The 288,358-nt window shown below is 33.0% G+C and overlaps 12 protein-coding genes and 2 long non-coding RNA genes across 25 annotated transcripts; 7 read left to right on the top strand and 7 right to left on the bottom strand.

Moving 5' to 3' along the window:
• Positions 1 to 30,519: 30,519 nt before the first annotated feature.
• Positions 30,520 to 32,618, top strand: LOC139499187 (uncharacterized). The gene is made up of 3 exons (XR_011658143.1): positions 30,520 to 30,766; positions 31,427 to 31,544; positions 32,053 to 32,618. It is a non-coding gene; the product is annotated as an uncharacterized lncRNA (long non-coding RNA).
• An 8,563-nt stretch (positions 32,619 to 41,181) lies between these two features.
• LOC139497223 (COX assembly mitochondrial protein homolog) lies at positions 41,182 to 50,165 on the top strand. Its single transcript, XM_071285355.1, has 4 exons — positions 41,182 to 41,352; positions 43,094 to 43,198; positions 45,871 to 45,961; positions 48,848 to 50,165. Exons 1-4 carry the CDS (start codon positions 41,244 to 41,246, stop codon positions 49,038 to 49,040), a joined length of 498 nt encoding a protein of 165 aa, XP_071141456.1. The 5' UTR covers positions 41,182 to 41,243; the 3' UTR covers positions 49,041 to 50,165.
• Positions 50,166 to 51,036: 871 nt separating this feature from the next.
• LOC139497218 (protein ABHD13-like) lies at positions 51,037 to 67,137 on the bottom strand. The gene is made up of 7 exons (XM_071285344.1): positions 66,747 to 67,137; positions 65,544 to 65,766; positions 64,415 to 64,515; positions 58,711 to 58,964; positions 54,611 to 54,715; positions 52,301 to 52,408; positions 51,037 to 51,884 (listed from the first exon to the last, which is right to left on the bottom strand). The coding sequence occupies exons 1-7, from the start codon at positions 66,982 to 66,984 to the stop codon at positions 51,822 to 51,824; spliced, it is 1,092 nt and encodes a 363-aa protein (XP_071141445.1). The 5' UTR covers positions 66,985 to 67,137; the 3' UTR covers positions 51,037 to 51,821.
• An 8,761-nt stretch (positions 67,138 to 75,898) lies between these two features.
• On the bottom strand, positions 75,899 to 87,519 carry LOC139497219 (14-3-3 protein beta/alpha-1-like). Of its 2 annotated transcripts, none has more exons than XM_071285345.1 (6): positions 87,462 to 87,519; positions 86,861 to 87,318; positions 83,315 to 83,462; positions 81,175 to 81,338; positions 80,775 to 80,870; positions 75,899 to 78,271 (listed from the first exon to the last, which is right to left on the bottom strand). In XM_071285345.1, the coding sequence occupies exons 2-6, from the start codon at positions 87,173 to 87,175 to the stop codon at positions 78,212 to 78,214; spliced, it is 783 nt and encodes a 260-aa protein (XP_071141446.1). In that variant the 5' UTR covers positions 87,176 to 87,318; positions 87,462 to 87,519; the 3' UTR covers positions 75,899 to 78,211. The 2 variants fall into 2 exon arrangements, with proteins under 2 accessions (XP_071141446.1, XP_071141447.1); XM_071285346.1 differs by lacking the exon at positions 75,899 to 78,271 and adding an exon at positions 78,668 to 78,796 and having other exon boundaries at positions 87,462 to 87,505.
• A 9-nt stretch (positions 87,520 to 87,528) lies between these two features.
• Positions 87,529 to 112,603, top strand: LOC139497220 (mRNA turnover protein 4 homolog). 3 transcript variants are annotated; one of them, XM_071285349.1, is made up of 8 exons: positions 87,529 to 87,583; positions 91,819 to 91,877; positions 94,672 to 94,775; positions 105,352 to 105,501; positions 107,696 to 107,847; positions 108,397 to 108,473; positions 109,381 to 109,507; positions 112,485 to 112,603. In XM_071285349.1, the coding sequence occupies exons 3-8, from the start codon at positions 94,726 to 94,728 to the stop codon at positions 112,568 to 112,570; spliced, it is 642 nt and encodes a 213-aa protein (XP_071141450.1). In that variant the 5' UTR covers positions 87,529 to 87,583; positions 91,819 to 91,877; positions 94,672 to 94,725; the 3' UTR covers positions 112,571 to 112,603. The 3 variants fall into 3 exon arrangements, with proteins under 3 accessions (XP_071141450.1, XP_071141448.1, XP_071141449.1); XM_071285347.1 differs by lacking the exon at positions 87,529 to 87,583 and adding an exon at positions 87,658 to 87,796; XM_071285348.1 differs by lacking the exons at positions 87,529 to 87,583; positions 91,819 to 91,877 and adding an exon at positions 92,138 to 92,229.
• A 7,386-nt stretch (positions 112,604 to 119,989) lies between these two features.
• LOC139497212 (ATP-dependent RNA helicase DDX54-like) lies at positions 119,990 to 160,987 on the bottom strand. 2 transcript variants are annotated; one of them, XM_071285330.1, is made up of 19 exons: positions 160,589 to 160,987; positions 158,060 to 158,186; positions 155,283 to 155,353; positions 154,637 to 154,825; positions 153,985 to 154,034; positions 152,375 to 152,416; positions 151,658 to 151,937; positions 151,162 to 151,293; positions 146,398 to 146,608; positions 145,318 to 145,452; positions 143,000 to 143,091; positions 142,530 to 142,665; positions 140,368 to 140,441; positions 139,520 to 139,696; positions 138,422 to 138,561; positions 125,302 to 125,406; positions 124,143 to 124,249; positions 122,387 to 122,524; positions 119,990 to 120,208 (listed from the first exon to the last, which is right to left on the bottom strand). In XM_071285330.1, exons 1-19 carry the CDS (start codon positions 160,904 to 160,906, stop codon positions 120,012 to 120,014), a joined length of 2,721 nt encoding a protein of 906 aa, XP_071141431.1. In that variant the 5' UTR covers positions 160,907 to 160,987; the 3' UTR covers positions 119,990 to 120,011. The 2 variants fall into 2 exon arrangements, with proteins under 2 accessions (XP_071141431.1, XP_071141432.1); XM_071285331.1 differs by lacking the exons at positions 158,060 to 158,186; positions 160,589 to 160,987 and adding an exon at positions 157,450 to 157,462 and having other exon boundaries at positions 155,283 to 155,354.
• On the top strand, positions 129,676 to 134,005 carry LOC139497226 (uncharacterized). The gene is made up of 2 exons (XR_011657721.1): positions 129,676 to 130,043; positions 133,146 to 134,005. It is a non-coding gene; the product is annotated as an uncharacterized lncRNA (long non-coding RNA).
• Positions 160,988 to 161,112: 125 nt separating the features above from the next.
• Positions 161,113 to 196,539, top strand: LOC139497213 (mRNA-capping enzyme-like). Of its 5 annotated transcripts, none has more exons than XM_071285334.1 (19): positions 161,113 to 161,209; positions 164,097 to 164,208; positions 165,001 to 165,113; positions 166,211 to 166,317; positions 167,058 to 167,146; positions 168,213 to 168,288; positions 168,995 to 169,134; positions 169,851 to 169,948; positions 171,896 to 171,999; positions 185,391 to 185,492; positions 186,945 to 187,080; positions 188,181 to 188,252; positions 188,714 to 188,841; positions 189,892 to 189,928; positions 191,230 to 191,301; positions 191,827 to 191,927; positions 193,417 to 193,483; positions 195,204 to 195,327; positions 196,276 to 196,539. In XM_071285334.1, the coding sequence occupies exons 2-19, from the start codon at positions 164,133 to 164,135 to the stop codon at positions 196,407 to 196,409; spliced, it is 1,776 nt and encodes a 591-aa protein (XP_071141435.1). In that variant the 5' UTR covers positions 161,113 to 161,209; positions 164,097 to 164,132; the 3' UTR covers positions 196,410 to 196,539. The 5 variants fall into 5 exon arrangements, with proteins under 5 accessions (XP_071141435.1, XP_071141436.1, XP_071141434.1 ...); XM_071285335.1 differs by lacking the exon at positions 189,892 to 189,928 and adding an exon at positions 189,607 to 189,643; XM_071285333.1 differs by lacking the exon at positions 189,892 to 189,928 and having other exon boundaries at positions 188,714 to 188,878.
• Positions 196,540 to 210,348: 13,809 nt separating this feature from the next.
• LOC139497216 (cholecystokinin receptor type A-like) lies at positions 210,349 to 213,401 on the bottom strand. Of its 2 annotated transcripts, none has more exons than XM_071285342.1 (2): positions 210,800 to 213,401; positions 210,349 to 210,516 (listed from the first exon to the last, which is right to left on the bottom strand). In XM_071285342.1, exon 1 carries the CDS (start codon positions 212,555 to 212,557, stop codon positions 211,025 to 211,027), a length of 1,533 nt encoding a protein of 510 aa, XP_071141443.1. In that variant the 5' UTR covers positions 212,558 to 213,401; the 3' UTR covers positions 210,349 to 210,516; positions 210,800 to 211,024. The 2 variants fall into 2 exon arrangements, with proteins under 2 accessions (XP_071141443.1, XP_071141441.1); XM_071285340.1 differs by having other exon boundaries at positions 210,349 to 210,534; positions 210,800 to 213,368.
• A 6,825-nt stretch (positions 213,402 to 220,226) lies between these two features.
• On the top strand, positions 220,227 to 222,467 carry LOC139497215 (cholecystokinin receptor type A-like). The gene has a single exon (XM_071285339.1). It carries the CDS (start codon positions 220,694 to 220,696, stop codon positions 222,251 to 222,253), a length of 1,560 nt encoding a protein of 519 aa, XP_071141440.1. The 5' UTR covers positions 220,227 to 220,693; the 3' UTR covers positions 222,254 to 222,467.
• A 7,920-nt stretch (positions 222,468 to 230,387) lies between these two features.
• LOC139497214 (cholecystokinin receptor type A-like) lies at positions 230,388 to 232,402 on the top strand. Its single transcript, XM_071285338.1, has one exon. It carries the CDS (start codon positions 230,470 to 230,472, stop codon positions 232,102 to 232,104), a length of 1,635 nt encoding a protein of 544 aa, XP_071141439.1. The 5' UTR covers positions 230,388 to 230,469; the 3' UTR covers positions 232,105 to 232,402.
• A 12,227-nt stretch (positions 232,403 to 244,629) lies between these two features.
• Positions 244,630 to 261,041, bottom strand: LOC139497221 (uncharacterized). 3 transcript variants are annotated; one of them, XM_071285352.1, is made up of 7 exons: positions 260,892 to 261,035; positions 254,935 to 254,997; positions 253,055 to 253,173; positions 249,824 to 249,932; positions 247,670 to 247,849; positions 246,898 to 246,984; positions 244,637 to 245,412 (listed from the first exon to the last, which is right to left on the bottom strand). In XM_071285352.1, the coding sequence occupies exons 2-7, from the start codon at positions 254,993 to 254,995 to the stop codon at positions 245,330 to 245,332; spliced, it is 639 nt and encodes a 212-aa protein (XP_071141453.1). In that variant the 5' UTR covers positions 254,996 to 254,997; positions 260,892 to 261,035; the 3' UTR covers positions 244,637 to 245,329. The 3 variants fall into 3 exon arrangements, with proteins under 3 accessions (XP_071141454.1, XP_071141453.1, XP_071141452.1); XM_071285351.1 differs by having other exon boundaries at positions 244,638 to 245,412; positions 260,957 to 261,041; XM_071285353.1 differs by lacking the exons at positions 253,055 to 253,173; positions 254,935 to 254,997; positions 260,892 to 261,035 and adding an exon at positions 252,895 to 252,996 and having other exon boundaries at positions 244,630 to 245,412.
• A 17,048-nt stretch (positions 261,042 to 278,089) lies between these two features.
• On the bottom strand, positions 278,090 to 280,172 carry LOC139497217 (muscarinic acetylcholine receptor M4-like). The gene has a single exon (XM_071285343.1). The coding sequence runs from the start codon at positions 279,697 to 279,699 to the stop codon at positions 278,347 to 278,349; it is 1,353 nt and encodes a 450-aa protein (XP_071141444.1). The 5' UTR covers positions 279,700 to 280,172; the 3' UTR covers positions 278,090 to 278,346.
• Positions 280,173 to 283,757: 3,585 nt separating this feature from the next.
• LOC139497222 (uncharacterized) lies at positions 283,758 to 286,333 on the bottom strand. The gene is made up of 2 exons (XM_071285354.1): positions 285,560 to 286,333; positions 283,758 to 284,307 (listed from the first exon to the last, which is right to left on the bottom strand). The coding sequence occupies exons 1-2, from the start codon at positions 285,917 to 285,919 to the stop codon at positions 284,059 to 284,061; spliced, it is 609 nt and encodes a 202-aa protein (XP_071141455.1). The 5' UTR covers positions 285,920 to 286,333; the 3' UTR covers positions 283,758 to 284,058.
• Positions 286,334 to 288,358: the final 2,025 nt, after the last annotated feature.

Genomic DNA, 288,358 nt, shown 5'->3' with positions numbered 1-288,358 from the left:
AGGGTCATAGCAAGGTCACCATTACTAAACAAGTCCAACGCAGTGTGTAAAAGCTACAACCATTTTAAAAGTGTTTGTAAACTGCTGCATTCAGTTCAAACGGTTCAAACTGCTGCATTTAGTTCAGCTGGTTCAAACTAATGCAGTATGTAATGGCGCCGCAATCTTCTCTGCCTTCTGAAAGTTGGTCTGTTTACTTTTTAAAAGTTTCTGATGAACTGTATGATTCAGGCCTTCTTCACATCTCATTTTAATGCTCCACATTGATCCCTTGTAATGTTACATTGTAAACTGTTCTCAAACAAAATAAGAAGTCTTCTTATTCGAAACCTTCTCCACAGACCTGTGCACACCGGAATCAAACTGAAAAACTAATATATCGATTTAGTCACCTATATATATATATACTTTATTTATTTATTTTCAGTCTTCCTTCTGTTCGTATGCAGTCTGTGATGTCAAGTAATAAAGGTCAAACGAAGCCATCTCAGAAAGATGTATGTTACTGCTGGTATAGAATCGTGTCTAATGGCCCACGTGAGTTCCATGGGTAGCCCGGCATAGAGAACTCAACTGGTAGACCTTATAAATGGACTTGTAGGGGGAAGAGGTGAGTTCAAATAGTGGGTCCCTCTTTAATAGACAACTTTCGAGTTCGATGCATTTCCGTCGAAATTTTTGGTTTTAGGTAGCAACCATTTGATTTGGGGGGGGGGGCTATGGATTTTTTTGGGAAAAAAGTATGTTTCCAGTTATTGGAGAAAAAAATAATTTTGTTTTGGATTCTGAGAAAATAGAATTGTTTGTTTAACCCTCAGCTGCCACTATATGTAATGCTAAAATTGATAAAAAAAAGATTGTTTTTCGCCAAAGGCGGAAAAATAATTTGTCCAGAAAAAAAATCCATAGCCCCCACATATATATCAGTTAAAGTATAGAGTGTATTTTCATCAATGTCGGCGTCCGAGGAAAGCATAGTTTAGTGTAGTGGCTGCTGTCTTTGTGTATTATGTGTATAAATAATACCACATGTGCCTTATCTTCTGCGCTGTTCTCTTATAGTTTTGTTTAAATATTGTTTGATACAATACTAAATGTTAATATTCCTATTGTGTAAATAGGTGACCGTTCAATATTTCGACCTTTCAAAGGTGTCTAGTAATCGACCAATTATGTAGTTTAAATTAGAAGACGATACATTTTTCAAATGATTTTAAACATTTAGAATTCCAATTTTGTTTTCCTCTAATAATCTAACGGAGGATCCGATCGGTTATCAAACAACCTCGTGATAGAATAAAATATTAGAAACAAGAGACAAGACACAGCAGCTGTAACATAGACACGGTTTCGAATCATACAACACCATCAATTGTATGTTTAATGTAAATCTGGTTGGTTTGAAATGCACATGACACTTGTTACACAGTTGAGCAAGGGAAAAATAAAAAGTTGGATAGAAGATACTTTGATCAATAAGTAAAAATTCGTATAACAAATCCCAAATGAGCTGTATTATGTATATAATTATTTTAGGTATTCATGGAACCTTAAGATTTTCTTCTGTTGTTCAGATGTCTGCCGTTCTGTAGCTTTGTATAAAATACAGATATGAAGCCAGGTAATTTGCACAGCACTGGCTGGTAAATTGACTTTTAATTCACTTTGGTTTAATAATTTTTCCGCCCTTGGGACAACTCGAAACAAACTTATTGAATTTAGCAGAGATTTTTGCATCCATAAACTGATTTTGGAAACATATCTTGATGTATGTTTTGAAAATCAAAGAGTAGCAGCCATGGTATTCAAAAAATGAAATGTGTATGTTTGTTATTAAAAGGAACTGGCTCTCAATGCATGTGCACGGCATTCATAAAAGTTTTCCCCTTAAAATACGTACGACATCTTGATACCTTGTGCACCTGAGATCACCCCTAGTTTTTGGTGGGGTTCGTGTTGTTTATTCTTTAGTTTTCTATGTTGTGTCGTGTGTACTATTGTTTTTCTGTTTGTCTTTTTTATTTTTAGCCATGGCGTTGTCAGTTAGTTTTAGATTTATGAGTTTGACTGTCCCTTTGGTATCTTTCGTCCCTCTTTTAAGTTCGGCTATAACTCAACATTACTCATTGTTACTGTTCGGTCAAAATATTGAAAATAATTAATAGGCTACCTGCATTTAGATTTATGATATCAATATATATTATTATTCATAAGTTATTCATAAAACCCTCCCACTCACACACATCGTGTAGACGAGGGTGCAGAAACATAAGAGAGACATCGGTAGAATAAATATATATATTTACATGAGTGGAAATGTACCGGAAAGTATAAAATCTAAATCTCTATGTAGAAAAAAATCCAAACCTGTATAAAGCAAAAAATCTAAATATGTATGTAGTAAAAAAATCTATATCTCAGTGTATGTAGCAAAAAATCTAAATCTGCATATATATATTTATGAAGCAAAAAATCTTAATCTCAGTATATGTAGCAAAAAATCTTTTCCGTCCATCAACATTATCAACTGAATAAGAAGTAGAAGGCTTTTAAAGTTCCCTTTTACTAGAACTGAGAACAGGGACTCTTTACTTATTTATATAAAATATGAAAAGATTGCTTTGGTTTTATACATTTTAGAGATTGATTTCCTTGTGCTTTGAGGAATCGGTTTGGATTTTTGTAAGATTATATTGTGTATTTTGTATTATGTTACAAATATTTTACAATTTAAATGTATCAAATCCATTGAATTATCGGAGCAATTTGCTCCGTCGCAACTCTGAGAGGTTTTTGAAATGAAGACAGTCTGTCCTGTCCGTCCGTCTTGCCAATTGGCTTGGTTGCGATATTTTTTCGGGGTTTGGAGCCGGGTTTTTAACATTTCATATCCGTTTATTTTCGGGAGGTGAAAATATGTTTTTTTCATCTCTTCGGGAGGGGGAGGGTCTGCTCTTTTACCCTCATGTCTATATGGCTTGAAATATTGACGAGTGGTACGTAGGGATTATATCCTGATATATTTATCGCTGTCCATAGTAAGCAGAAACGGATGTAATATATGGTACGGTTATTGATACTGAGTCACAAGTTATCAGACTTTGATATCGAGTGATACATGTCAAAGGTCAGTAATTAATCTAAAATTTGTCACTTTTGTTTTTGTTGTTATTTAATGTATGTTCCTCATCAAATCATACTTTCATGTTTATATCAGTATGAAATCACGTCTGGTTTCGTAAAAATATATAGAAAAAGACATATATTTCAAAGTTTAAATTATATAAGTGACACTGTGTAAGGTATTCAAGCTACCACTTCAAAATAGACCCAAGTGTTTCCCTCGCTGTATGATTGTATAGTTTTTATTTATCGATGAGAACAATACAAAATATTTTAAATCAAAAAGAACACTTTTAAAAATATATATTACCTGTTTTTAATATGGAATAGACAATATGTATTTAATGTGTGTATCTTTTTTTTCATTTAAATGTTTGCATCCTCAAATAAAATAAAACTTTTTCTGATTCTATCATTGGGTGTCTCCATTATAACCCCAGTTTTGACACGCAGACCTTGGTCATTCCAATCGACCAAGGTACTAATTCTATAGTCCGAAAATAAACTATTTAGTGTTGTCGTCTGCTACCATAATGGGTTTTTCCATTGTTAAGTATGACACACACCCGCCATTTCCGGGTCGCGAACTTTATGAAAAGAGCCACTTCACTGAATATCAAATATAAAAATCTTTGATCGTTATGTCGCTTATGTACTTGAACAAGTTTGCTGACATGGTTAATTGACCTTTTGGCTAAGGCGATCTTAAATCGAAAAAATTTACAATAAAGTACATGTTTTCTTTTTATTTGTATTGCATCAGCGAAAACTTACCAGTCACCTAGGCAACAAAACACACACACACACACAAACAAAAATACCTAAAAACTTAACATGCCGTACACTTTTCCGTATATTTCAACTGTATTTCGACTATTGTATTGACGTGCAGATTTTTTCGATAATATTATTTTGAACCAAATAGTGATTTAGGACGTACACATGTCGTCTTTAGTCAAATGAAATGTTATATACCTAATATAATTTCTTGATTTTCAAAATATTTTTTTGTGTGAGACCATGAAAACCGTCAAATAAGTGGACGCCAAACAAAGAAATCATTACTTTGGCCTAACAACACGTGCCCAACAGCTGCTTCCTTAAGTAGCTTAAAGGTCAAGGGCTATGTCAATTTATTTGTTGCACATTTTTTTAGCAACAGCTTCCCAACTTTTCAGACTGATTCTTGTTTGCCTAATGTCCAGTGCCATTCTGTTCAACACATTAAAAGGCAAATAGTCCTTGGTTTATATATTTATTTACCAATGAAGATGGTTAACAGACCGGTGATACTAGACGTTGGGTAGACACCGATCCGCCTCATCAAGAGGAATAACCTCACCGATGCTACAGGACTAGACATAGTGAACCTTTACAATATGTTTTGCCTTGCTGTTTTTAGAATGTACATTATTCCATTGTAAAGTGATATGGTGTATTCATTACTAACACATCCCTTCATTTGATGATATAAAGATTAGTAACGCTACCGGAGCTTGTACAGAGAAACTAATTTATTTTATTTCGAATTCAAAATGAGGATAAGACCTCACTACTATCGCCAGTAACTGTTGGAGCAGAATTCTGTGTAAATTGTTGGAAAATAGATTTTTAACCGGATTTTTGTGACAAAAATGTCGGTTATTGATTTGGGGATGTACGGCGGGCGGCCGGTCGGGCGGGCGGCAATCAAATGTTGTCCGTGCATTAACTCATGAACCGTTCAAAGCTTTTGAATATTTTAATATGTTGTTACTGACAACTAAATGAAGGTCAAGTTCAATAATGGCGATTTTGACTTTTACTGTTCAGGAGTTATGGTTCTTGAAAGATTGAAAAATGGAGTTTCCAGTCGTGTCCGTGCATTTACGCATGAACTGTTCTACCTAAGCTTCCCAAATTTTAATATGTTGTTACTGATGACAAAATGGAGGTCAAGTTCAATAATGACGATTTTGACTTTTACTGTTCAGGAGTTATGGTTCTTGAAAGATTGAAAAATGGTGTTTTCAGTCGTGTCCGTGCATTTACGCATGAACTGTTCTACCAAAGCTTCCCAAATTTTAATATGTTGTTACTGATGACAAAATAGAGGTCAAGTTCAATAATGACGATTTTGACTTTTACCGTTCTGGAGTTCTGGTTCTTGAAAGATTGAAAAATGGTGTTTCCAGTCGTGTCCGTGCATTTTCTCATGAACCATTCAACCAAAGCTTTTGAAATTTTTATATGTTGTTACTGATGGCAAATTAGAGGTCAAATTCAATAATGACGATTTTGACCTTTACCGTTCAGGAGTTATGGTTCTTGAAAGATTGTAAAATGGCGTTTCCATTCACGTCGTTGCATTTACTCATGAACCATTCAATCTAAGCTTTTCAAATTTTAAGATGTTGATACTGATGACAAAATGGAGGTCCAATTTGATATTGACGATTTTCACTTTCACCATTCATCAGTAATGGTTCTTGTGATATTGCCAGGACACAAATAAATAGTAATAAATCCGGTTTGCTGTCGTTGTGACAGCCTCTTGTTTTAATTTCAAGTTCGTAAATGGCATGGATATAACAGTACATACAGAAGATAACATTACATAGAAAAAGAGAAACACATTTTTTAATTATGACGTGCTTCTTTAGCTTTGTAAACAACACTGTGATAAAATTTTCGATAAAATATACTTAGCGCAGACTCAGAGATATACGTAATAATGGCTGTTACAATATACTTCAGTTCCCACTTTAATCTACATGTATTGGAACCTATTTGCAGACTCTTTGCTGATTTTATTGTTTTAAAAAGTGCAACTAAAAAAAGACAAAATAACTTTAATTCTTATTCGTATGCATAATAAAAAGAAGTAATGCACAAGAGCTCGGAGAAATCAACAAAATAAAAATTAAATAGAAATCTATGAAATTTAAACACAAGGTTTATGAACACAAAAGGAAGGTTGAGATTGATTTTGGGAGTTTTGGTCCCAACAGTTTAGGAATTATGGGCCAAAAAGGGGCCCAAATAAGCATTTTTCTTGGTTTTCGCACCATAACTTTAGTATAAGTAAATAGCAATCTATGAAAGGTTAATGAACATAAAAGGAAGGTTGGGATTGATTTTGGGAGTTTTGGTCCCAACAGTTTAGGAATTAGGGGCCCAAAGGGTCCAAAATTAAACTTCGTTTGATTTGATCAAAAATTGAATAATTGGGGTTCTTTGATATGCCGAATCTTACAGTGTATGTAGATTATTAATTTTTGGTCCCGATTTCAAATTGGTCTACATCAAGTTCCAAAGGGCCCAAATTAAACTTTGTTCGATTTCAACAAAAATTGAATTCTTGGGGTTCTTTGATATGCTGAATCTAAACATGTACTTATATTTTTGATTATGGGCCCAGATTTCAAGTTGGTCCAAATCGGAGTCCAAAATTAAACTTTGTTTCAACAAAAATTGAATCCTTGGGGTTCTTTGATATGATGAATCTAACCATGTATTAAGATATTTGCTTATGAGGCCAGTTTTCAAGTTGGTCCAAATCTTGGTCCAAAATTAATCTTTGTTTGATATCAACAAAAATTGAATATATAGGGTTCTTTGATATATGCTGAATCTAACCATGTATTTAGATTTTTGATATTTGGGCCCGGTTATCAAATTGGTCCACATTGAGGTCTAAAGGGTCCAAAATTGAACTTTATTTGATTTCATCAAAAATTTAATTCTTGGGGTTCTTTGATATGCTGAATCCAACCATGTATTTAGATTTTGGATATTGGACCATAATAGGTAAAAGTCCATTTAAAATTTTTAAGTTTTTAAGTTTAAGTTCTTAGACCTCATTCATTCTGTGTCAGAAACCTATGTTGTGTCAACTATTTAATCACAATCCAAATTCAGAGCTGTATCAAGCTTGAATGTTGTGTCCATATTTGCCCCAACTGTTCAGGGTTCGACCTCTGCGGTCGTATAAAGCTGCGTCCTGCGGAGCATCTGGTTCATGTAGCATTCATGTGTCGATCAATGACTTTGAAAAAGGGGACCCATTGCTGGCCAATTTGTAAAAAGTCTTAATCATTTGTTAGCTATGAATCTTCATAAGGGGGCCGGGTCCCTACCATCCCCCCTTTAATCAGCCTCTGTTATCAAATGCATATTATACCTTGTCGTAGATGTCCCCAGTCATCCACTTAAATAGGAGAGATTGCACCAAGGGGATTTTTGGTTAAAGTAAATTAAATCAGAATAATTTCATTGGTATTCTAGAACGGTATATCTTAAAAAATAAACACAATAACGGTCAAGTAGAACGGGATATCTTCAACAATAAACACAATAACGGTCAAGTAGAACTGGATATCTTCAACAATAAACACAATAACGGTCAAGTAGAACTGGATATCTTCAACAATAAACACAATAACGGTCAAGTAGAACTGGATATCTTCAACAATAAACACAATAACGGTCAAGTAGAACTGGATATCTTCAACAATAAACACAATAACGGTCAAGTAGAACTGGATATCTTCAACAATAAACACAATAACGGTCAAGTAGAACGGGATATCTTCAACAATAAACACAATAACGGTCAAGTAGAACTGGATATCTTCAACAATAAACACAATAACGGTCAAGTAGAACGGGATATCTTCAACAATAAACACAATAACGGTCAAGTAGAACGGGATATCTTCAACAATAAACATAATAACGGTCAAGTAAAACGGGATATCTTCAACAATAAACATAATAACGGTCAAGTAGAACGGGATATCTTCAACAATAAACACAATAACGGTCAAGTAGAACGGGATATCTTCAACAATAAACATAATAACGGTCAAGTAGAACGGGATATCTTCAACAATAAACACAATAACGGTCAAGTAGAACGGGATATCTTCACAATAAACACAATAACGGTCAAGTAGAACTGGATATCTTCAAAAATAAACACAATAACGGTCAAGTAGAACGGGATATCTTCACAATAAACACAATAACGGTCAAGTAGAACTGGATATCTTCAAAAATAAACACAATAACGGTCAAGTAGAACGGGATATCTTCAACAATAAACACAATAACGGTCAAGTAGAACGGGATATCTTCACAATAAACACAATAACGGTCAAGTAGAACGGGATATCTTCACAATAAACACAATAACGGTCAAGTAGAACGGGATATCTTCAACAATAAACACAATAACGGTCAAGTAGAACGGGATATCTTCAACAATAAACAAAAATGAAGGTCAAATAAATCTAACAAAGGTTGTCTCATCGACGTTCGTTTTTCCCCTGGAAACTTTGTTAATAATAAATGCCATAATATCTGTTTCTGTTGGAACAAATATTCTATATCTTTTATTCAGTAAAGAATAAATTCTGTAATTTTACATTGGATTCCAGGAGAAAAAAATGATACAAAATATTTCTTCCATTTTTAACTTGTATCACAGAGGAGGTTCTATATCATGACAGTCCTACAGCCTTACAACCTGCTCGGAAATACAGACGCCATGCAAACATTAAAACAACCAAGATACATCTATACTGTATAAAGAGAACATGACATCAAATACGAACAATAATGAGACTGTTTCATTGTCAGTTGCTTAATGCCCAGTGGAAAATATTTCATGGATTACGGAACAACAATTAAAATAAACTGCATGCATAACAATTTGAAGAAACATAAATATGCATACTGACAAAGACAAACTCTTTGCTAACTTTTTTAATAAAAAAAAATGGTTTTGACGCCCAATCTGAAGTGGGGAGAAAACGGCTTAGTCAATCTTCTTTGCCCAAAGAAAAGTTTCTAAAAAAACAAATTTTATTGAAATTCGTTACAATTAAAGGAAAATACACAAAAGCATAAACGTATACACTTATATAGGACTATGTTTTCCTAAGAATTTTATATTAGCATTTTAAAAAAACTGGAGTTATCTCTCTTTGAACAACGAGCACTTGCTTGGCTTAAATTTGTACATATAAACACTTGTGTATTTGAAGAAAAAAAAATTAATATATATTTCTTTTTATCATGGCATAATTTGAAAAAGAGGTGATACGATACTGTGATTAAACTTCTGAATCGAGCTGAATGTCGGAATTAACGTTTTTAATTCCCCCGGCGTAACGGAGGGGGTATTGAGTTTTATCCTTGTCAGTCCGTACATCTCGAAATTGGTTTGTGTTCTCTAATTTTAGTTTGCCTCAACCATATGTTATGAAACGTATACACAATGCTTATTACCACAAACCCTCTTCAATTTTTAATTAGGGTGACGTCACTTTAGTTTAAACATATTTGTTTATAGTGGATTGGGAAACAAGTTTTGCAACTTATATTAATCCCTTCCCACTTTGCGGGTGCGAGTGCTGCCTTGTAGCGGCCTTAGCCTGATCTTTTTCGAAATCTACAAGGGTGTCTTTAACGTGCAAGAGATATGGCTCTCTCTTAACGTCACTTTGAGTAACCATTTTAGTTTTATTGTTGAGGGGGGGATAGGACCTTTATCGGGACTCCGGGATCGGGTGTTTTTAAGCTCGGGATTTCGGGATTTACCCCTTCGGGATCCGGGAATTCTTTTTTTCAAATTTCTGGATCCGGGATTTAACTTTATTTAAATTCGGGACCTCGGGATTTCGTGTTTTTAAGCACGGGATTTCGGGATCAGGACCCCTCCTACCCCCCAATGACAATGAAGAAAATAACCTGGGCATTGGATACATTATTTATGGAGGTGTTTACTAATCACTAGTAGCTGTGGTGTCAGATTTTAAAATATAACCCAAAAATTCATTATATTTGCTGTGCATAGCTGCCATTCTACGTTATTTGGTCTCGGGTGGCTTTTTGTCTCAATTGTAATCATATCACATTTTCTGATTTTTATATTAAATTCTGAAACAATCAAATTCAAATAAGTTACATTACATACGTTTAAATTATAAGCCTAATCGCTTAACTTGGAACTAAAACTATGTCTGTTCAGGGCTCCTCTACCTTCCTTAGTTTGTTCTAACAAAAACTATCTTTAAATTTATTTTATGTAATGGTAGGAAAATCAAAGAAAGTTGCCAATATAATTTGAAAAAAAAAGAAAGGCATACAGTATAATCCTTTGCTTGTTTATGATCTTGAACTTGCCTCCTTCCTTGTTCGAAAAAAGGACGCATAACTAACATATACGTTCTTGTTCGAACTCATGCGGATAAATGACAAAAGGTATGTGTCTAGGGTTGATTGAATTAATATTTGGAGTTATCCCCCTTGTGTCACTTCATGGGAAACACTTGAAAATGTATATTTTTTAATTCAGGCAATTAGTTCTTCTTTATTCTGATGGACTGGCAATTTTAGATAACTGACAAAGCGGGGGCACAAATGCTGATGATTCAAACAAACTTTTATGGGGACTCCGATACCGAAAGCTGTTTTAGTTTTTTTGGGTAAAAATTGCATGAAATGTAATAAAAACTCTATGGTACTGATTTTATTTCTAAATTTTCCAGGTTATCACTACTTTTGAGATACACAAAATATAGTGCATTGATCATAACATTCTATACATCCTATCCATTAACATTTCCAGAAATTTATCAATGAAATATATGGTCACAAATATTCAAGTTATATATTGATGTTGTACTTGTCAAGAAAACTACATAATTTTTCAAGGTGCACGAATTTCTGTTATCTAAAGATGTCATTGTTAAACTTATCTTAAAAAACGGAGTTATCCTTCTTTGTCCATAATCAAAGTTGCATGAAGCAACTACAACCAATTAATTAGGAAATAATCAATTTTATTTTACTTCCCACTGATAAACTAAAGCAATGTTTATCCTTCAGGGCGTACAAGCATTTTTATTTTTCCTTTCCTGGCATAAACGACAGTTCTACCAACAACTGTTTTAGCGCTAGCGTTAGCGGGCACTTTTTTTTAGCTTTCTCTTGATCCTGCTTTCTTAACTATGTTCCTTGTTTTGTTTTCTCTGCTTACGATAAGACCATCCTGTTGGTTACTGGACTATGCCCAGTTTTACTTTTTTTACTGTGTTTTACTTGTCCGTTATATGTTCTATATAGGCAACAACCAAAGGGTGGACGTATAACTTGTCCGTTATATGTTCTATATAGGCAACAACCAAAGGGTGGACGTATAACTTGTCCGTTATATGTTCTATATAGGCAACAACCAAAGGGTGGACGTATAACTTGTCCGTTATATGTTCTATATAGGCAACAACCAAAGGGTGGACGTATAACTTTTTAGCTCTAACAGATTTTGCGACAACTAACGACCAGTGTTGTTAAAATGAAGTAAAGGTAAGCAATTATAGGCCACCACCAACGGCCTTCAACAATGAGAAACAACAAAACCGTATAGGCTTTAAAAAGGTCGACATGACAAATATGAAACAAATTCAAAAGAGAAAACTAACGGTCTTATTAATAACAAAACATTTACGAAATTCGAATGACCGAAATAAATCAACTATAACCATTGTACTACAAGTTCCTGTTTTGGGACACACAAATGCATACCGTCTTTGACAACATGTAAGCAAAAAAAAGTCTCAGGAAAATACACCTCGGTAATAAATGCATAAATACATTGACCTATAATGGTTTACTTTTTTAAAATTGTTATTTGGATGGAGAGTTGTATCATTGGCACTCACACCACATCTTCCTATATCTATATAAGTTTTGGTTGGCACTCAGGCCATAGTTGGCGCTTTTTCGCTAGCCATGGGTTACAATCGTCTCTGGAGAGGAGGGGAGTGGATCGTCACCCTTGGAAAGCGGAGATGCAGTTGGCGGAGTAAATAGTCACAGTAAAAAGAATATTGACTCTCGGCTATTACACCTACCCCCTTTCCCCAAAAAATAGTGCAGCGGTGGCGACAACAGAATAAACACTTAATTTATTTGAAAACTTTTTGTGTCCCTTTTTCTAATGACTAAGTAGTTCTTAACTAAACTACGAAGAAAAGAACGAAATGTTTTATTTTTTAAATGAATTATGCATATATACAAAAACTTCTCTTATATTATCTAAGTTTGTCGATTAAAATTGGCAGTTGGTCACGTGACTATTGGTATTTAAAAAAATCATTGTGACACTGAAATTGTTTGCTTTTTGTCAAAACGACAATTAAATATTTTTACAGTATATTAAAAACCAGCGAAAATGATCCCAGTGTCACGTGTCTACAGGTAGTACGCAAGGTAGTGCTACCATAGTGACGGGAATTATAATTCTCCGCACAATAGCTGGTTTTACGGGGAGGGATTTCGTACGCTTTAATGTGCCTGAAGATTAAATTCCAATTTACACATTTTGTAAAAAGAGTATTAATGGCCAATCGATGACCATTGTACAGTTAATCCAATTGTTGTTGGTCAAAATAACACAAGTAATTACATGTATTTGGCGTAAAAATTTGACCCCAGGCTGATTGCTTCCCAACGTGTAACAGATTATTCATACAATACGTTCTAAATTTACACTAATCCGAATATCAATGAGAAATCCATGTCAAAAATGGCACTAATTAATTTATCTGGTCACTATACATTTCATTTACAAGGCAAATTATTCAAAACGTTTTACAAGACATAAAAAAAAACTTCTGTGAATTATTATTCATACACTAGAACTAGTGGCACTTATTTAATTCCTTTGCCCAAAACAGTTCTACCTACCAAAAGGTAGAATTCGAGTTTTGTTGAACCCGTGCTTTTGCAAATACCAAAGTAATGGTTACCTTTCAAAATTGCAAAACATATGGGGTAGGATGCTTGCAATTATTTAATGGGGATAACCTTTTGATTGGAGTCGACGGTAAATTTTGGAAATGAAAATATATAATTGGCTTAATAAGAAATGGAAAAAGAGAGAAAAAAAACAAGGCAGGAAGGAATTGTGGTTCGCGTTCAATCAAAACACACACATCTACTTTCAATTCAGACAAACTATCCTATAGCTACACAGCGTACAGTGTGTTACTTGCATGTGAATTTACCAAAATATGTCATTAATATATATATATATAATATCATATTTTTTTTAATCAACTTATAAAAAGTTTTCCCCAAGTGTTTTCTATGCAGACGACCGAATCACTCCACTGATTCACGTTTAAAACTCCGAAATACTTTTTAAAAGCTAGTCTTATAATTAACTTGTTTTTTTATTCATTTATCCTCGAGTGCTTCTAGATTTTGTTAGTTGTATAAATCGAGACGAAATTTGATCAAACACAAGGCGTTCATTATAAATAGGAATGTGTGGAGCTTTTGTTCCATTGAGCTATACACACCTACCGGTTTGGGATCTTTTCTAAACCAGCTTTTGAGGGAACAATACACTCGAATATTTATAGAGTGCTTCTTTTGTATTTCGGAGGTCACGTCACGGTATCTAAACTCGTACTTATTGCGACCCATTGGAGTTCTTTAGAACGCGATTTCATTTTCCCAAATTTTGATGAAATATTTTTTGTTTCGGTTCAAAACTTTTCATTTTTACCAGACCTCTTAAAGGAGAATGGACAGTTAAAGTAGAGAGGAAAATCGATGAAAATTATACCGCGGGAAATGGCTTTAAGCAAAGGAATTTACCTCGCGCATGCGTGCTGGTTCAATTTCATTCATTCACTGCATTCAAGTTGGAGAATTCAAAAGTCTTTTTATGACCGCATCTCGTTGTAAGAAGCCTACCCGTAAGGACAGGACGCTATCTTTGTAAGCCCGCGTGCTAAGCGGTAGATTTTTAACAGGAAGTTTCATTTAATTACACGGAATTTTACTAACTTCTAAAATTGTAAGTGTTATTCAACACAGGGAAATATTCATACCTAATTTGTATGCACCTGTGATGAAAATGGCGAATTTAGAAAGTATTGAACTTCATTTAAATTGATATGACATACTTTTAAGAATATCAATAATTTTATTTTAGCAATAAGTTTTTAACATTTTGGTTGTTTTAAGATAAAGATCATTTTGAATTCATTTGTCCGTGTCGTTAAAACTAACGCTACCTGTTCAGTTCACTAGAGTGTTAAAAATTCTTTCACAGGGAACGGTTGTAAAACACGTTTTCGTTTGTGGAGAAATTTATCGATCGGACTTCACAACAGATTTAAACGCAATTTATTATCAAAATTTCGAAGATAACCATATCGTGGAATATTCTGGCGGGAAAATGCGCAAGTGGAGCGTTTTGCACGTGTCGTCTGCTAGAAAACCTGCTGATGTGGATGGCTGTGTGTCTAGTCCATGTTTCCACATTATATTCATGACTAGATCCACACTCATCCGGATTGGAGGGGAATAATCATCATTCTACTTACAACAGGTATACACTTTTGATTTTGTCTAAATTAAAGCCATTGAATGGTCTAAATACATTTCTTTTCTAATTGAAAATCTTTTGAAAAGGTTTGAATTTTTTACTGCACATAAACGATTTGTATGCACTTTGTTGACGTACTTTTATAATGCATTCTTTCAACTGGTTTTATCAACTTCTGCTGACATTTGCATATTTTAGGACATTAGGATGTTTAAAGAAGGTTAAGTAATTGTCGTAAGGTTTGGATTTATCAGTGAAAACGGTGATATTCTTTTATATTCAGGTAACGTTGTTTCAATATTTACACAGGAGTTAAAATCAAATCTCGTCAGACCGCATACCATACAACTTCAAATATTCTCTATATCTATTTGTTTTGTCATAAATTTCAAACTATTGATTTGGGGTGCGAGGAAGGTTACCTGAATACCTGTAGCCGATTTGAATTATCTTAGATTTTTATCGAGTGTGAATATACAAATAGTTTTTGTTTTTCATGTTCACAGGGACCTATGTCGTTTGTATGAGTGATTTATTTAGGTGGGTTTTTTTCAGCATCAGTATGCGTCAATATTGTACATGTATTTGTTGAAGTTGTTAAGTTGAACGGAATATATGGATTTTAGCACGCTTATATTTCTATATTTCATGACTTGTTACGGTCAACTTGAAAACAAGCATTTATTCATTTAAAACCGAATTTGTAATGCGCATTTAAAGATCTTTATTTTCATGTACGTTCATGCCAAGGAGATCTTTTCTCCCAAATTAAAAATTGTATTGAAATCGAATGAAAGGCCAATAAAAAATATACGATTTAAATATTGTATATGTATAAGTACAATGAATTCTAACTAAAAACCACCAGTCTAAAATCTTATACGGTTACATGAATACATTAATGTAGTTTAATCCTACTTTTTGACTAAGTAATTTTCACACAACGCTCTAATGCGTTTAAAGAAAAGCATAATATCCCCCTAAGGGCCCCATATTTGGACTCCGCCGAGTGGTTAGCGTCTTATTGAATGTATAGTATAATTTCTTCACGGCTCGTGGGTTTTAAAAGATCACTCCAGAAATTTGATCACAAAATACCAATTTAAACATTGAAAATAAGCTTTACCTTTTGTAAAGGTATAATTCTGGGGTACACATAAGGTGACAATGAAACCGGATCCAAGTCTTCAAAGGAAAAAAAATCGTCACACGACTAGGTGCATTTTGAACAATTTCTTTTGAATTCAGATCATTTTATTTTTGGCTAATAGTTTCCTGGTGAATATAAAATAAATAAGCTTAATTTTTCGCATTACCAATAAAGTAGTTAAATTGGAAACGCGTTTCTTTATAAACATACTTCCGAGAAGGATGGATATATATTTTCATTTCTATAAATAAATCTTTTTTATCAAAATGAATTTCCAAATAAACATTCAGTTTGAATTGTTGTAACGCAGTACTCGGTGTTCTAATTATTTTTGAATTTTTTCTTGTGAAAAAATGGTAATTTCCAACAATCATAAAGCACACTTGCAGGAAGAAGAATATTGCAATATGGCGGATCAAGAAAATTTCTTTGGGGGTGGGGGAGTGGATTGCAGTAATGTCTCAGATATTCCCAAAGTAATCAACCAAGTGTTTCCAAAAAGGGGGAGGATCCCTTCAATCTACCTCTGTATTGAGCTAACTGTAGAGAATGTCCGAACATCCCATGTGACCAAGGCCATAATATGAATTCTGTTTCCTGCCTTTCTGCATATCGTAAATATTAACGTTCTATGGATGTTTTAATTTCGACACTTAAAGTCTATATACAAAAATAAGATGTGGTATGATTGCCAATGAGAACTCTCCACAAGCTACTAAAATGTCTATACGTTAATTTGTTTTACAAAGATTCGTTGAAGTACAGACCATTTCTTTACACATATTTCAAGTAAAATATTTCTGCAATATTGAAATTATTCTACCTACCTACCTCAATGGCGGATCCAAATTGGGAGGGGGTCGGGCATTGGAACCCCCTCTTTTAACTATGAATGCATTTGAAGTGGGACATATGGTTGGAATCTCCCCCTAATTTAATTTAATTCAATTCAATTCAAAGCTTTATTTATAGTCGGCATGTTACATAACAAATAAACATAAGCTCTCTGAGCTTTTATAACCGACAAATTCGGAATTGCAGAAATATTTTACTTGAAATATGTGTAAAGAAATGGTCTGGACTTTCCCTTAGGATCCTGGATTAAGAACCCCCCTTTTGATAAAAACTGGATCTGCCCCTGTACCTGTTTTTTTCTACTGAAAGCAGGAAACGTATATAAATATTCTAAAAAACCAATAAATAAGAGGTTTTTTATATGTTTTTTATGGTGGGACCGGGGAACGTGTACGGGGAATTGAGATCAATTAGTTTTCCCGTCAAGACAATCCTACTCGTCCCTGAAGAGACCAAAGGTCACGTGACTGGTTTCTGTACACCTGTCAAGTCTCATTTGCAATCATACCACATCTTTATGTTATATATAGAACAAAGTCCAGTTGACGGGCTAAATGTCTGAAGTGAAAACAGACCAGACCAAAAGTTATATGCCTGCTTTGTTGATTCTTGATAACCTTCTAGCTCAGGCCAGTATAGAACTAAAGTCCAGTTGATAGCTTAAATGTTTGAAAAGGAAACAGACTAGCTGATTTTTATACCTTTCTTAAGCCTTGTGCAGTATTGAACAAAGGCCTATTTTCCTGCATGAATTTCTGAAATAAAAAAAGGTTGGCATTCACAGTGTGTTATTGGTACAAATTCATATAACACTCAAAAACTAATAGAACAGATACAAACCGTGCGCTTTTGCTGGTAAATTTTGTGACGGTATATGTACGTGTCAAATTTGAAATGAGACGTTAGATCGTTTGAAGGTCTGTTGACGTGGTGGACTTTGGAAAAAGGTCGCAAGTCTTTTGAAAATGGCCCTGGTTTGGATATAATCTTGTGTTGTGGTGCTTTGGTCATTAAGGTTTCTGATAAATCATATCTGTCATTGGCCATTCACTATGAGTACCACCTCGGGGTTCTCGTGCTAGTGTTCTCGCATCGAGTGTGGAATGAAGGTCGTGGTTTCAAACCAGGCCTGGTAATAAATTCTAAAATTTTGGGATCAGAGTCAAACTAATATGTATTTGGGCTAATACGTAAAAAAACCAGACTTGTAGCATATATGATCATGTTCTGGACCTGAATATGCATTTAATTCGCCACTTAACGTCTCATAAAAAAATAGAATTTTAAAATAAGAGAAGTATGCCTTTGTACATGTATATGCTACAAATGGGCTGGTAAATTTTTGCTAAATACATAAACAAATACGTGAATGGAAAGGGGGGGATCATAAAAATACGACTGAATAATTTACTCTTGTCCATTTTGGATAAAAATGTTAAGTTTCCCTTTTTCTGTAAATTTATCTGGAATGTCTCACTCAAGCATAATGAAAGGTTGAGTTCGGATTTTAGGATCGAGCAACAATGACATGTATGAAACGATACGGTTTATTTTGTGTTTTGTGAATTTATCTTTGTTGAATGCATTTATGTTAATGTTCTTTTGGGTCATAAAAATAAAAATCTCTCTTGACTGGGTTTTAATTTCATTTTAAATGAGACTATTTGAAGTCTTTAAATCCAAAAGAATTTGCATTGTCATTGAAAATCTGATATGTTGTTTCAATGCTGATTTTGTACATACATTTGTAAGAAAATATCATTCAAACTATCTTTAAACTACAGATGGAGGTCATGTATTCTTAGAAATGAACAATGATAAAAAGTAAGGCTATAGTCCAATGATTTACAAATTGTTTATATACATTATTGCATATACACATGTATAAGACTTAAAAATAAAGTCGCAAGATGAACCATTATAAAGAGTCAATAAGAAGGGATTTTTTAACCCTTGGCCGTCTTCTGTATGTACTTCCTAATGTTGGTTTCCGTTCTTTAACTTTAGATATCGCTCAACCAAATGGCAATGCTATGAAACATATACACAATGCTTATTACTCCACAAAACACAAATCTGTTTTGGATTTTGTTGGCGTCACTTTTAACTGTTCTAGAGTTATGCCTTTAATAATTTCAGCAACGAAAGCAGACTACAGATTGTTTATAACAGGAACTTTTAGAATGTTTAAATTGTTCACAAAGATACTAATCGTGCGTTTTAAAGCTTTTTACTTTTTAATAGAGTTGGTTTTGTGAACGCCCTTTAACAAGATATCATATTGCTAAATTTCACTGAATAACATGTTCTAAACAAATAAGTGGTGAAATTGAAAAATCTTTTGTCGAAATTATTTTTCTTATTTAAATTTACACGTATGAAAGATTTTAAGATTATTCTATCGATAATTATAATGCATATTAATATCGATAGAGTAATCTTATGTTACGATATAGAATTATTGACGAATTAAATATGGTAATATTTGACCAACCTTTATGTATTGATAAATGGAGACGAAGAAAACAGAGGTGCCAATGCTTGTTATGTTTAGGGAGCTACCATTTAATTTTTATGGGGGGGGGGGGGGGGGCTAGGATGAAATTTGAAAAAAATAGGCAGGACAGGAGTTTTGAGTAAAAAAAAAGGCAGGATGAGACACTTGCAAAAAAAAACCAGGACTACAATTTAGGTAATAAAAAGTCAGGATAAACTAAAAAAAAAAAAGCAAAACCGAACAGAGTGAAAAATAAAAAAGGCAGGACAGAGATTACAGCTAAAAAAATGCAGGACAAAATTTTCATCCTAGCTCCCCCATAAAAATCAAATGGTAGTTCCCTTAAGGATTTGAAAAAAACAGTTGCCTATATAGGTGCTTACAGTTGCATATAGTTGTTATTTTCTGTGTCATTTTGGTCTCTTGTGGAGAGTTGTCTCATTGGCAATCATACCACATCTTCTTTTTTTTATTTACATATACTTCATTTGAATTTTGATGGATAGCTGTCTCATTGACAATCATACTATACAATTTAAATCTCCTTACTGATATATAATAAAAAAAAATGCTGAAAATTGAGGTCAAATCTACATCAATCAAAAGGGTACGGCCAATGTCCACTGCATTTTATTCACACACATGGTCCAAATATATGAATCTTTATCATATATATATATATATATATATATACAACTCGTCTAAACATCAACCCAACAATGTTAGATCTGTAAATTTGCTTTCGCAAATTTTTTGTTCTTCCCTCGCCGGGATTCGAACCCATGCTTCTGAGATATCGTGACACCAAATCGCCTGCACTGCAACCGTCCCGCTAGACCACACGACCACATGGGCTTCACAATAATAAAGCTTTCGGTACACAGCCATGTATCACCATCATTGCTGGTGATCCGATGGATAAATCTGTTGTGGAGTTATCACTGACTCAGACGTACTTATATATATATATATATATACTTTTGAAAAATATTTTAACAGTTCAGTCTTACATGTTTACGTTCTAGAACTGGTTTTCCCGTTTGAATGGGTTTACACTTGTCATTTTGTGGCCCTTAATAGCTAGCTGTTCGGTATGAGCCAAGACTCCGTGTTTAAGACCGTACTTTGAGCAAAAATGGTTTACTTTTACTTTTATAAATTGTGACTTGGCTGGAAAGTTGTCTCATTGGCACTCATACCACATCTTTTTATATCAATTTGATACAAAATTTTACAAACTCTGGTTAAATTGCAGTTATTTGGGCTATCTGTAGGCATTGTATTATTAATTATCTGTTTTTGGAAAACTACAGACACTCGAAAAACAAACGCTACTATACCCTTTTTAAAACAGTACTGGACTATAGACCTTTGGTTTCTGACAGGCACATAAAGTAACACTATGAACGTAGTTTAATATGTTTAGGAGAGCTTGCCTTGGAAGCTAGACGATGCGCATATATATATATATATGTAAAAATATAATCTAACTATTTAAGAATTTTAAATATTTAACGATTTAAAATGTATACAGGTTTACTGATACTAAACACGGATAATTGTATTTGTTTATTGGTGCATACGTTTAAAGAAAAAAAGACCGCTCAATTTCACAAAACATCTTTATGATGTGTAAGGTAAAATGATTCTCAAATGCGGAAGAAAAGTACTTCTTTTGTATTTTAGATATTGAATACGTGGACAAAGTGACTATCATGATTAGTGTATTGCAAGTTGTTTATCATTGTCATGAACTGTACGCAATATGGGGAAGTATTTTTGTCAATTTTGGAAGGTACATACATAGAAAATATCCGCATGAGAAATGTTATGTGTATAATCCTCGCAATGCTGCACGTTGAGTCTGTTGCATTTGGTGTTTAGCGGAAAAGGGGAAAGGGTCGTGTATCATAGTCCAATTCATTCCTAACATTCTTAAGACAAAGAATGCAATTTCCAAATTGAACAAATGAGAGATATGAGAAATGAGGATTTCTTTTGATAAATATTTAAATCAAATTTTGTCCCAATCAATGCGCTACGTATGAACTGCCTTTGAATGTTACCGAGTGACAGGACGATATACAAACATGCCTTACTGTCGAGATTCTTTATCGATCTTCTACGGGATCACAGCGGTATAGATATGGAAAACATTACGACGGACATCTTTCGGTCGTAACTTAGATAGATCCGAGGTTTTTTTCTCGACAGAAGATTACTTTTATCTTTTACGAGTTGCGCTGTAAAAAAAAAATATGTCGCGCGCAAATGTATAAAACAACTTCGTACACTTTGTCTTAAACATTTTTTAGGGTAAAACAATTGTAGGTAGAGTTTCTTTTACTTCTTGTTACACGTCTGTTGCCAACTTGTCCTCAAATTGGTTACAAAACGGGCTATACAGTTTCAGCTATGCGGGGGCTCCGGTACATAGCTTTAGAACTCTGATCCCTATCATAGCCCGGGGTCTTGTCGTTGGCGCCCGAAGAGTGGAGCTGGTGTCCAAAAATATCATTAAAGGAGTCCATAGTTTAGTTTTATCCCAATTCTAAAAGTTAATTTGATAGAGAAAAAAAAAAATCCGTAGCAAGTCGAATTTAAATATTTTTATTTGTAAAGATTCGTAAATGATTAAACATGCGATCTTTTGTGTCTGTTTTTTGCAAAAGTATCAAATTTTGTATCAGTAATATACAAGATCTTGGTGGTTTTTATTTAATATTGACATGCAGTTTTCCTTTGCTTTGTATTTTTAATACTTAAAGGATCCGGTTTGAACCGAAAAGGTAATATCAACGTGTTATATATATATATAAAGATAATTTTCATTTGTTAACCAATTAAATAGTAAACGGATAACTTCTCTCCTGCACATATGGGATTCTGTGTTCCCTTTCAGAAACTTGAGAACGAATTAATCTACCCGTGACATCAAATATCTTTAAAGACCTGCATTTCACCATTTCTCATGACTTGATCTATTTATCGAACGCACACTGACAGTGACTAAAGGAGGTAGAATAAAAGAAAGATTTAAAACCCAACCATGTGTGGATATTCTCTTTCTGCTTGGAATCATTCGATGAAAAAACGACAATAAAGACATTTTTTTTTCAAAAGAAATTTATAGTTGTTTTATCATGCTTAACATCTTAAACTTGAAGGTTTATCGTCAGAAAAATAGGTTCAAACAGCAAAAATATACACTTTCCAGTGATTCTGTTTATCATGTCGGATATTTCAATTCTTTCCATTCCTTATTATCATGAACTGAAAAAAATAATCTCATGCATGTCTGATCCATTCAATTTTTGCCATTTGTCACTGAAGTTAACAGAAAAAATAATAGACCGTTGCGTTCTCTCTATCCATCGAGCAATTTGACGTTAGAATTTAGACAGAAAATGCACAATAGAATAGAGATTGAATGAAAATGAAGGGGGCTCTAGTTCGATGACCTATATATAAATAAAGGGATGTAGTTCTTATTTCAATGAACCCATGTACCCAGGAAAGGAGGGATGAAGCTCTGAATCCATGAAAGTGTATACTCAGTGCGTAGAGAAGCTCTGGTTCAATGACTAGAGTAATCATGGTGTGGTATGGGCTTTTGCTAGATGACTGAGTACCCAGGCAATTTAGGGAGGGGTATGGTTTTATACTTTAGTACTCTTGAACCTTTTGATAGACGCTCGGTAGCTATATTAAATTTCTTTCTTTATCTGACACCCTTGTCAAAGGTTTGAGAAAAGCTCTGGTCAGATCTATTGCCATGTGGAAATGTTATTAATTTATTAATTGGCCTTACACCTAAATTTAGTTTAATAGAACATTGTTAAATCCGATGTCTCGTGTAGGAAACGTATAATGAGATTTTATTGTTTGAATATCCTTATATATAGTCATAATCACCAGGCCATCAATTTTGTAGAGCCTATTGTCCTCTTTATATTATCTTCAAAACCATCATGACATATTTGCCACTGAACACAGGCCCGTAGCCAGGAATTTCCAAGGGAGGGTTGTTTTAACTCACGAACTCGACTTTAACAGTCACAAATCGAACAGAACGTTGACTCTAACAGTGTTTATCTGTTTTCAAAAGGGGGATCGCCCTAACCCCCTGGCTACGAGTATGGAACAATATTAAAAAAAACCCAGTAAATTTATCACAAGCTTTATCTTGTTTTGTTCAAAGTAGTGTTGTTGTTCGTCTTTTCAACTTAGGTTTGTACTATTGTGTGTTCTCTATTCATTATTTTTTCTACTTGTCATCTAAAGTCTTAATGTAATTTGTTTGAACTAAGATACAGAGGAGGAAGTTTTGCAGTCTGTTGAATGATCAGAGTATCTTGACCAAAGAGAGATAACTCTACTATGATTCTTGGTGAATTAAATTATTTCTCTTTCAATACAAGACCTTTTGATAACTTTTAGTGTGTTTGCAGTTTGTTTATTTTAAGCTCAGTGACGTAAGTGTAAAGCTTACTTCTTTCTTTTGTTTATGCATTAAAATGTTTACAAATTGATGCAATAACAACAAAAAAACTACATACATGTAATATGAACTTGCTTTGACCCCTGCATTTCTGTTAAAAAATGCATGATAAACCGCATTGCAACATATTAAAAAAAATCAAGGATCTAACAATATCTAAACATTATACAAATTTGGTGATGGAAACATAGACTGTGTCTGCGTACGAGTCATTTGTTATGGTATAAATCCTTATTCAAAACTATTGGTATTAGTTGGTATTAGTTTTGCTGGTCAGAAAATTGGGAGAAAAATGCACAAAAATTGTATGAAATTAACTGAATCGCATTTGTTCTGTTTCGTGTATCCGGTATAAAATCTCAAGATTGATTTACTAGTATTACTTTTGTAAATTGGCGTTGACCACTTTAATCAATTATATCATTACAGTCGAGTGTGCCCAACACTTTAAATAATATTAGCCTAGGATAATAAAACATAGATCTGATAATTTCTGCAGAGTCAATTAACTTGTTTTAAAGATTTTATATGTCATTTGATTTTGCATTTGTATTTGTATTGTTTGGGTTCCAGAGGCGGATTTAGGGGGACAGGGGGCCCGCCCCCCCCCCCTTTTTGAGAAAAAAACACATTTGGTTGCTTATATAGAGAATCACTGAAGCGTGACGATATCGGGCCCCCTCTTAGGCTGCCAGTGCCCCCCCCACTGGGTCCAAAATTTCTGGATCCGCCACTGGTTTTTGTCTCATCAACTTATGTTCTACCCACAATCTCCATTTTATTCATCAAATCATGAAGCATAGTCGAGTGCACCCGATAGGTAGTATGTTTGGTATTGCCAGACTAGTCGAGTGCACCCGACATTTAAAAGGTAGAACGATTCAGTATCACCAAAGCTAATACATGTGAGGAAAGTTACATAATTTTAATTTGTGTATTTTCAGATTGAGTCCGACATCTTTCCTAACTCCATGATACAAAATATTATGAAGCATACAGAATATGAACGGATACAATAGACCACCATTATCTAGCAGAAAATATCGAGTATATGCGGAGAATGCATGCCCGGTTAATGTTGTATTCTATTCATCACCGGGTATACATTCATCCGCACATGCTTGACAAATCGGCAAGAACAACATGAAACCATGCTTGACAAATCGTCAAGAACATCATGAAACCATGCTTGACAAATCGTCAAGAACATCACGAAACCGTGTCTTCTCAAATCAACAAGAACAGCTTGAAGCCATGCGTAAAATCGACAAGAACAACTTGAAACCATGCTCAGCAAATCGGCAAGAAATGCTTAAAACCATATTTGACAAATAAGCAAGAAGAACTTCAGAATATGCTTGCCAAATCGATATGGTCTTTCGTCAACAACAACTTAAAGAATTCTGATAATAAGAACTACTTGTAACATTCTTGACCTGTCCAGATTTCATATGGAACATGATTTTTCACTAAGAAAGCACACGATTTTGACTTTTGTGTAGCTGCATGTTTATACCCTAATAACCCCAGGTTTTCCGGCTCCCTCAATCGATAAAAACTGACCCCAACAAAATAACACAATAGAGCTGAAAATGGCCGTGGTTAAACACCGATCATCTATCCTTTCATCAATATCTGTAAATGCAGTACTATTTGGGCAATCTTACAATACAAATAATGGATGTTAATATAAAAAAAAGAAGATGTGGTATGATTGCCAATGAGACAACTCTCCACAAGAGACCAAATGACACAGAAATTAACAGCTATAGGTTACAGTACGTTTTTCAACAATGAGCAAAGCCGACACCGCATAGTCAGCTTTAAAAGACCCCGGAACCACAAATGTAAAACAATGCAAACAGAAAACAAACGGCCTAATTAAGTTTTTTCCTATATATCACGATCAACTATGTACAAACCGTACACTCGAAACAGAAACATTGTAATTAAATCAGAACCTCTTTGAAAAGAATGGAAGGCTAATACTACATGTTCTCCTCACATGGACCCATGCGCATATATCCCGCGATCGGGTCATAAACTGAGTAACATACAGATACAAAAAAAAAAAAATTGAATGAAGTGGGGAAAGAATTTGTTTTAGAAAAAAAAAATACGTGTGATTATCATTATTTCACAACTTGAAACACTTTGCCGAAATCATTAATAGGACATCCAACTCTTGTCTACTTTATACAATCGAATGGGAATCAAGTTATCAGGGATATAATGTAGAACCCTGCAGGCATGGAGCAGTAAAGTGGAGTTACTAGATTTTGACAGCATGTACATTAAGTTTACTGTCATATGCTATTTTCTCCATATCTTGAAGTCAGCTGCAGAGAATATTATTTGACTAATAGGAGACAGGGTCACGTAATGAACAAATTTAGGCCAACAAATCATAGTTTTAATGTTGTTCTTTTATTAAATCTTCTTTATTTTGAATAAATAAAAACAATATTGTGATTATGTTCAGTTTCAGTTTAGACGCAGAGAAATAAGTGTGGACTTCGAAGTCAACTCATCTTGAGGGAGTTCGCATCTCGGATTCAAAATAACAAGCTTTTCAAATCACTAGTAATTATAAAAAGAAAAATAGGGGTCAATTGGCAAATGTTTGTAAGGCATTCAAATGGATAAAACCAGAGGAATACGAAAATCTGACAAAAAATCCGAAACAGAACAAGAGAACATTCTTTACAAAGGGATTGGACAACAGACAAGGCGTATACAAATCATGTCCCTTATGTAGTGAAGATGCCATGGCTTAAAGAAATGATATAGGCGGTTCCGGTGGTTGGAACCCCCCCCCCCCCTTTTTTTTAGGCCGATCAATGCATTTGAATGTGGACATATAGTTGGACCCCCCTGTTTTTGTTCTTGTTTGGGACCCCCCCCTCCTTTTAAAATGGCTGGATCCGCCCCTGAATATAGATATGGACCAATTCACCTTATCGCTAATACAACAATCACTTTTCCATTGTGGCGTTAGATATTTTGTTTTGTGACGTCAAGTTTTACGGGAACCTGTGTGATATCCAGTAATGGCAAACAAATAGCGATAATGTTTATTCAAGTACACCTTTTAGGGTGTAATCGATATTTGAAACTCGGCAAGGTTTTTTGGGGAATCTAAAGGTTGTGTAGGACTTTTTGTAAACAATAAACGCTAGCACATTATAGAAAAAATAAGTGACTGTAATTTATGTTTTAATTCTTTAAAAAAATCTCTGTCTCAAAGTCTTTAGTTTTTCTATGTTTTATTTGCCACGAAATCCTCCTTTTCTATTAAATCATCATTTTATGCAATGAAACAATAAAATGATTTACACAAAGTTTTCCCTTGGTATATGTACAAAATGGTCTATCTCTATAGTACTGCAACCAGAGTTCATTTTTAAAAACTTTAATGGTCCGGAAGAACACACACCTATATTATATATCGATGGAAAGAGGAAAACGTGTATAATAAGAAAATTTGGGTCGTAAAAATCCAGAGTGGTCACAATTTTGTGAAATTGAGGTCAAAGGTCAGACCTAAAAATATCAACATTTCAACCACAAGGACAAAAAGGAGAAATATTCTGATATTTATTCAATAGAATGCTACAAAAACGATTCAATCATAAGCATATGCTATAAACGATGTTAAAACGACAAATTTGACTACTTATATGAAAAGCTGCCATTAAAAAATGGCGTTGATTTGGAACCTTCTGAATTTTTTTCCATTTAAGACATAGCAAAAGAAGAAGTGTCCTTGACCTTTTCACATCCATAAACTTTCATATTGTGTATAGTATTTCACTATAGTATATTACAGAATTATTTTCTAAAGTATAAAACACCAGTTTATCAAATTATTTCAATATTTTTTCTATCTTTGAAAAAAACAAAATTCAAGCGCTGAAACAGTGTTTTTAATTTTGCATCTTAAAGGTTGTGTATTTTGTGAAAATTAGTATCTAGTTATAGATAAATACATATTGTGTATTTGCAAAGTCTAGACAGAGCAGTTATAACACAAAATATACTATCGTCACACGAGGCGAATGCGAGGTTAAAAAAAATGAGTGTAAAACAAAGTCAGTTTGGTGCATGAACATTTTTTTAGTGGGATAATCCTGGTAAAAAAGTTAACTCATTAATTTTTTAAGGGAAGGATGAAAAATTATACAATGCAATGCTAATTTTCTAATGTTGTAATTCAAAATCAGTCATGATCCTTATATAACTTTTAAAAGTGACACACAATAGCTCAAGTATTCATAAAATAGGGACATGAATCAATCTCTTAGTCATCATATGCTTATTCAGTACGCGTATTAGCATTACAAGACACTTCCCTTTTTCTTAAGAACAAGTTCGGCGTAGGACAGAGTTTGTTCAAAGCAAACACAGTTTTTTAGTACAAATGCTATCTGGAGCGTAAATACCGTCATGATTCGGTCAAACTCGTCAGATATAGTCTTACCTTTGCATAGGAAACACAAAAGAAATGTGAGTACAAAGTTTCGATAAATGTTAGTGACCCATATTCCCATATGCATATGCATGATGTATCTGCACTGCCAATCCAAAATGTAATGGGGCGAATGTTGCTACAGAAACGATTGATTTTGTAATAGCCATCCATTTGCGAATTTTTGTTATCTTTAGGGACAATATACGGTTCAGAAGCGCTTTTGTGTTATTTTTATCAATTAACTAACAAATGAACTTTTGAGCCTAGGCTCCGTGTTGAAGACCGGACCGTGACCTATAATGGTTTACTTTTATAAATTGTGACTTGGATGGTGTGTTGTATCGTTGGCACTCATACCACATCTTCCTATATCTATTAACAAGCTATGCATTTCCATAGAAATACCAAAACGAGGACATAGCTCATAAGAGCACTGGTGGCAGGGTGAAGTAATTGTTCTTCTTTTAATGTATCCTTAATATTTTCAGACACACCTTGGTGTAATTCTGAAAGTCTTAACATTGACTTCAATTTTTCTGCAGCAGATATGGCATCCCCTAAATTGAGTTCAGAGCTAAACTCTTTATTTCATATCCCTTGGCTCCACTGTGTCTGAATTGTAAGGTGTCACAATATCTAGTTAGTTTTGGAGTTTGGCAGTTTGGTAAGCATCAGAGACAATCTTGGGTAAAATTGATCGGTATATATGTAGGACTCAAATCTATGGTGGGTTCCAAATCTATGGCAGATTCCTAATCTGTGGTAAATGTGATGTCATGCCATCCCTAATCTATGGCAAGTTTTGTAATTTCCTAATCTATGGCGGATTTATGTTGGTTCCAAATCTATGGCAAATTTTGTGCAAACGAAAAACAATGCAGTACATTTTCTACCAATGACTTGTCTAAGCAAGTGGAAATTTACTACAACGGCAGCATGTATATAAACATTCCATAAATGGCAACCAAAAATAATCATAAATGATAAATTCATATACCTTAATACAGACTTCAAGATTAAAATCATATGCTCTTTAAAAAATAAACATTTCCTAAGCTGTGCATGGTACCTGTTTAACCCAATAATTAAACCAACTAAGTCCTTTAACACACAAGAAGGCCGCTTTTCAAAAATAAAAAATAAAACAGTAACAAATAGAAATGAACAGTTTGAAAATTTTCAAATAATATCTATTTCAGCGATATCGTTATTACATCTTTATTTATTTGATGACGATTTAAATCAAATTTGTATCCGGTTATTTTATCGTTCACTTTATAAACTGTGCCAGCCGTAGACAGTAAACTACTATTTAAACTCCTTTTCTAAAAATATGTGGTACTGAAAATAGCGGTGCCCTTATTCATCGCGGGCATCGACTGGTACAGCTTATTTTGTCCCTCTTCAGAATAATAGGTCACATTTTCCTTGAAACCACCCACAAATTGTTGTCAGGGTAATCCCTTCATCTTGATTGATGTTCAAATCTATGGGTACCACCATCGTTAACAGCGGTAAAGATGTAATATGCGTTATTCAATTGTGACGTTATATGTTACTCTTTCCCCGAGATCTGCCATAGATTTGTAGAAAACAAAAATCTGCCATAGATTTGAGTTGTTTGGCGTTTGTAACGTCACATTTGCCATAGATTAGGAATCTGCCATAGATTTGGAACCCGCCATAGATTTGAGTCCTACATATATAGATGATGTGCTGCATGAGAAAGGCTTTTTTTTTTATGGAAGAACAAATCACATCACTAACAATCGTTATTAATGAACTGACAGCAAGTTCAAATTCTAATTTTTCAGTAACTGTTTTACTTAATTGCACAGGTGTTGACTTCAATAAGTACTTGGTTATGCATGGATAAATGATTACTCACATTAATGAGCACAACTTAAAAGACTGTCAACACGTTTAGAGGACTCAGTTTTGCGTAGTTTTCTGGTTTTTTTTCAAAGGTTTGTCTTTTACACAAAAACCCTGTTTTCATATCCAAACTACAAGGAAGAAACTGAGCGCGAGATCGTATAAAAGTGTCAGGTTGTGAGGATACATGTCGATCAGTTTGATCACATGTATGGATTTCTGTCGTTTCTAATTTAAAGTTCCCCAAGGGTGACCACTGCAAATATTGCAGACGCCTGACGCGTCTGGACGCGTTCCAATTTTAAACACAATATGTTCAGTTATTAACATTAGTGTTCCACATTGAACGCCAGCGTTAAAGAATATAACACATTGTGTTCAGGCTTTTAACCCACATATTCAAGACAAGTGTTCTAAATTGAACACTAAAAATGTTCTTATATTGTAATGGGGAGTGAAAAAAAATTCATCATTTCAGAGTCAAACAGACGATGAATAAGGGTGATTCGTACTATGATTTGACGATAAATGTATTTTAGCTGTATCGGCATATAAGCAAATTATAGTTTGGTAAAAAAAAATGAAACATTTTACAAGAGCGTATTTATAAGCGTGCAAATGATTGATTTTTAATATGAATCTTTTTCTAAACGACTTAAAGTTCTTAAGGTATTTTTTTTAACAATGTAAATGCGTAAATGCTCATGAAAACGTTGCTCTTGTAAAAGCGTTCTGGTGTCGAACATGATGCGTTCAAATTTACCATTTTCCCTGAACGCCATGTGTTCCAAACATATCCGCGTACATAACAGCGCGTGACGTATTAATGTACCGGAAGTTTGGTTTTTGATCGTGATTGAAGAAGCTTCACTGAAGAAAATTAACAACAAAACTTGATATAATAGGTATGTTTATCTATATTTATCTACACATGAAGAACATAAAAAATATTTTTTTTAGTCATGAAATCAACAAATGTCTACTTGGACAGGACACACTGAAGTATAAATGGAAGAACATTTTGTTCGAACATAAAACTGCCCCCTCCACTTCCACTTAACTGTGCTGTCATAATTCGATTAAAAAAGTAGCGGTTCTTTGAGAGATTACATTCAAATTATCATGTTTAAAAAAAAAATTAACCTCTGTAAATTTATACGTAAATGTTAAATGATATCGTTGCTATTGTAAATGTGTTCTGGTCTCGAACATGATGCGTTCAAGCTAATCGTTTTCTCCGAACGCCACGTATTCCTAACACGACTCAACCATTGTGTATAGAAAGCATTAAGAAGATCAAACGATCATCTACACTTTTGAGGATGTACATTTTTTAATTAAATAAAACCAATGCATAAGGATTTGTTCACAAATGCAAAAACTGTCATGACATTGCAATGTCAAGACAGAAGTTTGTAAAAAAAGGCATACTGCAACACTAATTTTAAATTTCTCATGTATATGTTATTTATAATAGCTTTGTAATTAGTAATTCATTTTAGCAAATGTCCACCCTTGTGCACTGCATTCATGTATTGTAATGTATTCCTATGTTACTTTTATAGGGTACAAACCCAACTATACTGTACTTAAGGGTAATTGTTCGTGCATACCTCGAGAATAAAGAGAACATGTTGCAGTTCAAGAGATGACTACTTATCCTGCACCATAAAAGTACTATATGTAAGTTTAAGAATTTTGAATAGGAGTGCATGTCCATTGACTTCTTACAAGTGTTGTTATTGCAGATTTATCAATAAAATGTGCACCATTCACTTGTTTACATTAATCAGAAAGCTATTTGAGCTAAATTTGATGCAATTACATCATCCGTCAATTATCCGTATACAGAAAAAATTACTAAATATCTTTCAAAATAAAGGCAAATGGTAATTAGTTTCTTGAAATGTTAGCAGTTAATTTAGTGACAAGTCTAAGTTGACGATAAAGTTTTGCCTAAAAAACATAATAGCACTTGCTGGACACTTTCTATCATTTTTTTTAAAAAGATATAGAACACGAGAGCACATTTGACCACTCAATTACCACTCATTGGCAAATGCATCTTATCTTATAATGCTGACAAGTATAATGGAATTACAAAAACGAAATAAGATTTTCTAATATTCTTAAGGAATGTCGACATGATGAATAATTTGTTTACTCATACACTTCATATTTCACATTTTAGAACTTACGGTTGATGGATAACAAGGTTAAAGAATAATTATAACCCAAGGAGACGAATCCTCTAAAAATGGAAGCTCAAAATCAGTTGTAAACGACTCAAATCATGTTTAAAAGTGTCCAAGGAAGCAGTGTTACATGAACACCGACTCGACTACTAGCATCATATACACAGGGTATTTTATGTTTGATATTGACTATCTGAGTGCTATGCAGCCAGTGGATTATGGAACATTTTGGTGATAAAAGAGTCAGTGGCATCAGTATTTTGTAAAGAAATTCAGAACAGTTCTTGACTTAGGAAGTTGCAAACGATGAGTTAAACATAAGACACTTGACTTTGTTGTAACATAATAATTTTAAATATATGACGAACATTTTGTTTATGAGTAAATATTTGGACACATTTTGCAAATTACAAATGTTATATTTCTAACTTGTCATTTTAAAGTTGCTTCAATATTTCACATTTTATTGTACTTTTTTTTTTAAATGTTGCCTTTTTTAATCAATTAAAGACGTTTTTAATCAATTAAAATATTTGTTTTACAAGACCACAATAATGTTTCAGAGAATATAACACTTTTTCTGGAACATGTAAAATTGTGTTCCAGTAATATACACTATGTGTTCTGGATATTAACACATATTTCTGGAACACAGTCCGAGCGTTCCAGAAGTGTTACAAGGCTTAGAACGCGTAACGGCATACAATTTTGCTCACAAGGACATGTTCCAGATTCAAACACTAGGCGTTCAAGAAGTACACGCTATCCGTTCAAGAATAACACATAGCGTTCGAAAGATGCACACATGATGTTAAAAACTGGAACACGAAAGTTAATATCTAGAACACTGTTACGCGTTCCAGATTCAAACACTAGGTGTTCAAGGAGTACACACTATCCGTTCAAAAATAACACACATAGCGTTCGAAAGATGCACACATAATGTTAAAAACTGGAACACCAATGTTAATATTGAGAACACCGTTACGCGTTCCAGAAGTGTTACAAAAGGGCGTTCAAAAAGTGTTCAGATTCTTAACACTTTTATTTACAGTGTGGGGAAACGAAATATGGTCACTTGGTCTTCTCCCGACCGGCAGTAAAACGAAGTGGGACGTCCGTTTGGCTGTGCGGGATGTATCAAGTTCGCAGTCACGTCCGGTCAGAATGGGGACGTTAAGTCCGATGCCTCGTGTAAAGGGAGTGTCACGTTCTTTGCATGTTAAAACCCTTGCATCAACTCTTTGATGAGTCCGAAGGTGGCCTGTTGCAATGGAAAATTTCTGTCCCAATCCAATATACCATCATTTTCCAGTGGCAGTCTAAATTTTCCCGATCATCATCCCGAATGGCCTCTATTATGACAAAACCTACCTATTGTTTTATTGTTAACTTGTTCTCGTCCTGAACATGCATGAAATATTTGTCACTGGACGTTAAGCAACCAACAATCAATCAATCAATCTAATTTAAAGACGCACCAATTTTGCCTTCTGGTGCAAGTCTCATAACATCACTGATGATTCGCCCACGGAAAGCAGAATATTAAGAGAAGTTGGTTTTAGCATCACCTTGTCACACACCAAATCTCTGCGAATCTTCAATAGTACTTTTCCCCTGACCACTTGCATGCATATTAATTGCTCTGAGGTTATACATTGACATACAATGTATTTTCACACAATGTCAACTATAATCATTATCCGGAAAAACTTCTTATCCGAAGGATTTGGTTAACTTTTATATAAAGTCAAAATTTTATTAACAAAAATATAACTTATTTACAGAAAATACACGAAAGAACTACTATATATATTCAAATCACTCAAAAATAAATTAACTTTTCCTACAAAATCTACATAATCACATCGAAAATATCAAGTTGATAGTGAAGGAAAATATAAATGGTGCAGCTGATTGACGGATAGGAAATTTCCGTAATTAAAAAAGGTACAAATGATGTTTTTATTTTTGAGTTTTGACAAAATTGTTTGGAATTTGCCCAACAAAATTTGCATTCAGTATCGCAATAATATGTTTTGTCCTCTCAAATGTCAAATACTATTTTTGAATCTTATGTTTTCTCGATTTCAAAGAAAAACGCGTTAAATTTCTACCCAAAAAACAGCCAACTTTAAGTTTGAAAGTTTTACTTGGAGATGGTATTATATTTATGTCTTCATCATTCCGATGATCCTTGATGATATGTGCATAGAAAATATTTACGAAAATAGCGGGAAATTTAACCAAAAAATATATTTTTGGATTTTAAGGTAACTACCCAAAACCGTAAATTGAGTAGTACCCCCATTAAAGGGATAAAATACAAAAATGTGACCATAGAAACTTTTTACGACCCGACGGAAATTAGAATATAGATATTATTCTATCATTTAAAACAATTTGCAGCCGTGTGTTATTCCGGACCATTAAACTCGTTAACTAAGCGTCTTTTTCGATGTCAGTTGCAGTACTATACTATTATTCATTATCTTTTTTGGTTTTGGTACTATTGCAGTTTGAATATTTCATAATTCACATGGCTACAGATAGGGTCATCAACCTTGATATATTTCTGGTAACGCATTGATCATACATTATTGACTTTTGTTGGGAGGCAATCGCCCCCTTTTTATACCGCAAAAAATATATTGGTATGACGTTGGCGTCGTCGTCGTCGTCCGAAGACACATTTGTTTTCGCACTATAACTTTAGTTTAAGTAAATAGAAATCTATGAAATTTAAACACAAGGTTTATGATCACAAAAGGAAGGTTGGGATTGATTTTGGAAGTTTACGTCCCAAAAGTTTAGGAATTAGGGGCCAAAAGGGGCCCAAATAAGCATTTTTCTTGGTTTTCGCACAATTACTTTAGTATAAGTAAATAGAAATCTATGAAATTTAAACACAAGGTTTATGAACACAAAAGGAAGGTTGGGATTGATTTTGGAGTTATGGTCCCCACAGTTTAGGAATTAGGGGCCCAATGGGTAAAAAATTAAACTTTGTTTGATTTCATCAAAAATTGAATAATTGGGGTTCTATGAAATGCCGAATCTAACTGTGTATGTAGATTCTTAATTTTTGGTCCCATTTTCAAATTGGTCTACATTAAGGTCCAAAGGGTCCAAAATTAAACTTAGTTTGATTTTAACAAAAATTGAATTTTAAGTTTAAGTTTTTATACCTATGTTTAGTCAACTATTTAATCACAATCCAAATTCAGAGCTGTATCAAGCTTGAATGTTGTGTCCATACTTGTCCCAACTGTTCAGGGTTCGAACTCTGCGGTCGTATAAAGCTGCGCCCTGCGGAGCATCTGGTTGGAATTTTCGTTGTGTTTATATTTTTTTCAAAACTTTGCCAGTTCTCTACATATTAAATTTCGACTCTCTATACTAACATACAATCTTATCAAACATTTTTCCCCTTTTTAATTAAACGTCGTTTAAATATTCCGAGAGCAAATTTTTTTCTGCAACTCATTTATAGCTTTCTTCTGTAATGAAAAAGTAATTATGCTAGATATGCTTGCTGGGATTGTAATGCGATGAGTACAATTGATGAATTCAACACTTACCGTTATCCTGGAGATATAAATTGCTGCTGAAAATTATCCAAATGACATATATATCTATACGTGATAATTACAATAAAATAATTAAGTTAACGTTTCATATTAAAATTGAGAATGTAAATGGGGAATGTGCCAAAGAGACAACAACCCGACCATAGAAAAAAAACCAACAACAGCAGAAGGTCACCAACAGGTCTTCAATGTAGCGAGAAATTCCCGCACCCGGAGGCGTCCTTCAACTGGCCCCTAAACAAATATATACTAGTTCAGTGATAATGAACGCCATACTAATTTCCAAATTGTACACAAGAAACTAAAATTAAAATAATTGTATATTAGTTACAATGAAATTAATATTTTAATAAAAATTACATTGAAATTATTATATCCATTTAATAATTAAAATTAAATAGGAATAATTACAATGTTTTTGTATACGACTCATCATCGGCGTATACGTCTTATCAGCGGCGTATATGTCTTTCACTACAAGCCATTGTATACGACTCATCATCGGCGTATACGTCTTTCACTACAAGCCATTGGTATACGACTCATCATCGGCGTATACGTCTTTCACTACAAGCCATTGGTATACGACTCATCATCGGCGTATACGTCTTTCACTACAAGCCATTGGTATACGACTCATCATCGGCGTATACGTCTTTCACTACAAGCCATTGGTATACGACTCATCATCGGCGTATACGTCTTTCACTACAAGCCATTGGTATACGACTCATCATCGGCGTATACGTCTTTCACTACAAGCCATTGGTTGAGCAAGAACTGCATAGTACCATATATCATAAAGGAGGGGTGAAATATACCAGATGGACATTCAAACTTATAAATCGAAAATAAACTGACAACGCCATGGTTAAAAAAAGAAACAGACAAACAAGAGTTCACAAGACACAAAATATGAAACTAAAGACTAAGCAACACGAACCCCACCAAAAATGGGTGTGATTACAGTTGCTCCGGAAGGGAAAGCAGACCTGCTCCACATGTGGCACCCGTCGTGTTGCTGATGTTATCTCAATAGATAAAGGAAGATGTGGTATGAGTGCCAAAGAGACAACTCTCCATCCAAATGACAATTATAAAAGTAAACCATTATAGGTCAAGGTACGGCCTTCAACACGGAGCCTTGGCTCACAACGAACAACAAGCTATAAAGGGCCCCAAAAATTAGTAATGTACACCATTCAAACGGGAAAACCAACGGTTTAATCTATATAAAAACGAGAAACACGTATGAACTACATCAACAAACGACAACTACTGTACGTCATATTTCTGACTAAGGCCAGGTGCAAACATTTGCAGCGGAATTAAACGTTTAAATGGTACCAAACCTTCTCCCTTTTCTGAAACAATAGTATAACATCACAACATAGAAAAACAAACTATAAAATATCAATTGGAAGGATCAACTCAATAAAAAAAAGGTAAATAGTATAATTCGGTAGGTCACATTCGTTGAAAGGGAACGGCATTGTAGTTACGACATAAGGAACATATCCGATAGCATCTATAAAAATAGCGTTCAACCAACTCGTGAGGGCGCATGTAAAATTCACGAAGGGATGATTTCAACTTCACCATTTGGAACTCTTGGTTTAAAAGCTTCCTTGTGAGCAGTAACCCTCTATCAAGAAAATCATGATAGGAAATGCAAGCCCGGGAATATCGTATCAATTGGGAGATATATTTTCCGTGTGCAGGTGCTGCTGGATGATGTTGCTATAATATAAGTGGCCGGAAGTTTACAATTGGGAAGCCGAAATCATCTCTTTTTTGGTAAAGTTTGGTTTTCAACCTACCCTCACTGTAAATTTCGAAATGCAAGTCAAGATATGCTGTAGAATTATTGTATTTGTTACATTCTTTATCTCTAGTTCGATGGAATAGATGCGTTCAACATAGTCACCACATTATGAATTATTTAGTGAGGGAACATCTATATAGCGAAAAGTAAAGTTAAAAGATATCGCTAACTTCTTTTCTTTCTTCCTAAGAAGTTCTTGTATGAAGTCATAAGAATAAAGAAACAAGTTGTCAAAAAGAGAGCACATTGGTTCCCATCTGAATGCCGATAGTTTGTTGAAAAACACAACGTCACAAATATGTTGTCAATAAAGTAATCAAGCATCTAGATAATGTCAGTTTCAGAGAATTTTTTGTTTGATTCAGAGAGATTTTTTACATAGTAGGATTTATCCCTCCCTAATTTATAAGATAAAAAAAACTTGCTAAATTGGGCATTCTTTTTTATGAAACAAAGCAATATCAACTCTTTCAATTTGTCTTTCAGTTTGGAATGGGGATTACTTGTCTCAAGTGTAGAAAAGTCAAATGTTTTATAATACTATTGCAAGATGAAAGAGTCTTAGATTGTATGTACTCTATTAAAAAGATATTCTCGATTTTTTTAAATTAGTATCCACATCTGATTCATGCCACCTCTAGAATAGGCAGTTCCACAATAACTTTGAAGCCTGGCTTTGATTGATGATAAAATTGATGTAATAATAATTTAGAAAGAGGTTTCGTGGAGCACTTGGAAGACCCAGCAATATTCCATTGTTTGTAATGGAACTTGCGTAGTTTATGTATCCGATACTGTGGTCGAAGATCCAGTTCTTCATCTTTGGTTGAAATTTCAAAGGAACATAGAACAGACCTGACAAGTGTCGTGAGGGTATATGTTGAGTTTCCGAGTGAATTGCCACACCTAATTCAGTTATCAAGCAGTTTATATGTAATGTGATTACTACACAAAAACGATGTTGTTTGGGGCTTTATCTGCGGGGACAATATATTTTTCATGGAGGTAGGACAAGTGTTTTGCAACATTTAACCGTATTACATTTCAATTATTTAAAATATCTTTTGCAAAGTTAAAAGAATTCAGAAAAAGAGGATTCTGACAAATTCCATGTTTTGTAAGCTTGAATTTTTTTCCGGTAAAAACCCTCTAATGAAATTCATGATGTTTATCTAAGATCTAAAGCCAGTATTAAACTACCAATCAAATATTGAAGATCGTCACCAGGAATGCACCACTACAATATACACTATATTATTTTCATTCTTTGGCGTGTATTTAAATAAATTGACTGTCCCTATGGTATCTTTCGTCCCTATGGTATCTTTCGTCCCTCTTCTTGAATACTTCTCAAGCATAATAGTTCTTATTAGTTTTATATAGGATATTGGTCAATTAGGGTTGACACCTTCTTTATTGCATCTTTTATTTATTTGTCCGCTATCTATATCATCATTGCTCGGTTCTAGTATAGGAATGTTGGTATGATCAACTCTTCGCTGGCCAAGAGTTGATCATTGTAACGATTCAGTCCCCTCCTCTTTAAAGAGGCACGCTATCTATATTAACATCCCACAAGTAAAGATAGGATGGGATTAAAAGGGGGTCCGGGGGTTTAGTTTGTGTTGTTTATTATGTTTGCTATGAAAAGAATAAGAATACGAATCTGTATCATCAAATCAAGGGCCCTCGATGGGTAGCATTTTATGAAACTGTCGTATAAGTGAAAAGTTTGGTTATATATACTACAAAGTTTAATCCAGCTTTGTCTGCAGATCTCGGAACATGCTTGTACCAAGTCAGGAATGTGACAGTTGATGTCCATCCGTTTGATGTGTTTGTGCTTGTAATTTTGCCATTTGATAAAGGCCTTTCCATTTTGAATTTTCCTCGGAGTTCGGTATATTTGTTATTTTACTTTTTATTTTACCCACATTGAATTGCTTTAAAAATATACCTGGCTGGTTGGTCTGTGAGGAAGCTTTTGATTCATTTCAGATATCCCCAAGCGAAGGGAGCTAAAATTTAAAGAAAAAAAATGCAGGACAGAATTTTTAAGTTAGAATAAGGATGACAAGTAATTATCTCTGCATCACGACTGCACGACGGCAGATCAAAGCCTCCATCTGTATGAAAACATTTGTTTAAAATTTATATTTACGAATATAATCGTTTTAAGCTAAATATGTTATAAAACGTTCACATCAACGGGTTGGGAATGTCTTGTTTTAGTTTCGACAACATTTTTGTTAGCCTTGTTGATCTAAGGTACAGATACTTAAGATTTGTGGTAATAAAAGCGAACGAGATGTTAAGCCTAGCGCTGTAGATATTAAGACAATTGCTAGAGGTATACAGTCAAGCGCTGTATGTGTATGTGTACAATAAAGCATCGTCGGTGTACGGTATAGTCAAACGCTGTTATCTGCTGTTGCACGTTTCCGTCGTTCCAATCTAGATCAATCTACTCTGTGAAGTTGCAATCTATGCAAATTAACACGTAGATTTGTCAAGACACTTATATTGTCAGATCTTATGTTCACTTGTGTAAGTGTGTCAGAACGGATCCAAGTGGGGGTCCTGGGGTTGGAACCCCCTTTTTGACAATCAACGAGTTTGAATGGCGACATATATGGCAAGTTGGAACTCTGCATTTTTATCCTGGGTTGGGAACCCCCTTTTAGAAATGACTGGATCAGCCGCTGGTCATCATTTACGGAGATCGATCAAATCATATGTTAACGTACCCAACTTTACCGTATGGAGTTTTTCTCATTTTTTCTCATTGTTGAAAGCCGTATCGTATTGTCAGAAGTCCATTACTAGACTATTGCCTATAACTTCGTACACTGATCACTTCATTTGATCTTTTTAATAGTTGCCTCATTGGCAATCAAACAACACGAATGTTATTTGTATATATATACTATATGTATGATGTCTTTTGTAAGTAGTTTATTGTTCCCGGTTCCATTCTATGGCTTTTGTCGTTTAAATCTATCTGAGGAAATATATAATTGTGGTCCACCTTATAACAGCCGATTGCATTGAGTATGTAGGCAAAAATAATATCTTTGGTTAGCTGTTTGTAGGCAAAAATAGTATCTTTGGTTAGCTTGCTTGCTAGCTGAACCGTGAAGTCAGTGTTAGATAAGTTAAACTGCCCTCCTTTAAGAGTAGACTGCTAGTCCAACAGATAAACTGTTTATCTGTTTGTAAACTAGGCTACTCGAATGGAGGATATGCTACCTTACCTTTTAATGACGTAACGGTTCAACTAACAAGCAAACTAACCAAAGATTTTACCTTTGCCTACACACTCAATGCAATCGGCTGTAAACTGCTGAAAAATAATTAAAAAAAACAAAAAACATTGTCATCATACACCATATTTGCATATTGTGTGCATTACTACGAAGGGTTTCCTTTGTATGTCTAATTTAATGTAGATACTTTATGATCTTTAATGAAATAATTGTGTGTCACTGTGGTTTTCAGTAAATTAGTAAGAGGTGAGTAACGGTGGTTAACCGAACGCAATCGCTTGGATCCCTTACAACATTACAAAAATAATAATCACACTATAAACATCACTGTAACGATTTATTCATTTTCTCTCATAACAAAAAAAAATCTGTTATTACCATGTACAGTTCTAGTTGTTTCAGTTATTTCGGTTGAGCAATTGGATTTTTTTCCATTTTATTTTTGTAATGATATAAGCGATATTTGTAAACATGCTAAAATTCTGAGAAAACTGGAGGTCACAGTCATGGGGAACGTGATTGCAAATTTACCAGCGGCTAATACCGAGAAAAGTCAACGACCTGTTACCTATTCTTTCCTTCCCAAAACCATGATAGGAGGACCCTATGGTTTGGGTCTGTAGTTCCACCTTTCTACAATTGACTTGTTGCATAATTTTTCAATGATATGATTTATACTAAAATTAAAGTAAATTATATGACGAATAACTTCACCCTCCTACAAGTAGTAAGGCCTGTTGGTGACCTTCTGCTGTTGTCTGTTCTATGGTCGGGTTGTTGTCTCTTTGACACATTCCCTTATTTTCATTCTCAATTTTATTCTTGAGAGCCGTGGTGTAGTGGTTAGTGCATCAGACTACTAACACAAAGGTTCCTGGTTCGATTCCCGTTTGGGATGAAAATTTCAGGAACTCAATTTTCGGCTCTCCCTTGACACCATTTGCGAGTATGGTCTTGAGGAAACGATGATAGTCCGTCGGACGGGGACGATAAATGGCTGGCCCGTGTTAAGAGAGAGCCACATCTCTTGCACGTTAAAGACACCCTTGTAGATTTCGAAAAAGAGTAGGCTAATGCCGCTACAAGGCAGCACTCGCACCCGCAAAGTGGAAAGGGATTAATATAAGTTGCAAAACTTGTTTCCCAATCCACTATAAATAAATATGTTTAAACTAATTTTATTCTTAATGTTTTATAACGTGACAGTACCCAAATTGCACCTATTTTGACAGTTTTTTCATCTACGTCTTTTTATGATAAAGAAAAAAATGTCCATTCTGTGTTTATTTGTAGCCGTATCCTTCTTTATTATAAAGGTACACCAATTTGATTTTTATTCCATATGGAATCATAGAAAAATTGGTCTAAACTGACCTCCAAACCATCAATGATTCTGAAATGAGGAGTACCCAAATTGCATCCATGCTTAAATTCACATCGTCAAAAGTCTAATAATAGAGCTTTTGTTTAATTTCTTCAAATATTTTGAGCAATTGGATATTAGTCCATGCTTACTCGTCATTATTTTTTAAATGGATACTTGTAACATATTGTATTTGCTCATTTTAAAAAGATGACGTTTTGATGACGTTGCATGGCGACGTTTCAGTACATTTTTCTTTTTCAGTAAATACTTCATCTGTTGATTAATACTGTGAACGTTTTGTGCATAGCTAAATAGTTTACCTTAGTATGTTGAAAGATGTGCTTAGTATCAAATCATAAAAATAAAAATTGTTTAGTCTCTAGGAAATCTTGTAAGATTTTCGCTGCTAGTTTTGCTAAATAGGTGTAATTTGGGTACTCAGTGCAATTTGGGTACCCAACCAAAAATTTAGGGTGATCTCTGGTGCTCCGGAAGGATGCTCTGATCTGCTGCCAGGGAGTTGTTATCAATAGATGCATTTACACTTGTATGCAAATTTGTCCGCCATAATTTCAAATCACACAGGTTCCCGTTAACTTTGACATCACAATAAAAAGGGATTGTTGCTTGACATCAGAAGGTTATTTGGTGGAGATCTTTTGTCATTTGAAGACAAAATTCAGCTTAATACCCAAAGTGTAAATACGTTGATGAAAATCTCTATGAAATCAATTCTATATCCAAGAAACTTAGCCTACCTATAGACATATCTAGAGTGTTTTATGAGTGGAGGATTGGTTATAATGTAGACCTACATGTATTACTATTATTATCCTGTTTGTAAACACCTGTATTTACATGTAGTGTTGATAATGTTGGATCCAGTATGGCATGTATAAAGAGACTTTCAATAAGTTAATGATTTGTTAACTAGAAATGAAATATATTATGATATTTATGACAATTAACAATAAATTATTCCCATTTTAGGTGAACCAGAAGACCAAAGTTTAAGGGATGTTGAACTAGATGTATGCATACCTGACATATTAAGAGCAAGAGTCAACAAGGAAAGGTGTTATGAAGAACATGAAAGTAATTATAATTGAAAATCTTTTAAGAAATCTGTAACTTATTGGATATACAACATCATATATTCCAATCATGTGTTGAACTTGTTAAATTTTATTTGAACAAGGCTTAGAAACAGGTAGAAAGCCATGCTGTTTAAGAAGAGTACAAATAAAATATACATTTCAAGATGAGATGGATAAAGTATACATGTATAGTTAATCTTTATATACTGCAACTCCTACAACTGATCCAAATAAAATACATATAATTAGAGTAAAAAACATCATTAAAATTTGTACTTTTAATTACATCAAAAATAAAAATCTATGGAAACACATTGTCAACGTCATAAACAAGGCGATATACGGTCAGTAGCTGTATATCACAAATGATTATATGGTCAATGCAATATGACTGCAAATAACAGCTGCAGTTTATTTACAATGTATATATAGGTTATTTGTCAGTCCTAATAAAATTCTTGTTTGTTCAATTGATTTTAAAATCAATTGGATTAATTTGACATCTTGAATTATTCAGGTATATATACACATGGAAAAAAGTATTGCAACACCAAATTGAAATTCAAATTAAAAAAACACTCTTTATTTTTTTGTGATATAATTTGTTAAAATAGAATTAGTTAAACATTATCTAAATATCACCTGAGTTTAATCAATAGATATTGACTCGATAAGTTCTTATCTGCACATGCAGCTACTGTACCTGTAAACAGCAAAACAGATGTTTTTATCTTCATTGTTTTCAATACTTTAAATAACCAAGTTTATAAAGTTATGTGATTGACACCTTGTAATTGGTCCTCTACAAGTCTTAACAGCAGCAACAAGGCGGATAATCAGCATGAGAGAAGCAGGAATGACGATGTGGCAACCGTACGTATTGTTGGTCATCACAATCCCACTATACGTCGATTTTCAAATAAAAATCAGGCAATAAACGGTTTTAAAGACCTTCCGAGATCAAGAAGACCCCCTATTACATCTGCTAGGGAAAATCAAGCATAATGAAGGTTGGTCAGAATGAAACCCGTTGCATACAATACAATCCTAAAAATAGAGTGGTGGGCATACATGAACCTTTTAACAAGAACTGTTCGAGATCGACTCATCGCCACTGGTTATCGTGGGATTAGACCATTTCGGGGACCATTGCCTACGAACAGACACACAGTTGTCCGTATCCAATGTAGTGTGGAGCATGCTAAAATTGGAAATTAGCATTGTGGATGAAGATCCATTGGTCCAATGGAATTCGGTTTATCTTTCTTGGCCCGATCGTAGCCCTGATTTGAACCATATCGAGCATATATGGGACACTATTGGGCGTAAAGTTCGCGGAAGGACACCTCAGTTCAAACACGTCATGAAATAAACAATGCCCTGCATCATAAATGGTTACTGCTACCTTAGCAACAAATTAGTCGATTTATGGCAGGAATCAGAAGACGTCAAGAGGCGGTTATCCGTTTGAATGGAGGCTGCGCATAAAGTACTTATTCTTTGGCGTATAACGATCAACCATGATGTGAACAATCATCTTAAGAATTTTTTTTAAATGTCAGACATCGTAAAGTTCGACTACAGTAAAAGTTGTAAAATGCATTTTTTTGTACAAAAAACACTTCGTTTTGTTATTAAAATTGTGGTTAGATATGTCATATTTTTTCAAACATTTTTTGTTCTTTTAAATGCCAATGTTATCATAAACTAGGTTTCAATATTATTTTTCAAATATTTTATCATATTCCATCCCAAATAAGAGGCTGATTTTTCAAGTTTAAGAAAATCAAGGTGTTGCAATACTTTTTTCCATGTGTATATATGCATCTAAACATGTGACAACTTTTACAACAAACATTATAACTAAATAATGTTACATCTGTTGATTTTTTTTTTCATCAACAGGATGCAGATGTGACCCTTCTATATTCCTTATTTTTTGTCATTTTTGAACAAGCACTATTCAAGTCAGACTGATTCTCTTGTTGTACAGTTTATGTTGTTATCAGTTATATATGAAAATAAGGAGATGTGGTAAGATTGCAATGAGACAACTGTCCACCAAAGTCAAATGAAATGGATGTAAACAATTACAGCCTTCAACAATGAGGAAAATCCAAACTGTTTGGTCAACTATAAAAGGCCACGACATGAATAATATGAAAGGATTCATTGAGAAAACAAATGGCCTAATTCATAACAGAACAATATACAGAAAAAAAATATGACGGATATGAACCAATGAAAACCCCTGAACCACAGGCTCTTGACTTGGGAAATCACAAAGAATTTTGCATTATTAACCAGATTTGTGATCCCTCAATCCCCCCCCAACCTGGAACAGTGGTGTACCAGTACATTATTTTTTGTACAACCTAAGAATAAACTATAAAAATCAGTCATCGCATAGATACAAATAGAAATACAGCTAACAGAAACACAGAGTAGACGTGTACTTTTGAAAAAGAACAAATACTTTCCTTCAGTTCTGACCCCATTGTAGCTCAGTGTGTGAGCTGATATATCATAAAATTTATTTATTTCTTTTTCTGTCTTGGTGTCTTTCCTATGGCATTTTTACATTACTGTACCTAAACACTATACTGTTTCACCCCGTAAAAGGCGTTCCTACCAGAAAAGTTTACTATTATTTGATTGTGATTATTTCAGTTGTCTCAGATTGTGGCAGAAGAGAACAACTTATGATGCCATTCAGATGCCAGAAGGAGGCTCTTGTTTTTAAGAAGTGTTTATATAAAGCGTGAGTATGATTTTGATGTTGAATTCTCTGAAGGAATATGTCTCAAATACCCAGATTTGGAAACTAGGTCAATTTTATATGACCGCTAACATTTTTTTTTTTATTCCTATAATGCTTTGATATCAAATCAAATCAAATATTTTATTGTCATATAAACTTTACAGTTTGTGACCAACATATATTAATACAATAAACACAATAAACATATATACATACATATTAAACATACAAAATATCAACAGCATTAAAATTTATAACAACAAACAAGTTGTTAAGAGTCCCCTGCCATCAGTTCTAATGACTTTTTCAAGAAGGATCCTAACTTATTTGTTTGTAAAGGCGATGATGGATTTAGTAAATAATGAATTTTTTCTTCTTCATTTAAATTATTAAAGTTATTATTTTCTGTACATATGTGATGAAAAAATTCATTTCTTAGAGTTTTATTATACTCACAATATAGTAAAAAATGTTTCTCATCCTCTAGTATTTTACATTTATGGCAAAGACGTTCCTCTCTTGGGATTTTAAAATATCTCCCCTTTTCAATCAAGAGGGAGTGATCACTTATTCTAAATTTAGTGATTAATCTCCTTATCTGAAAATTAGATGTATTTAGATAATATTCTAGTTTGTAATCTTTTTTAAGTTTTTTATAGAGAAAAAATTTACTTTTATCATCGATGTTTTGAAATTTATTTTGAATTAAATCTTCATATCTATTTTTCATTTTTAACTTTATATCGTTTTTTATTTTATTTACATCTTTTATGTCCTTACAAGTAGAAAGAATATTAAGGTCAACGTTAGTCTCTTTAACAATATTTTTAGCATATGTATACCATGAGTAAGTTCCTGTCAAATCTAGAGACTGTGCTAGAGAAAAAGCTTCCTTTAACAATGGATTAATATTATTATTATATAGTCTAGCTAAATATAAAAGGGTTTGTGTTTTAATAAAACATTCTATAGGCAATCTTCCTAATTCAACTCTTGATATCGTTGTTGGCACATATGGAATAAGGGGCCAAAGACAAGCATTTTTCGTAGTGTCTGGACAATAACTTGTGTGTAAGTGTAAAGAAAACTATAGATCTCTCTGACATTGTACCACAAAGTTCCATATCACAAAAGAAAGGCTGGAATTTATTTTTGGGGTCATGACCCAAAACAAGCAGGAATTGGGGAACAAAAAAGGGCCAAAAACAAGCTTTTTATATGACCTCAAAATTTTGCAGTCATATATTGGTATCACATCGGCAGCGTCATAAGCGCCGTCCGAAGACGGATGGGAATTGGATAATAACTTATAACTTAAGTATAAGTAAATAGAAATGAATGAAATTTTAACACAATGTTTATAACCACAAAAGGAAGCTTGGGATTGATTTTGGGGGTTATGGTCCCTAAGATTTAGGAATAAGGTGCCCAAAACAAGCATTTATCTAGTTTCAGGACAATAAGTTGTGTATAAGTATTTCAACTGCTCTGAAATTGTACCACAATGTTTAATATTATAAGTTGAAGGTTTGGGATTTATTTTAAGGGTTATTGGGCAAACAGTCAAGGAATAAAAGGCCAAAAACAAACATTTTATAGTTTCAAGATAATAACTTGTGTAAAAGTGTATGAAATTTTTCTGAAATTATACCACAAGATTCCATACTACTAAGGAATGGTTAGGATTGACTTTGGGGGTTATGGCTAAAACCATTAATGAATTATGGACAAAAATGGGAAAAACAAGGTTTTTTTCTGGTTAAAGGACAGTTAAGACAATTTGAAAGCAGTGTAAGGGAGGTAATCCAAAATTTGCCAATAACTTACCGGTAATAATAATTTTAGCATAATTGGAAATTTGCCAATAACTTAAGTATAAGTAAATATAAATCTTTGAAATTTAAACACAAAGTTTGAAATCACAAAAAGGAAACATGGGAAAGTTTGGATTGATTTTGGGGTTATGGTCCCTTTGGTTTAGGAATGAGGGGTATAAAAAAGGCCCATTTTTTTTCAATTTTTTCCCCCATATTTGCCTACTATTTTGATTACCATAATAAATAGAAATTTTAGATAGCAAACATTTATTCATACTTCATACACTTGTACCTATTTTATTCATTCTCATGTATTTATATATCAGTTGCTTTTGAATGGGTTGGCATGCCTGGTAAATGAAAAATCCACAAAAGATCTTTCGTCCAACACTGTCTATGCCCCTGTAGTATTAGATGGGCATTCATTTTTACCCTTGTCCATACATACTTAATTTACAGGTACCAAACTAGGTTTCCGTTCTCTAGCGTTATTTTGCCTCAACCAAATGTTATGAAATCTTTCCACAATACTGATTAACACAATACACAGATCAAGTTTGAATTTGGGTGGTGTCACTATTAAATTTGAAGAGGTAGCCCCTTTTCAAATAATTTTTTTGTTTCCCTTCTCTTACTTATGGTTGCTTCAACTGAATGTTATGAAATTTATTTATACAAACTGCTAATTCCCATTTTAACAATGACTTAAATTATGTCCTTTATATTGTTATATACAAGCAGGGGCATCATTTGTGTCCCATGAACACATTCCCTATTTATTTATAGGTGTTATTTTCAAATTCAGGATCTATTTTATGGAATAACTTACCAATATCCCCGAAGGAATCAACTTCATTGTATATTTCATAATAATTTTTTATTTCATTTTTCATGTACATAAAATGTATGTGTGCTTGTTTGATATTTTGTAATTGTTTGTTAAATTTCATTGTACTTCATGAGGGCCTCAAGGAAGATTTGTTTTATAGCTAACTGTGTAACCCTCTTTAAATAAAGAATTATTACTATTTTTATTTGCTATAAATAGCATGAATAATGAATTTTACAGATTTAATGATCCAGAATTCATAGAGAGTGGTAAGCGACAGTTTTTAGAAGAAAGAACAGAATTTAGACGAACTGGTATACCGAAGAAAAGAAGAGTTCAGATGGCGGAGAGAGAGAAAAGAGTACATAGAATAATGGAAGAATTAAAAGAAGCAGATAGACTTGAACAAGAACATTCTAATCATACTTCCTAGCAATGAGTTGTCATGGTAACAATAGTAAGGTCTATTACAGAGTTATACAGTTGTTGTGGAGAAGGAATGTGTCATGGATGAAAATGTGTGTGACGAAGATTTCTGATGAGTCTAAGAAAAAAATATAGATTTCAGGGGTTCAAATTAGCTTTAGATATTGAAAGGTCCTTCATAAGAAAGCAATGGTCGTGTATAATGCATCAGTGTAAAGAATTGTAGGGTCTTGACTTTTGTAATTCAAAAATGAAAAGTCCCCTTCATGAAAGACAGGTTCTAAACCTTGGACCAACACTAATTTGAATCCCTGGATTTCTTTTGAATTGGTATGGATGGATGATAAGTGAATATGTGCCTTTTATCCCTCCTTACAACTAGCTTTTATCTGGAATATTCTTAAACCAATGGCGTCCCAAATGTCATTTTATAAATATGTGCGTGTGTGTGTGTATGCCAGTATGAAATTGAACCCGACAGTGATGGATGAGAGATTAATTTTGTACTGATGTTTAGTTGTCCTTTTAATGTTAACACAGGAAAAGACATGGACTTGCAGCTCTCTTTAAAATATTTGTATATGGTTAACCCTGAATTATAAATTTTTTGTGTTCATTATCTTGATAAGAGTGTTAAAATTTCTTTTATGCTCTTTGCTGGATATTTGGTGTACGCTGAATTATAAATGTTTTGCATTCATAATCTAAAGAAGTGTTAAAATTTCTGTTATACTGGAGATTTTGTGCACAGTGAATATTATTGTTATATTTGGTGTACGTAAAAAAAAATGTTTTACATTCATTATCCTGATAAGGGTGTTGACATTTCTGTTATACTGGATATTTGGTGTACATTTCATAACAAATGTTTATTTGGAGTACGTCGAATATAAATGTTTTGCTGTCATATTCTTATAAAGGTGTTAAAATTTCTGTTATACTGGATATTTGGTGTACACTGAATTAAAAATGTTTTGCTGTTATAATCTTGACAAGGGTGATAAAAAAAAATCTTATACTGAATATTTGGTGTTACCTGAATAATGAAATAATGTTTTGTTGATAAGAGTGATATAATTTCTTTGTATTCTATGACTGTAAATATAAAATTGATTGTTGATTAATAAATTAATTCTCTTAGAGAACAACTTTTTTGTTCCTGTTGTCAGATGATTGATGAATGGGTGACTGATATCCAATGGCAAATTAAATGCATATTCAGGATAAGAACATGATATAAACCCTGCTTTGTACTACACCAACACACTTATCTAGATTTTGAAGTTGCTAGTTCACCAGGAAACAGGCCACAGGAACTCGTATTGCCCTATCCAGACAAATTATTCCGATTTTAAACTGACCAGTCTTTGCTCTTGTACCTAAATACTGCATGCCAAGTGTAGAAGCAGAAAAATCCAAATACCAATACCAAATCATTTGGTGAGACCCTGCCAGGGTTTAACAAACACTCAAAATTATCCAGCAGAGCACATCACTACCGAGGATGTTACTTGTAGGGTAAAATTTCAGCATACCTAATGAGAGTTTTTGCACATTATTAGAATCCTTCTATGTCACTAGATACCATATATATTAAGCAAACACAATCAGTCAATCAATTATTTTAGACATGGCTTGACATGAATATTTTTTACCTCGATTTTTAGACCATATATTGAGCCTTCAAGGAACTAGATAAGGATGATGCATCTTAGATCATCTTATAAAGTGCCACACACACTGGATTTAGAGAACTGTGTTGTTAGTTTTGAAATGGTTGTGTCTAAAAATCACATTTAATGATTACACAAATAAAGTTAAACATTTTTCATGAGTGGAAAATTAAGAAAATCAAAATCCTTTCAATATCCACACCTTTATATAGATATAGGAAGATGTGGTATAAGTGCCAATGAGACAACCTTCCATCCAAGTCACAATTATAAAAGTAAACCATCAGAAAACTGATAATATGCACAATATGAGATTTTTTTTTGTACCAATAAAAATCACAATTTTATTTATTTATAAATACTATCTTCATATACAATATGGTATTAAATAACAACAAATAATTAACAAATATAGAATTAAGATTTACCAACAATGCACTGCATCATTAGTATCATTAAATGATATGGATAGGACACATCAAAACTTGATTCATAACAGATAGGGTTTGACTTACCATTAAGAACAAGAATGTGTCCATAGTACAAAAATGCCCCACTCACACTTTTATTTTCTATGTAAAGTGGACTGTGAAATTGGGGTCAAAAATCTTATTTTGCATTTAAAGGACAAAGACCTTATCACAGGGAACATGTGTTCTCAGTTTCAAGTTGATCGGACTTCAACCATCAAATGTAAACACATTAAATATGTGGCTTGGTAATTGTTCTTAAATTCATATGCATGTTTCCAAATGACAAAAGGGAGATAACCCAAACAATTTATTGGTTGAATTTTCAATCCTAGAGCAGAGCTATCATCCACCTTCTGGAGGTCAAGGAACTTTGGCTCCTCATTTCATTCAAAAATCCAGTATATTTCACAAATTTGTACTTTTATCAATTTGTAGTGAAAAATATTATCCATGTTTCAACTTTTAAACATCATTGCTACAAATGTTATGCATACACTATTTTTTATATCTTTTGGTGCTGAGGCAGTTCACAAAATATCTTATTACAAGATTGCCATGATCATTGTAATATCTGCCATCTTCACTGTTGTCATGGTAACTATGATGCTCATTACACGGTTGTCATGGTAACAATGATGCTCATTACACAGTTGTCATATTAACCATAGTTTCTGTGTCTGTTTCAAATGATCTTGTTCTTAAAACCTATAAAAAAAATATGGAATTACTACTAATAGTTTTTTTGGTAACTTTATGGTATATTTCATTGAAACAGTAACCCAACAATGCAAAAAATTGAATAGTAGAAGTTTCTACTTTTTCGATAGATTATTAGTCCCCTACTGGCAAATTGTAAGGGGACTATAGATTTGCACACCATCGGTCTGGCTGTCTGTACAACAGTCAGTACGGCAAATCAGTTTTCCACACTATTTTTCTTCAGATATTGATTTGATATTTGGGTGTATTGTTTTATCATGACGAGTTACAGATCAAGATTGAATTTTGTTCTATATGATGATTTTGTGGAGTTATATATGGTCCTTGGACATACAAAATTCTTTTAGTTCTCAACATTATTTAAGAGAGAAAACTTATGGCCTGATTAATGACCTTTTTACCTCATTAACAAAATTAATAATAGCCTGATAGTATCCTTGAGACATCCAAGTCTCATTATGTGTTCCTCCAGGGAATCGTACAATTCTTTTCTTTTTACTGCCAGATACCTGTGTATAAACAAAAAAATAACTCAATAAATCATAACAAAAAGGGCATTGACAATAAAGTTGATAAAGGAAATAGGGAATGTGTCAAAGCGAAAACAACCCGACAATAGAGCAGGCAACAGCAGAAGGTCACCAATGGGTCTTCAATGTAGGGAGAAACTCCCTCACCCGGAGTCGTCCTTCAGCTGGCCCCTTAAAAAATATGTATACTAGTACAGTGATAATGGACGTCCTACTAAACTCCGAATGTTGATTTTGTTTTACAAATACAGAAACAATAAGCAATAAACTGTTCTAACATAGAGACCGTAATGCAACCTAATTTGGCAGATACTTTATTTCACGTTTAGTCCTTTCTAGCTCATTTCATGGCGATTTAAATGCAGTATTTTCAAATTTACTTGATGTAGTTAAATAAAGACCTAAGTTTTACTAATATATTTATACAGTATGTCTAGCTGGTTGTCTAAAAATTGTGATAAAGAGAATCTGATGGACAGCAACATTGCTGATAAACTCGAGGTTGCTGGACCATAATATAGAGAGCAGTGCATACAAATGATCATCAAACTTGGATGTTCTTTCTGATAGTAATGCAACTTTATATCAAATATCAATGATCTATCACAAGAAGTTTCGATCAAGCAGAAAACTTAACATTGAAAATTGGTAATTGATGGTAATGAAACTTCATAGAAAAAAAATATCAGTCAATCACAAGAATTTCCATGACAATTGTTGATACTAACAACAAAGACACCAGTAAAGTAATGCCCATGTATTGCTATATCACCTATGTAGGAAGAATTTTATCTTGTTTTTACTTTTACAGATAGAGAAAGTTTACAAATTGGTCAATATTAGACATATAATTCTGTGAAATCAACTTCTACCAGTAATAATACTAAAATATTTGATAACAAGATATGTTAAAGTATCAGACAAAATTAACAACTTCTGACCCATTAAGCCATATGATGTCATCACCAAATCATAAGACATCCTAATTTTGCACACCTTCGAATAATGGAAAAAATAAATTTTGACAGATTTGTTATGCTAAATCTTAATAATTTTTGCTTGAAAAGACATTAGCTACATTATGGTATTGGCCAGGACCACTATATTTTTGTGTTAGGGTGTGTATCTGACCCATAAACATCTTAGTATAACAAATTTATTTAGGTTAAATGGCGTGGCCAACTTTTTTCAAATACATTACAGTGACCTAAAGTTGTTAACTTCCATGTCATTTGGTCTCTGGTGGAGATTTGGCAATTATGCTACATCTTCTTATTTTTATATTTACAAACGATTTGTTTTCTTTACTTATTTTTCATTATACATGTAATCTATAAATACTCAAGCAAATTGCAGTTCATTTCATTTACTTTACAAAAAGGTTGCTACAGACATTTAAGTATATTTTCATATCTTGGGAACTGCCCTAATTTTATTATAACTACTTTTTACAGAAAACTAATGAGTTCCAACCGTTTGTAAGCTGTTCATGCTGTTAAATGGGTGTCTCAAATGTTTTTTTGTTAATTGAATTTTTTGTCCAATTATCCATTTTTTTAATGAATAGACATCTTTTAAGACAGATAGCACATAGTTCTCAAGGGGGATAATTAATATCCTTTTCCAAAGTTTTACATAAAAGGATTACAAAATTTGTTTTAAATACTCTTTAATAAAAGTTTAGACAAACAAATGCTATTTTAGTTGTAGCAGCCAAGTTGGTTAAATGATTTGATCTGATTTGTTTTTTTGGTGTTTAATGCCACTTTTAAGCACTGCTTTTGGGCTATTTAGTGGCTGCCAGTTTTTATTAGTGGAGAAAGCCGGAGTACCCTGAGAAATCCACCCCTTTGATAGGAAAACTGATAATCCCAGTGAATTACGATTGAAGTCAAGCGCACCAGCACGAGCTGGGTTCAAACTCACAACCTAAGTGTTGACCGGCTAGTGATTACAGTAGTACAATGTAACTACATAGATCACTCTGCCACCAAGACCCCAGTTGGTTAGATGAAAATGATTTTCAATATCTATAAGTAGATTCCCTTAGACTAAATAAAGTTTCAGGTAGCAATGAGATTTCAGTTGATAGTTTTTACAAAATTCAAATGACAAGGGGATATCCCATGTTCATTAATGTCAAGTCAGTTTAATATTGTGCAATTGATAAGAACCTCTTACCGTATGTAGAGTATCCATCATTCTGGGCGGTATAAGACTATCAGATAAACCTGATAAAAATAATGTTGGTACTTTGATAGTAGGTAACCTAGATATAGACCTGTACTGAAAAGAAAGCAAAGAAATCATTTGATCAGTAACAACAATTGCAATGAATAATGGAATCTTTTGTAAAAGAGATGCAATTAGTTAGTCTTATTTGCTTTTTTTTTTATATTTCAGTACAATTTCATGTTTTGGAGTTATTGGTAAATATGTATCTCGTTACTTGTTTTTTTAGACTGTTGTGTTTTACTGTTTTACACTACCGGTAGTCATTGTTGGGGACTTTTATAGCTTGCTCTTTATATCTGTAAACCACTTATACCGTAAAACTCAATTTGCCAAATATCAAATTGTTCCTTTATATAGATGGTGAGTTGTTTAAACAAAGCAGTTGTATAATAAAGTGTCAAATCTGTTCAGTTGTAATACCTCATATCTGTTTGTTTGTTAGTGAAGACCTATTAATTCATATTCATTTCTTATTCATACTTTATAAAAATGTAATTATATAGAATCTAGAGTACATTTTATTTAGCTGTGTTGAAGACCAATTAGTTGCCTTCAGCTGTGTTCATCTTTGGTCAGGTTGTAGTCTCTTTAACACATTCACCATTTCCATTCTCAATTTGATTTAATGTTTAATTGAAATAACAATAAAAATGTAAATATAACACAATTATCCAGACATATATACATGTACTGTAAGTTCATAAATATCTAAGTGGCCTGTTCAAAAGAAAATTTTATAAAATAGCAATAATATTTATTTATTGGGCTGTCAGGAAAATCTGCATATAAATATATATGTATTAAATTCAGAATGCAAGTTCTTATTATTGCTCCATGTATTTTCACACAATCGCATTATTGGTCATAATAAACAATAAGCAATAATTTACCAGGTTTGTAATACATGTATGAGCAACACAAGGGCAGGGTTGGCAAAGTATTACCCGCCCGGGTTTTACTGGGCGGGAAAAACCTGGGTTTTCCGGGCTGGGCAATACTTCCAGAAACAGGTAATACTGGGCAATATGAATTTTTAAGCTTATTTCAACACAAAATAATAAAGACTTGTTGTAGTTTCATATTATTATAGTTAAATATATACATTTTATACAGATAACCATTGAGAGTCATTTCTAGCAGATTAAAAATTCAAGTTCGTTCCTTCTCCACTTAAATTCTATGTAGGCAAAATGCAAGATTTGCCCAATTCCTTGTTAATTTTGAAGCTTTGTTTCAATAATCTAAACATTTTATTGCAGTGTTTATGAGGATTGTAAATTAAATTGCTATATATGCAATTATGATTGCTAAACAAACACCCTAGAGGTCTTGTCATTAACCCTTACAGAAATGAAAAGGCTGATTATTGTTATATAAACATATCTGTGTTCTAATCTGAATAATTACTTATTAATGAGTTTTGTACATTTGTACTTTCTTACATGTAATTGTTAATTACTTTATACTAGCTATATTTAGTTGAAGAAAACAATCTCAGAGTTGTTAGAATAATTCTTTCTCAAATGTATACATTTGTACATGCATGTATCATAAGACTCAAACAAGTAAACTTATTTATAATTAACTAGAGGCTCTCAAGAGCCTGTATCGCTCACCTGATTCTACTTGGGTTTTTGAAATCATATGAAAAAATATAAAATTTGGCTAAAAGTGACAACACAACCTCATTGATAAGGAAAGGAACATGTTTAATTTCATTCAAAAGTCCCCCACTGGCGGCCATCTTGGATGGCGGATCGGCTACAAAGTAACAACACTTGGTCAGCACCTCATAAGGAACATTCATGCCATGTTTGGTTTTATTCCATTCAGTGGCTCTCTAAAAGAAGTCATTTGTATGCATTTCCCATAGGGTCCTATGTTAAACTAAGTCCCCTGCTGGCGGCCATCTTGGATGATGGATCTGCTACAAAGTAACAACACTTGGTCAGCACCTCATAAGGAACATTCATGCAATGTTTAGTTTTATTCCATTCAGTGGTTCTCTAAAAGAAGTCATTTGTATGCATTTCCAATAGGGTCCTATGTTAAACTAAGTCCCTGCTGGCGGCCATCTTGGATAATGGATCGGCTACAAAGTAACAACACTTGGTCAGCACCACATTAGGAACATTCATGCCATGTTTGATTTCATTCCATTCAGTGGTTCTCTAAAAGAAGTCATTTGTATGCATTTCCCATAGGGTCCTATGTTAAACTAAGTCCCATGCTGGCGGCCATCTTGGATGATGGATGGGCTACAAAGTAACAACACATGGTCAGCACGGCATAAGGAACATTCATGCAATGTTTGGTTTCATTCCATTCAGTTGTTCTCTAAAAGAAGTCATTTGTATGCATTTCCCATAGGGTCCTATGTTAAACTAAGTCCCCCGCTGGCGTCCATCTTGGATAATGGATTGGCTACAAAGTAACAACACTTGGTCAGCACCACATTAGGAACATTCATGCCATGTTTGATTTCATTCCATTCAGTGGTTCTCTAAAAGAAGTCATTTGTATGCATTTCCCATAGGGTCCTATGTTAAACTAAGTCCCCCGCTGGCGGCCATCTTGGATGATGGATTGGCTACAAAGTAACAACACTTGGTCAGCACTCCATAAGGAACATTCATGCTATGTTTGGTTTCATTCCATTTAGTGGTTCTCTAGAAGAAGTCATTTGTATGCATTTCCCATAGGGTCCTATGTTAAACTAAGTCCCCCGCTGGCGGCCATCTTGGATGATGGATCGGCTACAAAGTAACAACACTTGGTCAGCACTCCATAAGGAACATTCATGCTATGTTTGGTTTCATTCCATTTAGTGGTTCTCTAGAAGAAGTCATTTGTATGCATTTCCCATAGGGTCCTATGTTAAACTAAGTCCCCCGCTGGCGGCCATCTTGGATGATGGATCGGCTACAAAGTAACAACACTTGGTCAGCACCCCATAAGGAACATTCATGCTATGTTTGGTTTTATTCCATTCAGTGGTTCTCTAAAAGAAGTCATTTGTATGCATTTCCCATAGGGTCCTATGTTAAACTAAGTTCCCGGCTGGCGGCCATCTTGGATGATGGATCGGCAACAAAGTAACAACACTTGGTCAGCACCTCATAAGGAACATTCATGCCATGTTTGGTTTCATTCAATTCAGTGGTTCTCTAAAAGAAGTCATTTGTATGCATTTCCCATAGGGTCCTATGTTAAACTAAGTCCCCGGCTAGCAGCCATCTTGGATGATGGATCGGCAACAAAGTAACAACACTTGGTCAGTACCTCATAAGGAACATTCATGCCATGTTTGGTTTCATTCCATTCAGTGGTTCTCTAAAAGAAGTCATTTGTATGCATTTCCCATAGGGTCCTATGTTAAACTAAGTCCCCCGCTGGCGGCCATCTTGGATGATGGATCGGCTACAAAGTAACAACACTTGGTCAGCACCTCATAAGGAACATTCATGCCATGTTTGGTTCCATTCCATTCAGTGGTTCTCTAGAAGAAGTTCAAAATGTAAAAAGTTAACGACGACGACGTTGACGGACGACGACGGACGACGACGACGGACGCCAAGTGGTGAGAAAAGCTCACTTGGCCCTTCGGGCCAGGTGAGCTAAAAATAGGTTTATATATATCTTAAATGTATTGTATTTGTGTTTGATTACTGAATCCTTTTTAAAATTCTGTCCAGTACCTTATATTACCCAGTATTGCCCAGTATTACCCAGTAAAACCCAGGTTTTCCCAGTATTTCCCACTGGGCTGGACAATACTCATAAAACCCAGGTTTTTGCCAAACACTGCACAAGGGTGCCACAGATGGAGCAGGATCTGCTTACCCTTCCGGAGCACCATAAACACTTCCAGTTTATGGTGGGGTTCCTATTGCTTAGTCTTTAGTTTTCTTATGTCTTGTGCACTACTATTTGTCTGTTTGTCTTTTCCTTTTTTAGCCATGGCGCTGTCAGTTTATTTTTTATCTTTGAGTTTAAATGTCCCTCTGGAATGTTTTGCCCATCTTTTAGTGTTATTTTGTACTTACTTTAGCTTTGACTAATATATCTGGTAAATATTTTAAAAATGGAAAATCAAATAATGTTCTTGCTATATCAGGTAATGATGAAAATGTATTCTCTATCATTAATACAGCTATATGACGTTCATATAATGATTGTGATGCTAAATGTACAGCTACAGCGCCTCCTAGTGAGCGTCCAAACACTATTAATTTGTTACGGTCTATATCAGTCCTTTTTAATAAAAAATCCATAGCTGCCTCTGCATCTTTGTATAAACCTGAAATAGAGAGAAAGAAATGGTTGATTGATTGGTGTTAAACACCATTCTCAGCACTATTGCGTCATTTTTTATTTGTAGAGGAAGTCTGAGTGCCTGGATAGAACAGTGGCTGTTGATAGGAAAACTAACAATCATAGAATAAAATTGAGAATGGAAATGGGGAATGTGCCAAAGAGACAACAACCCGACCATAGAAAAAAACAACAGCAGAAGGTCACCAACAGGTCTTCAATGTAGCAAGAAATTCCTGCACATAGACCATTCTATCTGTCCTATTGGTAGATATATAGGTAAATTGCAGATAAAAACCAGGTGCTCCGCAGGGCGCAGCTTTATACGACCGCAGAGGTCGAACCCTGAACAGTTGGGGCAAGTATGGACAAAACATTCAAGCATGATACAGCTCTGAATTTGGATTGTGATCAAATTTTTGACATTACATGTTTTTTTTTTACACAAAACAAATGCCAAGATTTTACAAATCAATTAAAGATTTCTTCTTCAAACTTTTTAAATCTAAAATTAAATAGTTGACACAGCATAGGTTTCTGACACAGAATGAATGTGGTCTAATGAACTTAAAAGGTTTTTTTTGCCTTTGAGCAAATCACTATGCTGTTGAATATTAATCCTCTCAAAAAAATGTTTGAAGAAATTTTCTTTTTATCTATGAAATCTGAAATGAGAAAAATTTAACCCCCCCCCCCCTTTTTTTTCACATCCCCGTTTCCCTTTTTCAAAACTGATATCAATTCAAATTTCTAATGGAGTTTGCAACAATAACTACTCATTTAAATACATCATAAAATATTAAGATGTAAAAAAACTGCTTGTTATCACTGAATGGTAAAGATTATTTAAATTTATCAGTTGGTAGTAAAAAGTGTATATACATTGTATATTGTATATTGTATATAACAAAGATTTAAGTTGATTCTGGACAAAGAAAGATAACTCCAATTAAAAAAAATTCTTGCTATTGCACAAATAGGATATTTCTTGCTTACTATTCTGGACAAAGAAAGATAACTCTAATTAAAAAAAAATTTGCTATTTCACAATATTGTGCAATTAGATATTTCTTGCCATTGCACAATACTGTGCAATTGAAAAGACTTGCTATTGCACAATACTTAATATAATAATTTTAGATCCTGATTTGGACCAACTTGAAAACTGGGCCCATAATCAAAAATCTAAGTACATGTTTAGATTCAGCATATCAAAGAGGCCCAAGAATTCAATTTTTGTTAAAATCAAACTTAGTTTAATTTTGGACCCTTTGGACTTTAATGTAGAATTTGAAATTTGAAAACAGGACCAAAAATGAAGAATCTACATACACAGTTAGATTTGGCATATCAAAGAACCCCAAGGATTCAATTTTTGATGAAATCAAACAAAGTTTAATTTTGGACCCTTTGGACCTTAATGTAGACCAATTTGAAAACTGGACCAAAAAAACTTCAATAATCAAGAATCTAAGTACATTTTTAGATTCAACATATCAAAGAACCCAACCGATTCATTTTTTGTCAAAATCAAACTAAGTTTAATTTTGGACCCTTTGGACCTTAATGTAGACCAATTTGAAAACGGGACCAAAAGTTGAGAATCTACATATACAGTTAGATTCGGCATATCAAAGAACCCCAATTATTCAATTTTGATGAAATCAAACAAAGTTTAATTTTGGACCCTTTGGGCCCCTTTTTCCTAAACTGTTGGGACCAAAACTCCCAAAATCAATACCAACCTTCCTTTTATGGTCATAAGCCTTGTGTTTAAATTTCATAGATTTGTATTTACTTATACTAACATTATAGTGCGAAAACCAAAAAAAATGCTTATTTGGGTCCCTTTTTGGCCCCTAATTCCTAATCTGTTGGGTCCTAAACTCCCAAAATAAATACCAACCTTCCTTTTGTGGTCATAAACATTGTGTTTAAATTTCATAGATTTCCATTTACTTAACCTAAGGTTATTGTGCAAAAACCAAGAAAAATGCTTATTTGGGCCCTTTATTGGCCCCTTATTCCTAAACTATTGAAACCAAAACTCCCAAAATCAATCCCAATCTTTCTTTTGTGGTCATAAACCTTGTGTCAAAATTTCATAGATTTCTATTAACTTAAACTAAAGTTATGGTGCGAAAACCAAGAAAATGCTTATTTGGGCCCTTTTTGGCCCCTTATTCCTAAAATGTTGGGACCAAAACTCCCAAAATCAATACCAACCTTCCTTTTATGGTCATAAACCTTGTGTTAAAATTTCATAGATTTCTATTCACTTTTACTAAAGTTAGAGTGCGAAAACTAAAAGTATTCGGACGCCGGACGACGACGACGATGACGACGACGACGCAGACGCCAACGTGATAGCAATATACGACGAAAATTTTTTCAAAATTTGCGGTCGTATAAAAAATCTTCAATACCCTAGTATTTTATAGAACAGCCCTTAGCTTTACCTGCAACTAATTCTGTGTGTGTGTGGTTTTTTTTGTTGAAGGGGGGGGGGGGGGGGGGTCTCAAGTACCAGATTTGTGTATTTTGTGCCTTTAGATCTAGTACAGAATTTGTTCAACAAGTTGGTAAGTTTGCTGAAGTATTGCAATTGAACACAACAAAAAGAGGTTATTTTGTTTGTTCGTTGGTGGATAACGTCACTTTCAGATAACTTGGCTATGTGATGCCCCTTTTTTAGCTCACCTGTCCCGAAGTGAGCTTATGCCATCACTTGGCGTCCGTCGTCGTCTGTCGTCGTAAACTATTTCAAGAATCTTCTCCTCTGAAACTACTGGGCCAAATACTTTCAGATGAATCAGACAACCCGTTGTTGGGTTGCTGCCCCTGAATTGGTAATTTTAAGGAAATTTTGCTGTTTTTGGTTATTATCTTGAATATTATTATAGATAGAGATAAACTGTAAACAGGAATAATGTTCAGCAAAGTAAGATTTACAAATAAGTCAACATGACGGAAATGGTCAGTTGACCCCTTTAGGAGTTATTGCCCTTTATAGTCAATTTTTAACCATTTTTCGTAAATCTTAGTAATCTTTTACAAAAATCTTCTCCTCTGAAACTACTGGGCCAAATACTTCCAAACTTTAACTGAATGTTCCTTAGGGTATCTAGTTTGTAAATTGTATCCGAAGTTATGCTCTATCAACAAACATGGTCGCCATTGCTAAAAATAGAACATAGGGGTCAAATGCAGTTTTTGGCTTATAACTCAAAAACCAAAGCATTTAGAGCAAATCTGACGTGTAATATTGTTTATCAGGTCAAGATCTATCTGCCATGAAATTTTCAGATGAATCAGACAACCTGTTGTTGGGTTGCTGCCCCTGAATTGATAATTTTAAGTAAATTTTGCTGTTTTTGTTTATTATCTTGAATATAATTATAGATAGAAATAAACTGTAAACAGCAATAATGTTCAGCAAAGTAAGATCTTCAATTAAGTCAATTTGACCAAAATTGTCAATTGACCCCTTAAGGAGTTATTGCCCTTTAAAGACTTTTTTCACAATTTGTTCATCATGTTGACTTACTTTAAAAAATCTTCTCCTTTGAAACTGCTGTATCAATTTCAGCCAAACTTAGGCTAAATGAGTTTCAGAGTATCTAGTATAAATTTTATATTTTATTTCCTTGTATGTCAAGAAACATAGCTCCTATGGCTAAAATAGAACATAGGAGAAAATTATTATTTTTTTTGGCTTTTGAAGAAAATAGGACGATCCAAAAAACATTTAAATAAATTGAAAAGCCAAAATAATCATTGATGAGAGATTTAACCAAAAGAATTAAGGTGAGCGATTCAGGCTCTTGAGAGCCTCTTGTTTAATTGGTGAAGGAAGCCAGACTCGAGTAACCAAAGAACCTCCAACCTTCAGCAATAATCAGGCCTCGACAATAGCGCTTGTCCGATTGTCCAGTACCAGAGGGAAAAAAGGTCGGACAAGTAAAAGCTGTATCAAGCTTGTCCGTCGGGACAAGTACATTATTATTCTGCAGAAAATAAATTTATAAACAAAAAACAAAAGAAAACAAATATTAATTTGACATGCTTCTGTATTCTGTTTATTCAAATGCAAAGCCTCTTTCTTCAACATGTTTACTAGCAATTTAACTGGTTCTTTGTCATGTACTTTTTAACAGGTATACTATTCTCGGAAACCAGTCTTACTGATCAGAATCAATGATGCGCTTTGTACATGTAGGTAAGGTAACTTTACAGGACAGTTGTCACCTCAAAAGATTCAGCTCAAAGTTTAATAGACAGTTTGGCACCATAGAAGACATATTTAGTCGACATGATTGATAGACAGTTTGACATGGCAGGAGACATTTCGGGACCAAGACAAAACAGTACCTCATTTTGCTACCTTATTCTGTTCCTTATAATAAATACCATACTGGTATTTTTTTTTCAATTTTTTTTTATTTGCCATAAATTTCACAAAATCATATTTGATCATAAGGAGAGAGAAAAAAACAATACTTGTAGCTGTTAATTTCTGTGTAATTTGGTCTCTTGCACTGCAGAGAGTTGTCTCATTGGCAATCACACCTTATGATGGCTTATCTTATTTTATTAATTGCATTTGAATAAGCTTTTTCAACTTAAAAAAAAAACAGGATACAAACCCAATGAGTGTACATTGGCCTATCAGATGGTGCCTCATGTTTAGAGTCTGATGAGACTGGCATTGATGAAAACTAGAACCTAATTCCTGTGACATGACTAGTTTTGCAGTTTTACTTGACTCATAGTTTTGAAAAGTATTTCAAAAGAAATAAATCAAATTCTGTTATATTTTTTAAATTCGTTTTGCTCCTTTTTTCAACTAAAAATGTAAAAAGGTTATTCATGTTATTTTTCATAGAAATTTTTTGGACAAGTAACAATTTCATTTGGACAAGTCAATTTTGGTATATACTTGTCCTACAGGACAAGTTGAAAATTTTTTTATTGTAGAGGCCTGAATAATACTGGCAATCCTTGTAAATCTTAATCAGAGTCCAACATTCTAACATGCATCCTCAGTAGACTGTTGACGAACTTAGCACCTGATGTTGTCTCAACCCTCCTTAATACAGACTTTGATAACAAAATGATAAACTATTGTTTAACTTTATTAGAAGAAAAGGACAGATAGAAAAATAGTTTATCATACTCTGGATTTTTTTGTTTTGGTAAAAATCAACTCTTATACATGTACTTTCTAATATATTAAACTCCCTCACTTGGAGAACCTTCACTCTTACTATAAGCTCTTACTCTACTAACAAATATTATTCTTAATACATTGTTTTAATACTTGCTGATGTATTTACCTCCTTCGCTTGGAGAACCTTCACTCTTACCATAACCTCTGTACTCTACTAACATATATTATTTTTTATACATTGTTTAAATACTTGCTGCTGTACTTACCTCCTTCGCTTGGAGAACCTTCACTCTTACCATAACCTCTGTACTCTACTAACAAAATGTTGTATTTACACTGTTCAAATAATGCATGAGTATTCATCAACCTGAAATCAAAAACAAAACATATACAGACTTCAATGACAGAAGTAAAATTTATATATAAACAAACAATTTGAAATTAAATTCTCAAGATAACAGAATGTAAGCTTTTTATCTAAGGGAGCTACCATTTGATTTTTATGGGGGGGCTAGGATGAAATTTGAAAAAAATAGGCAGGACAGGAGTTTTAAGTAAAAAAAAAAAGGCAGGATGAGACACTTTGCAAAAAAAAAAGGCAGGATGACAATTTAGGTAAAAAAAGTCAGGATAAACTAATAAAAAAAAAGGCAGGACAGAGATTACAACTAAAAAAAAAATGCAGGACAAAATTTTTCATCCTAGCCCCCCCCCCCCCCCTCATAAAAATCAAATGGTAGCTCCCTTAAACTTCATCTGAAGAAAAAAAATTGTAGAAGGACAATTTCACTTTACCCAAAAAACTAGTTAAATCTTTCTACATGTTCTATGTGTGTATGCTCCTGTACAAAGTCAATTATTTCATCACCAGATATCATCTCCCAAGTTTTTAAGTCTATTTGAACCTAGTGTGAGAGATTGGGTCATACCTTACAAGTGCTTGTCAAATGGTCAGGACTCTCCTATATCTTTTAATTTGCTTATATTGTTGAGTGACCTACATTTCTCTTCTTCCAATATATTGTACATTGACATGTTCTTTTTTATTTAAGGAATGACTGTAAATTGTGTCTATGATATGATAAACAAAAGGATGTCAGCCAACCAGAAGACGTGTTACATCCAAAATAAAATTATTAGCTATTGTTGTTAAGTTGCATTAACTTTAATTTTTTCTCTCTGTTTTTTAGCTAATATTTGGAGTTGCCGAGTCCTAAATGTCTTTTCTTCCAATATACTTTTTGATAAGGTATTATTGTTGAGATGCTGTGACCTACATATATTTTCATCATACATTGTAACTTAAGTTCTATATAATGACCTTGACATGTACTTTTTAAAGTTTCATGATATAGCTTCAATTGAAGAACAATAACATGTTTGATCTTAACAAACCTGTGTCCAACATTACCAGCATTTCCATGGAAATAAATAATGGTTGGAACGTTTGGCTTTGGATGTTTCACTAAAACTAAGTTGATTTTCACTCCATCACTAGTATTCACAAAGTGGTTTTCATATGGCATTTGATAGGCATTTGGTAACATAACATAAAGTCTAGAGTTTGGTGGCTGCTCTGGGTAATATAATAACATGTCCTGTGCGTTGAAAAATATACCTGTAAATAAAAGTAGGATATCAAAATATATAACAACATATATCCTATGGATTGAAAAATACATCTTTACAACATGTACAAGTTAGTTTGTTAAATTGAATGGTAAACTAATGGATATAATCATGAAATATATGTACAATTTATCATCTATGCATTAAAATTAACCAGATAAAAAAAACACAGCTGCAATTTCTGTCATTGTCTGTGTATTAGTCAATTGAAATATTAAAAGTATTTTTGGTAACCACTTTCCTTGTCAAAGGATAGATTTGAATGTTCTCACATTAAGGAGATAAATGAAATATACTGACAAAAAGTTACGGTAACTGGTCCACGACCAGTACACATAGATGTAGGATTTTATTTGAAAAGACAGGGTAAAAGTCTTAAAATAGAAAATGATATATATTAGCATGGCTAAATTTAATATTCCTTTAATAGTAACTTCTAAAAATAAATTGACACCTAATCACCTCAAGAAAATACCTTTCTTTAAAATATATAATTTAAAAAAAGCAGTGTAAGGGAGGTAATCCAACATACAGAACATTTTACTTTAAATGTGTTTGCGATTACCTCCCCTACACTGTTTTTAAATTGTCCATTATTCATTAACCAGGAAACACTTGTTTTCCCCCTTATTGCCCCTAAATCCTTTACAGTTTCAGCCATAAACCCCCAAAGTCAATCCGAAGCATCCCATAGTGGTATGAAAACTTGTGATATAATTATTGTCTGGAAGTTTCTAGAAAAATGCACTTTTTTGGCCACTAATTCCTAAATTGTTAGGACCATTTATAACCCCTATTTATCAATCCCAACCTTCCTCTTGTTGTGTTTAAATTTCTATTTACTTATAATGTATACTAAAGTTATTGTCACGAACCCCAAACCAAATGTCTACAGATGATGCGTACTACCATGACGCAACATATGCGCTACTAATATACATGTATGATGGCAGTATTTAAACAAATTACCTATCACAGCCACTATAAAAAATCCTAAAGCAATCAAGGCGCCAGTGAACCAATATACCAAAAACAATATTAGTAAAGCTGAACTACACAACTTCCAAAATCTTGCTGCAACTGCCACACAGATTCTGACTAGAAATCGGACGATCTGTAGTTTTCTTCCCATCTTTGACCTGGTTGCAGAATCAGTTGTCGATTTCTCTGAATGAAGATCTTTTGCTATTTCAACATTTTTACTCATACTAAAAAGATACTATACTAAAATTTTATATTGTTTTTAAATTTCAGATTTGAAAGGAAGATATATAGTTAGACACTTTCAGTTTTGTAACTTTAGGAAACATTCCACGTCGTCCATATTGAAACAGTAACCATTCGGAAGTAAACGTATTTGAAAAGTCTAGAGTTGCATGGTGAATGCGTTCTGATATTTGTGTTTAGCATGCTTTGCAATGTTTCGAGCTTGAACACAAAACCTCATCTTCGCTAGCCAAAGGTTATGACCCACCCCCTTTCTCTTGATTTGACAAAACATGAGGCTACTATAACACAAGTAGTCTGAGACAAAACTTGAAAAAATTTGGAAGTCAATTTAACAAACCTATCAACAAAAGATGAGTGCCCTGTTTTTTTTTCTCAAAAAAGGTTGTTTAGGAATTTAATATTGTATTATATCATGTATATATCTATGGGATAACCTAACAAACCGCAGTGGTGGATCCAAGTGGGTTAGGGTTGGACCCCCCTTTTTGTTTACGATCAATCCATTTGAAGTTGACCTATGAGTTGACCCTTCTCTTCCTTTTTCCTGGGTTATGAACCTCTTAAAAAAATATTTTGTTATGAATTTTTAAGCATACTGTAGATGGCTCACCTGTTTTTTTTTTTTTATTTATTGTTTGCTAGCATTTATTGTTTATAAAAGTCATAAACAACCTTTAAATTCAAAAATAAAACCTATAGTGCTGAGTCACTTAAGTCGAGCACACCTTAAAATATGTACTTGAATTGGTTCATATTTGTATTTGTTTAAAAAATATCTAAATTTGTAGACTTGTTTTAAGGAAATCATTTCTAGCACTGCATGATTTCATCTTATATTTATCAAGTACCGAAATTGCCAAATATGAGAGTACAAGGGAAAAGGCTTTGGATGTTCTATAAAAAAAAATCCATATGTTTTATCATTGAAAGAACACAAGGGTTCACAATTCTTAAGCCTGGATCAAGACAGAACCCGCGTAGGAGCGTAAAGAAAATCTTATCGAGTAAATTATCTAATTTAATCAATCATAATGACAAATATCGGGAAAATAAAACTGCATGTATGTAAACAAAATGGTCCAACTTTATGATCAGTATCCGAGAAAAAACAAGGCTTAAAACAGGCTTAAAGTTAACAGATTTTGTTAGATTAAAAAAAAATGATTTTTTGGGATCGTGAAAGATTCGGGTTCCCCATTTTGATGATCGCGAAAGATCTGTTGCCACTTATTTGTTATTGCAAATTAGGTTACATGTTAGTTAACCTGACGACCCAGTGGCGGATCCAGTGGGGGGGGGGGGGGGGGGTTCCGGGGTGCGCACCCCCCCTTTATTTTTGCCGATCAATGCATTTGTATCGGGACATATGTTTTGCACCCCCCCCCTTTGCCCTGTTTGCCCCTGGGTTAGCACCCGCCCTTTCGAAAATTCCTGCATCCGCCCCTGCGACCATAACTGGGATCCAGAAGTCAAAACGTGATTCTAGGCCTATGACTATAAAATTAATGAAAACCAGAGCACATGACACAAACTTTAATAATGATCTAGTAATTACAAGTATTAAGATTAATAAAGAAGTACAGACGATGTATGAAAATCTTTTAAAAGGATTTTTTCTACGAAAGATGAAATAATGTTGATATCTGCAATTTTGGCAAAAGTGATACAGACGCAAAAGAAACAAGTGTTATGTACAGTTCATCCGTTTCTTGTCACGACCACAGAAAAAAAAAAATGCACCAAAAACAAGGCTCTGGTTTTGTAACGATTGCTAAGCATTTTGAGGTTATTGAATGTGAAAATGATAGGATATTTTTATAAAAAGTTTTAATTAGAATGTCGATTTTTTTATAAGATTTTGCATTATTCTATTTGGCCGCATTTTATTCAAGGTTATGTTTGTCGTTCTGAAATTGTTTAACATCTCCCCCCTTATTTGATTGGTATCGTGTTTATACTGTGTCATAGATCAAATTCATTTGTTCAGTGTATATTCAATTGTTTGTATTAATATGTCTTTTGATTGAGTTAATCCATTTCAATTGATATTTTATAGTGTCTTTCTATGTTGTGATGTACATTATTGGTTTACGTACTGAGGGTGAAAGTTGGAACATATCAAAACGTTAAAATGTGCTGCATGTGATTGCACTTGTCCAAAGTCACGAACCGATGTCCAGTGGCTGTCGTTTGCATGTTGATGTTCAAAAGTGTTTTAGTTTTCCCGTTTGAATGGTTTTACACTAGTCATTTTTGGGACCATAATAGGTTGCTGTGATTGAGCCAAAACTCCGTGTTGAAGACCGTACTGCGACCTATAATGGGTTTACTTTTACAAATTGTGATTTAGGGAGCTACCATTTGATTTTTATGGGGGGGCTAGGATGAAATTTGAAAAAAATAGGCAGGACAGGAGTTTTGAGTAAAAAAAAAGGCAGGATGAGAAACTTGTTAAAAAAAAAGGCAGGATGACAATTTGTGTAAAAAAAGTCAGGATAAACTAGTAAAAAAAAAGGCAGGACCGAATAGAGTAAAAAATAAAAAGGCAGGACAGAGATTACAACTAAAAAAAAAAAGCAGGACAAAATTTTTCATCCTAGCCCCCCCATAAAAATCAAATGGTAGCTCCCTTAGATACAGAGTTTTCTCATTGGCACTCATACCACATCTTCTTATATCTATTTGCTGAATATACTGTATAGTTTTTAAAATGACTAAACCCCTAACGGGAAGGATTGTACCTGATGTTCATATGATGAAATCATAATCTTTCAATCAGTTTAATTGAAGTCTGAAGCTGGCATGTCAGTTAACTGCTAGTAGTCTGTTGTTATTTATGTATTATTGTCATTTTGTTTATTTTCTTTGGTTACATCTTCTGACATCAAACTCGGACTTCTCTTGAACCGAATTTTAAATGTGCGTATTGTTATGCGTTTACTTTTCTACATTGGTTAGAGGTATAGGGGGAAGGTTGAGATCTCATAAACATGTTTAACCCCGCCGCATTTTTGCGCCTGTCCCAAGTCAGGAGCCTCTGGCCTTTAGTCTTGTATTGTTTTAATTTTAGTTTCTTGTGTACAATTTGGAAATTAGTATGGCGTTCATTATCACTGATCTAGTATATATTTGTTTAGGGGCCAACAATAACTACTCATTTAAATACATCATAAAATATTAAAATGTAAAAAAAGTGCTTGTTATCACTGAATGGTAAAGATTGTTTTAATTTATCAGTTGGTTAGTTATAGTGCTAAAACCAAGAAAATGCTTATTTGGGCCCTTTTTGGCCCCTAATCCCTAAACTGTTGGAACCAAAACTCCTAACATCAATCCCAACCTTCCTTTTGTGGTCATAAACCTTGTGTTTAAATTTCATAGATTTCTATTTACTTATACTAAAGTTATAGTGCGAAAACCAAATGTCTCCGGACGACGACGCAAACGACGACGCCAACGTGATACCAATATACGACCAAAAAATTTTCAATTTTTGCGGTCGTATAAAAATTAGTCCATTTATAAGAAAATTACGAAAAAAAATTTTGTTTTTCAAAATTTACTTCTATTAAAATACTATCTTATGATCATAAACAAGTTTCTGTCCAAATCGAGGATAGTTTAAGAAAGTTTTTAAAAATTTTTAAAACTTGAACCATAGAGTGAATGTAATGTTTCCTGGCAGAAAAACTAAGTCCATTTAGGCTAAGGGTCAACAAAAAAACTTTTGATTTTGCCATTTGATTGGGACTTTCCTATTTTGAATTTTCCTCGGAGTTCAGTATTTTTGTGATTTTACTTTTTGTAAGTAAAAAACGGAAAAAATGGAATTCAATTTTTACAAAATTTACTTCTGGATACTATCTTATGAACATAAACAAGCTTCTGTCCAAGTTTGGTAGAAATCAAGGTTAGTTTAAGAAAGTTAAAATTTCAAAAACTTTAACCACAGAGTGAATATTTCTGGACGCCGCCGACGGGATGTAGGATCGCTATGTCTCGCTTTTTCGACAAGGCTCGAAAAAAAATGGGAAATGCGTCCATGGGACACATATGATGCCCCTAAGCCATATCACAAGGTCATAAAGGGACATAACGGAAGAATGGAATAAAAAGCTTCGCTAACACAAAATAAATGCGGTGAAAGATCTTGATAAAGTGATTTGCTGATCGCAGCCTGGTACGACCACAGATGTCGAATCCTGAAGAGTTTGAGCCAATTTGGACACACTATTTATGCTTGATACTGTCTGAACTTGGATTGTGAACATTTATACAAGTTTCTGACACAAAATAAAAGTGGTCAAATATCTTACAAATCTTTTGTGCAATATTGTGCATTGAAGATTTTTGGTGAAACTTTAAAAAAACAAGAGGCTCTCAAGAGCCTGAATCGCTCACCTGAATTTTTTTGGTTTAATCTCTCATCAATGATTATTTGAGCTTTTCAATTTATTTAAATGTTCTTTGAATCGTCCTATTTTCTTCAAAAGCAAAAAAAAATCATTTTCTCCTATGTTCTATTTTAGCCATAGGAGCTATGTTTCTTGACATACAAGGAAATGAAATATAAAATTTATACTAGATACTCTGAAACTCTGAAACTCTGAAACTCATTTAGCCTAAGTTTGGCTGAAATTGATACAGCAGTTTCATAAGAGAAGATTTTTTAAAGTAAGTCAACATGATGAACAAATTGTGAAAAAAGTCTTTAAAGGGCAATAACTCCTAAAGAGGTCAATTGACAATTTTGGTCAAATTGACTTATTTGTAGATCTTACTTTGCTGATCATATTTGCTGTTTACAGTTTATCTTTATCTATAATAATATTCAAGATAATGACCAAAAACTGCAAAATTTCCTTAAAATTACCAATTAAGTGGCAGCAACCCAACAATTGGATGTTTGATTCATCTGAAAATTTCAGGGCTGATAGATATTGACCTAATGAACATTTTTACTCCATGTCAGATTTGCTCTTAATGCTTTCGTTTTTGAGATATAAGCCAAAAACTGCATTTGACCCCTATGTTCTATTTTAAGTAACGGCGGCCATGTTTTTTGACGGATCAAAAATCAAAGCACACACTTTGTGCAGGATAATCTAAGGAACAACCATGCTAAGTTTTAACCAAATCCATTCAGTAGTTTCAGAGGAGAAGATTTTTTAAAGTTAGCAAATATGATGAACAAATTGTGAAAAATTGTCATTAAAGGACAATAACCCCTTAAGGGGTCAATTGACAATTTTGGTCATATTAACTTATTTGTAGATCTTACTTTGCTGATCTTTTTTGCTGTTTACAGTTTATCTTTATCTATAATAATATTCAAGATAATGACCAAAAACTGCAAAATTTCCTTAAAATTACCAATTAAGTGGCAGCAACCCAACAATTGGATGTTTGATTCATCTGAAATTTTCAGGGCTGATAGATATTGATCTAATGAACATTTTTACTCCATGTCAGATTTGCTCTTAATGCTTTCGTTTTTGAGATATAAGCCAAAAACTGCATTTGACCCCTATGTTCTATTTTAAGTAACGGCGGCCATGTTTTTTGACGGATCAAAAATCAAAGCACACACTTTGTGCAGGATAATCTAAGAAACAACCATGCTAAGTTTTAACCAAATCCATTCAGTAGTTTCAGAGGAGAAGATTTTTTAAAGTTAGCAAATATGATGAACAAATTGTGAAAAATTGTCATTAAAGGACAATAACCCCTTAAGGGGTCAATTGACAATTTTGGTCATATTAACTTATTTGTAGATCTTACTTTGCTGATCTTTTTTGCTGTTTACAGTTTATCTTTATCTATAATAATATTCAAGATAATGACCAAAAACTGCAAAATTTCCTTAAAATTACCAATTAAGTGGCAGCAACCCAACAATGGTTTGTTTGATTCATCTGAAAATTTCAGGGCTGATAGATCTTGACCTAATGAACATTTTTACCCCATGTCAGATTTGCTCTAAATGCTTTCGTTTTTGAGATATAAGCCAAAAACTGCATTTGACCCCTATGTTCTATTTTAAGTAACGGCGGCCATGTTTTTTGACGGATCAAAAATCGAAGCGCACATTTTGTGCAGGATATACTAAGGAACAATCATGTTAAGTTTCATTCAAATCCATTCAGTAGTTTCAGAGGAGAAGATGTTTGAAAAATTGTTAACGACGACGACGACGTCGACGACGACGACGTCGACGACGACGACGACGACGGACGCCAAGTGATGAGAAAAGCTCACATGGCCTTTTAGGCCAGGTGAGCTAAAAATTGAAATTTGATAATTTTTTTTTATTCAAACCCCTCCTTTAGGGTATGGAACCTTGCAGTGTAATTTAGAGAGATCATTAAAATTAAACTCAAGTTATTGTCTGGAAACTACAAAAATGCTTGTTTTTGCCCCAAATCTCTGCATGTTATGGGCAATTACCCGGAATTCAATCAAAGCACTGCCTTTGTGATATGGAACATTGTAGTAAAATGTCAGAGAGGTTCATACACTTTCACACAAGTCATTGTCTGGAAACTACAAAAATGCTTGTTTTTGGCCCTCTATTCCTACACTGTTGGCACCATAACCCCCAAAATATATCCCAACATTCTACTTGTGGTATAATTTTTGGGCAATCGAAATACTTTAACACAAGTTGTTATCCTGAATTTGCTGAAACTAGAAAAATGCTTGTTTTGGGCCTTATTCCTTAACAGTTGGGACGATCATCCCAACCTTCCTATTGTGGTTTGGAACCTTGTAAAAAATTTAATAGAGATCCATTCACTTTATCTTTTAGTTATTGTCCAGAAACCAAATGTGTCTTCAGACGACGACACCATAGCATTATACCAACCCAAATTTTTTTTGCGGTCTTATAAAGTGACACTTCACAAATTTTGTGTATAAGTTTCATAACATTTGGTTGAGGCAAACTCAAGTTATAGAACAGAAACGAAACATTCAAATTTTTCCATTTGTAAAGGGGCATGACTCTAGAACAGTCAAAGTGACACTGTCAAAAATCAATCTTGATCTGCACTGTGTGTAAGTTTCATAATATTTGGTTGAGGCAAACTTGAGTGAGATAACAGAAACTAAAAATTTTGTAATGTTTCCATCAAAAAAGGTTCATAACTCTAAAACGGTAGTGATACTACCTTTATTCAAACTCGATCTGTGTTTTGTGGTAATAAACAGTGTACAAGTTTCAGAACATTTGGTTGAGGCAAACTTAAGTTAGAGAAAGGAAACCAATTTTAGGACATGTGCAAGTACAGACAAGGGTTTAACTTACAGACGATTCAATTGAGTGTGTAAGCAAAGGGAATATCTTTGGTCAGCTTGCTTGCTAGCTGAACGGTGAAGTCATTATTAGGTCAGAAACACTACCCTCCTTTCAAAGTAGACTACCGGTAGTCCTACATACAGATAGATTGGTTATCTGTCAGACTAGTCTACTCTTATAAAGGAGGGTAGTTTACCCAAGATAATGACTTTCTTGGTTCAGCTAGCAAGCAAGCTAACCAAAGATATTACCTTGGACTACATACTCAATGGAATCGACTGTAATGCCCCATCCACTATGGCGAGGGCATAGAAAGTCCTCTTCACAATTTGAAATCATTTTTGCATTTCTTCAGGACAGATGGGCTTAATGTAATGGTGAAGGGCACCAGATCCCCTGCAGAAAACCACAGAGTTTTGGTAGTTAAAAACTGACAAACCTAGTCCATGTAGATAGTGGAGTGTATATACTACAAGCTGGTTTCCAAATTGATTACCTGGGTTACCAGGCTGGTGATACAGTAAGTCATGTAAGTTGCAGTCTGCACCGTTAAGACACTAGTCCAATGCCAAAGACTAGTAAATATAGATCCCAACCTTCCTTTAGTGGTATTGAACCTTCTTATAAATTTTATAGAGATCCATTCACTAAACAAAAGTTATTGTCCTGAAACTACACAAATGCTTATCTGGGCCCAACTTCCTAAACCATTGGGATGACAACACCAAAAATTAATTCAAACCTGTGGTATGAAACATTGTGGTACAATTTCAGAGCAATTAAAATACTTATACTCAAGATGACATCCTGAAAGTATAAAAATGCTTGTTTATGGCCCCCAATTCCAAAACGGTTGGGACCATCATCCCCAAAATCAATCCCAGCCTTCCTTTTGTGGTATTGAACCTTCTTAATAGATTGATTCACTTAAACTAAAAGTTATTGTCCGGAAACCAATTTTTTTTTGCAGTCGTATAAAAGGTATTGGCACAGACTGAATTTTTATAAACTGAGTTTTACTGAGTGTATTGCTATGCGTTTCTTTATTCTACATTGGCTAGAGGTATAGGGCATCAGGGGGAGGGTTGAGATCTTATAAAACATGTTTAACCCTGCCACACAGTGCCTGTCCCAAGTCAGGAGCCTCTGGTCTTTGTTAGTCTTGTGTGTTTTTAATTTAAGTTCTTTTATTTGTTTCAGAGTTCAGTGTGACGTCCATTTTCATTGAACTAGTACACAATTTTATTTAGGGGCAAGCTGAGGATGACCTCCAATTGTCAGATTTTCTAGCTGCTGCAATTAAGACCCATTGGTGGCCTCGGCTGTTGTTTGCTCTTTGACATATTACGCATTTCTATTCTTAAATTTAACTAAGACCACTGCAACTTTAATGAAAAGATGATCTCTGCATTACGTTTCACCATTATAATGGACCTTGCCTTGTTTTATTTTAAAACTGTAAACATAATACTTCTTCCGTCTTGGCTTCATCTTTATATCTAATGAGAAATTTTAAGCTGATATATTATTCCTTTAAAATAAGACAGCTCAATGTGTTTTTTTCAATTGTTTTGAGTGAACAAATAAAACAGAGTATGTAGACAAAACATTTATTCATTTATGATGTCTTAATAACCAAATCATACAGGCCATGTGTAGAACACAAAAAAAGCGTGAAAACCCGGAGTCCACGGTAGTTTTTAATAAATATTTCAAATATCATGGCTTCAACATTAATATTCCCAGTTTTTCCCAAGTTCAGTAAGAGCTATGTTCCTAAATTGAACAACTTTATACTAAATTTATTTAATCTTATAAACTGGCCCAAAATTTCATACAAAAGCAACTTTCTAAATTGTAACCTTTTCAAATAGAGACAACTCTTACAAACTTAAGAACTTGGTAAAAACTTTGGCAATTACATAAAATAGAGAAGGACTTTTGTCTAAATATGTCTCACATTTCTTAGAAAATATTTGTAGACATGCACTATTTTTCAAACCCCCTCCCTTAAAGCACAATTTTTTTTGTTTTTTTCCCCTCCCCAGCCAGAATCCCAAGTGTAGCTCATTTCAGTAAAGAATGAATAAAATTGAATTTTGACAACAGAAATGTGGACATACCTAGATTCAAGCCATAAGAGAACAAAGTCAAAGACAAAAAGGTTAAAAATTTATAGTTCCAAATACATAGATAAATATAACTGAACAAATTTGGTTCATTTTAAACAGTACAGATAATACTTGGAACAGTTAATTTTCTTTTTAATCGAAGGCTAAATAACAAAATTTAATTGAAAATGCGCCAGTCAACTAATCAAATTATCTGAACGCATCAGATAAACATAACAAAGCCCTACTCATTTAAATGAAATTAGTTATTACCATGACGACAAATTCTACACAACAGTTATCATGTGATATTAAACAAGTCAAAGGTCATCTCATTTAACCAATGGAAAATGCTCCCCTTCAACTCGTTAACCAATGAAATTTGGTTGATTGTTGGATGCAACTGATTGATCGACTGGCAAGAGTATGAAGCTCTTCAGGGGTCCAAAATAGTTTATATTGTTTCACATTCACAAACTTTTCAACAGAACCAGTAAAAAATCTGAGTCTTATAAACGTTATCAAATAGTCCAAACAAGAATGGTTTTCTGTCAATTTCTAAAGCACTGATTCCATTAAATGTTAGATATTAATAAACATTTTTATTGTACATAAATTTACAATGAACTTAGGTAGAAATTTCGACTGCATTTAAACCAATTGAACCCCTGTCCAAGCCATTTTTTCCCTGCTGACCTTGCAACAGCTTATAACACAAGATATTTTTTGGCTTCCATTTGACTAATTATTGGGAGAATAAAGAAATTATAATATTATATAACTACAAATACATCTATAATTCTTTCTACTTGAGAATAATACAGTAATAAAAAACAGACAAAAGCACTTAAAGATTGACGAAGAAAAGAGAAACTTTGGTGCACTATGGGTAAAAATAATCTTGGAAGAAATTTGCTAAAGCACATATGTGTAAATGTTCTTTTTGTTAAAACAGATCTATCATTCTCATCACCGAGCATATTGGAGCATATTGGAGCATCTCCTATTCAGATTTTTTGTAAGCATCAGTCTCCTCCAAGAATGCTCACAGAGCAAAGACAAAAAGATATAATTTTTTAAATAGCACAAATAAGCTTGTTGGGGAAAAAAATCTGCATTTTGTTAAATACGAACGACTCATAACCCTGAGAACAAAAAAAATAAAATGAAGTGAAGTGGGCATATCAAGTAGAGAAATAAAAAAAAAAAGGAAAAAAAAACCAAAAACAACAAACATAGTAAAACACAGGTATATAACCTGCTGTCACCGACACAGTACAGTTAACAGTGTAAAAGTATATAACGTCAAGCTTAACATGCTTTCCTAGTTCACCAGAATATAAGAAATATATGATCACTTTTTGATTAAACTATGGTTAATTTCTTATCAGATAATACTTTTCTATCAATTCTTTACGCGATACATTAAAATGAAAACCATCTTCACTCATTCTTGCATGAACAAAATCTACGTTGCCATAGAAACAAACCTCTTGCTGTTACAAATTATCACAAAATTGAAATGGCTAAACTGTCAATTTAAAGTCTTTATTTGTTTTCCAATTGAGTAGTAGAACCTAATATTAAATCCTGAACGAACCTTAAGACCAAACGTTAACTAGTGAAGACTTCTATGTAGTAACTATGGCAACATGAACTTGACAAAATGATACTAAAAATAAACCAGGCAGAATTGAAGTATATGAGACTATTGGTAACAGCATTCTCTCACACACATACGATCTGAGGTCATACCAAAGTTTCTGTGTGAATGACACGTTATGATAATGATATAATCAATTGGCTTCTTGCTGATCAGCATCATCTGCATCGGCTTGTGTATCTGATGTCCAAAGCTGGAAGAATAAATAAATAATTTATAATAAATATTAACCATCATCTGCATCGGCTTGTGTATCTGATGTCCAAAGCTGGAAGAATAAATAAATAGTTTACAATAAATATCAACCATCATCTGCACCAACTTGTGTATCTGATGTCCAAAGCTGGAAGAGCAAATAAATAGTTTACAATAAATATCAATCATCATCTGCATCCGCTTGTGTATCTGATGTCCAAAGCTGGAAGATCAAATAAATAGTTTACAATAAATATCAACCATCATCTGCATCGGCTTGTGTTTCTGATGTCCAAAGCTTGGAGAACAAATAAATAATTTATAATAAATATCAACCATCATCTGCATCCGCTTGTGTATCTGATGTCCAAAGCTGGAAGAACAAATAAATAGTTTACAATAAATATCAACCATCATCTGCATCCGCTTGTGTATCTGATGTCCAAAGCTGGAAGATCAAATAAATAGTTTACAATAAATATCAACCATCATCTGCATCGGCTTGTGTATCTGATGTCCAAAGCTGGAAATTGGAAGAATAGATAAATAATTTATAATAAATATCAACCACAAGATATAAGACAGAGTTCTCAAAATCTATTAATATCTGTAGTGTTCCCTGAAGAAAAACTGTTCATCCTCACTACTATTTCTATCACAAAATACCAAAATTGTTTCAGGTTTTTTTTCAAATTTTGGTGGACAACAACTTTTCTAAAACTCTGATAAGACCTATCCCATTAAAATGTATGTAGGAGGGTAGGAAGGGACTTTTTAAAATATTCCTACAACCAAGAACCATTTTTTAGATATTTTACATAATAGTAAAAGCCCATTCTGAAAAAAGACCTATGACCCACATTCAGTAATTAAACTTCCTTTCCTACCCTCCCACATACATTTTAAATGGAATAGCCCTAATGCAAACCTTCCAAATGAGAGTTAATTATACATTTGAACAGCACCAAATATTGACATATCTACAGAAAACTCGGTGAAACTGTTTATAATACTGTTGTTACAAAAATTATATATATAAAATGGTAAGACATGTTAAATGCAAGAGAGTTGCAATGTAGTGGTTAGCGCATCAGACTACTAACACAATAGTTCCTAGTACTATCCCCGATCAGGGAAGAAAATTTCAGGGACTGAATTTTCGGCTCTCCCTTGATACTATTTGTGAGTAGGGTCTTGAGAAACAATGATAGTCCGTCGGAAGGGGACAATAAATGACTGACCTGTGCTGTCTTGTATGATTTTTAATTTTAGTTTCTTGTGTATAATTTTGAGTTTAGGCCTAAATTAAAATATCGTTTGTTTGCCCTTTTCCGACCCTATGTTTTGAAACAGGGTAGGTAGGTAGGTAAAATATTTTATTTTTTTCCCCAAAAAAATAACTTGGCTCGGTATATTATTTGTCATGGGTAGGCAGGTAGGTAAAATATTTTATTTTACAGATACAAAATCTGCATAATGTCATTTTTTTGTCCGTTTGTTTTTGCAAATAAGTTTTCCGCTGGGACTATTAGTTTTGAAAAAAAAATATATAAGAGATAACTTTGTACTGGTAAGATAATGTCCGGGCAGACATATATTACTAGTAGAAAAAGTCCCTAGAGTGTTACAAATTTCGTGTGTGCCTTTTTTTCCAATAAAAATGCTATAAGACTTAAAACTCAATTGTCACGTATTTTGCATCACATTTATAAATGATCTGTATGGAAAACTTGGCGATTTTACTGCCAGATATTCTCCACTTTACAGGGTTTTGTCACTTTTGGTTCATGTCAGATATAAATAATTTAGCGGCATCGTTAACATAATCATTCTGATATGCGGATCACAAAAGGCCATCCCTACATAGAATACAACGTCCGTTTACAAATTAGTTTGTACACACGTAAATACTTTTGTATCAAACGAACTTTTTTTGTAAATGAACCCTGCTCTTTAAGTTTAAAGGTACAGAGTAACGTACTTCATATCATGATTTCAGAAAGCGTTCAACATCGATTTCAAACAAATGCTTTGAAACTTCAAATGCAAGTGTTCATGTCAAACGCTCAGGTGATACCAAACGGACTGGACCTTATACGTAAAGATAAAACCCGAGGATTCTGGTAAAAAAAGTTTTGAGCGGGAAATACAAATATAAGATTTTTGGTAGGAACGAAAAAATAAAATAAAATAAAATCTTGCTGGTAAATACAAATAAAAGATTTTCAGGCGGAACGAATTGATAGGGTCGGTCGGTAAAGGGCAAACAAACAATATTTTAATTTAAGCCTTAGTATGATGTCCATTAACACTGAACTAGTATATATATTTGTTTACAAGCCAGTTGAAGAACGCCTCCAGGTGCGGGAGTTTCTCACTGCATTGAAAAAACCTATTGATGATCTTCTGCTGTTGTTGTCTCTTTGACACATTCGTCATTTCCATTCTCAAGTTTAATACTATGTTTATAACCTTCCAATAATATAGTAAACAGAACTCACCGTTAAATTATCTCTCAATAATTGCATTATTAATGTACTGTCCTTATAAGAATCTTCATTTAATGTATCTAATTCTGTTATAGCTTGATCAAAAGCCTGAAAATACAATTTTCAATATAAACATACAATGTGTACACATAAAAATATGTTGTATGAAAAAATACACTACATGTATGTAGGATCACATGACTCTTTCATTCTTGCATAAAACCATTTCTATAAATATAAACAGGCTTTTATTTCAACTTTTATACAATAAATTACAAGTCAAAAAGCCCAACCAGCAACTATTTTAAGGTATTACCACATTTAATTTTCACTAATTTGCTATTATACATTATCCATAATCTGAAGAATACATGGTACTTACAAAATGATATGAATCTTAGACAATACTTACAGATTTAGCTAATTTACAAGCTTCTTCAGGTTTATTCATTATTTCATAATAGAATACAGAGAAGTTGAGAGCCAAGCCTAATCTTATAGGATGTGTAGGTGGCATATGTTTTAAAGCTTGTTCATATGCTTCTTTATAAGCTTTGTTGGACTTTTCCATAACCTCTGAAAAGAAGATAAAATGTTAAAATTATTATAACGATAGTCAGCATTTATATGTTCTATTAACAAGCATGATAAGTTCAATGTGTACTTTAACAAGAGTTTTAGATTTTTACTGACTTTCATTTGAGACTTGTATCATGTGTATACTGTATTCTGCTTCAGTATAAAGATAAGAATATGTGATATGATTGTCAATGAGACCACTCCCCACTTGCTACCAAATGACATTAAAAAAACAAACAACTTCCCTGTACAGCCTTCAACAATGAGTAAAATTAACAAAAACACTACTATTAAATTGAACTGCTCTACCTAAAAACATTTCATTTCAATTCAAGCCTGGTACAAACAGACACAGACAGATGAGGCCCTCATTTGCACATAATACAAAGCTAAAAAGGGACATAACTTGTAACTGAAGAACAGTATAAGTGATGCTTCCTAAATTTGTACTTGAATCTTGATCTGAAGTGTATGGTAATAAGTATTGTGTACAAGTTTCATAACATTTAATTTTGGTTGAGGCAAACTAAAGTTAGAGAATGGATACGATAAATTGTAAAGGGACATAACTCTAGTATGGTTAAAGGTGTTTTTTTGGTAATAAGCATTCTGTATAAATTTCAGTAAAATATGTAACTTTATTTCAGTTTGACCAAGTTTTCAACAAACGAAAGCACCATGTTTGGCCAAATGAAATTGAATGTGTGGTTCCAGTTACATCTAAAAATAAATAGGGAATGCGTCCATTGGACACAGATGATGCCCCCTCTTGCATATCATATAAATTTATAGAGGGACATAACCTGAAGAAAGGTAAAAGTGTTGCTTCTCAAATTTGTACTTGATCTGAGTTTTGTTGATATAAGTAATATGCACAAGTTTCATAACATTTGGTTGAGGCAAACTTAAGTTAGTGAGCGGAAATGAAAAATTCAGCAATTTTTCCATTTGTATAGAGGCATATCTCTAAAACTGTTAAGTGACTTCTTTTCTGGTAATAAGCATTTTGTATAAGTTTCATAACCTTTGATTGAGGCAAATTGAAGTTAGAGAATTCAAACAGAAACCAACTTTGGAACTTACAGATGGACAAGGTTCAAACTACATATATGTAAATGGCCCCTCCTCTACAGTGTGGAAATAAATAATTGAAACAATTAAGCCTATTTCAAGAGGTGTTCTCTTATTTTTAGGTTCAATATGCATCCTTTTAAGATTAGCTAGGTAAACACATTCTAAAGCATGTCAACAAGATGGTGACCTGAAGACATGGTTTTGTTTAATATAGCATTAGAGTGTTGGTTTTTGTTTTTTTATCTTTTGATCAAACAAAGGATTAGATCTAAATGTAATATTGGTCATGTTATTGTTAACTATTTTTTATTTTTTAGATGGAAGAGAAAAGCTTTCCAGTACTGACAAGTAAAGATTGATATCAAATGCATTGTACATGTATTAAGAAATGGGGTCGAGGAGATGATGAGACTGACTGGTTTATTTGTGTTTTAGGGAGACTGACTGGTTTATTGGTGTTTTAGGGCCACTATTCATTTGAGAAAGCCGGAGTGCCCAGAGAAAACAATGACCTTCAATAGGAAAACTCACAAATCTAGTCAATGAAGATTGGAGTTGAGTGAACCCATAGGAGTGGGCTAGAACTCACAAACCTCAGTGTTGACTGGCTTATGATTTCAGTTTAAGAACTACTTAGACCACTTAGCCTCGAATGATGAGACTTTGTAGATTTCAACATCATTATTTACCTTGTTTACCCTCAGCCCCATCCTCATCTGCAACCTCTGCCAGATATCGCTAGTAATCTCCCTTTATGAGGAGATCAATAGATCATTTGAGTACAATGTATTTACCTTGTTTACCCTCAGCCCCATCCTCGTCTGTAACCTCTGCCAGATATCGGTAGTAATCTCCCTTTACGAGGAGATCAATAGATCATTTGAGCACAATGTATTTACCTTGTTTACCCTCAGCCCCATCCTCATCTGTAACCTCTGCCAGATATCGGTAGTAATCTCCCTTCATTTTTAAATAGAACACTTTGCTTTCATTTCCACTATCTGTATCTTCAGTAGCTTCTTTTAATAAATGTTCATCAAGCAGATGCTGTAAAAAATGAAGATTTAAAAGTGAATATCTACTTAAATGTTGACAACAGTGTGTTGCATAAGTAGAAAATTTCCCAAAGTAGGATGTCGTTCGGAGGACAAGCCTGCAGGTGTTAACAATTGGGATGTTAACCTAAGGCGATGGTAGATAATTGTTCATGTATACTATAAGTTAAAGTACATTATGTACATTTAACAATAATGAAATTGTACAGGGGCATAACTCTACATGTTCTAGAACAGTAAATGTGATGCCACCCTGATTCACACTTGAACTGTGTTTTGTTGAAATAAGTGTTGTTTATAAGTGACATAATATTTGGTTGGGTTAGGCCAAATAAAATTTCATGCTTGGTTCCAGGTACCCGACCAACCCTAGTTGAAACCCCCCCCCCGACCCTAGAACTTTTTTTTCATTTCTAAAAATAATTTTTCAAATGATCATTTTTGAAGATTGCGAATTTGATTAATTAAATTCATAGATTTCAATCAACTGAATTTCCATCATTAGTATCTGTTATCAGGTTAACATGCCAGTCTGCACCAAAAACTTTATAACTACTAGTCCGAATACCAATATTCTGACATTTTTCTTATTTGGCCAAACAAAGTTTTGCAAAAACTTGCTAGTCCGAAGGAAATTTTACTAGTCTGGGGCATTGGACTAGTGGCTAACCGTGCAGACTGACATGCAACAATTCATATCAGAAGGCATTCAAATGAACTACAAACATACATGTAACAGACTGTTTATTTTCCAAACAAACATGTAAAATGGTGAACTTCTGGTTTGGGCTTGTATAATACCAGAATCAAATCAGGGGAACACCAGATTTTTTCCAGATTTTGACAATCCAAAAAGAAATATTACAAAAGAAATTTAAAAAAAATGCCGACCTACTGAGTTACTTTTTAATAGGATGTAACTGGAACCACACATAATAGAAATAGAACAGAAACTAATTTTTGGAATGGACAGACCCAACTACAGATGGACAAGGGCAACACTGCACACTTGGCTGTGGTGGGTCCACAAAAATTATAAACCCATTATTTCTTCTCATAATATTTTGTAAAACAAAATGTAAGTTCTATGGAGACCAAGCTTTAATATAACACAAATATGACTATTTGAATGCATAGATAACAAAACATTTCATATTTGTTTCACTGTTTTGGTGACAACAAAAATTAAATCTTTAATAAAATATTCTGCAAACTGTTGGCATCTACAGTAACAAATGTACACTGACATTAAGTCAACTTCACTGAAACAAAGCTTTTTAAAAAATGAAAATCACTCTCCCTTTTAGGCATAAGTTTTTTTTAAAGAAATTTCCACTTTCCTGGCAAAGCCAGTGCTCAAATGTCTTCTACCATAAGTTACATATAACCAGTAGTCTGATGCCTAGACTAGTAAAATTTTATTGAGACCAGTAAGTACAAATAAAATGTGTTTGCAAAAATTTATTAAGTCTTTAAAGGAAAATGTTGGAATTTTGGTATTCAGTTTGGTAGTGGGAACTGGAAAAAGATTTTGATGCAAACTGCTGCAGCAGCAAATCCCCCAACCAGATGTGAAAAGTGCATACTCTACTTAACAAAGCTGCCAAACTGAATACCAAAATTCATGCATTTTCCTTTTTGGCTTCTAAAATTCCAAATTTAAAATCATAATACAGTCCTTTTTAGAAGCCAAAAAGAATTTGAAAACAAATTATACACTTGCAAGGTTTAAGGTTAATTTTAAGTGCAGTTGAAGGGCCTTTTTTTTTAATTTGTATCAAGTTGTTGGCTTTGATTAGGCAATGCAGGTAAAAATATACCAAACAGCAGTCTGCACGATTAGCCACTAGTCCGATGGCTAAGACAAGTAAAATGTCCTTTGGACTGTTTGGCTCTATAATAAAAATGTTTAGGATATTAGTCTTGGACTAGTAGTTGAAAAAAGTTTTTGGTGTAGCCTGAAGAAACAGTTGAGAGAGCGAAGGTCTATTAACTTGCATTCCATACCATGTGCATTTGTACAAGACAAGTCAAGACCTGACAATATAAAGTCCATAGATCATGACCAGAGATGAGTTAGTCGGGAAATTTTTTGTTCTGATACTGATAGTAATGCAACCTTTTAGAAAATATCTACTTTTGATCTAGTTCCTACGAAATTGACTCAAACAGAAAAGTTAACATTAAAAAATTGCTTATTATTTCAAACTCATGATCAGTAGACCATGACCTTAGGGGAAGTAAGTTTTATTATAATCAAGTTATAAATTGAAAAACACCCCTTGTCTCGGCTTCCTTATTCTTTCCATTCAGATCCTTTTCACAATGTACATGTACATATTATATGGCAATATGCTGTCTAAAATTAAATGAACAATAGGAATAAACACAACCTTTTCATCTTCTATACAAATACAATTGAGAATGGAAAAACAAGGAATGTGTAGCAGAGACAACATCCATCATCAAAGAGCAGAACATTTATAACTGTCTTGTTACTGTTACAGAATGGAGTGAGTCTGTAGATATATTGACTAATTGATTGTTGTAAAAATACTTCCATCATGCACATCAAGGTTGTATTTAAATAATAGACCTGGTTATATATTGTTTTTTCTCTTGTACTTTCAGTTTGTATACATAGGGAAACATTAATACTAGCAATTTAAAAATACAGCTTAGGAAAAATGAGACCTATCCCAAATTTTGAACGATTCAAGCTATTATCTCATGTATTTGTACGAAGTGCACACTCAGAAATATATATATAGTGCATTAAGCCTTTTTAAAATCCTTTGGTACAAGAACCTTCTTTTATTTTTTATGCATTTAACTACATGTATAACGTCTTAAGTTGCATACACCTACAGACTTCATATAAATGCAAGCCAAGAATAATGCATTTAAAAACTGCTGGCAATTTTAATATGGATACTAGTACTTCATAGTGGAAAATCACACAGGTTTGTCATTTTTGCATAATTTATGCAGAGTGCTCCATTATATAATCAGTGCTGCCAAGCTGTTGATTCTGTGAACAATAAGATAAATCATTGCATACTGCATTCAAGATGTCCACGGAGTGTCTAGATCTGCAATAATACTGCAGAGGAGATGATGAGCTCATGACTCATGCAAAATTTTTACATTTTTATCAATGACGCGGATGAATATACAAACACATGCCAATTTTATGATGATCCAAATTCTCGTCTTCCTGCACATGCAAAAACGATGCTATCTGAATCTGTGTATTGCGATCGGGTGTAGAATATATTTTCTTTGATATATAAACATCTATAACTTAAAGAAAACACAATAAAAATAAACATGCAATGAAAACTGCACGCAAAACGACACAACAAGAAACATCCGTCAACTTTCACTCACCAGAACGTCTTTGCAAATTTCTTGGAGTTCGGTTGTTACTTTGTTTTTGTAATCTTTAGCCAATTGCTGTTTCTTTTCTGTGCCATCAGTCTTAGATTCTATACTTGAAATTACTCTCCATGATGACCGCCGGGCACCAACAACATTTTTGTAGGCAACGGAAAGTAGATTCCTCTCCTCGTTGTTCAACTTCCTAAACTTTTCGACCACTTTTTTCATGGCCTCGGCCATATCATCATACCTTTCAGCTTGTTCAGCTAACTTAGCTTTTTGAACTAGTGTCTCGCGTTCCTTTTTATCTTCGACTTCCGACATGGTTAAAATATTTGTAAATAATCGAAATTTGAAGTCTACTACTCTTTACTCTATCTCCACCTTCCCAATATGGCGGAATACACTAACCAATCAAAGTACAGGTGACATCACTGATTCTTCCGCTACTCCTTTATTTTCATGGACTAAAATGATAAAGTTTAATTGTTTATATTCTATAAAAATATGTCAGGGAAGATTAATTCACTAAAAAGAATAAAAATAGTTATCGTTTGAATAATCGAATATATTATGCAGTGGGACTATTTTGCATCAAAATTCCTAAAACCTGGAAGTGGGTTATCTTCTCTTGAATTCCATTTCTTTCGATAGATTTCGGGGATTACATTCTTTCGAAAAGGTAGCCCTAACGTCACTGTTGCTATGTCAACTCCTAGCCGGGTGTCGAAGGTCAACGTTGTTAATAAATAAAACTTTACCATAAATTATTTTCAATGATATTTTCGAATTGGAATTGATAAAAAGTGTAATAATTTTAATAAAAATATTTTTTTAATTCAATTCCTGAAAACAGGAATATTTCCTTATTTCCGGTTGAAAAAAACACGTGTGTTTGTGTACATTTTATTATCAAGATGCCAAAGTCAAAAAGGGACAAGAAAAGTATTATTATATTGTTGTTTATTCAAAGAACTGCTTATACACACTACAAAATACAAATAAATGTTACAGTCATTTTGTAAAATCCCTGAAATTTTAACAGTTTGAAAATATTTGGGATTATAATTTTATACTATAGTTATTTTTTACTACTACTAGGTACATTGTATGAGTGTTTTTATGGGGGTTACGGTACTTTCGTGACTAACAAGGGGCCTCGGGGGCCGAGTGGGATAAGAAGTCCGATTCTAGCTAGTCAACGCTGAGGTTGTGAGTTCGAACCCTGCTCTTGCTGGTGCAAAGGGTTGCGTTCAATATCGTTCAATATTGTAGGGGCTATGTAGTGCTACGTAGATTTATGACTATTGAACTAGTAGCTAGCCTATTACTATGTAGCAGCTATACTAACTACTTGTTCAATAGTCATCAATTTACGTAGCCCCTACGATATTGAACGTGACCCTGAACTCCAATCTTCATTGATGTTTGTCAGTTTTCTTATTGAAGTAGTTACATTGTGTAACTAAATTGTTCAACCTTGTTTCACTTTCAATTTTGATATTTTTTTCATTAATCAGGTCAAGAATAACCACCAATTGGTGGATTATACCTCAATTGATGTATAATCCACCAATTGACATATAATGGTATAGACCAATTGGTGTATAATTCTTTGTTTTTCAAAGCAAATTATTCCACCAAAATGGAGCATTGTCTTCTTAAAAACATATTATGGTATGAAAACTTGTAAAACATTCCTAGTTTAGTATAGTGACATTACATATTGCATTTCAGTGGCGGATCCAGAACTTTTCCTAAGAGGTGGCCTGCTCCAGTCATGCTTCAATGATTCCCTATATAATCAACCAAATTTTTCCCACGAAAGGGGGGTCCTGGGCCCCCCAGGGCCCCCCTGGATCCGCCTATGAATTTAATCAATAATTGTATTTGCAGTTTCTTATATTGTTATATATCTTGTCAATTCTTGATTGGCAAATTTACCACTAATCACCTGTCAATGGACATCAATACTGTCTGCAGTCATGTGATCATGAGTACAACTCCACAGGTGAATGGAACTCTTTGTTTTAAATACTTCACTTTCATTATCAAAAGTCAATCATGGTCAATAGTACAAATGTTTCAACAAAAGAACTGTTGTACACATGCATTCTCAAGAGATGCAGCAGGCTTTGGCAAAACTGAAACTTTCAGAGGACTCAATAAAGGTCATAAAATAGGTTGCAAGTTGCAAAATCATGCTCCTATCTCACACTAGCATTTTCTTACAAAAAACTCCCATTATACATCAATTGGTCTATACCCATATATGTCAATTGGTGGATTACACGTCAATTGAGGTATAATCCACTAATTGGTGGTTATTCCTGACCTGTTAATATCTGAATAACTCAGTCATATTAGTATATGCCTTACCCAACTCAGCAGGGATAGAATTTAGTTTAAAATGTTGTTAAGACCACAGGTCTAGAGTAAATTTGTTCAGCGTAGTCCTGATAAAAACAGCCTAGCCCTAAGTCACCGATGAGGGTCGCGTCAGCGACCTGAACCTTCTAGCAGGGTTTGGGGGCATGCCCCCCCCCCACAAGAAAACTTTTCAGAACTACATTCTATTTCCTGCTATCTGAGACCATTCTGAATGTAAAAATGAGGTCTCATAATAGCCAATTTATGGAGTCTCAAAAAAGAAAGAAATGGAAAATAATTAAGATAACTATATTTAATTGATTTTTTTAAAGGCAGTGCTTTAAGGCATAAAACTTTGAGTTTTTGTGTCTTTCAAAGCACGAACAATATACAAAATTAGTTGCAGGGTAAAGACACTAAACTCATAAGTAGAAAAAAACAATACTTGCAATATGGTGACATATAGTTGTTAATTTCTGTGTCATTTGGTCTCTTGAAGAGAGTTCTCTTATTGGCAATCAGACCTTATAATGGCTTATCTTCTTCTTTTTATTGATTGCATTTAAAAAAACTTTTTTCAACTTAAAAAAAAATACAAAATACAAATCCAATGAGAATACAGGCCTATCAGATGGTACTCATGTGCAGAGTGTGATGAGACTAGCATTGATGAGAACTAGAACCTAAGTCCTGTGACATGACTAGATTCAGTTGTACTTGACTCATATTTTTAAAAGTATTTTTTTAAAAAAACCGTCAAATTCTGTTATATTGTTTAAATTCGTTTTGCTCCTTTAATAAACTAAAAATGAAAAAAGGTTATTTTAAATAGAAATTTTTTGGACAAGTAACAATTTCATTTGGACAAGTAAATTTTGGTATGTACTTGTCATGACAAGTTGAAAAAAAAGTTATTGGTGGTGTTGGTTTTCTTTCCTCCATTTGAAATCTAACCATAATTAAATTAGTCCAAAAATAAACTTCTATGCATATTTGGTTACACAAATTTAGTTTTGAGCCTGTTGATAACCAAATTTATAATTAAATGTTATTTTTTTATTTTACATATAAGGCCACGGTTTTTTAATTTGTTGGTTTACGGATTTTTCGCATAAAAAAGTCGGGTCGGTCGGTCGGAAAAAAAAAGAAAAAAAATATCTTTCAAAACAGAAAAAATATGCAAAATAAATATATATTTCACCTTACTAACAAAATGTTTATCTTATATGCTGTTTTGTCATCATTTCTTAACATTAAGTTCGATGAAATATTATTGATCAGTGATCATGAACATCGCATGACATCGTTTAATAATTTCCTGTAAAAAAAGGGGGGTTGCACGGACAAACACGAAATTAAATCGTCATTTCACAAACAAGAAAAACAGATTCGCGTAGCTCTCAGAAAACTTGGTGAATAATGATCTTCAAGCACAAAAACTGATAAAGAAAAAAAATATAAAAACGTCGTACAAAAATAAGTTTCAACACACGTGTCGAAAAACGTAATAGACTCGTCCACTGGAAAAACGACAATATCGGGTTAATCAGTTGTCATGCAATCCGGTTTTTATCCCAATGATTGATATTTTTTGTTATCTATGAAACAAGAAAATTTCAAATGATTTGTTAATATTCAGTACTTTAATTGATGTATTCCACCTGTCCACATTGGGCCATTCCAGTTAATATCTGCTAAAGGAGGATGGATGGTCCTTTCTGAGGGGTGTAAAATTTATACATCTTAGGGGTGAAATTTTGGGTTTTTTCATCTGACACGTACACATATACGCAAAAATTTCTGAGGGTCTTGCAGCAGAAAATAATTAAAAATAATTACATCTTAGGGGTTACAAAAAAAACCTATTTCAGATCTTAGGGGTGCTTTGGAATGTAAAAAAGTTTCGTATCATGCATTATCTGGTATTGTATTTAAAATTCTGATGGGTACAATCCTTGCAGTAAAAAATTCTGATAGGTCAATTTTTCCCATGAAAGCCATCCACCAAATATGAACAGGAACTCTAAATCTGATAGGTCTTAATTTATAGATCTGATAGGTAGTTTTACATGATGTTTTTTTCTGATAGGTATGAAAAAAAATCTCCCCATCCATCCCAACCTGTCAGAAATTAACTGGAATGGCACATTTGGACAAGTCTATTTCTCTGAGATGATGCATCTTACGGACTGATGACAAATAAGGGAAACGAACTAATTTGTAATTGGTTTTAAACACAGGTTTCGTTACGCAAAATTATTTGCGCAAAAGACATTTCAAGGTCAGTTATAATTGATTTGTCTATTTTCAGAAACGTAAATTGGAAGTTTTATTTTTCACAACAGAAAGTGTTATCAACTTTGTTAATGATTAATGCATTTCATTTCATAATAAAGGAAAATTTTAATTATTTTTCAGGGATAATGCATTTATAAGGGTCGGCGGGAATAAAAAAGCATGAAAAGTCAATTTTATTTTTATTCTGAAAATCGGCAAAATCGGGTCGGCGGATCCGTAAACCAACAAATAAAAAAACCGTGGCCTAAATGATGCTTCAAATGTTTTATGACTAACAAAATGTATATGTATCTTTTTAGTTTCATTAACACAGACAAAGAGGAAAGGTTTAGAACTGAAACAGAGGCTGATAGATGATGTAAGTACTAAAAACCAACAATATTATATAATATAAAGATAAGACAAAGAGGAAAGGTTTAGAACTGAAACAGAGGCTGATAGATGATGTAAGTACTAAAAACCAACAATATTATATAATATAAAGATAAGACAAAGAGGAAAGGTTTAGAACTGAAACAGAGGCTGATAGATGATGTAAATACTAAAAACCAACAATATTATATAATATAAAGATAAGACAAAGAGGAAAGGTTTAGAACTGAAACAGAGGCTGATAGATGATGTAAGTACTAAAAACCAACAATATTATATAATATAAAGATAAGACAAAGAGGAAAGGTTTAGAACTGAAACAGAGGCTGATAGATGATGTAAGTACTAAAAACCAACAATATACTGTAAATTCAGAAATTAATGCGAGGATTTTATTATTGCGAAAAATGTGACAGAGTTGTAAACGCAATAATTTAAACTCGCATAAAACAGGATTTTTCTCAAAATCATAAAAATTAAAATCGCATATAAGTTTTAAATTACAAATCGTAATAATAAATGCACGCTATAATTTCTGAATTTACAGTAATATAATAAGAAGATAAGACAAAGAAGAAAGGTTTAGAACTGAAACAGAGGCGGATAGATGATGTATTTGCTAAAACCAACAACATAACATAAAAGTAAGGAGATGAGGTATGATTGACAATGAGACAACTATCAACCAATTTTGATCACATGGTATGGGTTTTTCTCTTTGTTGAAGACCATGCATACAGTTGCCTATAATTGCGTTCATCCACTTTATTTGAACTTTGGTAGATAGTTGTCTCATTGTCAATCATATCACATCTCCTTATTTTTATACTTTTTTCTACTAGTGTGATAAAGCTGTGTTTCTAAATTTAAATAAAAAGTAAAAACACAAAAACACTGAACTCCAAGGAAAATTCAAAAAGGGAAGTCCAAAATCAAAAGGCAAAATCAAAAGTCCAAACACATCAAACGAATGGATAACAACTGTCATATTTCTGACTTGGTACAGGCATTTTTTAATGTAGAAAATGGTGGATTGAACCTGGTTTTATAGCTAGCTAAACCTCTCACTTATATGACAGTCACATCCAATTCCATTACATTGTCAACGATGTGTGAACAAAACAAACATACTCAAAGAGTAAAAATGTCAAAAATAGGGGTACAGCAGTCAACATTATGTTATCATCTTAATCACTATAAAAACAACAAATGTAACGAAGAAGCACAAAAAGGCATACATCATGTTTCAATAAAATGAAAATTGATGAAAACTGTTTAAAAATTTCTTTAACCCTTTACTCCATAATGACATTTTTTGACGCCACCCCCTTTACTCCATAATGACGCCTTTTGATGCCTGTGTAGTGCCTCAGTTGAAACGTCTTACCTAGGAAAAATCTTTATCAGGCCTAAATTAAAATATTGTTTGTTTGCCCTTTTCCGACCCTATGTTTTGAAACAGGGTAGGTAGGTAGGTAAAATATTTTATTTTTTTCCCCAAAAAAATAACTTGGCTCGGTATATTATTTGTCATGGGTAGGCAGGTAGGTATAATATTTTATTTTATAGATGCATATAAATGTCATTGGTGTCCGTTTTGTTTTTGCAAATAAGTTTTCTGGGACTATTAGTTTAAAAAAAAAATCATGTAGAATGTGAAGCTAATTCATATGCACTACTATTTTGTTTTCAAATATAACTAAATAGAGCTGTGCCGCATATCTTCAACGTTTATATGCCTGAACTTTGAAGAGTTTGAACTTGCACTTATATTCTGTACTACGTACCTTGTATGCTTACCTTAAGAATTTCTGTAAAAGATAACTTTGTACTGATAATATATGTCTGAGCAGACATACATCACTAGTAGAAAAAGTCCCTAGAGTGTTAAAAACATCGTGTGTGCCTTTGTTTCCAATAAAAATGCTACTAGACCTAAAACTCTGACAATTGTCACGTTTTTTACATCGCATTTATAAATGATCTGTATGGACAACTTGGCGATTTTACTGCCAGATATTCTCCACTTTACAGGGTTTTGTCACTTTTGGTTCATGTCAGATATAAATAATATAGCGGCATCGTTAACATAATCATCAGGAGATCTGCGGATCACAAAAGGCCATCCCTACATAGAATACAACGTCCGTTTACAAATTAGTTTGTACACAAGATGATAATTTTGTATCAAACGAACTTTTTTGTAAATGAACCATGCTCTTTTAAGTTAAAGGTACAGAGTAGGGTACGTCATATCATGATTTCAGAAAGCGTTCACAAGCTGAACATCGATTTCAAACAAATGCTTTGAAACTTCAAATGTATAAGTGTTAATGTCAAACGCTCAGGTGATACCAAACGGACTGGACCTTATACGATAAAGATAAAACCCGAGAATTCCGGATAAAATAGTTTTGAGCGGGAAATACAAATATAAGATTTTTGGTAGGAACGAAAAAATAAAATAAAATAAAATCTTGCTGGTAAATACAAATAAAAGATTTTCAGGCGCAACGAATTTATAGGGTCGGTCGGTAAAGGGCAAACAATCAATATTTTAATTTAAGCCTCAGACCTAATAAAATTTGTATCTAATATAAAATGATATTCAAGAGAATATTTGACTGGAATTTCATTGATGAAATATTCCTTTTTGCAATGCATTGATACTTTAAACCTGATGATTATTTTTAATTGAAAAAATCCTATGCGAATCAGGTATGTTTAAAAAAAATGTCAATGGAGGAAAGGGTTAAAGTATAATAAACTATTATTTTCAGATACGAGAATGTGCCAACAAATACAAGAGAATTTTCCTGTTTTCTGTTCACAACATGAGAAACATGCAGTTAAAAGATGTCAGACAGGAATGGAATCATAGCAGGTAAAAGTAATTGTAGTCAAATTCATAAGGTTAACATAAAATTGAGAATGGAAATCGGGAATATGTCAAAGAGAATATAAAGAAAAAAAACAGCCTAGGGCCTCCAATGGGTCCTCAATGCATTGAGAAAATGTTGCACCACAGGCGGGCCTCAGCTAGCCCCCTAAATGAAAATATATACTTTTCAGTGAAATGACATCATACAAAACTCAAAAATGTATGAGCTGCCTCTTATAGAAAATTACTTAAGAATTGAATGCTCTTTTTGTAAATTTATTGGGGTGTAAAAGTGTTGATCGAAGTACATTTTGTATGAAGCGCAGAAGCGCTTCATACTTAAAATGTGCGCACGGTCAACGCTTTTACAACCCTATAAAGTTACAAAAAAAGCATTCAATACTTATAATTACATTTTTACCTATAGGATCATGAAAACACGCCTTTTATCAAGTTTTTATTTTATTTCAGGGATGATTCCACTATATAGTTTAGGGCCGCTAAGCGGCCCTTAAATCTGCCAGCGGCCCCCAAAAAATGTTTGTGAATATAAATTCCCAATTCAGGAAAATAAAATAAAAATCGGTAATTCCGGAAAAGGTTTAGTCACCAATTACGGCAACTATATTTTTTCATAGTTTGTCGTCAAACGTAGTAAAATCCGGATAAGAATGCTGACTACAATCGCATTTTATTAACAACGATTTACGTATGTCAACGTGCGGTAAACAATTTTAGCAGCCGGATTCAATTGAATAAAATTTTATGGGAGTATTTGAATTCGCAAAAGTAGATCGCTCAGCAGGTTGATCAAAAACATGCTTTTTGTCAAAATTGGTGTCAAAGCAGACCTCGGCAAAGAACACATTAAAATTTTGATATAACATTGATGAATAAATTTTAATGGGCGCCGATCTTATAAAAGCAGATTGCCCAGCAGAGCCAGTTATGTAACTTGATTAAAACTTATTTTGTAAAAGAAATTATTTTATATTTTGCTCTATTTCCTCAAAAGACAAAAATTTTAGCGTTTTTGAAAATAATGTTGATGATGGACCATTCATGTAATGAGCACCCCCCCCCCTCCTGAAATATGATGTCATCATTATGGAACTGTTTCAAAAGATATAAAAATAATTTTAAAGTTCACTGGTAATAACTGGTGCAATTGCTTTAAATATCTTATCAATTAAGCATATAACCTTTTGTAATTGCTTTTCTGAATTCGACAATTGGCCAGTTCAATTTGAAATCCATTTGAATCAAAGTAAGTTTATAAAGATGATCTGTTGAAAAAATACCGAATGGATGAATTTTTTCAGTGGTTAATATGGCAAGCCGTTTTGTTATTTAATCTAACTTCAAGATATCTCATAAACTTTATAAGATATCTCATATAATAGTTCATTAGATATCTATAATATAGTTTGTAAGATATCTTATAAAGTTTATAAGATATCTTGCATAGTTCATGAGATCTATATGTTATAAAATTTACTAGATATCTTTTATAGTTTATAAGATATCTCATATAGTTTTCTTTATCAGATATCTTATAAACAATATGATATTATACAATTACTGTCTTTTGATGAGGTAAATATGCGGTTTTATTGACTTTTGAAAAAAATATATTCACTGAGGCAGACGGCCGAAGTGAATATCAGTTTTTCAAAAGTCAATAAAACCCCATATTTACCGAAACAAAAGACAGTAATTGTTTTATTCCATATTCCGAGAGAAGAAAATGTATCTAATGACAAACATATACCAATTTTTTTTTCATGAAACATATTACCATAACGTTGCATGTAAAAGCGCGTGACGTTTAGCGCAATGAATAACACTTTCTCAGGTGAATATGCTTTTTTATTCAAAATCCAATTCATATAGAGAAACCTACTAAAATAATACCAATATGGAATAAATCTTATAATCTTTTATATAAGCCTTGGATTTCAAATATTTTGGCCACGAGCATCACTGAAGAGACATGTATTGTCGCAATGCGCATCTGGTGCAAGAAAATTGATACCGTTAATTTTATTTTTTTATTATAAACTATAATATATAAGATATCTTATATAAAGTATATTTATAAGATATCTTATATACTATATAAGATATCTTATAATCGATATTAGATATCTTCTTTGTTATATAAGATATCTTCTTTATTATATAAGATATCTTCTTTATTATATAAGATATCTTATAAAAAAAGATTATTTAAGATATCTTATTTCTCTAATTCTTCGTCAATTTATCCCTTTCTGCACTCATTGTATAAAAAAAAAAATTAATCAAAGTGTGATTCGTTTGATTTCAGTACTTCATTGGTTAAAATCCGATTATGACGTCGAATGTTCTTGCTTTCCTCTGAATTTCTAATTGTGACGGCATGAAAAAAGGCGACCATGCCTGATGATGTCACATAGAAAGAACACATCTTTTTGCAGATCATTCGAAAAGAAGGAATAAGTTTGCCTGCATAATGTTAGAAAATCATTAGAGAAACAGATTCCACCACCAAATCTCGTGTAATATGATATTTATCCACTCTCGACAGTTAAATTTTTTATAGTATAACTAATCGCCGTATTTTTGATATTCAAATACGGCGATTAGTTATTCTTTTTATTACATTGGCAAATGGCTTTTTTTTAATGAAATTAATGTAGAAAATGTAAGGAACTATATCATTTTCCTACGCATTGACAATTTGTTTTGATCTGACGTTATCGACGTCTTGACAACGCCTATTGTTGTATGACGTCAGAGAGTGAAATAACCACGTTTATTTCACATGTGAAATTATCGGTTTTTATCTAACTGGAAAATCAATGTAATTCATTGCAACCAATGTAATAAAAATATTTAAATGCTCGGGCATGCCTTGCATTTTAAATTTGAAAATTTAACTGTCTCGAGTGGATAAATATCGTATTACACTCGATGCAGTTGTAGAATCTATATATATCATATAAGATATATTATTAGAGACATCGTATAGAAATTATAAGATAATTCATATAATATATCTTATATAATTTTCTTAAGATGATATCCAATAAACTATTTAAGATATCTTGTATAAAAAAAAATATAAGATATTTCATATTCTGAATGAGATATTTTATAAACTTTAGAAGATAAGTATATAAGATATCTAAGAATAAAGTATATAAGATATCTTATAAAGTTTTTAAACTTTATAAGATATAAGATATCTCTTATAATATATATATAAGATAGCTTTAAAAAAGTAAATTATATAAGATATCTCATATATATATATATTAAATGAGATATCTTATAAAAATCTAATATGTTATATAAGATATCTTATATATTTTGAGATAATTTGAAATTCGAATAAATAGCTAAACTGCTTAAGTGCCATAGGTTTATGTTAGCTGGTGTAGAAATGCCTTGTTTACCAAAGTTAAGATGATAGTGCATCATGTGCAATGGTATTCATGTATTACAACTTCCCTTGTCTGAATCCAATAACTTCTTCAATCAGTGTACAGGTGAAACTTTATATACATTTTCCGTTTTTACAGGTCAGGAAAATGATATTATTTCGTTTTAGATTGTATGCATAAAAAATTCCCAATTGGGATGAAAATTCCCAATTTGATGTTCAAGGGACCCATTTGAAAACACCTGGAATCATCCCTGTATTTACCTGTGCACTTTATTGTGGGACCTCGTGTCATCATGAATGAGACGTTTTATTGAGTGATACAACTGCTTAAGGAATAACACATGATGTGCAGTTAGCCAATCAGAATAACGTATTGTAATGAAACATACATCTAATGTAATTATTTAAAAATGCAAAGGAATACCAATACATTTTTTTTTCTATATCCGGTTGAAAAAACCTCTGTGCATAACTTATAACTGTTTGAAAATTGAGGTGTTGTAAGAACCCAATAAAACAGACCAAAATTTAACTCTCATTTTGTATTTGAATGTTCCAAAATCAATCTATGTGTATGTCTCATACATGTCTTAGTCTCATACATGTCTAAGTCTCATGCATGTGTATGTCTCCAGGGATGATTCCAGGTGTTTACAATTGGTCCCTTGAATATCAAATTAGGAATTTTTATCCCAATTGGGAATTTTTTATGCCTACATTATAAGACGAAATAATATATCATTTTCCTGTAAAAACGGAAAATGAATATTAAGTTAATTTCTTCTGTACACTGATTGGAGAAATTATTGGATTCAGACCAGGGAAGTTGTAATACATGAATATCATTGCATATGATGCACTATCATCTTAACTTTGGTAAACGAGGCCTATTACAAAAAACATATATACAACAAGTACCAGCTAACATAAATCTATGGCAGGCCGTTTAGCTATTTATTCAAATTTCAAATTATCTCATAATGTATACAATATCTCATATAATATATAAGATTTATTTAAGATATCTTCAAGTATATGAAATATCTTATAAATATGTTTTGTATAAGATAAGATATCTTATATAGTTCATTGGATATCATATTAAGAAAATTATATGAGATATCTTATAAACTGCATGTATAAGACATCTCATAAATTATTTCAGATATCTCGTGAACTATATAAGATATCTTATAAACTTTATAAGATATCTTTCAAACTATATCAAATATCTGATGAACTATTATATAAGATATCTTATAAAGTTTATGAGATATCTTGAAGTTAGATTAAATAGCAAAACGGCTTGCCATATTAACCAGTGAAAAAAATTTAAATGTATTTCAAATAGAACTGGCCAATTGTTGAATTAAGAAAAGCAATTACAAAAGTATATATATATATGCTTAATTGAGTTATTTAAAGCAATTGAACCAGTGAACTTTAAAATTATTTGGATCATTTTCATATCTTTTGAAACAGTTCCATAATGATGACATCGTATTTCAGGGGGGGGGGGGGGGGGGGGGAGGGGGTCTCATTTCATGAATGGTCTATCATCAACATTATTTTCAAAAACGCTCAAACTTTTGCGGAAAAAAGAGCAAAATATAAACCAATTTTTTTTACAAAACAAGTTTTTTTCCATTCTCAATTTTATTTAATCAACATAACTGGCTCTGCTGGGCAATCTGCTTTTACCACTCAAATTCATTCATCAATGTAATATAAAATTTACTCTTTGCTGAGGTCTGTTTTGACACCCATATTGACAAAAAGCATATTTTTGATCAACCTGCTGAGCGATCTACTTTTACGAGACCACATACTCTCATAACATTTTAACTTAAATTGAATCCGGCCGCTAAAATTGTTTACCTCATGTTGACATAATTAAATCGTTGTTAATAAAATGCGATCATAGTCAGCATTTTTATCCGGATTTTACTATGTTTTGACGACAAACTATGAAAAATTATAGTTGCCGTAATTGGTGACGGAAACTTTTCTGGAAATACCGATTTTTGTTTTATTTTCCTGAATTGGGAATTTATATTGACAAACATTTTTTTGGGGCCGCTTGCCGATTTAAGGGCCGTTAAGCGGCCCTAAACTATATAGTGGAATCATCCCTGGTCTCATACAAGTTTAAGTCACATACATGTGTATGTCTCATCCATGTCTAAGTCTCATACATGTCTAAGTCTCATAAGTCTAAGTCTCATACATGTCTATGTCTCGTACATGTCTAAGTCTCATACATGTGTATGTCTCATCCATGTCTATGTCTCATACATGTCTAAGTCTCATGTCTAAGTCTCATACATGTCTAAGTCTCATGTCTAAGTCTCATACATGTCTTAGTCTCATACATGTCTAAGTCTCATAAGTCTAAGTCTCATACATGTCTATGTCTCATTCATGTCTATGTCTCATACATGTCTGAGTCTCGTACTTGTCTAAGTCTTGTACATGTCTAAGTCTCGTACATGTCTAAGTCTCATACATGTCTAAGTCTCATACATGTCTAGGTCTCATACATGTCTAAGTCTCATACATTTCTAAGTCTCATACATGTCTAGGTCTCATACATGTCTAAGTCTCATACATGTCTAAGTCTCATACATGTCTATGTCTCATACATGTCTGTCTCATACATGTCTATGTCTCATACATGTCTAAGTCTCATACATGTCAAGGTCTCATACATGTCTAAGTCTCATACATGTCTAAGTCTCATACATGTGTAAGTCTCATACATGTCTAAGTCTCATACATGTGTATGTCTCATACATGTCTAAGTCTCATACATGTCTAAGTCTCGTACATGTCTAAGTCTCGTACATGTATAAGTCTCATACATGTCAAGGTCTCATACATGTCTGTCTCATACATGTCTATGTCTCATACATGTCTAAGTCTCATACATGTGTATGTCTCATACATGTCTAAGTCTCATACATGTCTAAGTCTCATACATGTCTAAGTCTCGTACATGTCTAAGTCTCATACATGTCTAAGTCTCATACATGTCAAGGTCTCATACATGTGTATGTCTCATACATGTCTAAGTCTCATACATGTCTAAGTCTCATACATGTCTATGTCTCATACATGTCTAAGTCTCATACATGTCTAAGTCTCATACATGTCTAAGTCTCATACATGTCAAGGTCTCATACATGTGTATGTCTCGTAATGTCTAAGTCTCATACATGTCTAAGTCTCGTACATGTCTAAGTCTCATACATGTCTAAGTCTCATACATGTCTAAGTCTCATACATGTCTATGTCTCATACATGTCTAAGTCTCATACATGTCTAGGTCTCATACATGTCTAAGTCTCATACATGTGTATGTCTCGTACATGTCTAAGTCTCATACATGTCTAAGTCTCATACATGTCTAAGTCTCATACATGTCAAGGTCTCATACATGTGTATGTCTCATACATGTCTAAGTCTCATACATGTCTTAGTCTCATACATGTCTAAGTCTCATACATGTGTATGTCTCATACATGTCTAAGTCTCATACATGTCTAAGTCTCATACATGTGTATGTCTCATAAATGTCTAAGTCTCATACATGTCTATGTCTCATACATGTGTATGTCTCATACATGTCTGAGTCTCATACATGTCTAAGTCTCATGTCTAAGTCTCATACATGTCTTAGTCTCATACATGTCTAGGTCTCATACATGTCTAAGTCTCATACATGTGTATGTCTCATACATGTCTAAGTCTCGTACATGTCTAAGTCTCATACATGTGTATGTCTCATACATGTCTAAGTCTCATACATGTCTATGTCTCATAAGTCTAAGTCTCATACATGTCTAAGTCTCATACATGTCTATGTCTCATACATGTCTAAGTCTCATACATGTCTAAGTCTCGTACATGTCTAAGTGTCGTACATGTCTAAGTGTCGTACATGTATAAGTCTCATACATGTCTATGTCTCATACATGTCTAAGTCTCATACATGTCTAAGTCTCATACATGTGTATGTCTCATACATGTCTAAGTCTCATACATGTCTATGTCTCATACATGTCTAAGTCTCATACATGTCTAAGTCTCATACATGTCTTAGTCTCATACATGTCTAAGTCTCATACATGTCTAAGTCTCATACATGTCTAAGTCTCATACATGTCTATGTCTCATACATGTCTATGTCTCATACATGTCTAAGTCTCATACATGTCTTAGTCTCATACATGTCTATGTCTCATACATGTCTAAGTCTCATACATGTCTAAGTCTCGTACATGTCTAAGTCTCGTACATGTCTAAGTCTCGTACATGTCTAAGTGTCGTACATGTATAAGTCTCATACATGTCAAGGTCTCATACATGTCTATGTCTCATACATGTCTAAGTCTCATACATGTCTAAGTGTCATACATTTCTAAGTCTCATACATGTCTAAGTCTCATGTCTAAGTCTCATACATGTCTAAGTCTCATACATGTCTAGGTCTCATACATGTCTAAGTCTCATACATTTCTAAGTCTCATACATGTCTAGGTCTCATACATGTCTAAGTCTCATACATGTGTATGTCTCATACATGTCTATGTCTCATACATGTCAAAGTCTCATACATGTCTAAATGTCTAAGTCTCATACATGTCTAAGTCTCATACATGTCTAAGTCTCGTACATGTCTAAGTCTCATACATGTCTAAGTCTCATACATGTCTGTCTCATACATGTCTAAGTCTCATACATGTCAAAGTCTCATACATGTCTAAGTCTCATACATGTCTAAGTCTCATACATGTCTAAGTCTCATACATTTCTAAGTCTCATACATGTCTAGGTCTCATACATGTCTAAGGCCGTGTTCACACCAAATTCCATGTACAGTAAACTTGTTTACAATTAGTTTAATGAACTGGACATTGGTTTCACATTAAATTTGTTCACATCTATACACCTTGTTTAATTACCTGTACATAAGATTTGTTCACATTTGTAAACTCTATGTCATTTAAATGTTCATTTCGTAGAATCGAATGAAACATTTTCGGACAACTTTTCTAGCAGTAAGGGAACGACCATTTGACTCTAAATAGTGGGAATGGAAATATTCCGAACCCCAATTGGATAAAGAAAACAATTCTGGTTCTACAGATGATAAAAAATATTCTGAATCAAGAGTTTCCCCATACATTAAAGTGTTAAATGTTGAAGAAAAAAAAATTGATTACCAGCACCGAAAAAAACCTAACCGGAATAAAACGTTTGCGCGGCAAAATTCTGACTCAAATAAATAAACAAAATAACCCCCCCCCTTTTTTTTAAAAGTTAAGTGGTTGCTTCTTTATGAAAGCCATTTTGATGATTTGCAGTAGTTTAAAGATACTAAAGATGTCTCGATTAAGCATTAGAAAACGTAGGCTGCAACAGCGTGCTTACAGACGAAGAAGAAGGATTGATATATTAGGGATCACTATATTTCTGTCTTTTCTGTTTGTTCAAATGGTATTTCTTCTCCAAGAAGTATTTGGCAAAGGGAGTGGGTAATGTTTTTTTTTCCTTTTAAGTGTAATTTCACGGATCCGAGATACTAGACAAACAATACATTTACCTCACACTTTTTAAGTAATTTTATGAGTGAATCGTTGTTTGAGTAAAGACCAGTGGCAAATATTTCTGTGTAAGTTAAGTCAATTCGGAAAGACTTTAATTTTCAAATGAATTATGTGTTCAGCAATGATGCTGCTTTGGGTCTTGATAAGGGCTTAATAAAGCTACGTTAAGTTTTATTTCTAAACAAAACAAATAAATATATCAAGTTGAGACAAATATTTCTGTAAAGAACTTCATAAATAATTGCTATAAATATCAATTTTATTAAAAAATCGTTTCTTCCTTAAATATGCACGGTGAAACTAATGTTTTAAATGCCTAGTTTTGTCTACACTTAATCTACACAAGGCCTACATCGAGTATCGACTGCATGTAGACAAAACATGATTTACACTACATGTAAACATTGAGTTTTATCAATGGGAACGTAATTTTGTTTAGTTTACGTGTGAGTTGCACTTACACAACACCGAGTTTAGGTCAATATGAACACGGCCTAAGTCTCATACATGTGTATGTCTCATACATGTGTATGTCTCATACATGTCAAAGTCTCATACATGTCTAAGTCTCATACATGTCTAAGTCTCATACATGTCTAAGTCTCGTTCATGTCTAAGTCTCATACATGTCTAAGTCTCATACATGTCTAAGTCTCATACATGTCTATGTCTCATACATGTCTAAGTCTCATACATGTCTGAGTCTCATACATGTCTAAGTCTCATACATGTCTGAGTCTCATACATGTCTAAGTCTTATACATGTCAAGGTCTCATACATGTGTATTTGCATTTGCATAATGTCAATTTTTATCAAACATAGCTCATATAAATCAGAGTTCTCCAAATCTTTTTTTCCCTGGTGGTCCTTGAAGAAAAACTGCTGGTCCTCACTATTAACTCTATTGAAAAATACTAAAATTGTGTCAGTCCTATGCAAAATTTTGGTGGTAAAATCCTGAGGTCCACCACTTTTCGCGAACTCTGTCATAATTTGATTTCCAAGGTTAGAATATTTAGATAAAAGTTGATAAGACAGTTTTTTTTTCTTCTGAAGGGCTGTTGACCACCAGTGAAGTGTTATATTATATTCCTGGCATGTAATACTATCTGAAATGATTGTAAAGATTTAATGCTATAATTCCTCCAAAAAGGTGCATTTTTCATACTTAACCAGGATGCTATGAAATTTATTGGCAAAGCAGGGTTATACATTGAAATTTTTAACATTTCACAATTAGTACTAACTAAATCAAATCTTGTTATGTTTAAGTACATCAGTTTGAAACATTTGTTCAATATTATTTAAACTTTTAAAAACATAAACCGAGTAAAGCTTTTGTGCCAGATTGTCAATGTGTGTGGTTCAATGAACAGAGTAAACTTAAAAGAAATAAGGCATGCCCGTAGTAACATCTCCAACAGACCAATGATTGCCATGAATTATTTATGAGGTTTAGGTGACATGAAAATGTATTACCACTTTAAAATCATTGTAAATGTTTATGTGCAAAACTCTTCATGAATATTTTTTTTTCAGATTCTTTTTTGGTAAAAACAAAGTTATGGCCCTTGCATTGGGAAGAACGGCAGAGGATGAATTTAAAGACGATCTGCATAAACTGAGTAAACATCTTCGTGGACAGACGGGACTGTTGTTTACAAATAAAACTAAAGAGGATGTATTAAAGTAAGATCAGATAGTTTCAAAAGTATACATATCTTGGAGCTACGAAAAATAAAAGATGTTTAAAAACATAATATCTAGGGGACATTTTCAAAAGAAAAAATATCAAGATTAGTTTTAGCCTTCTAAAATGGATACATGAAGTCTCAAAACTATTAAAAATTAATGTATTTTTATACATTTTGTATTTATATAAATCAGTGTCACTTAAAAGTGCATTAAAAATGATGGATGCCCCATCATATCTTACTAACAAGTTTCATTATGTTTCAGACAGAAATCCATACCCCTTGAGAAATGCTGTTCAAGGAAACCTCATACTCCCTAAACCAAAAACAGAATTGTTCAAAAAATCTTTTATGTATTCTGGACCATTCTTGTGGAATAATTTGCCAATACCGCTAAGAAATATTACAAATGTTAATTCTTTTAAATACAATTTTGAATTTGAATTTTGTAAAACAATTAAATTTGTGATGACTTATATCCCAAGATTGGGAAATTTTTAACCCAAAAATTATAATGACATAGATGCCAACCATTACGATTTTTGCGTAGTTTTTCCGATTTTGCGATAAAAACTACGCTATTACGGTCAAAGTCGAACAGTTACGGATTACCAATCATCGCCGTTCAATTTTGTAAAACACGGATTTTTATCATTACTTTTCCGTCCTGGTCCGGTATTTAGAAAACGCCAATGTAATGCTTCCGGTTTCTCGGGAGTTATCAACCTATTGTTGAGTAACTAACTGACTTCCGAAGAGGCAAACTTGCATTTATGAAGTAGCTTTCCCCCTTTCTCTACTTCTCCTTGACAAAACGAAAATGTACGAGTCGAGAACATCTGAACAATAAATGAATGGAATACATACTACAGACAACATGTTAAACGACAAATTTCGTGCACATCACTTTGCAACCACTTGTCAGTAATTTTTATTGGTAAATGCACGTTTATGAATGATTACTGAAAACTTTTCAAAAATACGGAAAATTTGATAGTTTGTTACTGATTGTGTCAAAAGGGGGTTGGCATCTATGTAATGAATCTAAAACAATAATGTAATAAATTTGAAAACAAATAATGAGAACAGTATAAGATAATGCCTCGTTCACACGTACATTTAATTCAAATTGAATTCGAATCGAATGTGAATCAAATTTGCAAATTGTGTTCACACACTCTTCTTTTTTTTAATTAGAATGACCTAATTCACATTATAAATACACTTTTGTGAATACGAATTAAAAGTTAATTTGACGCCCATTGTAATTTGAATTAGAATTGACATTAGGATGTAAAACATTTCTAATGCGAATTAAACTTATTCGAATTAGTTAATGCAAATCGTAATTCGAATTATGTGTGAACTCATTATCAGAAAAAGACAGCAAGAAAACATATGTTTAATACCGGTACTATAAGAGACAAGTGTTCACAATATATAGCAGGATTTCATAATCCTGTGTTTAAACACATCAAGTAAATTGAACAAAGAATCACATATAAACAACAATTCTCAATTAGAACTGTAGTAAATCATGTACACACCCCCTCGGGTTGGAGGGACTGGGGTCTTGTTTTAGTTTGGGCGCCTAGAGTGCAGAGGTCATGGGTTCAAACCCGTCCATATGAAACCTTTAAAATTGGTATTTACTGCTTCTGTATTAAACATGCAGTATTAAGGAATAAGACTAAAGACTGGTCGTCTCTTGAGTCAAAATATGTTGTTCGGGTTAGGTGACATGTCTTCCAGACAACTGTTACCTTGTGAACTAGCACGTTAAAAATCCGACTCAACCTGTCTAGATAGTACAATTAGGAGATAACTGTATTGTATTTTAAGCTCCGACGGCATCAATTGGGGATTTGATGGTCGCAAATTAAGTTTACTGGCGACGTGTTAGCGGAGACAGTAAACGGGTATTTGCGACCATCAAATCCCAAATTGATGCCGTCGGAGCTTAAAATACAATATTGTTATCTCCATTCTAATGAAAATGACAGAAAATAACGTTAAAACATGTATTTAAAATCTGTCATATGCCGTCTGCGCCTGCGCGTACGTCCCATAGCATCAATTGTCAATTGATGCCATTTAAGAAAGTGACGTTATCCAATCAAAATGAACGTTACAAACGTTGTTGCATTAGAATGGCAAATAGTAAAACTTTTTAAATAATTATTTTTCAGATTTTTTGATGACTACAGAATAAAAGACTATGCGAGATCAGGAAACCAAGCAACACAGACTGTTGTCATAGAAACCGGTCCAGTCCCAGAATTTTCTCACTCAATGGAACCACAGCTGAGAAAGCTTGGGCTACCTACAACATTAAATAAAGGTGAATTACGCTTTAATTTCAACAGTGTTGTTGAGAAAGATTGGTGAATTTAAGGCTTTTATCCAAGAATTGAATATATGTCATATGAGTATACTAATACAGAACAAATGTTCTTTAAGTACCAGTCTTTGTAAGAATCAGGCAATTTAGGTAAAAATCAAAACATGATCAGAAAAAACCCAGCAAGCTAATCATGCTATTTAATACTTATCATCATCCTGAGTTAAAAATTATTAGTCTTTCGTTTGATTCTTAGGCAGACTGGCACTTAATAGTAAATTTAGAAATGTTTTAGATGTTTTTTTTTGTAATATAAATTGGAAAGGTCTAGCTACAGAAAAAAATGTTATATTTTGATAGCACTATTTGTAAGCAGTATTCCCTGAAATCATCCACCATGTCAGCTGATGAAACTGGCCACCTGAAATCACTGAAAGTGGCGTGTAGCCCACCCATTAAATCAGATATGACAGCACATCTTTTAAATCAGTTTGGAGATTGTCATTTGATATAAATATTTCTGTTTTTAATTTTTCCTTTTTGTTCCAGGTGTGATCACATTACTAAGAGAGTATCAAGTTTGTGAAAAAGATGACACACTCACACCAGAACAAGCCAGAATATTGGTAAGTACATGACACCAACTTGGGAACTAGCCAGAATTTAGATTAGTACATGATGTACACAATCCAGAACACGCCAGGGATTTCAAAACAGTCGTATTTTCCAGACTTTACTGATAAATATAGATTCTGCCACTGCATCAAGTGTGATACGATATTTATCCACTCGAGACAGTTAAATATTTAAAATTTAACTGTCGAGAGTGGATAAATATCGTATTACACGAGATTTGGTGGTGGAATCTGTTTCTCTAATGATTTTCTAACATTATGCAGGCAAACTTATTCCTTCTTTATGAATGATCTGCAAACACATGTGTTCTTTCTATGTGACGTCATCAGGCAAGGTTGCCTTTTTTCATGCCGTCGCAATAGGAAATTCAGAGGAAAGCAAGAAAATTCGGATTTTAACCAATGATGGACTGAAATCAAACGAACACACTTTAATTGAATTATTTTATACAATGGATGCAGAAAGGGATAAATTCACAAAGAATTAGAGAAATTATATATATGACTTGTGTTGATGCTGAAACAGATATTTTTAACATAGTTCAGGGGAGAGAAAAAAAAGAAGTTTATGCAATCTTTTGCCTTAAACAGACACACATTTGCAGTCATATAAGTGACATTGTTACTTTCTAAATAAACCCTTCTTTAATACCCTCTCATTACAATCATTGTTGAAATAATGCATACCGAAACTCAGTGTGGATAGTACATGATGCACAAAATCCAGAAACTCAGTGTGGATAGTACATGATGCACACAATCCAGAAACAAATAATGAACTATGTAAACCAGGATATATCAGTTCTGTAAACATGTTGTATGGATTCATGCTTTGTTGAATGTTTACACTTATTATTTATACACATAGATGTCTGAATATTTGTGAATTTCATTTCAGAAATTATTTGGCCACCAGATGGCAGACTTTCACATAAGTGTGGAGGGAATGTATACACCTGAAGGTGAATTGGAATTATTCAATGACAGACCAGAACCCATTGTTCCTCCTAAAATACAAATAAAAGGTATGTATATTTAACCTATCTAAACACATTTTTACTGGTCTGTGTGTCCCTTTATTTCGTCTGTCCATCTGTCCAACTTCAAGGTTAAATTTTCGATCCAGGCAGCTTTTGTCTCACCTTGACGGAGTCAAAAAGCAAGACATAGGTATGCTGTTTCAAGTGTCAACAATGTATAGTTTGTGATTAGGTCTAGTTTATGGTGAACCACAAGTGGTAGGTCAATCATATTTGGTATGCAGTTGTATAAGCATTGGCACATCTCATTTCCATGGAGATTATATGGCCCTGCCCCCTTAGTCATGGTCTATTGACTTTGAAACTTTTGCTTATTTTACATTTTTATACGCCCGTCGTCTTTTAGATGGGACGTATTATGGTAAACCGTTGTCCGTCCGTCCATCTGTCCGTCTGTCCGTCCGTTCGTCTGTCCGTCCGTCCGTCTGTCCGTCCGTCTGTCCGTCCGTTGTCCGTCATCCACACTTGGGACAATAACTCAAAAACACTTTCACCAATTTCCATGAAACTTAAGTGAATTGTTTATATCTATTGACGTAAGCTCCCTTTCGTTTTTTTTTAATTTCAGATTTTAAGTTTTGGATTTATGGGGCTTTATTCATAAAAAAGGGGGGATTTTCAACACTTCGGACAATAACTCAAAAAGGCTTTCACCAATGTCCATGAAACTTAATGAATTGTTTATATCTATTGATGTAAGCTCCCTTTCAATTTTAATAAATTTCAGATTTTAAGTTTTAGATTTATGGGGCTTTATTCATAAAAAAAGGGGGGTTTTCAACACTTCGGACAATAACTCAAAAAGGCTTTCACCAATGTCCATGAAACTTTGGTGAATTGTTTATATCTATTGATGTAATCTCCCTTCCAATTTTAATAAATTTCAGATTTTAAGTTTTGGATTTATGGGGCTTTATTCATAAAAAAGGGGAATTTCAACACTTCGGACAATAACTCAAAAAGACTTTCACCAATGTCCATGAAACTTTGGTGAATTGTTTATATCTATTGATGTAAGCTCCCTTTCAATTTTTATAAATTTCAGATTTAAGTTTTGGATTTATGGGGCTTTATTCATAAAAAAAAGGGGGGATTTTCAACACTTCGGACAATAACTCAAAAAGGCTTTCACCAATGTCCATGAACACTTTGGCGAATTGTTTATATCTATTGATGTAAGCTCCCTTTCAATTTTTATAATTTCAGATTTTACATTTCTGTGTTATGAATTTTTATGCTTAAAAAGGGGGGGTTTTCCAATTTTGGGACAATAACTAACACTTTCACAAAATTTTATGCAACTTTGAAAAATTGTTTATATCTATTGACATAAGCTCCCTTTCCATTTTTATAAATTTTAGATTTTACGTTTTCTTAAGTAATGAATTTACTATTTGCTATCACGTTGGCGTCGTCGTCGTCGAAAGAAATCTTTAATTGATTTGTAAAATCTTGACATTTGTTTTGTGTAAAAAAAACCCATGTAATGTCAAAAATTTGATCACAATCCAAATTCAGAGCTGTATCACGCTTGAATGTTTTGTCCATACTTGCCCCAACTGTTCAGGGTTCGACCTCTGCGGTCGTATAAAGCTGCGCCCTGCGGAGCACCTGGTTATACTTAAAAAAGGGGGATTTTATGAAACTTTGGTGAATATATTAATGTAACATCCCTTTTGATTTGTATATATATTTCTAGTTGATCATATAAATTCATTTAAAGCATAAAAGACAAGTTAAAAGAGCAACAGGCTAAAGCGCAGCCCTTTATTAAGTTTGTGATTAGGCCAGTTTATGGGGAACCACAAGTGGTAGGTCAATGATATTTGGTATGCAGTTGTGTAAGCATCGGCATATCTCATTGCCATGGAGATAATTAAGCTCTGACCCCCTTAGTCATGGTCTATTGACTTTGAAAACTTTTCGGAGTTATCATGTATTAGTTTGTGATTAGGTCAATTCAAGGGAAAAAATTAGTGGTGCCAATGTTAATTGGTATTCAGTTGTATAAGCATTGGCACATCTCATTTCCATGGAGAATATTTGGCCTCACCCCTCAATGACAGTCTAATGACTTTGAAACTGATCTTAGTTAACATGTATTAGTTTGTGATTAGATCAGTTTAAGATGAACTGCTAATGTTAAGTCAATTATATTTGGCATGCAAATTTATTTGCATTTGAAAGAATCGTTTCTATGGAGATTATATAGCCCCACACCCTCTTATTGACTTTGAAACTTTTCTATTGATTACTAGTTAATGATAGTATTTAGATGATTTGGGAACGACTTATAATAAGTCAATGGTCATGATGGTATTTGGTATGCAGTTGTATAAGCATTGGCACATCTTATTTACATGGGGATTGTTTAGCCATGTAACTCAGTCATGGTTCATTGACTAAGTATTTTCATAACTTGTGTAAGATATTAAAGTATTGGTATTTTGATTTCAACATTTGCATAATCAAAATTAAAAAAAAGGTGTGACATATCTCTGTGATAACAGTTTATTGATGATGTTTTAGTCCAATCAGCTTGAAACTTAGTCCTTATTATATGTTCGTTCTAAATCCAATGCCAAATTGAGAGTTTTGACCCCAATTTGACGGTCCACTGAACATAGAAAATGATAGTGCTAGTGGGGGCATCCATGAACTATGCACACATTCTTGTTGTAAAATTATTTTAATCTCTCTTGGTTTTTAATTTAGTACATCATGAAATACATCAGTATGGATGCATCGTAACATGTTTTTCACCATTCTTTGTTTAAACCTTGACAAAGTTGTAAAAGCAAGACTCAAATGTACTGTATTTAGCGGCAGTTTGTCGAACCCTATACAAATTTTGTAATAATGAAATTTGAACTCGTGAAACAGATATTTTTTCACATGCATTATTTGCTTTTTGTGATAATTCATTGGTATTTATTCTTATTTTACACATATTTATTTTTAGCAAAACTACAAGATGAAGATTCAATAAGAATTGAAGATAATGATGATGAAGAAGAAAGCATTGACGAAGATGAAGATGATACTTAACTGTTTTGTTTTAATAAAAAAAAAATAGAAAAATTATTTCTTGTGTCAAAGGGAGACAATTGTACGAAGATGAATTTAATCTGTTTATTAGCAATGATCAACATCCTCGGTGGTCTTGAGATAATCAGTTAGCCGTAGTGTGGGAGGTTGTGGGATTAAACATCAGCTGAGTCAAACCAAAGACTTTTTAGCTCACCATTATGAAGGAACAGTGAGTTGTCATTGTGTCCGTCTGGTGTAAACTATTTCAAACATCTTCTCCTTTGAAACTACTGAACCAATTCCAACCAAACTTAAGTTGAATGATCCTTAGGGTATCAGAATAAAGTTTGTGTTTTACTTTCTGTTTTGTCAAAAAAACATGGCAGCCATGGCTAAAAATAGAACATAGGGGTAAAATGCAGTTTTGGGCTTGTATCTCAAAAACCAAAGCAGTTATAGCAAATCTGACGGGGTAAAAGTGTTTATAAGTTAATGTTCTATCAGTCCTGAAATTTTCATGTGAATCTAATATGAACTAGCACATTACAAATCTGGCTCAGCGTAATGGTCAAAGCAGGGTTATTTATGTAACATATTAACATGTTCTCGCCTGAATATGCACACATCCATAATCATAAGCAATGATTAGGTCACATGACTGAAGGGCATGCGATCATGATTTATCATTACTTTGTGTCTGTTGTTTCTTTGTCAATTTTTTTCACATTTTCTTTTTGGAGAATGACTGAATAGAATGTAACCTTACATGGTAGAGATATTGCTAGTAGGAACTTTTCCAAGTGTTGTTTCTTTGGTGATATAAAAACAGATCTGTTTTGTAGAACTTTGTAAGACCTATTTCAAGCCTATAGAACATTTGTTGTGTTTGAACATTTTATTTTTGTGGTCCAACTGAAATCAACGAAAATTGGTATCCAATGAAAATAATAATGAATACAGTTTCAGATTTTGTAAGTGCTCCTTCGATGAACTTTTAGGATAGATAAAATATGGAGACATTGGAACTTTGTTCTTAAATTTTTGGTGGATTCATGTATATTTGTGGGTACAAGTTTTGTTGATACTGGATTTTATGGATTGCAAAAATCTGCTTACAGGCAAATTTTCTTATTGTTGAACATTTGCAAGTATGGTTCACCTATATATAAAATTAGTAACCTAGAAATAATAAATACACTCGCAGTATCTACATTTTTTCCATTGAGCTGCCACATTTTTAGTATTGTAATTCAAGGACAGCATCACCTTATTTTTATTAGTTCCCTACCAACAAAGTTGAAATGGACTTAAGGTTCGCACTCCGTCTGTCTGTTCATCTGTCAGTCAGGCAAAAAAGTTTTTCCATTTTTTTTTTCATGCTTGAAGATATGGAAAATATGAAACAATTGAAACATGAAAACTACCAGCCTAATTTATAACAAAACAATTTACAAACAGACATGAACCAACAACCACTGAATAACAGGCTCATGACTAGGGACAGGCACTTACAGAATGTGTCCGTGTTAACTAGTTTGCTGGTGCCAAAACCTCCCTGTAATCTCGGACATTGGTTTAACAGTACCATAGAAGAACAAATTAAATATCAGTTGCATATGTCTTTACTGAATAGATGTTAAAGTACGAAAAACAATAACAAAATCCTCCCACCTTGGGTGCATGTACCTGAACTCGGGAACCTCAACACAAGTTATTTTCATACGACCCCAAACATTTTTTGGGATCTTATAAAGTTATGATGTCGTCGTCGTCTGCTTCGACCGAAGACACATTGGTTTCCGGATAAAAACATAGATCTTTATGAAATTTTTTCAGTAGGTTCAATACCACAATAGAAAGGTTGGGATCAATTTTGAGGATTATTGTCCCAATCGTTTAGGAATTAGGGGCCCAAAATGAGCATTTTTCTAGTTTCAGGATAATAACTTGTGTACAAGTATTTCAATTGCTCTAAAATTATACCGCAATGTTTAAAACCACAAATAGAAGGTTTGGATTCATTTTAGGGGTTATGGGGCCAAAGTACTTGTATGGATCTCTCAAAAATTGTACCACACTGTAACATATAACAAAGGGAAGGCTGGAATTAAGTTGTGAATTAATTGCCCAAAATATGTAGGAATTAGGGGCCAAAAGAAGCATGTTTCTAGTCTCCAAACAATCATGACAATAACTTGTGTTTTAGTGTATGGATCTCTCCGAAATTGTACTACAAGGTTCAATACTGCAATGGAAAGCATGGGATTGAGTTTAAGGGTTATTGCTCCAAGGGGGGTTTCAATAAGTTTGGGGGGGGGGGGGGGGGGGTTACCATTTTTTTAAGGCATTCTTTTTTTTTCAAAAATTTTCAAATTTCGAATTTTGAAAAGTTTCAAGAAGAAATCTTTAATTGCACAGCACTGTGCAATAGAGTTGTTAGTTCTTTGACCAGATTAATTTTGTGACAAAAACTTATATTATGTAAAAAATTTGATCGCAATCCAAATTCAGACAGTATCAAGCTTGAATATTGTGACCAAATTTGCCCCAACTGTTCAGTGTTCAACCACTGGGGTCGTATAAAGCTGCGCCCTGCTGAAAGCCTGGTTTACCATTTTTTTGTGTGTGGAGAATTTGAGGTTTTCTTTTCGTTTTTGATTCACAAATTTTTATACTGGAAAGGATTTATAGCTGAAATCTTGTAATCTTGTTGTCTCGTGCATGATCACACTTTAAATTTTAGTTTTTGATCAGAGTGATGTTATGGGTTTCCTTTAGATTTACCAACACATGGACTTATCATTTCTTCTTATTTCAGTTTGTTAATCTGTAATATTTTAATTTTGGATGCACATGTCTTCTGATTGGCTGATGTTATTTTGTTATCAGCCCATAGACATAATTTAGTCGTGTGACTGTGACGTCATCAACGTTTTTTCATGGTTTTCTACGGTTTAAAATGGAATTTAGAATTAAATTATTAGAAATGACTGTAATATTTTTTTCTGTCTATTCGAAATAACATAAAAAATGTGATGCACACTGTTAAATAACCCGCTACATGAGTTATTCAGTGTGCACCAAATTCTTTATGTTATTTCTTCATAGACAGAAAAAATATTACAGTCATTCATTAAATATTTTTATAACAGTGAAACAGATCATTCCTTATATATTTTGTGTAATAACTACAGTTTATTTGGTGTATAGCAGGATTGTGAGGCAATACTAAAATTGAGAATGGAAATGGGGAATGTGTCAAAGAGACAACAACCCGACCAAATAAAAAACAACAGCAGGAGGTCACCAACAGGTCTTCAATGTAGCGAGAAATTCCCGCACCCGGAGGCGTCCTTCAGCTGGCCCCTAAACAAATATATACTAGTCCAGTGATAATGAACGCCATACTAATTTCCAAATTGTACACAATTGTACATGTCTGTCTGGCATTGTTCACATGACCCCATTTTCATGGTTCAATAGTCAATAATATCTTGGTAAGATAAATTTCTCAGATACTACAAGCCATTGTTCAAGTACATTTTGTGTTTTGGAATGATTATGAAAATTAGCTGTACTAACAAAAAATTATTAAACAAATAAAAAAAAATATTCATTCAGTGGAAAATGTCCCTCTCCCCTGGAATTTAAATGGTTGATCCTTAACTATATTATCTCCTAAAAGGAGTAGGTTCAGTAAGACCCCTTTTTGGCCCCAAAATAAGGCAGTTTTTGAAAATTGTGAAAATGTAATCTTGAAACTATATTTTGGAAAGTAAAATGCTTCTGCTACATAAATATGAGCTGGTTTTGACAATACAATGCACAAATCTCGCGTGCTAGCATCATTAAGTCATGCTAAATTACTGAAATCTTCAAAATTTTAGCATTTTGGTTAATTTTTAGACGGTTTCCGTCTAAAATGAAAGTGGCCGCATTCGTGTTCATTCATAATATTGAAATGTAAGTTGTATTTGATGATAATACAAAACATATATAAAGGTTGAGGATGAACACGGATGCGGCCACTTTCATTTTTGACAAAAACCATCTGAAAAGTGATGTTGTTTTGCATATTTGATAGATTTTTCATATATGAGCTTGAATTAGAGCGTTTTTAATGACTAAATCAGTTAGATTCTTTCACATAAACTAATCGAATCAATTGAAATAGACACTTAAATGTTAAACCAGATGCTCCGCAGGGCGTAGCTTTATACGACCGCAGAGGTTGAACCCTGAACGGTTAGGGCAAGTATGGACACAACATTCAAGCTGGATTCAGCTCTAAATTTGGATTGTGATTAAATAGTTGACACAGCATAGGTTTCTGACACAGAATGAATGTGTTCTAATGAACTTAAAATTTTTGTTTCTCTTAGAGCAATTCACTATGCTGTTGAATATTAATCCTCTCAAAAAAAATGTTTGAAGAAATTTTCTTTTTTATTTATGAAATTTCAAATGAGAAAAATTGAACCCAATTTTTTTAATCACATCCCCCTTTCCCTTATTCCAAAACTAATCTCAATTAAAATTTCTAATGGAGTTTGCAACAATAACTACTCATTTAAATACATCATAAAATATTAAGATGTAAAAAAAACTGCTTGTTATCACTGAATGGTAAAGATTATTTTAATTTATCAGTTGGTAGTAAAAAGTGAATATACATTGTATATTGTATATAACAAAGATTTAAGTTGATTCTGGACAAAGAAAGATAACTCCAATTAAAAAAAAATCTTGCTATTGCACAATATTTTGCAATTAGATATTTCTTGCTTACTATTCTGGACAAAGAAAGATAACTCTAATTAAAAAAAAAATTGATATTTCACAATATTGTGCAATTAGATATTTCTTGCCATTGCGCAATACTGTGCAATTGAAAAGACTTGCTATTGCACAATACTTAATATAATAATTTTAGATCCTGATTTGGACCAACTTGAAAACTGGGCCCATAATAAAAAATCTAAGTACATTTTTGGATTCAGCATATCAAAGAACTTCAAGATTTCAATTTTTGTTAAAATCAGACTAAGTTTAATTTTGGACCCTTTGGACTTTAGTGTAGACCAATTTGAAAACAGGACCAAAAATGAAGAATCTACATACACAGTTAGATTTGGTATATCAAAGAACCCCATTTATTCAATTTTTGATGAAATCAAACAAAGTTTAATTTTGGACCCCGATTTGGCCCAACTTGAAAACTGGGCCAATAATCAAGAATCTAAGTACATTTTTAGATTCAGCATATCAAAGAACCTAACTGATTCATTTTTTGTCAAAATCAAACTAAGTTTAATTTTGGACCCTTTGGACCTTAATGTAGACCAATTTGAAAACAGGACCAAAAATTAAGAATCTACATACACAGTCATGACAGTTAGATTCAGCATATCAAAGAACCCCAATTATTCAATTTTGATGAAATCAAACAAAAGTTTAATTTTGGACCCTTTGGGCCCCTTATTATGTTGGGACCAAAACTCCCAAAATCAAACCCAACCTTTCTTTTATGGTCATAAACCTTGTGTTTAAATTTCATAGATTTCTATTTACTTATACTAACGTTATGGTGCGAAAACCAAGAAAAATGCTTATTTGGGTCCCTTTTTGGCCCCTAATTCCTAAACTGTTGGGACCTAAACTCCCAAAATCAATACCAACCTTCCTTTTGTAGTCATTAACATTGTGTTTAAATTTCATTGATTTCTATTTACTTAGACTAATGTTATTGTGCGAAAACCAAGAATAATGCTTATTTGGGCCCTTTTTTGGCCCCTAATTCCTAAACTGTTGAGACCAAAACTCCCAAAATCAATCCCAACCGTTCTTTTGTGGTCATAAACCTTGTGTCAAAATTTCATAGATTTCTATTAACTTAAACTAAAGTTATAGTGCGAAAACCAAGAAAATGCTTATTTGGGTCCCTTTTTGGCCCCTAATTCCTAAACTGTTGGGACCTAAACTCCCAAAATCAATACCAACCTTCCTTTTGTAGTCATTAACATTGTGTTTAAATTTCATTGATTTCTATTTACTTAAACTAATGTTATTGTGCGAAAACCAAGAATAATGCTTATTTGGGCCCTTTTTTGGCCCCTAATTCCTAAACTGTTGAGACCAAAACTCCCAAAATCAATCCCAACCGTTCTTTTGTGGTCATAAACCTTGTGTCAAAATTTCATAGATTTCTATTAACTTAAACTAAAGTTATAGTGCGAAAACCAAGAAAATGCTTATTTGGGCCCTTTTTGGCCCCTAATTCCTAAAATGTTGGGACCAAAACTCCCAAAATCAATACCAACCTTCCTTTTGTGGTCATAAACCTTGTGTTAAAATTTCATAGATTTCCATTCACTTTTACTAAAGTTAGAGTGCGAAAACTAAAAGTATTCGGACGCCGGACGACGACGACGACGACGCCGACGACGACGACGCCGACGACGACGACGCTGACGCCAACGTGATAGCAATATACGACGAAAATTTTTTCAAAATTTGCGGTCGTATAAAAAGTGTCCAAAAACTTTATAGTTAGATGAACATGAAATTTGAGGCCAAAACCGGCCCTTACCGGACCTACTCCTTTTACAATATTTACATCACTTTGAGCCATAGCAGGATATCAGCATCATTCAGCATGACTGAATAACACAAACAAACAAAAGACATCTAGAAGTCAACATTTGGTCTTGCCATCATAAAACTTTCAAGCACAGTTAGTGGATATAAAACTCAGTAATCAACCAATCAAACTATAGGATTTTGTGTTTTAAATTATAGGATTTGGTGTTTCAAGCACAAATTTTGTAATGTGAGTACCGAGTGAAGATTTACCACCTAGGGCCAGGGTCTTCATCTATAGAATATCATGTCTGTTTAGTTCACGCATCATTGTAAATATAACGGAATTTGATGAGACTTTCATCAAAGTGAGAGGTTTAGCGCTTTAAAACCAGGTTTAATCCACCATTTTTTACATATGAAAATGCCTGTACCAAGTCAGGAATATGACAGTTCTTGTCCCAATCGTTTTTGATGTGTTTTGATCCAATGCTTATACCACTGAATACCAAATATCATTGACCTATCACTTGTGGTTCCCCATAAACTGAACTAATCACAAACTAATTCATGTAAAATAAGCAAAAGTTTCGAAGTCAATAGACCATGACTGAGGGGGCAGGGCCAAATTATCTCCATGGAAATGAGATGTTCCAATGCTTATACAACTGCATACCAAATATGATTGACCTACCACTTGTGGTTCACCATTAACAAGAACTAATCACCAACTATTACATTGTTGACGCTGTCGCAGACGCCGAAGCTGGAAACAGCATACCTATGTCTCGCTCTTTGACCCTGTCAAGACGAGATACAGATAAAGATGCCAGGTTCAACCAAAAATAGAAAAACAGATTATGATATCGGAACTAAAATTTTATTTGTTTTTCTTGGACTTAAATATTGAACGTTTCTGATTGCTATGATGTCTGTAACTTTGATAAGCTTGTTTTTTCTCTTTTACATTTCTCTGTTTCAGAATCTGGTCTTTTCCTTTCAGTTCACTTTTAAATTTTCTCTTTTTTCCTCCAGCAGATTTGTGTTGGTTACTCTCTTCCATACCTTGAGTGTGCCCTGAAATATCAAATAAAAAGTCAACAATTGGTAGAATTAAACTAAGTAACTGCTATTTAATGTTACTTATAAGTTATTGTCATGTTTTCATCAGTGACTTGGTGAGTATCCCAATAATAAGGACTGGCCTTCTGATAACAGAAATATATAAATCTGTGTGCACTTTTTCTCGAAATCACAATAACAAAATTCTGATTTCTATCCATTCTTGAAAAATACAAACAATAAATGCATGTCTAATTCTGAATTTACAGTACATTGTTTGATCTTTTTATGCCCCACCTACGATAGTAGAGGGGCATTATGTTTTCTGGTCCTTTCGTCCGTCCGTCTGTTCGTTCATCCGTCCGTCCGTCCGTTCGTCCCTCCCTCTGTCCCGCTTCAGGTTAAAGTTTTTGGTCAAGGTAGTTTTTGATGAAGTTGAAGTCCAATCAACTTGAAACTTAGTATACATGTGCCCTATGATATGATCTTTCTAATTTAAATGCCAAATTAGAGTTTTGACCCCAATTTTACGGTTCACTGAACATAGAAAATGATAGTGCAAATTTCAGGTTAAAGTTTTTGGTCAAGGTAGTTTTTGATAAAGTAGAAGTCCAATCAACTTGAAACTTAGTATACATGTTCCCTTTGATAAGATCATTCTAATTTTAATGCCAAATTAGAGAATTTATTCCAATTTCACGGTCCACTAAACATAGAAAATGATAGTGCGAGTGGGGCATCCGTGTACTGTTGACACATTCTTGTTTTGTTTCTGTTATATGCCAGTTCCAGTAACCTTGGATTCATATTATGGGAGAAATCACAGAAATCCAACTATCTTTCGCAGGGAGACTGGCAACAATTGGCAATAAACCAAAATTTTTAAAATACCTTAACTAAAATAAATACCTTGACTAAAATCAACTCTCAAAATATTCTTTTGATTTGACAGATATAAATTTTCAAAATACTTGAATCACACACTAAATAGGAAAAACTTCAATGGATACTTTGGATTCATTTATTTTTTGTGGTTTGAAGAAAACTTGCATATTCATGGATATTTTATAGCGTGGTTTTTGGCAAAGTCTGCATACAATCCTTTAGAAAATTTGTAATTTCGTTGAACATTTAAATTCGTGGTTCCCTTGTACCAAACAAATCCAGGAAAATTGGTATCCAACAAATATTAATGAACCCACAGTATATAGCAGTAAGAGAAACACTAATTTTGATTATTGAGAAGCATTAATATTTCCTCAATATAAATATAACATAATTAAAATGTTCAGCTGTATTATAATGTACCACCTTAATTCAAACAAAAACTTGACACAAGACAGACCCAGGCTAACAGACTAAAAATATTATCACCCATCATTCTCTATTCTTTGGTTCTTTTTTTTTATAGCTCTTTTAAATAGGCCAGCTCTGGGATATGGTTTTAAGATGAATCTCAGAGGCCGATTTAGGGGGGGGGGGTGCTTTTTTGGAAAAATTTGGTTGCTTGCATAGGGAATCACTTAAGCGTGACTGGAGCAGGCAGTCAGTGGGCCCCACTTATGAAAATTTCTGGATCCACCACTGAATCTGTCATGTGACTTCCATCATCACGTGACAAAAATGTATGCATAGAAATTTCCAACACATGTTGAGCAAACCTGTGAAAAAGTTATATTTTATACTGCACAAAATACTTGGGAAATTTAAATCTAAAAGAATGGTCACCCTCCCTCAGTCATACGGCAATCACAATTATGTACTTACAGAACATTAATTATTTCTATACTCCCCTTCAGAATGACGATTATGAAAGGGCTGGAATCTTTTAATAGAGCAGGGATACAGGCGCGCCTTCTATAACGTCATACAGGCATGCAAAATTGACAATCTTTCCGGTGAAAGACATGATTCCAGAAATGATCGATTCTATATTCATTATTCAATCACCCCATCTCTATTCTTAATAATTTTGGTATATTTTCTCAATTCTTAATCATTTTTAATCTATTTTATCTATTCTTACTTGATAGGCCATTTATTCTGTATTTTCCCAATATTCATTATTCTGAAAACCCCATCCAGCCAGACACCTCATAATGAAATCAAGTACATTACAATAAATTTATCTTTTCTTTAAATTTAATTTTTAAACCAAATTTTCTTTTTCCTCTCTTTTTTAATAATACATACATCTTCGTCTTTTAGTTCCTAAGACTGTAAATCTTTCAGACTGTTGCTGTGGTTTCCTCTCGTGATCGCTATCATTGTCATCGTCATTCTGGTTGTCTTGATCGTCTACTTTTGTTTTGTTTTTCCATTCTTCATAAGTAAACAAAGTTAAGGTCAAAGGTCTAACTATTAAACACATTAAAAAATTAAACACAGGTGAACCTATGCCTGGTAACTCTTCTGTCAGAAGATTAACTATTAAACATATAGGCTCCCTCAGGTAGAAATGGACCTTATGCTCGTGAAAATCAATATATATATCTGTTAATCTATTAATGCTTGAAATAACATATCTATCAAAAGTCTAACATTTGGAAGATTAAGTTGTTATACGAATCCAAGAAATCAGCCCAAAATCCATCTTTAATTTTGAATTTGAACATGTTCAATGTTCATAAATCCAATCAAAGTAGAATCCAAGTACATGTACATTTTCACTTACATAAGGTCAATTTCTATCCGACGTAGATCATATGTTAAGGTTGTAGACCTTGGTTCAGGGAGATAACTCTTTAAATCAGTTATGTGTTTGTTAAAGTCAAGTTTCATCAATGTTTTTTAAACATTTACCTGAAACAGATGGGAAATAATCTATGTAACCTAGAAGCTTAGAATATATTTATGAAAATGGTTGACACAAACATACTGATGATTTTAAGAGTTATTTCCCTTAACCTAGGTCTACCTCCTTAAGTCTACAGTATGTCATAGTTATGATTTGTGAATTGTATCTAAGCACCAAATGGTAATATTTGCCAGACATGTCTGATTCTGAAATGCTAATTAAATTTAATGGTATTTAGGATTTCTTTCAAATAAAAAAGAAATAACAGAAATAATTATTGTCATTTCATTGTGATGAGTATTTTAGAAATGCATAGAGTTTTTTCATGTTCCACTTTTAACTTTGCCTAGTCATCCCCCCTTTTTTAATCTTGGGTCCACATTTTTTGTTACACCAAGTTTTCTCTGTAATGTGGGAGCCCAGGAACAATAATTGTAGGAGTAGAATTTTTGGGTCTGGAAATAATTATAGATTATCGTTGATCATCTCAACAAGATTGATTTTCTCGCTTGAGCTGGTACAGATGACCAATGATAATCTGTTTATCGCTATTTTACCTATGACGACGTTGTCAATTTCATGTCAATTTCGTTAGCAACGCCACGTGGCCTCCTTAGTTTCTAGCGATAATTTTCCATCTCAAGCGAGAAGCATGATATGAAAATTATCACAAAAAAAGATCAAAAGAAAATGCACAAAAAAGCGATAAAAGCCATTATCGCTAGTTTACAAAATTTTCCTTTGATCTTACTGACTGATAATTTCCTTTTCACCACATTAGAATGATATGAAAAATGATCGCTAGGAAATAAGGAGACATGAGCCTGTTGTCAATGAAATTAACAACGTTGTCATAGTTAAAATAGTGATATACAGATTATCATTAGAAATCTCAATCTCCAATGCTTTTCAAGGGAGACGGATTTATAAAAGTTTTTCCAAACTAGTTTCCGAATCCCATATTAGAACTTTTATATAACATTGTAATATTTATCTTGACATTTTTCATTAATAAATACTGTTTAAACTAATCTTGATTGCTTTTCTCACTTTCGCGGTACCAGCTAAAGCGAGGAACTCTATCTCGTGGGGAAGATCAACAATAATCTATAAGGACAACATATATGTTTTGACTAATGATATAAGGATATGCAGTAGACTTAAATGATGCTGAGATCAGAGCTCCACTTTCAGTTCTGATCTTCTTCTTCTTTGGATCCAGTCCTCCATCCTTTACAAACTTCTTCTTCTTTCTATCCCTTTAAAATACATTTTCTATTATAAATACCCTTTTTAAAGTCATATGAAACAAGTGGGTGGTGAAAAATAATGATTATCCAATTCTTGAACCAATGCATGTATATATCATAAACTTAGTCCTCTGTGCACTATTTTATCATTTTTTACGCAAATATATCGTATAATCGTCAATTTTTTTTCTCTCTGTCTGTTATGATTTAACAAATATGGCTGCTCATTAAATGCCGTGTTTTGAAGCCAAAAATTACCGATTGTCACCTTATAGTAAACAAATAACAAAAAGCATAGGTATTGAGCACGTGTTTAACATGTATAATCAGATAATTGTTTATTTTAATGACAGATCCATGCGTATTGTGATCACCGGATTTTTACGAGGAGGTTCACGCTCAGGTCACTATGCATACGGAAAATATGTTGGCGAATAGCTTCCTGGAAGCAAGCAATTAAAAAAAGTAAACTTCTTCTAAATGTGGACAAATTAAAGAATTTTCCTCAGAAAAAAGTATATGTACATAAGTTGTATAATGAAAACTATTCATTTAGTTATAAAAAAACATATGCAAATTTTTTTTTAATTTGAGGTTTCTTATGACTTTAAATCATCTTTTGAACAAAACAATGTTCAATTTGGTCAAACTAATATGTAAAGGGATTACAGAAAAAAAAGTGTTCTGTTTATAATTATATATATATATATAAGCAGATGGTATATAATTTCAGAGTCCACTTTACAAATTATTGTGAATATAAGTGGTCTTTTAATTCTAAAAGCCAAGACATATCTATTTATGTTTGTATAATACTGATGCTCTATACATTTTCTAATGAAAACAAAAATGTCTACAAAAACAAGTTATAATTGACCATTACAGAATCTAAAGGACTATGGGTAATTTCATTGTTCCTACACCAAAATGGTCATTGGTTGAATTGCCATTGTTTAGTATTATTTTTGTATTATCCAAATCCGGACATTTTGATGTACACTTTTGAAAATTTTACCAGGATGCATAATATTCTGAAACCTCTAATTGTGTACAATATTTACCATCTGGAGGCTGATTTTGTTTGCTGTAATGTATTATCTTCATCCCCAGTTATGTCCATAGACACACCAGCCGCCTGCTGCTCAAACGATGTACCAATGCCCAGTCTGTAAAGGTAAAAAAACAATAACATACAGTATCCATGGCAACAATGCTGCTCCCAAAGACCAAGCTGTATTCGGCTATTTTCTATCTCTTTAGGTCATATAGTTCCTAACTTATTCAAGCTTTAACATTTTTATAGAATGAGTGTTCCTGAGGAAGGTCAACCTAGAAAATGGCAGATGGACAGATGGCAAAAAAGGTACATTTAATCCCGCTGCAAATGTTTGCACCTGTCCTAAGTCAGGAATCTGATGTACAGTAGTTGTCGTTTGTTTATGTAATTTATACACGTTTCTCATTTCTCGTTTTTTATATATAGATTAGGCTGTTGGTTTTCCCTTTAGAATGGTTTTACACTAGTAATTTTCGTGCCCTTTATAGCTTGTTGTTTGGTGTGAGCCAAGGCTCTGTGTTGAAGGCCGTACATTGACCTATAACGGTTTACTTTTTTAGATTGTTATTTGGATGGAGAGTTGTCTAATTGGCACTCACACCACATCTTCTCATATCTATGTATACCTTACAATAAATCTACACACCAAATCATCTTCCTATATCTATGTATACCTTACAATAAATCTACACACCAAATCAATAAATCTACACACCAAATCATCTTCCTATATCTATGTATACCTTACAATAAATCTACACACCAAATCATCTTCCTATATCTATGTATACCTTACAATAAATCTACACACCAAATCATCTTCCTATATCTATGTATACCTTACAATAAATCTACACACCAAATCATCTTCCTATATCTATGTATACCTTACAATAAATCTACACACCAAATCATCTTCCTATATCTATGTATACCTTACAATAAATCTACACACCAAATCATCTTCCTATATCTATGTATACCTTACAATAAATCTACACACCAAATCATCTTCCTATATCTATGTATACCTTACAATAAATCTACACACCAAATCATCTTCCTATATCTATGTATACCTTACAATAAATCTACACACCAAATCATCTTCCTATATCTATGTATACCTTACAATAAATCTACACACCAAATCATCTTCCTATATCTATGTATACCTTACAATAAATCTACACACCAAATCATCTTCCTATATCTATGTATACCTTACAATAAATCTACACACCAAATCATCTTCCTATATCTATGTATACCTTACAATAAATCTACACACCAAATCATCTTCCTATATCTATGTATACCTTACAATAAATCTACACACCAAATCATCTTCCTATATCTATGTATACCTTACAATAAATCTACACACCAAATCATCTTCCTATATCTATGTATACCTTACAATAAATCTACACACCAAATCATCTTCCTATATCTATGTATACCTTACAATAAATCTACACACCAAATCATCTTCCTATATCTATGTATACCTTACAATAAATCTACACACCAAATCATCTTCCTATATCTATGTATACCTTACAATAAATCTACACACCAAATCATCTTCCTATATCTATGTATACCTTACAATAAATCTACACACCAAATCATCTTCCTATATCTATGTATACCTTACAATAAATCTACACACCAAATCATCTTCCTATATCTATGTATACCTTACAATAAATCTACACACCAAATCATCTTCCTATATCTATGTATACCTTACAATAAATCTACACACCAAATCATCTTCCTATATCTATGTATACCTTACAATAAATCTACACACCAAATCATCTTCCTATATCTATGTATACCTTACAATAAATCTACACACCAAATCATCTTCCTATATCTATGTATACCTTACAATAAATCTACACACCAAATCATCTTCCTAGCCAAGGGTGAAGAGCAGCATTTTGTATATTAACCTTTGGCTAACAAAGATGTCATCAAATATAGCTGGTCCTATAATACTTATTGTATTATAGAAATGGACCTCAACTAGAAAACGTAATTTTGACCAATGATCCATGACCATGAAGAAAAGGTCATATGGACACTGTCAGACAAACAACCATTATATACATTAAATATGGTTGATCTATTTCTTACAGTATCTACTGGGAAAACACACATTGACTAATGAACCATGAGAATGAGGTCAGACCAAGGTCATAAACCATGCCATATTGAAACTGACATACATTTCCCTAAAGAAGATATTGACTAAAGACCAGGTACCTCTTAAGAACAGTGCAATATTTTAAAAATACATGTATCAATTTTTTACATCATGCGACTCGCTTGAGATGGAAAATTATCGCTAGAAACTAAGGAGACACGTGGCGTTGCTAATGAAATTGACAACGTCGTCATAGGTAAAATAGCAATAAACAGATTATCACTGGTCATCTCAACCGTCCCTGCTCAGGCGAGAAATTCAATCTCGTTGAGATGATCAACGATAATCTATAAATACACATTTAAGGTAGTGATGGAGAAACGTGAGTAATTTGTTTATGACTTTCCATTTCAATGAAAAAAATCATATGTTTTACTTTATAGTTATCATGTTTATACTAAACAAATTTGAAAGAAATTTTTTTGTTCATTACAAAGTCAAACATTTGAAAAACATGCCTTATAAGGGGAGATTACTCAGATAATGTTTTTCTTCTAAAAGAATGTGCAGTACCTTCATATATTTTGTTAAGGAAGAAGGATGGGGCTTGGCGAACTTTTACACTTTTTTATTTTCTATCTTTCTACTATCATGACTATTTTTTCCCCCGTTGTTTCTGAATAAACCAATTTCAAGAGTTACCTATTTATTTATTTTTTCAAAATTCTATTATTTTTTTCTCTCTAGTCACATGATAATTGCTTTATTATTTATAATTTTTACAAAATACAGGAACTCTACAAAAATTTTATATGAAGCAAGAACATTTCCATCATATATTTCTAAATAGCAGCACTATAAACATTTTGTTAATGCAAAAAAATTGTATATATTTTTTTTTTTCTCCCATATATCTATAGTCTATAAACCTTAAGGAATTGCTAAAAGATTTTTTGGTGTTAACGACCGTATTAGGCCATATCATCTCATGATGCAGTGGTGCTATTTTATTAACACTTTATAACACATAGTATAAAAGTAGTTCTTGTGCTAATTGTAACCTAGCAATAATTGAAAAGACGGACAGGTGGTACTATAATGTGACATATCGTTACTGTGGTAACCATGGAAACAATAATTTGTCAGCAGGTTGTGGTCATTATTTATTTATATAAGTTAGTATTGGATATCTAGACGTGGATAGAAGTTGGTTTTAACTAAAGGTAAATAAAACACCGGATGATGGATAAAACTGAACAAAAGAAATAAAATACTGATAAGATTTATTAGTATTAGTAAAATTTAACTAGGAACTTTAGAGGAAATCTTGTTTTCATAATTTGATGAAAATGACCAAAGGAAGAATAATAATCACAAGTGTTACAAAAATCAATGAAATTAATAACTTGAAATTTAGGGGGAATTTTTTTTTCATAAATTGCCTAAAATGACTGAAGGAAAAAAAATAGGAAAGTTTTACAAGAATCAAGAAAATACCTGAAAATTTTGAAGGTCAGTGTAAAAATGTAACCTTGACTGTCAAAATATTTTTAACAGAAAAAAAATGGAAAATGTGTCAATGGGATAAAGATGCTATCCCATTTTGTATAAACGTTAACGTAATAAAGAAGCCTAACTACAGAACTGTAAAAGTGACACTAACAGCACCCAAATTAGAACTTGATCTGTGTTTTGTGGTAAGGGGCATAACTCTAGAACGGAAATGAAAAAAAATCAGCAATTTTTCCTTGTGGAAGGGGGCATTACTCTAGAACGGTAAAAGTGACACCACCAAAATTCACACATGATATGTATTTTGTGGTAATAAGCATTGTGTATAAGTTTCAAAATATTTGATTGAGGCAAACTATTAAGTTAGAGAATAGACACAAAAATACTGCAATTTTTTCAATTTATGGTAAAATAATTTAATTTTGGATGTAACGCGTCTTCTGATTGGCTGACGTTATTTTGTTATGAGCCCATAGACATAATTTAGTCATGTGACCGTGACGTCATCAACGTTTTTTCATGGTTTTTCGACCGGTTTAAAATGGAATTTAGAATTAAATTATAAGAAATGACTGTAATATCTATTCTGTCTATTCAAAATAACATAAAAAATGTGGTGCACACTGTTAAATAACCCGCTACGTGCGTTATCCAGTGTGCACCAAATTTTTTATGTTATTTCTTCATAGACAGAAAAAATATTACAGTCATTCCTTAATTGATTTTAATTATGCATGTGAGATTTAAAGACTGCATATATGTTATAAAAATACTTATACATGTATGATTAAATACACTTAGATATGATTAAATAGAAGTATTAAAAGCCTACACTCTATACAATTCAAAGGAACAAAAGGATTGTTTTATAGTAAGGTTTTTTAAGAAGGAAGTTATATATTGTGCAAGACTAATGCCTTTTAATTTCATAATCTTTACAACCAAAGACGTTGTGGTGTAATCCTACTTCAAACCCACTATAATGTTTACATAAGATATATCTGATAGTATTCCTACTCACTCATTAAGTTGGATTTAATAGTGTTAAACTTTTAAATCAAAGCGTTTCATACAAGGTATGACATTCTAATAATGTAAATTTTGAAATTAATGTGTGCATTTGTGAATACTTGACTATTGACAAAAATTATTTGATGGAAAAGATTTTTTTTTTTTTTTTAGGAAAAAACTACTAAATTATGAATTTAAGTTGTTATTGGGAACTTAATACTTTCACATTTAATGTATTAATAAAAAAGTCTCAATAATGTTTGTATTTACAGTATGTACTTTCCATATATATGATATAACTTTGTAAACAAATCTTTTCAACCCTTTTTAGAAACAACAGGCCAGAATAATCCATTTTTTCTCTCTAAATAACATCCGAAAGACATTTCATATTTACAAGACAAATTTACTACAGTTAGGGATAACTCATAGCTTTTTTCCTTAACAATCCTTCTACAGCTTTTAAGAAACAACAGGCCAGAATAATCCATTTTTTCTCTTTAAATCAAATCCGAAAGACATTTCAAGACATTTTACAAGACAAATTTTCTTCAGTTTGGGACAACTCATAGCTTTTTTCCTTAACAATCCTTCTACAGCTTGAGGAATACAAAAAGTGTAGACATTTTTACTAAAAAAAAACCCCACCAGTATCAAGATAAATAATTACAAAATAAACAGCTGCCAAAATATAGAATTACTCCAATTACATGACAATCAAATATTATTAATCAATTTCATAAATTAACAAATAACCTAATTACACCCACTCATAATTAGGGCCTCCAAGCAATTAGGTCAGAACAATCAATATCTGTGTCAAATCTACTTCACAGATTACATTGCCCTCTAAATAATCAGATAAAATACTTCCTAACCGAGAGATAATCAGTTTGTAAAGATTTATTCACATTAAAGGTTACAAAAGGTGAAAAGATAAGCCAAGTCTATATATTATGTATATATATGGTTAGAGCTTCACACATATAAAGATATAAACTTGTTTCAAACAAGGTAACCTATATTTTTTATTATTATTTTATTACTGTCAAATTTTTTGAATACTTTTTTCTGTGTTTTGTCGATAAATAATTAAATAGGGAAAATATTAAACATTATTTTCATTATTATCATATGTTTGGGTTAAGTACATTGTAAATAATAAAATTATCATAATTCAGTGTGACTGTCCTAAAAAAAGGGATGCTCAAGTGATTCCCTATATATTTCACCAAATTTTCCCACAAAAAGGGGGGGGGGGGGCTGGGCATCTTGTCATGACTTATTATCTGTTTGGTTTGATTTTTTCTCACTTTATTTATTGTAAAACAATCGATTAAGAAACACCAATGGTTTAATCTATAGAAAAAACTGAGAAATGAGCAATACTTATGAACCTCATCAACAAAGGACAACAGGTTCATGACTGACAGGACAAACAACCTTCACCCTATAGAACTTTTAAAGTGGGGGTATACATCAAGGAAACAGCATCAAAATATAAGACAGACTGACGTCCATTCATATGTTGATGGTGTCTATACAATACATGCTAAAACACTAAAAGTCATTAAAAGTCAAAAATAAATTTAATTGACTTTTAACAAGAATATGTCCAAAGTTCACGGATGCCCAACTTGCACTATCATTTTCCATGTTCAATGGACCGTGAAATTGGGGTCAAAACTCTAATTTGGCTGTAAAATTAAAAAGATCATATCATAAGCAACATGTGTACTAAGTTTCAAGTTGATTGGACTTCAGCTTCATCAAAAACTAACTTGACCAAAAACTTTAACCTGAAACGAGACAGACAGACTATCAGGCGAACGAATGAACAGACGAACGAACAGACGGATGCACAGACAAGAAAACATAATGCCCCTCTACTATCGTAGGTGAGTAGGTGAGGCATAAAAATCAAAAGTTAATTCTAAGACAACTTTTGACCATTCCTGACCTGGGACAATCCCATGAACTTATGGTAACAATTATTTTCAATTTGAAGGAAATTGAAGGTTGATAGTTCAATTTCTCTTTATTCCTGTTTGTTTTTACACATTAATTTCAATGATCAACAACTTCCCAGAGATAATGGGACACACCTACACATTTTGTTTATATCTATGTACACAATGTATTAGTCAAAAGTTTCCTGTTATTTAAGTTCATGTGAACTTTATTTTAATCATATTTATTTGTTTATCTTATTTCCGTCAAGGTTTATTCTATTTTTATCATTAAACAAATTTGTTTTGATGAACAGGAATTCCCCAAAAATGAAGTAATTTATCCCACACTTTGATACAAATATAGTGGAAACTTTAAATATCCACAACAGACTAACAATAATTTGTCTGAGGTATAAACAATAGAGGTTTGTAAAGTTGAAGTTTAAGAAATTTGGAGCACCTGTTTTATCCTAATTTTATTTTATAGAGCACCTGTTTTTATCCTAATTTGTGCACCTATTTTTGTTCGATTTATTCTTAATTTGTGTATTTCTCTGTCCTGAATGTTCTTCCATTTATTTGTATTGTAGACCTGTCAGGTAATGTTGTCATTTTAGTGTTATATTTAACATTGCCATAAAAGCGAGAGGTTTTGGCTAGCCACATAAGCAGGTTCAATCCTCTATTTTGTCTTAAAAAAATGTCCTGTACCAAGTCAGGAATATGGCAATTGTTATCTTATAGGTTGTTTCTGTGTGTGTTGCATTGTTGTTTGGATTTTTGTAGCACTTTAGTGTTTCTATTGTGTGGTTGTTTTCTTCTCATATTTGATGTTTCCCTCAGTTTTAGTTTGTAACCCCAGATTTCTTTTCTCTCAATGGATTTGTGACTTTCGAACAGTGGTATTCTACTGTTGCCTTTATTAACACTTATTTAGAGCACCTGTTTTATCCTAATTGAGCACCTGTTTTGACCCAATTTCAAACACCTGATTTTACCCTAACTTACAGCAACTATTTCTATTCCAATTTAGAACACATCAGGGGCAGATCCAGCCATTTGAAAAGGGGGGTGGGGGGTTGTCAACCACATGTCCCTGTTCAAATGCATTGATTAGCCAAAAAAAGGGGGATTCCAACCCCCGGACCCCTCCCTTTTGCACATTACTTATGTCTTTGAAAACTGTGTTTAAATATTTCTGTTTCTTTTTTTCAGACCTATAACACAAATTTACTAAAAGTAGAAGAAAAGAGCTACTGGACTTTTAAAACAAAGATTTAAAGTTCTCCATTAGTGGTATTAAATCATATATAAAGAAGAATACCAGGGATTAAATCTAGTCCAGCTTGTGAAGCATTTATCTTCAGAACATCTATCAAAGAAAGGAAATATAATCTCAATTGTGCTTTAGAAAATTGTAACCAAGACAACTGAAAGACCTTGCCCTTCAAAATGGCTACCATTGCGATTGATTACAACATGGTGTATACAGCCGCCTTCCAGAAAATGATTGTAGCTGAAGCAGAGATGGGTAATATAGAGAGAACAGGAAGGAAATATGGAGTCAAAGTATCGTGGATAAAAGAATGGCAACAGACTTGGAGCAAGAAAGAAACCAACAACAATGAGTTTGTTTCCATGGGAATAATTAGAACTTGATAGGTGTTCGGGAGATATGTTTATTGGATTTTGTTGATATTTGGATGGTAGTGTGTTCAATTTTTCTATATGTGGATAAACAGCTGGTTTAAATATAGCTCAATCTAGATGGCAGATAATGGGATATACTTTGTGTTCATGGTGCATTCTGGGGTATAATACATTCTATGATGTCATGTGATTCTTAATGTTGTCATGTGACTCATAATGTTATAAACTGACTCATAATGTTATCATGTGATTCATAATGTTATAAACTGATTCATAATGTTATAAACTGATTCATAACATTATCATGTTTTAATGCTCACTACTAGTGTTTATTCTATGAACAGATTTTGTGAATAATGACTTAGACAATGATTTTTGTGTTGGTGCTAAAAGTGAAAAACAATTAAAAAATTATGTAACAAATATGCAAATGTCACTTTAATTCTTTTGGCTCATCCTTTTTATAGTAAGAATGTGTCCATTGGAAACATGTCAACAAGCAAATAAGTTACCAGTTGATGGGACTACAACTTTATGGTAAAGTCCTTGAACTCAAACTTTAACTACCGCTGTTTTATTCTCCAAAATTGAATTTGAACCTGCCAGCTTTTTTGACAGACTAATGGATGGATAAAACCACAGACCTAACAAAATCAATATGTTCCTAGGGCTTCATCATAAGGGGAAAAACAAAATGTCATAAGAGACTCACACTGATGCAAGTGGCTGTCATTAACTTGCAATTATAAATTTTTGGTCAGTGTTGTAGTCATCGCTGTGACTTTGAAAAGAACTATGACAAATCCACTGTACTTTTGGTTTTAGTTTTATTAAGATAAAGTATTAGTTTTGTTGAGAGTAAATACTCAGTATGTTGTGTTGTTCAGTAAATACTCAGTATGCTGTGTTGTTCAGTAAATACTCAGTATGCTGTGTTGTTCAGTAAATACTCACTATGCTGTGTTGTTCAGTAAATACTCAATATGTTGTGTTGTTCAGCGTATAAATTGATTGTTTGATTGCTGGTGCTTTAACGCCTCTTTTAAGTGCCACCTTATGGCTATTTTGAGTAGGCCAGTTTTATTGGTGGAGGAAGCCGGTGTGCTCGGAGAAAACCACAAACCTTCTATAGGAAAACTGACAATCCTAGTCAATTAAGACTGGAGTTGAGTGCACCTACAAGTGGGGTTCAAACTCACAACCTCAGTGTTGACTAGCTAGTAATTACAGTAGTAGAACTATGTAGACCGCTTGACCACTGAGGCCCCACAGCACATCAACAAAAAGTTGCTACATGAAGAAACATGTCAACTTTTGGGAAAATATTGATTACTGTGGGTTCACTATTACTCATAGGAAAAGACAGTTTATTCTTTGATTTCATGTGTATGATTGAACCACTTATTTATATATTCAATGAAGTACAAATTCAAAATAAACTACAGATTGTGTCAAAAACTACGAAATCAAATATCCATGAAAAATGCAATCGTCCCTTTAATCTGTGAAAATTGACACCAACGAAAAATAATAAAAATCCACAGTATTACAAAGTAAATATTTCAAAACATTCTGGAGTTCATTAACAACATGTGTTTCTCCATTTTTTATGACTATAAAAGTAACCAGGAGCTCCACAGGGTGCAGCTTTATATGACTGCAGAGGTCAAACCCTGGACAGTTGGGGCAAGTATGGACACAACATTCAAGATTGATGCAGCTCTGAATTTGGATTGTGATCAAATTTTGACATAATATGGGTTTCTGACACAAAATAAATGTCAATTTCTTACAAATCTATTGTGCAATATTGTGCAATTAAAGATTTCTTCTTCAAACTTTTCAAAAATTTGGAATTTGAGAAATTTGGAAAAAAACTACCGCCCCCCTTTTTTTTTTGGCAATTAGTCCAAAATCTGACATTTTATTATACACAATTGAGACATTTTATTATAAACAATTTACAAGTAGTGTAAGGGTGGTAAATCAGAAAAAAAACTAACATTGGATGTTAAATGTTTCTGAGTTAATTCCTTTACACTGCTTTTAAATTGTCTTATAAAATTTCATAACCCCCCAAAGTCAATACTAACCATCCCTTCATGGTATGAAAACTTGTGGTACAATTTTGAAGAGATTCATACACTTAACCACAAGTTATTGTTTAAAACTACAAAAATGCTTATTTTGGGCCCCCTTTTTGGCCCCTAATTCCTAAACTATTGTATTGGGACCATAACCCCTAAAATCAATACCAACCTTTCTTTAGTAGTATTGAACCTTCTGGGGAAAATTTATAGAGATCCATTTACTAAAACTAAAGTTATTGTCCTAAAACTAAATGTGTAAAAACGCAATTTTTTTTTCTTCGGTAGTATAAAAATCATTAAAGAGTACATATGGCCCACTGTATACAATAATCTGGTAATTGTTGAAAAAATCTGTTTAATGGTTGTCTGAGTTTGTTCAAAATTTTAAACATTCCATATATTTTTTTTTATGTATATCCATAACTGTAAAACACAACATTAAACTCTATCATTTATGGGATCACATGGGGAATTCCAAAAAAGAAATATTAGCACCAAAGGGTAAAGATTTTTTTAATTTTTTCATTGAACATTGCACTGTTGTAGTTGATTCAGCTACTATTATGGACAAAGGAAGATAACTCCAATTTAAATAATTACCAACTTTGGGATGTACGAATGGATGGACGTCTGTCCGTACGTACAGACAAACAAGGATTAAACTTAATACCCCCTCCGCTACAGCATGGGCATTAAAATAAATGGGGAATGTGTCAATGGGACACAGATGATGTCCCTGTTTGCATATCAATTTAAGTTATAAAGGGAAATAACTGAAGAACCGTATAAGTGATGATACCCAAATTAGTACTTGAGTGAGTGTAAATAGTTATCAAAGGTACCAGGATTATAATTAAGTACGCCAGACGGGCGTTTCGTCTACATAACACTAAGCAGTGACGCTCATATCAAAATAGTTATAAAGCCAAACAAGTACAAAATTGAAGAGCATTGAGGACCAACATTCCAAAACGTTGTGCTGAATACGACTAAGGTAATCTAGGATAAGAAAATCCTTAGTTTGTCGATTTGTAAACATGACATTTATAAAAATGAACATATAATTGATATTCATGTCAACACCGAAATGTTGACTACTGGGATGGTGATACCCTCGGGGATCTCCAAGTTGTTACCTCCTTCGCTTGATTGTTTTAAGTTACAAATGCTAAAGAATAAAAATGGTATAAAAAAAAGTGATAATAGTACAAGATAAATAGGGTGATAAAATTGTGGAAGGTAGGTTGTATTATGATTCAAAAGGTGAGAAAAAAGACTTCACAGATGACAAAGGGAGAACAGAACATTTTGTTGAAGAGACTTATAAAATCATGGCATAAATCTAACAACATAAACACAAATCTTCAAGTGCTCCATAAATAAACTGTAAATAAAGAGAGATGTCTCGCCCTTTTTGAAATTTTGATAATAAAAACAAATGTCGAATTAAAATAACAATTAGACCGTTGGTTTTCCCGTTTGAATGGTTTTACACTTGTAATTTTGGGGCCCTTTATTGCTTGTTGTTCGGTGTGAGCCAAGGCTGCGTGTTGAAGGCCGTACACTAACCTATAATGGTTTACTTTTATAAATTGTTATTTCGATGGAGAGTTGTCTCATTGGCACTCACACCACATCTTCCTATATCTATTTACCATAAAATTGAGAATGGAAATGGGGAATGTGTCAAAGAGACAACAAGCATTTACCATGTACGTTATGCAAATATTCAAAGTCAATGAAACATGACTGAAGGAACATAGCTCAATAATCTCCATAGAAATGAGATGTGTCAATGCTAATACAACTGCAAACTAAATACCATTGACCTATCATAAGTCTTTCCCTTTAAACAAACCTAAACACACACATAAATTTGTAAACTATGTTAAAGTTTTAAAGTCAATGAACCATGATGAGGGGGAGGGGCTTTATAATCTCTATGGTAACAGGACTTACAAATATCATAAATTTAAATATCACAGACTTGAACAACTACATACCAATAAATATTGGCATACCCCTTGTCTGGAATTTAGTGCAAATTTAGACATGTTAAGGTTTCTACCTGTAATTATGATGCTTCTTATATAGCAATGGCTAGACGTTGAATAAACACAATCATTACACAACACATTTAACTACTTTATACAACACCCCTAATGGTTCTCCTTAAACTGATGTAATAACAAAGTAATACATGTAAACTTAAGCAAAAGTTTCAAAGTCAATAGATATATAAAAAAAAAAAAGATGTGGTATGATTGCCAAAGAGACAACTCTCCACAAGATACCAAAACGACACAGGAATAAACATCCATGAATGAAACAAAAATATCATAATTGCAATATGAATAAAAATACTGAACTTCTCAGTCATGTGTCATTTAAGTATTATCAGAAAATGGTATAGGCTAGGGCACTCATAATGCCATTTTTTGGTAGCCCCATATAATAAATTTACCAGGAAACAGTCTAAATGTTTTTTTTCTTCTATAAAATAATCAGGAATAACCTTTATACTGTCCTTAGCTCTGATACTGAAATAATACAGATGCCTATATTAAAAAATAGATAAATATATTGTTTGCTATGATGTTAAAATTTATCAAAATAAACTTGATTTGATTGTAGCCTCCCCATTTTATATTCTTTTATTACCTGCTCTCCGTATCAAAGTCTGATGGTTTATAATGGAGATAATTCTCTTCCATTGTAACCTCCCCCCTTTTTTATATATATTTTTTTTACCTGCTCTCAGTATCAAAGTCTGATGGTTTATAATGGAGATAGTTCTCTTCGTCTCTTATTTCCACTTTCCTTTTCTTTGTACCTGGGTCTACAGTTGTCTGACATGGCCTCTTTTTACCAATCACAACATTGAAAGCATTCTGTGGAGGAAAAAAATGATGGATATTTTAAAATGAGGGGGAAAGACACAACAGCTAACACTAAAATGCAAATGTCAAAGAAAGACAGGAAAAAATGATGAATGTGTCCATCTGAGATGATGCCTCTGCTTGTATATAAAGTTATGAAGGGACATAACTCAAGAACAGTAAAACTACAAAAAATTGTATATTTGTACTTGATCTGAGTTTTATAGAAATAAGCATTGAGTATAAGTTTCATAACATTTGGTTGAGGCTAACTTAAGTTAGAAAATGGAAATGAAACTTCTGTAAAGGGGCATAACTCTAGAAATGTAAATGTGATGGCACCCACATTCAAACTTGTTCTGTGTTTTGTGGTAATAAGCATTGTGTACAAGTTTCATTTAATTAGTTGAGGCTTACTTAAGTAAGACAATTGAACCAATTTTGGGACATACAGACAGACATTAAAGGGTAAAACCTAATGACCAAACAAGTGAAATTGTAAATAATAGAAAATTTGTCACGTAGAATATGTACTTTGATCAACAAGACTGTTCTGTTTTAGTTTTTCTGGTTTTTACCAATTTTTTGGTTAATTTTGACACAAATTGTATGATATATAACAGAACAGGGTTTCAATGTCCCCAGCATTGCACATATTAAATCTTTTATCTTACAGATATGAAGGTTTGAGAGCAGATGAAATGCAATTTCCAATATAATCAATATTTTCAAGGGGCATAATAACTATTTAAAACAAGAATGTGTCCCTCTACTATTGTAGGTGGGGCATAAAAATATTTGATCAGCACTGTTTTTTTTTTTAATTTGTGGAAGACATTGCCGATATTAAACTTTGATATAAATGTGAAAAAAAATTTGGCAAAAACTGTTGGTAGGGCTAACAATGCGATGGTCCATAAAATTAATATTTCAAGGGGACATAACTCTCTTGACAAGAATCATTACTCACTGTCAAGTCATCCTCATCTGCTGCATCTTGTTTGTTTATAGTTTCTCTGTATGCTGGAGTTGTCTCCCCTACCAACCTATTGACCTGCTGTTTTATCACTCCTTGATGGTATCCACGTTTCTTCTTCATCACGCCAAATGCTTTAGTTTTAGACGTGGCATTTACTTCAAATATTGTCTGAAATTGATATCATAACAGTTAATTCTAGTAATACATTATTGATGATTAATTTCATTTTCTCGGGCAACATTGTATGTGGGTTTAGGGAAAACAAGAATATGTCCATAGTACACGGATGTCCCACTTGCACTATTAGTAGACCATGAAATTGAGGTAAAAACTCTAATTTGGCATTAAAATTTGAAAGATCATATCATAGGAAACATGTATACTAAGTTTCAAGTTGATTGAACTTCAACTTCATCAAAAACTACCTTGACCAAAAACTTTAACCCCAAGCAGCACAGACGGAGGGACGGATGAACAGACGCACAGACCAAAAATATAATGCCTTCTACTATCCTAGGTGGGGCATAAAAATATTTTCCTGGATTTTATATTTCGTTGTTTTGCTTAAGTTTGTATAATAAGCATAGGCAATAATTCCTGAATCTATACTACTGTTATGTATGTTTTATTGTCTGTGGAAATAGTTACCAATAATTACCAAACATTGTAACTCTTACTTTCAAATTTTTGTAACCTTTTTTTAATATTATCTCTTCCAATAAATTGTATTGTTTTTTTATTTGTTTTGTAGCTGTCTAAATGATGTATTCTCTACACCTCTTTTCAACCATACCAATAATGTGTAACTAATAAATGTAAAACTGTTGTATTAAGCTTACCGTGTTGGCCTTGTATGACTTCAGTGCATTTAACAACTGTAATCGGCCATCTTCTTTTATACTGTCAAAATCACCTGAAATAAAACGGAAAAAATCATGTAACAGGTAATTCTTTAATTCTATGATTTTAAATATATCATGTATATTGACAGTTATAATATCAATATATTGTGGATTCATTATTTATTTTTGTGGGTACAAATTTTCGTGCATTGCGGAATATATGTGTCTATGTGATTTTGTGGTTTTACCAATGTCTGCATACAACATGATAGAAAATGCGTAATATTGAACATTTGAATTCTTGTTTAACTTTACCCATGAAAATTGGTTTCCAACAAAAAATAATGAATCCACAGTAGAATAGAAAATTTAAATGAAAAATGTGGAATGTGTCAAAGAGACAACCTGACCAAAGAGCAGAATACAGCCGTGAACCACCAATGGGCCTTCAATGCAGCCAGAAAATCCAGCACCCAGATAGCTTTAGCTGGGCCCTAAACAATAATGTATACAAATTAACTCATCATAGATACCAGCACTAAATTTTATATATACGCCAGACGCGCGTTTCGTCTAAAAAAGACTCATCAGTGACGCTTGAATCCAAAAAATACTTATAACACTTTGGTTGAAAACATAGATGTACCAAGGGGGTAATAAAAACCTTAGGTTTAAAAATGAATACTCTTGGCTAAAAAGAAATAAACTAAAAAGTAAACTCTGATCAAAACAAACCCCATCATAAAACCATTATAAAGTAAACTCTGATCAAAACAAACCCCATCATAAAACCATTATAAAGTAAACTCTGATCAAAACAAACCCCATCATAAAACCATTATAAAGTAAACTCTGATCAAAACAAACCCCATCATAAAACCATTATAAAGTAATCTCTGATCAAAACAAACCCATCATAAAACCATTATAAAGTAAACTCTGATCAAAACAAACCCCATCATAAAACCATTATAAAGTAAACTCTGATCAAAACAAAGTCCATCATAAAACCATTATAAAGTAATCTCTGATCAAAATAAAGCCCATCATAAAACCATTATAAAGAAAACTCTGATCAAAACAAACCCCATCATAAAACCATTATAAAGTAAACTCTGATCAAAACAAAGTCCATCATAAAACCATTATAAAGTAAACTCTGATCAAAACAAAGTCCATCATAAAACCATTATAAAGTAAACTCTGATCAAAACAAACCCCATCATAAAACCATTATAAAGTAAACTCTGATCAAAACAAACCCCATCATAAAACCTTTATAAAGTAAACTCTGATCAAAACAAACCCCATCATAAAACCATTATAAAGTAAACTCTGATCAAAACAAACCCCATCATAAAAACCATTATAAAGTAAACTCTGATCAAAACAAAGTCGATCATAAAACCATTATAAAGTAAACTCTGATCAAAACAAAGTCGATCATAAAACCATTATAAAGTAAACTCTGATCAAAACAAAGCCCATCATAAAACCATTATAAAGTAAACTCTGATCAAAACAAACCCCATCATCAAACCATTATAAAGTAAACTCTGATCAAAACAAAGTCCATCATAAAACCATTATAAAGTAAACTCTGATCAAAACAAAGTCCATCATAAAACCAGGGTGAACTCCTTTGGATGGGAAATATAAATCTTACCATTGGCAACTACTTGATTACAATATAGCGGGTTATTTTCGCGGGTGTAAAATTTCGGGATTTTCATTGAATAAGGTATACGAAAAATTTTGGCGGTTATTATTTTGGCGGATTCAACATTTTTAGCATTACCTTTGCATGAACACTTTTAAATTGGCGGAATTTATTTTGGCGATTATGTTCTATCCGCGAAAATAAGCGAAAATTTACACCCCGCGAAAATAACCCGCTAAACGGTATTACCTGTACCACTAAATCACAAACAAAAGACAATTACTTATTGAAGATCACATTTAGTTTTACAAGGAGGGAATCCATTATAAGAAGGGGATTACTTTGTTTGGTTTATATACTTACCAAAGAGTGGATGAACACCAGGTTTGACCCCAGATTTATTCATCTCTTTATAACATTTATATACTTACCAAAGACTGGATGAACCCCAGGTTTGACCCCAGATTTATTCATCTCTTTATAACGTTTATATACTTACCAAAGACTGGATGAACTCCCGGTTTGACCCCAGATTTATTCATCTCTTTATAACGTTTAATTGACTCTGAAGCAGGTGCTTGTCGAGACTTGATATATTTATTCAGTGCATTCTCAACCACCTTCTTCATGCTCTCCTGAAAAGAGAAATAAAGAACTGCAGGAAAAATAGGCAAATTGTACCCAAGGAAACAGGTAATAAATTAGATTTAAATGTGTTTTTGGAATTCTAACTAAAAAGGTTTAGAAGATAGGAAGTCTGAAAAACAATAAGTTTATTTCTATCTAATAATTTGTTTTTTCCTTTATTTTGACCTTTTGTTGTATCAAATCAATGAGTTTTCTTTCAGCCCCTTAAATATCAAATAACACATTCTTCGTGCAAAATTACATAAAATTTGTCATACAAACTGAGAAAAAAGTTAAAAAAACTCTCCATTTAATTACTATAAAAAGAAAGATAACTCTTACTAGTTCTGCCATTTCTGTATGCCAGATTCTTGTTTTTTCTGACATGTCATCAATAACATCCTGAGGTACCAAGCCATAAAAACCATCATCATCTGAAAAAACATATATCATATATATCAATTAATATAGTTTTTAATTTTACATTATATGGTCTAGATAGGTAAATAGGGAGAGTAGAAAAGTTTTATGGTAAAACCCAACCACATTTTGTGCCAACACCAAGTCAAGATACCAAGTCATGGGCTGTGTTGTTTGTCACTATTTGTGTGTCTGTTATTTTTAAGGAGAAGTCAGGTGTTCATGTGATCCAGTATTTGTGTAATTTTTGTTAACCTTTATATGTATTACTTAAAACTTGAAAAGTATCAAATGCTAAAACGCCTAAAAAGAAAAACTGAACTTCAGGTTTGAACCATAATATAATCTACAAAATTACAATCTATACTATTAAACAAGCAATCTAATTAAAATTAAATCCTTTAATTGCTCCTGTTCTGATATGATGCGTGACATATCAGAACAGGAGCAATTAAAGGATTTAATTTTAATTAGATTGTTAAACAAGAAGACCTCATTTTAAGTGTCGCTTCTCTTCCTTCCAAAATAAATAAATCATCATGCCTTTGTGTTCTATAGGTACCATGCATAGTCCCATTTGTCATTTGTTCTTATGATTATTCATTTTGGGTTATTTTGAGAGAAAAACAAAAATAAAGGCGTCCAGATATAGTTCCGTCATTGGAAGGAATTTTAAGTCAGACTAGATTTCCAGTTTGCTTTTTTCTGCATACCATGAATAAAGTGTATGTGATATTTGCTATCATTTTAAAGTTAACTATGGCGGTCACAGAGTTTATTATATAGAGAATATACAGATAAACACTCATATTATTCATGTATTATTGAAATTAAAAGAAAACCAAAAATTGGAATTCTAGAAAAAAGGAGGAGCTGGGCTAGAAAAAGAATTGTCCTCAGTGGCAGATACAGAAAATTTCATAAGTTGGGGCCTTCTAACAGCCTAAGAGGGGGCCCGTTCCAGTGATGCTTCAGTGATTCCCTATATAAGGCCAGGATTTTTTATTTTGTTGGTTTACGGATCCGCCGACCCGATTTTGCCGATTCCTAGAATAAAAATAAAATTGACTTTTCATGCTTTTTTATTCCCACCGACCCAAACAGATACATTATCTCTGAAAAAATAATTAAATTCTTCTTTTTTATGAAATGAAATGCATGAATCACTAACAAAATTGATAACACTCTCTGTTGTGAAAAAATAAAACTTCCAGTTTACGTTTCTAAAAATAGACAAATCAATTATAACTCACCTTGAAATGTCGTTTACGCAAATAATTTTGCGGAACGAAATCTGTGTTTAAAACCCATTACACAATAAGTTTGTTTCCCTTATTTGTCATCAGTCTGTAAGATGCATAATCTCATAGAAATAGACTTGTCCAAATGTGGACAGGTGGAAAGCACCTTGGAAGTAAAAGTTCTGAATATCAACAAGTCATTTACAATTTTCTTGTTTCATGGATAATAAAAAAAAAATATCGTCCATTTGGATTAAAAACGGGAATGCATGACACTAGATTAACCCGATATTCTCGTTTTTTCCGTGGACGAGTCTATTACGTTTTTGACAAGTGTGTTGAAACTTATTTTTGTACGACGTTTTTTACATTTTTTTCTTTATCAGTTTTCGTTTTTGAAGATCATTACTCACCAAGTTTTCTGGAATTGATTAAGAGCTACGCGAGTTTGTTTTTCTTGGTTGTGAAAAGACAATTTAATTTCGTTTCTGTCTGTGAACACCCCCCTTTTTTACGGCAAATCATTAGACAATGTCATGCGATATTTATGACAGCTGAGCAAGAATATTTCATCGAACTAAAATTTGAAATGATGACAAAATAGCATAAAATCATTTTGTTAGAAAGGTGAAATGTATATTTATTTTGGCTTTTTTTTCTGTCTTGAAAGGTTTTTTTTTTCTTTTTTTCCCCGACCGACCGACCCGACTTTTTCATGGGGGAAAATCCGTAAACCAACAAATTAAAAAACCGTGGCCTAATCAACCAAATCTTTTTCACAAAAGGGAAGGGGGGCAGTCCCCCTAAAAAATACCCGCTAAATCCGCCTCTGGTCCTATCCCAAAGTACCTATGACTTTTGATACCTTTTCTGAATTTCTCCATCATTCCTACAACAGTTTACACACTTTCAACCACACTCTGAATGCCTGCGATTTTGCAGGTGTCTTCTAGTTACTTATAATTGAAGATAAACTGAAATAATGCAAAGAATCAGTACCTGTGACTTTTTTATCTATTGGAACTACTTTCAATGATCTGCCCAAGAATACACAAAGATCCAGAAGATATGGCATCTCGTCCAATGAAACAAGAGAATAAGCCATACCACTCCTTCCTGCTCTGGCTACTCTACCTGAAAAAACAAACAACAGATACATGTATATTTCATATATGAAAATACACTAATCTATTCAAAAGTTTTAGTCATAAAACAACATCTTTATGATATCTTGCTAGCCAGTATAAGATAAAAAGCAAATAGAAAGTCCAGTTTAAAAAGCTTAAATATGTGTGCATCAGTGTTAAGAAAGATACAGTACTGCAGCAAACAGACACTCCATAAATGTATTCACACTGTTTAGCTTACCACTATGATGTTTTTTACCAAATATGTTTTTGCTGAGAAAATAGTGTAAGTGAAAAAAAAGGCTACATTGTAAAGTATACCAAAAGGAAACTCAACACTGTCTTTCTTTGGGGGAGTGTTGAGCACTCACAAACATGTTTAACCCCACCACATTCTTTATGAGCCTATCCCAAGTCAGGAGCCTTTAGTTCAGTGGTTGTCATTGGTTGGTGTCTCATGTTTATTTTTACATAAACTGTTTTGTTATCAATAAGGCAATTGAAAGGTTTCATATGTTTCATGTCTATGTCTTTCATAGTCAACCACACGATGTGAATTTTCTCATTGTTGAAGGACTTACGGTTGTCTATAATTGCTTACACCCACTTCATTTAAATTTTATTGGATAATTGTCTCATTAGCAAATATACCACATATCCTTATGTACAGTGGAAAGTGTTACAGACAGTATACATCCCTCCCTTGGGAGCGAGGTAAAACAAGGATATTTAATCTTACCAACTCTATGTACAAAAAGCTTTCCTTTGGCTGGGAAGTTGTAATTTATAACATTGTCCAACAGTGGTATATCTTTACCCCTAGCTTCTATGTATGGGACTACTTACCAACTCTATTTACAAAAAGTTTTCCTTTGGCTGGGAAGTTGTAATTTATAACATTGTCCAACAGAGGTATATCTATTCCTCAAGTGGTATGTATAGGACTACTTACCAACTCTATGTACAAAAAGTTTTCCTTTGGCTGGGAAGTTGTAATTTATAACATTGTCCAACAGTGGTATATCTATTCCTCTAGCAGCTATGTCTGTTACTATCATAACTGACGATTTTTTGTTTACAAATTTTCCGACAGCGATTTTACGGGCTGTTTGGTCTAAAGAACTGTAGATATAGGTGGAGTCTATACCTGCTTTCTGAAGTAGCTGTAAAAATATAATGACACAGTATGATTAATAATTCATGGAACTCATACTGTCTTAATGTTTTTATGATTGATTAAGGGTGCTATAAACAGTTTCGTATAAAAAACTAGGGGTTATTCCCCAACTAAAAATAGACATGGAGGGAAGTCCCTTTTTATCAACATAATTGGTGAAAAAGTATCATGTTTTTTGTATTTGGTTGTAAAGATATGTTAATTAACTTCAATTAAAACAGGTTGAATGATTAAAATAATTAAAAAAAATAGATTAAATATTCATGTTTTGAGGGGAGACAACACTGTAAACAGTCTGTTTTTTTTGGCAGTGAAAATCAAAACTTATTTGTAGCCACTGTAGCTCTTTTCGGAGCAGGCGAACGTAGCCTAAAGCATGATTTTTTTGAAAGACCAGGTAAAAATCTATGAAATTCATACAACTTTGATTATGAAAAATGTGCAGGTATCATGTCTTCAGGGGTGTGCACATGACCTGATTTCAGGTTTTTTAAGCTTAAAGTAGGCAATGTTTTTCCCAGTTTCTCTGGATAAAACTTTTTTATACTATTGAAAGTACACTTTTTTTTTACTCCATCATAAACTAGAGAACATTCTGATTCCAGTGATATCTAGTTTTATACAAGTATCTTTATTAATCAGTCCACCACTAAGGGTCACTTATACATGGTCCCTCAAAATATGACGTCATAGAAAAAAACTGTTGATTGCACCCTTAAGGGACAAATATAAAATATAGTGATGTTTTAGCATAGAAATGTGTTTGCGAATGGAGTAAAATAATTCTGAAAAATATTGTACGGCATCTATACATTAATTTAAAAGCATCAGTTTGGTATATTTAACGCAAATATTACAGATTTGTACATAGCAACCAGATATAAGAAAACCAGACTCTGTGCGAATATTGAAGTTTTTTAATTTTTTGCGACGTCATGATATTTTTATTCAATCTCTCATATATTTGGAACCAAAAGTTGCATATGAAAAGTGTAGATTTTTTCTACTTTGACCTTTACTCCTGATCAGTGTAACATAAAGTTTTATTCATTATAATATATATTTGGTACTTTTTATAGTCAAAAAGGTACACATGCCATTCCTAAGAAAAACACTATTTCAATATTTTCTCAACTCAGCTATAACTTAGTTCATATAGTACTAGGGACAAAATCTATTTAAAGTAACTTTATTCATGCCTATTTCATAGTTTTTATTCTATTTATTCAAAAGAAACCCTATTTTATGATTTTTTCTTCTTTGTAAAACTGATGAAAATGTGATACAGGAAATGTTTGGGATTTGCCAGTTAAACTGTTTGCCACTGGCCAATATGCCACTACTGCGAGACATAAAAAAAGAGCTGTAGTTTCACTATTTGTGGTCACAATCCTTAAAGTAAGACATCATTTTAATCGGTATAGTGTACATATTCAGAAATGCCGAGAATTTTTTATATATCGCATACAAGGTTTTGCTTAAGGGTGCTATAAACAGTTTCGTATAAAAAACTAGGGGTTATTCCCCAACTAAAAATAGACATGGAGGGAAGTCCCTTTTTATCAACATAATTGGTGAAAAAGTATCATGTTTTTTGTATTTGGTTGTAAAGATATGTTAATTAACTTCAATTAAAACAGGTTGAATGATTAAAATAATTTAAAAAAATAGATTAAATATTCATGTTTTGAGGGGAGACAACACTGTAAACAGTCTGTTTTTTTTGGCAGTGAAAATTCAAAACTTATTTGCAGCCACTGTAGCTCTTTTCGGAGCAGGCGAACGTAGCCTGAAGCATGATTTTTTTGAAAGACCAGGTAAAAATCTATGAAATTCATACAACTTTGATTATGAAAAATGTGCAGGTATCATGTCTTCAGGGGTGTGCACATGACCTGATTTCAGGCTTTTTAAGCTTAAATTAGGCAATGTTTTTCCCAGTTTCTCTGGATAAAACTTTTTTATACTATTAAAAGTACACTTTTTTTTTATTCCATTATAAACTAGAGAACATTCTGATTCCAGTGATATCTAGTTTTATACAAGTATCTTTATTAATCAGTCCACCACTAAGGGTCACTTATACATGGTCCCTCAAAATATGACGTCATAGAAAAAAACTGTTGATTGCACCCTAAATGCCACTTTCATCACTCTTGCCAGTTTTTATTGGTTGAAGAAACCCGATTTCCCTTAAAAAAAACCCATTGACCTTCAACAGGCTTTCCCAGTTAATAAAGATGGAGACACCTGTCACACATGGTGCTAACTACATACCTCAGTAATGACAGATCACTGTAGAAGAACTACTTAGGCCACTCAGCCACGTAGGCCACAAAGAAAATGTATGGCAATCATTCATGAGAGGTATCAAAACAACACAATGAAAAGGGTCCATAAAACTTTAGATGGAAGTTCAGTTTGTCATTGCAGTTCAAATCATAGTAGAAAATATTATAATCTTTGTACAAATGATTCTTCTTTCATTTTTTTGTTGTTGTGAAAATGTAACTTCATATATACAAATTTTAATTTAGCAAAACTTTTAGGAAATTTTGGTCTTTAATGCTTTTCAACTTCATACTTTATTTGGTCTTATAAAAAAACTAGAGGGTCCAAGGACCCTGTGTCGCTCACCTGATATTTTTATTTACAATTGTTGCATGATAAATGCAACTGTTGTACTGTCGTTTAGTTTCAGAGATATAATACTAAAAAGTGCATTTGAAACCTATGTTTAATTTCAGCCATGTGGGCAGGCAGGGTCATCATACACAGTGGTCCCTGGATATCCTAGTGGTGATTTAAACCAAGTTTGTTTAAATTCAACAGTTGTTTCAGGGGAGAATTTTTGTAAAATTTATCTAACAAGAAATGCAAAGTAATGAGAAAGTTGTGAAGTAGTTTTGTTGTTGCACAACCCCCCCCCCCCCACTTTGCCAAAAAAAACAAAAAGTTAATAAAAAATTATCATATAAGGGCAATCTATCCTATTAATGATTTCTGCAAAATTCAGTTGATTGTGCAAGGGTTGTATAGCCAGCTGAGGTCGTTAAAAACTCTCTTTCTTTTGTTGTTGCAGATAGATCTTGACCTGATAAGCAATTCTACCACATGTCAGATTTGCTCTAAATGCTTTGGTTTTTGAGTGATAAGCCAAAAACTGCATTTTACCCCTATGTTCTATTTTTAGCCATGGTGGCCATCTTGATTGGTTGGCCGGGTCACCGGACACAATTTTTAAACTAGATACCCCAATGATGATTGTGGCCAAGTTTGGTTTAATTTGGTCCAGTAGTTTCAGAGGAGAAGATTTTTGTAAAAGATAACTAAGATTTACGAAAAATGGTTAAAAATTGACTATAAAGGGCAATAACTCCTAAAGGGGTCAACAGACCATTTTGGTCATGTTGACTTATTTGTAGATCTTACTTAGCTGAACATTTTTGCTGTTTACAGTTTATCTCTATCTATAATAATATTCAAGATAATAATCAAAAACAGCAAAATTTCCTTAAAATTACCAATTCAGGGGCAGCAACCTATCAACAAGTTGTTCGATTCATCTCAAAATTTCAGGGCAGATAGATCTTGACCTGATAAACAATTTTACTACATGTCAGATTTGCTCTAAATGCTTCGGTTTTTGAGTGATAAGCCAAAAACTGCATTTTACCCCTATGTTCTATTTTTAGCCATGGCGGCCATCTTGGTTGGTTGGCCGGATCACCGGACACAATTTTTAAACTAGATACCCCAATGATGATTGTGGCCAAGTTTGGTTTAATTTGGTCCAGTAGTTTCAGAGGAGAAGATTTTTGTAAAAGATAATTAAGATTTACGAAAAATGGTTAAAAATTGACTATAAAGGGCAATAACTTCTAAAGGGGTCAACAGTCCATTTTGGTCATGTTGACTTATTTGTAGATCTTACTTTGTTGAACATTTTTGTTGTTCACAGTTTATCTCTATCTATAATAATATTCAAGATAATAACCAAAAACAGCAAAATTTTCTCAAAATTACCAATTCAGGGGCAGCAACCTATCAATGGGTTGTCCGATTCATCTGAAAATTTCAGGGCAGATAGATCTTGACCTGATAAACAATTTTACCCCATGTCAGATTTGCTCTAAATGCTTTGGTTTTTGAGTTATAAGCCAAAAACAGCATTTTACCCCTATGTTCTATTTTTAGCCATGGCGGCCATCTTGGTTGGTTGGGCGGGTCACCGGACACAATTTTTTAACTAGATACCCCAATGATGATTGTGGCCAAGTTTGGTTTAATTTGGTCCAGTAGTTTCAGAGGAGAAGATTTTTGTAAAAGTTAACGACGGACGACGACGACGGACGACGACGACGGACGACGACGACGGACGCCGGACGCCAAGTGATGAGAAAAGCTCACTTGGCCCTTCGGGCCAGGTGAGCTAAAAACATGATTCGAGCGTCACTGATGAGTCTTTTGTAGACAAAAAGTGTGTCTGGATCATACAGATTTTCAATCCTGGTATCTATGATGAGTTTATTAACATACCATGTTAAGATATTCCACATGATGTTTCGTGGCAGCAAATACTACTGTCTGTTCTGATTGGTCAATAATATTCTTCAGTAGATGAATTAAAACTGAAGCCTTGTCATCTTCTCTGCATCCAAAGAATGACATCTGAAATGGAAGTCAGAATTAGTAAAATATTAATTCTTCTAACTTAAAACTGTAAAAACTGATCAGTTTCAATGTTCAGTTGTTTTTTTAAATCAGTTAACAAATTTTCCTGTAGTATATTCTATTATTTTGGATTTTTTTAAATCCGTAAAATCACAAAAAATAATCAGCATAATGTACAATGTGACAGTAACCCAACAGCATAATTAACAAAAGACAACTAGAGCGAAGTCTTCCATAATAGGCAAGTGCCTATTAAATTTGTCATGCCATAATTGTCTGTAGCAATTTTTTGTACACTTTCCTACCATCAATATTGATTTTAAATACTTTATGAAGTGCTCTGCTTTATACATGTATGTACCTTTAAATTTTCGCTAATCTTTGTTTCAACATCCAATCTGATCAAGATCGGGTCATGAAGACCTGCTTTAGCAAATTCCACCAGTAGTTTAGGCAGTGTTGCCGAGAACAACAGGGTCTGCCTAGTTTCCGGAACTCTGTGTAAGATTTCTGTCATCTGTTCCTGAAATCCCATCTCAAACAGCCGATCGGCCTCGTCAAACACTATGTACTCTATAGTCCGTAACTTTAGATTCATCTCTACAAGGACATGAAGCAATCGACCAGGGGTTGCTATTATTCTAAAATTAGAGTAATATTAGTAACTTTGGATTCATCTCTACAAGGACATAGAGCAATTGACCAGGGGTTGCTATTATTCTAAAAATAATTATAATATTGGTAATTACTGATTCATTATGAGTATCACACATGAGAGGACACACTAAAATGTCTTGACTTTACAATTGATAAGGACTACATTACAGAGACCAAGATCTTACTTCCTGTTTTCAACTTACAGAAGAGAAACAGTCATACTAACAACTAAAATTTTTACATTTTATTAGCATCATCCATGCTGTAATGACACAACTTGACTACAACATGTTTAAAATGTTGTCATATGGGAATTTAAAACATTTTAAGTAATAATAGTTTATTGTATGATATTTTGCCCTGAAAATGCATTAAATTTGAATTATAAAACCTATCTTTCTCTGAGACAGCTTTAACTTACATGTCAGGGTTTTCATGAAGGGCTGCAAACTGATCATCCATTCTGTAAAATAAAATACATTTCATACTTTAGTCACAACTTTTGAAGGAGCTTGACATATGGTTTAGACACTGGTCTATTATTGAAGACAGTGTGTTGACCTATACAATGAGGGAGGGTAGGAGGGGTCATGATCCCAAAAACCCCGGGCTTAAAAATATGTAATCCCGAAATCCCGGGCTTAAAAACACGAAATCCTGAGGTCCCAATTTCGAAAAAAAAGAATTCCCGGATCCTGAAAGGGTCAATCCCGAAATCCTGAGCTTAAAAACACCCGATCCTGGAGTCCCAATAAAGATCCTATTCCCCCTCTATAATGTATTTAGTTTTTTGTATGTTGTTGATTTACTGTCAAGTTGATGTATTTTCTATTTAAATTGTCAAGGATAACATTTTTTTCACCTTCAATAGTTCTCTAAGGATTTAGTCTTTTAGTCTTTGGGTTTCTGTCTCATTCACCCTCACCCTAGATCTCTATTATTTATATCTCTTCTGTGAGAGGAAAATAAATATATCATTATTTCAAAGCTCCATATGATTACAGACCAACTTATTTTCATGACTTTGGTGCACAGAAAACGGCATGAATATAAAATATTAATCATTATCCCAGGCTTAGTATATATCTAGGATTTTTATTGCTTAAAGCACGTCGTTACAAAACCCATAGTCCCTGGGTGTTGCTAACCCATATCCTTGAACGTCGCTAACCATTATCCCGGGCTCTTCACACAAGTTTCCTTAGTTCCATGATTGCTCCTTGTAAAATATTGAATGCTGTAGATTATCCATCATGTTTGTAATTAAATATTTAATTCATTAACGATTTTGTCCTATTATGCCGATCATTTACACTCATTTCATTAAATGCATCACTAGACTGCCACAGTTTTCAAGGAATGGGACTACTGACCTAGCTATGCAAATGACCCAAGTTGACGTCAAACCATCTTTGACGTAACTCTCACAACATTGAGCGCCAAATTTGACTCAATTCAGTTTCTCTGTCTCCGTATTAAAAACGTCTTATATTTGACTACCAAAGGTAGTACCATACACCAAAGGTAGTACCCTACACCCCGTAAAAAATATATAAAATTTTCAAATTCCAATAAAACTTTTATAGATAATGAAAAAAACGCTGTTTTCACATTTCATATTGTACCGGAATTTCATTAAACTCGCCCAATTCGGACTAAGACCGGGGATAAATTAGTTATCTACGTTCATATCTGTAGATATGGATATCTTAACACCCTTCAGTACCCTGTACACCCTTGGGCTTCACCTCAAGGTGTACTGGGGTACTTCAGGATGATAAAATATCCATATCTACGGATATGAACGTAGATAACTTATAATATATATAAACTCATTCTGTTCTAAAATCTTTTCCCGTTTCTAGCCTAAGGACCAATATTTCAACATTTTTCTTGTGTGTCTATACAAAATTTTGCAATAACTTTAGTACAAATCCAATTTCTTTTTTACTCATATCCGGCATTGGACTTATGACTAACTGTAAACTTGAATCTTAACTTAAATAAATACATATAGAAAGTAAAAAATACCTGTCTCCTCCTAAGATAACTGCTGCTTTAAGTCCAGTAAACTTCCCAAGCTGAAATAACAAGACATTTAATATTATCTTTGTTTCATCTTTAATATTGAATGCAAAAGGTTGAACACTATTGCTTTGTTAAAATAAAATATATCTATGTGTTGTAATATGTTTTGTGAAAGTTAAGGTTTTCATTTTCATTGTTTTTAGGGAAAAGTAATTTACTTAGCAGTTCTTCATATAGAAAAAGCATGTAATTCCAATTGCTTTAATTTTTCAAAAATAATCACATTTGTTGTCCCATTGACTTCACAATTCTCCATTTTATTCATATTTTACTTATTAAGCTCAGAATGTGCTACAATGCAGGATTTTTTAAAAAGGACAAAAATTAAATTTAAATTGCTTAGTGTTGCCTACCAGAAAAGTTTTATGACACAAATTCTTTAAACCATTATATTTATAAACAAGATTTTTTCCTATTTACATTTGTTTCCCTGTCTGAAACTAAGAAAAATGTAACTTATGTTGCTGGCCAAAAATATATTTCCCCAGCTACCCCTCTAACTAAATACCCGTTAAAATAAAGGCCACAAAGGTCCTTCCACCTCCTCTAATTACCTTCTAACATATATTTGTAGTAACACTTTTTACAATAATACCTCCTTTGTAAATTTCAATGTCTGTAATGCCAACTCTCTAGTGGGAGATAGGATCAAAGCTCTAGCTCCAGTCTTTGCTGAATGTATCTTTAACTTCTCAAACATCGGCAGAAGGAATGCTGCCGTCTTTCCACTTCCTGTCCTCGCCATTGCAACAACATCTTTACCTTCTATCAACAAAGGTATGGTCTAGAAGACAAAAAATAATCAGTGTAACCTCTTTTACTGTGGATTCATTTATTTTTTGTATGTACCTATTTCAGTGGATTGAGGAAAACTTGCATTTTCATGGTCTATGGATATTTGAGTTCCTGGTTTTCCAAAAAGTCTGCATTTAGTCATACAGCAAATTTGTGGTTTCCCTGTACCCACGAAATCCACGATAGTTGGTATTCAATGAATAATAATGAATCCACAGAAAATCATTATTTCAGCAAGCTAAGAGTTTTAGAGTTTCTGGTGATGATAATAGTAAGGAAAATATTGAATTTGAACTAATGCATAACACAAACTAAAATCAGACTTCTGTTGTTGTCTCTTTGACACATTCCCCATTTCCATTCTCAATTTTATTCTGTGCACAGTCTTTGAAATATTTTCATACCATATCTACATATTTTTGTATACATTTACTACAATAAATTACCTTTCTTTGAATTGGAGTAGGTATCTTGTAGCCTTTACGTGATATCCCTTTATATACTGAATGAGATAATCCTGAAAATAACAATTATATTCTAAAATAAATGACAATGATCATGATGATAACTAAATAATTATAAGCCAGTAACAAGATTATTTGAAAATATTAATATGAAATAACAGTAAAGTTTGAAAATACAAATGAAAATTTGCAAAGAAACATAAATTATTCAATAAACATGATAAATAACACTGATAATTTCAACATCAATATGAATATTTGAAAGAAAAAAAAACATAAGGCCTAAATTAAAATATTGTTTGTTTGCCCTTTTCCAACCCTATGTTTTGAAACAGGGTAGGTAGGTAGGTAAAATATTTTATTTTTCTTTCCCCAAAAATATCTTAGCTCGGTACATTTTTTGTCATGGGTAGGCAGGTAGGTATAATATTTTATTTTATAGAAACAAAATCTGCCTGATGTAATTTTTGTTTGTACAAATGTATTGCTTTTGTTTAAGTTCATGCTTTTGCTAAAAAGTTTCTGGGACTATAAGTATAATAAGCATATTTTCAACGTTTATATGCCTGGAACTTTTAAGAGTTTTAAATTCTATTTCCGTTGTATGCTTACCTTGACCTAAAGGTTTTCTGTAAGAGATAACTTTATCCTGGTAAAATATGTCCAGGCAGACATATATTACTAGTAGAAAAAGTCCCTAGAGAGTTTAAATTTTTGTGTGTGCCTGTGTTTCCAATAAAAATGCTACAAGACTTGAACCTCAATTGTCACGTATCTTACGTTGCATTTATAAATGATCTGTATGGAAAAACTTGGCGATTTTACTGCCAAATATTGTCCACTTTACAGACCTTTGGTTCATGTCAGATATATATAATATGCTGGTCGAAGGCTTAAATGGACCCCTGTTGTGTTCACTTATCGCTACTCTGACTTCGGTGCGAGGGTCTCTCTAATAAGTGACAAGAAGCATCAAGAAGCAACAAGAAGAATAAATTAAGCAACAAGAAGCGAAAAGAAGGCTATTTAGCGACTAGAAAACTTTAAAAATTATTATTAGAATAAATATATAAAAAAAAAGCATTGAACTTTTTATTTTTTTAGATATATATACGGGCAGTAATAAAGTGATTTTCTTTTTTTTTTTATAATAATATTGATAGAATTAAACATTTGTGAAGAAGAAAGGGAATATATAGTTTTTATTAGACAACATATGTTAAAGATCATGTATGCACTGTTTTCAGCAAAGTGAAAGGTATGAATTAATGAGTCAAGATAACACTTTGCCTGGCTGTGGTCTGAACAATTTCTTTCAAAAAAGGATGTTTGGCAGAATTAAATTAAATTTGAATAATATTGATGACAGTTAGCATATATCATCAGCAATATTTTGTTTGTTTAAAGGACCTTTTTTTAATTATTTTTATAATTAATTTTTTTAAGTTTTCTTGTTGCTAAATAGTCTTCTTGCCGCTTCTTGTTGCTAAATTCATTCTTCTTGACCCTTCTTGTTGCTAAATTCATTCTTCTTGACGCTTCTAGTCGCAAAAATTCTTCTTGTCTCTAATTATATAGACCGCGGTGCTAAGCTATAGATGGAACGGCTAACCAGTTTAGTCGAAGGCATCGTAAACATAATCATCCTGATCTTCATATCACCAAAGGCCATCCCAACATAATGGGATACAAATATTTTGTGCACACGTTGACAATTTTGTATTGGACGAACATTTTGAATGAACCCTGCTCTTCAAGTAAAAAGACACAGAGTAACTTTCGTCATATCATGATTTCAGCTTTCAACATCGATTTGAAACTCTAAAGGAAGTGTTCATGTCAAACGCTCAAGTGATACCAAACGGACTTGACCTTATACAGGAAAGATAAAACCCGAGGATTCTGGTAAAAAAGTTTTGAGCGGGAAATACAAAATAAATTAAAATAAAATCTTACTTGTAAATACAAATAAAATAATTTTTAGCGGAACAAATTTATAGGGTCGGTCGGTAAAGGGCAAACAAACAATATTTTAATTTAAGCCTAAACAGGAATCCATTAGAATAAATTTCAAAAATAAAATAAGATGTGGAAAGATTACAATGTACCAATGAGACAACTCTCCACAAGGTCTTAAACCCATACATGCCATAGACTGAAATCCTTCAAGCTTCTGATGTCTTTTTAGCTTATAACAACTGACCCATGGACTGAAATCTTCTGGATGTCTTTTTAGCTTACAAATACCTACCCATGGACTGAAAACTTACGGATGTCTTTTTAGCTTACAAATACATAGCCATGACCTGAAATCCTCTGGATGTCTTTTTAGCTTACATATTACTGACCATAGACTGAAATCATCCTGGTGTCTTTTTAGCTAATCAGGGTTCTCTCATCAAAATCTGTCTGGACTCACCATTTTCAAAACTGGTGAGTCCACAGATACATCAATATTGAAATATTGTGTATAAACTGAACACATTTAAACACAAATATCATCATTTTATAGCAAAAGTTTAAAAAGTATTCTAAATTTAATGTCATTTCATTGCTCTGTTATGCCATGGAAACTAAAATATTACATTATATTGCAATAAAATATGTTCTTCTTGCTGTTGGACTCACCATGGCCAAAAATGATGAGTCCCTGGACTTGCCTTCAAAAATCCTTAGCGAGAACCCTGGAGCCTAATATTTCTGATCATGACCCATAGACTGAAACCCTCCCACTGTTTTTTAGCTTTCATATTACTAACCCATAGACTGAAATCCGCCGGATGTTTTTTTCTTTCTGTTATGCTGAGTAAGAAGTTTCCTTGTATCTTTGGCCTCTTGATCAGAATTTTCACCATCAGATGGATTGTTGGACTGCTCTGAAGCTTTCTGATATAGAAAAAATATCAAAATCTTTCATGCTGTTTTCAGATTTTAAATGAAAATCTACTGTTCAGTTGATTTATTTTTGATAAGTTATTGATTTGAGGTGGCTGAATTAGAAAATATACATTATCATGATTATTTTAACATTTCTTTGACAACCCTTTAAAGAATGTATCATATACATGTTGTACATGTAAAATTGAAAATGGGAATGGGGAATATGTCAAAGAGACAACAACCGGACCATAGAAAAAACAACAGCAGAAGGTCACCAACAGGTCTTCAATGTAGCGAGAAATTCCCGCACCCGGAGGCGTCCTTCAGCTGGCCCCTAAACCAATATATACTAGTTCTGTGATAATGAACGCCATATGCATACATGTAGCTTAAACTCCGTTTATTTGAAGGCAGGGCTATGTGGCAAAACCCAGTGATCGTGAAGGACGTTCGCCCTGCGCCTATAGCGCATATTCACCAGAAATGGCGCATAGAGTGACAAATGTAAGCGCCCACGTGGCGCACGATATTTTTCACATCGTTTTGAAACGTTTAGATATCGTCAAATAGATTTCTGATCGTGTTCCGTACCGCCATGTGTGTGTAAACAACTGTATAATGTTCCTCCAATCATTGGAGCACCTATATATTTTTAGGACGTCTCGGATGTTTTCCTATGGTAATAGAACCATGCAGTTTAACGTCTCGGGTGTTTTCCTATGGAAATAATAGAACCATGCAGTTTAACTGATAACCCAAAAAACGCAATTAACCATCATTCATGATATAATTTTTTATAAACAACTTTACATTTGTGAAATTTGGCTATTACAGACGAGATTTAACTCTAATATATGATCTTTTGATTTAATTTAGCTTGCTATTATTTCGATTGAAAACCCCTGAAGCCATTTTATGAATATAGTTTTTGTCTCCATTATAGGCGCTTTATAAATGTCCTTGTCATTTTTTGGTCTTTGGCTCGTTTTGACATTTTGTAAACATGACTTCAGGGAATTATTATTTTGTTCTATCAATTAATGGTACTCTCTACTGTTATTCTTGGCATCTAGATGAAGCAATAATAATAATACAAGAAGTGCACAGGACGTTCCTGAAATGTCCTCTAATACGGAACGGCTGGAATGAGTATGGTATCGACGAAGACCCAAATTTAATGTTAAAAAAACATGAACATGAAAACAAGTCAACAGTAACAGTTTAAACATTGTTAATAATGGTTTATCTTTAATATTGTCCTTTTTGGAAGAAGTTATTGTATATTCATTGAAATTACAGAATCACAGGAACAATATTATTTAAAATCATAAAGGTAAATTTGTACACACACCTCTTTTCCAAAACATTGGAAAATAATGATACTTTTTATTTTTTTACAGAAGTCAATTCGAATGGCCCACTCATTTGACAACATGGCCCATTATTTTTTAAAATGGCCCATTGAATTTATTTTTGAGGGGCCCTGGGCCCATAGTGAAAAAAACCTTCCAGATCACTGAAAACCACCAACCTCCCAACATGCCCCACGCCAGAAACTATCAATGTTTTGCAAATGCAGTATTATGATTCAATGTGATTTTTTTAATGAATCGATGATGATGAAGTGTTTAATGACCTTAAGTGGCTTTACAGCCCTTTGGTACTGTTTACTGTCTTCAAAACAGCTGCTTCAGGGCCAGATTGGTAGCCAGCTAACCATGATGATGGAGAACTGGTCTATGAATCTAGAACATAGTAATAACGATGACAGGAAGCATAATCAGGATCAAAGTTGTGAGACAGTGAAATGGCAGTCCATTATCTTACACCTAGGATAAAGCCCTCAGACATCAGTCTGCATAACACTCCCCTATCCATAATCATGATAATGGGTTTTGAAGTGTATAATATGCTGACACAGGTTTTCACATTAAAAAGTTGTAGACTGAACAGCGCTGGATTGGTTTCTGTCATTGAAAGTAGTAAGTCCATCTACCAGTAAATCCTCATCATATATAGCGAGTAACGGACGACTGACCCAGCACGGCTGTTCAGTTGTAATGACTGAGATGTTACTGGAGTTGAATCGATGGGTCACTGTGAAAACTGTCCCAATAATAGAAAATAAAGAGTGGTAGGTAGATGAAACTTAAATAAATGAAGAGATAAATGAAAAATAAAGAAATTATGGCCCGATTCACAATTGTCTATGCCATATTATGGATCCAAGACCATCTATCGTCCCCAAAAGCTACAATGCAGAGCATCCTTTTTGGATAAGCAAATATGTTCACTTTTTCTTTTTAAATGGGACGAGCTGTAAAGTCCCATGGCCCAAACTTGTAAATCAAATGTTGCACGTCGGGGTAAAGTAGGACTATCTTAGTATTGATATAAATTATAATTACCCTGATGGACTTTTCTAAACTTAAACATGTTGAATCGACAATTTCAAAATCAGAGTCATCGTCATCTTTATTTCTATTCCACTTCTTCTCTCTCATTCGTTTGACTTTGTTTTCGTTTGCAATAGCAGCACGAGATTTTCCCTTACTCTCATTATTTTGGCTTTTATCGTGTTTATCGTCATGATCATATTTATTGTCTTTTGAATTGTTTTTAGTCTTTTTTCCGTCAAATTTGTTAAACTTTGAGTTGCTGGTCTTTTTGGGTTTAGATTTATTTTGTTTCGCAAAGTGCTTAGATTTCTTTTTTGATGTCTTCATCTTATTTTTCGTTCTTTTTTCAGTTCAACGTACATGTGGTGATGGGCGCAGACATTTATGTGAGTTTGTTGTTGAAATATTTTCGTATAAATAAAAGAACAACGGATAAAAGTTATAATTTTAATAATTGTAGATAAATAATATTGTTAAATATTTCAATGGATGAATTTTAATCCAGAGCACAAATCATATCTGGAATTGAATACATTGATTGTTTCGTATCAAGGGAAGCAACTGCTGTTGGATAAAATTACAGTAAAACGCTTTTCTTGGAATTAACAACTTAGATCTTTTATTTATCTAGTATGTTTGAAACATGTCTATAAGATCATACATTAATTAAAGCAGCAACATTAATATTTCTGTCATATCCCACTTAAGTCACATAACACTCTGTCACCCTGTAGATCTTCGAGGAAAGATCTGTTGATGAACCCAGAGACATATATACACTTTTGAATCATATGATATAATAACAATTCATTGTTTAAAAACTATTTGTTAATTGATTTGGGAACATGCATAGGTATTCTATTTCTATGCATTTTAAATTTCGGTTTGTACTGTATATTCTGTTTTAAGGGTTTAAGCAAATGGTGACCCCCCCTTTATATTCTTTTCTATCATATATACATGTATTTAATCATGTTTATGCTTGCTTATATATTCTTGTTTTAATCTTATGAAATTACATGAATAATATAATATTTATTTGTGGGTCAGTCAAATAAAAGAAAAGACAACCAACCTCATGGTAAATTATGATGGCACAAAAGCCATACATGTATATCTGTCCCTACTTGTCACTTAGTTAAAATTAGTCGCCTTAATCAGCCCGATTAATTAAGTCTACTTGTCAGATAATAGAATTAACATATTTGGTAGAAAATAAAAACTTTTATAGCGTTTTGCCCATTTCACGACATGTATTAAACATGTTAAAAGCAGTCTTATACTATGTATACCATATCTTCTTTTTTATATTATATATTGATACCTATGTAACAGTAAATTTGGTCCAGTAGTAAAATTTGTCCGCCAGACTTATTTTCCTAGTAAATAAAGTCAATGTCCATGATTTTACTAGGTATATACGTCCTAGGACAAATGTTCCTAGGAAAATAAGTCCATAGCTAGTAAAATATGTCTGGCACTTATTTTTCTAGGAAAAATTGTCCCAAAACTTGTTTTTCTTATAGTTTTGTTTAATATATCATAAAAAAATACATGAAATAAAATATTCAAAATTAAAGAAAAAAAATCTTAGTTAAGATTGGAAAGTTTCCTTTCTTTTTCAAATTAAAACAAAGGACATTTCTTTATAACCTAATTAAAACATGAATATTAAGTTTCCATTGCTTATAACATTTTCCTTTTACAATAAAAGACATACATGTAGACATTTTTACCTAGGAATACTAATGTTATGGACATGATTTCCTAGGGAAATAAGTCTGGGGACATAAATTTTATTTTAAAAATTGATTCACAACTCTTTAACAATATAATATTAAAACATAACATTTATATTGACCTTTAAAAATAAAGGGCATGGACATTTTAACCTAGAACTATCAATGACATGGACATGATTTCCTAGGAAAATTAGTCTGGATACAAATTTTATTAAAAATATTGATACACAACTCTTTCGTTTTGTCTTTTAAAATATTGAAACATATTACATTCTTATTCGCCTTTTAGAATTAAGGGCATGGAAATTCTAACCTAGGATTAGTAATGACATGGACATGATTTCCTAGGAAAATTAGTCTAGGGACATAAATTTTATTAAAAATATTACTATGCAACTCTTAAACATTACCAAAACATAAAATTTAAATTTCCATGGTTTAAATGTAATTGAATTTAATATAGGATTGTGTAGGACATGATTACCTAGGAAAATTAGTCTGGGGACAAATATTACTAACATCGGACTAAATATACTAGTAAATTCTGTAACCATGGACTTTTTATACTAGTAATATTTGTCCACCCAGACATATTTTACCAGGACAATTTTATCACTTACACCTACATGTACATGCATCTGAAGCAATTACATTGTATATGAAGCAATAAACTTAAATAAGACAGAGCTCATTCTCTACTGGACTATTTCCAAGTTAAACATTTAAAGTACTTACTTCAACATGTTAAATATTTAGTCAAACTTGGGCATCATTATTTTCTTTTGCCATCCTACATGTCCTAACTGATCAGTTCAAAGTAACCACAAAACAATTAATCAATCTTTTTCTGGACTTAACACAAATCTAGGAAAGTGAATTGAATAAGTAAGAATTTGAAATTCATCTATTCATTCTATTTGACATGTTAGATACCGACAAATTGAATTAATTGTGGTTCGGTATGTTTATGGATTGACATGTTTTTTTTGTATTGAAATGTTTGATAATACATTTTTGGAATGAATTATTAGTTTCAGAAAGATAGCCAAAAAAAAAAGTGCATTGAAAATAAATCTAGTATTCATACAATGTAATATCAAATGAATAATGATTAAGTTCAAAATTGTTTTCTTACAATTTCATATTCTTTTTTGTTCAATTGAAAGAAAAAATATTATTTATCCTCCCCAAAAAACTCCATAAAAAATGAATATCTCAGACATTTTTTGTCAGAGCTACTTTTTACTTATAAGTAGAACAATTTTTATCTTGTTATTATTAAAACTAAAAAGAACGTAGTACAAAAAGGTGTAGCCATATGATGATACATAATATGCACCCCTTTCTGAATTTTATCCCATGTTCAAAATCTGCATACTATATTTAGACATCAAAAGACTGTATAAGTTTTAATATGTTATATAAATCAAACATGAGAATTTGAGAAAAAAATCAGTTAACATTAATTTAACAGCTAATATATCTTAAAGTATCCGAACAATTCTAGTTTTGATTTGTTGATTATGGCCCCAGCTGACCCTCTGAAAAACTCTTTGTATAATTGAGAAATAAGGAAAACAGTAGATGATACTTATTCTGTGTCTCTCTTCATCCCTAATCTTATTATCTTGATCATGACTATTGCCCATGACTATTGGTATTGCCCATTTTGATAGTTTTAAAACAGCATTTTCTTAAATTTTGTAAAATGATTGCTTTATTTTGATCTAGGCTAACATGATTGTCTTCTTACAAATGTCTTCTATATTTTCCAGGTATAAAATGGACCTTTTAGAAAAGAGTATTTAATCATGAGCTACAAGAATAAGAAAAAGCTTGGACCACCTCCTCGATGGATAGACTGTCCCCGTAAAGGTCAACTTATTGGTAGGATTTATCTACTTAAATTATAATAAATGAATCTCTGGTGAAGGGAAAATAAGTTAAAACTTACTTTACCTTGGCTTTTGTATTTTATAGAACAGAAATGGATGTGTGTTTGAAGGGTTCTCTGGATTTACAATCAGGAATGAAACCAAATAGAATTAGAATACATCTGTGTTTTTGATAAGCAAATATTGACCTTAAATGTCTTTTGGTTGTTATGTGTCTGGGTTGCTGCCTCATTAATGATACCCAACATCTTCTTATATTCATTAGTTAAAATTTATTGTTTCAGAAACGTTGTATTGTATTTGTAAGCATGAATAGATATCATGGATATATCAAATAAATACAAACAAAATGTTGTGAAAATAAAATTTGTTATTAAGACTGGCAAAGAAACAAATAGATTGAATGAATACAAACAATGTACAAAAAAAAATGTAGAAACAATCTGTGATACTGTAAATTCAGAAATTGTTGCATGCATTTATCATTTTTATTATTGAGATTTTTTAAGAATGAGGAAAAAAATGTGAGACTGATTAATGCAATTTTATGAAAATCTGCATAAAGAAAAATGTATGAGATATTAGAATGTGAGTGCTAAAGAATGCTTTACTTAACCAGTCACACTATTAATAAGAACGTCAAAATTATCTCTGAATTTACAATAATATGAGTTTATACAAAATAGGTCAAAAGATAAAACAGAATAATTAATGATTTTGAGCAATTGATCTATTTCTGACAGAGTACTTATTATTGCTATTTTATTGTGTGTATATTTTTCAGATAAGAAATTTTTACCATTTAAGACCCCACTTGACAAAAGTTATGAAGACCAGATTCCTGAATACAGTTGTTTTACATTGGACCTGTTGTTTAATTCACTTAAATCCATGAAGGTTTGTTATTCATGTTATTATATATCCTTTACTTGATACATAAAATTGAGAATGGAAATGGGGAATGTGTCAAAGAGACAACAACCCAACCAAAGAGCAGACAACAGCTGAAGGTCACCAATTGGTCTTCAATACAGGGAGAAAATCCTGCATCAAGATTTGGGCCTCAGCTGCCCCTAAATAGAAATGTGTACTAGTTCCGTGAAAATAGATGTCTAACTAAACTCCAAAACCTATAGATGAACTGAAATTAAAAAAACCTTACAAGACTAAAAAAGGCCAGATACTCCTGACTTGGGGCACACACAAAAATGCATCTGGTTAAACATGTTTTGACTCTATCATGTCTATATATATTTTTTTACTACTTTAACTTTTGCACAGTAAATTAAATGCAATTTTTAGTTGGTAACATGTTTTTGGGAAATTAGTTTAACTGGTAGTAACCTTTGTCCTTCCATAAACAATACACATCAATACTCAGCACAACATTCAGTTCAAAGCAGTCTGAGACCTATGTAGGGTTAGGTTACAGAAGAAACTGAAGCAAATGACAAAAATCAATATATATAAAAAAAGAAGAGGTGGTATGATTGCCAATGAGACAACTATCCACAAAAGACCAAAATGACACAGACATTAACAACTATAGGTCACCGTACAGCCTTCAACAATATGCAAAGCACATACCACATTGTCAGCTATAAAAGGCCTCGATAAGACAATGTAAAACAATTCAAACATTTATTTATGTAAAAAAATGAATGAAAAACAAATATGTAACACATAAATAAGCGACAACCACTGAGTTACAGGCACCTGACTTGGGACAGGCACATACATAAATAATGTGGTGGGGTTAAACATGTTAGCAGGATATATTATATGCCTGTTACTGTATAATAAAAAAAGTTAGCAGTTAATATAATTTTCAGAAATATACCAATACTTTTGAAGAGTTACATCCCTTAGCAAGTTGACATTTATAGTCAAAAGAAAAACAGATTTTAACAATTAGTTAAGTTCAGTTTTAAACTCAAGCAAAACATAATATATGTATGATTTATTTAAATGTTTTATTTTATTGTCATTTTCAGCTAAAAATGGGTTTATTAATAGATTTAACAAACACCAACAGATTTTATAACAAAGATGAAGTCGAGGAGAAATTTGAATGTAAATATGTCAAGCTGCAGTGCAGAGGGTAAGAAAGGTCTATAAATAATATAAATACTTACATTTACAATGTACAATTTTTTTTTGTCTTTTTGAAATTTTCTCATGTGTCTATAAAGCTAATTTATGCTTTTCCTGCAGTTTACATGTTACTGCAAAGTTTGGAAAGAGTTCAATACATGTCAATAAGGCATCACCATGAATAAACTAAGGTGCCCTTATGAGCATTTCAGTTCATTCACATGCATTGCACAAGGCCAATGAGACAACTCTCAACAAGACACCAATGTACTGAAATTAAAAACTATAGTTCACTGTACCGCCTTCAGCAATGAGTAAAATCCATACTGCAAAAAGTGCATAGTCAGCATGATCCACTGGAAATTTTAAGTTAAATTTCACAATAAAAGATTTGATGTTATAAAAAAGGATGTTGACCATAGGTCAAGGGAAGACATGGAAGACTGATTACAACTTTAACATTGCCAATCAAAAATAAACAAGTTCACATGACACATCACTAAAACAATTGAACAAAAAATCTTCACTAAAACTCATGTATGAACTTAATTGAGGTTTCCTGCTTTCCTAGTAGCAGTTCTTGTTGCACAAGGCTACTAAGAAATACTACATTCAGTGATGTTATAAACCTTTAAAACTGTAGCAGGATTGTGGTCATGACAAGTGACCTTACCTTGGTATAAAGAATGGCTTCCAAAACTATACTATTTAATCTTATCTGTTATATAAAGATTAATTTTATTACAGACATGGTGAGTCTCCCGATGTAGATCAGACAAGTGCATTTATTGACATATGTAGCAGATTCATTTCACAGAAACCATTAGAAGTTATAGGTAATGTAAGGTCATGTGACCAAACATTGGAAATATACAGTCATGTGACCAAATATTGGTAATATAGTCATGTGACCAAACATTGGTAATATACAGTCATGTGACCAAAAATTGGTAATATACAGTCATGTGACCAAATATTGGTAATATACAGTCATGTGATCAAACATTTGTAATATACAATCATGTGGCCAAATATTGGTAATATACAGTCATGTGACCAAATGTTGTTAATATACGTACAGTCATGTGACTCAGTGTTGATGAAGAAATATTTATAAATGTGAAGTAATTTAGAAAAAATAAATAATTGATATCATTAGAAATGAGAAATTTCAAAATATTCTACTTTTTTCATAGGTATCTAACTGAAAATGAAAAATATTTTGAAAATTATTCATTGAAAATAAAATTGACTGAAACTGTTTTTGCATCTAGCATGTCTAACTCTATGTGACAAGAAAATATAATTTTGTAGAAAAATGTCACTTACAAGTTTGTGAATTAATAAACCTTCTAGTTGTTTCCCTTTGACTGCAGTTCATTTCCCCTATTTGTGTAAATATTTAATTTTATAGGATTTGAAATTGATGTAAGGCATACATTTTTACCAAAACTAATTGTTAATGGTTCTTTAAAAATTTGAGATTATGTGCTGGCATGTTGAACTGCTTTCACAGAATTTTATTTTGTTCTTTTGTTGTTGATAGGGACATTAGTGTTACCCTTGACTTTCTGTCATTCTGTCTTTCTATTCCTCTGTCTTTCTGTCATTCCCATTTTTGTTTCAAAGCTTGAGGGAGGGCATTCTTCTTTTTATTTGAAAATAAAACCTTGAAATGTTTGAATGGTTTTACACTAGTAATTTTTTGGGCCTTTTATAGCTTGCTGTTTGATGTGAACCAAAGCTCTGTGTTGAAGGCTGTACCTTGACCTATAATGGTTTACTTTTATAAATTGTTACTTGGATGGAGAGTTGTCACATTAGCACTCATACCAAATATTCTTATATCAATATATCATGTTTCTGATACCTATATCTAATTTGTGCTGTTTGTGTTTCTAGGTGTTCATTGTACACATGGCTTCAACAGAACTGGATTTCTCATTAGTTCATATCTTGTAGAAAAAAATGATTGGAGGTAAATATATAATATTGGACCATCTATTTATTATTTGAAAAAGAGGGGCAGAGTTACCTTGTCAAAGATGTGTAAAGAAAATATTCAGGCACATTTCTATCATTCAGGTGCTTGGTTTAAATTAAATTTTAAACCCCTCAGACAAAAAAAAATCTGATCAGGAAAAACACAATTTATACCTCAGATAGTTTATGAGCCAATCAGGATTAGAAATGACTTTTGAAAAAAAAACAATAACCCCCTTTTTTCAGATATTAAATGGAATGGTTTATTTACTGCAAATTTTTTTTTCCATATGGTTTATAATGTTTATTGAATTAAAATGACAAACCGGTTTGGCGGGAATTATTTTCACGTTTTTTTCTTGTCCTTGTTGATACCTTTTCTTGGAAATGAAATTGAGAAGAGGGTAACATTTTCATGTTTATATGATCATCAGGATATCAGCAAATATATTAAAATTGAGAATAGATATGGGGAATATGTTAAAAAGACAACAACCTTACTAAAGAGCATAGAACAGTAGAAGGCCACCAACGGATCTTCAACACAGCTAAGAGCACCAATACACCTTATTGCTATTTGTCCACCATTACTGGATATCACACAGGTTCCCGTATAATTTTAACGTCATAATAACTAGAAAATCAATATTTTGTTGTTGATTATTAATTATTTAAATATTTTGACCGTTTTATGTTTTCAGTGTAGATGCAGCTGTACAGACATATGCCACTCAAAGGCCTCCTGGTATTTATAAACAAGATTATCTTAAAGAATTGTTCTCAAGGTATGGGGATGTAGATGACACGCCCCCTGCACCACCCCTTCCTGCATGGTGTAATGGTGAGTATAAGACATATCTGATTTCCATTGCAACACTTTTGAATAGTGGGGGATTGCAATATTCAAAAATAAGTTCTGTGTCCGTTTTCTGTGAAAAGAAAATTACCTGGCACATTTTACTTCCTGATTAAGTAAGCATGGCCATAACAAAGATGGCCTCACCCAGCAGTCTGATGATTTGTAAACAGTACACGGTTCCTTACATTACCACTACTATTGTGAGAATGTTTATTTTATTTCAAAAATAACATAAAAAAAACTAATGTGCCAAATTGGGAACTAGGAATAGAAAAGAAAATGTTGGGAAATTTCAATAAAACACCCAAAAGGTATCATGGTTTACCATCCTTTTATTTCTAGTGAATAGTTGTCTCATTGGCATTGAATCCTACCACATCTTCTTATTTTTATATAAAGGCCTTTAATGATAGACAGCAGCTTGTTACATTATAACGAGTTTTGTATGATATAAACAATAGGCAAGTTTTTCATAAATCCAAACATTTTTAATGATTTTTTTTTAATTTTCAAGAAGGTACACTATTAAGGTAAAGTAAACTAAAGTTACTAAACCATTATAGGTCAAAGTATGGTCTTCAACACAGAGCCTTGGCTCACACCGAACAGCAAGCTATAAAGGGCCCAAAATATGACTTGTGTAAAACCATTCAAATGGGTAAAACATTTGTAAATGTATGTATTCTATAAATTTTCAGAGTCAGAATCAAAGAATGTAGATGATGATGGACTTGAAATAAGCAAAAGCAGCAACTACAGTGGACCTAAACGGACTAAACGAGAATTTGTTAAAAAGGTATGGGTTTTTATGAGACCGCAAACAAATATTGTAGTTTTATATTGGTATCACGTCGTAGTCATCCGAAGACAGTTGGTTGTTGGACAATAACTTTAGTATAAGTATATAGAAATCAATGAAATTTAATACAAGGTTTATAACCACAAAAGGAAGGTTGGGATTGATTTTGGGGGTTATGGACGTAATAGTTTAGGAGTAAGGGCCAAAAAGAGGCACCAAAAGGCATTTTCTAGTTTCCAGACAACAACTTTTGTTTAAGTGTATAAATCTCTCTGAAATTTTACCGCAAGTTTTCATACCACACATGGATGGATAGGATTGGCTTTTGGGGCTATGGCTCAAACCGTTTAGGAATTAGTGGCAAAAAAGGGAGGACAAGGGTTTCTTGGTTAATGGACAACTAAGACAGTTTTAAAGCAGTGTAAGTGAGGTAATCCAAATATATTGAGGTAATCCAAACATAATATGTTAAATTACCTCCCTTACACTGCTTAAAACTTATGGTATATTGTCTTGAGGTGATTAGCTGTCAATTAACTTTAAAAAGTTACTATTAAATAAATGCTGATTAAGGAATAATAATTTTCTATTTTAAGACTTTTATAATTGTTTTTAAAGGGGTGATTATGGTTGCATCTCCAATGGAAATTTGAATTGAGATCATGACCATTTTTTGAGGGAAAGGTTATTTTTTTTAAAGGGTGGGTGGGGGTGGGGGATAATAAAGAAACCTATTATGTGTAAAATATTTAATTACAATCCAAATTCAGACCTGTATCAAGAGTGAATATTGTGTGCATTTTTGCCCCAAGGGTTCAGGGTTGGAACTTTAGTGAACAGTTGTCTCATTGGCAAGTTAAAAGAGTTACCCCGGTAGTTAAAAAACTTAAATACACAAAAACAGAGTTGTTAAAGATTATTTTGTTAAAAGATTTAACAATTTCAAAAGACCATAACTTAATAAGTTTATTGATAATTCTTTGATTTAAAAAAGGAAGGTATTTGATGTACATGTATGACTGAGTAACAGTATAGATAGGTTTCCATTGACACAATTTGATTCAGGGTTACTTCACTTTTGTCCCTATGTGGGAGGTGTATGTGCACAAATACTTTGTATTCAGCCAAGCTGAACTTGCTGAATTGACTGCTGTCTTTGGAATAATTTCATTTCTAATATGGCTGAATAGTAATTGATTATCAATAATCTTTCAAACGAGTGGCATACCTGTCAACTGACCCCTATCCTGCTGGTGACACCCGAGAATTTCACCCCTCACCTAGGACTTTTTAAATATCCGCTGGGTTGTTAAATAACCCGTGAATTCTGTTGAGGTTTCTCAGCTACAATCTCATCAATGGGCAACAGGTCAAGATGAGATGAAGCAGAATTGTAGGCTCATAATATCATAATTCTCTATCTTTTCGACAGAAAAAACCCAAATCACCTGAGTAGAGAGAGCCACAGTGTAGTGGTTAGCGCATCTGACAACTAACACAAAGGTTCCTAGTTTGATTCCTGTTTCCTACAAAAAATTTCAGAGACTGAATTTTAGACACTACTTTGGCACCATTTGCGAGTATGGACTTTAGAAACGATGATGAAGGGGACGATAAATGTCTGACCCGTATTAAGAGAGAGCCATATCTCTTGCATGTAAAAGACACCCTTTTAGAATTTGAAAAAGAGCAGGCTAATGCCGCTACAAGACAGCACTCGCACGCGCAATGTGGAAGGATTTATATAAGTTGTAATATCTTGTTTCCCAATCCATTATAAATAGATATGTTTAAACTAAACCTGAGAAGGGTGAAATTGAAAATCAAAGCCAAATATTTAGAAAAAAAGTGATAATGATACATATTTATTGTTTATAGGATGCCAAGTTTGTTTAAGGTGTGATGGGTGTATCACAATTAATGATGAATATTTGTTGTTTATAGGATGCTAAGTTTGTTGAGGGTGTGATGGGTGTATCACAGTTAAAGTTACAACCTAGACTGGCCGAGGTTCAAAGAAAAGTTCAAGAGTTATGTGCCTGGAAAAGGTAAGAAAAAAAAAGAATGATTTGAAAGTTATATTATTGTTTTGTTTAAATCCTTACCATTAGTTAGTGAACCGGATATACCTTGTACGTAATCATTATGAATTACAGTGTCAGTGATGCGTATCAGATAAAATCAATTGCATTGGTTATTAAATATAGTTATATGTAAAACTATGTTTAAACTCATTTGATATTTTCCCTGGTCAAGTGAGGCTGTTAAAATACAGGGGTCCCTAAGTATGTGAACTGGGCTACTTAGGTATATATATATCAGGAAATAATTGAATAAAAATATCTGTTATCGTTAAAAAAAAAAATCCTTACTGTCAGAAAAACTTCATATTTTTCTCCAAGACAACTAAGTTGAAATTCAGAAATTACTTCTGTTTTCAGAAATGGTTCTATCCATCCTTTTTCTCACTATTGTTAATCTAGATTTGTGGGCCTGAGTGTTCAATTGGTCTAAGAAGTCGACTACTGTTTTACTAGACTGTCAACACTGAGACTGTAGGTTTCAATCATGGAGGTGGCAGAATCACATGAATCACTATACTCCAATCTTAATCTTCTAGGATTGTTTGCTTTTCTATTGTATTGGTGGTTCTCTCCTGGCACCAAGGATTCCTCATCCAATGAAAACAGACTACCATGAATAACAAAATATAGTGTTTAAAAATGGGGGTTAAAAACTAATCAATCATAAAATCAGTTTTAGAAATAAGATGTGTTTAATCTAGATTTGTCCAGAAACAACGTCTTTATTATACAATGTAATCCACTTCCATTACAATCATTTGTCCTTTTAATTTATTTTCAATATTACCAATATTATCTACAATAATTGCCATAATGGTCAAAGCATGTCTGCTTAATACACATAATATTGCAACTGTATTGTATTTTAAGCTCCGACGGCTTCAATCGGGGATTTGATGGTCGCAAATTAAGTTTACTGGCGACGCTTAAGCGGAGACAGTAAACGGTTATTTGCGACCATCAAATCCCAAATTGATGACGCCGGAGCTTAAAATACAATATTGTTATCTCCATTCTAATGAAACTGACAGAAAACAACGTTAAAACATGTATTCAAAATCTGTCATATGCCGTCTGCGCTTGCGTGATGTCCCAAAGCAACAAATTGTCAATTGATGCCATGTAAAAAAGTGACGTTATCAAATCAAAATGAACGTTACAAACGTTGTTGCATTAGAATTTTCTTTATATGCGTTTATGTCACTAAAAACATTTTACTTGATCTACAGTCTATAAAAAAGTATATATCTTTATTCACGTAAACCAAAGTACAATGGTACAAAGACGAAATTAAATAGTCAACTGTAAGGAAAATTAAAAAAGAGGAAGTTCATTAAAACTGACAAACTCAAATCCTATAAATCTAAGGAACGAGCTAAAAACAGCTGCCATATTCCTCACAAGGTCCACACATTTTGATGACCCTGGTTTTATATTTAGCTGAACCTCCTACTAGTATGACAGTTTACTATTAGATAACAGATATTTTTACCCTCAAGCCAGTAAGGAGATAACGAAACACAAGAAATCATGTGTTGTGTTTGTGCTTTTTGATTTTGCCATTTGTTAATGGACTTTCCTTTTGATTTTGCCATTTGTTAATGGACTTTCCTTTTGATTTTGCCATTTGTTAATGGACTTTACTTTTGAATTTTCCTTGGAGTTCTGTATTTTTGTTATTATACTTTTTTTTAAAACTTATCAACTTTGTTTCTCTATTATTTACCTTTGTATGCCCTGTCTACCAAAGAAGGGAGAATTATGTTATACAATCTGTGCATCCGTTTGTAGGTTAGTCTGTATGCATGTATGTCTGTTTGTTCGTCAGTATCGGGTAGATGGAGGGGTTTATTTATGTTTTTTTTACTCTTTGGTCGTTTTTTTTACTCTTTGGTCGAGTTGTTGTTTCTTTGACATATTCCCCATTTCTATTCTGAAGTGTACCATGATACTGTGGTCACATCAACTAGAAAGTGCCTAATTTATAAACAGGTTCATTAAGATGTGAACATTTATAGATGGTTGCCAAATTGAAGTTTTTACCAACATATCAAGAATCACTTAACATGTTAATGTGAATGTTGCATAGTGTCATATGAACACACATTATTATTGAGTCTTTTTTTAAAGATATTTCTGTCTAACAATTTCAACTTTCACTAATCGACCTTTGCATGTTTATTGATTGTTTTGGTGGATTCATTATTATTTGTGGGATACCAATTTTCATGGATTTTGAGGCTAAAACGAAGCATACATTTAAAAGCTACAGCTGGATACGTTATAAATCTATTTACATTTATTCATGCTTAAAATGATGCTAAGATATATATATATATTGTTATACAACAAATAAAAAAACCTTTTAGGAGGGAGAACAATGGAGATGGAGACGGAGGGGAGGATAGGGAAGGCGCCTGCTACATTGGTTCAGGGGACAACACTGAAAGTGGAAGCAAAAGGGATAACCCAGACAGTGGGGACGGAGGAGAAGATAGGAGGGGAGGTGACTGCTACAACTGTGGAATACCAGGACACAAGGAAAAGGATTGCCCAGAACCAAGTAGTCTTAGAGGTAGAAGAAATGGCTCAAAAGGAGAGGGAGATAGCAGGAAGTGTTATAAATGTAAGAAAATTGGACATTTAAAGAGAGATTGTCCTCAGGTGACCACAGGCGATCAGAGAAAAGGCTGCTATAACTGTGGCAAATCTGGGCATGTGAAAAGAAATTGTCCAGAGATGGCCACAGGTGATGAGAAAAAAAGCTGCTATAACTGTGGCAAATCTGGCCATGTGAAGAGAAATTGTCCTGAGTTGAGCAGTGGGGATGATAGAAAAAAATGCTTTAAATGTGGTGAACTTGGACATGTAAAAAGAAATTGCCCCAAATCTAACAAAAATGAGGATAAAGAAAGCTGTGAAGATTTAAGTCATAGTACTAGAGATCATAAGGAATCAAATATAGAAGATGGAGATATCACCTCCGGAAACAACTGTGGTAATCCTGAAGATCTAAAAGAAGATGAAGATATCACAACCGGCAATACCTGTGGTAAACGTGAAAATCTTAAAGGAGATTGTCTGAAGGGACATTGTGATACAGAGGATTCAGACATGAAATGACATTACTGTGGCATTAGCCGCCACTTTGTAAAGGATTTTTATTTACGTGACAACAATGGCAGTAGAGCTAAATAAAATAAAGAAATAGAGCACTTTGCAAGAAATTGAAAGGAACATATATCGTATATGGCTGAATGCTTTTGTTTATGAATAAAACCCTTAGCTTTAAGTTTAAATTGCTTTATATATAAATAGCAGAAATTGGCTTAATTGTGATGCTTTAACTGATACCATTGCTTAGTATTTATCAATAAAAGAAATGTATGTACATGTAGTAAAAAAAACCTAAAACATAATCCCTTGATCTTTAAGATTTTTATGCCCTATTTAATATGGGCATTATGTTTTCTGGTCAGTGCATACTTTTTTTTTCGTATGTTCATCCGTCCATCAGTTCCGTTTCATGTTAAAGTTTTTGGTCAAGTAAGTTTTTGATGAAATTTAAGTCCAATCAAATTGTACATTAGGTGCACATGTTGCCTATGATATGATCTTTCTAATTTCAATGCCACATTAGATTTTTTACCCCAATTTCACGGTGCACTGAACATAGAAAATGATAGTGCCAATGGGGCATCTGTGTACTATGGACACATTCTTGTTATAGATAATTTTGGCAAGTATTGTGTGCAAAATAGTTATACTGTTTTGACTTGTTTATGTAAGTCTCCTTTGAATTTCATTTATCCTGTCAAATTTTTTAACAGTTAGCATACTTTTCCATTTGGCAAAGAAATAATATGTGTGGTTAAAAATAGGCAATTGATATCATGGTACAATCTAATACCGTAGATTAAAAAGAAGAACAAACTAAACCTAAGGCACTACAAAGCATTACTCAGGAAACTATAGACTGAGCAATACATACACATCAAAAACTAAGATGATCTCAAAAGCTCTTGAAGTGTAGGCAAATCTAACCCGTTATAGTACAAAATATATAGCAAGTAAGAGAACAGAGTTTTGACTTTGAAAATTCTGGGAATAATTTTGGATGGACAAAAGCGACAATTACTAAAAATATGTGCTTGTAAATTTTGACAACGTATGCACAAAGCATACCAGACATTAAACAACATTGTATACTCATTCCACTTTTGGCAAGGGTATAAAGTGGGGCTACATTCTTTTGACAATCATCCATATTTGAATATTTCCTGCCTGCATATATTGTTGTTCTGAATATGCACAAAATAGATTCTGGAAAGCAGTGGATCAATCAATCTGTTTATTTTTTTTGGTATAGAAAAGTTGCAACTTTTACATTTTAAAATATATTGTGGATTGCAGTTTGTGTATTGTTTTTGATTACACCTGACTATTATAGAATTACAAATGGAATTTTTCAGGTGAGAATTTAATGATCTCACAACACATCTACTTTGATATTGTTTCTGCACATTGTAAGCAACAGGAACTCTACAAAAAACTAGGGGTGAACTCTCAAGTGAGACATATTGAAAATCTAACAATAAAGGAAAAGAGGAATAGATTGTGGTTATGACAAAGGGAACACACAGCCAAATGATAAAACTGGCAAAGAGATGACCAGAGACAGATCCATAATTGGGGGGTTGGGTTCTAAGGTTGAAAGAAACCCTTTATTTTGCTATCATTGCTTTTGTACTAGCTTTTAGATTTTAGAATATTCACTCAAAGGATTAGGAAAAGTGACTACTTACAAAAAAGACTTGGTCAAAGATACCAGCATTATAGTTTATGATTTTATTTGTCTGGGGAAAAAAAATCCAGATAATTGTATATCTATCTAACACACAGATGTTATACCATTATTAGTACTGATTATCCTGTGATGAATTGGTTTGTTGCATTGCATTTTCATATTTTGTAAGTTGTCTCCCTTCCAGAGATGGGTCCAATTACTTTCAATGTAATTGATTAAATTACAATTACTTTGTCATTTGTACGATTAAATTAAATTAATGATTACATCATTTCTAAAAGTGTCTGATTAAATTAATGATTACATTTGCAAAGTAATCATGATTACATCTGATTACAATGAATTTAAAAAAAAATACATTTTGTATGATGTGAATGAATAAACGTTTAATATAACTATAGCATTTTTTAGAAAGTATTTTGTTTGCTATATTATAAAATGATAACTCCAAACTTCATCTATTTAATTAACCACAAAAGTTCACTTCACTCATCCATGAACATTGTGTCACTGGTTATGACCCATTGCACTTTATCATCATTGATCTCTGAATTATTTTGACTTCAATTGAATATAGCTTTATAAAAAGAGTTTGCTGTTTGTCTTCTGACCTATTCTAGACTTTAATTTATATTTGTTTCAAGGTGCAGTTTAGGGACGTTAAAATATGGATGAAATAAAGTTACCAGTTTAATCAAATTGTAAACAAAATACAAGTACTAAAAATCATTGCATTTTACATGTCCAGTCCAAATACATACAAATAAAAATTTGCTAATTTTTAACAAGATATTTGTCCCACTTTTAAATCAATTTTGTGCTAATTAGATAAATGATCACATGTCTGATTTATCTTTTACCATATATATTGTCCTACAGCTATACTCAATTGGTAATTGCAACAAAAACAAACCTTAATTGGTTTCCTACCTGTCAATTCAAAGTTGACAAAAATCACAATATTAACAAAAGATTATAATTAAGGGTTAAAGAAAACTATTACTTGAATATAACAGTTATTATTGCATAGCAATATAATATTTCCCACGGAAAGCAACCAAAAGTTAGCGTGCAATAAATTCAAATATTGCACTAGTGCAATAAATCTTCAAAATTCATGACGTCACCAACGACCAAATTTTAGTTTAAAACATTTTTTACTTTCAAATATTATATTGCTATACAATAAAAGGGTTATTGCATGAATATTCGGGAATATTGTCCCTCGTAGAACATATATTGCACTCGCAAGCTCGTGCAATATAAAATTCTACTCGGGACAATATTCCCCAATATTCATGCAATAACCCTATATTATCAAATATATATGTAAATTTTTAAATTGTGAATATATGTACAATATCTTTTACTTAGGCCATTGATGACTTTTCAATACTGTAACAGTTATCTTTTACTGAAGTATACAAACCAATTATCATGCTTTATAAAAAAAAGTAAACCAAACTATCTCAACATGTTAAATATTATTAGTAATTAAATAAGAATAACAAAAAGGTTCATTTATTGACCATAAACACAGTTTAAGATTTTTTTCATTGTAATCAGAATGTAATCATAAAGTAATCAGGATTACAGGGTATTTTGAAAAGTAATTAATTAAATTAAATTACATGTAATCAGATTTTTCGCTGATTAATGATTACAATGATTACTTGAAAAATTGTAATCAATTACAGCTGATTAACGATTACAATTACAATTACCCCAAGTCTGCTCCCTTCCTCATCAAACCCTATCACTACACTGATCCTTACAGCTCCTTTGATAACATATCTGATCCTTGGTAACATATTTAACCCATGGAATAAATAAACTCATCATAGATTTCAAGGAAAATTGTATACGTATGTAAACATGTAAACACCAGACAATTGGAAAGCTTAAATAATCACATTTTTCATAGATTCTTACTCTAACACTTACCCCTTATTTTTCTCGTTTGAATTGTTTTACATTGTTATTTTGGGGCCTTTTATAGCTGACTTTGCGGTATGGGCTTTGCTCATTGCTGAAGGCCCCACAGTGACCTGTAGTTGTTAATTTCTGTGTCATTTTGGTCTCTTGTGCAGAGTCTCATTGACAATCATACTGCATCTTCTTTTTTATAATAACTTGTAGATGGTATAACAAATGATATCGGATATGTTCCTTACATCGTAACTACAATCCCCTTCCCTTTTATGAATGTGACCTACTGAATAAGACTATTTACCGGGTTTGTTATAACATAAGCAACACGACAGGTGCCACATGTGGAGCAGGATTTGCATACCCCTCCGGAGCACATGAGATCACCCCTAGTTTTTGGTGGGGTTCGTGTTGCTTATTCTTTAGTTTTCTATGTTGTGTCATGTGTAGTATTGTTTGTCTGTTTGTCTTTTTCATTTTTAGCCAGGCGTTGTCAGTTTATTTTTCCATTTATGAGTTTGACTGTCCCTCTGGTATCTTTCGTCCCTCTTTTATCAATCTGTGTCAACAAGGAGGAAAAGATCAAGATATGAAGCAGCCCTTCTAGTTGAGGCATTATTTTCCAAAGTTCAATTCTCATATAATGATTAGGAAGATGCACACCAAGGTTTAACTTACAAAAACTCAGGTTATTGCTTGAACTTCCAAAATGAGCAAAACTAGGTTCATCAACAGGTTGAATGTCTTCTGAATGTCTCCTGCTATACATTTAATTTGCCACTAAACATCTAACTGTCCTACCATGAATGTATCCCCCCCATGCAAACTCAGTCAAAATTTCACTATTGGAAATAAGGGGAGGGGGGGGGGGAGTTAAAATTACAGATAAGAGGTCATAAGACAACTATTATGGTATCTTGAAATCTAAGACAGAGAAGGCATTTCATTGTTGAGTTTAGACACAGACACATAATACAGACCAATCGATGTAATGTATGTCAATTTTAGTCATTCTTCTGTTGAAGCAGCTTTTTGTATACGGAGCACACTCCTATTTATACAGTTTCCTTAATATCATGGTCACTAGGTATAGGAGGTCAAACTCTCACTGAAATTCAGGTTATTGAGTGACATGACATCATCAATATTTCTTAACGGAAAATGAATGAATGTCTTTTAATTCTTTTTCTTTTCAAATACTAGTTTTTCAATGAAAATTCTATTTTTATTTTTAATTTTAATTAATGAATAATAATCAACTGTTGCCATTTCAAAGTTTTAATGAGAATAAGATAAAAATAAAAATAAAGAACATGATAAACATTGATAAGCTACAGTCAACAATAAACACTTTGTAGTCACACTAATAGTTAAAACCCAGAGTACTCCACTTCATAAAGCTTAGCAAAGTCATCACTTTGCAGAACCTTAGAGGTACCTCCTATGAAGAAGTGTCCTGGTTTGGACAGAAGAAGAGAATGTGGACTTATTATTCCGTATTCTTCTGTCTTGTAGTAGGTAATCAATCCACCTTCCTGGTTAAGTATATAAAGTATTTCATTGAGATAATCAATCACAATAATGTTATCTGTAGGTGTAGTAACTATGCCCGTAGGACTAAATGGCATGTTTTTAGAGATAAAATCAGGATGACCATTGTATATCTTTATAACATTTCCCTTTTGTCCCAGGAACACCAGCCTACTCTTGCTAGGTAGAGCTATATAATCTATCACACAAATAATACCTTTACTGGTGCTTGTTATCTTTTGTGGAATTGTAAATAATGGTTTGTTATGGTTGTCATGTTCGTACACACTAGGATGTTTCCCTTCTTCATCAAAAACCATCACTACACCTCTATTGTTGTCAGAGAATAATGGTCCTGGTGTAATAGCTCCTATGATAATTCTCTGATCCTTTGTGACATGTAAACTCCATGTTTGCAGTGGGGATACATCGTATTTAGAATCTGATATTTGTCCAGTTTGTTCATTTATCATCTTCAGTCTGGCTCTATCCACTGAAATCAGGATGTTGTTAGGTGATGTAACTGCCACCTCATTTACAGACATATGAAATTGTGATATGACCTGAGTATTGTCTTCTGTCAGTCTTACATGCTTTATTTCCATATTGGGAGTATCGTTTAACCAAACAGAATCATCATGACAGGATGACATAGAATTAATGTTACCCATATCAGTAGAAAATTGTCTGACAACTTTGATCACCATTTTAGTTTGATGTACTTTTAAATCTACGCGGGTCTCTTGTTGAACTTCTTTGATATTGAGTATCTCATGATCGATGGCTCCTTTAAACTTTGGATGAATTTTGTCCTTACATCTAGAACAAATCAACAAGGAACACTGAATACATTTCCATTCAATCTTGTTTCCAGTTTCACACAGTTGGCACCCAATAGGAGTTTGAGCTTGATGTATGGATTGTGCAGAACCCATTTGGATTGTTTCCCTAAGTTTTTAAGCAGTATGTATAGTGCATGCAATATATTAGTTAAATTTGACAACTCTTCAATAAGATCAATTAAATCTAATTATATATAAGGTATTTCAGATCTCTTGATATACCTGTACTTTTCTAATCTTTTGCAACACATGTTAGTCATTTAAATCTTTAAAATCTTTTGTGTAAAAATCTTTTTACAAAAAAAATATTATGTTGAATTGTTAAGGAATATTTTAGACTAATGATTACACTGAAGATTTTTTGTGTAAAGGGCAACCGATGTTCAAAAATTTTATCCTGGTTTTTATGACGATTTAATTTAAATTAGAATTATATATAAGATGTTATCTCAGGATAAACTTTATTTTCCTTTTACAAAAGCTTTTTGTCAGTAAGTACTTTTCAATGTGTGTCTGCCGTACCAAATTTGAATCCTGATATTATGATGACTTTATTTTAAAAGTGAATTAGATTCAGATCTCAGGAGTTTAGTTTTCTTTTGCAAATTTTTTTTTTCTTGATTCTGTTTATGAACAGAAAACAAAGTGAGTAAAAGTTTTTAAGTAAACTCACCATTAAACTTCATTCTAAATGCCATAAATATTTTAAAATAATAAATCTGCTTTTATAAGGAGTATTGTTTCTTAGTTATTTTTACTGCAAATAACAAATAATGTCTCCTGTAACTTAATTAGAATAGGGGATTCATGAATCTATGAAATTGATTTTATTTCCTTTATTTATGAGCTTATTATTATTATACTTTTTTTTATATTTATGGTTTGCTGCAATTAATTTGCCAACAAATGTTTGATTGAAACATATTTTTCTTTTTAATCTAAAAGCTCACAACATGTATTTGTCATTAAGAAGAAATGTTTTTTGTTGATATTTGATGAACCTCTTATTTGACAAAACTAGTGTTACTGTACATAATGACATCTACAACAACAAAAATCAGAATCACATCAAACGGGTTTGAAAAAAAACCATGTTGGTAATTTTAATGTTTGATTTCAAAAATATTTCATATATAAGTAAAAACTGAAATGATGAGATTTTTATTTTTTTTTATCTCAGAGGGGCAGGAAACTGCTTTACCCTAATCTGTCTGTTTAACCTTCATCTGAAGAAACTAAAAACTTTTAAAAGCTTCATATAATTTCTTTCATGTTTTGAAAATACTGCACCTTGTAAAGTGGTTTCAGATTCATGGCTTGTCAAGTTCATGTTTACCAAATATCTATATATTTTAAAGATAATTTTCATCATTTCTGAGAAAAGTCCAATGGAACTGATATTGACTTTTCTCAGAAATGACATATAAGAGCTTCCAGAAATATTTTATTATGTTTCATTGGAATAATACTTTACCATGTAATGTGTTTTCAGATTCATTTTTTTTCAACTTCTCGTTCACCTAACACTTAAGGATGTACTTAGGTGAGGTTAGGTGAAAATTAATAAATTAAGAAGTTAAAATTGATACCATAAGCTGGTAGAGCATCAATTAAGGATAAAATTAAGCAAAAAATATTGATAGGTCATGGACCTCCTTTTCGAGATATTTGAGATTTAAAATATGGCGGGAAAAGGCTGACTCGGACTTTTACCTTATATTTGCATTGGTATTATAAGGTCTCAAGACAAAAGAACGAAAATTAAGAATCTTCTAAAATTTTGGTAATTGACCTTTCATGAGCTATTAAGTCTTATATGAAAAAATAAATGGGTGTTATGGGGCAAAATATTTTACATTGTATTGTATGGAAAAACACCAAGGAGTCAAAACAGTTGATCCAAATTCCAAAACCTCACCTAAGTACATCCTTAAAGCTGGTTTGTCAATGATATCACAGCTCTACATGTCTTATAGGTTGCACTTTGTAAATACAGCTGTTTCTCAAATCACGCCTCTTTTGGGGAGTAATTGAATATTCATAGAAAAATAATTTTGTTTACATACTGGTTCCCAGTTATGCTCTCTGTGTTCCATATCGCAGAGACAGAAATTGGGAATGTTACCAGTAAATAAACACGTGCATATTGTTTACATTGAAATCTGTGGTAACCTTTCATTCGAGGTAGGGGTAGTTAAGAAAATTAGTGCAAGTTTAAACTCTGAGAAGTTCAGGGCATATAAACGTTGAAAATATGCCGCACAGCCCTATATTTTGACCTTTGAAAAAAATTGTGGTGCATATGAACTTTCAATTCTAAGATAAGATTTTTTTCAAAACTTCATAGTAAAAGTGGTATAGTTTTAGCCGTAAAAGGAGTTCCTATGGGAAATTGCATTGTCAATATTTACAGAAATGCAACCTTTAATGTGTCTTACTGTTTGATTAACAACAAATGAAATCATTCAATTTAAAAATGTTTATGATTAGTTACTCCAATTTGGGTTGGGGGTCATCCAAAATTCCTGTAAAAATAAATGCTCTCTTAACTTGTAGTGAGGTAATATTTTTTTTTTGCATTGTGTTGAAGGTTTCACTGTGACTTAGAGATGAAGAACAGCAATAACAGAGCTGTTCCTTTTCTTTTTCTGTGTTTTCCTTTTATAGCTGACCATACACATGGGTTTTTTACATTGTTGAAGGCTGCACAGTTAGTAGCCTTTAATTGCTTACTTCCACTTCATTTGAACTTTGGTGGGAAGTGGTCTCATTGGCAATCATACCACATCTCCTAGTATAAATGAAATATTCAAATGCAAATAAAATTAGATTTGAACAAATGCATTGAAATTATCTTTTTAATCTGGTGACAAAAAAAATATTAGGGCATTGCCTAATGGTGCGTCACCCTATAGTGATCAGTCTTTCTGTAACAAATTGTGTCTGCTCTACATCTAGAGAACAGTTATAATTTTATACTTTATATTGACAAATACCAGAGGGTGTGTCATAATGTATGTACAACTTCCTAGGTCAAAGGTCAAGGTCAAAAACTTTGGTTTCAGTTGACAACACCATGTCTTATGGTAAAGATACACATTTTTTACCACAAGTTATTTAAAGCAGTGCCCACAGAGATGACTCCAATCTCAATGATGTCTAGTTGCAATCACTGCACCAGTTACTTTTTTTTTCATTCTAGGGTACTACCTAGAGTTAAAAAAACACACTAGTGTTTTCACTTAGATTTGAAATAAAAAGAACACATTTTGAAATTAGCATACAGAATTTGAGTTTGCTAGTGTTATAATGTGAACATGGTTAACCTTTGCACAGCATTTTGGGTTGTGTGAAATTATCACAGACACGTGACAATAAATATATGGCCACTTATAAAAATTAATACATGGCCGCTTATTAGAATGAATACATGACCACTTATTAGTATGAATACACAGCCACTTATTAGAATGAAGACATGGCCACTTATTAGTATGAATACACAGCCACTTATTAGAATGAATACATGGCCACTTATTAGTATGAATACACAGCCACTTATTAGAATGAATACATGGCCACTTATTAGTATGAATACACAGCCACTTATTATAATGAATACACGGCCACTTATTAGTATGAATACACAGCCACTTATTAGAATGAATACATGGCCACTTATAAGTATGAATACACAGCCACTTATTAGAATGAATACACGGCCACTTATTAGTATGAATACACAGCCACTTATTAGAATGAAGACATGGCCACTTATTAGTATGAATACACAGCCACTTATTAGAATGAATACATGGCCACTTATTAGTATGAATACACAGCCACTTATTAGAATGAAGACATGGCCACTTATTAGTATGAATACACAGCCACTTATTAGAATGAATACATGGCCACTTATTAGTATGAATACACAGCCACTTATTAGAATGAATACACGACCACTTATTAGTATGAATACACAGCCACTTATTATAATGAAGACATGACCACTTATTAGTATGAATACACAGCCACTTATTATAATGAAGACATGACCACTTATTAGGTTTACCTTGAAATATGGTTAATCCACAGTAACAGCTAGCATTTCCTCAACATAACTTTTACCAAAGTTTCTATTTGAATTCACAGCTGTTTTGAATTTGAATTTCAGATTTTAGATTTCTGTATATTCCAGACTATTTAATATTTATATATATATTTTTGTGAATTTATATTTTTAGTTCTGGTTTCCCAGGATCTCAGCCTGTTTCCATGGATATCAATAATTTAGATTATCTGAGAAGAAAAGAATATAAAGTCAGTTGGAAGGCTGACGGTACAAGGTATGTTCATTGGTTATGATAACAAGTAGACAAGATGTCAAACAGAATGAAGCTGAAAGGCTAATAGCTTGCTATGAGGTATTGGTTTTGCTCATTGTTGAATGTTGTATGGTGACCTATAGTTCCTAACCCTCTACATTGGTTGGTTTCTAGTGGACAGTTTCAATTTATTTGAATGGTAAATGTCTTTTTTATAATGGTACAAGGAAATTTTTTTACGATTGTGTGTAAGTTTTCATAGCATCAATTGTGATTTTATGCCATGAAAATTAGTGACATTATCTCATGAAAATGTATGTTACAAGTGTTGCTTTAGAATATGTGTTTTTTTTCCAATGAGACATCAACTGAAGAATACATTTACACCAGAATACATATCTAGAGAGTATGTGTTACTTCAATTTTTCCCCTAAAAGTAAAACTATTAGTTACCAACTTTTACCCTACATGGTACAATGAGGGGTTTTCATGTTTGTTGCATTTTATTAGATGAACAAGGTAGTTATAATGAATATTCAAATGAGTTACTAGTAATGTTTTTGTATTAAGAAATTTTATATTAAGTTCTATTATTTCTCAATTTTGATACCACACATTCCTCTTTTCAATAGTAAACATATTGTTAACTTTGACATTTGTCCTGACTTGGGACAGGCACATAATTTGGCGGTGTTAAACATGTTAGCGGGATCCCAACCCTCCCCTTACCTTGGACAGGGGTGTAACAGTACAATATAAGCATGAACTATAAACGTCCCCTTATCATGCTTATGGGGATTAATTTAGATAACATCCCCTTATAGCTAATAATCTTAGATTTCTTCCATTTTATAGCTGATAAACTAAGATATCTTTCCCTTATAGCAGATACATTTAGATTACTTCCCCTAATGGCAGATAAACTAAGGATTACTTCTTTTTTTTTTGCTGATACTCTTGGATTATTGTATTTTTATACATTTTGTAGTAGATAATTTAGATTACTTCCAATTTATAGCAGATAAACTTAAATTACTTCCCCTTATGGCGATACATTTAGATTACTTCCCTTTTATGGCAGAAAAACTTTAATTCCTTCCCTTTTATAGCAGATACTTTTCACTTTCTTCCCCTTATGGCTGGTAAACTTTAAATTCCTTCCCTTTCATAGCTGATAAACTAATATTACTTCCCTTTTATAGCTGATAAACTTAGACTACTTTCCATTTTATAGTAGAAAAACTCAGATTTCTTCCATTTATGGCAGATTAGATTACCTCCCCTTATGGCAGATCAACTTAGATACCTTCCCTTCTATAGCTGATAAGCTTGATTACTTCCCCTTATGGCAGATAAACTTAGATTATTTCCCTTCTATAGCTGATAAGGGTGATTACTTCCCCTTATGGCAGATAAACTTAGATTTTTTCCCTGTTATAGTAGATAAACTAAGATTACTTCCCTTTGTTTTAGATTTATGATGTTAATTGATGGTGCTAATGAGGTTTACATGGCAGACAGAGATAATGCAGTATTCCACGTCCCTCATCTACACTTCCCTTATCGTAAAGATCTAAGTAGAACGTTAAAGGATACGCTAGTGGATGGGGTATGTATAATCGTCAAACATACTGTGTCCTAAATCTAAACTTCCCTTATTGTGAAAATTGTGCTCTGCATGTGGCACCTGTTAGGTTTCTCATGCAAAAACAGACCCATTGATAATTCTAATTTAGTAGGTCACATTTGTAAAACATGTAAAAATATACATTAAACAGCAAAATTATCATTGATGCAAGATGTACTGAATAAAATCTTGGTGAGCTATTTAGACTGATCAAGTTTCTTGTACTTATTAGAACCTTCCACAATCTATACAACTGAAGGAAGACATTGATTGATTTCATTGAGCTTTATCTCTTCTGAAACCAAACAAAAAGAGTTAGAAATATTTGTGATATGATGTATAATGTAGTGTTTTGTACTTCTTAAATATGTTTTTGAAAAAATCTGTTTTCACAGAAAAAAACAATTTTTGAAAAATAAACTTTTGGCACATTGTTCAGTCCACTTACTGCCCCATGAAATTTTAAAATTCTTGTTTTAACACTTACCCAATTGTACCACAATTTCACTGGCATCTTCTTGCATTGTTACTCATATTTGAATATAATTTGCAAAATGGTTATTGATCATAGGACTGCAGATTATGATCAGGTTTAAACTTAGTTAAATGTAAAGCATGTATTAATGAAGCCTAAAATATACTTCTATTCCCCTCAACAAAAATATTCAACGGGTGACCGAACAACACATTAATTCACGAATGCGCATAGCGCTTGAGTTTATTATCAGTGTTGTTCGGTCACAAGTTGAACATTTTTTTTGATATTTGAATTCTTTAATTAGTTATTCTTTTTATTACATTGACAAATGGCTTTTTTAAATGAATTAATATAAAACATGTAAGGAACTATATCTTTTTTCTACGCATTCTCAATTCATTTTGATCCGCCTTTATCGACGTCTTGGCAACGCCTATTGTTGTAAGACGTCAGAGAGTGAAATAACCACATTATTTCACATGTGAAATTATCAGTTTTTATTAAACTGGGAAATCAATGTAATTCATTGCAACCAATGTAATAATCAAATTTAAATGTCTATATTTGGCATCCAGTGATTCATGTGTTTATGTATGTTTTATAGGAGATGATTTTAGACAAAGTGGATGGCATTGACGTACCTAGATATCTGATTTACGATATCATCTATTTCATGGTAAGTTTTATGTGTATGAAACTACTTTTATAGATGTTTCCTCAAGGAGAAATACTCATTAATGATACCAGGTTTACAATTTTATAGGCAAGAAACTAGACAAAAATAATCTTGATAACATTTAAAATAACCTCCAGCTTGTATATTGATCTCTTTTGTGACCTCAAAGAGATCAATATACGAGCTGCAGGTTATTTTGAAAAGGTCTTATAAAATACTGATTACAAGAAAAAAAATTAATTAAGAATGGACAATAATGGTCAAAAGAACAAAGAATAGAGAACAATGGGAAAAACAGAATAATTGACCAAAAAAAAACCCCAAAGAATGGGGAAAAAAATAAAAACAATTGAAGGATTTTCACCACATCTTGGATAATAATAATTTTATAATTGATATAATGTTTTTTTAGCAATCCTCTCTATGATGGCTCCCATTACTGTTGTCTAGTTTATTTTTAGGGTCAAGAAGTTGGCAAGACTGATTTCCGAACGCGGTTAGTTTGTATTGAAAAAGAACTTATTGGACCCAGACATGCAAAGATGAAGACTGGAGAGATAGATAAAGCAAAAGAACCATTCAGTGTTCGGTTAAAACCTTTCTGGGATGTCTCTGTTTGTAGGAAGGTAAGTTTAGTGTTCGGTTAAAACCTTTCTGGGATGTCTCTGTTTGTCGGAAGGTAAGGTTAAAACCTTTCTGGGATGTCTCTGTTTGTAGGAAGGTAAGTTTAGTGTTCGGTTAAAACCTTTCTGGGATGTCTCTGTTTGTCGGAAGGTAAGGTTAAAACCTTTCTGGGATGTCTCTGTTTGTAGGAAGGTAAGTTTAGTGTTCGGTTAAAACCTTTCTGGGATGTCTCTGTTTGTCGGAAGGTAAGTTTAGTGTTCGGTTAAAACCTTTCTGGGATGTCTCTGTTTGTCCGAAGGTAAGATTAAAACCTTTCTGGGATGTCTCTGTTTGTCGGAAGGTAAGATTAAAACCTTTCTGGGATGTCTCTGTTTGTCGGAAGGTAAGAACCATTTAGTGTTCGATTAAAACCTTTCTGGGATGTCTCTGTTTGTCGGAAGGTAAGTTTAGTGTTCGGTTAAAACCTTTCTGGGATGTCTCTGTTTGTCGGAAGGTAAGGTTAAAACCTTTCTGGGATGTCTCTGTTTGTAGGAAGGTAAGTTTAGTGTTCGGTTAAAACCTTTCTGGGATGTCTCTGTTTGTCGGAAGGTAAGTTTAGTGTTCGGTTAAAACCTCTCTGGGATGTCTCTGTTTGTCGGAAGGTAAGATTAAAACCTTTCTGGGATGTCTCTGTTTGTCGGAAGGTAAGATTAAAACCTTTCTGGGATGTCTCTGTTTGTCGGAAGGTAAGATTAAAACCTTTCTGGGATGTCTCTGTTTGTAGGAAGGTAAGTTTAGTGTTCGGTTAAAACCTTTCTGGGATGTCTCTGTTTGTCGGAAGGTAAGGTTAAAACTTTTCTGGGATGTCTCTGTTTGTAGGAAGGTAAGTTTAGTGTTCGGTTAAAACCTTTCTGGGATGTCTCTGTTTGTCGGAAGGTAAGTTTAGTGTTCGGTTAAAACCTCTCTGGGATGTCTCTGTTTGTCGGAAGGTAAGATTAAAACCTTTCTGGGATGTCTCTGTTTGTCGGAAGGTAAGATTAAAACCTTTCTGGGATGTCTCTGTTTGTCGGAAGGTAAGAAACACTGGCTATGAGTAGACGTGAGACAAAGTTAATTTCAAAGCTGGTTTTAATAGTAAAAACTGAGACATTCAAAATTTTTAGATACATAGTGATCAACTTGTTTGTAATACAAACAATGTATAACAAACAATGTTATACAAAAAATGTAATACAAACAATGTAATACAAACAATGTAATACAAACAATGTATAACAAACAATGTAATACAAAAAAATGTAATACAAACAATGTAATACAAACAATGTAATACAAACAATGTAATACAAACAATGTAATACAAACAATGTAATACTGTAATACAAACAATGTAATACAAACAATGTAATACTGTAATACAAACAATGTAATACAAACAATGTAATACTGTAATACAAACAATGTAATACAAACAATGTAATACTGTTATACAAACAATGTAATACAAACAATGTAATACTGTAATACAAACAATGTAATACTGTAATACAAACAATGTAATACTGTAATACAAACAATGTATTACAAACAATGTAATACTGTAATACAAACAATGTATTACAGACAATGTAATACTGTAATACAAACAATGTAATACTGTAATACAAACAATGTAATACTGTAATACAAACAATGTAATACTGTAATACAAACAATGTATTACAAACAATGTAATACTGTAATACAAACAATGTAATACTGTAATAAAAACAATGTAATACTGTAATACAAACAATGTATTACAAACAAAGTAATACAAAAAGTTGACCAATATGTATTTTTAGAGTGTTATTGCATTGGTTTTTGTAATCTCATTGCTGTAGACACAATGCATGCTAGAAAAATAATTAGCTGATGATTGATATAAGAAAACAAATATTTCACTGATACCACATCTTCTCATATCTACTGGTTTTGTTTTATATCCTGGCTCTAAAACAGGATGATATACTGGTTAACTTCACTTTTTTAGGTTAAGAGATTTCAAAAAGAAACAATAAATGACCAATACATCAAAGATCTTGTTTTACTTTCTTTTGAATTCAAGTTTTTCTTTATTTAATCATGGCAAATAAATTGGTATTTTAATAAGTCAAAAAAACTATGGAAAAGAACAAAGCAATGACAATAATCATTACCTTACATTGTAGGTTTTAGATGGAAGTTTTGCCAGTCAGGTTAGCCATGAGGTGGATGGTTTAGTATTACAATAATCAATACCTTATATTGTAGGTTTTAGATGGAAGTTTTGCCAGTCAGGTTAGCCATGAGGTGGATGGTTTAGTATTAAAATAATCAATACCTTATATTGTAGGTTTTAGATGGAAGTTTTGCCAGTCAGGTTAGCCATGAGGTGGATGGTTTAGTATTTCAGCCCGTCCCAGATGTAAGTATAAGTTGATAAATTGATTAAATCAGCAGACAATGTGCCAGACTTAAAATATAAAGGCTATTCTAAATGTTTACTTTTGGATGTTAGTGAATATTAATTTTCACCTGTTACATGATTTTTTTTTAATAAATGATGGAAAAGAAAGGATATCACTATGGCACAAGACCAAACCAATCACTGGCATCGGAATTCTCTAAGTAAACAATACACATTATAGTTATTCATCAAAAATTACTGGACATCACAAAGGTTCCCAGAATTTTTTTACATCACAATAGAAAATATCTGATCGGCTAATCATTTCTTATTATATTTTTACCAACTAGCCTTACTTCCTAGGGAGGTGTATGGAAGTGCTAATCATTTTTTATTATATTTTTTACTATGTAGCCTTACTTTCCAGGGAGGTGTATGGAATGAATCATTTCTTCTGATCATATTTTTACCATATAGCCCTACTTTCCAGTTAGATGTATGGAAGTGCTAATAATTTCTTCTTATTATATTTTTATCAACTAGCCTTACTGCCCAGGGAGGTGTATGGAAGTGCTGAAATGGAAACCTCCAGAACTTAATTCTATAGATTTTAAACTAAAAATAGCAAAGGAAAATAAACCAGGGTAAGCCTTATCTCGTCAGATTTCGAATAAAAATAAACAAAAGCATATTTTTGAAAATCCAGGTAAGTTAATTTTGAAATCTGGTATAAACTTTAACCCAGTTTTTTTCTCTAAAATTTGTTCTTTCAACAATAGACAACAGCTGATACATCAGTTCAGATTGTCTCCCCTTTTACAATCCTTGAATTTATTAGATTATTTTTTTTCATAATATATATTTATCATAACTTTTCCAACAGTTTCTGCTAAGAATAAAATACACATCTTGATGGCTGACTATCAAAGTAGTTACTGTATATGCAGTGAATGCTAGCCTGCTGCTATGAGATTATGAGTTCAAACCCCTTTATTGGCAAGGATACAGTTTTCCTACATTAGGTCATGGTCCTTTTAACATTTAGACATATATTTCAACAAAAAAAGCACCTTGATGATTTAATTTCAATCTTTGTTGAAATTTATTTGGATATGTTTTCATTTACAATATGATATGAATAGAGAAGCATGCTACATGTCAAAGGGAAATAATCCAAACTATAAATACTTCTGCTGATGTGAAAATATAAACACTTTTTTGACTTTAAGCAACCGCTGACTAAGAGTGTATACATTTAAAATGCTCAAGTAAACTGGATAGGGAAATACAGTTATAAGATTGAATTGCTTATCAGCTAAAATACTGAATGTTTTTCAAAATAACAAATCAAATACTGTGGATTCATTATTATTCGTTAGATTCCAATGTTCATGGATTTTGTGGGAGCAGGTGAACCATGAAATTAAATGTTCAGTGAATACTGAATTTTTTAAAGGCTTGGGTCCTGATTTCAGCAAAACCATGAAATGAAATATCCACAAACATGTAAGTTTTCCTAAATCCACGAAAATTGATACCCACGAAAATAAATGAATTCACAGTATTCAAGAAGTTGTTGACCCAGTAATTAATGACCAGAGTTTAAAAGGCATTGTGCAAAATTGAATTAACCCACAAAGAATTTGAACGTTTAGAATACTACTGATATCTTGGTGACAAAATTGTTTAATTATTTCATCTATTAGTGGATTCATTATTATTTGTTGGATACCAATTTTCTTGGATTTCCTGGTTACAGGTAAAACATGAAATTAAATGTTCAACGAATTACAAATTTTCAATAGGCTTGTATGCAGACTTCTGCAAAACCGCGAAATTAGATATCCATGAATGTGCAAGTTTTTCTTAATCCATGAAAATTGGTACACAATAAAAATAAATGAATCCTCAGTATTAGTGATCACAAAACCATCAACTCTGAGGTTCAAACCCTACTCTTGACATATATCATCCATTTTCTTGCCATAGATGATGGTTCTCTTTGGGTATACAAGTTCACTTCACTAAAGAAAACTGATTGTCATGTTTATAAACTAAAATTGGTGGCTGAAAGTGTTATTAAACACCAATCATTTTTACACATTACTTGACTGGAAAAGATTTTTATTGCAGAATGTTACCAGAGACAAAAGGATATCTTTATGTGTTAGGACAAGACAATCCTTTAGCTGAAATGAAGGTGAGTCGACTGAATAAAGGGGGAGGGGAAAGGGATATTATAGACATATTTAGTTAAAATTTACACTTGTATGCAAATTTGTCTACCATTACTTAAAATCACACAGATTCCAGTAAAATTTTATGTCATCATTAAAAAGTGTTGCTTGACGTCAAAAGATTATTCGAGGCAGATCTTTTGGAGAAAAACTTCAACCAAATATAAAAAAGTAAACACTTCCTGAGTATGTTCGTAAATATGTTTAATCCTATGCCAACAGGGGAGATAATCTAATCCAGAATATTAATAGTTTTCCAATTGAGAATATGCTCCTTTAAAGTCACTGAAAAGATCCATGTAGTATAATGAAATTTTATGCTACCTTTTTGGAAAATGTTATTTCCTATGGTTTGTACTGAAACGAAATTATTTGATATGTATTGTTTACATGATTAGAAATAAAGAATTATGCTCTTATTTGATTTGACTTTTTTTTGGAAAGGAGGGGGTCCTATATAATACCGGTAACAATTGAAGATCTACCATTAAGACCTTATTATTCAAATAATAAGAAAAACATAAACATAAGACATATGAAATCCTGACTTCTTAATAGGCACATGAATGGGGCAGGATTAAATTACTTTAAGGTGTCAACCCTCCCCCTTTTTCTGCCCCTCCATAGTCTACAGGGATATTAAGTCTTACCCTTGACTATCTTTCTGTCCTTTCATTTGTCTTTCTGTCCATTTCATTTTCCTTTCCGCACTCTTATCCAAATTATAAAATATAAAACTCATACAAAATGCTAAAAACCAAAGCTCGCAGACAGAGTTTGTATATCGGCAGTGAGTCAATAAACTTTCTAGAGTAATGCCACTTTATAATTTGGATAAAATACTAAATTGTTCATTTCAGCACTCTATGTTTTCCTCATCCAAATTATATAAAACTCTTACACAATGTTAAAAACCAAAATTTACAGACAAAGTTTATATTTGACAAATGAGTCACTTACTGTTCTAGAGTTGTGCCTCTTTTTAAGGTAGATTCATGGTATACCGCCATCTTGGATTGTTCAATCACAGTACAAAATCGGTCAAGTTATTTGCCTAAATGTGCAAATTTGGAGATAGATTTGTAATTCAATGGTTAAAATGGTTTTCTATTTAATGAAAACTTGTTAATTAATCGTATTATTTAAAATATTTTAACAAATATCATTGTTTTTGGTTTAAAAATGATTTTGTTCAAATGAGCTATTTAAGGGGAGATAACTCTTTTAGTACAAAATTTATACTGGGCTAATTGGGAATTTTCTTTCTTTTTTTTTTGTTACAAGAAAAGAAGTTCAGTGACACCATGTTTTCTTTTTTATTTTCTTAAAACATATTATGAAACCTTTCTTCTCACAATTTATTTCAAAATTCTATAGAATGTTTTTTATGCACACTAATGTGTTTTTTCATAAACAAACTAACCAAATTTTGGCAATTTTCAACGACTCATAGCTTGAAAAATAGCACGGTGATCCATACTTTTTATTAAATTTTTGAAAAGAGCCAGTAAAATCTTCATCTTGGCAAGTTGAAAAAAAAATCTGTTTCAAAAAATATATACTTGTGATCTACTTTAACTTGAAAAATCGCTAAGCTTGAGCAGGGTTATTTCATGTCCTCAGACACATTCTTGTTTTATATAATCTCAATCAGTGGATAAAAGCAACATAAATATATTTCAGTACACAAAAGATCTGAAAGAAATGGATGGAAAAATTATTGAATGTTCATTTGATGGACAGCATTGGAAATTCATGAGACAAAGAACCGACAAATCATTTCCTAATAGCATTAAAACTGCTCAAGGTAAGAGATCTGTAGTGTTTTATGTAAGGAGAGTGTGAGCTAGAGAGATGATATGGATGGACATGACATTGAAATTTGTTAAAAAGACAAATCATTTATTGACTGTATCTAACTATTGAATGTTAGAGTTGTATAATATTGAAAATGAAAATGGGCAATGTGTCAGAGACAACAACCCGACCATAGAGCAGACATAGTGTTCATAACTTGGATTTTATGTGTTTATAGTATGATCTTGAAAGCTAACAATAATGGAAGAATGAAGTATGAAGAATAAAAAAAATAATTAATCCCTTATTGTTTATAATTATACATGTATTTCAAGAGATGAATTAGCATAGACAGTTGCAGCATGTCATATAAAATAGATATAAGAAAATATGGTATGAGTGCTAATGAGACAACTCTCCATCCAAGTCACAATCTGTAAAAGTAAACCATTATAGATCAAAGTACTGTATTCAACACAGAGCCTTGGCTCACACCAAACAGCAAGTTATGAAGTGCCCCCAAAATGACTAGTGTAAAACCAATAAAATGGGAAAACCAATGGTCTAATCTACTGGTATATAAAAAAATAAGAAACACTTATGAACCACATAAACAGACAACAACCACTGAACATCAGATTCCTGACTTAGGACAGGTTCAAACAATTGTAGCAGGATTAAACGTTTTAATGGATCCAAACTAAAATAGTATAACATCACAACAAAGAAAGACACACTATAAAATATCAATTGGAATGGCTTAACTCAATCAAAAAACGTAAATTAATACACATTAACACACAATGAACGAATAAATATGATCTGTGATACAATGTAAATACAAAGTTAATAAAAATAAGGGATGAATAATTAAAGTAAATGTATATTAAAAAATATGAATAAGCATAGACAGTTACAGCATATCATATAAAAGTAAACTTTTTCTGTTTTGTTTTAGGTGTCTGGGGAAGTATACAATCACCAGTGACAAAAGACATTTTATTTCAAGTTGTTGAAGTGGAGAGATTTGTGCCTCCCCAAAAACAACCAAGTGACCTAATGCCACCCCCTGCTAAATTACCACGTAGATGATAGTTGTCATGTGATTTTACCGTTGTCTAAAATGTTATTCAAGTGATGATATACAATGTCAACCTGGCAAAATGCCACAGCAGGCTGGACAGGATGTCGTCAAAATGCATAAATAAATGTTTACAATATAGATAATTTTCAATTAGAAAAGCCCATACAGGTTTGGTATAACTAGTACTGTAAATCCATTTATTTTCATGGGTTCCAATTTTCTTGGATCAAGGAAAACTTTCACTTTCGTTGGTTTGCCAAAATCTGCATATATTCTAGAGAAAATTTGTAATTCATAGGACCTTGTATTTCATAGGACCTTGTAATTCATAGGACCTTGTAATTCATAGGACCTTGTAATTCATAGGACCTTGTAATTCATAGGACCTTGTAAATCATAGGACCTTGTAATTCATTGGACCTTGTTATTCATAGGACCTTGTAATTTTATAGGACCTTGTAATTCATAGGACCTTGTAATTCGTAGGACCTTGTAATCCATAGGACCTTGTAATTCATAGGACCTTGTAATTCATAGGACCTTGTAAATCGTAGGACCTTGTAATTCATTGGACCTTGTAATTCATAGGACCTTGTAATTCATACGACCTTGTAATTCGTAGGACCTTGTAATTCATGGTTCCCGGGTAAGCATGAAATCCATGAAAATTGAAATTCAACAAATTATAGTGAATCTACAGTGTATATTCAGGATTCAAGTATCAAAATTAAAAAGATGGTGTTAAAAAGGGGTAGGCCGGTAAGGCCAGATTTTGGCCTCAAATTTCAGGTTCATCTATGGAAAGATTTTGAGCACTTTTTGAACAGTTTAATGTCTATTTCAGTTGATTCAATTAGTTTTTGTGCAAGTTTTTAACTGATTTAGTCATTAAATACGATCGGATTCAAGCTTAAATATGAGAAATCTATCAAAAATGGCAAAAAATGTCACTTTTCAGATAGTTTTTATCAAAAATGAAAGTGGCCGCATCCGTGTTCATTCTCAACCTTTATATATGTTTTGTATTATCATCAAATACAACTTACATTTCAATATTAAGAATGAACAAGAATGCGGCCACTTTCATTTAAGACAGAAACCGTCTAAAATTTAACTAAAATGCTAAAATTATGAAGATTTCAGTGATTTACAGATTAAGCATGACTTAATGATGCTAGTACCCGATATATGTGTATTGTATTGTCAAAAGCAGCCCATATTTATGTAGCAGAAGAATTATACTTTCTAATAAATAACTAAAAGTTTACATTTTAACAATTTTGTAAAGCTGCTATATTTTGGGGCCAAAAAAGGGCCTTACTGGACCTACTCCTTTTGCAGTAATGATTTATTGCTTATTGCTCTACAAATTATCTTGATTTTGTTCTTATTGGATTGCAAATATAACATTCACAGGTAAAAATATTAAGAAATTTTGCCATAATGATTAAGATATGGTCCCTACAAACTATTTTTAGAAAAATGGTAAAAAAAAATCATGAAGTAAATATGATGCAATGGTCGAAACAAGTTTGTTGATGCTATGAATCTGGTGTAGATTTGGACATATTTTTTTAAAAACTGTTAACTTATCTTAAATTCAAAATGACCAAATTGTGTAAAAAATATTCTGGCACCTTGGTAGTGAGTTACTTCAAACAGCAATATATAATCAACAACTGAGTCAACTTTAATTGTCCATATCCCTACAGGGAAAACTATAATCAATAAATAGAAACTATTTCCTGGAAAAATAATCATCAAGATAAGAGTTTCATAAAAGTCAACATAATCGAACTTGTAGGATGTATTTCTATTCTGTGTCATTTTCTCACCACATTAGCCATTGCTTTTATGTTCTCTCACCCCATATAGAATTTACATATTGTATTAGGTCACTAGCACACTGTATCTAATAATATCTTTGGCACAATATTAAAAACTGTATTGAAAGTGGCTCCTGATTTTAATGACACATTTTTAATCAGGTGAAGGATTCAAGCTCCTGAAAGCTTCTTGTTTGTTTATGTTTTCTTACTTTTGCCCTCAAAATTCAGGATGTTAATGTTGACGTTATTTACTTAGTTTGATTTTCCCCCCTGAATGTTTATGTGGTAGTTTTTGTCGAGCCTGCGACTTTAATTGCAGAAAGCTCGACATAGGGATAGTGATCCAGCTAACTTCTAAAAAGCTTTATATTTTAGAAGGTAGAAGACCTGGATGCTTCATACTTTGTATATGGAGGCCTCATGTTACGAAGTTTCCATCAGTCACATGTCCAATGTCTTTGACCTCATTTTCATGGTTCAGTGACTACTTGAAAAAAAAGTTAAAATTTTTTGTAATGTTAAGTTCTCTCTTATTATAAGTAGTAGGATAACTATATTTGGTATGTGCGTACCTTGCAAGGTCCTCATGCCCGTGAGGTCAGTTTTCACTTGACCTCGACCTCATTTCATGGATCAGTGAACAAGGTTAAGTTTTGGTGGTCAAGTCCATATCTCAGATACCAAAAGCAATAGGTCTAGTATATTTGGTGTATGGAAGGACTGTAAGGTGTACATGGCCAATTGGCAGGTGTCATCTGACCTTTACCTCATTTTCATGGTTCAGTGGTTATAGTTAAGTTTTTATGTTTTGGTCTGTTTTGCTTATACTGAATGCAATTGGTCTACTATATTTGGTGTATGGAATGATTTTAAGGTGTACATGTCTAGCTGGTAGGTGTCATCTGACCTTGACCTTATTTTCATGGTTCAGTGGTCAAAGTTAAGTTTTTATACGACCGCAAATTTTGAAAAAATTTTCGTCGTATATTGCTATCACGTTGGCGTCGGCGTCGTCGTCGTCGTCGTCGTCGTCCGGCGTCCGAATACTTTTAGTTTTCGCACTCTAACTTTAGTAAAAGTGAATAGAAATCTATGAAATTTTAACACAAGGTTTATGACCATAAAAGGAAGGTTGGTATTGATTTTGGGAGTTTTGGTCCCAACATTTTAGGAATAAGGGGCCAGAAAGGGCCCAAATAAGCATTTTCTTGGTTTTCGCACCATAACTTTAGTTTAAGTTAATAGAAATCTATGAAATTTTGACACAAGGTTTATGACCACAAAAGAAAGATTGGGATTGATTTTGGGAGTTTTGGTTTCAATAGTTTAGGAATAAGGGGCCAATAAAGGGCCCAAATAAGCATTTTTCTTGGTTTTTGCACAATAACCTTAGGTTAAGTAAATGGAAATCTATGAAATTTAAACACAATGTTTATGACCACAAAAGGAAGGTTGGTATTGATTTTGGGAGTTTAGGACCCAACAGATTAGGAATTAGGGGCCAAAAAGGGACCCAAATAAGCATTTTTCTTGGTTTTCGCACTATAATGTTAGTATAAGTAAATACAAATCTATGAAATTTAAACACAAGGCTTATGACCATAAAAGGAAGGTTGGTATTGATTTTGGGAGTTTTGGTCCCAACAGTTTAGGAAAAAGGGGCCCAAAGGGTCCAAAATTAAACTTTGTTTGATTTCATCAAAATTGAATAATTGGGGTTCTTTGATATGCCGAATCTAACTGTATATGTAGATTCTCAACTTTTGGTCCCGTTTTCAAATTGGTCTACATTAAGGTCCAAAGGGTCCAAAATTAAACTTAGTTTGATTTTGACAAAAAATGAATCGGTTGGGTTCTTTGATATGTTGAATCTAAAAATGTACTTAGATTCTTGATTATTGAAGTTTTTTTGGTCCAGTTTTCAAATTGGTCTACATTAAGGTCCAAAGGGTCCAAAATTAAACTTTGTTTGATTTCATCAAAAATTGAATCCTTGGGGTTCTTTGATATGCCAAATCTAACTGTGTATGTAGATTCTTCATTTTTGGTCCTGTTTTCAAATTTCAAATTCTACATTAAAGTCCAAAGGGTCCAAAATTAAACTAAGTTTGATTTTAACAAAAATTGAATTCTTGGGCCTCTTTGATATGCTGAATCTAAACATGTACTTAGATTTTTGATTATGGGCCCAGTTTTCAAGTTGGTCCAAATCAGGATCTAAAATTATTATATTAAGTATTGTGCAATAGCAAGTCTTTTCAATTGCACAGTATTGTGCAATGGCAAGAAATATCTAATTGCACAATATTGTGAAATAGCAAATTTTTTTTTAATTAGAGTTATCTTTCTTTGTCCAGAATAGTAAGCAAGAAATATCCTATTTGTGCAATAGCAAGAATTTTTTTAATTGGAGTTATCTTTCTTTGTCCAGAATCAACTTAAATCTTTGTTATATACAATATACAATGTATATACACTTTTTACTACCAACTGATAAATTTAAATAATCTTTACCATTCAGTGATAACAAGCAGTTTTTTTACATCTTAATATTTTATGATGTATTTAAATGAGTAGTTATTGTTGCAAACTCCATTAGAAATTTGAATTGATATCAGTTTTGAAAAAGGGAAACGGGGATGTGAAAAAAAAGGGGGGGGGGGGGGGTTAAATTTTTCTCATTTCAGATTTCATAAATAAAAAGAAAATTTCTTCAAACATTTTTGTGAGAGGATTAATATTCAACAGCATAGTGATTTGCTCAAAGGCAAAAAAAACCTTTTAAGTTCATTAGACCACATTCATTCTGTGTCAGAAACCTATGCTGTGTCAACTATTTAATTTTAGATTTAAAAAGTTTGAAGAAGAAATCTTTAATTGATTTGTAAAATCTTGGCATTTGTTTTGTGTAAAAAAAAACCATGTAATGTCAAAAATTTGATCACAATCCAAATTCAGAGCTGTATCATGCTTGAATGTTTTGTCCATACTTGCCCCAACTGTTCAGGGTTCGACCTCTGCGGTCGTATAAAGCTGCGCCCTGCGGAGCACCTGGTTGAGTTTTGGTCTATTTTTCTAATACAATAAGCAATAGGCCAACTATATTTGGTGTATGTAAATATTTTATGATCTATATGTCAGTTGTGCAGATTTTATTTGACCTTGACCTCATTCCGACAGTTCATTGCTCAGTGTTAAGTTTTTGTGGTTGGTTCTTTTTCTTAAACTATAAGCTATAGGTCAACTATATTTGTTGTATGGCAGAATTGTTAGCTGTACGTGTCTGCCTGTCATGGTTTATCATTTTTATCTGACCTTGACATCATTTTCATGGTTCATTGATCAATGTTTGGTTTTCTTGGTTAATGTTAAGTTTATGTGACAGTTGTAATAAAGCTTTACATTTAGGACTATCAACTTAAAAACAATGATTAGTAAAGAAGGCGAGACATTTCAGTGTGTGCACTCTTGTTTAATCTGTGGATTATCTCCCTCTGAATGTTTATGTTGAAGTTATTTTATTAATTTGATTATCTCCTCCTGAATGTTTATGTTGAAGTTATTTAATCTGTGATTATCTCCCCTGAATGTTCATGTTGAAATTATTAAATCTGTTTGATTATCTCACCCTGAATGTTTATGTTGAAGTGTTTTATATGTTTGATTATCTCCCCCTGAATTATTATGTTGAAGTGTTTTATATGTTTGATTATCTCCCCCTGAATTATTATGTTGAAATATTTTATATGTATGATTATCTCCACCTGAATGTAAATGTTAATTATGAAGTGCGTTCATTAATCCCCATATTGAAGGTTTATATTAATGTTAGTGTACTAACATCAGTTTGGTTAAATTTCTCCATTTTTCTTTTGTTTTAGTGACTTGATCTGTTTGGTTATACCCCCCCCCCCCACAATGCCCCTGAATGTTTTTTATTAAAGACAATGTGTGTATGCTTCTCTACAACTCTACACAAGAGACAAATATCACAGAAATTAACAACTGTATGTCATCATACGGGTCTTCAACTAGTGTTATATTTCTCATTTGCCGCAATAGTAATATCAGAGACATATAAATATATACATTATTAATTCGTATATTTTAACAAATTTGATTCGTTTAGGGATAGTCACATGTTAAACTATATTTTTGAAGGTAGAGAGAAAACGGCGGATAGCAAAAAGCATATTGACCGGCAAAAAGCATATTGCACGGTTATTTTTAGAATATCTAAAAACCGATATACTTTGTGACGTCATGTAATGAATTTCAGGAAATTGTTTAACGTTTTGAAAAAATGATATCTGTGATCGATTATTTGACGGAAAAAAAAAATTTCAAATACATAAGATGTCCAAAAAAAAGTAAATGAAATAACAACTAATATGTTGTTATTGTCAAGGGGACAATGTAATATCTATATAACGTTTCAACAAACCTAAATGACGATTTTGATACAAACATGGTCGGGAATTAATAATATATCAAATATAGCCTTTGTATGAGGTCAATACAGGATATATCGACCCAAAGAAGTATATCGACCTCGGACTTCATCCTCAGTCAATATACTTCTTTCAGGTCAATATATCCCTGTATCGACCTCATACAAAGGCTATATTTGTATAATGTCTCTGGTAATATATCAACTGTACGTCCGAGCTGGTATTACTGTTCATTGGTGGCTGCATCACTGAAGTTTGAAAGGGGGTCTTTCATTTCTGTATTCTTAAGTTTTACACTTTACTTTACTGAGTTGTTATCCATTTGTATGAGCCTGTTGCCCTTCATCTGACTTCTATCCTGCAAAACCCACACCAAGACTGTCAACATTCTCGTCATGTAACACCAGACGACTGATAAGGGGTCAGTGTCAGTGACCACTGTTGAGGCAACTGTATTGAAAACCCAAATCATGGCTTGATATGACCAATACTTTTAGATAAAAAAATGCATATGATACAATCCTTTAAATAGACAGGCAACAGACCCCAATTGATGAAAATAGCTCGGCCATGGCATTGTGCAAAAAAAAATAATATGACCTTGTTCTGATATTTTATTAACAAATTACATATTGATATATCACTATTATGTACATTTTTAAGTGGAATTGATGACTATAAGTGTGACCTATATTGGAGACATACTAGGTGCATACTAATAAGCGTAACCACAAGTCAGTCTCCCCGGAAGTCTAACTTCTTGTTTACTACGTCTGAGTGAGAGATAACACCTAAGTAGAGAGAATATTTAATATATGTCATCATCTTGTCACAGTTTTTGGTAGTTTTTACGACGATATTTATATTTTATTAAAAAAAAATATTTAACCTTTCTTTAGTAAAATATTGGTTATCTTTGAATTTTGTTTAAGAATATTTTACTCCAAATCTTAATCTTAAATAAACCATGCCTAATCTCCTAGACCTAACATTGGATTTTATATAGCAATTCATTTGATTGATGTTGGATCATCATTGCTCTTCAACTTTGTACTTGTTTGGCTTTATAAATATTCTGATCTGAGTGGACGAAACGCGCGTCTGGCCTATCAAATTATAATTCTGGTACCTTTGATAACTATAGTAACATGCAATAAGAAATTTCCAAAATATGTTAACAGTTCGAATAGGATCACGATAGTATAAAAGTTAATATCTAAAATAAAACATAGTTCACTTTACTATTTTGATATTTAAGAAATAGATACTGATAAACAATATGGAGAACATAAAAAGTGAAGCATGAATTGTATCGCCTCATGTGTGCAAAATGTGTGTCAAATAACTCACAATATTTAACTAAAAAGAAAAAGCATTAGCAATGGGAGATTCGTCATTGGACTTACGGACCCCGGGTCGTTGACTCTCCCCACGGACTGTCGAGACAGTATTCCTTCTACTATAGCTTTCAATACTAATACAAGGGTTCTTGACATGACCTTCCCCCTTCTCCAGAGCACTGCAGATAAATTTTCCCACAAATCCAGAGCTCTTCAGGTGGACATTTCCATACTCTCAGAGATTTCGAGATAAGTTCTTCCCCTAACACCCGAGCTCTTGAGGCTGAACCTGTTCCAGCTTCAAAAACTCTTAAGATAGCAATATTTTCATCTACTAGTAATCCGAAAGGTCTTGAGGCGGTATCTTTCAATGCCGTTAAAGTACTTTGGAATAAACCCCAAATTTAATGATCTTTAATCAATCCTTAGACTTTCGAGACCGGATCTTCCGCGGCCTGCTCTAAATCATTGATTGTGTAGTGTTATATATTTGTTAATCACTTAACCAAACGCAATCTGGATCATGAAATGATTTTTATCAAAGCATGTGGTTTATACTGGTACAACAAAACAGGAACAATTATTGACCTGATTGGTTTAAGTAACATATAAGTCACAAGAATGGGTCATCCCGATGTTCTGTCCCTCCATTAATAGTCCGACACTTAAATATATAGTCCGACATGGTATTAGTCCTGCAACTCAATAGTTCGACATGACATTAGTCCGATACACACGAAGTCCGTCATACCGCTAGTCTGACACCCTCAACAGTCCGACACCCCATTTTCCAACTTTAAGTCAATATGCAAATATTAACCCTAAAATTAAAATGATTGTCATAAAAGTTTGAGATTCGATGTGCTGTAAAACAGAGATTCAAATTTCCGTACACTTTCGTTCGAGAGAGTGTGTATATTAAAACAAAACTTTACGACAAAAGAGATGATTTCAGCTTTCCAATTGTGAACTTTTCATTTCTAAGTAGCAACATTCCAGCAACACCTGCATACGGGGTATATATCTCCCAATTGATACGATATTCCCGTGCTTGCATTTCCTATCATGATTTTCTTGATAGAGAGTTGCTGCTCACAAGGAAGCTATTATTAAAACGAAGAGTTCCAAATGGTGAAGTTGAAATCATCCCTTCGTAAATTTTACGGTTGCCATCACGAGTTGGTTGAACGTTATGGAATAATCGTTTCACAAATGATATCAGATATATTCCTTACGTCGTAACTACAATCCCCTTCCCTTTCATGAATATGACCTACAGAATTAGACCATTTACCAGATTTGTTATCTCATAAGCAACACGACAGGTGCCACATGTGGAGCAGGATCTGCTTACCCTTCTAGAGCACCTGAGATCACCCCTAGTTTTTGGTGGGGTTCGTGTTGCTTATTCTTTAGTTTTCTTTGTTGTGTCATGTGTAATATTGTTTGTGTGTTTGTCTTCTTTCATTTTTAGCCATGGCGTTGTCAGTTTATCTTCGATTTATGAGTTTGACTGTCCCTCTGGTATCTTTTGTCCCTCTTTTAAGAATTCAGACAGACAATGCAACATCATGGTAACCAATATACATTCAGGACTAGAACCAGCCGGAAGATTCTGTTATCAGTGCCACTTTAAACTAGCCTCTAGTTGTCGATACCTGTATCTTGGCATTGCACAAGGGCATGTTTGTCTCTGACTGTTTATGACGTCTTTACATTAAATCCATTGGATGTTGGATGTGTACGGATTGATAATTTAGTCTTAGATGCATGATTTTTTATTAGTTGTTAGTGGCTTTGAACTAGCTGTCAGTTAACTGCGAGTACTCTCAGATCTGTTCCTAGTGTCTTTTTGTTGTTGGGATGTACAAGTACCCGGCCACGTTCACTTGTATTTTTGTCCATCTGATGAGTTAAGCCTTTTTCAACTGATTGTTATGCAGTTAAGCTGCCTTATCGGAGCACCCTAGATTTGTGTTCTACCAAATAATGCTGAAATACGTGCCTCTATGGTCGAGTTGTTGTCGCTTTGACACATTCCCAATTTCCTTTCTCAGTTTTATCATTGTTATTATCTAGCTGGCTACTGTATTATATATAACTAATTGAACACTTTTTTAATTACTTTTAATTCTGTATTACAAAAATATGACCAGAAAAACCTTAAATGATCGTCGAATTACCCAAAAGTTTTAAAGGTGCACATAGGAAGTAGTGCTCATTAGGAATCCTTATGTAGTTTATTATCGCATGTGCTTTTGGCTTAGATGTCAAAGAACAATTGTATGAAATATTTAATCGCCGAAAATCTCTTAAGACAAGTAGTTTGCATTTCCCAAATGGCAAAAGTCGTAGGAATATTGTTTGTCGTCAATACGAAGTACAACTACGTCATGAGTCTATTATATAAGTTCAACTGTTCATAATGTTGGCGGCAATTTTAAATTGAAGATGCAATTTTCGTATCTTTTCAATTTGGAGGCAGGGGTTCAAATTAGCGGTGGTCCGAGGTCCGCTACCTTCCACTTTTGCAATCGGACTTTCGACTTGGTTTATACTAGCTACGCACGACGGACCTTTCACTTTGAAGAAAATAAAAAAAAATAACTTTCGCGGCAAACCTTTTCGTCAATCTCGTCAAGGTGTTTGTATCGGCTTTCATTTTTTTGTGGTTTGTTTTGTATTTGCGACTTTTTGTATTTCTTTTGTTCTTATAACGTGACTCTGTACTTTAAAAGATCCCGTCAGTATGATATTGTTCTATTTATATGTCATTATGATATATTTCTATTATGAATTACAATATACGTTGAACCACAAACGTCAAAATCATTCGATCGCGTAGTGGAATTAACTATTTTTGGATTCTTATAAATTCTATATATAACTTTTGGACTAGTTTTAATCTCGGTCTATTTCTTAAATTTATTCTTACATACTTTTGATTTTTTAACCCTGTATGCTAACATTCCCATGAAAATTTTAAAATTGTTTGTACGTACATTGAACGACAAATTTATGTGACGTATAAAATTTTGTGACGTCAGACACTCAAATCAATAAATGTGTTCGTAGAAAGTAGATGTTTTTGTGTTCTGTTAAATTGTCCCTTTTAAAATTGTTAAACGATGATGACTGATGTACCCATATTTTGACTATTATATTTATTGTGTCTGTTTATTTAACGCATCAATGTAAAAATATCGGAAATTGATGAGACTGTCATTAAAGTGAGAGGGTTAGCGCTATAGAACCAGGTTTAATCCACCATTTTCTACATTTGAAAATGCCTGTACCAAGTCAGGAATATGACTGTTTTTGTCCATTCGTTTTTGATGCGTTTTGTTATTTGATTTTGCCATGTGATTATGGACTTTCCCAATTGATCTTCCTCTAAGTTCAGTATTTTTGTGATTTTACTTTTCACCAAAGTCTCAAAATAAACGATCTCAAAACTTATTTTCGATATTATCATTCACGACAGTGATGTTCATTTTGTTCAACCGCTAGCTTTATACAGAAAATCGCGGACAAATAATGTGTAAATTCGAGTAAAATTGTATCTGACTGACGAAAACAACATTGAAAACATAATGACAATGGATGCCTTGAAGACAATTGCAATATCGGATCCGATACCGGAAGCGGATAAAATGTGTCAGATACCAATTAAAAGTCCCTATCTGTTCAACCACATTTTGCAATTTTCATAGCTTTCTAAATTTTTTATCTTAAGTTTAACCTCAAACCAGGTATGTCCTGAATCGTACAGGTATCACCTTTCTTTATGCCAATTTTCAACATACCTTTAAAGCCATATAAGAAAGAAGAGACCTTCTGAACTGATGTACCACTAAAAATAACCCTTTGTTTTCTTGAAATCTTAAATTAGTATACTATGGAGCGCATTAATCCTCAATTTTTAATGTCAACTCATAGACAAGTAAATTTGGGCTCAAAATGTCTTAATATATTTCTCTTTCACCAAAAAGTTTCATTTCTGCAAATTTGTTGAGTAGTTTAAGTAAACAATGACATCAAATGCACTATTTTTGTCCGAGTAGGCCTACTTTCAAATTTGAGGGAGTAATTGGTGGTGTTTCACCTAAGGATAACTCGGGGTTTTGGCGATCAACTACAAAAAAAATCTGGGAAGGTGACAAAATACATCTATACATGATTAGTGAATATAAACACTAGAATAAAAACCAAAAGATATATGTAAAAGAAAGAAAAAGCAGAACATATTTTATACAGACACTCAAAACTACTTTTTGACAAATTTTAATGTCAAAATCCAATACAATGTGATAGCTGGGAACAGTATATCTAACAATATTTATGTTTCTGGTCACAGTATAAATTTTCTGTATCAGTGATAAATGTTGATAATGCATGTAAGATGCTTTTAAAGTGTAAACATGTTACTGCAATTTTGAAGGGAACGTCTTTTCTCAATTTTGAAGGGTCAGTTTAAGTAGCAACTATATTATCTTATACCTGAATGTAAGCAAATCATATAATATAAAGGTGACGTCCTTAGGTCCACTCTACTCCCTCCTGTCTGATAACTTTTAAACGGATGAGATCCCCACCTCTCAACCATATACACTTATGTATGAGACTATATAACTAATCAAATGAAATGTATGGGAGTTCATGGGGTCACCCATCCCCTCCTGTTTGGGAACTTTGAAACGGTTGGGATCCCCAACCCTAAACCATATATATTCAAGTATGGGACAATATAACTAATATAACTAATCAAATGAAATATAGGAGGAGTCCCTGTGGTCACTCTACCCCCTTCTCTTTGATAACTTAGAAACGGATGAGATCCCAACACCTAAACCATACATATTCATGTATGGGACAATAAAACTAATCAAATGAAATATATGGGGAGTCCCTGGGGTCAACCTATTCGTTCCTGTTTGATAACTTTGAAACGGATGAGATCCCCACCATTACCCCTAAACTATAACCAACGTAAATTACCAACTTTAACAACTGCAATCATTGCGAACTTGTACCACTGCAGACTCACCATAAAAATATACATTGATATATGCATTGCTTTTCAAACCTTGATAACATATTAATTATTTGCCTTAATAATTAATTCATTAGGTCAACATAAATGTACAATATATGAATGTTTAATGTTGAAGCAACATTGCCACAGTTTTCATACTTTCGTTTGCCTTGGTTTTTGGTTAACTGCCTTCAGCGCTTCGACTTTAGTTGGTGCTTATGATGTACTGTTATACCACTGTCCCAGGTTAGGGGAGGGTTGGGATCCCGTTAACTTGTTAAACCCTGTCACATTATGTATGTATGTGCCTCTCCCAAGTCAGAAGCTTGTAATTCAGTGGTTGTCATATTACATATTTGTTTTTCGTTCATTTTTTTTTATATAAATATGGCTGTTAGTTTTTTCGTTTGAATTGGTTTACATTGTCATTTTGAGGCCTTTTATAGCTGACTTTGTGGTCTGGGCTTTGATCATTGTTGAAGGCCGTACGGTGACCCATAGTTGTTAATTTCTGTGTCATTTTGGTCGCTTGTGGAGAGTTATCAGTGGCAATCATACCACATCTTCTTTTTATATGGAATATATTCTGTTCATACTTTGAACGTCAAAATTATTTTATTTCTACCTGTGTGACGTTTACAACTGATATACGTCAAACGCACGATTCTACGCCAGAGTTAATGGCGACCTAACCATGTGCCTGTCAGGGTAGTAAAGAATCGGCCCCAGTACTTCAAATCTTTTCTTTATGTGTGTTTTTAACATACATAGATACTATCGTATAATAATTAAGTAAATGGATGCATGAGGTTGTAAAATTCGATATATATATTATGCCTTTATATGCTTCTTTGTTACATATTTGCCTCTTTGTATAGTGATTAAGATTATAACACAATGTTTACAGCTGTACCCCTATTTATTTTTTTACATTTTTATCTATTATGTCTTTTTGTTTTTTTAGACATCGTCGTAAATATAATGGATATGATGCGACTGTCATACAAGCGATAGGTTGAGCTATCTATAAAACCAGGTTAAATCTAAGAAAATGTCTGTACCAAGTCAAGAATAGGACAGTTGTTATCCATTCGTTTGATGTGTTTAAGCTTTTGATGTTGCCATTTAATAAGGGACTTACCTTTATGAGTTTAACTCGGAGTTCAGTATTTTTTGTGATTTTACTTTATATTACGATCAACACGTTAAATATTATTAACATTTGGGGATACATCAGTTTGAACAAGCATATTATATACAAACCATATCAAACTGAATTATAAAAAAGAGGGTTTTATATGTCTTTAAATATTGCTTTATTGAATATCGATGAAAGAATAGTTATACAGAAAAAAAAGTATGTATTAAAAATTACGAAAATTTAGATAATTCTGCAAAGTAACAAACTGAAGAAAAATTAAAACAACACGTTATAAATCTCATACGTCCGAAGCAATTTTCTGGATTTAAGGTGGTACCTAACACTACAGGGAGATAACTCTGTAAAGTCAGCTAAACGTTTTAATTACATTATGTTGTTAAGGGAATATTAAGCTTCTAAATGATCAAAATTAGTATTTGTCAAACTGCTATATAACCAGTGTATTTTTTCTGAAAAAAACGGTTGGTTCAAATTATTTGAAATTTTTATATTTTTGTCAAAGGGACAAAGTATATACTTTGTCAAAATTTTAAGAAATTGAAACGAGCCAAATTAATTTTAGTGAAGGTGTTGGGTACCACCTTAACTTCATCATTATAAATGAGGAACTCTCTAATCAGAATATTAGAAAGCCAAGGATGTATAAGAACCTAATTAGTTGATAAAATACGAACATAAATTAGTTTAATTAAATTCTTATCGTGCGAATGTAAGGATGACTGAATTAACGTCATGCAATTGCTCAGACAATTTTTGGTATACCTTTTGATATACATCTAGAATTTATATATATATTCACATGAATGTTACGAATGGAAGCTCTTTCGTCCAAACCGAGTAGATGCTTTACAATTTTTCATGTCATTAAATAGTCTGATAACCTCCTCTTTAAATTTGTGATCCAGGAACCAATAGATTATAGGATTTATCATACTGTTGATAAAGTATGTCCTCATAAGAAGATTGAAAAGGATAATCTCTGAAATGCTCATTTCGTCCCAAAATTCATCATTTAAACCGTTCACAATTTGTATACAAAGATAAGGGAGGAAACTTATAATAAATATTATTGTTATAACAAACAGCATGCCTGTTATTCTTAGAGTTCTCTTTTCTTTCTTTGTCACGTGATGTCTGTGGGATGATTTGTGGGACCGTGAAGACCCGTGATCCATTATAGAAGAATCATGTTCAGTACTTGAAGGTTCAGACATCAATCGCATTACTCTCCGGTTCTTCCTTTCTTTCTTTGGATCAGACGTTGTCGATCTATATGGTAAAGGTGAATCTTTTGGTGCCGTGACCAAGGAATTTGAATCAAATATTTGAACATTACCACCCTCTTTATTTTTTCCATAATGAGCAATCATAGGAGATCCGCGTTTAGCTTCATCTGTAATGACATTAAGTTGTATGATCGATGTGTTTGGCGTGCTTTGACTGGAACCGGATCTCTTTGATTCATGTGACGACTCATTAAATTTCCTACGTTTCCAAATTGTAACACCGACTTTGCTATAAAATCCGACTAGTATAAAAACGGATACGATAAAAATCAAGAAAGTGAAAGCATCGTAGATTAATGGGAAATAAGATTCGATATAATCATCTGAGACATAGCATTCCCTTCCTGTTATATTTGGATTCCTAGCGGTTGGGACTTCAGCAGTGCCATAAATTAGAAGCATTGGAATGGCAGAGATTATTGCTATAAGAACAGTCACCCAACTCATAATCTTTGACCCAATACCAGAAAGCTGCTTTTTAAACGGTCTACAAATTTTCCTGTACCGATCAATTGCGATCAGATCCAGTATGAATATAGATGCCAAGATCGTAAAGGTAAGAGCAAAACTTAGAACTTTGCAAGCGGTGTCCCATACAAACAGATAAGGATAAAGCATGTCTAAGATATGGTATGGCATCCCTAAAATACACGTGATCAAATCAAACGCAGCGAGACTCAGAATGAATATTCTTGATGTTGACCTTTTGAACCTGAACTTGTAGATATACAAGACAATAGTATTTCCAATAACACCCGTTATCATTAGAAGGATTAGATAAACGGTTATTGGCGTCAGCGCTTCAGCTTCGAATGTGTTTTCTATCTTCAGAAGGCGATTAATGTTCTCCTGGTCAAGGTTTGATGTCCGAATCACATCAGTAGAATTGTGCTGCTTAGTACTGTCAGACGTTACTATTAGATCTATAGTATCCGTCGTACTTTTCTGCATTGTTGTTTCTCTGAAAACGTCACCGAGACTACTTAAAACAGACTTCGTTGTTGTGAAAATTATCGTGTTAGTTGTCATAGTTGAAGTCTGTACAATGTTCATGAACCTATGATTCGGGTTCTATGGTCTTTAATAATTTTCAAAGTTAATGTTCTTCCAATGTCAATATACTTCCAATGTTAGTGTTCTTTTAAAGTAAATGTTCTTCCAAAGTTAATGTTCTTCCAATGTCAATGTACTTCCAATGGTAGTGTTCTTTTAAAGTAAATGTTTTTCCAAAGTTAATGTTCTTCCAATGTCAATGTACTTTCAATGCTAGTGTTCTTTTAAAGTAAATGTTCTTCCAAAGTTAATGTTCTTCCAATGTTAGTGTTCTTCACATGTTAATGTTCTTCCAATGTTAATGTTCTTCCAATGTTAATGTTCTTCCAATGTTAGTGTTCTTCCAATGTTAATGTTCTTCCAATGTTGATACACTTCCAATATCAATGTTCTTTCAATGTATAAGTATTTTATATCAAAAAACTCGTTTATTTCTCTATCTCTCTCCAATGGAAGTAAATCTTTATAATAGTTTTTTTTTAAATATATTTTGTAAGGTTTAAATATTTCCAATAAAACCTTTTCTTTCGCTAATATATTTACACCTTTGAAACTTGAAGGAATGCTATTTCGAAAACATGTTGAAACTATACACCGTTGCAGTTGATACAAATAAATTATTTCTGATAAATCATTATGCACTTTCAATTATTCATATCATACATTTGTTGTTCTAACTCAGCAAACTTTCCAATATTTGCCAACAAAATAGTGTATATTTTTCTCAAAATAAATATCTAAATATCTACTGCACAATAAACAGTCCTTTTCTTCTCAGTAAATAAAAACTGTTAAAGCTTATCTGTTTGTTTTTAGATTTACGTGTTGGCATAATTTATAAAACAGAGTTTGTTTGAGGAAACCACCGATGACATCTTTGTCGGTTGTTTTCTTACTTGATAATCACAGGAGAGGCTCAATGCCAAGAAACTTTATTTATTTGGTTTTAACTATAATCAGCTATAAACAAGAAAATGTATAAATAATGATGAGATAAAGTAAACATCAATGAGAAAGAAAACTTTTACTTTGTTGAGACATCATGCCAATGACGAAGGTATCTTTTACTTTGTTAAGATAACAACCCAATGACAAAGGTATCTTTTACTTTGTTGAGATAGCAACCCAATGACAAAGGTATCTTTTACTTTGTTGAGATAGCAACCCAATGACAAAGGTATCTTTTACTTTGTTGAGATAACAACCCAATGACAAAGGTATCTTTTACTTTGTTGAGATAGCAACCCAATGACAAAGGTATCTTTTACTTTGTTGAGATAGCAACCCAATGACAAAGGTATCTTTTACTTTGTTGAGACAGCAACCCAATGACAAAGGTATCTTTTACTTTGTTGAGACAGCAACCCAATGACAAAGGTATCTTTTACTTTGTCGAGATAGCAACCCAATGACGAAGGTATCTTTTACTTTGTTGAGACAGCAGCCCAAGGACAAAGGTATCTTTTACTTTGTTGAGATAGCAACCCAATGACAAAGGTATCTTTTACTTTGTTGAGATAGCAACCCAATGACAAAGGTATCTTTTACTTTGTTGAGATAGCAACCCAATGACAAAGGTATCTTTTACTTTGTTGAGATAGCAACCCAATGACAAAGGTATATTTTACTTTGTTGAGATAACAACCCAATGACAAAGGTATCTTTTACTTTGTTGAGATAGCAACCCAATGACAAAGGTATCTTTTACTTTGTTGAGATAGCAACCCAATGACAAAGGTATCTTTTACTTTGTTGAGACAGCAATCCAATGACAAAGGTATCTTTTACTTTGTTGAGACAGCAACCCAATGACAAAGGTATCTTTTACTTTGTTGAGATAGCAACCCAATGACGAAGGTATCTTTTACTTTGTTGAGACAGCAGCCCAAGGACAAAGGTATCTTTTAATTTGTTGAGATAGCAACCCAATGACGAAGGTATCTTTTACTTTGTTGAGATAGCAACCCAATGACAAAGGTATCTTTTACTTTGTTGAGATAACAACCCAATGACAAAGGTATCTTTTACTTTGTTGAGATAGCAACCCAATGGCAAAGGTATCTTTTACTTTGTTGAGATAGCAACCCAATGACAAAGGTATCTTTTACTTTGTTGAGACAGCAACCCAATGAAAAAGGTATCTTTTACTTTGTTGAGACAGCAGCCCAAGGACAAAGGTATCTTTTACTTTGTTGAGATAGCAACCCAATGACAAAGGTATCTTTTACTTTGTTGAGACATCATGCCAATGACAAAGGTATCTTTTACTTTGTTGAGACAGCATGCCAATGACAAAGGTATCTTTTACTTTGTTGAGATAACAACCCAATGACAAAGGTATCTTTTACTTTGTTGAGACAGCAACCCAATGACAAAGGTATCTTTTACTTTGTTGAGACAGCAGCCCAAGGACAAAGGTATCTTTTACTTTGTTGAGATAGCAACCCAATGACGAAGGTATCTTTTACTTTGTTGAGATAGCAACCCAATGACAAAGGTATCTTTTACTTTGTTCAGATAGCAACCCAATGACGAAGGTATCTTTTACTTTGTTGAGATAGCAACCCAATGACAAAGGTATCTTTTACTTTGTTGAGATAGCAACCCAATGACAAAGGTATCTTTTACTTTGTTGAGATAGCAACCCAATGACAAAGGTATCTTTTACTTTGTTGAGACAGCATGCCAATGACAAAGTTATCTTTTACTTTGTTGAGATAGCAACCCAATGATAAAGGTATCTTTTACTTTGTTGAGATAGCAACCCAATGATAAAGGTATCTTTTACTTTGTTGAGACATCATGCCAATGACAAAGGTATCTTTTACTTTGTTGAGACAGCAACCCAATGAAAAAGGTATCTTTTACTTTGTTGAGACAGCAGCCCAAGGACAAAGGTATCTTTTACTTTGTTGAGATAGCAACCCAATGACAAAGGTATCTTTTACTTTGTTGAGACATCATGCCAATGGCAAAGGTATCTTTTACTTTGTTGAGACAGCATGCCAATGACAAAGGTATCTTTTACTTTGTTGAGATAACAACCCAATGACAAAGGTATCTTTTACTTTGTTGAGACAGCAACCCAATGACAAAGGTATCTTTTACTTTGTTGAGACAGCAGCCCAAGGACAAAGGTATCTTTTACTTTGTTGAGATAGCAACCCAATGACGAAGGTATCTTTTACTTTGTTGAGATAGCAACCCAATGACAAAGGTATATTTTACTTTGTTGAGATAGCAACCCAATGACGAAGGTATCTTTTACTTTGTTGAGATAGCAACCCAATGACAAAGGTATCTTTTACTTTGTTGAGATAGCAACCCAATGACAAAGGTATCTTTTACTTTGTTGAGATAGCAACCCAATGACAAAGGTATCTTTTACTTTGTTGAGACAGCATGCCAATGACAAAGTTATCTTTTACTTTGTTGAGATAGCAACCCAATGATAAAGGTATCTTTTACTTTGTTGAGATAGCAACCCAATGATAAAGGTATCTTTTACTTTGTTGAGACATCATGCCAATGACAAAGGTATCTTTTACTTTGTTGAGATAGCAACCCAATGACGAAGGTATCTTTTACTTTGTTGAGATAGCAACCCAATGACAAAGGTATCTTTTACTTTGTTGAGATAGCAACCCAATGACAAAGGCATCTTTTACTTTGTTGAGATAGCAACCCAATGACAAAGGTATCTTTTACTTTGTTGAGACATCATGCCAATGACAAAGGTTTCTTTTACTTTGTTGAGATAGCAACCCAATGACAAAGGTATCTTTTACTTTGTTGAGATAGCAACCCAATGACAAAGGTATCTTTTACTTTGTTGAGATAGCAACCCAATGACAAAGGTATCTTTTACTTTGTTGAGATAGCAACCCAAGGACGAAGGTATCTTTTACTTTGTTGAGATAGCAACCCGAGGACGAAGGTATCTTTTACTTTGTTGAGATAGCAACCCAATGACGAAGGTATCTTTTACTTTGTTGAGATAGCAACCCAATGACAAAGGTATCTTTTACTTTGTTGAGATAACAACCCAATGACGAAGGTATCTTTTACTTTGTTGAGATAGCAACCTAATGACAAAGGTATCTTTTACTTTGTTGAGACATCATGCCAATGACAAAGGTATCTTTTACTTTGTTGAGATAGCAACCCAATGACGAAGGTATCTTTTACTTTGTTGAGATAGCATGCCAAGGACAAAGGTATCTTTTACTCTGTTGAGACATCATGCCAAGGACAAAGGTATCTTTTACTTTGTTGAGACAGCAACCCAATGACAAAGGTATCTTTTACTTTGTTGAGATAACAACCCAATGACAAAGGTATTTTTTACTTTGTTGAGACAGAATTCCAACTACAAAGTTATATATTTTACTTTGTTGAAACAGCAACCCGATGACAAAGGGATCATCTACTTGGTTTAGAATACTCCATAACGAAAAAGGTATCGGCTAATTTTGTTTTTCTCTTATCGTATATGTAGTTTGTGACCTTAAAAATGGACAAATTGCCCTTTTTCGTTTCTTGATTTTTTTTTGTTATTTAGAGAATTTTTTATATATGTTTGTGTCATTTTTGCACCTAGGGCGGTTTAGAACTTGAAACTTAACTATTATTGTTGAATATAAAAAAAAATAAGATGTGTTATTATTACCAATTATAAATTGTAAATTATAAATTACCAATAGATTTAAAAAAAGAAAAAAGGAATATTCAAATCATATGAAAATAATGTGTTTCCAAAAAGTAACAATTCAATATTTATGTCAACATTATCGGCAATGGAGTAAATGGAATCAAGCAGGATATGTCTTACATCATTGTACTTAGGGCAAATAAAAAAGAACTGTTGGTTATCCTCAACAGGTTGATTATAGTTTGCATAAACAGTGTTATCGGATAAGAGCTGTTTAAACAAATGAGATTTTAGATTGATAGCATTATTTCTGAGTTGACAATTACTAATCCGATGTTGCAAAGCAAGCTAAAAAGGGCACTGACATTAAAAATGTAAAACAATTCAAACGAGAAAACTAATGACCTGAGTAATGTACAAAACTATAAACGAAAAAACAAACGACAACCACTGATTAATTTAACTTTAGATATTCTTAAAACAACTGCCGAAAAGTGTGACATATTCTGTGGATGTCTCTTCTGTTCTTTATCCCCACTTGCAGTAGTAAGCTGCTGATCGATTTCTGGTCTACGTCCTTACGCCCGTTTGTCCTTCCCTAACCACTTGTTGATTTAACTTAAGTTATTGTTTAAACAACAGACGAATAGTTTGACCTATTATGTGGATGTCTCGTTAGCCCTGCGTGTAGTAGTGAGCGGCTGATCGATTTCTGGTCTACATTCGGCAGTCCCAGGTATTTTATTTCTAATAATAATACATTGTTATTGCTAACCAATCATAAACAAAATAAGCGAGTTCTATTTTATTATGTTTAGGGGCCAGCTGAAGGACGCGTCCGGGTGCGGGAATTTCTCGCTGCATTGAAGACCTGTTGGTGACCTTTTGCTGTTGTCTGCTCTATGGTCAGGTTGTTGTCTCTTTGACACATTCCCCATTTCCATTCCCAAATTTATGAATTTTATGCAAAGTATTGATTAAAATATGAAATACAATACCAATTATAGCAGACGTAATGATATGATACTTCAAAGAAATCTACTGACCCCCCTCCCCCCTCTAATATGTATCCACTCGTGAAGGTAATCACTAATTTAACCCAAGTTATATCTTATAGTTTTGTAAATATTTTACGTCAAGTAACCTGCATAATCCGTCAGGTAAAACGGATTTACGTTTCAAAAATTCAAAAACCTTTTGATCTTATTCAGGGTGCGTTAAGTACAAGATTATTTGATGTTACATATTCAATAATTATTTACAAAGTACGTGACTCTTTTCTTTATTTCAATTGTGCACCTTTCTTGGATGGTTATTTCCTCCAAAATTGTTTGTAAATATACACATGGAAAAAAGTATTGCAACACCTTGATTTTTTAAAACTTGAAAAATCAGCCTCTTTTTTTGATGAAGTATAATAAAATATGTGTATAATATTATTGAAACATAGTTTATGATAACATTGGCATTGAAACGAATATAAAATGTTTGAAAAAAAAATGATTTATATAACCACAATTTTAATTCCAAAATGGAGTGTTTTTTGTACAAAAAAATGCATTTTACAACTTTTACTGTAGTCAAACTTTACAATGTCAGACATTTCAAAATTAATCCTTAGATGACTGTTCACATCATGGTTGTTCGTTATACGCTAAAGAATTAGTACTTTGTGCGCAGCCTCCTTTCAAACAGATAACCGCATCTAAACGTCTTCTAATTCCTGCCATAAATCGACTAATTTGTTGCTAAGGTAGCAGCAACCATTTCTGATGAAGGACATTGTTTATTTCATGATGTGTTTGAACTGGAGTGTCCTTTCGCGCACTTTCCGCCCAATAATGTCCCAAATATGCTCGATATGGTTGAAATCCGGGCTACGATCGTGCCTAGGAAGATGAACCGAATTCCATTTGAACATTGGATCTTCCTCCATGATGCTAATTTCCAACTTTGGCGAGCTCTGCACTACATTGGATACGGAAAACTGTGTGTCTGTTCGTTAGCAAAGGTCTCCGAAATGGTCTTATCGCACGATAACCAGTAGGGATGAGTCGATCTCGAACAGTTCTCGTTAAAAGGCTCCTGTATGGCCACCACTCTCTTTTTAGGATTCTCTTGTATGCAATGGGTTTCCTTCTGACTAACCTTCATTATGCTTGATTTTCCTTAGTAAATGGTATAGGAGGTCTTCATTATATCGGAATGTCTTTAACAGCGTTTATTGCCTGATTTATTCTCAAAACGACTTATAGTGAAATGGTGATGACCAACAATACGTGCAGTTTTTACAGCGACATCCCTGCTTCTCTTATGCTGATAATCTGCAATCTTGCTTCAGTTAAGAGTTGTCAAGGACCCATTATAAGGTGTCAATCACATAACTTTAAAAATTTGATTATTTAAAGGGTTGAAAACAATGAGGATAAAAACAACTGTTTTGCAGTTTACGGGTACAGTAGCTGCATGTGCAGATAAAAAATTATCGAGTCGATATTTATTGATTAAACTCAGGTAATACTTAAATAATGTTTAACTAGTTCTATTTTACCAAATTATATCCCCAAAAAATGAAGAGTGTTTTTTTAATTTCAATTTCAATTTGGTGTTGCAATACTTTTTTCCATGTGTATATATTAAATAAATATATTCAATCATACGTCAATAATTTTTCTTGGACTATTGTATTCATTCTTCATGTTTATATTGCTCTTTTCTCATTCATTACAATATTTTAATTAATTTTCCCTAGTTCCAAACTTTAAAAAAAAATATCATATTTCAGTACTCTTTTTATATGCCTCAGATATCGTTCTATATGGTGAAATAAAATAATGGGCTTGGATATGGCTAAAATAATAATAAACAGATACGTGCTCCTGACACAAAATAAATAGAAGATAGAGTTAAATAAAATAGTAAAGAATAGATAAAAAAGTTTTAAAATTAAAGAATGCAGAAATAAAGACCTCACAACCAGACGCCCAATTAAATACAAAATGTAATTTGTTCATAACCAGAAAGGAATTTGCGGGTATCAGATCACATCATATTTGGTATTTCGTTCTTATGTACGTACACGTAAATGTATAGATGAAATGCAATCTACCGGCTTGATATACTTAAAGTGTAGTAAATATAAGTAGGAAACAAATTTTACCATATAATGCATTTAAACCGTGACTTCGCTTATAATTTGAAACATTTCCTTTTAGCGCGTCTAACTATTGGCTGTTAGCATTTCGAGTAGCAGTATTATTCGATGCACGCAGTCATTTCGTAAATAAAGGTAAAATTATATTCTGTAAGGAAGATGACAAGCCGGATATTATGTACGTAAGATTAATTTGCTATCAACAACAACATATATTTCCGATATATTTATATGTGATCGATGTATTGATTTTGTTACATTCGTGTTTTTTTAACCGATTTGATACAATCTACATATATTTGTTAATAATCCAACTTAGTGAATATTGGAAATGACTTCTAGTACGACCAAGCTCACATCATATACGGAATATGTGACGTCAACATATAGCAATAGTATCTCAGATGCCTCTAATCTTATTTCAACCAAACTGATTGACTCTGTTACAAATTCAACACATTTCTTTGAGGATGTTACAAAATTCAAAACGACTCCAAGATCAGTTTTAGAAACGACCGACGGGTTTGGTATTTTTAAAAATACTTCTTCACCTGTCATAGAGGATACCGAAATCGGTTCTCTAATAGATTACAATGCAATCTTAGAAAGAGAAAACCACAAGGAAGCGACGGCCTTGATACCTGTGACGGTGTACCTGATAATTCTAATGATTATTGGAATCTTTGGGAATCTCCTTGTTCTATATGTGTACAAGTTCCGTTTCAAACGTAGCACCTCTAGAGTTTTCATCCTAAGTCTTGCAGTATTTGACCTCCTGACCTGTTTATTGGGGATGCCCTTCCACATCATGGACATGATATATCCATTAATGTTTGTGTGGGACGGTGCGTGTAAATGTCTAGGATTTGCTTTATCATTCACCATCTTGGCGTCCATATTTGTTCTCGACTTAATAGCCATTGATCGTTATCGGAAGATATGCATTCCGTTTCAAAAACAACTGTCTGCGAAGGGAACCAAAATCACGTGTTGGGTAGTTGCTTTGATATGTCTACTGTTAGCAACTCCGATGCTGTTTATTTACGGATCTGTCGAAGCTGATACTAAACATCCGAATGTGACTGGGAAGGAATGCTATATTTCGGCTGATATGTGGGATTCGGACTTTCCCATGATTTACAATGCTATTAACATTTTGATTTTCCTGGTTTCAGTTTTTATTCTCACAGGACTATATATCAAAGTTGGGATCGTAGTGTGGCAGAGAAAAAGTTTTCACGATTCACACTCAAGTAAAAATGGATCTAAGCGTTCAACCTCTGGAACTAGTACTCCGGACACAACTGTCATTCAAATGCACTCGATAATAGACGATTCAAAGCAATCAGTTAAATTCGACAAAGGAAGTCAAGAAAGCGCAGTTCAATTGTTTAGTTCTAAACCTGCGATATTTAAAACTGACTCGGTTAGTTCAGCCTATAATTCACCAAGGACCAAAAGAAAGGAAGAAAGCATGCACCGTAAGAAGTTAAAACGTCTGATGTCAGAATTATCAAGCACGAGCGGGGATGAGGGTCCATCTGAACGAGGGAACAGCAAATTTAATACTAAAAAGCAGATGAGAACGATCCGAATAACAACCATGCTTTTCCTCATCACTTTGATATTCATAATTAGTTTCATGCCATATTTGATAATCGAGGTGTTAAATAGTCTAAATGACGAATTTTGGAATGATATGAGTATGAGTGAACTTGTTATTTTCAATTTTTTACTGCGGACATATTTCATAAATAACATGGTTAATCCTATAATTTACTGGTTTTTGGACAAAAAATTCAAACAGGAAGTGAAAAAGTTTTTCCGAGATATCAGGAAATGTAAATGGTCCAGAACATTCCGATTGGACGCTAAATCGTTTACATCGTAAAAAGTGGTATGAGAAAAAACAAACATGACTTACTTATATTCCATGAAATTTTTTTTAGATAACGAGGATCAAAAAGCGGGAGATGATTTTCATTTCTGTGTAGCTACTTTTCATCCATTATTCTTATATTTTTTACCGGACGCTTAACCGGACGCTAAACAACAACATTTTCACTGCTACATACATGTGTATATTAAAACCAATTAGTCTTTTTCTTTATGTCTTGGCCTTCTTTTTCCTTTTTATGTTTTTAGATTTACTGACTTTTTAGTAAACCTCATTCCGACCCTGATACATTAGATATTAGATTTATGTCGGACATTTATTTTTGCAGATCTATTGCATAGCAATCAAGTATGTTTGTCAACAGCCGAGTAATATTCATGAATTATGTAGCCTATGCATAGTGTTTTGTAACCACTAAATTAAATCTTATTAAAATAAAACATTTATTGTCGAAATGCGCACTTGGCGCAGTAAAGAGAAATTGTACCGTTGTTATCCCTACGTTGATACCTCTGTTGGTTGTCTGTAAGTATCCGGGGGTATCATCAATTCAGTAGCCGGTAGTGTTATGACAATGCGGATATTGTATAATTAAAAACTGATGTTACTTCATGCAAAGTTATGATTCTTTGCCCGCATTGACTACAATGTTTGTCCTTTTTGGTTTATGCACTCTTCATTTAAAAAAAAATCGGCCTGTCATACAAAATCCCCGATTGAAAACAAAACTTTACGATAAAAGAGATGATTTCAGCTTTCCAATTGTGAACTTTCCATTTCTAAGTAGCAACATTCCAGCAGCACCTGCATACGGTGTATATATCTCCCTATTGATACGATATTCCCGTGCTTGCATTTGATATGGTTATATTTTTAAATTTACTGTTCACAAAATTTTGAATTTTTGACATACTAAGGCTTTTCTACCTCAGGCATAGATTACCTTAGCTGTATTTGGAAAAACTTTTAGGAATTGTGGTCCTCAATGCTCTTCAACTTCGTACTTTATTTGGCCTTTTTAACTTTTTTGGATTCGAGCGTCACTGAGTAGTCTTTTGTAGACGAAACGCGCGTCTGGCGTATATACAAAATTTAGTCCAGGTTTCTATGATGAGTTTATTTACTACCACTGGGCCGATGTCACTGCTGGTGGAGATTTATTGCCACGAGGTTATCACCAGCCCAGTAGTCAGCACTTTTGTGCTGACATGAATTATCATTGATATGGTTACATTTTAAAATTTACTGTTCACAAAATTTTGAATTTTTGAAATACTAAGGCTTTTCTACCTCAGGCATAGATTACCTTAGATGTATTTGGCAAATCTTTTAGGAATTTTGGTCCTCAATGCTCTTCAACTTCGTACTTTATTTGGCCTTTTTAACTTTTTTGGATTCGAGCGTCACTGATGAGTCTTTTGTAGACGAAACACGCGTCTGGCGTATATACAAAATTTAGTCCAGGTATCTATGAGGAGTTTATTTACTACCACTGGGTCGATGCCACTGCTGGTGGAGATTTATTTCCCCGAGGGTATCACCAGCCCAGTAGTAGCACTTTTGTGCTGACATGAATTATCATTGATATGGTTATATTTTAAAATTTACTGTTCACAAAATTTTGAATTTTTGAAATACTAAGGCTTTTCTACCTCAGGCATAGATTACCTTAGCTGTATTTGGCAATTTTTTTAAGGAATTTTGGTCCTCAATGCTCTTCAACTTCGTACTTTATTTGGCCTTTTTAACTTTTTTGGATTCGAGCGTCACTGATGAGTCTTTTGTTGAAGAAACGCGCGTCTGGCGTATATACAAAATTTAGTCCTAGTATCTATGATGAGTTTATTTCCTACCATGATTTTGTTGATAGAGGGTTGTTGCTCACAAGGAAGCTATTAAATCAAGAGTTCCAAATGGTGAAGTTGAAATCATCTCTTCGTAAATGTTACGGACGCCATCACGAGTTGGTTGACCGTTATGGAATAACCGTTTCACAAATGATATCGGATATGTTTCTTACGTCGTAACTACAATCCCCTTCCCTTTCATAAATGTGACCTATCGAATTACACTATTTACCGGATTTGTTATCTCATAAGCAACACGACGAGTGTCACATGTCACGCAGGATCTGCTTACCCTTCCGGAGCACCTGAGTTCCCCCTAGTTTCTGGTGGGGTTCGTGTTGTTTATTCTTTAGTTTTCTATGTTGTGTCATGTGTACTATTGTTTGTCTGTTTGTCCTTTTCATTTTTAGCCATGGCGTTGTCAGTCTATTTTCGATTTATGAGTTTGAGTGTCCATCTTGTATCTCTCGTCCCTCTTTTTTAACAAATATAAGTGTAATTTTATCATGATAACTAAAACAGTGCCCAACTGTTATTTGGGGATTTGCGGGGAGCATCGTTTATAAAGCAATATTTAATTTAATTTTTTTTAACTTTTAATTTTTTTTATTTCCAACAATTACATAATATACATGACATACATACAATTTAATACATATAAGATATATACAATGTCATAATTATAAATATATCTTAATTGGAAATATTTTACATTTTCAATTGGAAAGATAGAAAGAAGAAAGAAAAATAACAAAAAACAAAAAAAAAAACAAAAAAAAAACATACAAAAAAACACAAAAAACACAAAAGGATTATCCAGTCACGTCCCTAGCTTTATTTTAAATATCACATATTCATGTGAAAAAGTATTTTCAAAATTAACTAAACATATTTCTTTCGATCACACAGATCAAGTACTAAACATGAGAATAATATTTTCTTTAAAATATATTATAATTAAATAGACATAAGTAATTGTAACAAAAAGGACATTAGCTGGAATTCAATAAAAAAATAAAAAACAATCCATACATTGTCAAATTCAGTTATCTTTTTATTTTTTACAGCTATCATACTCTCTAATTTATACATATCTAAATTTCAAACATATTAAATCATCCCTTTGAAAACTTGAAGGACGCCATCACGAGTAGGTTACCGTTTACTAGATGTATCATTCACAGATATCGACGGATACATGTTTTAATTGTCGTAACCACAACCTCGTCCTTTTTTCCTTGAATCATAACTACCTAATAAGAATTATCACAGGGTGTGTACTTGTATGTGCAACACGACCGTTTCAACATGTAGAGCAATATCTGCCTAACTTTTCCTTTTTATAAACTTGCCATATCCAACTAAGTGGTGACATATAGCGAGCTACCATTTTGAATTATTTTGTCCCATTGAAACTTGTCACGTGGTATGCTATCAAAGTTGATTAGGCCTGGGATAGATATTAGTGAGGTACACATAATTTTTGTATTCTCTCGTTACGAATCAACAAATGAATACTAATACAAGTTGATCAATATTTCTGCTATTTGTATTAAACAGTTTTACCCTTCATACTAGCGCTTTGAAAGTCCATATTAAACTCATTATAGATACTAGGATTTAAATTTTGAACTCCAGATGCTCGTTTGGTCTACCATTTTTGTTTGGGTAGAATTACAATTTACCGAACTCCAAAAAAAATGGTTAAAACGCAATGTCACTTACCAAATGGTAAATAGTTATCAAAGGTACCATGCTTATAATTTAATACACCAGACACGCGTTTAGTGATAAAGCCAAACAAGTCAAAAGTCGAAGAGCGTTGAGGACCTAAAATTCCAAAAAAGTGGTGCCAAATACGGCTAAGGTAATCTATGCATGGGATAAGAAAATCCTTAGTATTTCGAAAAATTAATACTTTTCAAAATTGAAAACGCAAACGCGTCAAACGAATTAAAAATAACTGTAATAAATACCGACTGGGTACAGGCATCTCTTCAGCAGAAAACTTTTTGGATTAAAACTTGTGTTATAGCTAGCTTAAAGAAGAAGGTTGTTTCATTGGTAATCATACCCCATCTTCTTATTTTTATCTTAATGATCGTTTATTTAGTGTTTATGTATATGATATTAGGAATCATAATTACTTGTTGTTTTATATGGACCGTTTGTAATGTTGGTAATATATTTTATGGCATGAGGACAATATATAAGTACACATACATTAAAAACCTTTACGTCAATACAACAGGATGTTAACTGTATGTCCTGTTAAAACAAATCAAGGGTATTTTACATGACCGCATTGCGTAAATAAAGCCAACAGTAGTAACTGGTGTTCTAAGGTTATAAATCGATTGAGAGAAAACATCCAAAGGTACACGCAATACTTCTTAGATTTAGATTTATGAGTTTGACTGTCCCTTTGATATCTTTCGTCCCTCTTTTCTTCAAACAGTAGATTGTCCTTTCTCTCTCATATATCCTCATGCCGACCGGTGTGTCCACATCTTTGCTAGCCAAAGGTTAGGATCCATTCCTCTCATCTACAGAGGAGGTGAGCGGATCGTAACCCTTGACTAGCGAAGATGTTGTGTCCATGAAATCTCATTTCTCATTGTCCGAATTATCTTTATTACCTTGGTCCTGTTCTCTTGTAACTTATGATAGATGCGGTTATTACATTATCTCATTAACAAAAAATGTCTGCCATTGTTGTAAACATATAAATCTTCAGTTGTTATTTTTCTTTACAATTTTTGTTTGTTTGCTATATACATAGTCTTAAACAATGACTTGTTTATTCTATTCTGTTTATAGAAGTCAAACAGACAATAGTTTCCCTCAAACCGCTGTTAGGAGAGGTCTTGACTTTGCAGATAGACGAGAATTATTCTGCTTCATGTTCAATAACTCTTTGAAGATGGAGACAATCAATAAAAGCACTGATACTTTTCTTTTTTAAGTGTTTTTGCTGCGAATGTACCGTTTTGTGTCATTGGTGGATACCTCATATGCTCATTGGTGGATACCCCATATCCTCATTGGTGGATACCTCATATCCTCATTGGTGGATACCCCATATCCTCATTGGTGGATACCTCATATCCTCATTGGTGGATACCCCATATCCTCATTGGTGGATACCTCATATCCTCATTGGTGGATACCTCATATGCTCATTGGTGGATACCCCATATCCTCATTGGTGGATACCTCATATGCTCATTGGTGGATACCCCATATCCTCATTGGTGGATACCCCATATCCTCATTGGTGGATACCCCGTATGCTCATTGGTGGATACCCCATATGCTCATTGGTGGATACCCGTATGCTCATTGGTGGATACCTCATATCCTCATTGGTGGATACCCCGTATCCTCATTGGTGGATACCTCGTATCCTCATTGGTGGATACCCCATATCCTCATTGGTGGATACCTCATATCCTCATTGGTGGATACCCCATATCCTCATTGGTGGATACCTCATATCCTCATTGGTGGATACCCCATATCCTCATTGGTGGATACCTCATATCCTCATTGGTGGATACCCCATATCCTCATTGGTGGATACCTCATATCCTCATTGGTGGATACCTCATATCCTCATTGGTGGATACCTCATATCCTCATTGGTGGATACCCCATAACCTCATTGGTGGATACCCCATATCATTGGTGGATACCTCATATCCTCATTGGTGGATACCCCATATCCTCATTGGTGGATACCTCATATCCTCATTGGTGGATACCCCATATCCTCATTGGTGGATACCTCATATCCTCATTGGTGGATACCCCATATCTTCATTGGTGGATACCCCATATCCTCATTGGTGGATACCTCATATCCTCATTGGTGGATACCTCATATCCTCATTGGTGGATACCCCATATCCTCATTGGTGGATACCCCATATCCTTAGATTTTTTAGTATTCTTATTTTGTATAGTCAGTATAAAACGGTACACTGATGACTTCAAGTCTGTTCGTTCAACAAACTTGTAAGCAAGGGTCTAAATGTGTTCATGGCGTGAAATTGGGCTGCAAGGTACACGTACGTCTTCTTCAAACGCCAGTATGTGGCTGGAGAGGACTTACTTGTGTTATTACATCCGATGGATCAAAGAAAAGCGTGTAACAAAGCAGGTCATTTGAGTTGTCTATTCAGAGAACAGTTTTATTTTGTTGAGGCTCGTGTCACTCAGGTTTGGATTACGATATTGTGTTTTGTGTACTGTTGTTATTTTTTTTTATATTCGAAAAGGTATCTGTCGTTTCTCTTTTTTAAAAATCTTGAAATTAATTTGTATTTGGTAATTAGTTATCAAAGATTCTAGATTTCGTTTCGTCTATATAAGGCTTATATCAAAATTATCATACAACCATACAAATCAAAGTTGAAGGGCACAAAGGACTCAAAATCCCCCTCCTCCTAAAAAAAAATGTGGCAAACAAGGCTACAGTAACCTATGCCTGGGATAAGAAAATCCTTAGTATTTCGAAAAATTCAAAGTTTTGCAAACAGTTAATTTATTGAAATGACCATTTAAATGATATTTATGTAAACACCGGAGTGCTGACTTTGGGCTGGTAATACCCTCTGAGACGAAACGTCCACAAGCATCGGTATCGACCTAGTGGTGTAAGTAGATACCAGGCGTACAATTTAATACGCCAGACGTATGTTTTGTCTTATTAAGACTCATCAGTGCATGACGCTCAGATCACAATTGTTCGAAAGCCGAATAAGAACAAAGTTGAAGAGCAATGAGGAACCAAAGTTCCAAAAAGTAATGCCGAACACAGCTAAGACTATCTTGTTGTTTCTTTCGAAATAGAAATAAGTATCAAAGACATTCAAAAAAGGGAGAATTCCATAAACAAAATATAACAAAATCAAAAGCAGTCACCCCCAGGTTCTAGCGGGGTTTGTGTTAGTTTTTAGTGTTCTATGTTGTGTCTTAAGTACTATTATTTGTTTGTTTGTCTTTTTATTTTTTAGCCATAGCGTTTTCAGTTTATTTTCGATCTATGAGTTTGAGTGTCCCTCTGGTACCTTTCTCCCCTCTTCTTCAATCAACTGAACCATTTAAAAACTGGCATATTCCTAAATGGACACAGACATTTTCCTTTAAAATAGTTGGTTGAACCTGGTTTTATACCTAGCTTAACCTCTCACTCGTATGGCAGTTGTTTAAAGTTCCTTTATGTTAACGAATCTTGCAGAGCAACAGAAACATACATAATAGTTAAATGCGCCAATAATTAGGATCCAGCAGCCAACACTCTGTAAAAAACACCACAGACATAGACCACATCTGACTAAAATATTCAAACAAATGTGGAATTTAATTTACCAAAGACGTTAAGAAAAAGGTGAATTAGATACTCCGTACTAAATTACAAAGATTGCATTGTCTCACTACACAATTTTCTATAAGACTGGCAAAGACGGGAAATGGAAATGATACTGTATATTTCTTTGAAGCCGAATCATTTTTCTGGATTTGTTTTAATGCACAATTGTCAAAGGATTTATAGCAACTTGAATACTTAAGAAGCTAAATGACCAAAGGGAACATAAAAAACAAAGCTAAATCCACTTAAGTTCACCTGAACCCGAGGCAGTTGTAACCTTAATTTTCAATAATGTCTGCATTTAACAAAGAAGAATTTAAGGAAAGTTCGAGTTAATGCTTTGACAAGAACCTCCTAGTTCAAAAAGGCACACGCATCGGTATATAAGAGACATATATCGAAATGAAGAATATATTGACCAACAACATAATTATTGAATTTAGTGGAATTATATTTCAATAAACTGTTCTAACTTTGCAGCCCGGCTAACAAAATAAATCAAACGATCACATAAACCAGAATAACAGATTAACAGAAAACTTCTTTAAAGAAAATAGATACGGATCTTGCCGTTTTTTTTTTTTTTATCTATGAACAATGATATAATTTCCAATCCAAAGTAATGTGTATCCCTTTTGCGCTACTTGAATACACCGCTGGAAAAAAGAACATGAATATAGAAGGTTGTATTACATTTTACTAAAGATGTCCTTCACTAAGTATTTTATTATTTATAAGGTGAAGCACATAGTATATTTCGAAATTCCATTATACTTAGAAAGTACTAAATTGCGCAAAATCATTGTTATCATCAATTAATAGTTTCCGCCACTTATTGTTTTTATCATGGTGGTACTTGAATTGTTTATAAGAAGTAAACCACTTTAAAACGGACATTTTCATCCCTAAAATTCATAGTAGCCAAGTGTAAAAAACAGTAAAGATCAGGAAAAATTCATAGTTGCCAAATGTAAAGTACAGTAAAGAACATGAAGAATTCAACATCCAATAACACGATTCTGCTGTCAACGACAGACTCAACAAGTTCAATTATAACGTCAGACCTAATAAGTTCATATTCAACAAAAGAATCGACAAGTTCATTAACAACGACAGAAACAGGATTTACGACTATTGATATTGCAGTTCCAGTAATTAACAAAATAATGGGAACAAATGCACGTGACGAAACAACATTAAGTGCAATCATCGAGTCAACGGTTCTGCTGGACGAGTCAACAGTTCTGCTGGTCAAGTCAACTGCCTTTTTAAAGGGTCAATTCAACACCACTCTCGGATTTAATGGAACAGACGGGAATATTGATAAGAATGCGCTGCTCCAGTGGGAGAACTACAATTTAGCCAAAGCTCTGACACCAGTGACAATTTATCTTATTATCCTAATGATCATAGGGGTATTCGGAAACTCTCTGGTGATCTATGTTTACAAATTTCGATTCAAACGGAGTACATCAAGAATCTTCATACTAAGTCTTGCTATTTTTGATCTGCTGACATGCCTGTTTGGGATGCCGTATCATATTTTGGACATGATATACCCTCTAACTTTTGTCTGGAATGGCGTTTGTAAAGGGTTAAGTTTCGCGCTGACGTTTACAATTTTGGCATCGATATTTGTATTGAACTTGATTGCAATTGACCGCTACCGGAAAATTTGTATTCCGTTCAAAAAGCAACTTTCAGGAAAAGGGACATTGATAATGTGCTGGGTGGTCGTTTTTGTTGCCCTCATCATGGCCGTTCCGATTATATTCATTTACGGTTCCGTGGAAGTGGAAACTAGAATTCCGAATGTTCCCGGAATGGAATGTTACATATCCGCCGATCTAATGGATTCAGTTATACCAATGATTTACGATGCAACTAACATTCTTATTTTTGTAGTCACTGTCTTCCTTCTGAGTGGATTATACATAAAAGTTGGCATTGTTGTATGGGAAAGAAAACAATTCCATGAAATAGTACGAAACGCATCTAAACATTCGACTACTTCCGGAACTAGTACTCCAGAAACTATGGTGTTTCAAATGCATGCTCTAAACGATGAGGCAAAACTTGGTGTTCAATTGAAAAAAAGCAATAGTGACAATGCTGTTCAACTTTACAACACGAAAACTCCAATATATAAACAACCATCGATCGATTCATCACGTATGTCTCCAACAATCAGAAAAAAAGAGAAAAATGCACAACAAAAGCAAATGAAACGTTTGATGTCCGAGTTGTCAACCGTGAGCGGCGACGAAACGAATACAACAGGTAAATCAGCATCTGTTTCGAATAAAAAACAAATGAGAACGATCCGCATAACGGCCATGTTGTTTATCATTACCTTGATATTTATCGTGAGTTTCCTCCCTTATCTGACAATCCAGATTATGAATGGATTAGATGGAAACTTTTGGAATGATATGAGTATTACGGAACTGATCCTTGTCCATCTCCTGATGAGAACTTACTTTATAAATAACATGATCAATCCAATAGTCTATTGGTTCTTGGATAAAAAGTTCAAGCAGGAAGTCAGGAAATTTTTCCGTGATATCAGCAAATGTAAATGGTCGAAAACATTTAAACCAGGGAATCGGTCGTTAACATCGTAGTGTGTCTATATATAGAAAAAGATCTCAAGACTATTCCGCGAACTTTCGTTCAAAAATGAGATTTAGATGGAAGACCAAAAACAAATATCATGTTTTCTAAGTTTTTGTGGACTGTTTATTCGATGTAAATATGCCGGTAAACTCGCTAAGATAAGAAGTAGTGTTACCATATATACTTTAAGCATAAAAACAATGTTTATTTTCAAAGTTTACACTAGAAAAATGTATCAGTTGGTTTATTGACTACTGTTCCAAATTCGACTACTTGTATCATTATTTGCTGCATAAAAGTAAAGACTTTGTACGGTTTCAGAGGAGTTGCGGCTCAATGATATCGGTCTCTTCCTTTAGTAGTATAGATATTTGAATGATGTCCTTATGAATTTTCCTAAATAACCTCAATTTAAGGGCATACGATACAATTTTGATTCCGTATTTACAAGTTGATGAAAATTTGCATATAGGCTATTTTTTACCTGATTAAATCAAATATGTAATAAAAAATATACCTTCATGTGCTACTTTTTGAGTTAAATGAGGTCGAAATTTTGTATATTTGCTCAAAATTCGGATTTGTGGCTGTATTTTCCATTTCGAAAGAAAGACATAACTTTTTTGTTTTAAAAGATAAACGCAAATTGTTTTTTGTTAAATAATTTGTAATTTCTGTATTTTATAAGTATTCTAAAAATCTATGACTTTTTTGTTCAGAAATAACTCATATTTATCAAATGGTCATGAATTGAGAAAAAAAAACGTATTTTTTTGCTGTATATTTATCAAAATTAAAAAAATTGCACTATTTACAGTTTTATAAAATTTGGTCCACATAATCTCCCTTCAAAATGAAACAAAATGTCGGTTAAAAAAATGGGGTTCCATGCACTCGTTTTTAAATTAAATCAGTTTGAATGATAAAAATCAGTCGAAAAATGCATCTTTTCCCGATATGTCACAGTTTGACGTCGCGAAAATAACATTTTACGTTAGCAAAGTCATTACGTCCCCTGTAACTGTATCGTATGCCCTTAAAACCTAGCTCATATTTTATATAGTTTGTTTGAAATTCCACTCTGATATAACTCCCCATATATTTATGTTATAGTCATGTTTATTTTATATATCTAAATAACCGAAAAAGACATTTCCTTTATCTATTTAATACATGAGGTACCATATCAATCTCTCATCAATAGTATTATCATACACTTATTTTACACAAAACACGTATAGGTACCATATCAATCTCTTATCACTAGTATTATCATACACTTATTTTACACAAAACACGTATAGGTACCATATCAATCTCTTATCAATAGTATTATCATACACTTATTTTACACAAAACACGTATAACCACATGTTTCTCTATTAAATTTGTTGTAGTTGGAAAGAAAATAAAAATATATTTGTTTATTCTGTTATATTATTGTTACGAATGACTGTCCCAGAACGATTTTTAAAGACCAAACAGCCTATTGTTTATGCGCATCAGCTAACGCAACTTCGAAGTGACATAAAAGCTATGTGACGTTGTTTCTAGCAATGAAAAAACGTCAAATTATAACGTCCCATTTCGCGTTTTTCTCGGATTCCAACATGGTGTACGCTACGTAGGTACGCTACGTCTCCCAAGAATTTCATTTTTTTTTTATTCTTTTACATGCGTAGATTTTGTCTTTCGTTTGTGCCGATTGTGTACAGGTTAGGTGAAAGTTTTTTTTTATGCCCGATTTATGGGCAATATGTTTTCTGGTCTGTGCGTCCGTTCGTTCGTCCGTCTGTCTAGCTTTAGGTTAAGGTTTTTGGTTACAGTTTTTGGTCAAGGTAGTTTTTGACGAAATTGAAGTCCTATCAACTTAAAACTTAGAAAACATGTTACTTATGCAATGATCCTTCTAATTTTAGTCTAAATTTAAAAAAAAAATAAAAAAATGAGTATTCACAAGGTTAGGCCGATAATCAATTATTCCTAAAAGTTTTGACATACTGGCAACATGTGCATAAACTGATGTCTGGATGATTCTCGTAAAATAATGTCCGATCTTGCAATGAAGTTAAAATTTATTTATACTGCTCATTTGACAAAATCTTATAGTAAAAATAAAATGATGACAAAGGGTAATTTTTGTTTGTCATTTGTTTCATTTCAAATTGTCTTAAGGAGAAATGATAAACATATTGTCTAATCTCTCTGAAGCTTACAGCTAATTTCCTAATGTATGTAGATCAAAACTTTGGTTTGCCTGCTTGCTTTGTTTGTATATTTTGTATAATTATATTTTGATAACGTCGAATTCAATTAAATAGCATATATACAGGTTTTTATACCTATATATAAAGATGTCAATCTTAATTACAGAGTAAACATTTATACAAACAAAGCAAGGAAGCCAACCAAAGTTTTACCCTACATGGAAATAAGCTGTAAGACAAAAAATATTAATAAAACTAATACTCAGCGAATGTGAATTGAAATCAAATTTTCGGTGTTTAAAACTAAATTGTTGTAAATTTAACTTATGACAAAAACAATTGCTCCAAGAATAATATCTTACATAAAATCGCTCCCTGTCATTTAGCTAAAACTGTGAAGAAAGATTGAAAACAAATTTCGATTTTCAATGCCGGCAACAACCTTTTCTTTGTTTTAATTTCCAAAATGAGCAATTTAGATTTATTATATTTTATCCTGTTGGAGAAATCTTACTTTGTAGTTTTCAACGGAAAATTATTTCTAAATTAATTTTTCGAATCAAAACCTTTTTGTATTTTATATTTACTGTCTCGTCTATTGAAAACACATGAGGTAGTAATCATCTTCGCTAGACAAGGGTTATGATCCACTCCCGCTCTGAGAGAGCGGGAGTGGATCGTAACCCTTGGCTAGCGAAGATGGGTAGTAATAAAAGGATTGTATTTTAAGATATGGACATTTAAAAAAAATGTCGAATTTTCAGTACACCCATGCTAATTTTTTTATTTCTTATGGAAATTTCAGTTGTAATGGTTTAAATGAAAGCTTGTCGGATTTGTGATTCAGAACATTAATAATAAACACACCTTTAAAACATCGATTTTGATAAGATTAAACTGCATTTAAGTCCGATTTTGGGGGTATTTGTGTGCGTACATTGTCAGAAAAACACATTTCAAATGATTTTTTTCCGATTTTCTGATCGCCTTGATATCTGGAAAAGGGACTTTTTAAGAACGTTAATTATAATTCTAACGAAAAATCGTAGCTTCTTTGTCATTGTATGTAACAGATTATCTACAAACTAAATTCAATCAGCGTACAGGAGGTTCGTGTCTATCCTGTTACCGCTACTTAAATCAGTCGTTAAATTATTCTCCCTATGAATATTGAATAAGTCAGTGTTGATTTCAAAAATGCAAAGTAATCTTTACATTTAAAACGCCTCGTTTCTTGAACGACAGTGTAGAGAAAAGAAATTTCAAGACATTTAGTGAAAAAAATAGAGCGTACTTTTTTTCATGTCTATGCTGTTACCAACCATTTTGATTAATTATACTAACAGTATGGTTGTAAAAAGTGCAATAACGTGTTGGAAACCAAATTCACAATAGAAAACCATAATCACTTCACCAAAGGGAGTAGTTATTTCACAACAATCAAAAACGAAGAAATTTGTCTATCCTGTTATGTCTATCCTGTTACTATGGTTGCTATGGTTACAGTAACAGCATAGACAATTATAGACAAAAACGTCGTTAATTTTTTTTTATCTTAACATGTAGGTGGAAAACGAATGAAATATTTCATTGTTTGAACTCATCTTAAGGTTATAACGTCTCAATCTTCCCAATTAAGCATTTGCAGGTGAAATACTGATATCGGTAACAGGATAGACAAAAAGGTAACAGGATAGACTTTTATATAGTGATATATCAGAAACGTACGTTCCTGTTACCAACGAAATAAAGAGAAAAGTAAATTAACTTATGAGGGATTTACTTGATGTTGGGTTTATTTGAAAGGGTGAAAAAAGGCCGAACAATATAAATTGCTATCTTAGACTTGCATTACTGGTGGTAATTTTTACAACCTTTGAAAACCAATTTTTAAAGCCATTTTTCAGTACAACCTAGAAAATTGGCAAATAATCTATTATTTTACAGAATGAATATATATAGAAGTTTAATCTCTTGAAAACCATCTAATTGTTAACGTAAAACAAGCTTAACATTTTATCTAAACCTTTTCTTAATAACCCAAAATTTCTTTTGAAAATGGTAACAGGATAGACAAAATATTGTACCACCGATCAAAAAATGTTTCAAGATATTCTTGTATGACATCATTAAGATTGCATCTTTTAATATGTTGTTCTTGAAGTACTGTTTGTTTTGATTTGCTTATGTAGAGGGTTGTTTGAATAAGTAACTTTTGATAAATTTTTCAATTTCAAAATTCGACATTTTTTGAAAATGACCCATATATGTATAACGTTTTAGAATAAAAATTTTCATTCATATATTATACCTATAATTTTAATTTCCTTATATCTTAAATATTTTAAAATAATGAATTCACAAACTCGATGCAATAATTTCTAAACTTTCGTCTTAGTCGAAAAAAATAATGTTATAAAGAACTCCGTCCATGCTTTTGTATGTCCGTCTTTTAACAGTACCAGTGTATGTAAAGTGCGGATCATAAAATACCATTTTGACTGTATATGCCATGCATTTCTGATGTAGAATGGTAAATAAACAGACGAAAAAATTATGATTTTTGAAGAAAATGAAGAAAAATAGTTCAAAAGTATATGTTTAGTAATAATTAATACAAGTTAGACAAAGTAAGAGATGGGAACGGGTTTTTATGGCACCGAGAGCCATCTATACGTGAAATATAAACCGAAATAGGTGAATATTTAGGACGTTTTACGAACAAATCGTGCAGGTGATTAAAAACTAGCAGGAAAGATGTAGTTGCAGAAGAATATTAAGTTCAACACAATTATTAATGCTGTATGACGTAGAACAGCTTTTTTTATTCAGTTTGCCCATATTGTATTGAATTCCACTATGATGCTATCTTTATGCGAGTCATGTTTTATGTTGAATAATGATACTTTACCTTCATTTTCATTAGTACTGTATATGCGGTGCATTTTCACTGTATGAATTTTATTCATATTTAATATTTATGCATTAAGTTCTTAATTCAGCCGACTTGCTCAAACAATAATTAAAGTAAGAAAAGGATTTGATAGTTCAAGGCTGACTTTGAAATGAAAAGTTTGATTTAACACTCCAAAAAATTCAATAGAATTAATATTTATTTAAAATATAACACATCGTTGTCATATTATAACAACATGTGGATCATTTAAGAGCTGAAAGTGTTTTAAATTAATGAAATATATTTTAAAGTGCCTGCCTATTTGATAGAATTCATGTTTCTGCAGTAGTCATTATACGCATGTGCAAACACATCTTATCATTGAATTTCGAGTATGGGTCTGCTTACAAAGCAGAAGAATCATATGATAGACATCAGCATCTTTCTTTAAAGTGTAGTTATATTTATCCAATGCAATGACACTTCATCACTGAATACGTACATCTATCGTGTCTATCGAAATAGAATGGAATAAAAAGAGATAAAAAACACCAATACTTTTCTAATATTTTTTTATAAATCACTTCTTGACCAATTTCAATGAGGTAGGGAAGAAATTCTTGATTTTGGGTCTGGTTTTAAATTGGCCCACAAGGTCCAAAATAAAACTTGAGGTTATTTGGTAGGCTAAATCCTTACATGATTGTGTATATTATTTAAAAAAAAATTTTGGTCCATTTAACAAGTTTGTGGAGTCCAAACTGTCAAAAAATAAATTCTTTTGGATTTCAACAACAATTGAACAGTTGGGGTTCTTTGGCATGCTGAATCTCATCGTGTTTTTAAATTTAGGATTTTGGTATTTTGAATTTAAAGTTATCGAAATGGTCCACATTGAGGTACAAAGGGTCCGACATTCAACATTTTTTTTTATTTCATCAAAAAAGAGTCTAGCTTGAATGTTGTGTACATACTTACCCCAAACTGTTCAGGGTTCGACCTCTGCGGTAGTATCAAGTGTGCTCTGCAACACGTACATCATGTACGGTACCAATGCATCTTTATTAGTTTACATTTTTGACTGAAAAAGTTTGCACTACACAACTTGACTTGCATTTCACGCTTTCATGACTTTGGATAATTTATATGTCACATGTCGTTTCATTTTTTACAGTAAAGAACATGCAAGCAACAATCGAGCTAAAACTATTTTTCCTTTAGAATATGGATATTGAATCATTAGGGGAGGCAAGTGAAGATGAATCACAGAAAAAAGAACTAAAGTTAAGAAGGAGGGGTCTTCATACCAATGCCCTTATTGCCCTTTCAAGACAAAATGGATAGCTAGTTTGCACAGGCATAAGAAGATCCACATTAATGAGTTACACAAATGTGACCAGTGTGCATTAAAATTTAAGACTTCTCAATGAACATAAAAACTGATAGCATGGAGAAGGCCTAATTTGTACTCATTGTTCCAAACACTTCAAAAGCAGAACTGGGCAGTGGCCGATTCAGAACTTTTTGTAAGGCGGTCCCGATGGCTTACCTTAAGGGAGCGCTCCATCTCACGCTTCAGTGATTCCCTATATTATCAACCAGTTTTTTCCAGTCCCCCTGGATACGCATATGCTGGCCTGGCTTACCATATGAAGAAAGCGATAGGAACTTTTAATCACATCTGCTCGTTTTGTAGTACCTGAAAACATTAAAATGCTTTGCTGATAGCAGAGGTCGAACCCTGAACAGTTGGGGAAAATTTGGACACAATATAAAAGCTTGATACTATCTGAATTTGGATTATGATCAAATTTAAGACGTTACATAGGTTTCTGACACAAGGTAAATGTGGTCGAAGATCTAACAAATCGTATGCGCAATACTTTCAAAAATTTGAAATTAAAAAAAATAAAAATAAAAGAGATATGAACATGTTTAAACCATCAAACGAAATTCCAGTCTTTCCTTTGTGGTATTATAAATAAACCTTGTAGTAAAATTTTAGAGAGATCAATACACTTAAACACAAGATATTGTCTGTGGAAACTAGAAACATGTTGGTTTTTTTTGCCATTTCTGTTATCCCTAATTTCTGCATGTTTGGGGCAATTATCCCCGAACCTAATCCCAGTCTTCCCTTTGTGATACTGTTCCTTGTGGTACAATGCTAGAAAGATCCAAAAACTTACACACAAGTAATTTTCCGGAAAATACAAAGTAAACATGATTGTTTGTTGTCCCTTTTTGTTCCTTCATTCCTAAACTGTTGGTACCATAACCCCAAAAATTAATCATAACCTTTTACCTGTGGTATTGAACACTATGGTACAATATAAGAGCAATCGAAATTCCTATACAAAACTATATTTATAATTAATTATCCTGAATTAAAAAAAAAAATGGTTCTTTTATACCCCTTTTTCGTAAACGGTTGGAACCATCATTCCCAAATATATCCCAACATTCCTTTTGTGGTATTAAACCTTCTTTAAGATTTATATAGATCCATTCACTAAAATTGAAGTTGTCCGGAAACCAAATGTGTCTTCAGACATCGGTGACATACATTTTTTTTTGCTTTATTTTGAAGAGTACATATGGCACTTTCCTTCTTCTAATTTTAATGAAGAAATCACTGGTAGATATTTTTTAATACTGGAAACGTTTTTCAGTTTTACGTTTAATTTTTGGCGGGAATGAAATAAATCATATTTTTAAAGATCAAATCAATATGAGCCTTAAACTCTTGAACCTGTATTTGAAAGATAAAAATCTACTGTTTAACGTGAAAGAAGAATTATGCTTGTAGGGTTGATATAAAGCATTTTTTTGAGAGTTTAGATAACAAGCAAATATTATGTTAATATTAGTGAAAACACGAAACTGAGGTTGCTATAGTGACAAAACTAAGTCGGTGACCCCCAATTTTTTCATCATATTTTGTTCCTCAAATCATGCAACTCCTTCACACAAAGTTTAAAGGAAAAATCATTGATAGAAATGAATAGGCTGTTTGGTCTTTAATTAAGTGACTTTTTTTTATGAGGGACAACGTCTTTACACAAAACTAAAGCAGTCATCAACTGGGAAGTAAAATATCTGAATTCTAAGGCAAGCCGTTTTACTATTTATTACCAAAAGTTCTGTACTACAACTCCTTTCACTTTAGGTCTACATTAGAACTCAGTTTGGTCGCTATTCATGTGCATTTATACTGGTAAAGTTTCCAATTTGTGTCTCATGAGACGAATCGTTTAGATCATATGTGGGAACCACCAGTGGGTGAACTTATATATATTTTCCCAAAAGAGGCGTGGTTTGTGAAACAGTTGTTACACTGAGTTGTATTAAGCAGTATATCAAATTTATCTTTTGTTAACTGTTTTATACATATACCAGGTCTTCACTTTTCGTGCTTAATTTGTTTTAAATTTTATATGTCGGGTCCTATCATAGTTTGATCTTTGATAGGTTAATTTGATGTGTGAAATTTTGATGTTTGTGTCCACTTTTTCATTTGCCAATGTTTATTTTATTGTACTGGAAAGATATAAGAAGATGTGTTATAAGTGGCATTGAGACATCTCTCCATCCTAGTCACAATTTTTTGACTTGTTACAGGCATTTTCAAAGTGTAAAAAATGATGGATTGAACCTGGTTGAAAAAGCTGAACCTCTCACTTGTATGACAGTCTTATCAAATTCCATTATATTGATAACGATGCGTGAACAATGACAACAATAGTTATCAAAGGTACCAGGATTATAATTTAGTACGCCAGACGCGCGTTTCGTCTACATAAAACTCATCAGTGACGCTCATATCAAAATATTTATCACTTTGAGCCAAACAAGTACGAAGTTGAAGAGCATTGAGGATCCAAAATTTCCAAAAGTTGTGCCAAATACGGCTAAGGTAATCTATTCCTGGGATAAGAAAATCCTTAGTTTTTTTTCGAAAAATTCAAAGTTTTGTAAACAGGAAATTTATAAAAATGACCACATAATTGATATTCATGTCAACACTGAAGTGCTGACAACTGGGTTGGTGATACCAAAACAGACACAATAGGCAAAAATGTCAAAAATAGGTGTATAACAGCAACACGAAACCCACTAAAAACTGGGGATGATTTCAGATAATCCGGAAGGGTAAGCAGAACCTGCTCCATGTCTGGCACCCATCGTGTTGTTCATTATATTACGAAGCCTGTAAATAGTCCAATTCGTTAGGTCACATTCGTGAAAAAGGAATGGGACTGTAGTTACGACATAATGAACGGATATTCCATAACGGTCAACCAACTCATGATGGCTTCCGTAAAATTTAAGAAGAGATGATTTAAACACCATTTGGAACTCTTGGTTTAAAATTGAAAAAGGTCACAAATTCCTCATTGCTTTATATTTAACACTTCTCTCAACAAGCCAAAATTGTAATGATTTACAATAAAGAGAAACTACCATCCTCCACACACATGGCAAAGAAAACACTGTTATATAATTTCCTATTCAGATGAATTAATAATTAGAATAAAAAAGTTCTAAGGTTCATGTATTAACTTTTTAAAGCAACTTGTTCTATTATTAACAAGTGAATGTACAGCTAAGAGTAGTCGGGACCACTCTTACAAAAAATATCAAGTGAAGCTATTGCGAATTGTTCTTGATACACCCCTAAGTTGCTAAGTTTGTTTTAAGAACACTTAATAACTGACCAAAATTTAAGAATTATTTTGTGTTACTGGAATTAGTAAGATCGTTTTAAGGTAGACGTAAGAATCGTTCTTAAATCATGCACTTTTTCAAAACATTAAGGGCTGTCAATCATTATAAGATAGGTCTGAGGTTGGGTCTTGTTACATTATTAAATCTTAAGACATAAGAATGCTTCTTGTTACCGGCCCCAGGTCCACTGAACATCAGGTTTAATACAGGTGTTAACAAATGCAACGGGTTTAAACGTTTCGATAGGTAAACAACGACCACCCTTACCAATAACAATTTAGTGTAACATCACAACATAGAAAGACACACAGGCTTCGGCTGCTGGCTGCTGTCTGCTTTATGATTAGGTTGTTGTCTTTTTGACACATTCCCCATTTCCATTCTCATTTTTATATTACCCAATCAATTGACATTTGAACACACACTGAACGAATAAATTTGATCTATGTCTCAATGTAAATATAAAATCAATGAAATAAGGGGTGAGATAACAAACAATTTCAGAAAGTTAGTATATACACGTGTCCAGTCCAACCTGTTTTAGGAGACCACTTAAAATATTGTACATGTTATAACTTGTATAATGCAAATATACAAGTTATAACATGTACAAAAGTACCTCGTACATGTTATAACCTGTACAAAATATTGCTTAAAATGGTTTTAACTTGTACAAAATCGAAAAATAAGGATATGTTTCTATTATCACAACAGATGTTATTGACCTCAATAACATATTCATAACGTTTTTATTATTCCTTCATGTTAGCGTGTTTTGTCCTTTTTTGATACAGTTAATGTCCAGGGGTCGGTATTACGAAGAATTCCTAAAATTTGTCATAAGACATATCTTAGGACATGTCTTATGATCCTCTTATGACTATCTATGGACATATCTTTATTTGATGAATTATGATTATGAGTGTCCACTTTGAGGCCAATAGTAAAATACTTTCATTCTAGTTGACACTAAAAGACATAAGAGGATAGCTAGGACAGATGTGTCTACAAATAAAATTGGGAATGGAAATGGGGTATGTGTCTAAAAGACAACAACCAGCCCATGGAGCAGACGACATCCAAAGGACACAAATACATGCTTTCAAAGTAGAGGTTATATATTTAAAACATCAAAATGACATCCGCCTCATGCAATGATCTTATAGTTTATATAAAAAAAATAATTATAGATTTACATAAGTCATGCTGAAGGCCAAAAATGTTGAAGAGTAGATCCAAAGATATTGATAATGAAGCGTGGTTCAATGAAAACCATTTCAGCTTTCTCTTGCTTTTACAGAGTAAGCGTATAAGACATTGTTTTAGTCTTTGCATGCTATATAACGAGAGGGAGGAGTATTACCCAAAATGTTTAAGCATCGTTCTTAAAATTTTTGGAAGAATTTAGTTACTAGTATCTAATGTAATTGTCATTGATGAAATGCAAGCTTTAAGTAAATAGTGTCACACCTATTTAAGCCATGATGGACTACATAAAACATACAATTACATGAAAACACATTTTGCCAACATAAGTCATGAAACATATATTTCTGAAACTTTGTGATCATTGTCCTCTACAGACACGTTCTGGCCTATTTATTGTTGTTGTTTATGCATTGGTGAATTTAAATGTATATTTTACTTCATTTAGATTTATTTAAAATTGTGTACAAGTTAATAAAAACCATTTTTAAGCAATATTTTGTACAGGTTATAACATGTATGAGGTACTTTTGTACATGTTATAACTTGTATTTTTGCATTTTAAAAGTTATAACATGTACACTGTACAAAATCGAAACGTGTACACGACATATATACACTGTGACCTTTAAACTTCTGATTAGAGAAATCCCTCACTTAATTGATTAGTTCACCTGTGTAAAAAATAGGTAATAAGACATGATAATACTTTTTAAGGTTTATGTACCCTTCTGTAGCCATTTTTGTACGAATTTTTCAAACCTCAATTGTATCAAAACTAAAGATATAATAAATAATAGAGATAGGCCATTTAGTACATGTTCCAAGGGGAAACTTGATGCAAAGCATTATTTTTTACTGTTTCATTGCATTTGATAGAAAAAGAAGACTTTGTGGCAAATAAATCAAGATTTTTATAGAAAATCCACAGCCTTTAATACAGAGATTTTTGTTATAAAATTTGAAACATAAATTACTCACTTGATTTTCTATGATGTGCTAGTGTTTATTTTTTACAAAAAGTTCTAAGTAGTCTGTAAATTCCAAAACACCTCGTGCTGAGTCACTAAAGTCGAGCGCACCCTAAAAGGTGTACTTGATTTTGGCCATATTTATACTTGTCTTAACCAATAACTACATTTATAAACTTGTTTTAAGGAAATCAATGCTAGCACTGCATGCAATAATCCTATATCTATCAGTCATCAAATTGCCAAATATGAGAGTACAAGGATAAAGGCTGTGGATTTTCTATAAAAATCTTGATTTATTTGCCACAAAGTCCTCTTTTTCTATTAAATGCAATGGAACAGTAAAAAATAATGCTTTGCATCAAGTTTCCCCTTGGAATATGTACAAAATGGCCTATCTCTATTATTCATAATATCTGTAGTTTTGATACAATTGAAGTTTAAAAAGTTCGTACAAAAATGGCTACAGAAGGGTACATAAACCTTAAGTACACAAAATTGCATGGGATGTTGTATTTATTTTATATCAATAATATATTTTCAATCTTTTGAACGTAACTGTGATTCAAACATAAATGTTGATTTCCAACTAAATTTCAACATTTTTTCTATTGATTCTTTTTGTGTTTTATCAATAAACACTTGAAAATGATGAAGTTCTTCTTTTTTAAATTGTATTCGATATATAAAAAAACACCAAACAAAAACTACAAAAAAAAAGAAAATTCTATAGAAACGTGCAAGAAATCTATAAGGAACAATATATGTAGCTATTGTATATATTCAATGGAACTATAAAACAATAATAAGAAAAATAAAAAAATGAAACAAAAGTCTATAGAAATCATGCTAAGAATTGTGGAAGAAGTCGATAAGAAACAATAGCTATTGTATTTATTAAATGGAACAATAAAACTGACAAAAACAAAAAAAAGGATTGAACAACAGAAGATGGATAGGTGGAAATGTCTCATTATGTTCGCAATAAGTGTAATTATTGATGAAAATTTGATAAGCGGAACAATTTGTAAGGGGGATGGGGGGGGGGGGGGGTAATTCATACGGTACATGTACATATAACACAAGCTTTCTATAAGCTATGATTTGTAGTTCATGAGAATTGTCAAACAGAATCATTCGATTGAGAGAATCTGAAAACAAAAATGATTTTTGCTTAATAAACCAAATATTAATTATACAATAGTTTTCATCGTCCGTCTGTGAATCATTTCTTTGTGACATCTACCCTTGGTGCCTTGTACTGGTCTGTTTTCGGGATGGCGTTAAAATGTTGGTCCCGCGGTGCATCTGTGGAATAATAAACAACTATCAATTATTGTTTTTTATTTTGATACGTACTTCGGATATGTTCCTTACGTCGTAACTACAATCCCCTTCCCTTTCATGAATATGACCTACCGAATTAAACTATTTACCGGATTTGTTATCTCATAAACAACACGACGGGTGCCACATGTGGAGCAGGATCTGCCTACCCTTCCGGAGCACATGAGATCACCCCTTGTGTTTGGTGGGGTTCGTGTTGTTAATTCTTTAGTTTTCTATGTTGTGTCATCTGTACTATTGTTTGTCTGTTTGTCCTTTTCATTTTTAGCCATGGCGTTGTCAGTTTATTTTCAATTTATGAGTTTGATTGTCCCTCTGGTATCTTTCGTCTGTCCCTCTGGTATCTTTCGTCCCTCTTTTATAGATTTTTCTATCAATATAGCTCTAGAAGGCTTTTAAAACCCACCCCCGATTTCGTATTGATTTTGTTTTCTACGTTGTGTTTTGCTACTCTTGCATTGTTTGTGTTTTGTGTTTTTTTTGCTTTTTGCAATGGCATTGTCAGTTTGTTTTTTGACGGGTGATAGCGGGGTCTAAGAGTTGACTGTCGAATTATATGACGTGTGATAGGTGATTGGTTTTAACATTTTTCATTCAAACAAAAGCATTTAATCATCTGTTTCTTTAAGATTGTCTTGTGAAAAATGAAAAAAAGTTTGCTTGCTTTCACTTATTAATAAGCTTTAGACAAAACGTTTAAGAAATCAATACTTAACTGTTGTAAAATAAACTTGTTAGAGAATTGTTCCGTGAATACAAACCCAACATCAAATTACTCAACTTTCTAGAAGCCAAACTTTAACACCAAATAAATATTTTTTCCTCGTTTTTTTGCAAGCAAATGTATACATTGTCACTTTTCTAATTTCAAAGGACGACAATTTTGATTTATAAAATTCTGTTCTTTTACATTCATACTGTTTTGAAAAATAGTATTTTCCACGGAAAATTATTACTTTTAAACATAAAAAGTTGTTTGATTTTAAACTAGAGTCTTTATCGTTTTTTAATAATTTTTGTATTTACTGTCCCATTAATTCATGTCTATTAAAGAGGAATAACTGAGATCTCATTTCACAATAAACAGATAAACCAAATACATAATTTTATAACATTTCAGAATTACAAACTTAATTATACCTTTCATTTCAAGTTCCTTTAAATAACAATGAATCTACAGCTTAGATTGATTTTTTGGTATACGTCCGTATCAATCGGGACGTAGTATGGTATACCGTCCGTCCGTACATCTGTCTGTCCGTCTGTTCATCTATTTGCCCCTCATCATTACAGTGGTACAGGGAATAGACTGCAATTAAAGTGGGCTTGGACAAATTTCTAAAAGTGACGAGCAAATAAAAAACAATCACGCCACATATATAGTCTAATAAATAGTTTGATAGGCTAAAAGTGAGTCACGTGTCAGGTAGGACTAACAATACTTACCACTGCGTTCTCTGTATGGTGGAGGTGGACTGGCAATTCTATAAAAATCATCTGACGTGTTGGTCACATGAGCACCATTGCCTGAAACTTAAAAATAAATGTGTTATCCATAGTATATGGTTTATTTAAAAGTCATACGTATCTTTTTAAGTTCAATGAGTGTTTGGATGGGTTTCATATGTGTTGGTGTTATTGTTCTACATGAAAGTAAGTGAATCGTCCAAATAAACGAAATATCAACGAAATAAGTATTATCACTTGTATATCAAATCGATTAACTTCTCTATCTTTTAATCAGTGGTTCTAGTGTAATAATGAGATCGTTTGAAATATGCAGTCTATACGGTGAAATTCATTTTGTTTTTGTTGTTTGTTTTCTGTTGTTACTTTTGGCAAATGAAAAAAAAATATGAGATATAGGGGAGGATTGAGATCTCCAAAAAACATGTTTAACCCCGCCGCATTTTTGCGCCTGTCCCAAATCAGAAGCCTCTGGCATTTGTTAGTCTTGTACGATTTTTTTTAAACTTAAGTCTCTTTTATATCTTTTATATATTTCTGAGTTTAGCATGACGTTCATTATTACTGAACTTGTACATATTTTTGTTTATGGGCCAGCTGAAGCACGCCTCTGGGTGCGGAATTTTCTCGCTGTATGGAAGACCCATTAGTGGCCTTCGGCTTTTTCCACTCTATGGTCGGGCTGTAGTCTCTTTGACACATTTCCCATTTCCATTCTCAATTTATTTACAATATAATATAAAAATTATACCTGGATAAATTGCACTTATAGCATTATGCTTGGTTGACATGTTACTTTTCTTCAGTTTATGTTGCAGCATTCTGTATTTGTAACAGACACAGCTAGTAACAACAAACATGGCCGCCGTCATTACACTGACAACGACCAGAATGACAAGACTTCCAATACCTTGTTTGAACGTTTCTACATCTGAAATTTGGAATAGATTGTTGCGAACAAATAAAATGTATCATGCGAGGACAATATTTGTTTACGAGATGAAGTAACACTATATAAATGTGTTGCATTTATAACCGGAAGAAAAGTGACATTGGGAACTTTAACTATAATTTTCAAAGTGCTTTATAGGAACTCTCGTTTGAATTGAATATGTATATGAACTCTCGTTTTGATTAGTAATATGAACTTTCGTTTTAAATTGAATATTTCTCATTTTAGTTTTAAGTTGAATATTTCTTGTTTTAAATGTTTCTTTATTCTTAAATATAATGTTTCTTTATTTTAAATACCCAAAGAGATTAATTATAGATTTACTATTTTACAACATAATCCGATGGCTGTCAAGAGTGTGAGAGATAATACATGTATCTAACACTTGAACTACAAAAGCAATTATCGCTATTTTATAAAGTTTAGCCGGAGGACAATAATCCTATTATTATTACATAACATTGGACAAGTATATTTATATTTGTCAACCTTTTATAATGTTTTAATACCCTTATCTTTGAATTAATTTATGTTTTGTAAACTGTTGCTGGGGCAGTCTTCCCCTAGCTTTCGAACTGTAAACTTGTGTTAATAAATTTGTATATATTTTTATACGGTCTTGCGTTTAAAGCAGCCAAAGTGTCGATTATAGACCTACAGACTTTAATGTAACCCGTGCTGAACTTCACGGACTGATGCCGGAATTCACGGGGTTATACATTTCCTGAATTTACCTTCATCAGGAATTATTTTGCCTAAACAAAGTTAAAGCCAAATTGGCAATATTGAATTAAAACTGTCATGTTAAATAAGGAAACATTTTTTTTTACCGCAGCATGCAGTGTTACAACACTAAACTTACTTTTTTGGTCGTTGTATCTTTTTCTTATAATATAAAGAAGGGACAAAGGGATTTATTTACTTCTTAGTTGAACAATTAAAGTATTACCTATGTAAACATCGTCACATGGATTGGTCATGCGGTTAACATATTTCATTCATACCCTTTGGTGCCCATTTATAGCTTATTGTTCGGTGTGAGCCAAAGCTCCGTGTTGAAGGCCGTACATTGACCTATTATGGTTTATTTTTTTAAATTGTTATTTGGATGGAGAGTTGTCTCATCTGCACTCACACCACATCTACCTAAATCTCTTTACATCTGTAAACATCTGCAAAAGGATTGGTCATGAGGTGACCATCCTTTATACATACCTATACATATGTAAACATCGTCACAAATATTGCTCATTCGGTTAACATCCTTCATACATACCTTTACAAATGTAAACATCGTCACATGGATCGATCATACGGTTAACAACCTTCATACCTACCTTTACATATGTAAACATCGTCACAAGGATCAGTCATACGGTTAACATCTTTCATACATACCTTTACATATGTAAACAACGTCACAAGGATCAACCATGTGGTGTACATCCTTCATACCTACCTTTACATATGTAAACATCGTCACAAGGATCGGTCATACGGTTAACATCCTTCATACATACCTTTACATATGTTAACAACGTCACAAGGATCAACCATGTGGTTAAAATCCTTCATACCTACCTTTACATATGTAAATATCGTCACAAGGATCGGTCATACGGTTAACATCCTTCATACATACCTTTACATATGTAAACATCGTCAGAAGGATCGGTCATACGGTTAACATCCTTCAATCATACCAGGTCCTTTACATATGTAAACATCGTCAGAAGGATCGGTCATACGGTTAACATCCTTCAATCATACCATTACATATGTAAACATCGTCACATGGATATGTCATACGGTTAACATCTTTCATATATACCTTTACATATGTAAACATCGTCACATGGATATGTCATACGGTTAACATCTTTCATACATACTTTTACATATGTAAACATCGTCACATGGATATGTCATACGGTTAACATCTTTCATACATACCTTTACATATGTAAACATCGTCACAAGGATCAGTCATACGGTTAACATCCTTCATACATGTCTGGAAGAATGAACACTGCCTACAACGTACTTCATACCCTTTATCTGACTGTAAATGATAAAGAACAATTTGACTGTAGAAATATTAACAATACTTCGGAGAAGTGACTCACGATTATTAACTGTAGAACTAATTACATTACTCCGAAGAAGTAACTGACCGGAAACTTACTGTAGAAAAATTACATTATTATTATAGTATTAATGTATGGACTTTTTCATATTGGCCCTGTAACATGCCCAAGGTGTTAATAATGGCCAAGGATGGTTGTAATGGCCCTGAGGCAACGCCGAGGGCCATTACAACTGTCCGAGGCCATTATTAATATCAAGGGCATGTTACAGGGCCAATATGAAAAAGTCCATATATTGATACTTTTATTAACCAACTATAAAGGCAACTTCATTCAAGAACAGTCTTCGAGTCTCGGATCCAAAATTATACAGCTATCCACAAACTACAACAGGACCAATACAGAAAAGCCCGTTTCATAAAATTTTTATTAAATGGTTTTATTCTTCGATTAAACAAAGAGTAAAAAACTTACCGTGAAGAAGATACAGGAATTTCATAGCTGAACTTCAACTTGTCTTTTCGCATTCAATTTCGCATGGAATTTTAGTCAACATTGTGACTGTCAGATGTAATTTCTGATTTCTCATCCAAGTACTTAATGTTATGCTATTAAAATTCATTTCATCTAGCAAATAAAAAGTAGCTGGGAAGAATTAATCAGACAGTAAAGTCTGCATAATGCATTCTGAGGATTGAACAACGGAAATGAAACAGTGATCGTTCTCGAAAAAGGCTGTGAAATATTTCCGTTTCAAGTCGTTACAAAACAATGTAAATGAACATCATTTATTAAACTTATTTTTATGATATTAAGTTTAAAAAAGAATAAAAAAAATGACACACTTATTAACAGAAATAAACGACATTTTGTTTTAATCGATATCCCGTTTCAACTGTTCATAATGCATGACTGTGATTTCTTAATGCACGGGTGTGGTTTCGTAATGCATGACTGAGATTTCGTAATGCATGACTGAGATCTCGTAATGACTGGCTGTAGCAATTTCTCCGTTCATAATGACCAGATGTCGAAATTTTCCTTTTATAAAGCATGGGCATTTCTGTACATATTGTAGCAAGTTGGTTAATAATATAGAGTAACTGACTATATAAGGCCGTTAGTTTTCTCGTTTGAATTGTTTTACATTGTCATTTCGGGGCCTTTTATAGCTGACAACGCGGTATGGGCTTTGCTCATTGTTGAAGACCATATATATATACAATGACCTAAAAGTGTTAATTTCTGTGTCATTTTGGTCTCTTGTGGAGAGTTATCTCATTGGAAATCATACCACATATTCATTGGTTATTTAATTATATCATTCTGGGGCAGTACCTAACAACACATTGACTGTCAAAATAATTACAGTAACAATTGGTGCAAACACTGGAGACATATTAATTGCATCACCCCGAGGCAGTATCTAACGGTACATTAACTGAACTTTATTCCGAGACAGTAAAAGAGGGACGAAAGATACCAAAGGGACAGTCAAACTCACACTCATGGTAACTAACAATACATTGTTTGTGGAAATAGTTACAATATTTTGAAACAGTTACTGTAACTTACGGTACATTGACTATAGAAATAGTTACAGTAGTCAGACGTTGGTCATTGGTAGTATTTATTACTATGAGACAATAACTTACGGTACAGTGACTATAGAAATAGTTACAGTAGTCAGACGTTGGTCATTCGTCGTATTTATTACTATGAGACAAAAACTTACGGTACAGTGTCTATAGAAATAGTTACAGTAGTCAGACGTTGGTCATTCGTCGTATTTATTACTATGAGACCATAACTTACGGTACATTGACTATAGAAATAGTAACAGTAGTCAGACGTTACACATTCGTCGTATTTATTACTATGAGACAATAACTTACGGTACATTGACTGTAAAAATAGTTACAATAGTCAGACGTTGGACATTCGTCGTATTTATTACTATGAGACAGTAGCTTACGGTACATTGGCTGTAGAAATAGTTACAGTAGTCAGACGTTGATCATTCGTCGTATTTATTACTATGAGACAGTAACTTACGGTACATTGACTATAGAAATAGTTACAATAGTCAGACGTTGGACATTCGTCGTATTTATTACAATGAGACAATAACCTACGGTACATTGACTGTAAAAATAGTTACAATAGTCAGATGTTGGACATTCGTCGTATTTATTACTATGAGACAGTAGCTTACGGTACATTGACTGTAAAAATAGTTACAATAGTCAGACGTTGGACATTTGTCGTATTAATTACTATGAGACAGTAGCTAACGGTACATTGGCTGTAGAAAAAGTTACAGAAGTCAGACGTTGGACATTCGTCGTATTTATTACTATGAGACAATAACTTACGGTACATTGACTATAGAAATAGTTACAGTAGTCAGACGTTGGACATTCGTCGTATTTATTACAATGAGACAGTAACTTACGGTACATTGACTATAGAAATAGTTACAGTAGTCAGACGTTGGACATTCGTCGTATTTATTACTATGAGACAGTAACTTACGGTAAATTGACTGTAAAAATAGTTACAGTAGTCAGACGTTGGACATTCGTCGTATTTTATTACTCTAAGACAGTAACTTACGGTACTTTGACTATAGAAATAGTTACAGTAGTCAGACGTTAGACATTCGTCGTATTTATTACTCTAACTCAGTAACTTAAGGTACATTGACTATAGAAATAGTTACAGTAGTCCGACGTTTTTACGTTCGTCGTATTTATTACTATGAGACAGTAACTTACGGTACATTGACTATAGAAATAGTGACAGTAGTCAGACGTTGGACATTCGTCGTATTTATTACTATGAGACAATAACTTACGGTTCATTGACTATAGAAATAGTTACAGTAGTCAGACGTTGGACATTCGTCGTATTTATTACTATGAGACAGTAACTTACGGTACATTGACTGTAGAAATAGTTACAGTAGTCAGACGTTGGACATTCGTCGTATTTATTACTATGAGACAGTAACTTACGGTACATTGACTATAGAAATAGTTACAGTAGTCAGACGTTGGACATTCGTCGTATTTATTACTATGAGACAGTAACTTACGGTACATTGACTGTAGAAATAGTTACAGTAGTCAGACGTTGGACATTCGTCGTATTTATTACTATCCCAATCCCAATGGATGTCAGGCTTGTCTTCTGAGTGATGATGTTTCCCGTGTACTGTAATATATATTTCATTCTGTTACAAGTGTGGACACAGATCAGTGTGGATAGTATGTTTGAATGTTTGACATTGTTTTCTGACGAAAAGAGTTCTCTGGTACCGGTATTCTACTAATAGCTCCGACTCGCTGTAACATTGATCTTCAAGCTCCACACAATCAGTACAATACCAGTACTGGTCTGTTTTTCCTTTTTTATGTGAAAAATTAGGGATTCGACAGACAAAAAAGGTGATTTGTACCGACATGCATGACCAAAAGTGTTCATATATTTTGCTGTTACACCACTGTCCCGGGATAGGGGAGGGCTGTGTACTTACAAACATGTTTAACCCGGCCATATTCTTTATATATGTGTCTGTTCCGTCCTGAATCTGTATTCCAGTGGGTTTCGTTGATACATGTCAATTTTGTTTTATTATTAATTAGGCAGTTGCCTTTCTCAATTCAATTGTTTCATATTTTCATGTCGGGGCCTTTCAAAGCCGACTTAACGGTATTTTTTTCTCATTGATGTAGGCCGTGCGGTTGTCTATCATTGCTTACATCCACTTCATTTTAAATCTGGCAGATAGTTGGTTCATTGTCAACCATACCACGTGTTCTCATTTTTATATTATACATAAATAAGGGTTTAGTATTGCCAACATCTTAGAGAGATATTAGTTTATTAATAACCTCTAACCTGAAGAATGTTCTTGTACTAGCTGCGATTCAGAAAGAAGCACTGAACTCTTATAATTCAATTAAAACATAAAACAATAAAATGACGAGTAAAAAAGTATCTTTTGTTTAAAAAAAAAATATATGTACAAAGCATGTACATGTTATACCTAGTTATTTCTTTAGCAGAAAATGCAAGTTAACTGTTAAAATACATTTTATTGTATTATATTATAGCATGTATGGTCTGAAGATATACATGAAGGTTGGAGACGAGAGAAGTTTTGGAAATTATGAGATTGTTAGGCTATACCCCATTTACAAAGTCAGGCTATATTCATATACTATGTTGTAATGTGTTATTGCGGTCCTGGGTGCGCGTTTTTTTTTAGAATATGAAAAATCACTTGAACATCTAATCCGTAGCCTCCATCCATCTAAATTAATTGAAATGATTCGTTTATTCGTTCTGTTTGTCTTTGATACCTATTTTTTCATTCGACTTTTAGCTGGTTTGAATTAGTCTTCGATTTCACCATATAATTCAGTGTCTGTTGTCTATAGGCTGTCTTTTGTTTGATGTTTATTCATTCATTCATTTGTTCATTTGAGACAGTTATAAAATCGAATAGAAATGTCATTCATTCGCGTTCGTTCGTTCGTTCGTTCATTTGTTTGATCATTCATTCGTTTGTTCATTTTCAGTGATTAATTTTAAAATCAAATCAAAGCAAATATTTTATTGCAGTAAAAACTTTATAGTTTGCGAATAACATATATTAACACAAAAATATATATACATACATATCACACATACGCAATAAAAACAGCATCAAAATTTATAACAACAAACAAGCTGTTAAGAGTCCCCTGCCCTCAGTTCTAATGACTTTTTCAAGAAGGATCCTAACTTATTTGTTTGTAAGGCGTTGATGGATTTAGTAAATAATGATTTTTTTCTTCTTCAGTTAAATTATTAAAGTTATTATTTTTTAGTAAATATGTGTTGAAAAAAGGCATTTCTTAGAGTTTTATTAAAATCACAATAGAGTTAAAAATGTTTCTCATCCTCTAGTATTTATAATAACGTTCTCACCGTTCATTGGACACACGAGAATAAGACACGAAATAAAACTGACTAAGGTGGTTCTGTCCATATCTGAAAATCAACCAAAACAATTTTTAATAGCAATACCATAGTACAAAAAGGACCTGCAACATCCTAACAACTATCGTCTAGTCGATTGAGTTCGCTTATGTATTTAATTTAAATTCACTCAAATTGTATTTTTTTTTACTTAATTGTTTTGTAAAATTGAGAAAGGAAATGGGGAATATGTCAAAGCGACAACAACCCGACCATAGAGCAGACAACAGCCGAAGGTCACCAATGAGTCTTCAATGTAGCGAAAAACTCCCGCACCCGGAGGCGTCCTTCAGCTGGCCCCTTAAAATATGTATACTAGTTCAGTGATAATGGACGTCATACTAAACTCCGATTTATACATAAGAAACTAAAATTAAAAATCACAAGACTAACAAAGGCCAGAGACTCCTGTTCACTTGGGATAGGCGCAAAATTGCGGCTGGGTTTATGAGATCTCAACCCTCCCCCTATACCTCTAGCCAATGTAGAAAAGGAAACGCATATTAAAATTCAGTTCAAGAGAAGTACATGTACATATTTTGCGTTGTTCAAATTGTACAAGATGACGCCTTCTTATTTTCTATTGTAGGAGACGATAGGAACTTTATTATTTCATAAGAAAGCCGTTTCGACAAGCTCCTTTTTTAAAATCGATTTCCATCATTTCGAAACTTTACTTCGGTACTGGCATGAACATACGGATTTTTTGTGTTATTAAAATTTGCTGTTACAAAATATTAGAAATTATTATAAATTAAGGAATGTATCTCCCTCATGCAAAGCTCTGATTCCTTTCACGGATTTGGCTATACCTTTTTGACCTTTTGGATTATAGCTCTTCATCTTTTATATAAGCTTTGGATTTCAAATATTTTGGCCACGAGCATCACTGAAGAGACATGTATTGTCGAAATGCGCATCTGGTGCAAGAAAATTAGTACCGTTATTTTATTAACATATATCACTAAATATTTTCACTGAATTAGTTAACTTATATGTTTTTACAGATAAATCTACTCTAATGGTACGAATACACCTAATCGCTATTTATTCCATTGCGGATAAGTTCTAAAATTACTCAACTTTTTCATCCAGTTGAAACTATCTGGGACCCTGTTTAAAAAATGCACCGTGCAAGACACTTTTAATGAGACCTGTTTAAACTACCGTAAATACTTCATACAAAACATTTCTTTACTTCAATTTTAATTTCGAAAAAAGTGGATCATACTCTATCATAGTTTTTTAATGGTCGCTTTCTAAAGTTTTTCCTCCCTCAGCTCACTTCTGATGACCTCTATTTTTGGCGGCTTGACCCAAACAGGAAGTTGTGTAAATGACTGTTTTTCCCGGATTGAACATGGTGTATGGTTATGTGATTATTTGTTTGTTTGTATCATCCATTATAGAGAGTATACGAGTATCATCCATTATAGAGAGTATACGAGTATCATCCATTATAGAGAGTATACGAGTATCATCCATTATAGAGAGTATACGAGTATCATTCATTATAGAGAGTATACGAGTATCATCCATTATAGAGAGTATACATACGAGTATCATCCATTATAGAGAGTATACGAGTATCATCGAGAGTATACGAGCAATATATATAATTTTGTATATTATAAAGGAACTAGTCCAATACTAGACGACATAAGGGTCTATACCAGAAAATGTTCGTATATTATGTTGTCTACTTAGCAATCATACCACATCTACTTATTTAGATATAAAAGTATTATAGGTCTATTAATAATCCTATTGTAATTGTCAATTTTTCAATATCTTATATGAACTTTCCTATATTCATTTTTTCAATTAAACATACATGGAGTAGTCGGTATTTTTCGAATAGTAATTATGGCGATTTACATTTCTTCACCGCTACTCGTAGATCGACCTCCCGGTTATTTTTATAAAAGTGCCATTCCAGGTTTTTTGAATTATCTGCATAATTTAATAAATGCATGCGAGCTGTAGTGTAACCGATTTGCAAACTGATTAATCTATGTTCTAAGGAAGCTAGTATCTTAATCTTAATTATATTTCAAAATTGACGATGGAAACGGAAACTGCCTCAAAGAGACACCAACCCGACCAAAGAGCAGAACACAATATATATGTTCTAATTTTGGTTTAAAAAAAAAAAAAGAAAGAAACACATCAGTCATGTCAGTTGTAAGTAAATTTTTGAAAATCAGTATTTTATATTTCAGAAAAAAATGTAGCAAATTGTGTTTGCATATTAATGCAGGACGATAAATACACCCTTCATGAGAACCTAAGATAACCCCCGGGGTTTACACCCTTCATGAGAACCTAAGATAAATACACCCTTCATGAGAACCTAAGATAAATACACCCTTCATGAGAACCTAAGATAAATACACCCTTCATGAGAACCTAAGATAACCCCTGGGTTTTTTTTTGCATGTCAGTTTATTTTCGATGTATGAGTTTGAATGTCCATTCGGTATTTTTCGTCTTATTTTAGATTTATGAGTTTGAATGTCCATTCGGTATTTTTCGTCTTAATTTAGATTTATGAGTTTGAATGTCCATTCGGTATTTTTCGTCTTATTTTAGATTTATGAGTTTGAATGTCCATTCGGTATTTTTCGTCTTATTTTAGATTTATGAGTTTGAATGTCCATTCGGTATTTTTCGTCTTATTTTAGATTTATGGGTTTGAATGTCCATTCAGTATTTTTCGTCTTATTTTAGATTTATGAGTTTGAATGTCCATTCGGTATTTTTCGTCTTATTTTAGATTTATGAGTTTGAATGTCCATTCGGTATTTTTCGTCTTATTTTAGATTTATGAGTTTGAATGTCCATTCGGTATTTTTCGTCTTATTTTAGATTTATGAGTTTGAAGGTCCATTCGGTATTTTTCGTCTTATTTTAGATTTATGAGTTTGAATGTCCATTCGGTATTTTTCGTCTTATTTTAGATTTATGAGTTTGAATGTCCATTCGGTATTTTTCGTCTTATTTTAGATTTATGAGTTTGAATGTCCATTCGGTATTTTTCGTCTTATTTTAGATTTATGAGTTTGAATGTCCATTCGGTATTTTTCGGCTTATTTTAGATTTATGAGTTTGAAGGTCCATTCGGTATTTTTCGTCTTATTTTAGATTTATGAGTTTGAATGTCCATTCGGTATTTTTCGTCATATTTTAGATTTATGAGTTTAAATGTCCATTCGGTAACTTTCGCCTTATTTTTGGCTTATGAACGTTCACTAGCACTGGTATTAAAGAGATAATAGTAACTGCAATTACGATTATCCCAATATGGCGACGGCAGATATAGGTAAAATCTTTACAGTCATTTTACTCAAATGTAGCATGTTTTTGTCACTAGTTACTCAGCTGCAAGGTTTTTCTATACCATTACATTATATTTGAATCGTAACGGTGCACTGGAATTGTCTAAGCGCTTTGAAAATTGCCGTTGAAAAATTCGGGATGATCATCGTAACTCGGAAAAAAAGATAATCGTAATTATGGTATTAAAAAATGCGAAGATAATCGTAACTGGATAGTGTTTCATTGATATTGACACTAAAAACGTATATCTGATAGCACATGATGAAATTATGGTGATGAATTAATCACGTTTCAACATCTTATGACATATCTTTTTGTGCATATATTATTAATGTTTCTAATGAAAACAGCTACATACTATCATAAAATTGGAAGGGTGAACAAGCTTTAAGAAATTTGGATATGGGAAAAACACGAACTATGTTAAAATACAGAAAACTCCCAAAAACTAGGAATATCACAAAATATGGGATTGAGCGATGAGGCAATTGTATAGGAAGTTATCGGATACTAAGTTATGGCAATACTTGTCAGGGGAAACGCATGTGTCACCGTACATCCGATTTGTGATTAATAAATTGAGAATGGAAATGAGGAATGATGTATCACAGAGACAACAAACCGACCATAGAAAAAACAACAACAGAAGGTCACCAATAAGTCTTCAATGTCGCGAGAAATTCCCGCACCCGGAGGCGTCCTTCAGCTGGCCCTACGACTGTTAAAGAACATTGATTTATCCTGAATAAAAACATATTAAATATAGTAATTATTGTTTTAAATCATTAAATGCAAGTGGCTATGTGTGCTATTTATTCCCCCGGGAAGCGACTGCTGGTTCAATTCTAGTCCATACCCGTTATGCCATAATGAAGTAGGAAAGACGTTTAGTATTCGCCAGAGACAGTTTGACGAGAAATTAAGAACAACAGTTTTGCACTTTTGGGATATGGGATATTGCTTATCCCCCTCCATTTTCTCCCCAAAAAACCCCCCACCTTAAACGCGCACATAACATTGAAACTTTGAAAACAATTAGAATATCTACTTACCAAAATACCTGACCCGACAGCTGCTTCATTGTCAATATATTGAACAGGTACATAGATATAGGAAGATGCGGTGTGAGTGCCAATGAGACAACTCTCCATCCAAATAACAATTTAAAAAAAGTAAACCATTATAGGTTAATGTACGGCCTTCAACATGTATACATTAAAAGGTAATGCATATTGTTGTCTGTTATAAGGGCATTTTTACATAAACTAGAAAGATCTCATTTTTTTCTGAATGTGAGAACCATTTTTTATCGATAAATATTAGACAGTACTTCACATATGAACGTTCAACTTATGTTACGTAGTGGACATTTCATGAGTGTCGAGTGGACAAAACCGCTTGGATCGTAGTGGACAAAATGTTTTGTAGTTGACATCATCCCTATATTATGTTGATAACATACTGAAAGTTACATGAAACTAACCCTTGCTATTTGTTTTACACGAATAGAATTGAAAAAAATAAAAATCCCCAATAATTGTTTTGTAGTGTACAATCTCCATATTGCAATAGTAACAAGAATGATTATATTCATCAAAACACATATCAAGCTGTACACTGATTTTGTTTCATAATTTTAAAACCAGATACTGAAGGAGATTTGAACCGTTTCGAAGTGCACATTAACAAAAATACGGTATCACTCTGGTTCATTTGAGACCATTTTATGTGCTCTTTTTTGTCAACAATTTAAGTGCCGTTATTAACACATCATTTCTTTTGTAAGACCCTTATGTTTATATCTCTTGCAAACATTGAGCATAAATGTTGAATAGGGCGTCTAGGGAAATGCCAGGAATCCATAGCTTATTAGTCCCTCTAAAAATAGTATGTTTCTTTGCTTAAAAAATGTTAAATCTAATTCCATGTACTGACTGCACAAAAAAAATACTTGTAAAGATCAAAAACATTTTTTTCAAAGTGGCTGTGACAAGAAATCACGGTTTTGTAAAAAAAAAAAAACGCCAATAAATCGAGAGATACATAAGTAAATTTGTCTTAAATATTAACCTGTAAGTTTCTTAATCTTTTTTTATTTTCCGTTAATGTCATCAATTAACTGTACATTTGCATTTTAATACAAACAATACCATTGAAATCTGAAAGACACATTTAATTTTCAGTTACTATTATCTGATAAAGAAATTACGATTATCAAACAAGAAAAATTCCATAGAGTTACGATTATCATCCCGAATTTTTCAACGGCAATTTTCAAAGCGCTTAGACAATTCCAGTGCACCGTTACGATTCAAATATGATGTAATGGTATAGAAAAACCTTGCAGCTGAGTAACTATTGACAAAAACATGCTACATTTAAGTAAATTGACTGTAAAGATTTTACCTTTATCTGCCGTCGCCATATTGGGATAATCGTAATTGCAGTTACTATTATCTCTTTAATACCAGTGACTAGCAAGTATCTGAGAACGATAATATTAAGGAAAACCATCTGATGAAATCTTTGGTAACTTTCTGCCCCACTTTTTAATATAATCATCCTACCTTTTTTTTCCGCAATTTATTGTCCTTTCTGATGAATAAAATAATCACAGTAAAATATGGAATACCTTAATAGGCCGCAATCTTATTCTTCAATCAAGTATACTAGCATTGTTTAATACATCACGATATTCTTTGTTATATCATATATATTAGTGGGGCGGCTTAGTACCGAAATTTGACAAAATCATGCAAATGGTGATACAAGCAAGGGATTTGGCATATACGTTCATTAGGGAGTACTTTATCATATTAGAGGGGTAGCCATCATGATTTTGATTTTTTTCACGGCGGCCATCTTGAACTCAAAATTGACATCATTTTGCTCAATCGTGGAGATTAAAAAACTGTCCTAACCATTTTCAACACTATATATGTCATAAAAACTATTTGAAATACAATAAAATGATATGAAAATATGTCAAACAGACAACAATTGTAAAAATAAATCACTACTTCCGGTTTGGGTCGTAAAAATTCGTACACTCGAATGAAATAATAGTGGTATAGATATACGATAAAAATGTCCGTTTGGTATATCGGTAATTATGTTAGACATGCTGGAGGATTGATCAGTGTAATAATCTACAATATTTACGATGTATTCCGTTTTAACAGCTACATGAACACAATGTTGTACAGGTCAAGCCAGATTTGTAACACTTACATCTACCAGAACAAGTTTTCTTGCAGCCACATTTGTGTAACTCCTGGCAAGATGCAGCTATTGCTGCTAATTGTGTCCAATGAGGAATCCACATTCCATCTGCATTTTCCTTAACTCATCCCCAATCACCAGGACTAGGTAGATGTTGATCATGTGTGACTGCCTGTCCCATACATGGCCACTTTGGTATGTAGCTCGTTTGGTATGCTCAAGTGGTGCAGCTCTAGTGGGTGGAATGGTGTCATATTGTCTTTGTTTGCGTGCAAACAGTTCCAGTCTGGATTCCTTGATGTCAAATGTTGTTGTAGTTCTGTCGTACATAACCACAACAAATGCCTCTATCAACTCCATATCAGCTTCACTGACTAATACAGGTTTCTAACTTAATCGTTTAAAAACCTCGGTTACATCATTAAATATTTCCCACATCTGCCATGCCGATTTTTCACCCTTTCCATGAAAAGTGGAGACCGTGTCACATCCAGTGAAAGGATGATAAAAGGGCAAAGCTTCTGATTTAGGACCAAGAGCATGATTAATTTCGTGAATCGGAATCCATCTCAGGTCTTTTCCTTTTCCAAAGGCAACCCAAAGTGTAGGTGGTATTAACTGATTCCTTCAAACGCCGATATTATCTTTCATTGGATGTTGACAAATAGAGATTTCGGTCCCATGAAAAGATGATTTTGATGTTGCTGAGCTTGGGTTGTGATCTATGTTGTCCACTGCAGCTGTTGTAAACACTTTGCCCTTTAATAAAGGCGGACATACCACACCTTTATTTAAATAACGTTCAACAACAGCTTCACCTAGTTGAGTTGATATTTCTAGTACCAGATCGTAAGAGATACATAACCCATGTTGAAATAATGTATCTACTAGCTGTCTCGTCCTGGTTTTTGCAAAGAGTAACAGTCCAAAGTACACACAAAACGGTGTCTCGCAATCAGCTGAATGTCTTTGTTGCACTGTAACCTTTTGCCTGTTTTGATGATAATTAAACATTAAAATTTGGGCCAGAGCTAAGTCAGACTTTGTAGAAATGTTGTCTAACTGCGATCTAATATCCGGTCCATGTTCTCTGCCCTTTGTGTGTGCTTCTAATTCAGGCATCTTCTGCAATAGCTTGTCCTTCAGTCGAGTAGAATGTACCTGTGCAGAAGAACAACCAAGCTGTGCCAATTTTTCCTTTTACAGGTTTGCCAGGTCTGCTAATCAAAACACAACCGACTCTTCAGAGTTTCTTTTGAGTTTCAAAAATGTATGCAACCAGCTCAGCTAATGCAGTTTCTTTCATTATAGTTTATTCCTGTGTGCCACTGCTTTCGATCTCTATTTGTCTCTTCTTTGATCTTATATACAGCTGCTGCATTACTAGACAGGTGATACTTCATCTCTTGTGCTATAACATCACCACTACTCAGCTTTGCCAACAGTTGTTTATCCTGAAGAGCTGTTGCACAATCCACAAGTCGTTGGTTTAGTTTCATTGTCATTGCCTCTCTTAAGACAGATAAAGGTCACTCTTTATCACAAATGAAACATTTATGCACATTTTTAGCTGGATTTTGTTGTTGATATTTAGAACGAGGAGTACACCTCAAAAGTTTAGGAGACGTACAATCACTAGAAGTTCCAGATGGCATCGGTAACTTATTGCGTTTCTGGGTTCTCTCAAGTTCAGTATTATTGAACTTTATCCTACACAAATTATGGTACCTGATATTTTCTTTTTTCATTGTGCTTTCAATACCCTCTCCGTGGTTTAATCGCCGAATATCAAGAGGGATAGGGAGGGCATTTAATTCATGAAAAAGAGGGATATTTTTGCCTAACATTGTATATCCTTCGTCTAACGATTTCAGTAGGTCTGTTGTGAACCCCTGACACAAACAACATTTTGTCCAATCAGTTTCCCAACTATCTGCTGAGGAAGCTGATAAGCGAATTCGTTTCACCATTTCAAAATCTAAGTAACTTTTATATAAACAAAAGTAATCAACAATGAACTAATAGAACAATGACGCAAATATTATCTGAGCAGTGAATAAATGCAACAACAAACTAGAACCGAGTGAAACTAATCAACTATTAGAGAAGTGCACGAAGTGTGTGTGTCTGTAACATGAATACATTTACGCAACATAGAGTTACGTAAAATTCTAGAAATTGTATACAATTCAAGATTACTTTTCTTATTATCTTATTTGATGTATTAACAACATTATTAATATAGAATTGTGTTAGTAATAGGGATAGAATTCCTTCAAATCAATATCCGTTCAGAATTGCAAATAAAACTTCGTAACTAAAAATATAAACGGTGGATAGACAAGTACCGAGACACGTCTTATAACAATGAGAACACACACTCTTTAAAAAAGGTTAACTAGAATAAAATTGCGCCCTCTATTGGCCTATAACTTATCGAACCTAATGTAGCAATCGAAGATTTGTGGAATATAACGACTGACATTATTCGGGTTATAAAACAGTCATATTCGGGATATTCATAAAACCAGGAGTGAGTTATCGACCGATATTTGACCGAAAGTGATGCTTTATCTTATATAACAATGATTTACTCCATTTTGTAACATTTTGGATACAATACAAGCAAAACGGACAATACATATGATGTCTTTTCTGTGAGAAGACGCCATTTCGAAAATTCAAGATGGCCGCCATGATCGGATGATTTTTTTTCGTGGCTACCCCCCTAATATGATTACATACACCCAAAGGAATGTTCTTACAAAGTTTCATGCTTGTATCACCATTTGCATGATTTGTGTGGTAAGCTGCTTAACTATATGTTCTAACCATGGATGTGTATTGAATTAGACCACATGATCGTATTCGTTCCATGTCAGTTAGCTTCGAACAGAAAACACTGTGTATAGAAGTTGGAAAATTATCAATTTGACTTTAAATAACGGTTTAATTGATGAAATTCACATGATTTACATTTAAAGTAATTCTCCAAACTTTATTTTGTTACGCTTCATAAAAATGTAACAGGATATATTCTATGACTTGATACGGCAAAGTTAATTTATAAAACTAAATGATATTTTAAATCTCACACGATAGAACATTTATGATGATGACGGATTGCTGCTTATAGACGTCCAGTGGCAAATTAAATGCATTTTCAGGTGTAGAAATATTTATGCGATATGAATATAAATTCTTATTTGTTCTACACCTACTCAGTCATTGGATTTTTAACATTCTAGTTCACTAAGCATCTTTCCCTTGGAGGACATTTCACCTTATTTGGACACCATATTCTGACGACGCGGAGTTGACCAGTGTTTGCTCTTACTCCTCAATGCCCGATGCATAGCAGAAAATCAGCAGATACCAATTTTAAAGTCTTTTTTTTTTTTTTTTACCAGACTTGTATTTTCTTAGTTAAAAAATATTCTCAGAATGAATTATATTACTCAGCTAAGAATGAGAACTTTTTTCTTTGCCATAGAAAAAAAATATTCCCAACATTGAGAGTAGTCTTAGCTGAGAATTTTTCTCTGTGATGTAAGCGGTAAAATATAAAAATAAGATGTGGTATGATTGCCAATGAGACAACTCTCCACAAGAGACCATAATGACACAGAAATTAACTCATATAAGGAGTTGACTGTCTTATGGGCTATTTATCTTATTTGTAGACTTCAACTTCAACAATTAGAAGTAAAAAAAGCTTCCTTGTAAGCAGCTATCTCTATCAAGGAAAGCATGATAGGAAATGCAAACTCTGGAATATCGTATCAACTGGGAGATATATACTCCACATGCAGATGCTGCTGAAATGTGCTACATAGAAATAGAAATTTTTGTAGCTGAAATTATGTCTTTTGTCGTAAAGTTTTGTTCTCAACCGACCCTCATTGCCAATTTCTAGAAACAAAAAAGAAAAAAACCCCAAGAAAATTAACAAAAAATAGTTGTTAATGGCTTTGAACTAGCTGTCAGTAACTGCGAGTACTCTCAGATCTGTACCAAGTGTATTTTTGTTGTTTGGATGTACAAGTACCCGGCCACGTCCACTTGTAGTTTTGTCCATCTGATGAGTTAAACCTGTATCAACTGATTTTTATAGTTCGTTCTTATGTTCAGCTGTTATATCACTGTCTAATATGTTTAACGCCGCCACACTCTGTATGTATATGCCTGTCCCGAGTAAGGAGCCTGTAATTCAGTGTTTGTGGTTTGTTTATGTGTTACACATTGGTTTTTCGTTCATCTTTTGTACATAAATAAGGCCGTTAGTTTTCTCATTTGAATTGTTTTACATTGTCATTTCGGGGCCTTTTATAGCCGACTTTGCAGTATGTGCTTTACTCATTGTTGAGGAACCACTAGCTGTTAATTTCTGTATCATTTTGGTCTTTTGTAGAGAGTTGTCTCATTGGCAATTATACCACATCTCCTTTTTCTATTTATACACTTTCAACATTTATTATTTTCAGTATGTAGTTTTCCTTTTAAAAAAGCTTTATATGTTTAATTGTTCTTTTCTCTATATAGCGTCATGAGTAGTAACTAGTATTGTATCTCTCTATCTAGCGTCATGAGTAGTTACTAGTATTGCATCTCTCTATCTAGCGTCATGAGTAGTTACTTGTATTGTATCTCTCTATCTAGTGTCATGAGTAGTTACTAGTATTGTATCTCTCTATCTAGCGTCATGAGTAGTTACTAGTATTGTATCTCTCTATATAGCGTCATGAGTAGTTACTAGTATTGTATCTCTCTATCTAGTGTCATGAGTAGTTACTAGTATTGTATCTCTCTATCTAGCGTCATGAGTAGTTACTAGTATTGTATCTCTCTATCTAGCGTCATGAGTAGTTCCTAGAATTGCATCTCTCTATCTAGCGTCATGAGTAGTTACTAGTATTGCATCTCTCTATCAAGCGTCATGAGTAGTTACTAGTATTGTATCTCTCTATCTAGCGTCATGAGTAGTTACTAGTATTGTATCTCTCTATCTAGCGTCATGAGTAGTTACTAGTATTGCATCTCTCTATCTAGCGTCATGAGTAGTTCCTAGTATTGTATCTCTCTATCTAGTGTCATGAGTAGTTACTAGTATTGTATCTCTCTATCTAGCGTCATGAGTAGTTACTTGTATTGTATTTCTCTATCAAGCGTCATGAGTAGTTACTAGTATTGCATCTCTCTATCTAGCGTCATGAGTAGTTACTAGTATTGTATCTCTCTATCTAGCGTCATGAGTAGTTCCTAGTATTGCATCTCTCTATCTAGCGTCATGAGTAGTTCCTAGTATTGCATCTCTCTATCTAGTGTCATGAGTAGTTACTTGTATTGCATCTCTCTATCTAGCGTCATGAGTAGTTACTTGTATTGTATCTCTCTATATAGCGTCATGAGTAGTTACTAGTATTGTATCTCTCTATCTAGTGTCATGAGTAGTTACTAGTATTGTATCTCTCTATCTAGCGTCATGAGTAGTTACTAGTATTGTATTTCTCTATCTAGCGTCATGAGTAGTTACTAGTATTGTATCTCTCTATCTAGCGTCATGAGTAGTTACTTGTATTGCATCTCTCTATCTAGCGTCATGAGTAGTTACTAGTATTGTATCGCTCTATCTAGCGTCATGAGAAGTTACTAGTATTGTATCTCTCTATCTAGCGTCATGAGTAGTTACTAGTATTGTATCTCTGTATCTAGCGTCATGAGTAGTTACTAGTATTGTATCTCTCTATCTAGCGTCATGAGTAGTATCTAGCGTCATGAGTAGTTACTAGTATTGTATCTCTCTATCTAGCGTCATGAGTAGTTACTAGTATTGCATCTCTCTATCTAGCGTCATGAGTAGTTACTAGTATTGCATCTCTCTATCTAGCGTCATGAGTAGTTACTAGTATTGTATCTCTCTGTCTAGCGTCATGAGTAGTTACTAGTATTGTATCTCTCTATCTATCGTCATGAGTAGTTACTAGTATTGTATCTCTCTATCTAGCGTTATGAGTAGTTACTAGTATTGTATCTCTCTATCTAGCGTCATGAGTAGTTACTTGTATTGTATCTCTCTATCTAGCGTCATGAGTAGTTACTAGTATTGTATCTCTCTATCTAGCGTCATGAGTAGTTACTTGTATTGTATCTCTCTATCTAGCGTCATGAGTAGTTACTTGTATTGTATCTCTCTATCTAGCGTCATGAGTAGTTACTTGTATTGTATCTCTCTATCTAGCGTCATGAATAGTTACTAGTATTGTATTTCTCTATCTAGCGTCATGAGTAGTTACTAGTATTGTATCTCTCTATCTAGCGTCATGAGTAGTTACTTGTATTGTATTTCTCTATCTAGCGTCATGAATAGTTACTAGTATTGTATCTCTCTATCTAGCGTCATGAGTAGTTACTTGTATTGTATCTCTCTATCTAGCGTCATGAGTAGTTACTTGTATTGTATCTCTCTATTTAGCGTCATGAGTAGTTACTAGTATTGCATCTCTCTATCTAGCGTCATGAGTAGTTACTAGTATTGTATCTCTCTATCTAGCGTCATGAGTAGTTACTAGTATTGTATCTCTCTATCTAGCGTCATGAGTAGTTACTTGTATTGCATCTCTCTATCTAGCGTCATGAGTAGTTACTTGTATTGCATCTCTCTATCTAGCGTCATGAGTAGTTACTAGTATTGCATCTCTCTATCTAGCGTCATGAGTAGTTACTAGTATTGTATCTCTCTATCTAGCGTCATGAGGAGTAACTTGTATTGTATCTCTCTATCTAGCGTCATGAATAGTTACTTGTATTGTATTTCTCTATCTAGCGTCATGAGTAGTTACTTGTATTGTATCTCTCTATCTAGCGTCATGAGTAGTTACTAGTATTGTATCTCTCTATCTAGCGTCATGAGTAGTTACTAGTATTGTATCTCTCTATCTAGCGTCATGAGTAGTTACTAGTATTGTATCTCTCTATCTAGCGTCATGAGTAGTTACTTGTATTGTATCTCTCTATCTAGTGTCATGAGTAGTTACTTGTATTGTATCTCTCTATCTAGCGTCATGAGTAGTTACTAGTATTGTATCTCTCTATCTAGCGTCATGAGTAGTTACTAGTATTGTATCTCTCTATCTAGCGTCATGAGTAGTTACTAGTATTGTATCTCTCTATCTAGCGTCATGCATAGTTACTAGTATTGTATTTCTCTATCTAGCGTCATGAGTAGTTACTAGTATTGCATCTCTCTATCTAGCGTCATGAGTAGTTACTAGTATTGTATCTCTCTATCTAGCGTCATGAGTAGTTACTAGTATTGTATCTCTCTATCTAGCGTCATGAGTAGTTACTAGTATTGTATCTCTCTATCTAGCGTCATGAGTAGTTACTAGTATTGTATCGCTCTATCTAGTGTCATGAGTAGTTCCTAGTATTGTATCTCTCTATCTAGTGTCATGAGTAGTTACTAGTATTGCATCTCTCTATCTAGCGTCATGAGTAGTTACTTGTATTGCATCTCTCTATCTAGCGTCATGAGTAGTTACTAGTATTGTATCGCTCTATCTAGCGTCATGAGTAGTTACTAGTATTGTATCGCTCTATCTAGCGTCATGAGTAGTTACTAGTATTGCATCTCTCTATCTAGCGTCATGAGTAGTTACTTGTATTGTATCGCTCTATCTAGCGTCATGAGTAGTTACTAGTATTGTATCGCTCTATCTAGCGTCATGAGTAGTTACTAGTATTATATCTCTCTATCTAGCGTCATGAATAGTTACTTGTATTGTATCTCTCTATCTAGCGTCATGAGTAGTTACTTGTATTGTATCTCTCTATCTAGCGTCATGAGTAGTTACTTGTATTGTATCTCTCTATCTAGCGTCATGAGTAGTTACTTGTATTGTATCTCTCTATCTAGCGTCATGAGTAGTTACTAGTATTATATCTCTCTATCTAGCGTCATGAATAGTTACTTGTATTGCATCTCTCTATCTAGCGTCATGAGTAGTTACTTGTATTGTATCTCTCTATCTAGCGTCATGAATAGTTACTTGTATTGTATCTCTCTATCTAGCGTCATGAGTGGTAACTAGTATTGTATCTCTCTGTCTAGCGTCATGAGTAGTTACTAGTATTGTATCTCTCTGTCTAGTGTCATGAGTAGTTACTAGTATTGTATCTCTCTATCTATCGTCATGAGTGGTTACTAGTATTGTAAATCTTTATCTAGCGTCATGAATAGTTACTACTATTGTATCTTTCTATCTAGCGTCATGCATAGTTACTAGTATTGTATCTCTCTATCTAGCGTCATGAGTAGTTACTAGTATTGTATTTTTCTATCTAGCGTCATGAGTAGTTACTAGTATTGTATCTCTCTATCTAGCGTCATGAGTAGTTACTTGTATTGTATCTCTCTATCTAGCGTCATGAGTAGTTACTAGTATTGTATCTCTCTATCTAGCGTCATGAGTAGTTACTTGTATTGTATCTCTCTATCTAGCGTCATGAGGAGTTACTTGTATTGTATCTCTCTATCAAGCGTCATGAGTAGTTACTAGTATTGTATCTCTCTATCTAGCGTCATGAGTAGTTACTTGTATTGTATCTCTCTATCTAGCGTCATGCATAGTTACTAGTATTGTATCTCTCTATCTAGCGTCATGAGTAGTTACTAGTATTGTATCTCTCTATCTAGCGTCATGAGTAGTTACTAGTATTGTATTTCTCTATCTAGCGTCATGAGTAGTTACTTGTATTGTATCTCTCTATCTAGCGTCATGAGTAATTACTTGTATTGCATCTCTCTATCTAGCGTCATGAGTAGTTACTAGTATTGCATCTCTCTATCTAGCGTCATGAGTAGATACTTGTATTGTATCTCTCTATCTAGCGTCATGAGTAGTTACTTGTATTGTATCTCTCTATCTAGCGTCATGAGTAGTTACTTGTATTGTATCTCTCTATCTAGCGTCATGAGTAGTTACTTGTATTGTATCTCTCTATCTAGCGTCATGAGTAGTTACTTGTATTGTATCTCTCTATCTAGCGTCATGAGTAGTTACTAGTATTGTATCTCTCTATCTAGCGTCATGAGTAGTTACTAGTATTGTATCTCTCTATCTAGCGTCATGAGTAGTTACTAGTATTGTATCTCTCTATCTAGCGTCATGAGTAGTTACTAGTATTGCATCTCTCTATCTAGCGTCATGAGTAGTTACTTGTATTGTATCTCTCTATCTAGCGTCATGAGTAGTTACTAGTATTGCATCTCTCTATCTAGCGTCATGAGTAGTAACTAGTATTGCATCTCTCTATCTAGCGTCATGAGTAGTTACTAGTATTGTATCTCTCTATCTAGCGTCATGAGTAGTTACTAGTATTGTATCTCTCTATCTAGCGTCATGAGTAGTTACTAGTATTGTATCTCTCTATCTAGCGTCATGAGTAGTTACTAGTATTGTATCTCTCTATCTAGCGTCATGCATAGTTACTAGTATTGCATCTCTCTATCTAGCGTCATGAGTAGTTACTTGTATTGTATCTCTCTATCTAGCGTCATGAGTAGTTACTTGTATTGTATCTCTCTATCTAGCGTCATGAGTAGTTACTAGTATTGTATCTCTCTATCTAGCGTCATGCATAGTTACTAGTATTGTATTTCTTTATCTAGCGTCATGAGTAGTTACTTGTATTGTATCTCTCTATCTAGCGTCATGAGTAGTTACTAGTATTGTATCTCTCTATCTAGCGTCATGAGTAGTTACTTGTATTGTATCTCTCTATCTAGTGTCATGAGTAGTTACTAGTATTGTATCTCTCTATCTAGCGTCATGCATAGTTACTAGTATTGTATTTCTCTATCTAGCGTCATGAGTAGTTACTTGTATTGTATCTCTCTATCTAGCGTCATGAGTAGTTACTAGTATTATATCTCTCTATCTAGCGTCATGAGTAGTTACTTGTATTGTATCTCTCTATCTAGTGTCATGAGTAGTTACTAGTATTGTATCTCTCTATCTAGCGTCATGAGTAGTTACTAGTATTGCATCTCTCTATATAGCGTCATGAGTAGTTACTAGTATTGTATCTCTCTATGCAGCATTTACTGGTATATTATTTCCCTCTAAATATATTAACAACTGGCACTGTATTTATCGAGCTGTAAACTTGTATTATTGTATTATCTCTTTATAGTATTTACTGTTGTTGTCTTTCTCTCTGTAAATCATTTACTGGCATTGTTTATCGCTCTTAATTGTATTTACTGGTAATGTATGTTTTTCTATATGTCATGATATGTTATTTTATTTTATCTGTATAGCAATTACTGGTATTGTATTTCTTTCTGTTTAGCACTTGCTAGTAGAATTGTTTTTTCTATGTATAGCAGTTACTGGTATAACTGTATTTCTCTATGTATATCAGTTACTGGTAGAACTGTATTTCTCTATGTATAGCAGTTACTGGAAGAATTGTATTTATCTATGTATATCAGTTATTGGTATACTTGTATTTCTCTATGTATAGCAGATACTGGTAGAATTGTATATCTCTATGTATAGCAGTTACTGGTAGAATTGATTTCTCTATGTATATCAGTTACTGATATAACTGTATTTCTCTATGTATAGTAGTTACTGGTATAATTGTATTTCTCTATGTATAGCAGTTACTGGTATAACTGTATTTCTCTATGTATAGCAGTTACTGGTATAACTGTATCTCTCTATGTATAATAGTTACTGGTATAACTGTATTTCTGCTATGTATAGCAGTTACTGGTATAACTGTATTTCTCTATGTATAGCAGTTACTGGTATAACTGTATCTCTCTATGTATAATAGTTACTGGTATAACTGTATTTCTGCTATGTATAGCAGTTACTGGTATAACTGTACTTCTCTGTGTATATCAGTTACTGGTATAACTGTATTTCTGCTATGTATAGCAGTTACTGGTAGTATTGTATTTCTCTATGTATAACAGTTACTAGTAGTATTGTATTTCCCTATGTATAGCAGATACTGGTAGGACAGTATTTCTCTATGTATAGCAGTTACTGGAAGAAGTGTATTTATCTATGTATAACAGTTATTGGTAGAATTGTATTTCTCTCTGTGTAGCAGTTACTGGGATATATGTATTTCTCTATGTATAGCATATGCTGGTATATATGTATTTCTCTATGTATACATGTAACAGTAACTAGTAGAATTGTATTTCTCTATGTATAGCAGATACTGGTAGAATTGTATTTCCCTATGTATAACAGTTACTGGTAGAATTGTATTTCTTTATGTATAGCACTTACTGGTAGAATTGTATTTCTCTATGTATAGCAGTTACTGGTATAACTGTATTTGTCTATGTATATCAGTTACTGGTATAACTGTATTTCTCTATGTATAGCAGTTGCTGGTATAACTGTATTTCTCTATGTATATCTGTTACTGGTATAACTGTATTTCTCTATGTATAGCAGTTACTGGTAGTATTGTATTTCTCTATGTATAGCAGTTACTGGTAGTATTTTATTACTCTATGTATAGCAGTTACTGGTAGTATTTTATTTCTCTATGTATAGCAGTTTCTGGTAGTGTTGTATTTCTCTATGTATAGCAGTTACCGGTAGTATTGTATTTCTCTATGTATAGCAGTTACTGGTAGTATTGTATTTCTCTATGTATAGCAGTTACTGGTAGTATTGTATTTCTCAATGTATAGCAGTTACTGGTAGTATTTTATTTCTCTATTTAAAGCAGTTACTGGTAGTATTGTATTTCTCTATGTAGAAGCACTGTTTTTATCGAGCTGTAAATTTGTATAATGGTATTCTCTCTTAATAGCATTTACTGTTGTTGTCTTTCTCTCTGTAAATCATTTACTGGCCTTGTTTATTGCTCTTAATTGTATTTACTGTAAATGTATGTTTCACTATATGTTATGATCTGTTATCTTGTTTTCTCTGTACAGCAATTACTGGTATTGTATGTCTTTCTGCTTAGCACTTGCTGGTAGAATTGTATTTCTCTATATATAGCAGTTACTGGTATAACTGTATTTCTCTATGTATATCAGTTACTGGTAGAACTGTATTTCTCTATGTATATCAGTTACTGGAAGAAGTGTATTTATCTATGTATAACAGTTATTGGTAGAATTGTATTTCTCTCTGTGTAGCAGTTACTGGTATATATATATTTCTCTATATATAGCAGATACTGGTATATATGTGTTTCTCTATGTATACATTTAGCAGTTACTAGTAGAATTGTATTTCTTTATGTATAGCAGATACTGGTAGAATTGTATTTCTCTATGTATAACAGTTACTGGATGGAATTGTATTTCTTTATGTATAGCAGTTACTGGTAGAATTGATTTCTCTATGTATAGCAGTTACTGGTAGTATTGTATTTCTCTATGTATAGCAGTTACTGGTAGTATTGTATTTCTCAATGTATAGCAGTTACTGGTAGTATTGTATTTTTCTATGTATATCAGTTACTGGTATATATGTGTTAATATCTCTATGTTAAGCAGTTACTGGTAGTATTGTATTTCTCTATGTATAGCAGTTACTGGTATATATGTATTTCTCTATGTATTGCAGTTAGTTAGTATTGTATTTCACTATGTATAGTAGTTTCTGTTAGTATTGTATTTCTCAATGTAAAGCAGTTACTGGTATATATGTATTTCTCTATGTATAGCAGTTAGTTAGTATTGTATTTCTCTATGTATAGTAGTTTATGTTAGTATTGTATTTCTCAATGTAAAGCAGTTACTGGTAGTATTGTATTTCTCTTTGTATAGCAGTAACTGGTAGTATTGTATTTCTCTCCGTGTAGCAGTTACTGGTAGTATTTTATTTCTATGTATATCAGTTACTGGTAGAATTGTATTTTTCTATGTATAGAAGTTACTGGTAGTATTGTATTTCTCTATGTATAGCAGTAAGTGAGTATTTTATTTCTCTATGTATAGCAGTAACTGGTAGTATTGTATTTCTCTCTGTGTAGCAGTTACTGGTAGTATTTTATTTCTATGTATATCAGTTACTGGTAGAATTGAATTTCTCTATGTATAGAATTTCCTGGTAGTATTGTATGTCTTTATGTATAGCAGTTACTGGTAGTATTGTATTTCTCTATGTGTAGCAGTTACTGGTAGTATTGTATTTCTCTATGTGTAGCAGTTACTGGTAGTATTGTATTTATCTATGTATACATGTACCAGTAACTAGTAGAATTGTATTTCTCTAGGTATAGCAGATACTGGTAGGACTGTATTTATCTATGTATAACAGTTATTGGTAGAATTGTATTTCTCTCTGTGTAGCAGTTACTGGTATATCTGTATTTCTCTATGTATAGCAGTTACTGGTATAATTGTATTTTTTTTCTATGTATATCAGTTACTGATAGTATTGTATTTCTCTATGTATAGCAGTTACTGGTTTAACTGTATTTCTCTATGTATATCAGTTGCTGGTATAACTGAATTTCTCTATGTATAGCAGTTACTGGTAGTATTGTGTTTCTCTATGTATAGCAGTTACTAATAGTATTGTATTTCTCTATGTATATCAGTAACTGGTATAACGGTGTTTCTCTATGTATAGCAGTTACTGGTATAACTGTATTTCTCTATGTATAGCAGTTACTGGTATAACTGTATTTCTCTATGTATATCAGTTACTGGTATAAATGTATTTCTCTATGTAAAGCAGTTTCTGGTTGTATTGTATTTCTCTATGTATAGCAGTTACTGATAGTATTGTATTTCTCTATGTATATCAGTTGCTGGTATAACTATGTTTCTCTATGTATAGCAGTTACTGGTAGTATTGTATTTCTCTATGTATAGCAGTTACTAGTATAACTGTATTTCTTTATGTATATCTGTAACCGGTATAACTGTATGTCTCTATGTATAGCAGTTACTGGTATAATTGTATTTCTCTATGTATAACAGTTACTGGTATAACTGTCTTTCTCTATGGATATCAGTTACTGGTATAACTGTATATCTCTTTGTATATCAGTTACTAGTAAAATTGTATTTCTCTATGTTTATCTGTTACTCGTATAACTGTATTCTTCTATGTATAGCAGTTAATGGTATAATTGTATATCAGTTACTGATAGTATGATATTTCTCTATGTATATCAGTTACTGATATAAATGTATTTCTCTATGTATATCTGATACATGTATAACTGTATTTCTCTATGTATAGCAGTTACTAATATAACTGCATTTCTCTATGTATAGCAGTTACTGGTAAAACTGTATTTCTCTATGTTTATCTGTTACTGGTATAACTGTATTTCTCTATGTAAAGCAGTTACTGGTGTAATTGTATTTTTTCTCTATAGATATCAGTTCCTGATATAAATGTATTTCTCTATGTATATCTTTTACTGGGATAACTGTATTTCTCTATGTATAGCAGTTACTAGTAGTATTGTATTTCTCTATGTATGGCAGTTACTGATAGTATTGTATTTCTCTATGTATATCAGTTACTGGTATAACTGTGTTTCTCTATGTATAGCAGTTACTGGTATAACTGTATTTCTCTATGTATATCTGTTACTGGTAGTATTGTATTTCTCTATGTATAGCAGTTACTGGTAGTATTGTATTTTTCTATGTATAGCAGTTACTGGTAGTATTGTATTTCTCTATGTATATCAATTACTGGTATAACTGTATTTCTCTATGTCTATCTGTTACTGGTATAACTGTATTTCTCTATGTACAGCAGTTACTGGTAGTATTGTATTTCTCTATGTATAGCAGTTACTGGTAGTATTGTATTTCTCTTTGTATATCAGTTACTGGTATAATTGTATTTCTCTATGTATAACAGTTACTGGTATAACTGTTTTTCGCTATGGATATCAGTTACTGGTATAACTGTATTTCTCTATGTATATCAGCTACTGGTATAACTGTATTTTTCTATGTATAGCAGTTACTGGTAGTATTGTATTTCTCTATGTATAACAGTTACTTGTAGTATTGTATTTTTCTATGTATAGCAGTTACTGGTAGTATTGTATTTCTCTATGTATAGCAATTACTGGTATAATTGTATTTCTCTATGTATAGCAGTTAATGGTATAACTGTATTTCTCTATGTATATCAGTTACTTGAAGAAGTGTATTTATCTATGTATAACAGTTATTGGTAGAATTGTATTTTTCTCTGTGTAGCAGTTACTGGTATATATGTAATTCTCTATGTATAGCAGTTACTGATAGTATTGTATTTCTCTATGTATATCAGTTACTGGTATAACTGTATTTCTCTATGTATATCTGTTACTGGTATAACAGTATTTCTCTATGTATAGCAGTTACTGGTAGTATTGTATTTATCTATGTATAGCAGTTACTAGTAGTATTGTATTTCTCTATGTATAGTAGTAATTAGTATACATGCATTTCTTTATGTATAGCAGTTACTGGTAGTTTTGTATTTCTTTATGTATAGCAGTAACTGGTAGTATTGTATTTCTTTCCGTGTAGCAGTTACTGGTAGTATTGTATTTCTTTATGTATAGCAGTAACTGGTAGTATTGTATTTCTCTCCGTGTAGCAGTTACTGGCAGTATTGTTTTTCTCTGTGTATAGCAGTTACTGGTATAACTGTATTTCTCTATATATATATATCAGTTACTGGTATAAATGTGTTTCTCTATGTATATCTGTTACTGGTATAACTGTAATTCTCTATGGATATCAGTAACTGGTAGTATTGTATTTCTATCCGTGTAGCAGTTACTGGTAGTAGTTTTTTTCTATGTATAGCAGTTACTGGTAGTATTGTATTTCTCTATGTATATCAGTTACTGAAAGTATTGTATTTCTCTATGTATATCAGTTACTGAAAGTATTGTATTTATCTTTGTATAACAGTTACTGGTGGTATTATATTTCTCTATGTATAGCAGTTACTGGTATAATTGTATTTCTCTATGTAAAGCAGTTATTGGTATAACTGTATTTCTTTATGTATATCAGGTACTGATAGTATTGTATTTCTCTATGTATATCAGTTACTGGTAGTATTGTATTTCTCTATGTATAGCAGTTACTGGTGGTATTGTATTTCTCTATGTATAGCAGATACTGGTATAATTGTATTTCTCTATGTAAAACAGTTATTGGTATAACTGTATGTCTCTATGTATATCAGTTACTGATAGTATTGTATTTCTCTATGTATATCAGTTACTGATAGTATTGTATTTCTCTATGTATATCAGTTACTGGTATATATATATGTATTTTTTGCTGGAAGGCAGTTACATATATAATCGTATCAGTCCCTTATAGCAGTTACTGGTAAGATTATATTTTCTCTGCAGAGCCTTTACTGGAAATTTCTTTCTAGTGTTTGTTACAATGATTTATTTTTTAGGCTGGTAACAAATACGTTTAAAATCATGTATCATTTTAGAATTCTTAGCACTGTCTTTTAAAATGTTAGGCTTGGGACAGATTATGAAAGTTTCTTCAAATGTGCGCTTAGAATATATACAACATTTAATATAATCATAAACAAAACCTTGTAATTTTTTACTCAACTGATCAACATAAATTTCGCTGAGCTCATTATTTACAATCAGAATATTTTATTATTATATAGATATAACAATCTCACCTCTTAGAAACTCCCCCCCCCCCCTAAAAAAAAGGGAAAAAAAAACCAAAAACAATCAAATAAACAAAAACAAACACTTTTTTTATCATGCTTATGTCAGACGATCCTAATTCCGACTATGTCAATGTTTACATGTTTTACATCTTGTAAAAAACTTAACGACTTCCTTTTTAAATTTTTGATCTAAACACCAGTATACAATGGGATTAACCATGTTGTTTATAAAGTAAGTTCTATAGAGAAGACTGGATATAACCAGTTCCCACGTCTCCATGGTGTTCCAGTAGGTCTCGTCTGTGTTGCTAATCACCTCTATTATAAGATAAGGCAGAAAACTGATAACAAAAATTAAAGTAATGATAAATAACATTGTAGTTATTCTAAGGGTTCTCCTTTGTTTTCTGGACGCCATTTTGGTCTGGTCGATGATTTTGAGTTGACCTTGACCTCTGTCTAAGGTACCCGTTCCGGAATTAGAATCGTAATCCCCACTAGATACGTCAGACATGGCACGTTTTAGTTTTTGTCTAAATGATTTTTCTTTCTTCATTTCTTTATTGACTTTCCTAGGTATACGGGGGGAATTGTACGATAGGTTTGAAAATTTAGATATCTGTTTGATGATTGGTGAATGGCCATGTAAATGTGGACGAATGGTGCCATCCTTTTCTCTGAGACTTCCTAATGGTGTTGATATAGTGTCCTCTCCTGTAGTCGTCCGTCTTGATCCTAATGGTGTCCCGAAACCGGAACCGGAACCATTGAGGTTAGGTTCATGGACCTTCTTCCGCTTCCGAACGGCTATTCCAACATAAATGTATAAAATCGACACAATTAAAATCGAGAGAAGAAAAAGAAGAATAAAAAACCCGTCATAAATCAAAGGAAATTCTGTAAAAGAATATTCATTTGAAATGTAACATTCTTTTCCAGTAATGTTTGGTGTTCGTGTGTTAACGTCTGCAACGCCATATAGAAATATCATTGGTGACGCAGAAATCGCAGCTACAAGGGCGGTAACCCAGCATATTATTTTTGTTCCCATGGCTGACAACTGTTTTTCCAATGGTTTGCATATTTTCCGATACCTATCTATCGCTATCAAATCTAAAACATAAATAGAACCTAGAATGGTAAAAGTCAACGCAAAGCTCAAAGATTTACAGACGGCATCCCATGTGAATGTGTATGGATGCGCTAAGTCCAATATATGATACGGCATTCCGAATAAACACGTGATCAGATCAAAGGCAGCGAGACTCAGAATAAAAACGCGGGAGGTTGACTTTCGGAAACGGAACTTGTATACGTAAAGAACCATTGTATTTCCGAATATTCCTATAATCATCAACATAACTAAGTAGACAGTCACTGGAGTTAAAGCTTTCGCCTCGTATCTGTTCTCAGCCAATAAAATCTCCTCATAGTTTTGTAAGCTCTCCTGCACTGCGACAAATCCAGATGTATTATTCATTATGATAATATTTTTTGAATTTAGAATGTCTTTGTAACTCCCTTTTCTTTCCGGTAGTCTCTATTTGTTCCTTATTTTATTGATTTGGTCGAATTTGCTGACTGTAAAAATTATTTCAAATCACTATTTTTACTGTCAAACTAGGAGAAATATACAGATTATTTTTTTTTTTCAAATCAGTCCATTATGTATCACACCGAAAAATTTACCGAAAGTGCATATTGTGCGTCGATATATTTTGTAATTTGAAGTTGTTATATCCTCATTAACACTTTTAAACAATCCATCAACTCATTCGTCTGATTAAAACGCTTAATTTTTAAAATAATTTCTGAATAATAAAGCAATTATTATGTCTGTATTAAACTTGTTATATAAACGCGTATCGGAAACTGTTACCACTTGTGTAGTGAACACAAGATATGATTGTCGGATATAGCTATATAGATACAACCCTGACCAAATTTGTAAAATCTATAAATAAAGGGACGCAATCGAATAGCAAGTATTCAATAAATAAAGGGACGTAATCGAATGGCAAAGATTCTATAAATAAAGGGACGTAATCGAATAGCAAAGATTCTATAAATAAAGGGACGTAATCGAATGGCAAAGATTCTATAAATAAAGGGACGCAATCGAATAGCAAAGATTCTATAAATAAAGGGACGTAATCGAATGGCAAAGATTCTATAAATAAAGGGACGTAATCGAATGGCAAAGATTCTATAAATAAAGGGACGTAATCGAATGGCAACAGGATTGAAAGAATCCTCAACTGATGGGAGTAATTGACTGAAGTAGATCAGATCTCGTTTTTACGGAAGGATACAATAGTTTATGGAGGTGGGTTGGTGGGTTGGGGAGGTTGATTTCCTATTATTGGGTATATACGGTGATGTGCCAAAAATATAGGTCATAACTTTTCGAGATTTTATATAAAAGAGGGACGAAAGATACCAAAGGGACAGTCAAACTCATAAATCTAAAATAAACTGACTTATGTTTTTATCTATATAGCGTTAAAGGATATTGCTAACTTCTTGTCTTTCTTCCTAAGAAGTTCCTTCATGAAGTCAGCCTCATAATAATAAAGAAAGAAGTTGGCAAGTAGAGGGGCACAATTTGTTCCAATTGGAATGCCGACAGTCTGTTGAAAAACATGTCCTCCGAACGTAACAAATATGTTGTCAATCAAGAAATCAAGCATCTTGATAATATCAGTTTCAGAGAATTTTTTGTTTGAATCAGAGTGATCCTTTACAAAGTAGGATGTATCCCTCCCTAAGACAAGATACTTATATCTACGTTGGCCATTCTTTTTTATGAAGCACATTAATACACCAACTCTTTCAATTTGTCTTTTAGTTTGGAATGTGGAATACTTGTGTAAAGAGTAGAAAAGTCAAATGTTATTACTGTTACAAGATAAAAGAGAGTTAGATTGTATGTACTCTAAAATATCTTTGGAAGTTTTAAGTATTCACATATGATTCACGCCACCTCTAGAATAGGCAGTTTCACAATAACTTTGAAGCCCGTCTTTGATTGCTGATAAAATAGATGTTAATATATAACTTATGAATAACCCTACTACTTAATGGCATCATATATTAAAATGCATTTACGTTTGATAACTATATATTTATTTTATTCTGAGTATGATCTATACATTATATATAAATATGCTATAATTGAGAATCTTATATTATTAATGGTCAATTATTATATTAAATCAAATCAATTTATATGAAAGTATGTAGCTGTATATTTATAAACTATGAGTAATTAAATACTTTATGCAATATACCTTATTATGTGGAACCAACAAACACATTATCAATGAATAATGAATTTGTTTTTTAAACTACACTTTTTTTTGTTTTTAAATATTTTAAAACGATGTGAAGGGCTAGCTAATGCTAACACATCATGATTCGTGTAAACTATTTATATAATTATGAATATTTGTATGGTTATGTAATAAGTTATGATAGATATAAAAAGATGTGGTATGAGTGCAAATGAGACTATTCTCCATCCAAGTCACAATACATGTCCACATATGCCTATCTTATCAACTTCATAACCCTTAAACCAAAAATAGTATAAATTTGTTTGGAAACAGTAAGGGCGTTTTAAAATGTGTTAATTTATAAATATTTATTGCCGTATAAACTTTAAACATTAAGTTTGTGACATATAAAATAAGTAACCAATATAACTATAATTCACATATAAGTACGTCTGAAGCAGTGACAACTCTACAACAGATTTATCCATCGGATCACCAGCAGTGATGGTGATACATGGCTGTGTACATTCTGTATATACAACTCGTCTAAACATCTGCCCAAAAATGTTAGATCGAGGTGGTCGAGTGGTCTAGCGCTTCGGATAAGTGTAGGCGATTTGGTCATGTTGGTGTCACGATATATTTCAGTAGCATGAGTTCGAATCCCGGCGAGGGAAGAACACAAAAATTGCGAAAGCAAATTTACAGATTTAACATTGTTGGGTTGATGTTTAGACTAGTTGTATATAGGCTTTTGTTTTAGGCCTAGAACCCCAAAATATTTACTTGTAATGGTGTTGATGGATTGAGTTAAGAAATAAAATTTTCTTCATCACATAAATCTTCAACAGAAAAATTCAAATCCAAATTGTTAAAAAAAAGTTGTTTCTTAGTTCCATATTTAATTTATAATCTCATATAAAATGTTTTTCGTTTTCTAAAGTTTTACATTTAAGGCTCTGCTCTCAAGGAATATTAGAATGTTTGCCCTTTTCTATATTTAAATTATGGTCACTAATTCTTAGTTTTGTTATCATTTTTTTTGTGCTTTCTCGTTTTTTTTTATATAAACTAGACCTTTGGTTTTCCCGTTTGAATGGTTTTACACTAGTAATTTTGGGGCCCTTTATAGCTTGTTGTTCGGTGTGAGCTAAGGCTCCGTGTTGAAGGCCGTACCTTAACCTATAATGGTTTACTTTTTAAATTATTTGTATGGAGAGTTGTCTCATTGGCACTCACACCACATCTTCCTATATCTATATATAGGAAGATATGGTAATAGTTCCAATGGCATTGATTTTTAAATATCCTGCTATGAGAACATACTCACCTATTCTCGTCCAATGGTAAATCAGTATTTTACCTTCTATTTTTCATAGTACATGCACTATAAAACACTATGTACACGAATGACTTTTTATTGTAGATTAGTTATGAAAGTGGAATTAAAAAAACACATTTTGATGTCCTTTCAATAATGTTGACAGTTATGAATTATAGACGCTTTACCATCCGCTTCCACATAATATTATTAAACAAAAGTTTTCTTATTTAATTAAAAAGTGGTTTTAAAGAACTGTGATAAGATATTTTATAATGTAAAGTTTCTTCTGGACTATATGTGTACGTTTCGGTATCAAAGGTTTTATCTATGCCCTCAGTATCAACACATGGGCAGGAACCCTTCCGTACCACACGAGATCACTCCCCGGTCCCCAATTATTAGGGGGAGGGGTTTTCGTGTTGTTCATTCTTTAGTTTTATATTTTGGATTTTGTTTATTGTTGTTTGGCTGTTGGTCTTTTTTCTTTAGCCATGGCGGTGTCTATTTATTTTCAACTTATGAGTTTAAATATCCCTTTGTTATCCATCTCCTCTCTTTCCGTAGCATATTTATTTTTCCTTTATTGTTATGAATCAATTCCCAATCGAATTGATAAATTCATTAACATTAACTGTTTGATATCTTGATGATAATTTTCCAAAAATTTAAAACCAGGAGTCTATCATTCAGTGGTTGTTATGGGTTGCTGTCTATCTAATTTGTTTATCGTTCACAAATATCAGGCAGTGTTTTTATCTTATTATTTGTTTCACATCTTGTAATATCCGGGTCTTTTTACGTTTTATGCTTTTATCTTTGATGAAGACCACATGTTAACGTTATCCTATCCGGCATTCGACAGTTGTCTCTTTCGAACTAATACTACAACCCCTTGTCATACATAGTAGGCACTGAAGGTTATAACTCATAACAAACTTATAATGCATGGATGGTTTTACTTTAATCAGTTATGAATTAATGGCATAGATTTTATTAAAAATAAAAGAAAGAAAAAATATTTGAAAGAAGTCTTTTTCATCTTATCTTCAAAACATTTTATCAACATATTTACATTTACTAACAGATACATCAAGTACCGGTACATTCTCCCGGCCACTTTAACATTGTTAGTACAGAGCAATTGATATGGTTAATTGTGTTAGTACACATATTTACATTAATTCGAGTATAATCTTTGTAGTCTTTTTTTAGAGGCTGTGATATGATTTCACGAGTATTTCTAAGAGCATGAAAATCTCTGAGATCGAATGTTCATCCGGGTAACACCGCATGTAAGTGTCTTTGCTCTTCGTTTGACTGGTTGGTCACACATGACTGGAGTCTCTTTTTCTTCAACTGTGTCATCAAACAAAGCGTCTAAATGATCCTGATGCTGGATACATGACTTCCGGACTTTCTCTTGCTGGATGTCTTTGTATAATTGAAGGAATTGTTTCGCCAGCAGTTGATCTTGTTGTCGAATTTCAGTCTGGAATAGAACAAAAAACTCATGTTAAAATAAAAATTAAAGTTGTAACTAGAGAAATCGTCAATTGCACAATTACACGACAGCTTTTTTAAAGAGCTATGTTTTCTAGAATTTTAACGTCGATCGCTCATGTTGTTTAGTATATTTAAATTTTAACTATAGAATTAAGCTTCTATTTCTGTAAAGTATTTTTTTAACACTGGTTTTGGAAATGTTTCACTATATCAAACCCCGTGTATGACATGCATATTATCATCTTTATCTGAAGGTATGATCTACGGATACTGTCAGAATATTTACATTATTTATGTATTTGGAAGGAGGGTATCGAAATGATGCAACAAAGTTGAACATAAAGGCCAAAAGAATCTAAGTGAATGCATTAACAAGTTTCAATCTATGTGAATTTCGTTACGTTTAAGAACAATAACGAGATGATTATGATTGTCTGGTATAAACTTAGAATAAACTATCTATTTCTGCTCTACATAATGCAGGCAATCAATTGGATTAAGATCATAATGTGTAAACGGTCCTCGAAAAAATCCCTTCCACAGAAAATCAAAATGATTGTTTTCTTGTCCACATGTGTAGCAGGATCTTCTTACCCTTCCGGAACACCTCAGACAACCCCCAATGTTTGGTGAGGTTCGTGTTGCTCAATCTTTAGTTGTCTTTGTTTTGTTTTGTTTGTTTACTATTGTATTGTGTTGTGTGTTTGTCCTTTTCTCTTTATCAGCGTATTTTATGACTATTAGGTTTAAATGTCCCTTTTGTATCTTTCGCCTCTCTCTTAGAGTATAGAGCAAACTGGAACAGTAAGTACAAACGTGAAAACTCGAGTTTAAGGAACAAGTTATGCGGTAAGATATACTAGTATTTGAAATCAAGGTGAGATAAATTACAATAATACATCACTCATACACAACATCAAATTTAAACTCTTTAGAGTTCGCATATCCTGCTGCACAGGAAATTATGATGGTCTATGTGGGGTTAACATAATAGAGGATAACGAACAACAAAAAAAGCAGAATAAGGGGGAGAACCTATCAATAAAGAATTGAAAATAATGGGGTGCTAACATATACCGAATAGAGAACAATGGAAGTGTTTCAATATATAAACATAGAGATTAATAAGCAAAATATATATAAAACAGAAAAAAAACCTGTCTAAAAAATTGAAGAATGAAGAAATGTGAAAACCGATAATATGCTGATTTTCAAATATAGATACGATAAAAGATTACCTGTAATTTTCTTACGTATTGAAGCTTTTCTAAGATTGTCATGTTTTTACAAGCTTCGAGACACGTGGAATGAAAACAACTATCATTTTCCTGTACAACTGCTAGTACAGACTGACTAGAAATCCTACGCATTCTGGACGGGCTGTCCAGGGAACCAGCTAAAGAAGATTTACTGGTACTCTCCATGGAACCACTACGGATACGCCCATGGGAGTCAGCCACGATATCTAGTACTGCATGACTGGAAACTTTTCTGATCCTCCCGGTCGGATTGATGATAAAGCGTTGTAAGTCAACTTGCGGTCTGATTTTTAATTTTTTCGTAATGTCAACTAGAGCCTCAAGATAATCTTTTGCCATTATGCGTTTGTGTTTGTGTTTGACTTGATGTCGTATTGTAAAATGTCATGAATTATATTCCTTATAAAAAATATTATCGTATAGATTTTCTTTTCAAAGAATTTGTCAACAACAACAAACATACTCAGTTAATCAGCTGTTAGAATAGGCAATAGTCTTATCCCATTTTGACTAATAGTGCATTATTTTATGTACCAGTCTACCTGAATCTGTAGTTAATTTCGCCAACAACAAATCAAGACAAACAATAATTAAATCATTGGCGAGTTGAGAATTATTTTTTTAACGCATACACAATCATGACAAACAACGGTGTTGATATTTTACCGATTTCCTTGTTAGAACATGGCAGGAAATCGAGTCATCCTAAACCTAAGCTATAATAGTGTGTACCAATGTACTTATATCATATATACATGTATGTGTACTAATGTGAGGTTATCAAACAAGCAGGAAATTCGCTTGTGTTGACAAGATCAGTGTCTGATAAAATTTAAAGATGTGAACAATCATATTTGTTGTTTACTTTTTGCTTATTGTGACTTAGATGGAGATATGTCTCATTGACACTCATACCACATCTTCTAATTTCTATATCAATAATCTATATGAATAATTAGTAGATTTAATATGATATGAATATATGACGGACAATACATAAAATGAACGCTTTTAATTTGATCATTATGTCTCATGTGGGTGTATATGTTGTTTTGGGCCGGTTGTTTTTGGGGCAAAATATGTTAAGCTCTGCTTTTAAACAAAAGTGATACACTCATAAAGGTATATATATTTAACATATTGTTGAAGGGTATATGGCTGCGTGATGCAGATCATTGACTTTTGGTCTTTATGATTATGGTGGTCTCTAAATTGTGTATCCCGATTAGGCATATGCAATTAAACCAATATATTGTGATGAATGCAAAATGATTTTAAATTAGTTCTCTAGTTCAGGGGTTAATTTTGAATTTTTAAAAGCATTTTGCCTTATCTTATGGAATAGAAAAATACATTCATACACGGCCGACATTCGGCTAACCGAGACATTGGTCGGTTAATCTATATTGAGTATGCGGCTATATGGGCGTTTGGTCTGTTAATCGGGTTGGGTATACGTCTGTTAAGAGTAAAACGCTTAATTTAATGTTAAACTCTATTAAATATACAGATTTTTGGCATATTATAAGAACCAAATCAAAAAAGAAAAGTGTCTGACAAAATGATATTTATCATAGAACATTTTCCACCTGTAAAAACATTTCATAGTCGGCACAGTTTTCAGTAAAACTAAAAGGCGTCGCGCAAGTATGTAGTATTTATGCTTATACGCATATCATTTTTTTTTTATAAAAGGCGAAACAAACAATTTCAGATATCATTTAAAGGACTCAAAATAGTACTTTTGGTTCTAAAAAATAAATTGACATTAGTAAATATTTCATAATTGTAATATAACGTGAATAATAACACGTGCTAGTGAAAATTATGGGAATAAAGTCTGTTAATGGACAATTGAAATTGTGTCAGTTAAGAGTTATTTAGCCACGACAATAGTATTTTTACATTTATATTTTCCCATTGAAAAACTTAAGAATGAGATGTTCTTGGCAATGAGTGAAAAAAAATGACAATACGGTGCAACAGTATCTTTCTAGTAAGTGCATTTTTATTTTGACTTCCTTTGCATTTTATTGAAGGGTGTGTCACTTCAATATAGCGTGATATGGATTGGCATATGCATGAATTTATTATTAACGTTTTCAATCAGCCTTAATTTTTGTGCCTGTTCTCATATGCACATGATATTTGTCACTGGACGTTAAACCCTAATTCGTCAGCATCATCCAATTGGTTCTTTTTAGCTGCTCGTCTTGAGCCTACACATTTGATCCGATAACACCCCATAAAGACTGAACAAAATTATACTTTTATTGCCATTCATAACTCTTAACAGACCAATTAACAGACCGGGTTTTATACAGCCGACCCATTAACAGACCAGGTTTTAAATAAAGATTGATTTGTGTTACCAAAATACAGATTTTCGTGTAAATTTTTCACACAATGATATCAATATGGTTAACAAACATAATGCCTGTCTTTTTTCGATGTTCAAAATATTGCATGCAAGTAAATTCAACCAACGTGTCATTTTGTGTACATTTTGTGTGTGTAAAATGTGTATAAATTTATTGATGAGTAACCCGCCTTTTCATTTTATAGATCGTACATCGAAGCTAGAAAAATAATAATTACACCACTGGATTCAGTACATTGAATTGTTTTGTTAGACATGAATAATTTTTATGATAAAAATATATTTTAAAAGTTATACAATGAAACTTGCTGAACTTTCAATGATATTCTCGATAACACCTGATTAACAGACTTTAGCCAACCCGATTAACAGACCAACCGCCGATATAGCCGCATACT

Source organism: Mytilus edulis, chromosome 12 (genome assembly GCF_963676685.1).
Source record: "Mytilus edulis chromosome 12, xbMytEdul2.2, whole genome shotgun sequence".
In the NCBI taxonomy this organism is placed as follows: Eukaryota; Metazoa; Mollusca; class Bivalvia; order Mytilida; family Mytilidae; genus Mytilus; species Mytilus edulis.
This window is presented reverse-complemented; position numbering and strand designations above follow the sequence as displayed.

Bases quoted from the DNA above. Each gene is read 5' to 3' on its own strand.
- LOC139497221 (XM_071285351.1), bottom strand. From the start codon at position 254,995: ATGGACAGAACCACCTTAGTCAGTTTTATTTCGTGTCTTATTCTCGTG. The intron at 249,933-253,054 runs GTAAGTTACTGT...TATCATTTACAG, and splicing joins ATTTCTACAGTCAATGTACC to TCAGATAAAGGGTATGAAGT. The intron at 247,850-249,823 runs GTATGTATGAAA...TCCAAATTTCAG, and splicing joins CGATGTTTACATATGTAAAG to ATGTAGAAACGTTCAAACAA.
- LOC139497220 (XM_071285347.1), top strand. From the start codon at position 87,769: ATGCCAAAGTCAAAAAGGGACAAGAAAA. The intron at 91,878-94,671 runs GTAAGTACTAAA...TATTATTTTCAG, and splicing joins AACAGAGGCTGATAGATGAT to ATACGAGAATGTGCCAACAA. The intron at 94,776-105,351 runs GTAAAAGTAATT...TTTTTTTTTCAG, and splicing joins CAGGAATGGAATCATAGCAG to ATTCTTTTTTGGTAAAAACA.
- LOC139497213 (XM_071285334.1), top strand. From the start codon at position 164,133: ATGAGCTACAAGAATAAGAAAAAGCTTGGACCACCTCCTCGATGGATA. The intron at 165,114-166,210 runs GTTTGTTATTCA...TGTCATTTTCAG, and splicing joins ATTCACTTAAATCCATGAAG to CTAAAAATGGGTTTATTAAT. The intron at 188,253-188,713 runs GTAAGTTTTATG...GTTTATTTTTAG, and splicing joins ACGATATCATCTATTTCATG to GGTCAAGAAGTTGGCAAGAC.
- LOC139497212 (XM_071285330.1), bottom strand. From the start codon at position 160,906: ATGAAGACATCAAAAAAGAAATCTAAGCACTTTGCGAAACAAAATAAA. The intron at 158,187-160,588 runs GTAATTATAATT...TTTCTATATCAG, and splicing joins GTTTAGAAAAGTCCATCAGG to AAAGCTTCAGAGCAGTCCAA. The intron at 125,407-138,421 runs GTAAAAAAAATA...TTACCTTTACAG, and splicing joins GACTTTGATACTGAGAGCAG to ACTGGGCATTGGTACATCGT.
- LOC139497223 (XM_071285355.1), top strand. From the start codon at position 41,244: ATGGGGAACGTGATTGCAAATTTACCAGCGGCTAATACCGAGAAAAGT. The intron at 41,353-43,093 runs GTCTGTAGTTCC...TTCCCATTTTAG, and splicing joins AGGAGGACCCTATGGTTTGG to GTGAACCAGAAGACCAAAGT. The intron at 43,199-45,870 runs GTAATTATAATT...TGATTATTTCAG, and splicing joins GTGTTATGAAGAACATGAAA to TTGTCTCAGATTGTGGCAGA.
- LOC139497219 (XM_071285345.1), bottom strand. From the start codon at position 87,175: ATGTCGGAAGTCGAAGATAAAAAGGAACGCGAGACACTAGTTCAAAAA. The intron at 83,463-86,860 runs GTGAGTGAAAGT...CATTTTTTACAG, and splicing joins AAATTTGCAAAGACGTTCTG to CATCTGCTTGATGAACATTT. The intron at 81,339-83,314 runs GTAAATACATTG...TCTTCTTTTCAG, and splicing joins TGGGGCTGAGGGTAAACAAG to AGGTTATGGAAAAGTCCAAC.
- LOC139497218 (XM_071285344.1), bottom strand. From the start codon at position 66,984: ATGAGTAAAAATGTTGAAATAGCAAAAGATCTTCATTCAGAGAAATCG. The intron at 64,516-65,543 runs GTTTGTTAAGAT...TTTTGATTTCAG, and splicing joins GCTGGTAATGTTGGACACAG to GTTGATGAATACTCATGCAT. The intron at 54,716-58,710 runs GTAAGTACAAAA...CTTTCTTTTCAG, and splicing joins ATATATTAGTCAAAGCTAAA to TACAGGTCTATATCTAGGTT.
- LOC139497222 (XM_071285354.1), bottom strand. From the start codon at position 285,919: ATGGCAAAAGATTATCTTGAGGCTCTAGTTGACATTACGAAAAAATTA. The intron at 284,308-285,559 runs GTAATCTTTTAT...GTTCTATTCCAG, and splicing joins AATACGTAAGAAAATTACAG to ACTGAAATTCGACAACAAGA.
- LOC139497214 (XM_071285338.1), top strand. From the start codon at position 230,470: ATGAAGAATTCAACATCCAATAACACGATTCTGCTGTCAACGACAGAC.
- LOC139497216 (XM_071285342.1), bottom strand. From the start codon at position 212,557: ATGAACATTGTACAGACTTCAACTATGACAACTAACACGATAATTTTC.
- LOC139497217 (XM_071285343.1), bottom strand. From the start codon at position 279,699: ATGAATAATACATCTGGATTTGTCGCAGTGCAGGAGAGCTTACAAAAC.
- LOC139497215 (XM_071285339.1), top strand. From the start codon at position 220,694: ATGACTTCTAGTACGACCAAGCTCACATCATATACGGAATATGTGACG.